We start from the raw sequence: 243,793 nt of genomic DNA, 5'->3' as shown, positions 1-243,793 counted from the left end.
TTAGCCCCTTGCCTGTTCCTTCACCTCTCTGCACCCTTCAGACCCACTGCAGCAAAAGTTCAATGCCTTATCACCTCCTTGTAAAGGGCAGAAACTGCAGCTCTGGGGTTCTGAGGGAGAGACGGCAGCCAGGGGAAATGGAGGGAACGGGGAGGGGTGGAAGAGCTGCTGCGTCACTGTGTAACTAACGCTTGGCATCCAGTTGCAGGGAGTGAGACAGCAAAGTCAGCTGCGGTCAAGCCTAATCCTCACCAGTGAGGGGGAAAACAGAAAAAAGGGAAGGCTCAGAAGGAAACAGCGGGGATTTCCCCTCAGCGGCAGTAATATTTGAAGGCATAAAGACATCAATTATTTCTGGACTGTACAGACACTTAGCAGGAGCTGGGTGTTATTTGTGTGGAGGAGTTCAGAAGAGGCTGTAAGCGCTTTGAGAGGATCCTAAACTGAGTGTAAACTGAGTAAATCTCTGGCCAGCTGTGAGAGGGAAGCTGCAGCAATTTATTTTAGCTGAAAAGGGGTTTTATAAGCTTATAGGCTTCCTGGGACCTTTACTTACTGCAATGACCATCATTGCAGCACTGTTGAAGGCACCTGCTGTCTTCACCTTCTGCTTCTCTCTGTGGAGGGTATGATACAGGCACTTTTATTGTCTGTGCTTGTGATTATTTTACCCAGGAAACTTGGTGCAAGTGGATTTAAACCCTCTTTTGTGAGCCTCTCAGCCCAAAAGAAATAAAAATAATGGCAAAATACACCAACTGAAGCTATCAGAAAGGCCTCTGCCATTGCTATCTGTATTTTCTGGAGGTCAAAACGCTATGAGCTCAAATGTGTGTGCTCATTTGGTGGGATAGCCCAGCCCTACAGTCAGGATCCAGCTGGTGACTATCAGCAAACAAGAGAAACAGAAATGACAGGCTCAAAGAGAGGAATCTAGAGCAGGGGCCCCACATATCGCCTGTTACACTGCAAAGACATCCAGCAGACGCCACCAGCAGGAACCCTGCCCAGATGTGTTAAGCAATTCCCTACTGATATGGATTGCATCAGCTCTCCGGATACAGCTAAATCATGCCAGTGATTTTTGCTCTCCCTGATACTCTTTAAAATATGCAGTAAAACCCTTTCTTTCTTTCTTTCTTTCTTTCTTTCTTTCTTTCTTTCTTTCTTTCTTTCTTTCTTTCTTTCTGTCTTTTTGATTTTTTTAGCCAATGTTAAAAATCAGATTGCCTCATATGTTTTATATTTTCAGTCTTTGTTTCCTTAAATGTAACTCAGCTGTACTACCGATACAGATGAACAGTTTTCAGGAATAAAGTACAGGTATGTCCAGCAGTAAACACAGACTACAGTTTCTTTGACATGTAGACAGTGTCTTTCGTCATTAAAGTGCAGCCTTTTCAGTTTCAAAGTACTTCGTCCTCAGTTTATGTACCATTTCTTCAGACCTCCTCAACTTCAAAATTAGGATTAGGCAGCAGCTAAACTAGCAGACTGTCTGCTCACATACATTGCTTCAAACAATCTCCCATGTAGAAAATCTCTCCAAGTTTCAGAGTGGCTTCTCTCCACCAGCAGCTCGTGCTACGGGATTTTGTGAAGGGCCAGAGCATCTTTTCCTCCTCACCAGAAAATCGGAGTCAGACCACACCACTGTGCATCTAAAAAGAGAGCAGTGTCAAAACAGCACTTACCTCATGCAGCCTTTCTGCCTGAGAGAGGAGGCTGCCCCGTGTATAGAGGGCATCAGGTCATGAAGAGTGAAGGAGTCAGGTGCCAGCAGCCAGGTCATGCCAAGGGCCTTGGCTATGTCCAGCTGCCTCCCTCTGTGTTAACTCTTGTCCCTTAGAGGGGATAGGAAAAGCAAACCCTGGAGAGGAAATGCCAACAACAGAGCTGTCTAAAAGGCCACCTTGGGGAAATCGGGTGGTCTCCCATCTTCCTCCCTCTGCCTGCCACCCACATTTCCTCTCCACTATCTCCCTGCTCCCCACATCCTCCCCAGGCCTGCTAAAGGATTGTGTTTTACACATCCTGATCAGCCATGAGCAGCCTAACCAATGCTAACAGCCCATCCAGCCCCAGAAAGGTCTCAAAATGACTGATGTTACTATTATGTGCTGTATCTGCTCCCCTTTGCCCAGAGCCCTACTTCCACAGCTCTGGAATGCTTCAGGCTGAGCAGCAACTGAAATGGAAGAGCACTGACACCATCCAGGCACCCCGTAAGAAGATAACTGATTGAGATGTGGAGTGTATGGAGATCAGCACAGTCTGCAGGGTTTGGGGAAGACAGGAAGTGGATGAAGACCAGCAGCTGCAGCAGGAAAAGGCAAAGAAGATCAGGAGGGCAAAATGTGGGAAACATAGGTTTGGAGACTGCCATGACCATGAGGAAAAATGCAAGGGGAGTAGAAAGGGAAAATGGGGGCTGGCTGAGTAGTGAGAATGTGAGAGAACAAAGCAGGGACTGGTGTTCAGCAAGGCAGTAGGAAGAGCACTGTATAAATAAAACAAAAGGCACAGAAGCCTGGTGAGAACCAGGCATGTCAAGAAAGGTGAGTATGTGGCATCAGGAGTGAGCAAGAGGTGCAAAGCAGTGTGCAAAGAAACAGTAGAAAGATTAAAGCAAAAACTTCTGTGCTTGGGAGCTGAGAGGTATTGAGACTCTCCTTTTTTAGTTTTTCTGTCCAAAAATGTCTATGAAAGTTTCTGACAAAGTGTCCCAGATGTTTTGAAAGCCTCAGCCACCCTGCACAGGGCTGCTGGAAATGCTCTCTGCCACTGTCTTCATTGCATTCCTGGCACTGATCCTGCAGGGAAACTCAGCTCTTGCCCTAGCTGTGGGCATTTCTGCAGGTATAAACATTACGGTAAATCTATGTGTTTTCCTTCCTTTTCAGAACCACAGGTTCCCAATCTTAGAATCATAGAATCATTACGGTTGGAAAAGACCTTTAAGATCAACCACTAAACTAACACTGCCAAGCCTATCATTAAACTAAGCCATATCCCTCAGCACCTCATCTACGCATCTTCTGAATATCTCCAGGGATGATGACTCCACCCACCATTTCCCTGGGCAGCTCATTCCAATGCTTAATAACTCTCTTGGTGAAAAAGTTCTTCCTAATCTCCAATCTAAACCTCCCCTGGCGAAACTTGAGGCTATTTCCTCCTGCCCTTTCATTCATTACCAGAGAAGAGATCCATCCCCACCTCACTACAACTCCTCTTCATGCAGCTGTAGAAAGCAATTCTTTCTCTTCTCAGTCTGCTTTTCTCCAGGCTAAACATCCCAAGCTCTCTCAGCTGCTCCTCATAAGACTTGTTCTCCAGACCCTTCACCAGCTTTGTTGCCTGTCTCTGGACATGCTCCAGCACCTCCGTGTCCTTCTTGTAGTGTGGGGCCCAGAATCGAATACAGTACTTAAGGTGCAGCCCCACCAGTGGCAAGTACAATGGGACAATCACTTCCTTGGCCCTGCTGGTCACACTATTTCTGATACAAGCCAGGATGTCATTGGCCTTCTGGGCCACCTGGGCACACTGCTGGCTCATGTTCAGCCAGCTGTTGATTAACACTCTCATGTCTTTTTCTGCCTGGCAGCATTCCAGCCACTCTGTCCCAAGCCTGTAGAATTGCCTGGGGCTGTTGTGGCCCAGGTGCAAGACCTAGCCCTTGGCCTTTTTGAACCTCATGTAATTGGCCTTGGCCCATCACTCCAGCCTGTCCAGGTCCCTCTGAAGAGCCTTCCCGCCTTCAAGCAGGTCTAACCTCCCTCGAACTGCTGGCCACACTCTTCTTGATGCATCCCAGGATGCCATTGGCTTTCTTGACCACGAAGGCACATTGCTGGCTCATGTTTAGCTTATTATCAATCAGGACTCCCAAAGAACCCTTGGTTCTCTTGTATGTGCTTCAGGAGAGCACTCAGGATAATCTGTTCCATGACCTTTCTGAGCACCAAGGTCAGGCTGAGAGTCATGTAATTCCCAGGATACTCCTTCCTGCCCTTCTTGTATATGGTGTCACATTTGCCATCCTGCAATCTGCTAGGACCTCCTCAATGAGTCAGAACTGTTGGTAGATGATGCAGAGCACCTCAGCGAGCACTTCCAACAGCTCCCTCAGCACCCTCGAGTGGATCCCATCCGGCTCCATTGACTTGTGATGTTGATTCAATCTGGCACAGCACGTAGCATTATTTAACCGCTGTACATTAGGAGACACAGTTCGCCAAGGATCCTGCTCCACTGACTGAGTTTATTTCTTTTACGAGTAGGGATTTTAAATAAAATACTAGGAGACAGTGCAAAACCCCCAAATGCATTCCTCTTAAATTCCAGCAGATGAAAAGAAAACATTTTCATTTTATTTTTCTGGAGGAAAAAACAAAAGCATCACATTTCCAGAGTGACACAGTCACGTTTCCTGGAAGGGTTTCCAGGTATAAGCAAAATTCATCAATTTAAAATTTCATTTTCTTGAAATAACGTTGTCTCTCGATAGATAAACATTTCATTTTTTACCTCAAACTTTCTACTGTTCATCTGTAAAGCACAGTAATGTTAGCTATTCATCTCTTTGAGATGTTATGAAAATAAAGCCATGTGAAGCACTCAGTTGCCATAGTAATTAGCATAATTCATAGTAAAAGGCCAATGAAGAAACAATGGATGTTGTCTCCAGAACACGATTTAAATCATGTATGAACTCTATGTTAGCCTTAAGACCCACATAAAACGATGATGAGGAAAAAAACATACTGAGGCATAAACCCTGCAAAAATAAATAAGCTGTGTGCTGATATAATTAAAGGCTCCATGGCCTACACAGGCCCTTTCTTTTTGACATTTCCTGGGAGATTTTTAGGCAACTTGGCAACCAGAAGAATGTTTTTCTTAGTTAATGTTTTTCATGTCAAACTCTATTTGGTTTGCCTTGTATGCATAATTTAGTCTTTTACTTGGACACTTGAGCAAATTATGAATTTTTAAGTTCTTTTTCCATTAGAATAGGTATATCAAAATTGTATCACATACATATTTAAAAATACTTAGCATAAAATCCTTCCATTTCTGTCCTAACCTTTGTCCATAATCTTGTTTGTTTGTTTTGGAAGACTTTCCTTTTATCAGCTTTTTGTTCTACTCCACCTTCAATTAAAAAAAATAAATAAGAAATACTTCCTAATCAGAAGACATGACAGGGCTTGCTACATCCTGAAACAGCAATATGCTTGACTGCTTAAGAGCATTTGGCTTTGTGCTTTGCATCTAACCAACATTCAGGTGAGCTGCTATTGGACAAGGACTTAATCCCTGTCATGTTTAATCACTACATTAAAAGATTTAAAGACTAATGTTAAAGGCCATTCAGTTTGGGCACCATAGACTTAAATGACTGAGTTGGGAAAAGCCACTTGATTTATCCAGGCAAAACCTGACTCAAATTTTTGAGAACAAAAGCCAGAAGAGCTGAGAAAGAAACTCATTCTCTGTGACTGCTCCCTCTCCATGGTTCAAACATCCCCCCCACGCCCTCAGACTTCCTTCCTCCGAGTTTCACATACAGGGTATTACTTGCACCATTTACTTCAATAACTGCAATAAATGGTTAGCTCTGGCCTGCTTCTGTTCTGCATGACATCAATAAGAAAGTTATTAGGTAAATACTGAAAGTACTGAAAAATTCCATCCCTGCTTGCTGCATAACTGTGAGATGCTGGAGAGGATGCAGAGGTGGGCTACCAAGCTAGTAAAGGATTTGGAGCACATCTCCCATGAGGAACAGCTGAGGTATCTGGGGCTGTTTAGCCTAGAGAAAAGAAGGATCAGTGAGAACTTATTGCTCTCTACAGCTACCTGAAAGGAAGTTGTAGCAAGGTAGGAGTCGGCCTGTTCACCCTAGTAACAAGCAATAGAACAAGAGGAAACAGCCTCAAGTTGTGCCAAGGGAGGTTTAGGCTGGATATGAGGAGGAATTTCTTTACTGAAAGGATTGTCAGGCATTGGAACAGGCTGCCCAGGGAGGTGGTGGAGTCACCATCCCTGGAGGTATTTAAGAGACGGGCGGATGTTACACTTAGGGAAATGGTCTAGTGGTTGATAGGGCTGGGACAAAGGCTGGGCTCAATCGTCTTAAAGGTCTCTTCCAGCTGAAACAATTCTATGATTCTATGACAACTCTTGGCAGTGAATGACTCATCTGTCCCCCAGTGCAGAAGACATGAGGAGGCCATTTTACATTCCCTCAAGAATTAGATCCCCAAATGTGATGTCTCCTGCTTAAATCCCACATTGATTCAAGACATGATTGCTAGCCACAGTAGCCAGGGCTGCTTCTGCCTGTCCAGTCAGCTAAGGAGGTAGAGGAGTAGAAGTGTAGACTCTCTTGGAGGTGTGGACTTAGCTACAATTCCCCAAGTGCTGTCACTCTGTGCTTAACTCAGACCTCAGGCAACTGCTTATCCAGGTTTGTCTCCTGGGGCAATATAACTTCCCTGTTGCATAAACTCCATTAGCTTCCAAATTCATTTCCCTGGTCCAAATCCAGTAGTAGGCATTTTAAAGCCTTGTAATTCATCAGCCAGAGGACTCTGATGCTTCACAAGAACTATGGGGCAAATTTATCTCCTTCTGCATCGTGTCCCAAAGCCTCAGTCCCTCAGTAGTCAGATGAGGAGACTGATGGAAGCCACCTTGGATCCTTCCTTGAGTTTCTTACAGGTTTTCTTCCAGTGGAAACCAGAGCAGGCAGTGAGGGAGGGTGCACACTAGCTCGCTCTCTCTAATGTGATGTCAGGGTGCAGATACCACAACTCAGAGGCATTCTCATGGTTGCCCAGACAGATGCCTCATGTTTCCGAAGATATACCATTCAAAGTCTTTTTCCCTGGCAAAGACCAAGTCTAACCAACTTCAGCGGAAGCTTTGAGGATAATCACTTATTTAACCAGACCATTTCCAGAGTGTTAATGAGAGGAGCAAAGAGTTGGAACAGTATTTTAATCCTGTAGTTTTACTTGCTTGTGTGTTGTGCTAGTTCACTTTGCTGCTCAGCTTATATCCATGCTAAGTGTATCTGGAAGTGGTATATAGATGCAACAAATAAAATAATAAAGTAAGAAAATTAATAATAATATTTATTTTAGCCATATTCATGCAAGAAATGGACATCTGAGATGATTTCCACTGAGCAGCAATAAAATACAAGATTATGAGACCATTGTAAGGTCTGAAAATATAACGTCATTGTAATTGTATTCATTAATCCATATACGAAAAATCAGGTTTCATAATTCAAATCACAAAACAGTTGAAAGCAAATTAGGTCTACAGCAGGGCTTCCCCACATTACAATCTCTCTTCTTGAAAAGAACAATACAAAGGACTGTCTGCCTCATATGACCTTCCCATGAATAATGGCTTTGTCTATCCAAAGTCTCTCACATTACTTTCCCAAGTGGCTAAAAAATCAGTATTGTAACAGCAGTGCATATTGCATCTTTATAATTGCTTTATCTACAGTTAAAATCTAGTTTATCATAGACAACCCTACAGAATTCATCACTCTTTCCAGCTACTAGAATCTGGCACAAACTTCAGGGAACAATTCTGTTTCAACATTCAGCTTCTGCCAGCACCTGTAGAGCAAAAACATCCCTCCCTGATGCACACCCTGCAGTCCTTTTATCTATGCTGCCTTGACTGAAAACATTTTCATGGCCACAAAGCTAACAATATCACAAATCTTTTCTAACATCAAGTCTTACTCATATAGTAAAAGAAAAGAAATTGTAAACCAGCAGACTACCCAGTCATAATGACCGATGTAGAATCTACATCATATTAGAATCTTGTCAGTAAGAACATTCCTTATGAATGTTCATTTAGATTTACAATGCCTCTATATAAACAATTAGCAATGTATTCAATTTATCTTCATTTTATTTAACAATTCGTGAAGTCATCCAAACCATGCAACTTTTCTTCAATTAAATTTCACTGTTGTCTTCCTACCAATTAGTTATCAGGGTAATAAAAATTGTCTTTGCCATAGGTGTATCACAACCCAATACAGGTAAGTTTTAATACGCCAAAAACAGTCTTTTCAATGTTAGCCTTTATCATATCATTGCCTTGTCTTTTCACACATCAATATGCATGCACACACAGATAAATACAAACAGAAAAGCTAAGGAAAATAAAATACTTTCTAGCTCAACCAGACACTTGAAAATAAGACAGGTCACACCCTCCATACACAAGAGAATTATTTGTTCAAGTAGGTCATGGAAGACTAAGCCTAGGATGTTGTTTAATATAAATGCAATGTAAAAGACTTTACTTTTTTGCCATCCTTCATATAACTTGCACGTACATTGTGGCATAAACAGCAGGGAAAGGGAGTTTCTCTTGTGCTAAGCTGTTTTTTTTTTTAATTTAAGAGAGTGGAAATTGAAATATGAGCACAAGGGAATCATCAATGGCTGTCGCTCTGAGGTAGCCTCTCCCGTTCTTCCTCACCATAAATACAGTTGCACACCTTCTATGTCTGTGATGCAGCAGCATGAAAGATGTTTCCTTAAGGAAAGTTCAGCAAGATGTACAGAGCTGCAATTCTTTACATATTCCTTACTCAAATATTTGCATATTGCCACAGTAAGACCGGGGATCAGAAATTCACTTGTTAAACTTCAGAGCTCTTATCTAGTCCTGAGTGTTTTGACACTAATTTTGGTATTATTTTCAGCTACATTCCGTTCATGATTTTAAAGATTTGGCATCACTTTTTTCTGGAGGTGAAAAAAAAAACTAGGCACGATAGCTGGTGTTTTGGATAGTTACGTCTTAATTAGTAATAAAGAGTATGACACACTGTATGAAAGTACTGTTTTCAGCATTACAAGTATTACAGCATTAGAAATCACTCAACAACTCTAATTCCAGTTCATAAATAATTACAAGCACTTACTATGCTATATAATTCTCAGTTGCACGTTTATAACTAAGCTTTTGAGAAGCCTGGAGTCTTGGCACTGAAATCAAACCACAGTATTCACTCTGAGGGCAAAGATTTTTTTGTGTAAATCCCGCTTTCAGGTTCAGTAGGAGTGTTTTTATGAAGAAGGAAAGAAAAAAAAAGTGGGAAGGAGCTATGTGCTTCATTTAGGAGCTCATTTGTTTAACTGAACAGTGGAAAGCATAATGGTGTCTATAAGCATAGAATTAACTAATATTACAAGATGAAAACAGAAGGATGTTCCTTTTGGAGCATAACATGCCAGTCTCAGAAACATCAGTGTGGATCCTTTAAAGAAAGACAAACCCCTATTCTACACAATGCACCTTACCGCAGAACCTTCATCAATTTCCAGCTGTTCACTCCAAGCTGGAGAGGGTAATATGTGCTTTGAAGGAAAAGTTCACATACCAACACATAAGTTGTTACTGTTGATTCAGTCTCAAAGATGTAATTCTTATGACTTTGGCTCCAAAAAAAAACACCAATTCAAAATTTAATGCACCATTTCATCTCCTTTATGGTCATTACAGATAATAAGTCCTAAATAACAGACAAGCATCTAGTCTTGCTCATACAGTAAGAAAAAGAAACCAAAAACTGGCAGACTATGCCATGATGCCCTGTTACAGAACCTACATCCTATAAAGTCTTACTCCTGAAGTTATGCCTTGCAAGTACTTATCCTTCTTTACAATGTCTTTATATATAAAACCACATTAATTTGTATCAATGTATAAGTGGGCAATGGCCTTAATTTTCAACATCCTCTCTAGAATGGTGAGGATACCAGGTGAAGTACTTCTTAAATCAGATGTCACTGGTGAAAAAGCATATAGGTGCTCACTCACTTTTGCTTTTGCAAAAGCAATGTCAATTCATCCTTTCAGGGCTACAGAATAATCCTTGCAGGGAAAAAAAAAATCACATCTGCTCTGTGATTTTTTTTTTTCAATATTTCTTTAGGTAATTGCAAGGCTGTCAGGGAACTCATAGCCTTACAAAGGAAAACCTGACAAGAAGTCACATTTAAAGTTTAGTGTTTCAATTTGATTCTTGAGTGTATAAAGAGCACTATATTTCTTCTTCGATGTCTCTAAACAGTGTGAAGCAGCTGGGTTTTATTTTTAAGTGCCTCCAATAAATGATCACTGTAAGTTAGTACAGCAACTAATTCAAGGGAGCTTGTCCAGTCCTTAGCAATGCAGTGATTTGCTCACAAGCTTGGCCTGTTCCATATAAGTAAAGCAAAACCAGTTCACAGTTCACACAGATTAAACAGCCACCTATAAAACCAACACCAAAAGCAATATGCTGTTCACACCTGAGTAGACTTTGTGAGAGACCAGAAAATGAAGATTCTTGTTTTAAAAGATACCTATTTGGAGTTCAAATGAGTTCTACATCCAGACATCACTAGTCCTCATATTTGAAAGAGAAAAGTAATGGGAACAAGGAGTTCCAAAGTTCCCTGGTAAAACTCCAAGGTCTATTTCCACTCCAAAGGCCAAACCTTTCATTACTTATTCAGGCAAAACTCCCACATATCTCAACTGGATTTTATTCTGTCATATAGAATTTTATTTCTTCGGTGAAAATAGCTGTATTTCTTCAGCATGTCAGACAGAAAGTACTATTTTCTAATATTGCAAAATGTAAAATTAAGAAAGCAAAACTATGAAAGCAAAGTCTCAAATGCAAAGAGGACCATAGGTCTATATTTGGGCAGTGGTGGATTGATATGTATGGGCTAGATGTTCAAAGCTTTTCCAGACAAAACATTTGCTGAATCACAGAATCACAGAACCTTAAGAGTTGGAAGAGATCTCAAAAGATCAGAGTTCAACTCCCCTGCCAGAGCAGGACCAGAATTTCCTAGGTATATCATTACCTGGATGATCTCTTCTACAATATGGTTATTACCAATCCAGAGTATATTTCAGCTCTGGGGTCACAGGTGTGACATGGCCACATACATGCCAATGTCACATGCGATTGAGACAGGGATTATATAGTAAATTTCACAAAAGTGCAATGCAGGCACATGGGTCACATACAGCCTACAACATGCTCTAGCAAGACCTGAAACATGAAATTATATCCTTCAGCAGAATTCTGTTTGGTGTCTCACAGTTCTATGTGCGGTAAGCTCAACACTGGGGATAGCGGTTGTATGAAGAGACAGACAATGGCTGTGGTAATTCTAACCTCTAGTTTCAAACATAACTCATCCTTACCTTGTTAATGAATAATCATTTTCATCCCTTTCTTATCAGCTACACTCTTTCAATGGTCAATACCTCCAGTGTTCTTGTCCCACTGCCCCCTCTGATACTTCTTGGAAGTAAGGTAGAGAGCAAGACTCAAAATACAACAATTCAATTTCTATCTGATACCAAAACCAGACAATTCATTAGGACAAGGTACTTGAGGTAGCTTAAACTCTCCTTCCTCTACCCCATCTCTCTTCTATATTTTCCTGCAAGGGGCAGACAGCCAAGTATCTGGTGTTTATACACTGATGAAAAAATGTTGTGACTTGTATATTCTACCTTTCCAGTAAGGACATACTGCAGAGTAGGTCCCAACAGGCACAGGAGATTGAACCTGATACAGCAGTCTCTGCAGCAGCAAGAGTTACAGTGAAATGAGTATTGCTGTTGAGGAAAGGAGAGGAGCTGGGCTTTTCTTCTAACATCTTCTAGCTCATGCACCAAGAGAGGTTGGAGCCGCGGCTAATACTTCTTCTTCTCAAGCTAAGTAAGACTTCATCTTCAAGCACATACCTCTTGGGAGTGCATTCCTTTTCAAATTAAAACCTCCCTAGACAACAGTATTACTAGTGCAGTTGTATAAAAATACTTGGTGTCTAAAGATGTATATTTTATGCTAATTACTTGGGCCTTCAACTTTTCAGTTGTGTCATGATGACCTTTCAAAAATCATTTCTTGACTGGAAAAGATATAGATAGCTGGTTAGACCAGATTTCACCACAACAATCAAACCACACTTTGTATCAAAGGAAGAAGCTGTTTAAATAGCAAAGTGATTATGACACTAAAATGCCAAAGAAAGAAAAAAATGAAAATTTAATTTGTCACACTGCAGTACAACCCAGGGGTTGAGTTTCTGGCATGACATAAGTTTCTCTTGGAGAAAATAGTATTTCATCTTAAAAGCAATATTACCAATTGGGCATTGTGCAGTCTCTTAGAAAAACATGTGCTGTGTTTGTGCTGGGATTTCTTGTCAGATTTTTTTTTTTGAGCCATGCAGATTGATAAATGCAGATGTCTGCACCCTTCTAAGCATTATTAAGCATGTCACATTAATTGCACAAAGTCATTTTGCTCTGCTCAGCAAATCAGACTTCTATATATATCTTAGAAAAATAATGTGGGCATGTGGTCAGAAAAACAGCTGTCAGTCAGGCTTCTCTTTTACAACCGAAACAGCAGTTAACCCAAACCTGCACAGCTATGTGATGTAAGGCAGTTTCAGCTGCACTACTTGCTGCAGAACATACCAAGATGTCCTCATGAAATCTCTGAGTAAACAAAAGCGTTGCTCCTAAGCATCTTTCACAACTACAGCAACTCCTAGAGACTTCTTTTTGAAACCAGACACCATGTCAGGAATCAGGGCCAGGCTGTGAATGCAGAGAAGTGCATGACACAGCACAGCAGAGAGCAAAAAGGCAGGAAAAAAAATGGGTTGAAAATCCCTGCAGTGCTGGCATCTTCATGACACAGAACCAGAAAGAATTCAGCATGGCAAAAGAAAAAGAGCATTTCCAGGTCATCTGCAGAAGTGACCAGAGGAAATAATGTGAAGACCTAGAGCAAAGCAAAAAGAAACCTCACCCCCAAGGAGATGAATATCTATCAATATCAGATTTCAGGCCAAAAGTATAAATTGCTCCAAGATAACATGCACCTCCACATCACATCTTAACCAAGAGATCAGTTCATCTCTTAATGTGGGGAAAGAGGAGAACAAGTGGTCTTTTTAGGACTTAGGAGCCCATGGCAAGGTTCAGTCCTTCAGGTTGAAAAGAAGAACTGGAGCTAGAATGAAATATTGAAAACTACGTTTGATAATATGGTCACAGTTCACTCACCACCTTTTTCTTCTCCAGTAAGAATTTAAATTAATTGGAGGCATATCTGACAAAACTGAATATCGACTTTAGTCAAGGAATGAAATAAACTTTTCTGAGTACTGCTTATATTTTGCTTCTGTATTTTTCAAGCTAAGGTCTTGTGAATAAAAAGAACAGCAATTTGGTAGAGTTTAAACATTCTCCTTGCTCTTCCCACACAACAAACCAGTACCAACAGCTAAGACTTGTTTCAGACATTAAAAATTGACACTGGCAAAAAACCACACATAAAAAAATCATAGAACCATAGAATGGTAGGGGTTGGAAGGGACCTTTAGAGACGTCTAATCCAACCGCCTGCAGAAGCAGGTTCACCTAGATCAGGTCGCATAGGAACGTGTCCAGGCAGGTCTTGAAGACCTCCAATGAAGGAGACTCCACAACCCCTCTGGGCAGCCTGTTCCACTGCTCCGTCATTCTCAGAGTAAAATAGGTTTTCTTATATTTAAGTGGAACTTTTTGTGTTGCAGCTTCATCCCATTACCCTTGTCCTAGCTATTATAGAAAAAAGGGATGCCCCAACCTCCTGACACCCACCCTTTAGATATTTGTAAATGTTAATAAGATCTTCCCTCAGTCTCCTCTTCTCTAGACTAAACAGCCCTCCCCCCTCCCCCAAAAAAAAATATATATGGGAAGTGAAGGGAATTGTATCTGGGCCATACAGGAGAGATGACTCTAGAGCTGTGAGGTACCTGTTTCCCCATTTCCACTTGTTTCATACATTTCTGACTCCACTACGTTTCGACACAGCTCTCAACACAAGGAGGGTCACATTTACCCTAAGGGTGGAGCAGCCAGAAGGGGAGGGACAGGTTTTACGATTTTAGGGGCATCGTACTAACCACTTTAAATTAGTTAACTCCTCACCATCATGACGGAATGAGAAGAGAAGGCATTAGAAGCAGCACTGACCTCAGTCGTGACCTGTCTTCTCCTACATGCGGGACTCAAGCTCAAAGCATCTCACTTGTCTGCCAAGGCCTGGCCATGCAGCCTCCACCTTAGCTTCATCACCTGCTTAAGATAAGGATTAGACTATATTAAGCCACCTGACTTGCAGTCCCCTGTAGACAGCCTTAAGAGCTCTAGTCCCCCTGTCTGCATCAGAAATGAGATGATCTGAGTCAGTTATCTCCACCTTCAAATTACTACAGGGGAAAAAGAGAGAAATGGATAAAGGGACAGACCACCACAGACCATCATCATCATCACCTAGTCACTACAGAGATTTTTTATCTCCCAGTTACCCAGACTAAGCTGTAACTCAGAACTTCAGTGTTTATTATATTGATGATGATCTTTTCCTCTTCCTTATCTGCAAAAGGAAGCATAAAGGCTTCAGCTATCAGCAAGACAAAACATTTGGCTTGGCTCCCAAAGGTCCGTAACACTCCAGTGTACTTATTCTGCCTAAAAGGCATTAACTAAGGTAGATTGTTCACAAAAAGATACTATCATCTGAGGAGTTACAGTTACAGAGCTTCACAATCTAATTTTCACTCATATAATTAATTGAAATCAACACAAAAATAATATTATAAGGTCATTTGTATTGGCATTTTCACACCAAATGAGCACAGGACACATGCAGTGCTCTCTGTGTGTTTACTAAGGTATCTCCAGAGGAAACTATTTTTTACAAAGCTCTGAAGTGAGACATCAGCATCTACTGAAATTAATATGCAGCAGACTTGGCTGACGATGGCACTTCTCCAGAAGCACAAGTAAATGGTGAACGAGGCTTGGGATTCTATTTTTAACGTCCTTTGCCTCCCGCTGGAAACCGCTGCCTATTCCATACAACTTGTGTATGAGACAAGTTGTATTTGTTCCCCTTCAGCAGTTAAAAGAAGACACTTGTTTCCAAATGTCCAGATGCTAAGATTAGATTTTTCTGCAGGGCTCCTACTTAGCAACCAGGTTATTAGTTATAATTGTTGATTTTGACTTTTTTACTGAGCATTACTTCAGTCATGTAATTGAATCACCTCCCTGGAGCCTGCTCTGTGCAAGGGATCACTGCAAAATACAGTCTAACCACTTGTTCTCCTCAGACACAGTCCACACCCAGGCTCAAGAGCTGCAGCAGGGATTAGCAAGGAAGAAGGGGGGGGGGGGGGGGGGGAGTGGTGGCTTTTCCACAGGGAATTCCAATCAGATTTCTCCACATTCAGAATCTGCTCAGCTGGGCAGATCCAGTTGGTTTCCAGCCGCTGGCTATACCTACGTAAAGCAGATGAAAGAACTCAAAGCAGCAAAAGCATTTCTGTGCCCTAATATCCAAGCATTTCAGAATACATAACAGACTTAAACAAGGCAGTGCAATCATCCCCTTTGTAACTGTAACAACTTGGGCACACCAATGGCCAGTTAACCTACAGCTACCCAAGCTACTTCAGAATAATAAAAAACCAAAAGTGGCAAGTACATGCTATCATTCCTAAAAGTGATTTAATACTTCCCCCAAAAGCCCAACTTATCCCTAGCAAAATTTAAGTGAAATCCATCACATAGTTTGGTCATCTGTGCAACACTGCTGTAGAGCAGTTTGCTTCGGGTATATCCCTTAATGTACCACTCCTCGTGTGTCCACAGTCAACGTGATTTTTTCCACACCTCCTCAAGATGGAAAGCTGAGTCTTTTCACACCTGTGTCCTACTCAAAGAAGTCTCTTTCCCATACTTCTGCATCCAGACTGTACAATACATAAACCTCAGTATCCACATCAGCTAGATCCATCCTGTACATTTCCTCCACCTGCTATTATCTGCCTCTTTTGCACAATCACATGGGTTTCTTCAGAGGAACACCTTTGACATGTCCAAACAATATTACTTCAGAGCAGTGATGGGCCATGAGCTGCCTATTACAAACCAGGGACAAGATCTCAGGACTGCAATCTAGAGTTCTATGGAAAAAATACACTTGTTGCTCTGCATGGGCAAAAAAAAAACAACCAAATGTCAACTACATAGAAAGAGGGATAAAAAAAGACCGTCATCATATAAATCTACAGTGTCCCTATATGGGAAATTCTGAGCAGTTCTGGTCCTTCCTGATACAACAATGCAAGATGACCAGATGTCCTGATTAAAGTTATGGAGATAGCTTCCACTTCTATGTAATGACTGCCTGGAACATATTCCAGGAAAGGCTTTAGAAACATCATTTGAGCATGCAAGCATAAAACTGTGAAGACCAAAGCTAGGCAAGAGCTCAAAGTCGTGAGGGATGTGAGGAACTCTAAGAGCACAGTCACAGCAAAAGGAGGACTAAGGACATTGTGGCATTGCTGCTCAATGGGACAAAGCATCTAGTGACATATTTCACAGAAAAGACTGTCAGTACCATCGCTATTAGCAAGGTGCGGTCTTGGTGATCCTAGATGCCTATGGGTAGTAGTAAAGCTTGGGGGAGAAAGGTGCTGTTAACAGAAGATGGAGTTATGGACTACCTAGATAAATTGCATGGGACGCAACCAAGCACACTGAGAGCTGCCAATGTCATTGTGAGGCCACTTTCTGTTAAATTTAAGTGATAATGGTGTTTGTGGGAGATCCCCAAGGGTTGAAGGCAAGAAGGATCTGAGGAATTTATGGCTGATCAGCCTCGCCTGAAACTCTGGGAAATTATTTCCAGACTCAGTAAGAGGAAGAAGGTAACTGGGAAGGGCCAGCACGGACTTATCAAAAGCAAATTATGCCTGACCAGCCTGAGCACCTCTGTGATGAGAAGACTGGCTCTGCAGGCAAAAGGAAGCAGAAGATGTTACTTACTTGGACTTTAGCCTGAGACATGCTTTCCCATAGCATCCTTATAGTCAAGCAGGAGTTAAGGCCAGGACATCGCTTTGCAAGAGAGCAAGGAAAAAGCAGCAAGAGTGTGCATCTTACAGAAGCTTTTTTTTTTCAATCCATCTGAGCACAGCGATGCACCCTGTTTCAGACCACACTGAAGTACGAGAATACTTAATTCAGCCTTAATATTTCAATTATTCAATATTTCAACATCTGCCCACCATCTTCTTTGTGAGTGTCAGAACTTTTTGTGCTGACTTGTAACAGTAACAATGCAGTTTAAGACCATTGGTCTTACCAGTTATTACTCTGTAACATCCACAACAGGTCTTCCAAAATTGTGCTAAAAACTGCAACATATTAATGTCTTCTTCAGATCTTAAACATATGTTTCCTGGCTCAGAACACACACTTGGCTTCAGTATCATGCTTTTGAGAATTTATGTTTTTAACAGCTTATTCTAACATTTAAGAACTTCTCATGCTCTTAGGTTACAATTTTAAAAAATTGTATCTAGCAATAGGACAAGGGGTAATGGGATGAAGCTGAACACAAAAAATTCCATTTAAACAGAAGAAAAAACTATTTCACTGTGAGGGTAAGGGAGTCCTGGCACAGGCTGCCCAGGGAGGGTGTGGAGTCTCCTTCCTTGGAGGTCTCCAAGACCTGCCTGGACACGTTCCTATGCGACCTAATCTAGGTGAACCTGCTTCTGCAGGTGGGTTGGACTAGGTGATCTCTAAAGGTCCCTTCCAACCCTACCATTCTATGATTCTGTGAAAAGAAAAAGTACACTCTTTGCCAGGGTAGAACCACCTCTATTTAACTTCCTTTATTAAGGGATAATATCAACAACATTCAGATCTGTTTCCCTTTTTTCTTTCTACTTTCTCCCCGCCCCCACCTCTATTCTTGCACTTCAAGTATTTAAAGCCTTTAAAAAGTCAAAACCCCCAAAAAGCCAAATTTTGCATGCATCATCCAATTTGAAATTATTTGATCAACCTGCTTTCAACACTGACCTGCCAAAACGCAAATTTTAGACATGTTTTTAAAATAGTTCAAAAAGCATACTTGCAAAGCATGGGCCTGGGTGTAGTAGAGCAGGGAAAGAAATAATCCAAGAGGCAATGGAAAAATTATATGTAAAGGTAGACAAGCAAGCCAGGCTTCAGGCAGGGCTGTGCAGGACCACACAGTTCCTTGACCACCCTTCAGTCTGCCTCATGTCTGGGCCTCACTGCTCCCTGACCCTCCCAGCCTCACCAGCCAGTTCCCTGGTTCCTCAGAGGTTTGGGTTTGAGTAATGTCACAGTTTTTGTGACCTCAACTTACACTGTGGCGGCCCTCTGCCCACTTCTGCCTGCTACAGAGGGCTGTGACAGCAAGGCCCACCCTGCACCTCACGCAAGCCAGCTGCCTGGCCCCTGTTCACTCTGTCCTCATCTCCCTGGCCTGCTGAGGGGCCCTACAAGGTTGGGGTGGCCAAGCTAGGTGCTGCTCATCCTCACATGCCTCATCCAGCTGCAGCAGCAGCAGATGGCTCCAGCACTGGCTCTCCTCCAGAGGTCAGCGGCCGTTCCCCTTCCTGTGCTCCCTCCCTGCCTCCCGATGACCAATCCCGGCATGCTGCCCAGATGAAACTTGATAAACCCCAGGCAGACTGCTGCAGGGCTCCTGGACAGGCCTGACATTGTGAGGGCCTCGTTGAGGGGCAAGGAGGTGGTGATGGCTGCTTTCTTCACCCCCAGCAGCAATGGCCCCTTGCTGTGCCACCAGCTCAGGCTGCTTGCATACCTCCATGGCTGTATGCCTGCCTGCCTGCATCTGTGAGCAGGGAGAGTGTGTGTGTACATGTGAAAGTGTGCATGTATTTGCATGTGCATGTACATGTGTACATGTGTACATGTGCACCAGCTGCGTATCAATGTGCACACACATATATGTGCATATGTATACATACACGTAAACATCCAGAGATGAGCAACAAAGGTAGCGAAGGGTCTAGAGAACAAATCTTAAGCAGTGACTGAGGAAACAGGGGTTGTTTAGTCTGGAGGAAGCCGAGGGGAGACATGACCACTCTCTGCAACTACCTGAAAAGAGGCTGTAGCAAGGTGGGGGTCAGTCTCTTCTCCCAAGTAATGAACAACAGGGCAGATGGAAATGGCCTCAAGTTGCACCAGGGGAGATTTAGATTGGATATTAGGATAAGCATCTTCACTGAACAAGTCATCGGGCAATTGTACAGGCTGCCCTGTGAGCTGCTAGGAGCCCCCATCCCTAGAGATATTTAAAAAATATGTAACTAGATGGTTTAGTGGTGGGCTTGGCAGAGATTCGTGGTTGGACTCTAGGTCTTTTCCAACCAAACGATTCTACGATTCCAAGAGCACACACATGCACGCCTCCACATACACGTCTCCGTATCTGTGCTCACGCGTATGTGCCCTGGTACGTACATCTGTGTGCATACCAGTCAATGCGCACACTTGTACGTGCATGGGCACAACACCCGTTCGGCCCCAGTCTCGCCGCCACCAGCCGCGCCTCCCCACCCCCCCCCCCCCCGACTACTTGTGGGCCTTCCGACCCCGAGCCCCGCCCCGCCCCGCCCGTCGCGTCCAAAGGGAGGGAGCCCTCGCCCCCCCACTGTGGAGACATTGCCCTCTTCAAACATGGCGACTCCCCCCCTCAGGCGCGCTAACACGCAGGCGCCGGCTCGCCTCCCTTCCGCCTGGCGCCGCGAGTGAAAAAGACAGGAAGGAACCGGGCCGGGAACTCTATGGTTCTGCGCGGTGGGTAGCGTGGCGCAACCGCCTCGTCCGCCTGCCCCCGCCCGCGTTGCACGCCGGGACACAACGAGTCCTCCTTCCTGCCCCCCCCCACCCCACCCCCGCCCGTCAGGAGCCCTCCGAGCTTGCGCCGCGCCGATATCCGCGTTGCTCCCAAGATGGTGGCGTGGGGCTCGGGCTGAGAGCGACCGAGCGAGTCCCTGAGAGGAGGCGCCCCGCAGGCCCTGCCCGCCCTCTCGCCCCTGCGCGCTGCGCCGCCGGCCTCGCCAGGCCGCTCGCCTCTCACTTCCCCGCCCCGCCAGGCCGCGGCCCCGTCTCCCCCGTCCCGACGGGCTCCACCGGCAGCAGCGACGGCGGCTCCCCGCCTGCGGCCCGGCCCTGAGCGCAGCGCTGCCCCCGCATGAGCCCGGGCGGCGGCGGCGGGAGTGACTGGGAACAGCAGGCCGCGGCGCTCAGGTCGGTAGGCGCGGGGGAGGGCCAGGAGCGGGGATGGCACTCGTCTCACGCCGGCCCTGAAGGGGAGGGAGGCGGCCCTGCCCGCTTTCCTCAGCTGGGGAGACCCCGCGCCCCGGGGGGGGGAAGGCGGGCGGGAGGTGCCGGCGGCACGACCGTATGGCCTCGGTGATCCGTGGGGCACACGGGTGCGGGGCCCTCTCAAGCAGCGGGAAGGGCAGGCGAGTCCCTCCGGGCTTCAGCCCACCCCCCGCAGAGACCGGGCTCACTGGGCGACCTTGGGTGAACCTAACCTACACCTGCCTCAGTTTACCGGCTTAGCCGAGCGGAGCTGTGGCGGAGCCGGTTTCGCGGGGCTGCTGTCGGTGTGGGGTGTCCCACTGCCTTTGGCATGGCCAGGTCTGGTAGTCGGGCAGGAACGGGTGTGTGAAGTACAGCGCAGGTGCTTTACTAGTGTGCAAGGCCTGCTTAACGAAGTAGATATGATCACTTCTTCGTGTTACCTTCTGTCCAGTCGGGAGATTTTGATCTGCTAACCTGTGAACGGGCTACTTTGCTGATAGATGTGATCTGTCACTCCTGACTGCAGAAGGTTGTGCGTTTCAGTTTTTGAGCATACCTGCAGTATTTCTTTTAAAAAAACTCCGTGGGTTGTTACGGTTCACAGCCAGTTTGTAAATCAGATGTCTAAGGTGATGTGATGTGATAATTGAGAAATTGCTGCTACTTAGGAAATATGACATGTTCCACTACTCTCCATTTAAATAGTTAGAACCTGTAATCTATGGTCTTTTAGTTGTGCTTTTTTCTTCTTCTTCTGGTTAATGGAAATATTTGTTTATGTTTCTCTCTTCATAAGCAATGTTCTAATTCTAGGACAAGGCCCGTGTCTTGCACATCACTTCAGGGACAGTTTCTCTGTGTCTGTTTGCAAACTTCCCTGCCTCAGAAGGAGTCTGTGTAAACCTGAGGCTCCGTAAGAATCAGCTTGTCAGATTAGTTTTGCTGTGCCTCCTGCCTGTCCGCCAAAAAGTTTCTCAGTGGAGAATTTTACCTGATTTTAACTTTGATTTCCTAATGAAGAAAGACCTATGTGATTTGTCATATCAATTTATGTCTTTTTTTAAAATTTTGACTGGTTTGAGATATATAATATTAAGTTCCCAATTCATACAAATTGTATCTGGTTAAGGATAATTGTATCCAGTCCCTGCTAAGGGAGAAATTACGCTCTGAGTTTAACTGTGTTGTTAAGACATCTATGACTGGATGGGAGAATAATGTAGGTGGTGAGACATATCCTTTGTAGAGAATGAAAACTGCTGGAAAATCGACTTTTGAGTTCTCACAAACTGCTTAGTTTGGATGGTAACATTAAAAACTCTGTACCCTTTCATCTCAGAAACAGTTGAAAGTACTTTTTTTTTAAACTTGAAAATACTCTGGCACCCCAAGTTTAATGAATGTCAGTTCAATACAGGCAAACCTTGGAATAAAAGTTAGACCACTGCTTAGGTTTACAGCAGGTCTCAGGTCTGAAAAATAGCTTTTTAATTGAAACAGTTTTTGTGCAATAGTATTGATACTTATTGTCTCTTTCATGAATAACTTCCATTCCACACTAAAATGTTTGCGTCTTTCATACTGGAATTAACAAGTTATTTTTCTGTTTACCAGAGTTGTTTACTGTTTCTCCTTACTGGAGTATTCCAAGTGTCTCCCAAGAATTTAGAAATGAAAGCACCAAGCTTGCAGCAAGCATGGCAAAATAAATGGTTTGATTTGTTTGATGTTTTTTAGGGATATGATTGTGTGACTGTAAACATTTTTTTGGAAAGAAAGGCAGACAAGAAAAAGCAGAAGCGTGTAACTTTTTCACAGCATTGTGTTTCAAAGCCCATATCTCTCGGTATAGGTCAGAACTCTTAATATTTTGTGGATTTGAGCAGGTTTTAATAGCAAACAAAACTTTCAGTCTGTTTTTCAGTTGCTGCTGTTGCTTAAAGATGTGCAAATGATGATTCTTCTGTGAATGGAATTTAAAATTGTGTATATGTTAAATAGATCCAGAGATACTCTCAGCTTGTTAGAGCACCTTGAGATTGTCACTGTTGTAATCGACTTGAGAAAACGGAACAAGTTCTCATTCTTTTCATTTAACTTCTTTGGAAATATGAAATGGAGAGACAACCTGCTTTGGAAATATGAAATTACTTATTTACCCCAGTATGAAATCATGTTTATTTCGTTATGAGTATGCACACATTTTGCATAAACAGTTAGTGTAGTACATTATATGGTATCATGAAACAAATTTAGTGTTTACATTTTCATAAGTCATCTTAGTATTTACTATGCAGGAAAGATGTTTTTTTAATATATGGAAAATGCTTTTTTAATTATAATTTTTCCCTCTCCTTCTTTTGGTTTCAGTTTACTTAGTGACGGTCCAGAGAGAATTCATCTCTTCTTAATTGCAGGAAATGTCTTTCTCCTTCCCCACACCAGTGTATTCATACACTGGAAGATAAAGGACACTAATTCTTAAAAATAGAACATGCAGTTGAGGGACAAAGGGAGAGAATTCCTAAAGTATGTAGGCAATATATGCCATTTCCAGTGTCAGTCTTTGTTTCTGGTACTGTGGGTCAAGTCTTCACTTTATTGTTACTGATAATGATTTTTAAACAAAGGAGTTACAGTTTTCAGCTCTTTTCTGAGGTATCATAAGGTAGCTATGAGTTTTAGAGAACCTGTGTTGAAAAGTTTTTTGTTGTTAATCAAATGCCAATTTGTACATGGAAAGAGAGGGGTAATACCTTTGATATCAGGGTCTGTAACAAATAATTTGGAATGATTTTTATTTAAAAAAATAAATAAATCTCCTTTCCCCACCCCATCCTAGAGAGTCACAGAATCACAGAATGGTCAGGGTTAGAAGGGACCTCTAGAGATCATCCAGTCCAACCCCCTGCAGAAGCAGGTCCATCTAGATCAGGTCGCACAGGAATGCGTCCAGGCGGGTTTTGAAAACCTCCAGAGAAGGAGACTCCACACCCTCCCTGGGCAGCCTGTGCCAGGGCTCCCTCACCCTCCCAGGAAAGAATTTTTTCTTCTAAGTGGAACTTTTTGTGTTCCAGCTTATGTCTGTTACTCCTAGTCCTATCATTGGTCACTACAGAAAAAAGTGTCGCCCTGTAAGCCCCACTAAATAGTTGGTTCCGAGAGATAACAGCAGTGAGCAAATCACATGTTGGAAGTGACTTTTGTCACTTTAAATACTTTGACCTTAACATTTGCTGCATTAACTTCCTGTACTTACAGGCAGTGCCTGACAGGCTGATATGGATGTATTGCCCATGAGTAAAAGTTGGGGAAAAAGATTTGTATGATTAGTAATGTGTAACATCTGTCTGGTTGATTAACAAAAAGTCAGCAAATACAGTTTAAAGGAAATATTTTCCAATGGAGCAACATTTCAGTAGCTATACCAGCTGGTGAGACCTTTCTTCAGGAAAATAACCTCGTATGAGAAATATTAGAAAGAGAAATAATGTTAAGTTTCAGGATTCATGCTTGGTGATGCAACACATGACCAAGTAGCATTTTAAATTGCTATTTTTGTATAGTTCCACCTTCTTGTGGCTAGGAGTGACAGAACTTATTGACAATGTAACTTCCTGGTTGCAAAATTACATTACAAATTAAATACTACCATAGTGTTCTGTCTCACAAATACTCTTATGAATGAATCTCTTAAAGGAAGCATTAACAACTTCTTACTTTTAATAGGTTGAGCCTGCTTCTCTGTATTATGCAAACTGCTGAATGGAGTAAGGGGATGGAAGTCAGTCTTTACCGATACTCTTTCCATTGCCATCTTGCATGGTTCTTTACCCATGTTTTACAGAGTGGTGAAGAATTAGGAGAAGCTGCAGTTGTTCAGCTGAGTGGAACTAAATGGGTGGCTTCCCTCTGGACCCTCACTTCACTGCCTTAGGTAAGAGGGGTGACCTGCTTATTTTGAAGCATTTCCTTAGAACAGAGATATATGTGCTTTAAGAGAAATTTACAGTTAGTGAAGCAAAGATTTGGACTCTTCCCTTTATTGTTTTTATTGTAATCCAGTGGCTTGAAAAGGATGTTCACAGCATGTAACTGTTCAAGACTTTCCATCCATTCAAATAGCTTCAAAAACACGCTCTGTATTCACATACTTTAACCTTTGAGAATCATGTTTACTTTGTGTAGTATGTGAACAGTGGGAGTATCCCAGAGGTGAATTACAGTGGTGATGGTTTAGCAGAGACTTGAACTGATATACCAGTTGACTGCTTGGTACAGTGAATAGTACTTTCGTTCATAGAATCATACAATAGTTTGGGTTGGAACGGACCTTTAAAAGTCACGTAGTCCAACATCCCTTGGTGACCAGACATTTTCAACTACATCAGGTTGCTCAGAGCCCCATCCAACCTGACTTTGAGTGTTTCCAGGGGTAGGGCACATGCCACCTCTGGGCAACTGGCAAACTGTTCCAGTGTTTCACCACTCTTGCCCTTATATCTAGTCTGAATGTACCTTCTGTTAGTTTAAAACCATTGCCCCTCATCCTGTTGCTACGGGCCCTGCTAAAAAGTTTGTGTCTTCCTTATAAGCCTCTTTAAGCAATAAGATCTCCCCAGAGCCGCCTCTTCATCAGGCTGAACGACCCCAATTCTCAACCTGTCCTCATCAATGAAATGTTCCCTCCCTCTGATCGTTTTTGTGCCTCTCCTCTAGACTCACTCCAACAGATCCGTGTCTTTCCTGTGCCAAGGACTCCCAAGTGGGGTCTCACCAGAGCAGAATAGAGGGGAAGAATCACCTCCCTTGACCTGCTGGCCATGCTGCTTTTGATGTAGCTCACAATACAGTTGGCATTTTGGACTGTGCACATTGCTGGCTCATGTCAAGCTTTTCATCCACTAGTACCCCAAGTCCTCCACAGGGCTGCTCTTAATCCGTTCATCCTCCAGCCTGTATTGATACTGGGAGTTGCCCCAACCCAGATGCAGGAGCTTGTACTTGTCCTTGTAACCTCATGAGGTTCATGTGGGCCCACTTCTTTATTCTGTCCATATCCTTCCAGATGGCATCCTGTCCTTCAGGAATGTCAGTTGTACCACTCAGCTTGGTGTCGTCTGCAAACTTGCTGAAAGTGCACCCAATCCCACTGTCTGTGGGACAGTGATGAAGATACTAAACACTACTGGTCCCAGTACCTCTGAGGGAACACCACTTGTCATTGATCTCCATCTGGACTTTGAGCTGTAGACTCTTACCCTCTGGGTGTGACCATCCAATTGGTTCCTCGTCTACCAAAGTTGGACCGCTGAATCCATATCTCACCAATTTAGAGAGAAGAATGATGTGGGGGACTGTGTCAAAAGCCTTACAGATAGCATAGTTCTTCCTTTGTCCACTGATGTAGTCACTCCATCATAGAAGGTCACTGGGTTGATCAGACAAGACTTGGCCTTGATGAAGCCATGCTAAGTTTCTCAAATTACCTCTCTATTTTCCATGAGCCTTCACAATCCTTGTATGACATAATTTCAAAGCTGTGACCCAAGTAACTAAACAGGACAAAGTATATGAAAAAATGTAAGGTAGAACATCTTAATTGGAAACCCAGTGGAAATTTCATCTTCATGGAGCCTTGCACCAACCAGTGGGATCACAAGCAGAAAATCACGGAACCTGTATTTGGGTTTGATGACTGCTGCATAGCTGTCTGGCAGTAATTAGTCCACATGGTTTGATTTTCGTTCTGGTGTCCTGTGAGGACTGTAGCAGGACTTCTGCAGTTTTGACTGAACTAGAGTTCTAAGGGTAAAGCTAGTTCTTCATCTCTCCTTAATAGAGGAGACCGCACACTTTACTCCCTTTAGTGGACTTGTTTTTGGACTTGATAGTTCCTTGATAATCGTTGCGCCAAAGAAATTGCTGAAACAACAAGATGGGAATGACAAATAAACACCCTCTGTCCTTTACTTTTAGGGACTGTGTACAAGGGAGGCACAAGAGCTATCTATAACATGTTGCCAAGCTTGTGCGGCGCTGAGAGATGCCAGACTTGTCCAGGCAGCCAGACTCTGGCATTGCTTGTGTACTCCTGCTCTGGTATGCTCAGTGGCACCCAGGTTGAAGCAGCTGCAATTCAGGAGGCTTTGGCTGTTAGGTGGTGGAGTGGCTCTTAAAGGAGCTGAACTTCTTAAATAGGCTGCAGGTCAAAATACTTCAGGAATTGCTGCCATAGTCATAGATGAGTTTTTCTTTTGCATTATGGTTAGTTCCATGTTTGAACTGAATGCTTAAAGTATTTTGGTTTTACTGTATTTTTTGTTTTCTTAAAAGGTATCCAAAACTTATACAGGGCTAGATAATACTGAAGAGATCTTCTAATTCCCATAGATATTTTCATCTTTCTCACTTGTATAGCCATATTCAGATAATTACTTTTTATTTTATAGTGAAAACTCACACCCAAAGTCTTGCTACTTAATATTATGATTTAATATGTCTATATACCCTATTTTAAAGTCCAAGGTATACTGACATACACTGGCAGGAGCAGCACCTAGATGTGTTTCAGCTGTTACAGCCAAACTTGCTTATTGTGGACTCTAGAAGTGTATACTTACAGTCCGTGCAGCCTGTGAGTCCTGTCCAAGTTTGAGAACACAGGGACTGGTAAGGGCATGCAGCACTTCTGTGAAATAGTGGTATTTCTTGGTTGCAAAGGTTGAGCCCTTTCCATTGTAAGCTGGTGATAGATATACCACTTGCATGTTTCCTGTGAATTGAATATTTTATTGAACAAAGGATGGTTACTTGTTTTTTATTTGACTAATGTTGTATTAAGAAAGTCAGTCATGGAAGAGTGTGAGGGAATCTATAATACTAGGTAAAATACCTACCATTTTCTTTAGGCTAGTGCACTCAGAAATTTTTCTTCTGCTTGTCTTGTGGACAGTTGTTGCAAAAAAACCTCAAACCAAACAAGACCAAAAAAAGTGGAAAACATCATTTAAGCACCTAGGATTTCATGATGTCCTTCCTCAAGCTAGATGTGAGAGTTGCAAAGTATTTTTCACAATTTATGATTAATTTCCTAAGTATTTTGCAATTCTGGAACCTACAGTTTGATTTATTCAGTAACTTGCCATCTTTGTTAACATTGTGCCTTGAAGTTCTTTTTCTTACTGAAAATGCATGACAATTTTAAACAAGCACGTCTGCTTCTGGTCATGTGAGATCAAGATTTCTTTATGTTGAGTGGAACAATAGTGTTAGCCATGCTTTTAGACACATTTGCTTTTTTTTAGGCAAATATAGCTTAGTGGTAATTAATTAACTGTACTAAAGGTCAATGTTAAAGCATATCTAACTTCATTAAATTATTTTTATTCCTTTTAGACAAGCATTAGAGGTTCTGTATTTCATTTTGTTGGTGATCATGTAGGTTTTGAGCAAATCTTTTTTTAGTAGACTGCTGAACTCTAGTTCTGCCTTGGGGATAGCTGGTGAGAGGAGACTGAAAAAAGAGAAGTCCGGGAGCTTCAGCTTTGTGCTGTTGGGCTTGCTCTAATGCTCCTTGCTATGTATTATTAAGCAAATCTCCTATCTCCATCTCCTCTACCATTGTCTTGTTTCTTCTGTAAACTGTACTGTCTTAAACATATCTTTAGTTGTATTGAATTCCTTTGTTTTCTTTTCTCCTATTGCTGGACAATAATCACAAAGATCCCTGATGGATGTATTTGTGATATTTTTTCATGCTCCACTTTGTGCTCTGCTCGTACTCTGTGCATGCTGCAAGTTGGTGCTTTGGACTCCAGAGGACAGTTAGTGTGTTTTATATAGATGACATTGCTCTGTGTGTGTGCTTAAAGAAATATATACATTGGAGTTTAGGCTGGAAATCCTGTGATGCAAAGTGTGAAATTATTGGTCACGTTTGTCAGAATACTTTTAAATGAGTTTGCATAATGACATTACCATGAATGAAGAATTATTCTTCAATAGAATGTAAGGTAGATGTTCTGGATTTCTGCTGTTCATACAAAGTGGAACCTCTTAAGAGGAAAATCATGAAGTTGCTGTCTTGTTCAGATAAATTTATTGTTTTTCTGAGTAGTAATAAAGTTGTATTGACACAGTTGCATGACAATAACTCATTATTCCTAATTGTACAGAAATCCACATAATTATGATAATTGTTTGTTGAAATGGCAATCTTGTTTTATGTACCAGGTAGGGTGCCCCATTTAACTTTTTTCTTTCAATAAAAAAGAGCGCATAAACTGTTAATGCTGTAGAGCTGTACTGGCTGTGTCAGTCTAAAATTATTCCGTTTCATGTCTGTGATAAAGCATTGACTTTTGATATTGGATGGGTTCTCTGGGTTGCTATCGTTAAGATAAACCTTAGTATACTCTTAAGGTAACCAGATGAGAGTTTCCTTCGTGGGAACTCTGATCTGTATCAGAGATCAGCTTAAGTCAGCTGTGTTAGATTTGTTTGTTCTTAATAGGGTTTTAGAATCAAGAAATCGAATGTTAAATCTGCATGGTACTGAAAATGGGATAGTCTTTGCAAATTAGGAACTTTTTGGAAAGTAATTGCAAGATTTCTTTAGTTACATGGCCATTTCTGTCACTCTTTTTCCTGAAATTGATTGTGCTTTCAGGTGTTAGCTGAAAATGTTTAGAGTACATTATAGTCATGCATCTCTTTAATCTGTTTGATTATGACTTCCCTGAAAACGAACAGTTTATAGAAGAGATTATGGAGCACCATCAGTTTTGTGCAGTTGTATCTGTGACTTCTTTTGAATGCTGCCTTTTTGTTTTGTTTTGTTTTCCTTATTATAAATACCACTTAATAAAATAAAAGGGAGGAGTTACAAGGCAGGGAGGAAACCTTGCCAAAATTTTCCAGAATGAGGAAACGGATCTTCGTAATGAACTGGATGAATGGAATTGTAAAACTCACGTTACATCACTACAGAGAAAATAATAGGGAACAGTGTGTATGGACTTTCTGCTTCTGTAGTTTCCCTAACATAGCAAGTATTTTCTATTGTGGTTTTTTACGGGAAGTATGGTTTTTTTGGAGAAGCCACATGATTTAGTTTTAGGTAGTCCTTCAGGGAGCAGGGAGTTGGATTTGATGATCCTTACTGGGTCCCTTCCAACTTGAGGTAATTTATGATTCTAAATATATGTTTCCTTTAGTTGTGAACTTGTGACTAATTGGATAGCTATTCTTGAGTATATTGTTTTGAAGTTGTATCAAGTTTCAGATTGGTATGGAGCATAGTGCAAGAACTGAAATGTAATGTTTTGCATTATAGGTACAAGAACTGTAGAAGTCCATTTTAGAATTTGAAAGAACACGTTTCTGCAGCTCTGGAAAGATATGGTATGTTTATGTTTTTACTTGTATTGTGTGTATGCTAATAATTGTACTAAATAATTATACTTTGGTTAAAAAAGTTAAAAAATAAAAAAAAGTTAAAAATAAATTCAGGAAGAAACACACATTCATTTTTCCCACTTTTTGACTGTGACGTCTATTACTTAGGCATAGTTCTCTAGAAAACTGAGTTACTCGGATTTTTCTTGGAAAAAAATAAAATACTGATGATACAACACTGATGAGTTCCATTCCAATTTATTTTACAAGCTCAGCATCATGCTGCTGCCATCCATCTATTTTTGCGTGGATTGTGTAAGAATTAGTGTTTTGGGTTTTTTTTGTTCCTTATTGCTAAGTATATTTATAGTGAGACTTACACAATTTTTAGGTATGACTTGAAAAGTAAGTTCAAAACTATTAGAAAACGTAAGCAAACATCAGCATAAGTCCAATTTTCAAATTGGAATGTTAGGAAATGCAGAAGCATAACCTGCATTAGCAATGGTAATATGAGCCCATGACATGATGTTTCTTTCTGTCTAGGCTCTTAAGTGTCCAGACAATATGTACAGGTGTTATGGCGAGGTTGGAACCTTAACTTACAGTTATTTTATTTCTCATTTTCTAACCTTATTCCGGTGTAGTCCTGTGGAGATACCTGATGGTACAGAATAATTGCACAGCTCTGAAGCGTCTTCTAAGTTCTGTATTTCTTCAACTTGGTACCTAAAGAATTTCTGAAACTTTTTGCATTGCTACATTCAGAAAAACAATTCTTGTTTGTTTTTCTACCTTATTAAATAGGTCCATTAATGCATATATAAATTTGTTACTTCAACATGTGTGCTTTCTTTAACCACTTAAAATGTGGAGAACAACTCGATGACTGCTGATAGGAGTTTTATATGCTGTGGGTTTATGTCTAGATTTCTCTTTTGAAGATAACATAGGAACATAATAAAAGATTTAAAATTTTAACCTTGCAGAAGGGTTGTTGGATATCTTTTTTTCTTTTTAAAATCATTTTGTAGGAAACTATAGGCAGGAGCTAAAATGATTAATTGTAAACTGAAACTTTGACTACAGTATATGCTAATAAAAAAGCCTGTAAATCTCTTAAAGCTATAATGTTGCATTATCACAATCCAGATGTTCCTGAGAGAATTGTATAGATTGGTCCTTTACTCTAGCAGGCATCTGGCAGGTAGTGTATATTCATTTCTGCACCCACAGCACCACTGGGACCACCCACCTGCTTCTTGCTCTCAAGTTTCAATACCAGTTGTGTGGATGATGGCTATCCTTCAAACCTAAGCCAGTGTTTCTCTATTGCCATTATTTCTGCTGACTGCTTTTTTTCTGAATGTTTAACTGCTTGACACCGTATGTATGCACAGAGTCTTTGTAATGGTTTGCGCCTCATAAATTAATAAAGAATTCCCATCTAGTCCCCCACAAGCTGTAAGTATTGAATACTAATGGAATGTCAGAAAAGCTGAATGTTATGCTACAGAATTACATGCTTGTTTGATCATTGTAAACTATATATATATAAACAAACATGCTGGCGACACTGAAGAACAGTAAGGTGTTTTAAGTGGAAGACTGCATGAAAGATGGGTGGCAAAAGAAAGCAAAATAACAAAGCATATTCAAAGAGCAAATTGAATAGAAGTTTTAACGTTAAAGCCACAGTGAAGCTGTAAAACTTACCTGTTTGGAAAATAACTGAACTTGATACCTAGCCAGTAAAAGGAGAGCTACTAAATGAAATTTAAATAGATGATTAGATTTCACACTGTGATGTCGGAGGGGCTTTTAATTCATAACCACCTATCATTTTGGAGGGAGCTTGAAGTAGCAGATGTAACTGAGGAATAAACAAGTGGTTCTGCCCCTCCAAAAGTGTGCATATTGAAAGAAAAATCACCTGTGGTCTAAGTGAAAAATGCAGAAGCTAAAGACAATTTCAGGTCTCTCCCTCTTTTATACAAAGCTAAATAATGTATATCTATGATCTTACTGAAATGTCAAACCAAAAACAAATGTTGGAGGGAAAATCTAGTGTCCAGAGTTGCAGGGGCAATTGTAGAAAACTAAAATAACACACAGGCCTTGATCTTGGGGATGAGGGGAGAAAATAGAAGACAAACACAGGACCTTTTTCCCTTCCTGTGTGGTTTATGGAGTATTGACATCAAGGCAAAGTAAGTGTACAGACATTATAGAATAAAGCCTTTATAGAAATCTATGGTTGATCTCTGTATTGAAATGCACCAAACTCCACTTTAATAAAACTTGGGAACTTGTGTTTCTACTGAAGTCTGAATTCCAGAATAGTACCAGTTTTAATTTGATGATGGCAGCAAATTCAGGTCCCCACCTCAGATACTTTATTCCAGTAGTAATTGTACTTACTGTCCTGCATGCCTATGTTCCTACTCGAATTTGAATTTGTCAGCATTCACTTTCTAGTCATGTGGGGGGTTTGCATGCTTTCTCTTAATTATAAGATCTTTTTTTACATATTCTTTCTGTGCTAAGAGAGGACTTGGCTTCTTCCAGTTTCCATACTGATTAGCTTGGTTACCTTAGAACTCATTTAATTTTCTAATCACAAGACACTTTCTCCTATCTTCATACTGACTTTGTGGCTCATTTCTTCTACTTCTGGAATACTTTTGAAGAATAATGAATAATTGGAGAACTGGGCTCAAGTTTTGAACATGTCTGAAGAACTTTGTGCAGATGAACAGACACCTTTCTAGGAACCCTTCATGAGTCATAGTGGTGTTCTAGCCATGGTACTGGGAACATGTGTGTGTTTGCTCATTAATTGTGACTGCCTTAGTCACTCTAGGTTGGCATTTTCCAGGACAGAGCCCAATTCTTTTGGTCCTCAGACTATGAGATTTTATATCTGTTGTTGTTAGTTGAATGTTTTGATTTACCAGACAGTGGGTAAAGAAGATTATAGATGCCTTATGGAGCTGCACAAAAAAACAGTAATAAGGATTTATGTGACCACATTTTATTAGTGACTATTTTATTGTACTTTAGAGTTATTGATAATTCAACCAGCTAGTAGTTACATGAAGAAATATTCTGGAATCATATGTATTTTCTTGTGTTCTGTGTTGGAAGCAGCATGAGGCAACAAAAGTAATTAATGTTTCCAGCCTTATCAAGAAATTAGGCTTCAGACATGCCTGTTACTTTCTTTTTTTTTTTCTGCAAGTGACAATTAAGATTGAACTTAGGGATTTGCTAAACATTCTACAATTTTCTCCAGAACAACTGAATCAATCTCAAGTTACAAAAGGATGGATTTCCTATTAGTTGTCAGTAGTAGTGAGCCAGGCAGGGTAGTTCTTGGGCACCTTTTACAGTATCATGATAATGGTTGTCCATTTCATGGTGGTATTGCTCATTCTGGAAATGTATCAGATTAATTATTGGGAGATTCAGAAGGATTCTTCAAAAAACATACAAAATCTGTCTTTAATAGTGTCTTCTTGAGATAAATGGTTATCTTTAAGCAACTCAAATTCTGGCAGTGGAAGATAAAAAAGTTTGTGGTACTTCTTTGTACAGGTGAATCACCCCTGTTTTTACTGCATCATCTCTCAAAACGAATCATAAAGTTTGGATCAAAGATTACTTGGGTGAATACTTGAAGTTTCCTTTACAGAAGAATTTTAAATCTTAGAAATGTACCTCCTAGGGCCCCCATCATTAATAAGGTCAATAAGATGTTACAGTTTAAATAAGGAAAGTGTTCCTTCTCTCAGAGATCTTCCTAGACCTCAGATACTGGATGGCAGGTGCCAGATTGTTTTGCTGGCACAGAAAATGAACATCAGATAACACTGGAAAAGTAATAGGTATAGGAAATCCATTTAAGTGACAACTTTAAGTGATTTGTAGCTGGAAGTCTTTTGGCTTTATTTTTGATTACTGACAGAAAGGTACTTAAAAAGGTATTTGGGTTCTCCATGGTGTGGAGGTTTGGTATGTTGAAGCTGGGGACCTCTTGGCTCATGTTTGTGATTCCAGACTTCCAAGATTAAACATGCAAAGAGAAAACCTCATCAGGCAATGCAGTGCAGTTGCTTTTAGCCACTTTTGGTGCATCTGGACTTGATTTCTGACCCTTGTGTTTTCACTTATTTATTTCCTTACTCTTTTTGAGTTGATAGGGACATTATTTTCAAAGAACCTGCACCTTACTACCTTGGAGAAACAAGTGTTGGGTCAAACTACTGCATAAACAGTATTTATCCTGTTCCCTGTTGATGAGGGCTACTCCAAGCCACACAGGGTTTTTCAGATGTATGATTTAAAGGCATTGACTTTGTGTATTGTCTAATTATAATAGTGGTTGTTGCAGTCCTGTTTGAATCTGCCTCTTGTAAATAGTCTCTAGGCAAATATAGATGTCTGTACTGGAGCCTGCCCAGTCCCAAAGAGCTTAGCAGCCATCTCACATTTCTCAGACGTACTTCAGAGGCACAAATTTTGTTTGATATCTTCAGCTGCTGGGGATATCTGTGAAGCCTAAACTGTAAGCTAGTGACAGTAATCATGACAGTGAAGACCAGAGAAATCTGTTTAAATTATAAAAATATATATCTGCTCTGGGGATGCTGTTCCTACCTTTTAAAAGGATAAGTTACATCCAGAAGGTTTATTTGTAAAAGAATTCCCATAGCAGAAAAATTATTGGTTTAGGTCAGTTTCCTATTCTTTATAATGCCGAGATATTAGTGTATTCATTAGTGTGGTTTCCTCTTCCTGGTCAAGTAGTGTCCTTTGACTCTTCTAGCAGTTGATTTTTGGTTTTTTTTCTGTCTTGTTTGGCTCTAGCAGTGAAAATGTCCTTTGTTCAAACTAGATTCAAAGTAAGGTATCTTTGATAGCAGTCTCCTTCCCCATCTACCCCATGTTTCAACATGTTCATCTCTTTGCCAGCAGACAGTAATCTGCTGGTGCATAAATGAGTGAGGGTTTAGAAAAAATGGATTCTTTCATCTGTCCTTGGGAATCCTTGCCAATCACGTTCTGCCCCACAGAAATGGCAGCAAGGATAGATGGGGAAGGTGGGATGAGAAAGAGATAGAAGGGAAAATGATTCATTAAGAATTCTTGCATCCAGATTGTTGAAAAGTAGCATGAAATTTCTAGACCCCACTGTGTTGAATCCAATTTTAAGGTGTCTTGTGACAGGTTAGAAATGCTGCAACTATCTGAATAAAAGCTCTGATCCACAATGAATTCAGTTCGTTAGATGTAAATTTCAGTACAAAACTTCAGTGTGTTACCTTCAGGTGGTGAGATTCATGCCACTTTAGATATTGCATCTCCATGGAGCTGTCGTAGATGGCAATGTTTGGTGGTGTGGTAAATCTTAACAGAGTTGGATCTGTGTCATACCTGGGCACAAACTTGTCTTAGCCATGATTGTTGAGCCACCTCAATGTATATTCTTTAACATTAATTTGGTGCAGTCCAGAACAAGAGCTGGTACTTCCAGCAGTTAGACAGAAGGTGGATTTCTCAGCTGACAAGGCCATTGTCCTCTTTGACCAGCATACTGAAAGTTACTTGGGCAAAGAGCTGGAAGCAATGTTAATTTCTAAGTGCAGTTTTACAGAGCCATTTCATATCAGAAAGCAATAAGCCTCAAAATAGGTATCTGTTTCTTTAAAGCCAAGGCCTGCCTGAAAGTGGACATTGTCAGATCTTGATCAGAATGCCGTAAGCAGTGTTTTAAGTCTTCTTAATTTTGCATTAGCATCTTAGGTTTTGCTGTTTGCTTTTCTGTACAGCTGATGGTCAGAAAACATTAATTTGAAAATCTTTGCCCTGTTTGTCATTTAATGTTGACAAATGAGGAAATTTTCCAACTGACTTTTATTCACTGTACTGTAGTCCTGACATTGAGTCAGTTAAACTTTGACAATTCACACCTTTAAAACACCTCTGTTTTGTTTCAGAGGCGTTCAGTAGTCTGCTTCTTTTTTACTTTAGTTATGTCAACTGTTTTTGTGTTCAGGTGAGAGACTCAAATATTACTGGTGTTAAAATAATGAAATGGCACTTATCCTATTTCAAGGAATGTACCCAATAAAACTAATACAGATTTTATTCTGTTGTAGAGTTGGTAGCAGAATGGCAAACTGCAGTAGAAGGGAATAATCAGCAGCTTTTCTGACAAAAAAAGAATCATGGGCCTTGTTTACTGGTCAGCGATTTCATATCTCTGACAATTCAACAGAAACAAATTAGTATTGAGAATGCTTGATTGCTCATCAAACTTTACTGAAAGTCTTGTAATAGGTTGGATTGAAGGACAAAAGCTTTTTTTACTGAAACATTTAAAACTGTCTGATGTGCTCTCTTAGTACTTGCACAAGATCATTAAGACTGTGGGTGTTGTAGAAAGCTGCAGGTGTGCCCTCAATATCTTTATGTGCCTTGCTTCTGTATGAGTCTTCTCCTGAATGGCAACCTAAAAAAATATGGTTTCATGTGGATTAGAGCCACAGGAATAAACTTCTCAGATAGTGTACAGATGTCTCTTCATAGCTACCAGCTTTTTAGAGAAAGATAAGTTTAATTTACTAAATACAGCAATAACATCCATTTTAATGGAAACTTAATGTCAACAGAAAGTGAGTAATGCTGTTTGTGACTTGACTCTCCATCAGAGGACCTATTTTTTTTTACAATCTTTATCCAGTGCACCTAGGAGCTTGGGTGGGAGAAAGAATGGGGTGAATTGAGTGTTGAGGGTCATATTTTGAAATATTTTATCAGTTAACTTTAGTTTAGAGTAGATAATAGCAGTAGGTAAGAGACTAACTGGTTCCTTTTCAGCCATGGAAGTAATCAGCTGGGGTGGTCCCAGGGCGCTCTGGGCTCGAGTATTGCTGAGTGATCACTGGCTGCCACCTGCGTGACAAAGTAAAGGACCAACCCTTCAATTTATACCTGTGGAGCCAGATCACGGGAAACAATTGACAGGTAAAATATGCTTTTGAAAATTAAAGGGTAGAGGAGAGAGTACATGTAGCATAAATGGAGCAAAGGACCTAAAAGATTGTCCAGAGATAGCGAGGGTTGCTCCTCTGGAACTTTTACATAGCTTTAGCTTACTTTATTTTGGGGAGAGGCACGCAGTGAAGTGCATGTTACATGTTGCTCCTCTGGGAGCACAGAGCCCCGTTAGGAACCCATATTAATTGAATAGTAACAGGGAAACAACTAAGAGTTTTACTGTCGTTAGAAATCATATTTACATACATGCTTCCAAATCTTTGAATGCTTGTTGTCTTGATATTGGGAGCTTTCCTCTGGTCAAAGAGAAGGGGTTTGGTTTTGTTGTTCGAGGGAGGCTAAAAGTAAGGTGATGAATTTTCAAGTGTACCTGTTGAGTGTACTGTAGTGAGTTCCTCTAGAAGTCTTAATGACATTCAAAAATGAACTAATTTTTGTGCAATAGGTCTTAACCTTGCAGATAAAACAATGCTTAGCATCTGTATTTTTCTTCTGTTTTATGGGTTTGGGTTTTTTTTTGTGGACTGGCTAAAAATAATTTTTAAGGGCTTTTAACTACATTATTTTTACTTATTTAGAGTTGTTGAGCTTATGCTTAGCCCAGCGTGATACAGAACTGGTGTGACAACTCGTTTTTAACCAGTGACTCAAAATTGTGATCACCCTGATGTCACCGAATGGCCACAGCTTGTAAAAGGTAAGAATAAAGCGTATTGTGTTGTTTCTCAGGATCATTTTAGTACAATGTTTATTTTCAAAGTATTTCATTTGTATGAATTAAAATTAGTTTTACAAACAGTATGCTGTTTATTTAAAATAAGTCAGCTGGCAAGGTTGACTTTCCTTCTTACTTAGAGTGGTTTCAAAGCTCACTTAGCTTCTTCCTGCGTGCTTTTTAAAATACGGTCGTTGTGGTGCTGCATGGTATCCCTCTTAAGAACAATGCTAGCACTTAAAAGTCCGTGGTAGTTATTATCATACTGAAATTCTGTATAAATTGTTGACATACTTAAGCAATTTGTTCAATACATTTAAAGCATTTGTCCAGGAGGCTTGATGATAAAACTTGTAGACTTGCATACCTTTACTTCTCTCTGCTAAGAAGGTACAGTGGAGGTAAAAGAACTGACTAAAAGAATGGAGAAGTTGCTCTCTGTGTTATTGGAAGTGAGCCACCATTTGAATTTGCTAGCTCATGCTGCAGTATTCAGATTAGTTGGTGTCTTGTGATCAGTATCTACGATCTAGTTCTAAGCTGAAATTTATAAGAGCATTTGTTCTGAAATTTTTCTCTGAACAAAACTCTTGTTTCAGATTTTAAGCATGATGAAAGGACGTCTTGCCATTTTATATAGTTATTTTTCACTACTGTCGCTTGGTCAGAGGAACAATAAGGTATCTTGTTTGTAAACAATTGGGTATTGCAGAATAAATAACTTCTCAACAAACTCCTACAATTCCTATAATTAGATTGATCTTTCATGTTGTTTTAATGAGTACTGAACACTTACTTAGTGCTTACATTATCATTTGAAACCTTTTAGAATCCAGTTAGTAACTGCACTAATGGTTCTGCAAATCATAGTTATGGTAGGTCAGCTCCTGTTACAGAAAACAATAAGTTGAAGGAATTTGATCCCTGTTTTCTGTAGACCCACTTACCTTAGAGGACCAAACATTTTTTTGGCTCAACTAAGTCTTATTTGTGCTGAATTTCCCTGAAATCGTATCATCTCTTACATTGTTTGTCTTCTAGAACAAGCCTTTTTTTGCAGAATAACTTGTACTCAACAGAATAACTTGCACTGTCTGTTCAAAGCCCAGATAAAACTCACACAGTGATAAGGATGAGAAAAGGATTTTAAAAATACTGATAGCTGGGTTTACATGTCTATGTTACAAATCACTAGGCTACCTTTTTGACATGCTAAATTTAGATACCAATCTGTTCTTTTTCTGTAATTCATCATACTGCTGTGTATTTTAAAGGCTAAAAGTGATTAATGCTCTTGGTGTTTGTTGTTTTAACACCACTATTGCATTTGTGTTTTTATAGCAACTTAAAGCACTACTCTTACTCATTGTGTTGTATTTCCTCTGACTAAAACAAAGGTAGCAACATCTCAAGCTTCCAGGCTCTTTGCTATCAGTTTCTGAAGTCCTGGATGTGAATAGAGGAGCTATCTTTCCACTGTTCATCGGATTGTGTGGTTTCTAGCTTAGGTGAATAATTAAGCAAAAAAGTGATTGAGGTTCTTTTCTCTTTGGTAAGTATTCAGTGACTAGTTTTGTTCACTGGAGTTGAAGGGAAATGAAATTTTTATTTGTTTTGCAGTTGAGCATTGTATTTGTCAGCAGCTGTCTCATCAGTCCTGAACTTCAATGAGTCAGGGAAACATCATCGGGAGGGAATAAATAAAGGCAAAATGTTGAGATTGGGCAGTTTTAATGCTATTTCCCAGTTAGAGGGTGTTCATACTTCAAGCATGAGTATAAAGTTAGTTGGATACTAAGTTCAGAATTCCACCCTTGGTGTCAGTTGAATTTTATAACTTAAATACTAATAAATAACTTCATGTGTTCTGCATCATCTGTTGCTGCATAGTATCCAGCTAGCCTAGGAATTTTAGTTTTTTCTGCCAGAAATGCTTTCTAGGCACTGAGTTACTATAGTACAGTTTTGGTAAAACCCAGAAAATTGCTAGCATCAGGTATGTCAGTAAAGGATCTAAGATTTTAGTAGAGAATTCAGAGAACAGTTCAGACTTTAATAGGATGAACCATTTAGTGAGGCAGCACAGGGAAACACAGATAAAAAGAAAATGTTTTGGACTACAGATGGAGATTTTCAATAATGCTTAGAATAGTATAGTCATCGATTAAATGGAAAAAACAGGAATTCTGTTCCATTAAACAAAGCTGTTCCCAGCAAAGCTATGGCAAAACTTGCTTAGCTGTGCTAACTGAAGTCCCCTAGCAAACTCTCTTGAAACCTACAAAGTGAGTTCTGTTTGCAGATTTTAGCTCACTTCTGTTTTGAGAAAGCTCAGTCATGAAAGACGTTTTTGTTCATGTGAGCTGCAGAGTTTTACTGTAATGACATTGCTCTATTTCCACTCCTCATGCAATATATCCAACGTGGCAGTTCTGGTCAACTGTACCAAAACCTGTTATAAGTGAATCTTGGATAAAGTTCTTCAGGGTATGATTTCAAAGAAAGTTTAAGGTGATCAAAGTCAAAACTGCAGCATTGGTACTGCCTTGTCTCCTGTCTCGTCCAGCTACAAACTCTCATCTGGCTACAAATTCACTGGGTAGGGGAAAGTCATGAAGAGAGGGGAAAAAAGAATGTCTGAAAAATATTAAATGCTAACTTCTTGAATCACTGCTGGAACAAGGAGGAGCTAAATGGGCATAATTTAGCCTACTGAAGTTAAAATGGAACTATACTCCTTAAATTACTCTAAATTAAGTCAAGGAGGTTGACAAGCTGAACATGGATGCTGCTTGTATGTTCAAAAATGCTAGTCAATAACACCTAATTCTGAACATCATCCGTTGACTGGAAGGAAGAAACAGAAAACTCCTTGTGGGATTATGTCCATAAATTGAAGAAGGGAGAGACATAAAATTTGTTTTGAGATTCCATTGAAACTTACTTCTGAGCTGCTGCTTCATAGAGTCCAACCGTGCAAAGAATCTGAGGTTATGAAGAAATAGCCCAGAACTGGTGCACTACGCAGCTTGAATATGGAAGTATTGCCAGCAGAGCTCTTCTGTAATGGCTGCTGTTGTGGTAATGGGGGGATGAGTGCTGTCCTCCTTAGAGAAATCTGGGTTAAATTATATTATAAATTGTCTTCTAGAGTTTGATCAAATTAAATGTGCAAGTGCATAAAAATTCATGGTTTAGTGACAATAATACATTATCATCGCTTTTCACCTTTCCTAACTCTTCATATTGTAATGATTTAAAATAAGGAACAATGCATAAGAATTTTTATCTGTATTTGCAGATCACCAGGAGAACCTCACTCTGAAAACATTGAAACTAGCCGAATGTAAGTAAATGGGTAGATGAGTTTGTATCTTGTTTAAAAATGTTTTAAACATATGTAAGCTATTCTTGCACCTACTTAAAAAAATTAAGACAAAAACTAAGTAGAACTGCAGAATTACCTTAGAAATTTTTAAGTTAGTATTTTCCTATGGAAAAGTAACTAAACCTCTGTAGAAACTGATTGGGTTTTTAATTTTTTTTTTTTTTCCTTTGGAGTGAATGAGTTGAAGGGAAAAGTTTAGAGGTTTAATTTAACATGGACCAGTAGATGGTAGCATAATACAGTGATAGAAATGTTCAGACCTATATTTACACTTGAAAGTAGGGGAATAATTTCTACCTGCTATTCACTAACCTCTTGCATGTGTTTGAAGACACTTCAGTACTAAGGCATATTACCTGCTACTGTCTCCTGTGGCAAATGGATTGCTGAATTAAGAAGAAACAAAGAAAATGGTCTGAATTAATTGGCAGACTTATATACTGGTAGCATCTAGAAACACAAAACTAGCTTTCTTTCCACTGAACGGTAGTCACATAGCATCTTGCTCACAGTTCTGAACTTTATTTTGGTCTGTCTTCGTTAGCCTAGAAGCCAAGATTAACTAGAAGCAAGATTGTGATAGGCTAAAGTATTCATTTCCATTTCAAATTCCAAAGGGTTGCAGGAAGGAGAGAACCATTTAAAAAAAAAAGAACAAATTGAAACTTTATTCTTCTGCAAATTAGCAAATAAAGATCCCTTTCCAGCTCTTCAAATCATTCTGTCATAGAACTACAATAGGGAAACCACAAACTCTACTTTTCTGGCTTACAGCATAAGTTCCAAAATAATAGAGGGAGTATAGCCCAGTAGTTAGGGTACTGTCTGAGGCTTCAAAAAATCTGAGTTCTTTTCTGTTCTGGCGCAAATTTCTTCTCTGACCTTAAACTGTCTCTTCCATGCCCTCCCGGCAAGTGGCCTAGCATTTTATGGACTGTGGGCTGAATGCCAGTTTCAGATGTTTTGGAGGCTAGGGACATGGTGTGAATTGCTCAGGGACTTCTCTGCTGTAGCTGCTCAACTTGGGAAGGGGCAAAGTCGAGGTGAGCCCTCCACCTCAGACTGCATACCTAACTTTTAAAGTAGGAAGAAAGGAAAGCCTTTCCTATGTGTGTTTAGCAATTCACTGCAGTGAAGACTTTTCTTGCACTAGGACGTACATTTCTCCTGGGACTTGGCTTTCCTCTCTCTCATACCATCTGTTACAGAAGTGCTGTCTAGCTGCTTTCTTAGGAGTATGGATTGCAGAGATCCAAAGCTGAGAGGTAACTGGGCATGTGTTAGAGAGAGAGGTTGCAGGTCAAAAACCCTGCTTGTCCTGCTGTAGTAGCAGCCCATGCTGCATTATGTTTTATAGTTCCTGCAGCAAGTCGAGTTGTGTTCTTTTGTTTCCCTGGCACAGCTGAAAAATCAGGCTGTAGACTGAGGCTTAAAATTAACAGGAGAAATCAAGATGTAAAATATCTGTAGTCCACTTTGGATATTGTCAGTTGTACTACTGCTTTTTACACATCGTAAGGAAAGATGTGTCAGAAACAAGCATCTTGACTGCTGTGTAACAAAGATACTACAAGGACCTATGATAAATTGGAAGGAAAAGGCAGTACAACTCTTTTTTCTTGTTGCAGTTTGAAATGGTTTTTGTGTGTTTGTGTCATATCCTTCTTAAAACTGAACCTGAAAAAAATAATCTGTGGTAGTGAGCTTTTCTGTGTGAAAGCTGATGTTTTTTTTTTTAATGCAGAATGATGATGAGAGTTGCTTTGACTGTGTAAATTTTGGGTATCTGTCTAAAATAGGTATATGCCAGACAAGCTGTAGGGACTCACATATATTTTAGTAGGAGTCATACAGTATAAACGCATGATATACTTGCAAAACTAATGTTTTTAAAGCTGCATCACAGTGTGATGTGTACATCACACCACAGAATTTCTGCAGTCCTGCTGCATAGTTGTTCTTGTGACATAAGGTGGAATGGCAGGCTGGATAATACAGTGTGACCTGCAAGCCTACTGTGTAGCTAAAATAGTTACTGTGTTATTTATGTGCCTAAAATTCATTAAGTAAATGCAGGGGCTTGCTGAGTCTTGCTATTTGCACGATGAATGGTTAAGTTGTTTTCGTTCTTGTTGACTGATAATTGCTTTATTTGTTTCTGTGTTTTGCATTACAAAGTTCTATACCAAGAGGACAATCACATATGTTTCACGCATGCCAATTAAAATACATTAAAAAAAAACATCTACCGACTCCTATGCCTCAAATTCTTCCATGGGTAAAGTCTTGCTTATCCCAAGCTTTTAAGATCCTGACATGATGAACATCTTGGTGCTAGCTCAGAGTTGGGAAGTCTCTTCTTCTTGGCACTCATTCAGTCTTTTCAGTTTTTAAGATCAGTGTCTGTCATAGAACGGTAGGGATTGGAAGGGACCTCCAGAGATAATCTAGTCCAACCCCCCTGCAGAAGCAGGTTCATCTAGATCAGGTCACATAAGAACATGTCAAGGTGCATCTTGAAGACCTCCAAGGAAGGAGACTCCACAACCCCTCTGGGCATCTGTGCCAGGGCTCCCTCACCCTGACAGTGAAATAGTTTTTTTCTTATGTTTAAGTGAAACTTTTTGTGTTCCAGCTTCATCCCATTACCCCTTGTCCTGTTGCTAGCTGCAGTAGAAAAAAAGGATGTCACAACGTCTTGACACTCACCCTTTAGATATTTGTAAATGTTAATAAGTTCTCCCCTCAGTCTCCTCTTCTCCAGACTGAACAGCCCCAGTTCCCACAGCCTTTCCTCGTATGAAAGATGTTCCAGTCCCCTGATCATCTTGGTGGCCCTGCGCTGGATTTTATCCAGAAGTTCTCTGTCCATCTTGTGCTGAGGAGCCCAGAACTGGACACAGGACTCCAGATGAGGCCTCACCAGGACAGGGTAGCGGGGGAGCAGAACCTCCCTTGACCTGCTGGCAACACTCTTCTTGATGTATTCCAGGATGCCATGGCCTTCTTGGCCACAAGGGCACATTGCTGGCTCATGTTTAGTTTACTATCAGTCAGGACTCCCAGGTCTCCCTCTATAGAGCTGCTATCTTCTCCTGTCTGCTGCTGTTACAAGTCTGCATTAATTTTCAGTTTCAATTAGTATAGCTCTTATTAAAACTTCTTTAGCACTGTATTATAGGAATTTTTTTTTAATTGTATTACTTGACTTATCAGTTTGTATGTTTTCACTCTATGTATTGCATCTTCTCACATATCAAGGCAAAGGTTTGGATGGTTTGATAAAATTACTTTCTATGCCTTCATTTGTTCTTTCTGTTTTTGAGGATGGAACACTTCCCAATTTATGAACTTCTTTTTAAAAAGCCCCTTTTCTCACAGTGTTTAAGGTTATTTGAACATCTCCCCATTTTTTCCTAACAGTTACAGTTGATACACAGTTGTCCCACATGAGTGGATTTGATAGCTGGCTTGCTTCCCTTGAAAGAATGGCCAAATAAAAATTCTGTATAAGCCCCAAAGTACACCAGAAAACCACATTACAACCATTGCAAATATATACAGTAACAATGATTCATGCTACATACTTTCAGATGCCTTGTAGGTATAGAATGTCTTAAATTACTTTCCTCATAGCTGAAAACACAGATGGGTTTGTATAATATAACTGAGAGATATGCTGGTCATGTCCACTGTATGCCACATAGAGGTATTTTTGTGACATTTGCTGCTTGTTTTATTGCCATCCTTGGGAGGAAAAGATGTAAGAAGCATCTTTATGTACACCTGCAACCCTACACTGTGTTATATTACGATCTATCTAGGATGAATTAAAAATTAACTTCTCAGAGTTTCTGGCAATGCCTCGTTTAGCCAGGCAGTGATTCCCCTGAGGAAGCTTTATCAGATAATAAGACTGTATTGACTCTGCTCAAGAATAATTACTTTCTTAAATTTGACTACGACTTAAATTACAATTAAGTGTCAGTTTTACCTTTGCTTCCAAGAGCAAAAGTGCAGTAAGATAAGTTGACCAAATTTTACACACAATTTGAAAGAAAAGGAATTCCAGACTTTGCACTAGAAACATAAATTACAGACCTTGGTTCCCATGGAGCTTGGAGGATGCTGTAAATTTACAAGTTTAAAAATAAACAAAAAGAAGGCTTAAAGGGGAGATATTTCTCTCTCTGAAGCTGCCTAGTCCACAAATGCTGGTTCTTAAACTGGAAACTCAGATATTTTAAGTCCTGCAATCCATGTTATTTGCACTTGAATTTCTGTGTGATCCTTTTGGGACAGTGTGTCCTTCTAGGACAGTGTCATGCAGAACAAAGACCCTACCATGGAAACCTAACTTTGAAAAGATATTCTGGAATTTTTTGTAGCTTGAGAACAGATTTGAGTGATTCTCCCTTTTCTGTACTTGACCTTTTCAAGTTGTACAGGTTGTTCAGCATTTCATAGAATCATAGAATGGTAGGGGTTGGAAGGGACCTTTAGCGATCATCTAGTCCAACCCCCCTGCAGAAGCAGGTTCACCTAGATCAGGTCACATCTTCTCTGCAGATAGGTCTTAACAGTGTTGCAGTGGTCAGCCGTCTTCTTACATCGGTATTTTTGTTCAGAGTACTTTGTCTACTTTTGGATCACTGAGTGAAAAGCAGGAAGTGAAAAGTAGAAAACAGGAAATGAGGCAGTCGGTATCTCCAAGTTATTGTTTCTAGTTTTTGATATCTCACTGCAGCAACTAATGTTAATCTTCTTTGGTTGGGCTGCTGATCAGAATACAGTGTATAAATTTCATACTTGATAAATTTAAGCTTGTTCAGGAGAGTACAATGTGAAATTTAATTGTACTAACTTGAGGGCCAAGACTTCTTTGACCAAAGGAAAACAATATGGAAAGTACTGAAGAATATTTATTTTACTTAATATTTGATAAAAGAAACACTGTTTGTTTTGTTCTGAATATAAAAGACAGACCACAGGATTCCTGCAAGTATGTGAAGTTATTGTCATTTCACTTCTTTCCCATAAAGACAAACTTGTTTTTATTGCAGTTTCACAGCTGGTACAGAATATCAGCGTTTAGGATTCCTTAATTTAAAAGAAAATTTGTAGAACTGTTGAAATGTTTTGTGTGGTTAGATGTGATTATTATTTGGAAGTTTTTAACAGCTGATTCTAATTGTATGTACTTTTTTCTTTAAAATATTGAGAACAACAAATTTCTTCAAAGAAAGTAAGATACAAATTTATAATCAGTCCTAAACTCAGTGGTAAGTTTATTACGTCAGTAACTCAATTTTTCTTTGTATTTAAATAAATTTTTGGGCTTTTTTGTGAAGACTGTTTCTCCCTGCCTTTTCAAGAGACTCCAGTTCTGTAATTGTGAGCATTGTATTTAAAAGTCAGGCATGCCTGCAGTTGTTACTATTTATATTTGCTGATTCTTTATAATAACTACCTACTATTTTTTTCCCCTATTATCAGTTATTTAAGAGCTTTGGGCCTGCAGTTTTGGCAAGGTGGGAATTGAAGATTTTTCCTAAAATTGCCTGGATATAAAAGCCAGGGAATAATTGTGCATTATTCGTATCTCAGTTTTATGGCTAATTGAATAGTGAAGGAATCACGTCAGTGACAGGGCACACTGCACACCTTCTTAAGGACAAATAGGAACCAGAGTATGAAACCTATTGGCCTATGGAATTATGTTATCTGTATAGACTCCTCAAGCTAATATCTCAAAGAGAAAAGGGCAGTAACAAAAGGTTTCTTTTCTAATAGGAGTATGACAAGTTAATTTGTCTGTGAGGCAAGATGAAGAGGTAGGTACTGACCCTCTCTCTCTAGCTGCCTTTTTGCTCTGTAAAGCCAGGGCAACTCTTCTGTTCTCAGGTTTGCCCTTTATGAGGAAATGCCATGCCTGACTCTCAGCACATGATGTTCCCAGAGGCACAGTGGGTCTAGAATACCTGGTGGGGAGGGAGGTCCCTTGGGTGAAACAAGTATTGTCCAAGGGGGTACATAGTCGTTGCTGCTCACCATACTAGAAAGAATGAGATTTGGAAAATACCAGTTCCCCATGTATGTGCATTTGCAGATGTACGTTTGCTGGTGTACCAGTGTCCAAAGTGGGCAAAAGGTGTTGCAGGATTGCTAGGACAAAGAGCTGAGCTCCAGCCCCAAGTGGAATGTCTGGCAGTTTGGTGTACAGGCTGCTTCCAAAGGGTCTGTGCCAGCAGAGCTTTTGGCAGAAGTTCATCTTCTCTAGCCCTGCTGTTCTTTAACCAAACAGAAGCAGGAAACCAACATGTCAGTTTTGAAACTGAAACCCGCAGAAAGCAGTATTTAACTTTACAAAGATGTTCATTCATAACCCACACTTTTTTTAATTGGTTTCTGATCTACTGGTCATCTTATTTCTGAAGTGTAGTGTAATTATTGAAGGTTTTTAAGTATGGTCATTTCTGTTAAGGGGATTTTTTTTGTTATTAGTACTATAACAACCTGTTTTCTGGGTTTTTTCCATTCCAAGAGACAAACATAAATATTCCTTCAGCTTCCATGCACATAAATAGTTTTGTTGTTTGGGTTTTTTGTGTCTTAAGAAGGAAAACGTCTTATGAACTGTTTGCACTTCTGAATTACTAATACTTTTGTTAAAGCAAGCTGTTACAAATTTCCACTTGCTTCAATTTGTCATCTTTTAGCAAAGTGAGCCTTCTGTGTAGAAAGAGTGTAAAAGTTGTTGTGCACCAAGCAGAAACTATTAAAATATATGTAACTTCATATTGATATATCCAGACAAGTATGAAACATTTGTACATCTTTCTAACGTTTATGTAAACTTAAAGCAAAAGTGATGCATTTATGCAGATATTTTTAACTTCAGGCAAGTTTTGAAACTTGGATTAAAATTCTTTGCTTTGTAGGTAAACTTTCAAGAATTGCATGCTTTAATTTCTAAAGTTTCTGAAATGTTTACATTCCTAATTTTTCTATCACAAAATTTTCCTTTATGTAGCATTCCTGTATATTTAAAGATATTTGAGAAGTGCAAGTTAAATGCTGATGTATAGGATCTTTTGAACCGGGGCACTAAATCTCTTGTTTTGAATAGATTTTAGACATATTACAACCCAAAATGCAGCCTAGTGCACCTTTGCCTGAGCTCAGTGGTACATTTTTCTAGTGATATTCCACAGTTTTGGCAACGTTTGAATTACGATTCTGAAGTACTTATTATTTGGCTTTGTATTAGTTAAAGAACAATTAAAAAGCCTATAGGCATTCTTTTTTTCTTGAAGTACCATAAAAGTTAACTCAGTGAATACTAATTTCTTTTTAAAGGGGAAAATGCACTTGTAAAATTGTTGGACTTTGAGGAAGGAAGATGATTTATTTTAGGTACCTCTCCCCACTGAAGTGGTGCGTCCTGCTTGAGCAAGTTTTACAAGGTCCACTGTGTAGGAAGTTATCTTTAAGACACAGGATACGTCTGTACAGTGTTTACATCTGCAAGCACACCAGGGCAGTTTCATACTTGGATGTACAACAGTCATGTGAGTCTTTGTAAACACACATGTAAGTCAGTCACTGCGCCTTAGCTATGCTAGAAGATATCTGTGTGTTAATGTACAGTAAACCAGTCACTGAGTTTGTAATGGATCAGTTACTCTTCACTAGATCCCTGTGTAGGGACTTAAAGGGAGCTGCAGTGTTCATTGTGTAGCATGAGGTAAGAATAGAGAGGGATTTTCATATTACAAGTTTTCACCTCGGGAGAGTTTAGAAGGTATGGAAAATTTTTGTCTGAATTACATGGGAAATGTGGGTTGTTGGCACTGTACAGTGACAGTAAATTCCTCAAATACCCCAATGGGAATGTAATATGGAGTATCTTACTGTTCTGCAAAATCACATATTGTTTACTTGGAACTACATTCTTTTCTAAATGCTTTCATGAATGGCCCTTAGTGAACATAGCTCTTGTGGAAGGCTCAGTGAATTCTGTCACAGAATCATAGAATGGTAGGGGTTGGAAGGGATCTTTAGAGATCTAGTCCAACCCCCCTGCAGAAGCAGGTTCACCTAGATCAGATCGCATAGGAACATGTCCAGGTGGGTCTTGAAGACCTCCAAGGAAGGAGACTCCACAACCCCTCTGGGCAGCCTGTGCCAGGGCCCCCTCACCCTCACAGCAAAATAGTTTTTTCTTATGTTTAGGTGGAACTTTTTGTGTTCCAGCTTCATCCCATTACCCCTTGTCCTGTTTCTGTCCTACCTTCATAGGTCTGTATTCTCACCTTAAGTCTCCACCTTTTTTCCGGTTTTTTTTTCCTTAAATAACTTGTCTGAGATCATGTTAAAAGTCCATGGAATAGCCACCAGGGAGAGGCCAGGGGGAAATTCTGGTACTGTTGCATTCTAGTGCTGTTGTGCACTGTATTGTTTCCTTCCATAGTTGATTGTAAAATTAAAAAAAAAAAAATCTTGACTTTCAATCAGACCTCCTATCTCTAACAGAATTTCAAAGAACTTGAGTCAGTGAGTCTACAGCCATGAAAATGACTGTACAAACAGCATTATCGTAGGCATGGCAGAATTTGAAAAGTAATTGGTAGTTAAATATTGGAAGCAAAAAAATCTTGAGTCCCTCAAGTTAACTACTAGAGACAAAAGCCTAATTTGCTTTGTCTCCTGACATCTCAGATATGACTTGATTAAAGTAGAGCATTGTTTAATATGATAAAATATATTATTAATATATCAGTGTTTATACATTGAAATCATTTTAGCTTACATAACATAGAAAGGGGAATTGGTCAACTCTTCACAATATCACCTTTTCACAATGTATTTAATCCGAATAATAACTCCAGCTGCTTGAGGGGAAAAAATACATTCCTAACATATATGTTCTTAGAACAGCTGTGTAAAACAATCTTTGTGGTCTTTGTAGGTGTTTGTAGGTCAGAAAATTATGGCATAAATTTGCCAGTTATATGTGGATGGCAGCAGAGAAATAAGATCGAAGGAAAACACAGTAAGGAAGGAAAATAGGGAAGGAAAGTTAAAATGATAATGTGTATATAAATTAACCACCATTTTGCATACACTGTGGAAAACTCGGTCAGAGAGAGGGAGGAAAACTAAAGGGAATGTAAGTTTCAACTTGAGTTGGAAAGGGCTTTCATGAAGGCATCAAGATAATGCCTAAGAGAGACTGCAATAAGGAGCATGTTGTTGAAACAGGTTACCGTAGCTCAGGTATAAAAATTCAGTACTAACAAAGACAGGCTTTTGCATGATATACTTAACTGCTTACAAATTACAACGTTCCACACTCAAGTCTGAAGGTCTGGAATGATTGGAAGTCAAGAATGATCAAGGCATGAAATCTTGGCATTTAAAAACAGGTGTCTGAAAGGATGTACTGATCTAAGAGCTGAAGTATGAAAGACAAGATCAAAAAACCTTAAGTTTTAAATGTGTATGGAAAGAGGTAGCTTTTCCTTAGTCTTCATATGAAAATTTGAGAGGTTAGAGCTCTTTCCTTAGATGAGAAAACAGCTATTCTCTGTTTATACAGTGATGGTTTTGATAGAATTGCTGGTGCAGGGGTTTTTTATGGTTTTCTACCTCAATTTCAAAGTGGCAGGGGAACCTTTATTTTCTTTTTTGTCTTGGAGCACACTGGGGAATTTGGAAGATGCAGTTAGACGCTGGTGCTTAATCAGCCAGTGTTAACAGCTAGATGCAGGAAGTGCTGCATAGTACTGGCACTTCTGTTCTCAAGTACTTGATCTGTGCAGAATCTGTATGAACATCAACATCAGAAAAGGCAATTTTCATCAGAAGTTGTGGTATTAACTTAAAATCTTGCTTCCTGTGTTCTAATCTTTATAGTACTACGTCACTAGAGTTACATAAAAAGCCTGTATGTTACACTTCAACTATGAAACATTCCTAACACTTACGTTTTTCATTAATATCTCATTTTCTTCAATAAGTGAAGATTTGGGAATTTCTTTCCAAAATGTGGTCAAATATGGTGCTTTTGGTGCTGCATTCAGCTTATTCTGTCTCAATTGTCTACTATTTGCTTGTTTCTTTGGAAGTCTGTGGCTTCATTAATTGTCCAGTTCAATTTTCTTGTGTGTATATATGGTACTGAGCACATTGACTTGTATAGCAATACAGTTATAATTCTTCGAAGTACATATTTGCCATGTAGAATTGCAGGAGAAAGGACTTTACAGGCAGCTTTTTTAGCAAACCACAGACCTTATTAAGCTGAAGAGGGATATATTCAGGCTTAAGCTCATCTGTAGTGGTGTGTTTTGTCATTAGTTTAATCAAGGAATAGTTTTCCTACAATTTAAATAGTCTAAATAGCTGATAACTTAGTAATCTGGAATTTTGTTGAAGAAATTGTTTAGATTTTTCCAGGAGTTTGTATCATACTGATGTAGTTTTGATGATGTTACTGAATAAATGCCTGGATATTTTGTGCTGCTTCTCTGTCAATGGAAACTATACCTTTAGTACTACACATCAGGCTTAATCATTTGTATGAGTTCCAGTTCTCTTTCAGTTTCAACCTTGCTTTACATCTAAATTACTCTTTCAGTGATGATTGAGATTGTTCAGAACTGAACAAGAGTGTGTCTGCTGTAATGCTAGAATGTAAAGCTGAAAACTCTTTATAAGCAGGATTTACCGTTCATTTACATAGGACCTCCAAATTAAATTGTGTGTTAAACATATTTCCATTTGTCAGGATGAGAACCCTGCATCTAAAAAAATCTCCTGGTATGTCCTCTCTGACACAGAAATCTTGTGTTTCAGTGCCTGACTAATCTCTGCCATGCTGATGCTTTTTGAATGAGCTTTGTATGATAAAGCTCTACTAATCCTTATACTTACTGTTTGAATGTTTGCTACAGGAAGCGAGCAGCTGCAAAGCATCTAATAGAGCGCTACTACCACCAGTTAACCGAGGGCTGTGGAAATGAAGCCTGCACGAATGAATTTTGTGCTTCCTGTCCAACTTTTCTCCGTATGGATAACAATGCAGCAGCCATTAAGGCCCTCGAGCTTTATAAGATTAATGCAAAACTCTGTGATCCTCATCCCTCCAAGAAAGGAACGAGCTCAGCTTACCTAGAAAACAATTCCAAAGGTGCCCATAACAATTCCTGCACTGACAGAAAAATGAACAAGAAGGAAATGCAAGGCCCAAGAGATGACTTTAAAGGTAAGTTTTTCCATTAGAATTTTCCTAAAATAAACCACATTTAATATGCAAGAGTGTAAGCCTGCAGAATTCACTATAGTGCTGTTCTGCTGACTTCTGAAGTAATATGCAATATTAGACAATCAAATATTTTACTATGGATTTGGGAAAGTGGCTGGATTAATGCTCAATGCTGATTCTGAATCTATACCACATCTTTCTTTAAAATCCATGTGCATTTGATGCTTTCTGAGATAACTGAGTTCTGCAAATGTGGAGAATTTTTTGAAGTGCTGTTGTCTGACTGCTTTAGTTCTGCTAGTTTTGTAGCACTTCTAAAGTTAATGAATTATAAAAGTTATACTTCAACTAATTCCAGATTCTGTGTTAAGAAACTTAACAGATGAACAAAAAAATCAGGGGATGATAGGCAACACATCTACCAAGCTAAAAGAAGTTTATACAAAGTGATTTCTAAGGCAATGTAAGAAAAAGAAAAGCTATTCTGTATGTCTTTTCTAAATTCCATTTAGCTTTTCAAACTCTAGAATAGTAAACACATGCCACAAGAATAATTCAGTTGTCACTAAAACCTATGGTGCAAACAAAAATTACAAGGTAGGTGAAATTAAAGCCATTGGCCTTTGAGCAGACCTTTTTAAGTGGTGATACAGTAAGTTCAGATTCATTCACTTTAACTAAACAAGGTGAAACTCTTTACAGCAAATAATGAAAGAGCCCTACAGAATCAGCAATAAAATGTAGTGCTGTGTTATAAGGGACCTAAGGTGATTCAGTCAGTACCTGCATCAGTATGTCCTTTTTCTGATACAAGGATAAATTTGTCACCAAATTATTTATGATCTGAGTAAACAGAGGTAAACAGTAGAGATGTGAAAGGGGACCCAATGTAGCGTTAGACAGGCAAGAGGCACACTAGATCTGTTCTGTGATTTGTCCTTGACTTTGGTTATTTTTTAATGGAAGTACATATGTAGTTTTCCTCCTCCTCCTCTCTGACCTTGTTATCCTCTTTCCCCGAGAGAGATATGTAAGAGTCTTCTCAGCCTGTCTCTAGAGACAGTCTGTTGTCTAAAAGCAATGTCTCAGACTTCACTTGTTGCAGCATCACAAGTATTGACCTGTCTCTGTAGCTGTATGGACAGAGAGCATTAATGCATTCTTAAAGCTCACTTGAGATTCTTGGTTGCCTTTGGAATTGGATGATGTCTAAGGAGTCAAGCACTGTAGAATTTTTTTAAGGTGCAACTTCAGCAGCAGTTACTGGGAACACTGCAGTTACATTTAAGAAAGCCAAGGGAAAGGATGTACAGCTTGCTTTTATGCTTGACATATGATAGAAACTTCTGAATAAATTAAGAAAAACCCGCCCTTCAGAAAGAATTGTTTCAATTACTTTTCCATAATGATAAGCTCTAAGACTATTACCTTTGGGAAAAAAACGTATCTGGAGGCTATTGTCATCATCTCGGGAATATTTTAGATTGTGGTCCAAAAACAGGAAAGAAATTGAGAGATTGCAAATGTATAAAAAGCATGGTTACAAATGCAATCATATATAGAGAAAATCATTTCAAAAATCAGTGTTGTAACTGTCTGGGAAGCTATTTTCCACTTTGATCACCAAAACATTACATTGGGAACACAGAAGGTCGGTGGGCAGGCAGTGAGCATACAATCAGAACAAAGCTTCTGTAAGAGATAATGAAAAGATAACCAATAAATGTGGGGATTAGGGAGTGAGTTGTTGCCACTATATAGATCACATGCAGTTTTCTTCATAGTAAACGATCACTGCTAAAGCTTGTCTTTGTGTGTAGATTTGTCATGAAGTATTACTGAGAACAAGGTCTGTGAGGAGATGTTTACTTGGCTGAATCGATTTCAATAGAAAGGGTGAGAAGAAAAGGCACGTAAAAGTTCACATATTCAGATACCTACCAGTCAGCTAAAACTGATTGAAGTTAGAAAAAACTTTCACTTTATCACGGATTTGTAGAATCACAAAATGATGTTGATAGGCTGAAATGAGGTTGGTAGGGACATCTAAAGATCATCTAGTCCAACACCCTTGCTAAAGCAGGTTCACCTAGATCAGGTCATGCAGGAATGAATCCAGGTGGGTTTAAAACCTCCAGAGAAGGAAACTCCATACCCTCCATGGGCAGCAGGTGCCAGGGCTCCCTCACCCTCACAGCAAAGAAGTTTCACCTTAAGTTTAAATGGAACTTTTTGTATTCCAACTTACGTTCATTACCCCTTGCCCTATCACTGGACACTGCAGAAAAAAAAGTGCTGCCCCATCCTCTTGATATACACTTTTGTAAGTATTAATGAGGTCCCCCCTCAGTCTCCTCTTCTCCAAGCTGAACAGCCCCAGTTCCCGCAGCCTTTCCTCATAAGAAAGATGCTCCAGACCCCTTGGTGGCCCTGCACTGGACTCTCTCCAGAAGTTCCCTGTCCCTCTTGATCTAGGGAGCCCAGAACTGGACACAGGACTCAGATGAGGCCTCACCAGGGCAGAGTAGAGGGGAAGAAGAACCTCCCTCAACCTGCTGGCCATACCCTTCTTGATGCATCCCAGGATGCCATTGGCCTTCTTGGCCACGAGGGCACATTGCTGGCTCATGTTTAGTTTACTGTCAACCAGGACTCCCAGGTCTCCCTCTGCAGAGCTACTCTTCAGCAGGTCAGTCCCCAGCCTGTACTGGTGCATGGGGTTGTTCCTCCCAGATGCAGAAGTCTGCACTTGTCCTTGTTTAACCTCAGGAGGTTCCTCTCTGCCCAACTCTCCAGCCAGCCAAGATCCCGCTGAATGGCAGCACAGCCTTCTGGGGAATCAGCCAGTCCTCCCAGTTTGGTGTCATCAGCCAACTTGTTGAGGGTACACTCTGTCCCCTCATCCAGGTCATTGATGAAGATGTTGAACAAGACTGGCCCCAGAGCTGATCCCTGTGGAACTCCACTGGCCACAGGCCTCCAACTTGATTCTGTGCCATTGATCACCACCCTCTAGGCTCTGTCATTCAGCCAGCTCTCGATCCACCTCACTGTCCACTCATCCAAGCCACACTGCTTGAGCTTTCTGATGAGGATGTTATGGGAGACGGTGTCAAAAGCCTTGCTGAAGTCAAGGTAGATGACATCTGCCTCTCTCCCCTCTTCTAGCCAGCCAATTATATTCTCATAGAAGGCTATCAGGTTGAGCAAGCAGGATTTCCCCATGGTAAATCTGTGTTGAGTCCCCCTGATAACCATCTTATCCTTCATATGTTCAGTGACAACATTCAGGACCAGTTGTTCCATCACCTTTCCAGGGATGGAGGTGAGGCTGACTGGCCTGTAATTTCTGGGGTTATGTTTGTTTCTTTCTAGCTGTTCTCACTGCTGTAAAGTAAGAATGAGACAGATCTTTTTGGCAGCTCAGTTAGAGGATGGACATAGGAAATTACTTAAAACTACTATGGAATTGATGATGCTAATGCTAAATGTTTTAACTGGAAATAGCGGTATTAAGGTTACCTACTAATAACCTTAGTAACTAACCTTAAATATTAAAACCTTTAAAAGAATGATGGGGGAATTCCTGTTTTAAATACAGAAATCTGAAATGTGTTATATTGTTAAATCTGTCCACTTAAAAAAACAACCCAGCACTGAAAATATTATGAAGAAGCAAACTTCAAATTGCAGAGGTTATTAATAGCATAAAAATTACCAGCATAAGTGCAATCCGGAGTCAGTGAACTTGAAGCTGTGGTCCTCATTTTGAGGAGCCATGGCATGGAACAGCATCTGTATCAGCAGTTAAATTTCTTTTAGGCAAATTTACTTCTTGACCATCTACTGCAGCAGGTAAAAATAGGAGATGTTGCACTAAGCTTCAATTCCTTCATAGTACTTTCAGTGCTGTTTTGTTTTTTAACAGGACAGGTTTTGATTTTGAAGATGTTTTTCTTGTCTTCATATTGGTTGGAGGTCCATCTCAGTAGTATGACATAAGCTTAATCTTCCTATGTGATCTAAGAATGGCTTGGGGCTGTGCAAAAATCAATAGGTTGTCTGTCTTTGCATCATTTAGTTTGTATTTTTAATTTAATGACTGCTTGGAATGAATGTTAGTGTGGGCAATCATATTTCAAAATACTTCAACGTATAACTGCTAAAATGATACTCTCCATTCTGCAGAGATACTTGTTCAAGCATGATTGTTGAACGCGGTGCTGAGATGCTATTAAACAGACTCAGTTTTAGTTCTAAATTGTCAGTTCAGAAGAATCTACCTAGACTAGAACATCTTTTCAGGTTCTGATTGTGTGGGAATCTTCCTCTAAGGCATTACCTGATGGAAAAACACATCTGTGGATTCTGTTTGAGAAGTAGCATAGAAAGCTATAAACTTTTTATCTTTTTTCTAAAGAAAGAGAAGGGAAGATTTCAAATAACAAATGGAACACCAAATTACTTATTTCATATGAGGGTTTAGCAGGGGGAGGTAGAACAAATAGATATTTGTAGCCCATGCAGGTGATGTGTGTAAACCAGCTTGTTTATCTGAATAGCATGTTGATGAGTATACTCAAGTTGGTTATCACAGAGAGGCCTAAAGAAATAACCCACATGCCCAACTATCTGTGTGATTTGAAAGACAAAATAAATGTTTGAGCATGTATTGTGGTCTTTGGGAGTATTTTCAGGTATCAGTTTAATATATAAACAGTTTCAGAAAACATTACAAATAGAAATTCTCTGCAAAACAAATTATTGAATCTTCTCTTCAAGGTCTGCTTTTGAGGGAGAGTGTGTGAAGTCCATATGGATGTGCTGGTTTTGAAAAAGAGATTGATATGGTTTAGGTTGTGTATATTTTAACAACTTACACATTAACTATTCAGATTTACCAGAAGACTGTATTGTTACACAGTCTTATTAATAAGGGACTGTTTAATCTAGATAAGAGGAGACTGGGGGGTGGGGGGGCAGAATCTCTAATATTTACAATTATCTAAATGGTGCATGTCAGGAGGTTGGGACATCACTTTTTTGTTGTATCTGGTGACAGGAAAAGAGGTGATGGAAAGAAGCAGGAACACAAAAAGTTCCATTTAAACATAAGGAAAAACCTCTTTCCTGTGAGGGTGAGGGAGCCCTGGCACAGGCTGCCCAGGGAGAGTTTGGAGTCTCCTTCTCTGGAGGTCTTCAGAACCCACCTGGATGCGTTCCTGTGTGAACTCATCTAAGTGGACCTGCTTTTGCAGGAGATTGGACTTGGATGACCTCTAAAGGTCCCTTCCAACTCTGACCATTCTATGATTAAGTCTTTTAAAGTTTAAACATCTTACTAGTTGATTTAGTTGCTCTTGTTTAGATGATACGATACTGTTAACTACCAATTTGGCTGCAAAACAGTTTTATCGTTGAGCATGTTCTCTGATGGACACTTGTGAATAAAATATTTTACAGAATCATAGGAGATGAACAATGATTCTTCATACTAAAGAAAGTTTAAAAGTAGCTGTCCTGAATATATTCAACACTGACTGCTTTTACACTGTTAATGATGACATGGTACACAGATTTCTTGAGTAGAGCAAATTAGAAGTATTTTATCTTTGTAATTTTTATCTTAATAAAATTAATGCTTTATTTTTTCCTAGATGTGACTTTTCTAACAGAAGACAAGATATATGAAATTCTTGAACTATGTCGAGAGAAAGAGGATTATTCCCCTTTAATCCGGGTGATTGGGAGAGTATTTTCTAGTGCTGAAGCATTGGTACAGAGTTTCCGAAAAGCCAAGCAGCACACCAAGGAGGAGCTCAAGTCTCTTCAAGGAAAGGATGAAGACAAAGATGAAGATGAAAAGGAAAAAGCTGCCTGTTCGGCTGCTGCTATGGAAGAAGATTCAGGCGCATCATCATCTTCATCATCAAGAATAGGTGATAACACACAGGGAGATAATAACCTCCAAAAACTAGGCCCGGATGAAGTGTCAGTAGATATCGAAGCAGTCAGACGGGTCTACGATAGGTTACTTTCTAATGAAAAGATAGAAACTGCCTTTTTAAATGCACTTGTGTACTTGTCACCTAATGTGGAATGTGACTTGACTTACCATAATGTGTACTCTCGGGATCCTAACTATCTGAATTTGTTTATTATCGTTATGGAGAACGGCAATCTTCATAGCCCAGAATATCTGGAAATGGCTCTACCGTTGTTTTGCAAAGCAATGAGCAAACTACCCCTTGCAGCTCAAGCAAAACTGGTCAGATTGTGGTCTAAGTACAGGGCAGACCAAATTCGGAGAATGATGGAAACATTTCAGCAGCTTATTACTTATAAAGTCATAAGCAATGAGTTCAATAGTCGTAACCTAGTGAATGATGATGATGCTGTTGTTGCTGCTTCAAAGTGCTTGAAAATGGTTTACTATGCAAATGTAGTAGGAGGGGATGTGGATACGGATCATAACGAAGAGGAAGATGAAGAACCCATCCCAGAATCAAGTGAACTAACTCTTCAAGAGCTGTTGGGTGAGGAGAGAAGAAATAAAAAAGGTCCTCGAGTGGACCCACTGGAAACAGAACTTGGTGTTAAAACCATAGATTGCAGAAAACCACTTATCCCTTTTGAAGAATTTATTAACGAACCACTGAATGATGTTCTAGAAATGGACAAAGACTACACTTTCTTCAAAGTAGAAACAGAAAACAAATTCTCTTTTATGACCTGTCCCTTCATATTGAATGCTGTTACCAAGAACCTGGGATTGTATTATGACAATAGAATCCGGATGTACAGTGAAAGACGCATTACTGTGCTCTACAGCTTAGTTCAAGGACAGCAGCTCAACCCCTATTTGCGACTTAAAGTGAGACGCGATCACATCATCGATGACGCACTTGTCCGGGTAAGTCACGCAGCAGCGTGGAACTTTGGTTTCTTGGTTCTGACTAGTGTAAACTACCTGGGCTTTCACTGCCTGGAAAAGACTGTGAGTGCAGTGTTTTGTGCTAGATATCCTCTAAAAGAAACTAAATAGTTTTGCTGTATTAAGCTTGAATTCTAAGCCTGCTGCTGAGGATTTGTGTGTTTACCAGAACCACTTCTACTCAGAGTAGTTGCAGACTTAGATGTTTAGAAGTGTCAAGTACTTATTCCCCCTTAACAGATTCTGAATTGTTACAGCTCTTAATGGTGAGAGTGATCAATTTGTTTCAGTACCTTTTCTTTGTCCTCTGGACCATCTTGGATCATCTTCTAATAGTGGTGTTTTTCAGATGGAAGTTGAAATTAAAACCTTTCAGTTGGTTACTTTCCTTGTGGACTTCTAGATGAAAAGTGTCTGGAGTGCCTGCATGATGTAGTAGAACTTCTCACTTTTCTAAACGTTGTTGGAATTTGGTGCGAATGCAGATCTGACTGAGAAAGGAAGACAGGCTTGTTGGTACCCGAGAACTGGGAGAGCAGCCCAGAGTTTCTGGATATGCTGGCCCCTTAAAGTAAAACTTAAGGCCATTTGTTCACCTGTGTTTGGAAGATGGGAATTATATGGGATACAAACTATAAAGAATCCTCCACATTAAACTTTTTTTCCCAAAAATTTCCTTTCATTTTAGGGCTCCTCCTCATTTCATGCTTTGCTTAAAGCTGTTGTTTTTTTTCAGAAGCTCATTTTTTCTGTCTTCTGTTATTAAAGCATGACAATGTTTGCAAAATTTTATGTTTAACCATGATTTTAAAGCTTGTTGCTGAAGAGCCAGACAGTTATTTGGAAAGACTCTGGGGAAAGTGCCTGTTTTTGCCTCTCAACCCAGCTGTTACTTCTAGCTAAATTTGATTACTTTCACAATTGACCTTCAGTAGCAGCTAAAGACCTAAAAGAGCTCCCACCTTGATTTTATGTACCTACAAATGTCCAGATGGTTAAGTGGCACCGTAGAAGTTGCTACTATTATGACTTACAAGGTAAAACCTTTGTCTCCACTAACAATTGGAAAAGTAAAACTGCAATGCAGAACCGACTCCTGTCTGTAAATGTAATTTTATATTAGGTAAATGAGAAATATGCTTCTTTTAAAATCAAAGCCTACTATGTACAAGATTTGTAATTTAAGAATACTTTGTGTGATTTCACTACCAATCAGACTTTTAAGAATACTTTGTATAATTTCACTGCCAATCAGACTTAACAGTTATATCCAGTTGTGTCTTGTCATGTTAATGTAATGCAGTTTATTTCCTTGATTGTTCAGCATTGTAATATGGGATAAAAAGAGAAGTATGCTACTATCTCTTCACGAGAGGGTAAACTCAAAGAGGATAAGAGCTAGTTTTAGGGACATGTTTGGTTTAATGTTAGTTCCAGCAAAGAGGGGGCACACCTTCCTCCATCCTAACAATGAAGGGAAGGAATTAGCTGTAAATATGAGAAGACATTCTTCCACATATTGCTTGTTGTGGAAGGAAGTGGAAATCTTTGAGGACAAAAACATGTGAAGTGTTGCTTAGAAAGCTCATAGGCAACATCAAGTTGGTACAGCAGCTGTAGACCACCATAGCTGCCACCACTGTGCACTCTCTTGGTCTGTTGGAAATTTAGGTAATTTATATCCAATTAAGCTCAAACACACTAATGTAAATTGTGATGTACTTGCAGCAGCCCTTGCACAGCCTAGCAGTCTACAACTCCATGCCTGGGCAGTTGCCATGGGTCCTTTTATGGCTGTTAATTTAAGCTGTCATAACTTGCTAAATTACGGTGATCTGACTTTCAAAGCCTCAAGGAGAGTAAGAATTTTATACTGTTTATTCTGGAACAGAAAATAAAGGAAAAAGATACAATTGTTGTAAATTAAGGTGATTTGAGCTGAACTGTAGTGTTAGTCAACAAGACCAAGCGCAGCACAGAGGTTTTTCAAAAATGGAAAATAGATTACATTCAATAAAATGGAAATGACTGAAGGCTCTCTGTGTGCTACTGTAGCAGCACTAACATCTTCAAACCTGAGTGACAGCTACATTGTATGATGTTGCATCAGTGATGGTTGCAGTTTTGGGTGTAGTACTGAACTTTGAAAGGGTCACATGGAAAACTGAGAAATTTTACCTAGATAAAAAGTTCACTAGTAAAAGTATATTCTTACATCTATTTCCAAACCTGCTTAAATTACAGGTACTGATGTTTTTACCCTTTAACTGCATTTTTTTTTTTACTTTGAATACTTAATAGATCAATTTGAATTGTGAGTAATTACATACTCACGTAACTACACCCGTGTCTTCACAGAACAATCAGTGCAGACTTTTTTTACTATATGTGGAATAACAAACTTCCTGATAAAAGCATTTTCAGAAATATTCATTAAAATGATGTTGTGATGGCTCACCAATATTTTCGATATTGATGTTGGATATTTTTCAAGTAATTTATCAGCCTTTATTATTTCTTCTTGCAAGTGGACTTTCTCTGCTAGTTAGTCATCAAGCTGATTTTTCTCTTAAATATTTAAACATTTGGAATTCATTATATACCTCATCACTTTTTGGATCTTATTAAAACATAAGCACTGGTAAGTGACTTTTTAATTATTATTGCTGTAGAGTTTTTTTCTTTTCTGAGAATTTGAAGCAATAGTTTTTTTAAAGTTGCTTATTAAGAGCCTCATAGTCCACAGTGGAACACATATATCTAAGCAAATGTTTTACTTGCAGATTCATTGTTCAGTTTCTTCTCATATATGAACTTTTCATCAAGCTTTTTTCATTTTTTAAAATTTAAATAGACTTAATGAAACATCCTTTCTCTGTGTTATATGCTTAGTATATACTTATTTGTCTGTGTGTTAGTCTGAAAGGTCACCAGGGAGTGGGGAGTAAGTGTTGGCACTTGTCAAGTGCTAGTCCCCTGCTTTTATTTAAGGAACCATTACATTTGGGAGTTGGGAATTCAGTTTGCAGTTCATGAAAGCAGTTAACATAGGTTTACAAGGTTTAGCTGTATTCCTGATGAGTCATGTTACATGGAAACAGTAGTAATGAAAGGAAGTTTATCCTTAAATCCCCTCTTGTGCCTTTTGATTCCCCAACAGCTGTTTCTTTCATCCCCTTCCTCTGAGTTTACTCTTCTCCACCCCCAATCCCCGTGATCAGATGTGGTTTTATTCTGAGGTAGCAGTAACTTAAAGGGTATGAGTTATGACACACAAGTTCTACAAGTGAAATGTGGTGAATTGCTTCAGCAGAGTCTGGCTGATAGATGCTTGTGAATTAGAAGCTCACTTGGACAAATTTTACGTAGAATGTAGACAGCTGGCAGGTGGCAAGCCTCTCTTACTTGTAAGTGACTGCTGAGTGTAGTCATGAATAAAAACTGTATGATAACTGAAGCCAGTTGGCAGATTCTCTAATGGTATATAAGCAACAAAGGGTTTCAGGAGCTTTGAGGTTCTTTTGGACTAAACCGGTGCTTGTGTGTGTTCAGTTGAAAGTCTTGGCGCAAGTATACATTGGGTTTGACTGTTGATGTATGCAATCTCTGCAGGGAAGCATATGCATGAACCATAAAGCACAGCTTGAGAGAGTGCTGCTTAGTTCCTTCACATGCTGTCGTGCAGAAAAATGTAGTGACTGACTTACATCATGATGGGTCACGATACTTTCAAACTTGAAATAGATACCTTCATGTCATTTTTGCCTTCTGACGTGGAAAGTATTTCTGCCACTACCTTAAAGAGGGCTTTTATGTTACATTATTAGAACTTGAGGGAGGTTTAGATCATTTTTAACTGAATAGATATTAGCTTAATTAATATTAGTTTTTAGAAGGTAGACAAACTCTGCTGTTACATTAAGCTTTTAAATATTGTCATATTTCTGACATCCAATGGAATATTCCTATCTCTCAGGAAAGCACAATGTTGCTCTGTAAGCAAAGTAAATCTTACAGTCTCTTCTACTGTGGCACACTATCATGTTTCAGCCAACAAAATACAGGTATTCTTTGTAACCATGTCTTAGTTTTCAGCTTTTCAGTTCACAGATACTCGCTTTTTTTCATGGTGCTGCTTTAGTCATGCTATATACAGGCTTTTGGGGAAGTCCTTGGAAAATGTAATGGCAACTTCATCTTCTTGGCCAGTCAAACCATTGTGACAAAACCTACTAGCTTCTAAAAAATTGGAAATCCACATGCACATAGATTGGATTTGTTCAGCTGCATCCATATTGACATAACTGAGGCAACTCTGATTATTTAAAAAAAAAAAAAGAAAAACACACACCAAAAAAAACCACTCCAAACCAAACAACTTTAAACTGAAGTTCATGCTGCTTCGCTGTAGAAACACTGCTGCAGTTCTGCTAAAATCCAGTGTCTCTAATATTGTGACTATAGCTGTGATTTTCTGGGTTCCTGTTTTCTTGTGAAGCATCAATGTTGGGACATGGATGCTCAAAGGAGCAACTAAATCCCCCAGCCTTCAATTGAGCAGCTTAGCAATGTTGTTCTGGCTATAGAATCTACTTCAAGAAACCTTAGGCTTTGATTCGAAATACTGGCTTTTTGATAATCCTTTATCTGATTCCCTCACAGATATCCAGCACACTGTTCCAATCTGCCCAGCTGCTGTTGCTCAACTAAGTGTTTCCTTCCCCATTTTTTAGTACTACTTTTCTATTACATCACTCATTACAGTGTAGTTGTTGGCAAAAACCACAAAATTAAGTATTTTTGATGGCTTTATATGTATAATACAAGTACTTTCCTTAGTACAAGTGTATTTCTGTGACACGAGAAAGCCTTTATACTCTGACAAAGGGTTACTGTCCCAAAAGAAACACAGAGGCAACACTTGCTTTCTCTGAACTCAGCAAAATTCATAAAACTTTAGTAGTACATTGCTGGTAAATACTACCAAGCCAACAAAGCTAGGGCTAAGGAGAAAAAAAGCCCAAAGCATTATTAATGCCAGTTGTAATTGAAAGGGATTCAAATGGAACTTGAGTCTGTCCAGATTGAATGTATAACTTGTACTTGTGGTCTTAAAGAAAATGGTACTTCTTTGTTTTTAAAAAGTTTCAGTTGTATTTGGAACATAGTTTAAGCTCCATTGTCCTCCTAGTCAGGAACAAATTTATTTTACACGTGAAATTATGATTTATTTAGTAATTAAGATGTATTTGAAAGACAAATGGCACACCTACACTGTTAGGGAAAGCACGTGATGAAAATAGCAAGGGAAAGGGAGCAGTAACTGTAGTGTCTTATTGCGGCAGAAGTATTGGTGATAAAATACAATGGTTTTTCAAAGATTGAATGTTTGGTTTTCATGGGGGCAAAGATAGTTTATTGCAAATAGTATGCAATAAAATACCAAATGCCTTAGATACTGATTTACAAAATTAATCTGGAAAACTTAATTACGTACTGTCTCAGTTGACTAAGCTGACTTGCTCTCATTATTAGGCTCTTCATGGCTTAGTTCAATTCTTTCTCCACCTTCTCCTTTTGCATGAGGAGCTTCAAAGTCTTCAAACCTGTTAATGCTAACCACCTAAGCTCTTGTCACCCATCTACTCCTGCTCTACTGCTTGAAACATGGCTGGCTGATTTGACAGTTACCAGGAGAAAATGTGTCTTACTGGTGGTGTCATTGTCATTGCTGCCTTTATCCTCTGTTCTTTTCCTGTTTTCCTTTACACTTCTGTGGTGAAGTTCTGGGACATAAAGAATATGTTGGCATCTGTGTAGGGGTTGAATTTAATAGCATGCTAAAGACACCTGTTGTTAAGTGCAGTTTGTGCTAGCCTGGATTAGAGGAAAATCTCATTAATAATGTGGTTTTGATAGAGGAATACACAGGCCCTTTTGTGTTTTTCTTTACTGCAGTTTTCTTTGCTATGTAGACGTGTTTAATGTAATCATGCTGCCCATATTTAACATTTATGCTTTTAAGCAGCATATATTTTTTAGCAGCCACAAAACATTCTTATATAACTTTTATTTTACTGTAAAGATACTTTTTTTTGTTGTTGGAAGAAAGTGAAAGACTTGTAATAGCCTTCATACAGCCATGAAACCCTTTCCTATGAAGTGTCACAACTTCCATTTGACTTCAGCTGAATTTTCACTTTGGAAGTAGTGTGGTAGATCTCTTTAAAGACACAGAAGAAATCGGAGCAAGAGATTTGTGAGATTTCTTTGTTAGGATCCAAGAGGAAAGGGTATCAATTTGACTGGTGGCTCTTTATTTCTGGATGTTTTTTCCCCAGCTCTTTGTGAGATACAGCTCCTAGTCGTAGAATCATAGAATCGTAGGGGTTGGAAGGGATCTTTAGAGATCATCTAGTCCAACTCCCCTGCAGAAGTAGGTTCACCTAGATCAGGTCGCATAGAAACATGTCCAGGCGGGTCTTGAAGACCTCCAGGGAAGGAGACTCCACAACCCCTCTGGGCAGCCTGTGCCAGGGCTCTCTCAGCCTCACAGTGAAATAGTTTTTTCTTATGTTTAAGTGGAACTTTTTGTGTTCCAGCTTCATCCCATTACCCCTTGTCCTGCTGCTAGCTACTATAGAAAAAAGAGATGTCCCAACCTCCTGATACCCACCCTTTAGATATTTGTAAATGTTAATAAGATCTCTCCTCAGTCTCCTCCAGACTAAACAGCCCCAGTTCCCACAGCCTTTCCTTGTATTAAAGATGTTCCAGTCCCCTGATTATCTTGGTGGCCCTGTGCTGGCCTCTCTCCAGCAGTTCCGTGTCCCTCTTGAGCTGAGGAGCCCAGAACTGGACACAAGTTCTGGTCAAAGGCTTTTCTTCTGTCTTTCACTGTAAATTACCACATAACGGTTCTGAAAACATACCTCTGTAATCCCTTTGCAAAACCATGCATTTTCAAACATGTAGATCAGATTGCAGTCTCTTTTCATAGTCAGATTAATTCAGTTATCCCAACAATACAATTTAATTATCCCAGTAATACATCTTGTTTTCATACTGTTTTCTGTGACTTTTGTACAATACTGTGCTAACTTATTTTGTATAAGTGCATAAAAAAATAGAAATGGAGAAGGCTAACAGATTAGGTAAGTTTCTTGCTTCATTGATCTCCAAATTCTAATATGATCCTAGAGGAATTTAGCATTACTATTGGTTTCTGAGGCTTTGCTTTTGTGATTTGTACTTGCTTTCTTCTTAGGTTTGGAAGGAAATTTTGATTTCATTAGTTGATACTCAAATGATTCTTCTAGTAAACATACTTACTAATTAAATACTTCTATTTGTTCACTCAATAGCTAGAGATGATTGCCATGGAAAATCCTGCAGACTTGAAGAAGCAATTGTATGTTGAATTTGAAGGAGAGCAAGGGGTAGATGAAGGAGGTGTTTCCAAAGAGTTTTTTCAGCTGGTCGTGGAAGAAATCTTCAATCCAGATATTGGTATGTGTTCTAATAATTTACTAATTGGTCTGCTTTTCCCACAAAAGGTCAGGCCGGATGATCTTTTAAGGTTCCCTTTCAGCCTGGGCTGTTCTTTGTTTATGCAGTGCCTTTCTACATCTGCTGCCTCTCTCTGAAGCTCTCCACAGTTCTTGGTGATCACGAGAGTACTTGACCTATTGAGGTTCACTATGTCATCATCAGTCATCCTCCTGAGGAAGAATGATGAAAGGAATAAACGTGTGTAGTTAGTGAAAGCTACCATTGCTTATTTCAATATAAAACAGTAGTATCGGGCTCCTTTGTTCTCTCACATTTCTCCTCACTTTGTTTTGTGCTTAGCTTCTAGAATTAGTGATCAAAACAAAGAGAAAAAGCTTTTGCAGTAAAACCAGAGTAGGACTATGGTGAGTTACCAGGAATAGTTTGATATATTGGAGCCAAAGTTTTATATTTGTGGTTTAAAGGTCACGTTTCCATCTTACTCGTTTTTCTCTTGCTCCCTATACCAAACTTGTGCTCTTCTGTATTTACACAGCAATGGCAACATGCTTTTAACATGCAGCTTGTCTGCTGCTCTGTGTTTTAAAACATTATAAGTACCTTGTGGTAGAAGTGAGACCCACCTGCACTAATTTCATGGCTTATGTGAAATGCTATGTCACACTGTAGTTCCTGTAATGGCTTGCATTAAAGAGGCTCAACAGCTTATGGCCATTGGTTAGTATGGATTCATTCAACTGGTTTTTTTTTAAAAAGCCATTGTTCCTGGTTTTGTAGCTTAGAAAGTCGATGAAGAAACACAAATTCTTTTTGACCAGGTTAAAGAGGAAGTCCCTAGAATTGATAACATGAACCTTGGCCCTTGCCCTTTACTATACACAAACCAGTTCTTGTAACAAGTGTCTTGCTCACTTTGAAAACTGCTGTTAGCTTGCAGAGATTTGGAATCTGAATTAGCAAGGTTACTTAGAATAAATCAGAGAACTGCAAAATAAGGAAATCTTAGTTCTTTAAGTTGTATTTCCAATGCAGAATACACTTTGAGCTGAGTTTTTATCTAAACAGAAGTTGCATGGGATGTCTATATTGAAATTCTCCTTTTTAGGAATAGAAGTCTGATTTAGCTAAGATACAGCTACTGTGTGTGTGTGTGTGTGTATACACTCCCCGTGTGTGTGGAGAGATGGATAATAGATTAGATGTTCCTGCATTTTAATCTGTATTCAAAATACACAAAAGAGTTTGTACACTTTTTTGCGTTCATATCAACTCTAAATTAAAAATAAGGTATTTATTTGCTTTTGGCATAAATGTGTGAAAGCAGAAAATGTAGCTTACTTTTACAGTAATCTTTGGGGTTTTTGCACCTATTAATACATGCTGCAGTTTAACAGTTTACACACCATATATATTAAGACTTCTGTTGAATTGTAAACATGTTATTTATCAGAGAACATGAAGGAAATCCTGTAAATGGAATTGAAAATGTCTGTCCTCTGATAGTTATGTGTAGAGTGATATTTATTGCTCTAATGGTTTATTTGCCATTACATTTCAAGTGTTTTCATATTAAGCCACATTAAAGGTTTACTCAAAGGAGGCAACAACTCAAACAAAGCGTTAGATTTCTGACCAATGGTGGTCATGGCAAAAGGGAAGAAGGAATCACTTCATATAGTATTCCTAGAAACACTATGAAAGATTTTTCCCCTTATTGTAGCTTCCAGTTTCTTCTGGTTTTATTATGATTTTTAATGTACCATAGTCTTAGTTTTGGTCAGTTACTAAAATATTGTAACACATCAAAGTGTTTCCAGCTGTGGATCTGGATAAGCTGTTAGTCCTTCATGATTAGACACTTACTGAATTTGTTTGTTTTGATTGTTTAACTCTTCTGTCATCTTCCAGAAAGTACAAGTTGTTGTTTTTGTGCCAGTAATCTAGAAGTTACTTCAATGAATTCAGAAAATGGAATGCAGGCTTCTATTTAGTATTTGTCCTGTATGCACATATGTTACTCATCTGTTTCTGATTTCCAGTCACCTTACCTGATGTTACTTTGTTATTTGTGTGCTCCCCTGATGGCTGACCCTGACCTTATTGAGACAGATAATCTTCAATTTTGGGTAACAGCCAGACTCTCTAAATGAGATTGCAGTTAATTTCTTTACACTGGATGAGAATTTGGGATTTATCTCTTAGATGAAGATGACGTCTTATTTTCAGTCTTTGGAGTAATTTTGTGAGTTTGTAATCAGTTTGTACATTAACATCTTTATCAATGGTCCGGATGAGGGGATTGAGTACACCCACAGTAAATGTGCAACAGGGCCAGATGATGCACTTGGGCCACAAGAACCCCATGCAGTGCTATCGGCTTGGGGCAGAATGACTAGAAAACTGCCCAGAGGAAAAGGACGAGAGGAGTCATGATGACTCTCTACAGCTACCTGAAAGGAAGATGTAGCAAGATGGGGGTCGCTCTCTTATCTCCAGTAATGACCAATAGGGCAGGAAGAAATGGGCTCAAGTTGTGCCAGGGGAAGTTTAGATTAGGAAGAACTTTTTCACTTGAAAGGGTTATTAAACATTGAAATGGGCTACCAAAGGGAGATGGTGGAGTCACAATCCCTGGAGATATTCAAAAGACGCATAGATGAGGTGCTGAGAGATATGGTTTAGTTTAGTGATGGGTTTGGCAATGTTAGGTCAGTGGTTGGATTCTGTGATCTTAAAGGTCTTTTCCAATTGTGATGATTCTGTGATCTCCATATGTTGTAAATAAGCAAATCTTCTTAAGAAGTGACGTCTTGTGGCAAAGGCTGTACATACTCTTTACCACATGCATATAACTTCTGCTGTGTGGGAGGAGGAAGCCTGTACACTTTTCCTTAGGTTCTATCTGGAATTCTTGAGAACTAGTTGTACAAGAAACAAGTCTCTGGGGCTAACCTTGTGCAGAGTGCTCTCTCTCCCTTTAACTCTTGAGTTTTGCATTTATCTTGCTTTGATATTGGTCAGGTAAGCAATGGATTTTACTGTGGGACTGTAATTTAAAAAGTTTATTGCCTGTGTACAAACTCTGGTTTCATAAACAAGAGTTAATCTAATAGCTAAAGCCAAAAGGGTAAGGGACTCTCTGCCCTTCCCTTGTCTATCCAGTCCTGTGTGCTTCCTCCAGCTCCTGGCATGTGCCAGTCCAGCTGTTTGGAGCCTTCTATGAAGGTAACTCAACTTGTGAACTTCGCAGGAAATTGGTCACCTGAAGCAGTGAGCTGGATCAGATGAAGGGATAGGGGAACAGAGCAAAACCTCTCCCTTTCAAGACTGGCAAGCTGTTAAAATTGCAAGCCCTCCTGTGAAACAGCAGTCCCATGTTAAATTTTCACATCAAGTTAGGATGTGATAGCTGCAGCAACAACAACCTTGTCAAGTACCTTTAAACAAACAAACAAATCTGTTAGGTATCTAACTCCTAAAATCATGTGTGTGGGTTAATCCCTTCTACATCATCATAGTAATGGAAAAGGGATTCAGTGGTTCTGCATCCCGTCCTGTTTGTTTGCTGGAACCAGCCTGGAAAAGCCTCTGAGGAAGACTGTCACTTCGTAGAATTGGATTTCTTCACAGTTTCATCCACATAAGTTTTGGTTCTGTTCTTTTCTTGCATTGTTGTATTATCAAAGTTACAATCTACGTTGACAATGTGGTGCTGCTTCCTGGGTGATGGAAGGGGATGAGAGATGGTGCTCATACATACAGCTTCCACAGGTGTTGCGGGATGGTGTATCTCAGGTCTCCTGCATACTATTAGTGGTAATGTGAGTAACAGTGTTTTGAGCAGCTCCAGTTACCCTAAGGTAAGTAGCATCTCTTTGCCTTTAAATTCAGTATAATATGAAGTTGAACATGTTTTCGAGGCATTCTAATGCAAATGGTTTTGTAACGGAACGTTTTACATGTTGTTTTTATTGAAATGTAACCATAGTTGTTCAACATCATTTTTTTCCACAGGAATGTTCACATACGATGAATCTACAAAACTGTTTTGGTTTAATCCGTCCTCTTTTGAAACTGAGGGTCAGTTTACACTGATTGGCATAGTACTGGGCCTGGCTATTTACAATAACTGTATACTGGATGTACATTTTCCAATGGTTGTCTACAGGAAGCTAATGGGCAAAAAAGGAACGTTCCGTGATCTGGCAGACTCTCACCCTGTAAGTTCTTTGTGTTCTTTTGAGTTTGTTAATGCATTTTCCATGCAGAAATTTAATCTAGATTTAAGTTAAACACAAAATCCCCATCTGAAAGGGAAGTGAAATAACCAGTGACTTGAAAAGTCTGTTAAAATAAAGTCACAAGCAATAAAACCTCTGACTGCGGCTGGTTTGGAGGAGGCAGAATTTCCAAGTCAACAAATAGAGCATTGTTTCGTTTTTTTACATACTGCCTAAATTTCATAATGTCACTCAGTACTATTAAGAATAAACATCAGTAGTAGTATCTTCCCAAAGAGACTTCTAAAATTAGGGAATTTATTTGTAGAAGTAGATTTCTACAAAGCATGTGAAAGTAACAGTAGACATGCTCTTTACTGGTTTTTATCTAGAAAGGAAAGACAGATGAGGCAGTTCATGAATATCCCCTACAGACTGGAAGCAGTGATCAGTGTCTGTCTTGCCCCAGCCCTTCCCAGCTGCTGGCTGTACAAAAACACTTAAGTACTAAAGCACATGCTTCAGTAGAGAGTGCATAGAAACATGTGCACAGTGTTGTCTTCAACCAAAGATCACCAGTAGTTTTCCCTCATGCTAGCTGCTATGAGTTATTAGTATGCTTCATGTCGTTTCAAATGGTGGGACATTCTCGTTTTTGTAAGCAGTTGTGCAACATCTTCAGTTTTTCAAAGATGGGTAAAATGATACTGCTTAAAAAGAACTTGTCTTTTATTTTTGTTTAATCAGAAAATGAGGCATGTGTAAACAACAAAAGAAAAATAGACGATCTAGTCTGCTCTGCATAGTGACATACAGCAGCATGCCAGCTTTGACCAGTTTCTCTATAAAATGATGTTGAGAAATACCCAGTGCTCCCTGTAATTTGTATTACATACTCAAACTTTAAAAAGTGGATTTATCTCTGTGGAACAAGGCGGTCAGGGCATTTCTTAATTTTTCTCCCCTATTCTTTATGCTTCTCCTCTGACTCCTACACTGACTTCTTTTAAAATAATCCTTTTTTAACTCTGTTTTCTGATATGACTTAAACACTTACTCATAGCTACTCAAACCAAAAATGAAATTCACAGTAGCCAAGCCTCCCAATGCTTTTTCTAATGCTGTGGAGAATGCTGTGGGTGTTCACCAGCCCTTGCCACCAATGATTCCAAGTCCATTCATTTCCAGTCAGTACAGAGGCACAGATGGGGTCAGGATTGGAAGAGATCTCTAGAGATCATCCAGTCCAACCCCCTGCTAAAGCAGGTTCACCTCAGTCAGGTCACACAGGAATGCATCCAGCAGGTGGGTTTTGGAAACCTCCAGAGGAGACTCCACACCCTCCCTGGGCAGCTTGTGTTTTTTTAAGGTGCTGTGGAAGAGTTGAAAGGATGCAGATACTGAGAGGGTGAGGCTTACGTGTAAACTTTAAAACATTGAGGGGGAAATTATTCTCTCTAATTCACTGTAAAAAACATAGCTGGACTCAGTCATGGCTTTTACCTTTGAGTTGCATTCTTGAGTCCTCCACTTCTGTCTCAGCCAAATAATTGTTCTTTTTCTGCATAGCCTTTGGTTTCCAAGAGAGTCTTAGGCTTTTTTTAAGGCATAGCAGGGAGGAAGGCTGGTTGCTCCTTTGAATAGAGCAAACCCTTACAAGGGAACTGGGGCTGTTTAGTCTGGAGAAGAGGAGATTGAGGGGAGATCTTATTAACATTTATAAATATCTAAAGGGTGGGTGTCAGGAGGTTGGAACATCCCTTTTTTCTGTGGTATCTAGCAACAGAACAAGGGGTAATGGGATGAAGCTGGAACACAAAAAGTTCCACTTAAACATAAGAAAAAACTATTTCACTGTTAAGGTGAGGGAGCCCTGGCACAGGCTGCCCAGAGGGGTTGTAGAGTCTCCTTCCTTAGAGGTCTTCAAGACCCACCTGGACATGTTCCTATGCGTCCTGATCTAGGTGAACCTGCAGGGGGGTTGGACTAGATGATCTCTAAAGGTCCCTTCCAACCCCTACCATTCTGTGATTCTATGAATTTCAGATGCCACTTGGCAAATTCTGACCTAAGTTGTGATTTATTGTTTTTTCTTTTTAATATTTTTTGTGCATTTTCTTACTTGAATGACTTGGCTTATATGTATTGTTTCAGGATTCCTTCCTAGTTGTTTGGCTTTTAAATCAAAATGGAGGAGATAAAAGCCTGCTGCCTGAATTTTATCTGACATAAAATACAGCTATTTCTTTTTTATCTTTCCGTGATGTCTGCACCTGGTTGTTTTTCCAGATGCTGAGCTTCATATACTTTTGTTTCGGCTGTTATGGGAGATCTTAGGTAACTTTTGTGTCATAGAATGTACCAGTCCTTTTTGAGGCAGATGATTGCATGTCTTCTGAGACTACTCAGTGAAATCTGTTGAAACTTTTTTGACAGACGTGTATTTCTTATTCTATCAGGTTCTTTACCAGAGTTTGAGAGACCTGCTAGAGTATGAAGGAAGTGTGGAAGATGATATGATGATAACGTTTCAAATATCTCACACGGATCTCTTTGGCAATCCAATGATGCACGATTTAAAGGAAAACGGTGATAAAATTCCCATTACAAACGAAAATAGAAAGGTACGCTCATTTTTTCAACACAATCTGGAACTTGCAGATGCTCTGCACAGAATTATGTAGCACTCTATAAAGGTTTGGTCTCAGTCACAGTTTAAGTTTAAATGTCTTTTAAAATTGCCATAGCACGGTGTAGTTGTAAGCAGGAAGAGTTTAGAAAGCATCAATGATAAATAACATCAATAATAAAAAATATTAACAATAGTAAAATCATTAATAAATGTATAGCTGTGTGTGGATGTGGTGTTTGACCCGCTTGAGAGACATTTGAGACTTGCTCTTTATGATCAGGGCTCAGCATCTACTGAGCACTAATCTATGGAGAATTATAGAATTCAGTGTATTCTGGGGTCTTGTATTTGGGGAGATGCTTCAAGTGGCATGTGTCAAAGTACTAAGGTTTCTTGGGGCATTGTTTCCTTACAGGAATTTGTCAATCTGTACGCGGACTATATACTCAATAAATCAGTAGAAAAGCAGTTCAAGGCCTTTCGGAGAGGATTCCACATGGTGACCAATGAATCTCCTTTGAAATATTTATTTAGACCAGAGGAAATTGAATTACTTATTTGTGGAAGTAGGGTAAGGATCCAGAAAGTGGAACATTTTTGATCCTAAGTATATAATTAGTGGTCACTTTAAAAAATGTCATCTTCTTACAGAATTTAGATTTTCAAGCACTAGAAGAAACTACAGAATATGATGGTGGCTATACAAGAGACTCTCTTATTATTAGGTAATCTTTTCTAATTTCTAACAAATGAAAAGCACTTTACATGCCTGTTTCTTCATAATGAGTTCAATGTTGTAAGATCTAGTGGGTTTTGTAGTATTGGAGGTGCAAGTGTCTTATGTATAATTTCACTTTACTCAAGCACTGTCATTGGAAAAGAGCAGATAGTACAAGCATTGTCTTGATGTTCCAGTGAACTCTGATGAAGCTTAAAAGGGATTTCTCGCCATTCTTCTTGTCTTTCTCATATTCCATAAATAATCCCCGGTATAAACAGCTGTTTCAATAAATTAACACTGCTCTGCTGTTATAAAAAAAAACCACACAAACATTGAAATCTTTAAATAGACGTATGTAGAACTTTCTTCTCTAGTTAGAAATCAAGTAAATTCAATGTGTTGTAGGCGTTTTTTGGGTTTTTTTTTTTTTACTTTCTTGTCCCTTTTGACTCTGAAGACAAGGGTCAGAGAAATGTGTGTCCTCGGTCTTCTAGACTTTGCCAGCTACTTAGCTAGTTCCTGCTAGGGCAGAAAACCTTTGACAGTCTTTGTTTATGGTGGTGTTTAAGAAGGTGGTAGAAAGGGGTGGTGTAATGGAACCAGTATAATTCCTTAGGAAATAGGAGTAATAAAGGAAGAAATATTTGTAGATCATCTGTCAGCCAAATTAACACTTAAAAACAATTCAACTGCCCTTTTTTGATAATAATTTCTGATTTCTGCTGCTGAAACTGATCAATTGCTAATTACATTACCATTAGTTTTGGTTTATGAATGCAACTTGTAAACTCAATGTTAAGATTGATTAGCGTTACTAAACCTTCAAAGTTCAATGCCTTTTGAAAGTTTGGTTTGTACCAAGGGAGGTTTTCAGTTTGTTTAATTTTTTTTTTATTTCTTCCTCAATAGAGAATTCTGGGAAATAGTCCATTCATTTACAGACGAACAGAAAAGACTGTTCTTACAGTTTACAACAGGCACAGACAGAGCCCCAGTGGGAGGACTTGGAAAGTTAAAGATGATCATAGCCAAAAATGGCCCAGATACAGAGAGGTAAAAAAATTTGTCTATATTTAAAACTCTCTACATTTTGCTTGTTTGTTTGTTTCTAAATGGAAGCTAACTCTGTGCTTTGAATTTGGTAACTTAGTTAGATCTGAAAGCCGAATCTTTAAGCAAAGTAGACCCTCTTGGAGTTCATGATTTCAGATTTGTGAAATAGCAGGGTATTTCTTTGCATGCACTGCGTGTTCCCAGATCTGAATTCTCTTTTTGTTTGTTTGTTTGTTTTTCCCCACAGGTTACCTACATCTCACACATGCTTTAATGTACTTTTGCTTCCGGAGTACTCAAGCAAAGAAAAGCTTAAAGAAAGATTATTGAAGGCCATCACGTATGCCAAAGGATTTGGCATGCTGTAATAAATATAACAAAAGGGATTAAACGAATGATGGTGGTGATGTCCCTGTCCAAAAAGGCCATAAGATAGTGAGCTACAGTAGTCACCTGTGTTTGTGCCTCCCTTCTTTACTGGGGACATTGGGCTGGAACAGCAGATTTCAGCTGCTTATATGAACAAAATCTTTATTTTTTCTTTTAGCGTGAAAGTGTTACATATTCTTTCACTTGTATGTACAGAGAGGTTTTCCTGAATATTTATTTTAAGGGTTAAATCACTTTTGCTTGTGTTTATTACTGCTTGAAGTTGAGCCTTTTTGAGTATTTACAAGAAAACAAACTGTACTCTCCCAAGGAAAATATTGCCATCATTTGTAGACCATGTAACCTTCAAGTATGTGCTATATTTTTGTCCCTGTATCTAATCAAATCAAGAACTGTACTTTTTGAAGAGTTTGCTTTTGAAACTTGAAGTCTTGGAAAAAACAGTGTGATGCAATTACTGCTGTTCTAGCCCCCAAAGAGTTTCTGTGCAAAACCTTAAGAATCAATAAAGATGGAAGGGAGAACTTGGAATGTTAAATTGCAGCCTTGAGAACTTTACTTTAGTCACAGCACAACAATTAAAATTCATTTCACTATATATTGTCTTCACATGTCTTGTACTAAACTGTGTTTTTAATTAGGAAACATTTCTTAGCATATGAAAGGGTAGAAATTTTAGTTAACTCTTTTTTTAAAGCAGAAGTTTACTGGGGAAAGTGCATTTTCAACTGAACAGCTTTAGAGTAGGGTGTGAAGTGTTTGGAAAAAAAGAGATAGGAAGTTTTTGCTATATTATGAACCAAGCATGTGGAAGTGCACTTAAAATGAAGTTTTATTCTTAATTGCCTATTCTGTTGACATTTTAAATAGACAATCCAAAGTCTTCCCTACACGTTATGTCATCACCGTTTATTTAACAAATCGTCGTTCCTACTTATCAAGGCACATGATCAGTGTTGCAACATATAATCTAAAGGGATGGCTACTGTATTTTAATCTCATCTAACAATAAGCAAAATTGAACAATATTAAACGTAAGGCCTACTTCATGTTGTACACTTCCAACCATTAAATAAACCGTTAGAGAGTAAGTACTAAGGTTATGTTCATCTACTACATAAAGTATTCAGTAGATTTTTAATTTAACTCCTCAAATCATATCAGAAATAAATCCTTTACCTTTCGTAGTCTGTGTTTAATGTCAATTTCTCCTGTTGCAATGTACGATGAAGGGATTGTGCGTCTCTTAAGAGAAGACGTAACTGTCGGATCTCTTCACTGTTACAAGCTGCAGCGGATGTGCAGAGCTGAGCTTGTGCCTTGACAATTGCTCTGATTTCTACCAACCAAACCCATGACTCTGTGGAATTGGCATTGAAAGGCATAGTTTTGAAATCATTGGTGGGGGTGGGAAAAAAAAAGATGTCTCTTGGGACTATTTTAATAAATTCTTTCTAGTAATAGAAACAGACAACTGTTGTGTAACAATGATGCTGAATAAACCAGTGACCTTTTTTCATCACGGTTCAGTGACAAAGAAAACAAGTGACTCCCTTGCTTTGATAAATCGAGTATTAAATTGTTTGATAGAAACTTTGTAGGACAGCATAATTTGAGGGTTACAGGTACCTAAAACTCTCCAGAAGTGAATTGTAGTTGGTGTGAGGTCGAGTGATGTTCCTCTCAAATCCAAGCCGAGGCAAGTTGGCCTAGATGGCCAACTAGAAGGCTAGAAGGCTAGCTGCCTTCTGGTCTGCGCTCTGCAGGTGGTGCTCCAGGGATACTTTCTTGAATGTTCCCCTCACTCAAGGCCTGTGTCCTGGAAAAGGAAACCACAAGATACCTCTTCGTAGGGTGGCTGAGAACGATGCTGATCATTATAACTTACCAAGTCCTTCAGGTTTGGGGCTTCCCATACCGTAAGTGATGAGAACAAGATCTGCCAAGTGCCTTGAGGTGGTGTGACATGTATGAACCACATCGTGATCCTGCTGTGTGATATGTAGGACGTCAATGGTCTAACATGGTTAAGCTCTGTGCCTGTAACTTGTCTTCTTGTGATGCAGCTATGGATGGTGGTTTTGCCCAGCTGACAAGCATCAGAGATCTATGTTGGATTTTTTTCTGTGTAGGTCCCAAAGCTGGGCAGACAGTGTAACTGGATGGCAATACAAAGTTCTCTGACTGAAGCACTGATGTTGTAAATAAGCTTTTTCTGTCTTCCTTTGGCATTAAGATTAAAACGATACGTAATTGTTTTGGCCTTTAAAAGCATAAGGTGTTTTTCAAGGAATCATTTCCAGGTAAGACAAAAGTACTTTGTGTTTGACAGATTTCCTGTTTGAATGTGTACCACCTCCCCAAAATGCCACTTATATGGAAGCCTGGTCTCCTCAGCACTGTTAAAAATGTGCTAATTGTCCAACAGCAGCAGTTGGTAAGGTTTACATTAAATCTTGAAGTCTTGTAGCTTCAGACTGCTCTCCTGCCCTACAGACGTCCCAATCAGTCTTGTGTTTCTGGAGAGGTTTGTCAAAGAGGTGAAAATGCCATTTAAGTTATCTCTGGGTTTTTTTTTTTTTCTGGGCTCTAGACACATCTGAAATGTGACTCTCACCTAGTCCTTCAGCACTCCAAATTTGGGGTCTACAAAGCTTACCCAAGAAACAGGTACACTCACATGTCACTAAAATCTCTCTCTCGAGTGAGACAGACATTTCTCTTCTAAGGCAGCCGTCTGGTGCCAGTTGGTCTCTCCTCAGGATGTCCCTCATGTATTAACAAGAAAATATTTTGGGCAGCTCAGCATTGTCTCAGTTGACAAGTGACAAATGCCTCTGAGTGTTTCCTTCTGCACCCTAGTAGACTGTCAAGGTGTTTCCAACCTTGGCATGGAGGGGACATCAGGTTTTTCTCTGTGTTTTATAGTATGCCTCAAAAATTATGACAATGCAAGATATGCTCAAAAGAATCATAAGTACTGAACAAATAGGGCACTTTTTCAGATTTCATTAAGAGTGAAGGAATAGCTTTGTTTAGCTCTAAAGGTACATCAGCAACAGGCTCTGCATGAACAGAGCATCACCTTTTAAAAGGTGAAAGCTTTTGTTTGTTGCTAAAAAGATTTCAGTAACAGCCAGTGAGAGTGAGCAGAGTTCCGTCAACTAAAGAAAAGTGGTTCGAAAGTTTTTCTGACTGGGCTTATGTTCTGTTGGGCAGGCTGAGGAGGAACTGTGGCAGCCAAGAGCCCCTGTGCTTTGAGGATTGCTGATCCTGGAATGGGCTGTGGATGAGCCCAGGGCTCCAAGCTGCCCTGTTACAGCAGTCAGTCCCTGCCTCTCATCCAGCAGCAGTCTTTGCTTTGCTGTGAAGCTTTGGAGCTTCATACCACACTTCCTACCATGCAGGCGTGACATACCTGGCTGAATCTCCTGGTAGCCCACAGCGTGGCCAAATCAGACACTTGCCTGGGTTTCTGCTCCACAGAGCAGGGAGTGGGGGACAGGTTTCCATGCTGCTCATGTTCCAGCAGGTGGACAACCCCACAGCATCATTTTAAGGTGCTTTCCTGGCACTGTTGTAGGCAAGTACCTCCAGGTATATTTCTTAATCTCACCAAGGGATTAAAAGCTTTCTGGTTGTCTCAATTTTCAGGATGAAGATACTTCAGTTGGGCTGGATGTTTGAGCTGTGCCTTATTTATTATGCAGAAAAACTCCAGCATTTCAGCATGCAAGATGGAGCAGGAACTTCTCCCAAGTTTAGCTATGCATCATCAAGCCTTTCCTGACAAAGGCACAATTGTAATTAAACATCCAGACTTAATGATCAAAGCTGTTGTCACAAAATTCATAAGACCATCAGGGACTTGAAATTAATTCAATTTTTAAGGAATTCCATTCTTTCTCTAGGATTTTTTTTAATGCAGTATCATAGAGGGCAATACTGCTTTGGAAACAGCATTGATACTGGTATTTGCCTTTACATTTGTCCTGTCCTTTCTGCAAGACTTCACTTGGAAAACCCATGAAATAGCGGCGTATCTTTTTCTCCACTGCTCTGTCTAAAGATGTGTTCAGCTGTTGATTTTTTTTTCTCTCATTTTTCATTAAGAAAATGAAAAGAATGTCTCTCTCCATTTGGATTTCCCTAAGCAGCAATTGTGAAAGCTACTTGCTAGGTGAGGTGGGCTCTGTGCTGTGGAGCTGTAAGGTTTCTGTCCTCATATAGTGTTGCTGTCACCGAGTGGCCACATGAGGGGCTGGCCTGCAGTCCAGGGGCTTTGCCACCACTGACATTGCATCCTGGCGTACCACCTTGTCACCAAACATGGGCATCTACCTCTTCCCGTTGTCCCAGAAGTTTCCAGTGTGTCTTTGGTTGACTTTCTGGTAAGTGGCATCGTGCCTTGGCCTGAAATGGGGCAACTCATTCACCTCAACTGCTGACCAGGTGTACTGAGGCCTACCCAGCCTGTTGCCAGCAGCTGTGACAGAATCTGTGGGGAGCACGAAAATCACTTTTTCCTTGATGTATCTCTGTGTGGATTATGCCTGCTGCAAGCTCTGCTCTCTTAAGAGCAGCAAATGGGTTCTGGTGAGTGTTGGTTTGGGGTCCCACAATCTCCTTGAACAGAAGGAGGGAATTTTGCAGGCATAAGATTGCAGGCAGAAAGGGCCTGTGATCTTTGAAAGCCACAATCAGTCCTTTATTTGATTGGTTTTGGTTTTGTTTTGTTTGTTAGGTTTTTTTAAATCTCCTTAGAAAAGCATACTATTTATTTCACAGGAATGCACATTCTCATTTCTCTGAAACCACCTGTGTAAAACACAGTCAGAGGTGTATGGGACGGGCCCTGGGCCAGGCTGGAGGAGACCCTTACGTCAGCTGGTGTGGGGAGCAAGTGGAAGGGTGATATGGGAGGAGAAGGAGATGGGTTGGCAGAAAAAGGAACTAGGTAGGAAGAGAAGCAGTTGGAAAATGGGTTTTCATTGAGAAAGAGACTAGGGAAGATAAAGGAAGTGGAGGTGTGTTTTGGGGTTGTTATTTTAACCAGAAGGAGGGCCTTAAAGGATCTTTGGAAGACAAGGGATGGTGGGAAGGTAGTTTTAATTGCAGGTGTACTGCTTTGCAATACACAAGTGTGGTTTTGTTCTGTTCTGTAGGTTATATCCAGAGAGTGGTCCTGATAAATAATTGGAGTCTGCCAGGTACACTTGTGTTTGTGATTGGCTGTTGCTGGCATATATTCTGCTTCAGGATTTCTGTGGAGACATTTTGAAGAGACAAGGACAACAGATAATAAAATGGCATTAGAAACTGCTATGTTCTCTTCCTGGGTAGGTTTGTTCATGGTTTTGAGACCTAAAAATGTGATCGGAGCTGACTCTGAAAGTCAGCCAGTGACTGCTGGAGTCAGAGTACTGCCTTGGAAGGACAGGCAGCATGGCTAAACCAAACTGCTGTGCGTGCAGGGATGATGCTGCTCATAGCAAGTAACAGCAAGAGAAGATAAAAACCGCAGCAGCTTGAAGATTTGACACCGAGCCGTTGTCATGTGCAAAGCAGACGTGAATCTTTTCTTCTTGCTGTCACTGAAAGCTCTGGTGGACATTTCTGCTGTGCTAGTGTGTTCGCGTACAGAGATGTGTCTTCTCACCGCATCCTTTTGCCTTCAGACCTATGTGGTATAGCAGTGCAAGCAGCAATGATCACAAAGTAACTGTCTATAAAATGGCAACTAGTTAAACCTTTCTGTTCCAAGTTTTGAGCTTCCATATGTGCTGTGCCACTACATTTGATTTAGCTCTTTCCTGTTGCAAACACTCGGTGTTTGTGCAGCAACGGGTAAAGATCAGGTGAGCTACTGAGATACAATGAAGGGGGTTTTATTATTTCCTAATGTAATTTATTCTAATTTAAAAATGGGAGACTAGGCACTGGAATGTTTCCTAGATGAAAGCATGTTTTCACAAAAATAATATCTTGTTCCAGATGCACTGATTTTTTCTGAGGTTCATTTTTAATTGTCATCTGCACATGAAGAATTCTATGAACTTTGTAGGGGCCTGTGTTGTTCACCTTGAATCTCTCTGGAGAGGGTCTCATATTCTCAAACTAAAATCCCCACTTGGGTATCCTTTCTGACCAAGCTCCTTTCTGTCTGTTTTGCAGTTGGTCTGCACCCACTGAGCTCTGCCCTTGCCAGGCTCTTCCTTCTGCCCCAGCTACTGCTGGCAGGTGAGACCATCACTCCTGTGCCAGGAATCTTTCTGGATGGCAGACCTCAGGCCTTTCAGAAGCAATACTGCTTCCAGCCTACAGCTTTTTGGATAAGCAGTCTGAGTTTAGCATCCCAGCCAGTTTTCCTCACTGGCTTTGCTTTTGGAGAAGAAAAGCCTTCACAGTCTCAGATCTAGGAAAGGTTTCCTGGGTTCAGAGCTCTCTTTCTGGGACCATCCACTGCTGTAGTTGCCACTTTCAGATGACTGGTTTAGTCCTTTCTCTCTCTTCTGTACCCTTGGCGCCTCCCGAAGGGGCAGTGGGTGGCCCAGGGCCAGCACTCAGTTGCCGTCTCCTGCTGTGGACCAGCACTGGCAATGAGGGAAGCTGGAGCTGCAGGAGCAATGGGCATCTGCTTTGCTGCTGGAAGTAAATGGGCTGGTAAATGGTAAAATTGATGGTAAAATGGGCTGTTGCAGCAGCTTGTTCTTAGAAACTCTGAGATGGGGAGCCTCCAGCAGCCATATTCTGGTTTTTACCTTTCCTCTGGAAATCTTGCATCCCATGGTTTGTTGCAGCCTCTGGAGCATCAGTTTGTCTCATCACCTTCTGAGTTTCCTCTGCATTCCCCTCCTCTCCCCATCACAAGCAAGAGTGAAGCTCTCTAGGGCTGAAACCTATAGAGAGGAGGGAGCTGTGTGGTGCTGCACAACACGTTTCCCATCCTCAGCAGGGGCAGTGGCTCGGGGCAGAAGTGTGCTCCACTGGAGCCAGCCCTGTCACCCATCCGTCTGTCATAGGCTCCTCCTGGCCACCAACATGCAAACCAGTTGGAGAAAATTACTTGGTCAACAGAAAGGGTCTTCCCTGTCTGCTTTCTCTGGGGCTTCAGGTTGCTGCATGTCTTCTGGAAGAGCCTCACCTCTTCCCTGGTGACGGTGAGCTGAACCACTTGGTGCTTCTCTGCCTGGGATGGGTCTGTCACCTCTGTTCTTGGCTGCAGTGTTAAACTGCCGCCAGTTGCCCTGAGGTGTGAGGGCAGCACCACTCCTCTCCTTCCTCATCACACTCATCCTCCAGCGGCCAGCACTTGGGGCTGGTGCCGTTAGCTTATGGCTGTGGCAGGTGACACCCTGAACTGAAGGTGTTTTCCTTGGGGCAGCAACTTTTGTCAGTCTGTCTGGTATCTGGGAGCCTCCCTCATACTGCCTAGTCTCACCATGCATGGAGGAGCCTGGCCACGGCTGAGAGGAGAAACAAGCTGTAGTGGCATCTGATGTGTTTGGAAAGGCATGAGGTGCTTTCCTTGAAAAGCTCTGCAACTTTTAGCTGCGAGACATAAGCTTTTCTCTAGCATTAACGCAAGTGTAGTGGGAGGTAGCTGTGTTATTGCAAGGAAACAAGGCATTAGGTTTTTAGTTGTCAGAATCCCTTAAAAGAAAAACCACAAAAAACCTCTGGATTGTTTCCTTCACCATGGAGTGCCCAAAGTCAGTGCTGTAAGAGAGGCCTCCTTGTGTCGAGCATTGGGTGGTTACCCGTGAACAAGCAGCCCTGAGCACTTGCTTTAACCAGCCTAAATCTGCAAATACTTTGCAAATAGTGGGAATCCCACTGAAGCTCATTGGATTAATTACCTGCACCAGTCTGAATGTAAAATATTTGTGCTTCAGCAGTTGAACTGACAGCTGATTCTAGAAAGAGCAGATCTTTGCAGCAGGGACAGTTTGATTCATCACCCCTGGAAGCAAGCTGTACCAGGGGAAAAAAAATGTATCCTTTCATGCTTTTCTCTCTCTCTCTCTCTCTCTCTCTCTCTCTTGGAAGGGAGGTAGTGCCCACTGGTTCTTGCTGTGGCTGCCTACCTGGATGGGCTGCACCGGCCTAGTAGTGACTGCTGAGGGGCAGCTCTCCTTCCAGGGTGCTGCAGGGAAAGTAACTGTTGGCAATAACAACAGAATGTTTGGGGTTGATTTTATTTTCTTGTCAGGAAACTAAAGAGACGTTACATCAAAACAGACCAAAAACTGATGAATTAATAGCTATTCGTCAAGCTGCCCGTCAGTCTGGAATGCAGTTGTGCTTTCCCTGTTTTCCATGTGACTGTTCTTCAGTTACCCAGTTACAGAAAGGTCCATACCAGCGCCTACAGACATTGGGAAAGATGGAATGACAACCATTAGTAAATTCCTTTCCTGTTTCTGGACTTTCTGGTAACCTACCCTGGATTTACCTATACAAGTAAGACAGGTCTGTGTTTGAGCTGGAGGATGTCCTCAGCCTCCTGGGAGGACAGCCCAAGAGCTACTGGCCCTGCAGCCTGCACCCTCCGAGCAGAAGGCAGGTAGAAATGGTAGAGCTGATGAAGAAGACCTGTGTGAGAACTGCTGCTGCTCTTGGAGTAAAGCAAACATCTGTGTTCATCCTCAAAAGCTGGGGACATCCTGCTGTCCTGCTCTCGAGGTTGCAGAAGGGGATTTTGCTTAAATGAGGTGAGTCTTCCCTCCTCACTCTAAAGGGTATGGAGTAGAAAGGACTGCAAGCACAGAGCAACAGCATTTTGTTTTCCACCGAGGAGCCACAAATGCAGTGACAGGAAATGGCTGCGAAATCTGAATGTCAGAAACAAAAGGCCTGACTGTTTTTAGCCCCAGAGGTTCTTCCTCAAGGCTTGTATGTGCTTCTCTCCCCATCCACCCAAGGCAGAGCAGAAGGGAGAAGGGCTTCCCTATCCCTCACCATAAGGACTCCTTGATCAAAATCCTCCTCAGTGGATGGGACTGGGGAAGGGAGGGGGATTATTCCTGGAATGATGGCTTCACTCAGGAAAGCTGCCACAGCTGAAATCTTGTGCTTTAGCCAGATCTGTTTAGTGCACAATTCATTTTGCTCTCAGGGATATGCAAAGGGTTTTTATGAATGCTAAATTATGTAAACCAGAGTCTTTCTGTCTATTCCAGGGTGGAAACATCATTAGAAGAGCTGGGGGACTTTGAAGCCAAGTACAAATGCTGTCATCATTTCACAAAGCTTCAGGATGAAGTGCAGCTCTCCTTTAGTCAGCCTGACTGCGTTCTCGTTGGACAAGCTGGACCAGGTTTGGCCCATGGAACCCTCTTTCATCCTTGTCATTAGCACAATGCAGAAACCGGTGTGTCTTCCAGGTCAGTAATGTATAGACAATCTCAAAGCAAACACCAACCAACCATTTTGCAGGGGAAAGAACAGATTGTTAATGCAAAGCAGAGCACCCTCTGCTTGCAGGTTAACATATTTGGCAGGAATAAAACTGTAGAGTAAGAGCCCTAAGATAAAATAATTAAGGGTTGTTCCTTCTCTGGGCTGTTTCTACAGAGAGCTGCACAATCAAGGTAACCCCAACCCTTGGCTGTCTGTGAGGGAATCATAGAATCGTAGAATGATAGGAGTTGGAAAGGACCTTTAGAGATATTCTAGTCCAATCTGCCTGCAGAAGCAGGTCCGCCTACATCAGGTCACACAGGAATGCATCCAGGCAGGTTTTGAAGACCTCCAGGAAGGAGACTCCACACTCTACCTGGGCAGCCTGTGCCAGGGCTCCCTCACTCTCACAGTGAAATAGTTATTTCTTATGTTTAAATGGAACTCTTCGTGTTCCAGCTTCATCTGATTACCCCTTTTCCTGTCGATAGATAACATAGAAAAAAGGGATGCCCCAACCTCCTGACATCTACCATTTAGATACTTATAAATGTTGAGATCCCCCCTCAATCTCCTCCTCTGTAAACTAAACAGCCCCAGTTCCTGCAGCCTTTCCTCATAAGGAAGATGCTCCAAGATGGTCTGCACACTGACACGTGCAGTTCTGCTGTCATCACCCTTTCTGTTGTCCAGTTCACTGAATGTTCTGGAGCAGGGCTTTCTACTGTAAAAACTGTTTAGGCAAAATAATAATAGCGACAAAGGGAAAAGGAGGGAGTGCTGCTCTTGAGAGCAGTTTGGAGAGCAGCACAACTTTTAATCATTTGCTGTCCAAGAGCAGGGGCTGTGACTCAAGCTCTGCCATCCCTGGCTTGCTTTTGGGAGGCCGAAGAACAGGCCCAGCCCCTGCCAAGTACCTGCTGAATGCCTTGCGGGGGATTTTTGGTAGATGGCACAGGTCATGCAAGTAGCAGAAAGCTACAGACGCTTTTATTTCTGCTGGATAAAGTTGTGGAACCGGGGAAAGGGAGGATAGGAGAGGGGTGACAAGCAGTGCGAGCAGCCCATCATGCTCTGCACCCCACAGGGCCGAGCCCCAGGGTGCTGCCTGGGCCCTCGTGCCTGTGTGGTGCCTACAAACACAGTGGCGATGTCAAATCCAGGCCCCACGGTGAGGGGAAAACACCCCCCTTCCCACTTGGATTGCTGTCACTTCAGATGTCTCTTCTAGCTAACCATTGCCTGGACCGTGTGACACCAGCGTCATCAAATCTCGTCATGAAACGCTAAAATGCAGAGGGATGTGGACAAGAGAAAACACCGAGTTGCTTGAACATTACTCAAAATATTTTAATGTACATGCTGTAGCCACATTAAAGAAGAGGGAAAAAAAAATCTTACAGAGATGAAAGACATCAAAGGATGTGATTTCATGATGCCAAAAGCTGCACATTTTGAAGTGACTAAAGCCAAGAGCATCAAAACAGCTCTTTTTTTTTTTTTTTCCTGGCATGTGAAAGCCAGACCAAGAGCCACAGAAAAGGGAAGAGAAAACATATATTTAACTGGTAGACTGAGCTGTTCTGCTCCACCAGGTAAAGAAACATTCTTGTGTTTGTGGGGAGTTTTTTTAACTGGTATAAATTTGGTACAAATAATACTTTGTATATACCTAGTAGGCTGGAACAGCTGTACTACACTGGTTGGGTGGGTAGATATTTACAGGGAGCGATGACTGATGCAGAACACGATGGTAAGTATGAACCACCACCACCCCGATACCATGTTGGACACAACAGCAACCGTGAGCTGCCCCGTTACAAGGTGAGAGCTGCCAGTTCAGCAGCTTCTGACTGCACCCTCTGTGCTGATGGTTCTGTGCTGCAACCAGCCCTCACCCAGCTCCCTCTCCATCATGGCTTCCTTGGGGTAGGAGCCAAGGCACTAGACCCCCAGCAAAAAGCAGCCTCTCTCACCTCCCCTATTTGTCTTTAGAGGAAAGAAGGACAAGGTTCAGCCAAAGGATTCAGCTACTTTCCAAAGCCCTCTTTCTAGTCAGGGGAAACCTTGCTGATGGAGGTTAAGCCCAGCCTGCATTAGACAGCCAAGTCTAGATGGCTTCTAGGCTGATGGTAATAGAAGTTTAGACATAGTCCAGGTGCAGACACCTACTACCCAATGGTCCTTTTGCCAGTGTTGCTGGCAAAGCTCCATTCCTCAGTCACTATCAGATTTGTCTTTCTCACCAGGCTCAAAAGTGTCAGCAGGAGCGGGGCAGCTGCTTACCCAGAGATGAGTCCTTACTCTGAGCAGCGGTACTCAGTTTGGCAAAGCAACCACTTCTTTTCATTTCAGTACCATCTAATTAAACCACCCTCTTCTCGGTGGGTTTCTCACCAGCCTTCCAGCAGCCCAGCTATTCCCACATGCAGTTAGAGCTCCTGAGGACAACTGAAGGGCAGAGCACTGCCCGTGGATATACCTAATGCTGCGGGAGGATCCAGCCCCCATGGCATTGACGCTGAACAGCCCCTGCTACTCCATACTCTCAGAAGTCAATGGGGTACCAGAGGATAAAAAGTAACACCTGGGAAGCTACATGACAGAAAGATACTGTACAGCAAAAAAAGAAAAGCTAGTGTTTTCCCAGTGAGGGAAGAGTATTACAGACACCCCCTTAACGAGAGGGAGAGAAGCCTGGAAAGAATCTGGAAGCAGTGGGGTGGTGGAGGCTGAGAGGAGTGTGCAAGGGGCAAATCCTGAGGTTGCAACATGACAGAGCAAGAAACCTCTGTAGCATTTTGCCCAGCCTTTGAGATTCTGTGAAAAGTCACAGGAGACTGAAGGGACCAGACCTGTGTATTCACCTCAGAGCCTGACTATGGGCAGAGATTACTCCGCAGAAAGCAAAGCAGCAAGCATGGCCACTGGGCTCCTGTCAGCAGGACCTGGGCACATGCAGCCTCTGTTCTTCCTACTGTTGGTAAACAGGTAAGGGAAGTGGAGTAGGCATCCCTAAATGAAACAAAGAGGAAGACACACTGGCCCAGTAGCAGGAATGACTGCAACCCAGGGACAGCCTCTCCTGACAGCCCATGCAGTGTCTTTGGCGGTGCCCACTTTAGGAGTGGGAATTCACTCAAGACCCTACTACATATAGGAGCTGCACACATCATGGCCCTCTCTTCTCTCCCTAGGTTTAGTGAAGCCATATTAACACACGTACCTCCCACCAGCAAGCTTTTGAGGACTCCCAGGGCAGGGTTCTACCTGTGGGGATGGGGCTGGGCTAAAAAAACCCACAGAAAGAGGGTCTCTCCTGCTCTCTCCCCATGCAAAGCAGCTGTGGAGCAGCAAAGGCTGTGGCAGAGCACACCAGAAAGGAGGGGAAGGAGCGCTGCTCCTCCAACAGCATGTTCCTGTGTGCAGTACCCAGCTCATTACAAAGACTCAGAATAAAGCCTCTGCCTGAACGGCTGTTTCATGCACACACAGGGTGATGCCGCAGAGGCCAGGTAGGTGCTGCTGCTCAGCTGCAAGCCAACTGTTCATGCACACGCTTCCCTGTGAAAACCCAAAGGTTTAGAGAAGCCCAGGTGTGTCCGTGCGCTTCATCAGCTACTGAGGTAGCAAGGCAGAGCATGTACCTTATCAGTAATCTTTAAACCCTTAAAAAAATCATCCCAATCCCTTCTACTTTAAGTACAACGTCTTCATAACACAACGTGCGTGGGAAGAGACAACGAGCTACACGGACCATACACAACAGACGTTCTGAGCGTGACCTGTAAGAAACTCATTCCCAGTGTGAAAAGTACCCGAATGCCAGACCGAACCTCCCACTAAGAAGACAGGGACAACATTCTATTTACAAGAAAATACTGCTTCAGTTAAAAATGCTAAAAACCATTCTCTTGAGTTCATATAAAAATAATGGTGTCTATGTATGCACACACATATTTACATACATTTATGGCTTTCACGTGCTTTCAACCTTCTTGAAGAAATGAGGAAATACAAACACTCCTTCACTGCTTCTTCTCTCCCTCAGGTTTTTCAGGCTCTGCTTCTCCGACTGACAAGGTGCCGCTACCGTATTTTTTCACTCGGGTTTCTACTTTGGAGAGTCTCTGCTTCACCTTCTGTTGAGACGAGGTGTATTCTGCCAAGAGCCTCGCAAACCTGGACTGCAGCGTATCCAGAGCCGTTTCAAGTCTTTCTATCTTTTCTTCCAAATCTTTCGGGTCAGCTCCCGCTTTTGCTGCTTCCTCATCTATTAAATTGTCTTTCATCAGAATTTGTCGCCCTTTCTCTTCCAGAGCCTTTTTGGCTTCCGGATATTCTGTGAGGGCTTCCATTAAATCGTCTTTAGACAAACAGAACAAATCAGAATAACCGATACTCCTGATGTTGGCCGTCCTCCGGTTGCCAGATTTGCTGCCTTTGATGTTGAGGATGCTGATTTCACCAAAATAGCTGCCATCGCTTAGGACTACGAACTGGGTGACGCCGTCGTCGGCCACCACGGCCAGTTTCCCTTCTTTAATAATGTACATCTCTCTCCCGATATCTCCCTTTTTGCAAATGTAGTCACCAGGGCTAAAGACCGTGGGTTTCAGTTTCAGCACCAGCTCGATGAGAAGCCCGGCTTCACAGTCCTGGAATATCCGCACTTTCTTCAGCGTGTCCAGGTGGACGTTGATGGCGATTTCGGCCTTCAACTTGTCAGGCAGGTTTTTGAGAACTTCCTTCTCGTCCACCGTTTTCTTGTTGGTCCAGAGGTAATCGAACCACTTAATAACCCTGGCTTCCAAATCCTTAGTCACTTTTCGGAAATGCATGTACTGTTTGATGGAATCCACTTTGGCCTGGAACTCTGCCCTGGAGGCGTTCATGTTGGAGATCATGGAGCCCACGTTACCGACGATGGTGGCGAAGATCAGCACGCCCACCAAGAAGTCGATGACCACAAAGAGATACTCTTCGTCTTTCACCGGGGGAGGTGTTTCCCCGATGGTGGTCAGCGTCAGGGTCGACCAGTACAGACTGTAGATGTACTTTCTCGACAGGCGCCCGTACTCCGGGATGGACACATTGGGGTAAACCCAGGAGTCGGTTCCAAAGCCGATGAGCTTCGAAATGGCAAAGTAGATACAGGCGTTCCAGTGGATGATGATAAGGATGTACAAGACAAGGTTGCCGATGCGAAACATGTTTGGGTAATTTGTCCTAGTTTCAGTACGGTCAAAAAACTCAAAGAGCCGAGAAATCCTCAGCAAGCGGTTAAATCGCAGCTCGGGGTAGTTCAAACCAAGCTTCAAATATGCCAGGTCTGTTGGCACAAGAGACAGCACATCCAGCTTGAACTGGATCGTTTTGGTGTAGTGATCTCGTAATTTCTTTTCGTCCTGGACTAGCAAGCCTTGCTCAAGGAAGCCTTGGAAGAATAAAAATAAGGATTTTACTTGTTAGAAGGAAAACACCATCAACAGTACCGAGTCACTCACATTACAGACCTGAGAATGTTATTGCTTGTAGTGCTCTGCACACATTGATCCACCACCAGTTCATTTAGTGAAAAATATTTCATTGCAAATTGAAATATTTCTCTTGAGTTTATTTATCATGATAAAGAGCAATGACTCTGTTCCGACCATGGGGCTCCCTGCAGTTTTCTTGCATATTTCACCACGTGAAGTTCAACAAGGCCAAGTGCCAAGTCCTGCACCTGGGCCACGACAGCCTCAGGCAACGCTATAGGCTTGGGGCAGAGTGTCTGGAAAGCTACACAGAGGAAAAGAGGAAAAGAACCTGGAGGGTGTTAATTGACAGCCGGCTGAACATGAGCCAGCAGTGTGCACAGGTGGCCCAGAAGGCCAATGGCATCCTGGCTTGTATCAGAAAGTGTGACCAGCAGGGCCAGGGAAGTGATTGTCCCCCTGCACTCAGCACGGGTGAGGCCACACCTCAAATACTGTGTTCAGTTTTGGTAGTCCCACAACTACCATGACTCACAGCAGCTTCTCTGCAGTGGATTCCTGCTTAGCTGCAGGGCCAGTTTCACTGTACTTCACCTATTTGTGGACTGTGCACTGTGAAGCAGAAAAGATTCACATCTCTCAGCAGCTGGTCATGATTAGCATAGCCTGCGTTTTGATCTTTCAAAAGGTTTTACTACAGGACTTCGGTTCAGTGAGGGGACAAAAAAAGAGCTGAGGGGTTTTTATTTCCCTTCAGGAGAAAGGCATTTTCAAAGTTACTTTTAATAATTGTGAGTCAGAAATTCGTCTGCCTGGACAGCTTGTAATCCCTGATATGCAGGGGATGTTTTGCTTTTCTCTCAGTGGAGTTTTCCTCCTGACTGGCCTACTGAGAAAACAGTTGGATGTCTCCACTTGTAATTGCAGCAAGTATTTTGCAGTGCATAGGCTGATCCGTGTTCTTGAGCCTTCAGAGGTACAAAGCAGCCCTGCAGTTGTGCTGCTCAGGCAGCCTTTCTGTGACAACTCTTACTTGGATACAGTTTGCTGTCAGGTCTCTTACCACAGTTTATGTCTTCTCTGAATTTAAAAAAAAACAAATCATCATCACTCCATGATTCTATGATTTTATGAAAGTCTTTTGAATGAAGAAATACCAATGTAGGAAATCCTGCTTAGTAGCTCTCTCAATAGAAACACCAAATAAATTGCAACCCATTTTCCCCAAATGAAAAGGAAAATCGCATCAGCTTTCACATTGGACACAAGAGGAATAGCACAGCTCTGGGGAGGAAAACTGGATTTCTTTATGTTGTGTGGAAACAGATTACAGCAGTCCATGATACTTGCTTATTCTTGGTATTTATATAAAAGCATTGTCATGAGTTGTGTGCTTCCCAACATGACAGCATTTTTAGCCTCTGCCTTGTAATTATGTTTGCAACTTGTCACAAGCCATAATGAACATCAAGCTCTAAGCAGGATTAAAACAAAAAAAAAGAAGAAAAAAAAAAGCAAAAATCAAATCTCATCTGCATAATGATCAGTGCAGTTTTGGGCTCCTTGAAGGGCCATTTTGGGGCTGCATTCATACCAGTAAATAGCACAAGCCAGGAAACATTTTCTAGCCCTGAGACCAGCCACCACGACAGCTTCTATTCACACACAAGTTCTCCCAGCCTGCCCCAAAAATGACACCATGAACAACAGCCAACTCCTGCTGTCCTTCCAGCTACACCCAAACACTGTCCGAGGGAATGCTAGCTGCCATCAACCAAAGGGCCTGCACCAAAGGACTCTAGCAGTTTAATGGTATAGGTCAATCTATCTCATTGCTTACACTTCTAATACAACCTTGTTTAGTTTAAAGGAGATATCTCTTTTAAGGCTAGACTCTGTATTAGCTGGGCACACTCAAGCATGAGACCTTCTTGGCCTGTCTGGACTACAGAAACAGGGAGGAGAAGCTGATGAGAACCACTTCTCGCGTGGCATGGTCCTCACAGATCCTTTAGGGTCACACTTCTTTCAGGAAGGTGGGATCTAAGCAGAGGTTGCCTGGGTTAATCCCATACCACCAGCCTTCTGGGTTAAGCCTGTACCACCACCAGGCAGTGGGAGACCCAGGCAGGTCCTCAAACACAACTGGTGGCAGAGGGCTGCAGGCTGGAGGCCAAGAGAGGTGCCAGACCTTGCAGCTTACCAACTCAATAATCCCTTCTGAGGGGGATGCTGCAAAACTTGGCAAAGAAAGCAGCACTTGTGAGGTGCATTTGTTTCCTTGCATCCTCTAATGAGCACAAGCAATATATCATGCACATAGTGATGATGATGTACAATGTGTCTTCTTCTCCCTTCCCCAGGCAGCCTGTTACAGTGGCTGCTCAGTCAGCATTTGGCATACCTATTAAGCACCAACCAAAATGAATTTAGAGACAAGTGAAGCACTGGTGTTAGGATATTCAGCCTTAAAACAATCCCAGGTGGTCAGACACTTCATCTTCCCAAAGCCTCCACTAACGGGCCCTGCTGGGAGATGGGATACTGCACTGGTCAGACCTCACAGCAGTTTCTGTTTCCAGCCTTCATATCTGTGCTGTATATGAAAACACTCACCTGTTCTGAATCTGACAAACATGTCAAAAACATAGATGATATCAGAGCCATAATCCAAGAACAGCCATAATTTAATGTGGTCGACTTGCAGTTCATCAAAGCAGGCTCTAAAGAAACAAAGATGATTAAAAAATCACACCGAGTGCATAAGCAGAGAGCTTGCAATGTAGGTCCCAGAAGCATGTTGGTGCACATTACCAGCACTGCAAAATGAAGGGCAGTGTACCTCTATGCCTACACATCTGAATACTAGAGCTGTGTTTAAACAGAGACTGCAGTCTTTCAGAACTGAAAGGCATTTAGGCCAGGAGCAAAACTCAAAACATCTACATGCCACACAAGGGCACTTACGGAGGGAAAACACACATCCCTACAATTAAACATGCAGCATATGTCATGGGATATGCATTTCTGTTAAGATAATTCTCAAATAAAAGATTTGTTTCTGAGAAAGCCATCCTCATCTCTCTCTGCCATCTGACACAGCCCAAGTGAACCTTTTCCACAGCGCCCCATTACTTCGACTCAAACTGATTTCTGCATTTTACAAGGGAAAATAAATACTGGAGTAAAATCTTCCTGCCATTCGGACATCTACATATACATGACTCAGTTAAGATGATCCAACACCGCCCACACCGCTCCCTTTTCTTCTCTACTGGGTGATAAGACGACCAACCTCTGCCTGGTTACTGAGCCTGCGATGGCCAAGGTACATCCCTGCAGGTAGCCACCAGGTGGCACACAAAGGCCACAGCCAGAGCTCAGGAGGACGCTCATTGCCGAGTCAGAACAAAGTGGTTTTAGACCAAAAAGATAGAAAGAAACATTGGCCAACTATTCACAGTGGTATGATATCATATATCCCTGAGGCTATAGGAACTGTACATCTTCTGTAAACTGTAAATCACCTCAAAAAGACCGCAGGGAGAGGAGGATGAGTTACGTAGGAGACATCATGGGACACCGAATTTAAAACCTAAAATTGTTATTAACTGAAATCCATACCTGCACACTAGCATACACCAGTTGTAGAACACGGGTGCAGCAATGATGGTCAGCCAGTTGTAGTACATATTGCTTGAAGGATCTATCACAAAGATCTCTTTTTTCTTCCTGGAAAGTAAAACGTGCAGATTTACACCGGAAATCTCCCTCTTCTGGAGCCTGCTCATCTCACCATGAACTCACAGCTGCCTAAGAAGAGAAAGTATCCATGCAGGCAGCTCCAGATGAGGTATCAAATATTAGCTTCACCTCATCTGAGTCAGCTTTGGAAAAAGTTGAAGAGTGGGGGGAAAAAAACCCACAGCCATTCATATTGCCCAGGCTGAAACCCCACAGACATTCATATTGCACAGACTTTCTGCATGTGACCCCTACTGAAAAAAAAAGTTAAATGTTTATAATTTCAGCTAGAAGTCTATAGTCTATTGCTAGAGAAAGATCCTTCCTTTGCAGATTAATTCTGAGGTTTTGGGGAAATCCTATTATGGAAATGACTGTATGAGCACGCATTTAACAAGTAAATCGCACCTGTGTTCAAATACATGTTTGTGGAAGTAAGATTCTGTGCATATACACACACACACTGTGTTAGTAAAACTAAAACAGGTATTCTTAAGCAAAACCAAATTTCAGGCATTCACAGTCTTGGCTCCCTGGGCAGGGACACAACAAAGCTCCTGAGGCCTCACAACAATGAAGCCTGGAATTTAAGGAAGATTTAAAGAACAGTGTGGCTAATGGCACATGTTGAGAATGCTGAGAAGTGGCCTCCCCCAGCACAAGAAAGGTTGAAATATGGAATAGACAATAATTAGGCATGTTGAATGTAACCAGAGGAACATGTACTAGTGGATTGTGAGGTCCACAGCTGCAGAAGTTAAACAGTAACATGTGGCAGTGTGATCTGTGTAATGGTGTGGGGAATATGGGACTGGGCAATACCTAGATATGTATTAGTGTGGCTTTTCCTGATCTCCAAGCATGGATGTATATTAAAGTGTAATGATAATTTATTTCATATTTGTGTGTACTTCAGGGATTAACCCTGCTGTCAACCAATAATGTAAGTAAAGGAAGCAGCTTCAATCTAAAAAGTATGTATTTTACCATCTTCACAACAGATTTTGAGCTGTTCCATCTAAAAGAATGGTCAGTACCTCAAAACTGGTAACCATGAAATATGGTCTTCATTTGACAGAGTACACTACTTTGCACACATTAAAACATTTCTTTGCTGACATGTTTCAAAACACTTTCAGCTGCTGCAAAGCTCAGGCTTGCACTACATAGTAACTGAAGCCAAAAGAGAATCCTTAGAGCAAAGGCTTTCTCATCAAACAAAGTCTAAAGCATTCACCTGATCTCATTTTGTTGCAGAAATACAGCACCTCCGGATCAGCAAAAGCAAACTTCAATGATCACTGGTAATGAAGTGCACCATAGTAAGTAATTAAATATGCTGCTCAGTGCACTAACTAAACGTTGTAGATCTGTAATTTTCTATGTGACTTCTTTTGCTCTTTGTCCAAAACAGACTTTTGGTTTATCTGCTCTGAATCGTAATAGATATTCTAGATCGATGAAAAGCCTGTGCAGATCTGCAAAGCAGGCTGCTCTCCTAAAACTTCCTCATAGTAAAAAAAGCGATCCTCAACATCGAATCAAAGTAAGCAGAGGTAGCTGAATTCCCTTTTAGTGACCTAGGAAGCTGTTTGTGATGGCTCCAAACACTGGTCTTAAAAGATGGAACAAGTTTCCTGAGCAGCTGCATCATTCCAAAGGGGAAGACATATTAAAAGATCTGACAGATGAACATTCTGCAGCCTACAGAATGAAAATTGTTGTAGAAGTGTTACGATGAAATGCCCATTCCATGCTTTGTAGTGTAGGAGGTGTGTTACAAGCACACATTCATTCTTCATACTTACTCTTCTTTTTTTTTATCATCTTTTTTGTCATCTTTTTTGTCATCTTTCTTTTCCTCTTTCTTTTCCTCCTTCTTTTCCTCCTTCTTTTCCTCTTTTTTCTCCTCTTTAACCTCTTTCTTTTCTTCCTTTTTGCTGTACAACACAATGCAAGGCTTAGCAATATTATCAATATTCTAGCAGTTAAGGGGAAGGGTAGATGTTGCAGTACAGGAAACTAGACTAGACTTGGGATAGAGCACAACAGGGATCCAGCTGGTAAAAAGGGTTTGCAGGCTGAGGCTTCTCAAACTGACACCATCACACTATCACATCAGGTAACCAGCTGGCTGATTTGCTGCATTAGTCACCCACGGTTTCTTGACCTTTTCAGACATCAGTGTACCAGGCTGATTTTAATTACATGCTTCCAGTTTGTTTCATTCTTTAGAGTTCAGGCATTTAAAAAGAAACCTATCAAATGATAATACAATTTGAAATTGCTCAACAAGTGTCTACATTCTTTGCCTACCCAAAAACTCACAGTGACCATCTGAAGCTTTAGTGGTAATGAAATGAGGCTGAATTTCCTCTCACAGTTCTTTAAAATCAACATAGCTGTAATTAATTCATTTCCTCTGGCTTCAGCAATTGCCTTGGAGAAAAAATCATGTCAATGTTTGAACAAAAGCAGCAAATATAGAGGAAAGAGATGTGTCTCATTTAACTACACAAGTAGTAATATTATAAATGCTTTAGACTTAACGTGCTGAAGTCAACCTATTTTAGACCTCTAGAATAGAGATCTACTGTATCTACAAGATAGTCCATACCTGCGAGATGACTTGTGCCTCAAAAGCATTTTTCTCCTTCCATCAGCTGTTAAGGAAGAACAGATTGCCTTGTCCAGATACAGGTGTCTATGTCTGGTCAGAGGAGCATTGCCTAAGCTGCTCTCCCTTGCCACTGTACTCAATGCGTGGGCATTAAATACAAAGTTCTATCCTTGTAAACATTGATGGGAATTTTGACTAGACTTAATAGAATCATGATTGTCCTCGTGTTTACTGCTTTCTTTTCATGCAGTAAAATATAGATCATTTGATATCCTACCATTCCACAGTATCCAGTACAGAACCAAGCCACCATATTTAATTCCAAATATGGATTTTCATACTGTTCAAGTAGGTACAGCCTTTAGTTCATTAGAATGTGATAAGCCAGACATCGAGATGGATCTGACTTCCCCCATTCTTAGGTTTGTCTGAACAGAAGAGTCTTGAGCTATGTTAACTTATGCAGACAGGCCCACATATCCTCTTCAAAACAGAAAAAAAATAACATCTTTCCCAAGATTCTGTCAATACTTCATGTCAGAGGTAAATTTGCTACATGCATTGGTCAAGAATCACATAAGCTGAAAAACTGCACTCACTTGCACATGTAGAACACCCATCTCCTGGGATTTCCCTCTTTTGTATTTGAAATTTCTTTACTCCTTTAAGTAGAAAAGACTAAATGTCCCTGACCCTACAGCTTACATGGATAATGCATAAATAAACATAACTCTCCACACATAAGGTCTGGTTTCAATGAGAGCTGTGGACTCCTACTCCCATGGGAGCTCCATGTTCTACTCTGAACTGCCAAGATGGGGTCTGACTGTCCCCTTGCACTGATGTCAATGCAGGACAAACTAGCTCAAGTGATGGCAACATCCCACAGCAAAGACAGAATACATGGTAACGGTTGAAAACATGCTGCCTACAGGATTTGAACCAGCAGGTAAAAGGTTTAGCCAGCTCACTTGTGCTTTTCATGTAAACTTGGTCGAATTACTCAGATTACTTACTCAAATCAATTACTCACTGTGAATGGCAGTCCTGTCTATGAATGTGCTTGTTACAGGGAGAAAGAAACACACCAAGGGAGAGAACAACAGTCACCAATTTTAAGACAGTAGTGGCTTTCACCCATCTGCAATGAGCACCTGTTCTAATTCTTACCCTTAGACATTGCCATGGTGATGCAGCACCACAGTGTAATTTGGGGAAGTCCACAGTCATTTGCTAAAAAATGCTGAGATACTACAGTCCTCCATGTCCAGGGGAATACCTACCAAGCTGACCAACACCACGGAAACCTTCAAAATTCTACACTGCAAGGGAGCATAAGTGGAGGAGAAAAGAACCTTTGGGTTGACCAGTCTTCTACTTACACATGTGTCTCAACGACAAGCAGCAGTTTTTCATTCACTAGGGCTGATTTCCAGACGGCAGCAGGAACTGCTGCTCAATTATTTATTTCTCTACCACTGACCCCCTTGGACTTTCAAGACATCTCTTTCAGATCTGTCCCCAAAACTCCTTTCTATTTAAAAAACATTCCAGGATTTCACTGCTCATTACTACGGATGATGTCTGATGCAAAGGCCAATTCACAGTTGCTCTTGTTAGCACTAACATAGCTCCTCAATACTTCAAATGTCTGTGATTCTTACCAGAAAGAAGAACTATGAGTAACATGATTTTTCACTGTACATTTGTGAGTGTTGTCATGCTGGGAAAAGTAGGTTTAAACAAAGAATCGAGCAAAAGGCCTCAGTGGCGGTGAACTTTGGAGGGTTTATTTTGACAATTCCAACTTCCTCCTAAGTTTTGTTTTTAGAAAGAGAAAAAACATTATTTCACACAGCATCTAATGCCAATACTTCATTTTCATTGGCATGAGATCTCCTACAAACTCATCTGCCACCTACAGGTATCTTTCATAAGTGAGATTCTTCTATTTCTGTGCTCTCCATTCATCTCTGTATTATGGTAACTCCTAGCTTCTCATACTCCCACCTACTTGTAGTCTGTTGTTGGAAGCCCCTCAGAGGAAAAGCTTGGCTCGAATCAAAGGCTTGAAAGCATCACCTACAGTTCCACAAAGGCAGGCACTCTTAAGTCTTTATAATAGTGAAAAACTTATAGCTTTAAAAAGACCTGCATCTTTTTTTTTCTTCATCCATACCACTGAGCAAACTGGAATCCAGCAACTCGTAAAACAGTTGTTTGTGCCTGTCCTCTTTGACAGCGAGACACTGGCATTCTGTATTTCCAGCACCTTAAAAGGAGCATGCATCCTCAGACTTGGAAACCATGTCTTCATCAGCCCCTATAAAAACACTGTCATAATCCTTCAATGAGTCAAAGATTTGCATTTTTCACCTGTCAAGTAGTCTGCGAATCAAGTACATTTCAGCCAGGCAGGCAGGTAGACAGACAGGTGTTGTCTTCATTTAAAAACAATTACACATTAGAAGGATGAAAGCTTTGCCCAAGGTGCATGAGTCATTCTCAGAAACGGAGTAAGAAAGCAGTATTTCCATCCTAATCAGTCCTTTGGGCCCTGACTAACAGGCTAAACCCCAGGCTTTCAGCACTTCTTTTTTACACCACTCTAAATAAAATTCTGCACATTTCTGTCACTGCTCACTACACACTCATTTTCCTTTTTAATAAAAGTTATGCATAAACAAAACCAAAAAGTTGCTCCAGGAGCAGTAAGACCTCTTGTTCAGGCATGTGCACAGAGGTTTTGCAGCACCACCTAAGATGTTCCATTTGAGCCAGCCTGTGATGGAACTGTTTGGAACAAAAATGAGTTTCCTAAAAACGCTTCTGACACAATCAGATTCTTTTTAATTTGCCTGTCACGACGTGTGAGAACAGATCTGCTGCTGGATGCCTCACAGCTGGTATGTCCTCAGATAGCTGTGGTCTAAGGCATGCAACAGACACTGGTGTTGCATGATTTTAAATTACAGGATCACTTCATCCTTTTCCAGCGATTTCTCTTTGGTGTGACACCACAAAATATCTTGTCTAATACATAAAATAGATTCCAAGGGACAGGTTCTGTCAGAGCTTCTGTTCCAATGCAAGCCTTAATATGTTGCCTGCCACACTCCATACATCTACACCAACATCTGCTGAACTGAAACAGACATTTTTCAAAAGATGGTTAGTGTTCATTTAGACTGCACCCATGAGTGTTTTTTTCTTGGTACCCTGGTCAGTATCCCCTTCTCATTTGACAACCTGAAAATTTTGATGCCCTTGATTTGAGAAAAGGGACTGGTATGTTAAACGAGGGAAATCACTATTAGAAAATTAATACACAAGTCTCATTTAAAAACTGAAGGATTAATAAATCAATTGGCAATGCAGTAAAATCAGCCAGCTGAACTAGAGGAGCCAGGGACTAAATGCTTAATTAAATTCACTCCCCGAGAGGTAACGGTAACTTCAGACAAAAAGAAGTCCACAGGGATCACGAAGGATGCTTCCCATACTAAGAAAACTAGACCTTTCTTTAGAACTAAACTATATTCTTAGGAAAGGCTTAGGAAGAGATAAGGAGTTTATGCTACAAACGGTACTAGGCTGGAAAGGGAAAGAGAGGAGCTAGTAGTAGCAAGGTGTTTGGAAGTTATCAGTACTTACTCTTCGTTGGTGTTGTTGCTAAAGTTGACATTAAACTTGGCCAAGGGCCAGTGACTGCAGCAAGTTAAAGGAAACACATTAAAGAGTGTAAAGACTGTTGGTATTTCATACACGTGTTTGCCAACATGACTTACTAGCTTCTCACATGTGCACTGATAAGATTAGGAAGGTCAACTCTGACTGCAGTGATAAGCCCCTTTGCATAACCATTTCAAGGCACCAGTTTCTTTTCACCATGTGCTTGCTATAAGCATTTGTGATCACATCTGATGTCTCAAGCTTGTTCTCAGGCATATTAGTGCATGGCAACATGCATCTCACTATATTTAGCCCCGTAGTCATTTGGCTACTATTTTAAGCTTTCTTCAATCCTTTCAAGTCTTCTTCACAGATGCAGTGTCAAGGCTTGTGGATAAGTAACAACCACACTTACCACTGCTCCAGAATGAAGATAGAACAACTAGGAGCTACTGTCACGTGGTGACAGTGTAAAACTGAGAAGGCAAGGATGGATACTGCCAAAGTCACTTCTAATAGCCTTATACAGAGGTTTTCTTGTTCCAGGATCACTGGTGACCTCTCTAGCAGTTGCTACTGATGCAGCTATCTGAAAAATCAGACAACACTCTGGCTAATTCATCAAAATGTGGTTTTGAGCTGCATTTCTAAGCCCTAGATCAAGTGAAGATAATAAGGCTGTGCCAGATCACAATAAATCAAGGTAACCTGTATCACGCACAGTCCTTCAAAGGTTCTTGCTTTAATCTGAATTACTAGCTAAGACTTTTAAGTGGGAAAATTTATTACTTGCTTTTCTACCAATCTTTAACTATGAAAAAAAATATAGAAGTCTACACTTCAAAGCACAATCCTAGAATCACAGAATCATAGAATGGTAGGGGTTGGAAGGGACCTTTAGAGATCATCTAGTCCAAAACCCCTGCAGAAGCAGATTCACCTAGATCAGGTCACATAGGAACATGTTCAGGTGGGTCTTGAAGACCTCCAAGGAAGGAGACTCCACAACCCCTCTGGGCAGCCTGTGCCAGGGCTCCCTCACCTGAACAGTGAAATAGTTTTTTCTTATATTTAAATGGAACTTTTTGTGTTCCAGCTTCATCCCATTACCCCTTGTCCTGTTGCTAGATACCTATTGTCTTGGGATTTCATTTTCCTCTTTTAGTTGAAGTTAAATTTAAAACACTGTTGCATATATTTGTAATGTAATAATCATTCATCAAGTCAGAAGACTTTAAGCACTTAAAGGTTTCTCTTACAAGCCTCTGCTGTTTTATTGAAAACATTTTAAGGTAAGACTGAACCTGCTTTCTATACCAAAGACTGAGAATATGCTAATAAGCCAAGGTAGCCTTCTGTAATGTGAGCAGCTGAACTCCTGAGGAGGGGTAATAAATCACTGCCACACTTTGCACAACTGCTTGTTTAGAGTATCCTAACACTTGCAGATAACGTGGTCCTGAAAAGCCACAAATTCCTGAAATACAAATTACATTCATCCTCATTAGAGGAGTCCAGCAACATCAAGTTGTGTGGGTAACATATGATAAAACTACAGTTCTGAGAAACTATTCTGCTTGAAGCAGCATGATCAAAATTCTTTACTTCAAGATCTTTGCCACAGTGTGTTTGAGGGGAAAGAGAAAGTCTGCTGAAAGCCATAATGTGAAATTCCTGGGTAGCATTGGACACTGTGTTCATCTCCCATGCTAAGCTCCTTACCCTCTTCTTAAAATAAAACTCAGAGCCTAATCACCAACAAAATACCACAACCTCAGTCATCTTCGTTTAAACACATCTTCTTACCTGTTTATTCCCCCAGGCCGCCCCAGAAAGGAGCGGATGTTACTTTGCCTACTGGACACCTCTATGAGCTCTGGCCCTCGGATACGTTCTAGGAAAGAGTCAGGTCTTTGGTCTTCATGGTGCAAATGCCTTGTGGCCCATGACCTCACCGAAACGACAAACCGTGACAGCCTGCAGGGAACAGACATACAACATTGAACCAGACAAGAACATCAAGTGGCTTATATCATCCCCACAAAGAGCATCCCAGGAGCATTTTGCTCCACTTCTCCACCTGCCACAAAATTAAACTTGATGGATTAACTGTGTGAACCTAGCCACTTCCCACAATACCATGTACCACCTTTTGCAGCGGATCAGGAAAGCATCTCACACACCAGCTCCTTGTCCACTGTATCAGCACTGCAGGAGTAACAGAGGAATACTCTTGCCAAGTAGGGGCAAAAAAATATTTGAGGTGGGGCAGCTGACTTTTGAAAAACTCCTGACATTATGTGACAGTGCAAGAATCCTGGACTGACAGAATTAGGAGATACAAAATACTCAAAGGTGACACGCTCAAGGGCTGCTATACACAGCGGAAACATACTGAATAGCTGGTGAGGGAGCATGGACTTTGAAAGAAGCAAGGATAAGAATTAAGCCTCTTTCCATGTGACTGGCTTGAGAGTTGGGCAGAGAGGAACCTCATGAGGTTCAACAAGGACAAGTGCAGAGTCCTTCATCTGGGAAGGAACAACCCCACGCACCAGTACAGGCTGGAGGTTGAACTGCTGAAGAACAGCTCTGCAGAGAGAGACCTGGGAGTCCTGATTGATAATAAGCTAAACATGAGCCAGCAATGTGCCCTCATGGCCAAGAAGGCCAATGGCATCCTGGGATGCATCAAGAAGAGTGTGGCCAGCAGGTCAAGGGAGGTTCTGCTCCCTCTCTACTGTGCCCTGGTGAGGCCTCATCTGGAGTCCTGTGTCCAGTTCTGGGCTCCTCAGCTCAAGAGGGACAGGGAAGTGCTGGAGAGAGTCCAGCATGGGGCCACCAAGATGATCAGGGGACTGAAACATCTTCCTTATGAGGAAAGGCTGTGGAAACTGGGGCTGTTTAGACTAGAGAAGACTGAGGGGAGATCTTATTAACATTTACAAATATCTAAATGGTGGGTGTCAGGAGGTTGGGGCATCACTTTTTTTCTGTGGTATCTAGCAACAGGACAAGGGGTAATGGGATGAAGCTGCAACAAAAAAATTCCATTTAAACAGAAGAAAAAACCTATTTCACTGTTGAGGTGAGGGAGCCCTGGCACAGGCTGCCCAGAGAGGCTGTGGAGTCTCCTTCCTTGGAGGTCTTCAAGATCCACCTGAACATGTTCCTATGCGACCTGATGTAGGTGACCCTCCCTCTGCAGGGGGGTTGGACTAGATGATCTCTAAAGGTCCCTTCCAATCCCTACCATTCTATGATTTTAAAGGTTCTGTCTGGAGACATACTACACAGAATGCATATGACACAGAAACCTGTCTACTGCATAGGAAGCACTCTTTCCTCATCCTAAATTTCTAGCAGAACACTGAAATAAGCAAAAAATTACAACATGTAACAAATTTCTCACCATCTCATTATGTATCTTTTTTCTCTACCCACTATTCACATTAGTGTCATGGTTTGACATGACAGCCTTTTCTGGTAAGGGGGAAGGGGCTGCAAAGATGGCTCCTGCAAGAAGTTGCTCACAACTCTCCCCAGCTCAGAGCCAGACCCACTTCTGGGGCTGAGCCAATTAGACGCCTCCACGATCACTTTTTAAGAAGAAGCCGGAAGGGGAGGTGTCTTCCTCCATCTTCTTTCTTGCTTCTGCCCCTTCTTCTCTCTTCTGGCTGGTGGTGGTGCAAGGAGTAGGAACAGTGAGAGAAACAGCCATGCGGACTCCAAGGTCAGCGATGAAAGGGAGGAGGTGTACTGTAGCAGAGACTCCCCTGCATTCTATGGAGAGACCTGGTGAAGCTGAGATTTATTTTCATTTCTTTAAAGACCCCGCATCAGCAGTAGAGACTCATTTTGATAATGAGCCCGCATCAGGGGCAGAAACTCATTTTGCTAAAGCTGACCCCGGACCAGGGGCAGTGATTCACTTCATTAAAGGCCCCGAGCCAGGGACAGTGATTTTGGCCGGAGGAGGCCTTGTCCCGAGGAAGGGACCCTTTATCACTGTGGCCGGAGGAGGCCTTGTCCCGAGGAAGGGACCCAATATCCACAGCCGCAACTGTGGGGAGGAACCCACGACAAAGCAGCTCATTAAACTTATGCCCAGAAGAGGCCTTGTCCCGAGAGAGGGACCTTGCAACTGCAGAAACTGCAACCGCGGTGAAGAATCCACGTCAGAGATATTCACCAAGGACTGTGTCCCGTGTGAGGGAACCTCTATCGGCAGAAGCCGCAGCTGCTGGGAACAACCCACACCAGAGAAGTTTGTTAAGGACTGTGTTCCGGGGGAGGAACCCCGTGTTGGAGCAGGGGAAGAATGCCAGGAGTCGTCCTCATCTGAGAAGACAGAAGTGGCAGTGCCCATCTGTGAGAGACTGACCACATCCCCCATTCCCTGCCCCCCTGAGCCGTTGGAGGGGGGAGGAGGTAGAGATATCGGGAGCAGTGAGCTGGGCCCGGGAAGAAAGGAGGGATGGGGGAGGGAGATCTTAAAGTGCTGGTTGTAATTTTCTCATCATCCTACTCCCTTTTTGCTTTTATTCCATTCTGTTTCTTGTAGAATAAACTTTCCTACTTTCCTCTCTAAGTCGAGTACTGGAGTCTGTTTTGCCCAGAACCATAATTGGCAGTGAGCCCTCCCTGCCCTTGTCTCAATCCACAACAATCTTGCTTATCTTTTTACTCCCATTTCGCTGGGTCCTCCGCCATCTTAACGAGGGTGGGGGTGAATGGGGGCATCGAGCGAGAAACTGTCGTGGTGCTGTTGTGCTAGCTGGGCCAAACCACGACAATTAGAAATCCTTGCAATGTTTTCTGACAAAAGGAACACACAGTTCAAAAGGAAACGTGTTTCTGAAAAAACTGAAAATAACAGAAACTGAAGTCTACAGAATTGATTCTATTTATTACCTACACAACATATTGTATCATTTCCTATCAGCACTCTAGCTTGGACAAGTTGGTTTTAAGTCAGATTTGCCAAACATGGCCTCGAAAACAGCATAATGAAATCCTGAACAATGCTTAACTTTTTACAGAGGCCTTGGGCTACCTAAGGAAAGCTCTTGACATTCTCTGCATCGGTTTATTTTACATATGCTCGGAATCCACAGAGGTTGATATGAACAATTTGTATCTTATGGTAAAGTACTTCTGCCTCTTGATTGCAGTTCTCAAGGGCTGTAACTACACTTTCTCATAGATCATTCTCTGGTTCTCTTACCCTGAAATATAAAGGACAAAAACTGGCAGGAATAATATTGCATATCAGAAATTTTTAAAGGGTATTTCTGCTTCTTTAGTGCTATTCCAAGATAGCATCATATAAATAATTTACAAGTGCCAACATTAAGAGAATTCAAAGCCTACCAAGAACAAAAAAAGCTCCATGTAGAATTCTGAGATTATTTAACAGATCCCTCCACCTATTCAAAAAACACTGTATAAAATTGAGCTCTCTTTGCCTGAGCAAGGCTCTGCTTTCACATAAGGAGGGGTATTGAAAGCTACTAATCTTCTTACATAGAAAATAAAGCATTTTGACAAGACCTGTTTATTTAGGAGCAAAGAGATTTTATCAGGCTGAGAGCCTCTCTGTTTGAACAAAGAAATACAATTTTCTGGTTTCTGTCATGCTGTATTATTTTCACACTTTTGTCTTTTACATCTCGAAGAAAGCTACTCAGTGAAGTCCAAGCGCTGTTGTCTTACGTCCTTGAGAATTTGCATTCAAGAGGCATGTTACCATAATATTCACGTTGCTAAGCATTCATGTTTTCATCACAGCCTTCCTTGTATATCCAAGAGCACAAGTAACTGTAGCTCTATGCACACATGTGTAATTCAAACTATCCTGATAAAAGGTAAAGAACAATATAAACAAAGTTTCACTTCAGGAATTTATGTGAGGGGTGACCTCATTAATGTTTACAAATATGTAAATGGTGAGTGTCAGGAGGATGGAGTCAGGCTCTTCTCACTGATGTCCAATGATGGGGCAATGGGTACAAGCTGGAACACAAGAGATTCCAAAGAAATACAAGGAAGAATTTCTTCACTTTGAGGGTGACAGAGCACCGGAACAGGCTGCCCAGATGGGTTGTGGAGACATTCAAAACCCACCTGGATGAGTTCCTGTGTGACCTACTCTAGGAGGTCCTGCTCTGGCAGGGGAGTTGGACTGCATGATCTTTCGAGGCTGCTTCCAACTCTTAAGATTGTGTGAGTCTGTGATTCTGTGAAATGGTTGACTTGAATTTTGCTGGCTAAGGTTCACATTCCCTTAGAAACATAACTGGATTGTAGAAACAGAGAAACTTCTGCACTCCCAACACAAGAGTTCCTGTCTCCTCCCTTGCCAGAGTTATCTACCAACGAGGGAATGGTCATTATGTCTTATTTGATAGGAATCAAACATTGCATCAGCAATCAGCCAGAAACAAATGTTTATCCATTTACGTTACCATCTGGCCTCCCTTGGTGCATTTCCTCAGTGTTCCATAGATTTTCAGATCTGATCATGTGAAAATCATTTATTTTTTGTTTTCATATAAATCTGTGTGGTCTCATTTGGTACCTCTAAGATTCTGTAACGTTTTTGTAAGCAATGAGTAAGCGATGAGTTCAGAATCAAGGTCAAAAGCAGCTTCTGTTACTTTTTATCAACTTTCCTCAGCTGGCCTTCATCTGTTTCCTTTGCTTCTTTGCCTCCAAATCGTCAACAGTCTCTTTCAACAAGGTAAACTTAACAGTGGAAGTAATATATGTTAGCACGTTACCTTGCCATCGCTCCCCTGCCGGTGAATGAGCTCGTCTGGGAGCCAGATACATGTCTTCCCTCCACAGAAATGACTCTCTGCAGTTCTGAAGAAGCATCCTCACACAGGGAATGGGTTCTGCAAAAGCAAACATTTTTATTTATAAATTCCATATGGCCTCCAGCAGACTTCTCCCCATCTGATCCTTTCCACCATTACACCAGAAAATAATGCAGCAAATTGTCCTCTTCCTAATAAAAAGGTGCATATTTGGTAAGCATAAAGCTAAGCCTATATTCCTGCTTTTCTGGAGCCATGCAACGTGGAAAGTCAGTGGAGGCTCTGCCATCCATTCCAGTAAGCTCCAAAGCTGATTCCTTACTGGTCAGTATTATTCTGGTGCGCAGATACACAATCATAACTGTGTATGCATGTTTTCTACTCTTAACATCCTCTCCCATAAGGTATCAGCAGCTTTCCTTCTACACGGAGTTCTTTCCTAGAAGGCTTTAAAGTGATTGCCCACTGCTTTTCTCAGCATTGTTCTCCTAGACATTGTTTGGGTTTAAAAGTCTGAAATTTTCACCGCTGTGGTTCCCATTTACAACTCAAAGCAAATATGTATCTCTTTTTGCTTTCATTCTTGCTTGCACTGGAAAGGAGAATGGTGATTTTACAGTAGTCAGTCCTAAGCAGCACCATTTCTGTGCTCACACCAGCCTGTTGCTGCCAGCTGCACAACTGCAGGCCTAATAACATTCACTTCCTTACTGAAATGTCACCTACTGCAGAGGAAAACAAGCTGCAGATCCTCAGGGCTGCTCTGGCAGCAATGAGATGAGGCACCACAGGCTCAGGCTGAGGTTCTCCAACTCAGACACGGAAAACGCTGAAACAGCCCAGTTGCACACAACTGCAGATCATGATTACAACATTAAGCTTACATGCAATGTATGCCAGCTCCTTTGAGTTCCCATAATTGTAAGACTCCTTACTAGCACTGAAAGAATCAGCCTTTGAGAAAAACAGACAGAACTGTAGCCTTATCTTTCAGTAATGGAGTTTTGAAACTGACCTCGTTGGAACTGGACTCTACAAGGGCTCACTCTGGATTTTTTTATGATTTTCTCTGTGTTTTTCACTCTTTAGTATTCACTTTCACAAGACTTTGTCACAACCATTAAGGATCATTTCCCCGCCCCCTCTCCTTTTGTAATGCAAACGAGAACTCTCCCATGATTCCCTTAATCTGTATTGCCAGGAAAACATTGACTATAATGATACTGGCAGTATCTTCCTAAGAACTGGCAACAGCATTTTGGATGTCCACGAAAGGATAATTAGCAGCTCAATGTTGTGTGTACTCACAGCTGAGAAACTGACAAAGAGAGAATTAAAACTATTATTTCTACACAAAGAACCACACTAAAAAAGATAGGTCCCAGAATTCTCAGCTTAGTTAACTGTTCTCCTCTTCTAATAAAAAGACACCAATAGACACAGTACTTAGTACTGAATAACTTTTCTAACCCAGTTTGTGTTGTGGGTGCTGAGAATACTGTAGATACCCAAGTTAATCTGGGTTCTAGTGGAGAATAAACAAACTCATGGGACAGAAATCCATCGTGGATTACCAGATACCCAGAGCCCATATTCAGCTCAAGAAGTCTCCTCAGCTGGATGCTGGGAGAGTGTTAGAGGAAAGTATGTTGCAGATACTTTTCTCTTTTTTCCTGGAGCATCTGCTCACAGACCTGCTGGAGAAAGGATAGTGGACTAGTCAGTCTTTAAGACCACACTATCTGTTTTGAAGTCCTTTTATTCCTTTTTACAGAAAAAAAATACATTCTGTGTGATCTTATGACAGCAATAAATCCTAATATTGCTTTCTAGGTTCTTACCAGTTATTGAGTCCTGATAACATGTTTTTAAAAGAAGACAGGAAGAGTTCTTAGAAAACTACTTTAACTGTCACAGTGCCCATGTGGGAAAAAAATCTGTTTTGCAGAACTGCAAAGCCTTTCACAGAGGCTTAAGCCAGGGTCTTTTATTTCATATTTGCATGGATGAGAAGTTTGTGTTCAATCAGTGACTCGGATAATGAGGAGTATCTCACTAAGTTGCAGTAACTCAACTGCTTTTAGTGTCCGTACGTTACAGGAGTAACTATGACTCTTAAGACAGGATCATAGTCACAACCTGGGCTCAGCTGCAGTGACCACACCTCCTCTCGGTTAACCAAATCTAACATTTTGTAAATACATTCAGGATTACCTTACCAAAAAATGTCCTATCAGTAACATGTGTAGACAACTCAGGAAAATCAAAATCATTTTGTGGAAACAGTACTATGATGCTTTTTTCACTTTTACAAATACAGCTTATGTGCATCTGTAACAGGATCAGAAAACAATATAGTCACAGAATGGTAGGGGTTGGAAGGGACCTCTAGAGATCATCCAAATCCAGCTCCCTGGAGAAGCAGGGTCACCTAGATCAGGTCACACAGGAACATGTCCAGGCAAGTTTTGAAGACCTCCAGGGAAGGAGACTACACACCCTCCCTGAGCAGCCTGTGCCAGGGCTCCCTTACCCTCACAGTAAAACAATTTTTCCTTGTGTTTAAGCAGAACTTTCTGTGTTTCAGCTTTCATCCATTACACCTTGTCCTGTCACTTCATAAGGAAGATGCTCCAGTCCTCTGATCATCTTGGTGGCCCTGCACTGGACTCTCTCCAGAAGTTCTCTGTCTCTCTTGAGCTGGGGGACCCAGAACTGGACACAGGACTCCAAATGAGGCCTCAGCAGGGCAGAGAAAAATGGAAAGTTAACACAGAGGACTTCACCAGGCAACTCTTAAAAATGCACCTGTCCAATGTTACACAGCAATCACAAACATTTTTCATGCAAGTGAAAACATAAATCTAAAATGAACTCTTCCTTCCATTATTGTAATTCCCTATTATAAAACTCAAATCCTCATTCCCAACTTTCCTTAACCCTGCCAGATAACGCAAGAGGCCTTATTTGTCAGACGGTTTTACATTGATGCAGAGGGACAGCTACAGATGAAGCTTTTGACATAACACCATCAATGCATGTGGCATAGCTTTTTCTTTGCTTTTACACAAATGGAGTCATTCTCATCTGGACTCAGAGTGTTTGGTATCTACAACAAAACACTAACCACTGCCATTAACTATCCAAGGGCATTACACGGTCTGGAATCAACACAAGAAGAGAATGCACAGTGTGCCACAAAACAGAGAGCAATTTACAAAGCAGAAACATCAGTAGATGATTGTGCCTCCTTGGCTTATGCTGCAAAATATTTCATTTCCCTAAGGGTAGCAATGTCACTACATATCTTAGAGGTAAGATATCTTCAAGGTATCAAGGGGAGCAAGCTCTGGGAAGGACATTAGCATCTATCCCTTGATTTGGCTCCAAATTGGCATAAAGATCTTCAAGCAAACCATAGAAGAACATTTTCACCTAAAATGCAGGCAAATAATCCAGATTTTTCATTTAGTAGCAATTGTTTTGAAGTTCTGATTAGTTAAACAGCAATTGCTGAAGTCCTTTTGAGCAATGGCTATGGGACAGCCTTCAGGGGCAAGATTTGTCAGTGACCTGAATTGGGGTTTCTAATATCAGTTGAGTATCTAAGTTCCCGTTACAGTCAGTTGCCACCTACGGGCTTGATTCAGCTGCTTCAATATAGGAAGGACTCAATTAACACTTGAAATACCTCAAAATACTTTACCTGACCTCTCCAGAGCACACAGGTCTCACCTGGTATCCACTATCTGCAGCTAAATGCTTCAGATACTCTGTGGTATTTCAAATAGCTTTAGATATCTATTTTAAGGCAACTAAATACCTCTCATTACTGACATGGCCAAACAAGCCTGAAGAGCTATTCAACTTCAGGGTAAGCTGAACAGTTCCCCAGACACCACTGACTCTTAGTACTGACCACATCTCCACTCATGACAGCAGGAACTTCAGCACCTGCTCACATAAAGACACTGAAATCCAGATGTCTACAAGGCACAGCTGGATCTGACTTCCAACTTTTCCATAGCCAGCCTGTGTCCAGAAGCTAATGTGCTGCCTGTCCTATCTGACATATTTTTATACAGAGGCTGGATTTTAAAAGTGAAGAATCATTTATTTTTGTTTTGTTGATTCTTGTTTTAATAAAATGAATCAACTACACTGTAAGGATAGGGGTGCATGAATCACCTACTCCAGCATACTTGAGAATGACAGCTTAAAAGACCACCAAGAGCCTTCTTTTAACTGTTTCAGTGAATGCTTTTCCTTGATAATACCTCATTCTACAGGACAGCACTTCAACATATCCTTAGCATTAAGCATAAACTTAACACCCACTGACTTTAAGGAGAACTAAGTAATGTGCTTAATTGCTTCTTTGAGCTACAGCCAACAGGAGTTAGAGAAAGATAAAGGCAAAGGAGAAATGCTGATACTCTAGAAAACCTGAGCTTCTTTATGTCTGTTGTATATTTTACTATAAGACATCAAAGAGCTAAAATCTGTCTTTTGTTTCAGATGTAATTTAAACCAAATCTGAATTAATGTGTATCAGAATTCTACGAGTGGTATTACAAAAGCATTTCCTACACTTAGTAGCTATCATTTCAGCAATCCAAAAACCTCTAAGTGTGAGATCTCTTTTACAGAATGAGATGGTATCTTTTTACTCATATACCAACTCCTTTAATTAGTGCTGATAACAGCAAACTTGCTTTTAAATAAATGGCTCTTCAAGACCGTCATCATCATGATAAAGTACAATTCATCTTTCAGTCCCTCTATCTGTCATAAGCAAGTAATTGTCTCTGAAACTGCAGATGACTGCAGTGATTTAATTCTACATTTAAACCTTTATAACTACACTCTCACATTCTTGCTAGTAATTCAGTTCTATGAAGTGGCAATCACTGATACCCTCTACAAAAAGGACATTTAAAAGAGGAAGCAGCACATTTTTAACTGTTTTCCCCGTATCTGACATATCACTGTAAATGGAGACAAAGGGACTCAGCTCCTGCAAATCTCCCTAAGGAGACCGTGGGGTAGTGTAACTAAGTCAAGCAAGTCATCCTGTGCAGAATAAAAGCAGTTCCACTTTCACTAGAGGAGGTACACCCACACAACTGAAAGTATCACATAAGCAAAGAGGAAAGAAGGAAAATAAAGGAGCAATTCAAAGAGGACAAGGATTGCATACTTACTAGATGCCAGGAGTGTGCAATCCAAAATTATCCTAATGCAGGCAGCCTATCAGCCCAGCAGGATTTTGAGTGTTCTAGTCTGGATACACATTTGAACAGCAAAAGACAGTCTGACAAGGTCCACACATGGAGGTGGCTGACTCTGATAACTCAAAAGGAGAATATTTTTTCCAGTCTGTAGAATCATAGAATCATTACAGTTGGAACAGACCTTTAAGATCATTGAGTCCAACCACTAACCTCACACTGCCAGGCCCAGCATTAAACCATGTCCCTCAGCACTTCATCTATGTGTCTTTTAAGTATCTCCTGGGATGGTGACTCCCTGGGCAGGCTGTTCCACTGCTTAATAATCCTCTTGGTGAAAAAGTTCTTCCTAACGTCCAATCTAAACCTCCCCTGGTGCAACTGGAGGCCATTTCCTCTTGTCCTATCATTCATTACTGGGAAGAAGAGAGCAATCCCCACTTTACTACAACCCTAAACAATGCCAGCTCCTTCAGATGGTCCCCACAAGACTTGTTCTCCAGACCCTTCACCAGCTTCACTGATCAACAAACCTACCGACTTGTACAGGTACTGTGGACCATCAGACACTTTCCTGCAGGCACAGCAAGGTTTGCCCAAAGTCAGCAAATGACTGGTACTGTGTAAAATGTAAATGTAAACTCACTGGCACATTTTAAACAGCCACTTTAAAACTATCAAAACAGACAAATGTGAACATAAATAAACTGTTACAGTTGCGCCATAGAGAGACATCATACAAGATGTTGCTGTTCTTTATACAAATGTTACTTGTGACAGGAACTAGGCCATTTGCAAAGGCTAATTTAAAAAAACAAACCCAAAAACCTTCTTGAGGCTTTTCACTGCATGACACTGTGAGGAACCCTTTTTCTCCAAATCCCACAGACTCTGAGGGCATCACAGACCATAATATCTGCACAGTGGCTTGAGAAACATTGGAGTAATTCCCACTGATGTGAAAATGGGCTTTACTCCTGAGGCAACACAGATCCTGGTTCCAAAACTGCAAGCCATGACAATCTTCCTTTTGCCATGTCTTTTTTAATTTGAATATACATTGTTAAGTCAGCTTGAGTGTCCTGGGTCAACAATATTAAGATATTACACTCCCATAATGCAAAGCTAGACAAGTGTCACAAATTCTGTAGCAATCTGTTCTCTTGCCTGTAATGAAAGGAATATATTACCTGATATAGCCATTTTCAATCCTTTCAATATCTTCATCAGTAGTTCTGACAGATAGTCTGTGCATAGCAGGGTAGGAGTGCTGGGTGTTGATTTTTGCCATTTTGCTTTACATATCAACGTCTAAACGAGAGCTGAAAGAGGGGAAAAATATTTTGTGAAGACTGCAGAAGAAATGCTCAGTACTTAAAAAGAATGATTTGTTGAAATAATGGAACAGCAAAAAGTAAATTCAATCATTTGAAGAACAGCCAGTGACATTTAAACACAAGATATGGTACCTGTTTCTTGAGTTATTTATACAAGACATAAAAAGTTATAGTGAAAACGTAACAAAGAAAATTCATTGCAAGTAAAGCAAAGGGCTACATTACACTATATCCTTTTCAATCTCTGGGCTCTCTGAATGCCTACACTGTCACACCTATTATCCATAACGAAATTGTATTTAAAATCTCATTAGAAGAAGATTACAGTTAGAAAGCCAACCAAAAAATGGTAGGTAATACACTTTAAGTTGATCTCCTCGTGCTAATTTCATCTATTTTATGACTCAGTCTTTTATTCTGAAAATGCATATTAACCAAGCAGATAATTAAGGAAATGTATCCCTCAGCTTAATATATGCCATTCTATATTATCTAAACTCTGCACTAAACATATACTACATTTTTTCCCCATCTATTTCCATATGTCATATTTACTATACTGTTCCAAGACAAGTTCTGTTAAGATACTTAGCAGCCTAGCTCCCATAAGATTTAGGAAATTGACCTAAATTCCCTTCCAGATGTGGCCTTCGATGCCTTAACCAAATTCATATCACATCTATCACCTGCAAAACAGGTTTTAAGACTTAAATTGAGTGTCATAAAAATGAGGGACTGGAAGACTTTAAGTGAAAGCTTTGAATTTCAATTTTTTTTAATGTTTTGAAAATCCTTTCAAGAACTACTTTTCTTTGAGATATCACCAGACTGAAATTCTCCTGTGATCATTCAGCTACCTCAGACCATCTACTGTCCCTGTTTCACCTGTAATCCTCTGTCTCACTGACCATACAGCATTTGGCTTTAGCAGCAAATGACACAGAGATCTTACAGAAACTAACATTCTGCCCTGAATCAGTCATGAAGTAAAGATCACAATCATTATTAGGTCTATGATATGCACTTAATTTCTTAAAAAACACATACCTGACTTACCCTCTACTCAACTCCTAGACAACTACAGGGAATCATATACAACTTTTTTTTTTTTTCAAATGTAAAATATATATTTCAAAATATAAAACAGGTAAACTTATTTTTTCAACTAGAAATAATGAAATTATTCAGTAATGTGCCCTCGTGGCCAAGAACGCCAATGGCATCCTGGGAGGCATCAAGAAGAGTGTGGCCAGCAGGTCGAGGGAGATTCTGCTCCCCCTCTGCTCTGCCCTGGTGAGGCCTCATCTGGAGTCCTGTGTCCAGTTCTGGGCTCCTCAGCTCAAGAGGGACAGGGAAGTGCTGGAGAGAGTCCAGTGCAGGGCCACCAAGATGATCAGGGGACTGGAACATCTTTCATACAAGGAAAGGCTGCGGGAACTGGGGCTGTTTAGTCTGGAGGAGACTGAGTGGGGATCTCATTAATATTTACAAATATCTACATGCTGGGTGTCAGGAGGTTGATATATCACAAAAAGTTCCATTTAAATATAAGAAAAAACTATTTCACTGTGAGGGTGAGGGAGCCCTGGCACAGGCTGCCCAGAGGGGTTGTGGAGTCTCCTTCTTTGGAGGTCTTCAAGACCCGCCTGGACATGTTCCTATGAGACCTGATCTAGGTGAACCTGCTTCTGCAGGGGGGTTGGACTAGATGATCTCTGGAGGTCCCTTCCAACCCCTGCCATTCTATGACTCTATGATTATATGAAATTAGTCAGAAATAGCCCGTGGGCATCTTTTAACACCTGAAAATCTGATTAGTATTTCCCATTAGTAATTCTGCTAATTTCTCCTGTTCAAAAACCACCTGCCAAAATATTTATGTATATGTTAATGTATGTCCATTACAAACATTCATAAGCGTTTATTTTTAAATCAGTCAGTCTTTGAGAGACAATCACTGTTATTGATAAACTAAACAATAAAATAAATAGATTTCAAAATAGGTATGATGCCAAAAATCTCTAGGAAACTTCTTCATAAATCATATTTAGCTAGAATCACTACTTCTACCACATATTTTGTAGCATGGAATTAGATAGGTGACATGGAATAGTGCTCTGGTGATTAGAAGATTTATTTTACCATAGCAATGAGTATTAAGGTAACTCCCATTTCTCATATATTAATTTAAGCTTAATTCAAAGTAAGAAGAAAATGTATTTTTCCTTTGTTGTTACTGATTTTTTCAAAGCTGAGCTTACAAAATCTACAACTTTCATTCTCTCACTGCCCAGGTTCCAAGACTTGAAGTTACTACAGGAGGCTATAAGGCAGCAACCAGGGCATCACAGCTGCTTCTTATAAAACCAGAGCAGCATGTTTCCTGCTGACAAATCATTATGCACATAAAGAAAGTAAGGCACAGTAGCAAACTGCTTCTTCCTACTGATAGTTGCTCTTGTTGCCTGTTTAATTTCCACTGCTTTGAGCTATGCCAAGTTTCATGAAAGAGTGAAGTGGCATGAGCTGCTTGGATTTTACTGCTCTGTGTAGACCTTGCTCTCTTTTAAAGCTCAGCCAAATAATTTTATTGGTGTTCTAACTCAGAACTCCATCACGTTGCAGGAGGGAGGGAGTTGTCACTCTTCCACTGAAGTGTGTCATGTAGTCTCTACGAATCCTCATTAAATTTCTATTTTCTTCAAGGTTTTAAAAGCTTCACAGTGAGGAAAAAAAAAGAATAATGCGAAACAAAGCATTAACTTTTCTGTAAGCTCAAAGTTAGTACTGAATTAAGATATTGACTAGTTCTAACACAATAACACTGCCATTAGTTCTGGTGATCAACAATCAGGTTGATGTCTACCTACAACAGTTCTTAAACAAAGGTCAACCTGGTCTATAACTTCTAACAAAATAAAGAACTTTGTTAATACAATTACATGACTATAAAAATCTTCTGAAGTCTAGGGGTGCTGTAGATAATTCACTAGCAAACACATGTATTTTCTCACTGAAAAGACATGTTGCTTCTGAACCTGGAGTGTAATGAACAATGACCTAGATTTCAAATGCTATAGGTGTGACACATGGAATTCCAGATCTGTCATTGCTGCATCAGTTCTTAAAAGTTTGTTTAAAAAAAAAAAACATTAAGTCCAGTATTTCTTTAAACTTCAAACTGAAAAAGCTTCTCCAGATGTTGCTAATCTCCAGAAACAAGGTATTACTAGTCTGGAACTAGACACTATTACTGGAATGAGATATTCCAAATCTCCTGGAATGGTTTGACTACATCAGCAGAGCACCAAATATAGGAAATGGTTGTATTCCCCATTTAGACTTCCAAAAGCTATGCCAGTAAAGAAACAAGTCACAGGACTTGAAATCAAACACCATTTTGGATTAGAAAGTAGCTTCTTAGAAGAGAGAAAGAAAGAATAGGATTAAATAGTCACCCGCAAAAGTTTAAGAACAATATTTCTCAGGGTTCCATAGGAAAATCTCCCATTAATGATTCTGACAAAAAGAAGGAGTGGTGAGACAAGATCATCCCAGGATGACAAGAAGTACTGTGGGCAGGAGAAATGAGGAATGCAAGGAACTTCAGGGTAACCCACAACAACTACACCAATTTCCCAATTTGACATGCAACGTAAGAATAGATATCAATGAATTACAGGTGAAAGGCATGTAAAAACTACTGCCTTGCTTCCAAATTAACCATATGCTCTTAGAAAGAGAACCTGAACACTATATGTGTACAGTATATATGTACAAAGCTCAGTGTAATGCCCTTCCCAGGGCAGGGCAGGCTTGCTGACACGGTAACTAATGAAGCATATATGGAAAGTGTTAAATGATGCAAAGGACGGTAAAATCGCTTCATGAAACAGGAGTACAGACTCATCTGGAACACTATTAGTCCTTCTCTTAAACAGAAAGATATTGCAGAATAAAAGCTTGGCAAGAACAAATAAGGGCATAGGAAAGGAAAAATGGGGCTTGCCTACTCTAGAAAATAACCAGAAGCTACAAAATATAAATACACAGGCAAAATTTGAGCTCGTTTCAGAGCCCTTACAGTACTGCAGCTGTAAAATCCAAATTCAATATGCAGTGTGGCCTGAACTCTTATTCTGTAATAGACTGGACGAGAGAAGAAGTGAAAAAATTGACAGAAACACAATCCTACTACTAAGCAATGAATTGTGCCACGCATACCCAGCTGTGGTAGAGAGAGACACAACACAGGACTAGAAAAAACAAAACAACATAATGATTTGAGTACAGCACAGGTGGTGAGTCCTCCTGAAGCAATGTGGCTTGTCCCTCATGATGCACATAAAATTCTGACAAACTACTGGCTATAGGGTAAAGGAGAAATATTTGTTCTTTCTAGGCCTCCTAGATTGCTAATGATAAACATGTTTAATGGTCTAGGAAGGAGATCAGCACTTCAAACCTGGATCCAAAATCTGGCAAGTGACTGATGAGGGAGCAGCTTAAAACAATCATGGAGCCTTCAGGAAAACACTGCAGAGACATGAGACTCCACAAACATCTTTTGGCAGGGCCGCAGAGAGACAGCTCCAGCTAGCTGGGATCTACAGTCCCAAAACTGACACTAAAAGATGGTGCTTACAAGACAATTTTGAGAACTGAATAGAGTGCAGCTTTGTATTTAAAAACATAATTGTTTCAATGGTGTGGTGGGACCTTGGCTGAGCTGTTTTCTCACTCCCTCTCCTCAGCAGCCCAGTGGGCGAAAGTAAGATGAGAAAACTCATGGGTCAAGAAAAGAAGGATCATTTACCCAATAATCAATCACAGGCATAACAGGTGCAAAGTGGAAAAATTAATTTAATAGAGTTGGACAGTGAGAAACAAAGACAAAAACACCTCCTCCTTTTTTCTCCCCTCAGATTCAACTTCATCCTACATTCCCAACGCCTACACCTCCTCCAACACACATAACAGCACAGAGTGTAGGGAATGGAGGGTTGTGCTCAGGTCATAAAACTTCCTCTCTATTCCTGCTTCCTCCTCATACTGTTCCCTGCTCCAGCACAGGTCCTGTCCATAAGCTGCAGTCCTTCAACCACTCCAGTGTGGGCCCACTCCATGGGCTGCAGTCCTTCAGGATATATCTGCTTCAGCATAGGTCCTTCACAGGCCACAGTTCATGTCAGGAGAACCTGCTCCTGCATGGGCTACTCTCCACTGGATGCAGTTTCCATCAGGAAATAGCTACTTGCTCCACCATGGGGTCCTCCACAGCGGATATCTGCTCCAGCAAAGACTTCTCCATGGGCTGCAGGGAAATCTCTGCTCCAGCACCTACAATAACCCATCCTTTTCTGATGTCAGTGTCTACAGAGATGTTTCTCACACTTCCCCCCCTACACACATTGCGTGTGCAGCATTTTACCCTTTCTTAAATGTGTTTTCCTTGAGGTATCACCACCTTGGCTGCAGGGCTCAGCCATGCCCTGTGGTGGCTCTGCTGGAGCAGACTGAAGTAGCCACATAGACAGGCTGACACATAGATAGTCCTCTGAGCATGAATCTAGTCACCCAGGTTTAGGCAAACAGATTGGAGAACTGCATCCTTAAAGTATCCTTGTAACTTTTTATTTTCCAGAACTAAGTGACTTAACCTTAAGCACACTGAGTCACAGAATCACAAAAACTTAAGGGTTGGAACCCCTGCCAGAGCAGGATCACCTACAATAGGTCACACAGGAACACGTCCAGGTGGGTTTTGAATGTCTCCAGAGAAGGAGACTCCACAACTCGTCTGGGCAGCCAGTTCCAGTGCTCCATCAAACTACGGAAAACAAAAACTGCCTTTAGTCAAAGAATTTTCCAGTGTCAGACAGCAAAATAAAACTTATCTGAAGCAATCCTAGGTCTTGAAAGATTGACATCTTTACCAATGTCTTGAGTAGGATTTTAACATGGTCTCATTATTTCTTTCCTTGCTAACACTTGTACTAAGAGACAAATAAAAATGCCACACTCAAAGAATATTGCTTTTCAGTCATAAATCATTGAGACTGAAACTAGAGCTAAATGAGAAAGGGCTCACATCCTACTAGAAGGACAACAAATTCTACATTACTGAAAGCTTTCCCTGCCTACTCAAAATGCAAATAATACAAGTACTCTTTTCTTCCTTTTGGCCGCAACAGCAACTGATGTTTCGTGTCAAACTATTTTCTGTGCACTGTCTGGTATAAAAAAAAACCCCTGCTGTATCAAGACAGCCAGCTGTTTGACAGCAAATACAAGTCCAAGTAACATATAAAACCTTCAGATTCACATAAGAATTTCCTAATTTTGAAAATAAGCCTCTGTTTATCTCTTTATAACATTAAAGACTTTAAACTAGAGGTACGAAGGCTGCAGTATCTCAATTTTAGGAGCTGTACCATCCAGTCGACTTCTTACGGAAGACAGGCAGAAAACCACATACCCAGGAATAAGGTACTGAGACAGAAGCTACATATGCTACCTAATACAAAATGACTGAACCTAATATGGGAGGCTGAAAATAACTGGGCTGAAAACAACCTCACTTCAGGCCAAAAGGAGGTGGTGCACAGTTCACAATCGTAACTCCTCACCTTTCTCAAGTCTATTCACCCGTTTGCAGCAAATTGCACTGTGCTGAACGTCCGAAATGAGAAACTTTTCAAGTCTGCTTCAAATTAAGCAAGCCAAAACTGGTTTTCCCCCATTCTCTGGAGCCTCCTACCAATTGATTATGGGATACACTCACATATACCTCCTCACAGGTTGGCAGTGCTCTAAGAACACATACCAGAGCAGCATAAGGAAACAGACGTTTTTCAGCACCCACTGTTGTGCAGACACAGTCAAGGCCTCTGAGCAGCTTTGTGGGCTGGGTTTCTGGCAATTTTGCACATAATCAGTAGCAAAAAAAAAACCTTAACACATAGGCATACATTAAAATATTGCAACTTATATCAAAATTAGGAAGTTGCTGGCTATCAGCTAAGCCACCAAGATGAACTGTGAGGCCTGTCAAACATAGAAGCATAGAATGGTAGGGTTGGAAGGGACTTTTAGAGATCATCTAGTCCAACCCCCCTGCAGAAGCAGGTTCACCTAGATCAGGTCACACAGAAACACATCCAGCTGGGTCTTGAAGACTTCCAAGGAAGGAGACTCCACAACCCCTCTGGGCAGCCTGTGCCAGGGCTCCCTCACCTGAACAGTGAAATAGTTTTTTCTTATACTTAAATGGAACTTTTTGTGTTCCAGCTTCATCCCATTACCCCTTGTCCTGTTGGTAGCTACAATAGATAGAAGGGATGTCCCAACCTCCTGACATCCATCATTTATATACTCATAAATATTAACATCTGTGAAAGAAGTCTGAATTACTACAGTCTCCCTGTGAGAGCATTGATATTTCACATTTTGGCTACTCTAGCAGTTCCCCTTTTGGGCAGAGTACGTTAACTGATCCTAACTTAATTCAGTATCACTAAACAAACAAATGTTAATACTTTTGATATAAAGCAAACGAAGTTGTTTATTAAGCAATGACAGCCTGTTTACACCACCACTTAATGTTCTTAAATCTTACTTATTTAGATTAAAAGGACTACAGACAGAAAATATGACAGAATTCAAAGCTTTTCAAGGTGAAACATATCACTCTTGCAAAGTAAAAGGAGACTTTACATACAATTTCATACATACTGGACCTTACATATTTGTGTAGTTGCTGAATACAGTGTTGTTCCTGAGGCTTTCAACAACATTTTACTTATTGCTATGGAAGCAGTGATAAGCTGCATAGGATCACTTACATCATTTTAGTTAAGACACACTTCAAATCCTCACGGAGCCTCTCAGGTTCAACCCTGCTAAGACTTTGGGATTTATTTTGGGATTTGACCTCCACCTACATGATCCTTGTTACATCACTTCGTAAGAGCTGAAGTTCAGCCGTACGTTATGTATCGCTTCTATGTTAAGTGTGACAGCCCGCACTTCCAATGTGCCGGCCACTACAGGCAACAAGTGAATTTCCAAGAATGGATGCTAGCTCTTTAAGGGACTGTGTGATTTGAAGTCAAGGTATCACTTTTTTCCCCCTCAAAGATTTGGAGGTTTGTAAATTAACCTGCAGATTTAACCCTGGCACATGCTCATGGAAATGAGCTTTGGATAAAGGGTACTGGATCAAGCCCAAGGGGCTGAAAAAATAGTAAGCAGCCGCTCCACCTTACCCTCATAGAATCATAGAAGGGTAGGGGTTGGAAGGGACCTCCAGAGATCATCTAATCCAAATCCCCTGCAGAAGCAGGTTCACCTAGATCAGGTCACATAGGAACATGTCCAGGTGGGTCTTGAAGCCCTCCAAGGAAGGAGACTCCACACCCTCCCTGGGCAGCCTGTGCCAGGGCTCCCTCACCTGAACAGAGAAATAGTTTTTTCTTATATTTAAGTGGAATTTTTTGTGTTCCAGCTTCATCCCATTACCCCTTGTCCTGTTGCTAGCTACAACAGAAAAAAAGGATGTCCCAACCTTCTGACACCCACCCTTTAGATATTTGTAAATGTTAATAAGATCTCCCCTCAGTCTCCTCTTCTCCAGACTAAACAGCCCCAGTTCCTGCAGCCTTTCCTCATATGAAAGATGTTCCAGTCCCCTGATCATCTTGGTGGCCCTGTGCTGGACTCTCTCCAGAAGTCCTCTGTCCCTCCTGAGCTGAGGAGCCCAGAACTGGTCACTGTGCCTAACAGTTTAAATCATAGGTCATACATAAATCCTATGGCCTCTTTTTAAAGTACACTTTTCAAATGTTATCAGTTTCTGCTACATCATATTGCTTTTTCCATAGTCTGTGGGCACAGAAAGTGCACATAATTCATATGCAAAGCCTAGTAACCTCAGTACTAAAGATCTGTCAAACAAACAGCTACCTCTCACTGGCACTCCAGGATGTGCATATACATCACACAACACTGTGAACTCATGTATGTATAATTCATAGCTTTAGAATTAAATGCATATGATTATCTTTGATCCATCTGATGGTTGAGCATCTTGTAGTAGTAAAAAACCTTTTAAACAAATTTCATTATTTGGACTGAGTTTCTCTTCTGGATCTGTGGATTATTAGTAATACAGTTTAGATTTTTAAAACTTACCACTTTTTTTGCAGACCAGTTTCTACAAATGTATTGTTTTTCTGGAAGCTGTTCAGGGGAAACTAGCTGTGTGTATTGTGCATCATAACTTAAACCACAGTAAATTACAAATTACAGTGGACTGGACAACCCAGTCATGGTGTGTTGTTTCTGTTGCTAGCATGGGTTAACAGGACACAGGTACTCACGCTTCTATACAGCAAATAAGCTCTGTGCAAGGCTTCTGGAACCACTGTCTAAAATTCACCAGTTCTGCCAACATCTCAGTGCACTCATTTGCCAAGGGAACTCTCAAAAGTGAACACAAGGGCATGAATACAGCTAAAACACAGCAGGTTTACACTTCTGAATTAATATCTATACTATATATATATATATGTTTCCATGTGTGCACATGCATATAAATGAATGTTACCCATTCAAATTCACACCCTGCCTACTTTATGTAAACTATGCCAGTCACATCACTTTGCTAGGGCAGGAAAACATGAGAGGTAATTTGTGTCACGTTTCACAGGCAGTAAACAAGCCATTCCACCGAAGAGGATTTAAGAGATGCTAATGAAAAGAGATGGCAACGTAAAGAAGGCTGAACAGTGCTGAACCCGAATGACAGAGCTTGGGTGTAAATTGGATGACAAAGGTTAGGACATGCAGGGGTATATGAGAAGGCAAAGCTGAGAGATACTGACATGGAAGGGTGGTGTAGCATTTTTTAAACCCAATGTGCTCTTCCCTCAAGTTGTTTGCTGCTTGCTTGCCATGATTACCCTTGCTGATTAGACATTCTGACAGTCCCATTATCATCTGCACCGTGTATTTTTCTAATCAGATGGTTTCAGCATGCACACGCAAGGAAAATGACACCGAAAATATCAGGAGGGAAAAAAAACCCCAGCTATGACAACTGAAGGCAAAGTCATGCTGTTTCAAAAACCATAACAACTGAAACTATAATTTACTCATGTGTAACAATGGAAATAACCGATTTTAAACACAACAATCCTCTTACTACTTGCTTTGAACTTGACTACCCTGAATCTCGAAAACAAAATAATCAAAAGTGTCCACTATTAACCAGTACCAACATTTACGCTTCACATCATTTCCTCAAAGATTTTAAGGTAAGGTTCATGCCATTTTTCATTGTCTTAATTTGGGGTTTTTTTCCCCTTAGCAAGCGAGTGGACCGTGCACTAGAAAAAAAGCACCAATTATAGTCATTATTGCATCTTGCAACACTTGGACTGGTTTATACTACACAACTTTTGCAAAAGATACCACGTTGCTAAAAACAAGGTCAACTTAGCAGGAACAGCAGGAATCCCAGGAAAGCTGCCTTCCTTTCACTGCCTTTGAAGTATTTACTAACATTTTCTTTCTATAGGGTTTGACAGCCTCACGTGTATATCACAGGCACCGGGCAGCAGAGAAAGAAGTCAGAAATGCATGGATCGAACTATCAAACTGGTAATGCTGAGCCTTCGCCAACAGGAGTGGGGTAATCCCCCTCGACCCCACTTCTGTCGGGATTTGTGTCCAATTTAATTGTGGATACATGGATCTCGGTGTTAAATAATCAAATCAATAGTTTTCTTTTTAAGAAAAGGAAACAAACAAACAAATAAACAGCGTGTAAGTTACGTTTCCCGTTCAGGCTTTTAAGGTTTAGAACTGGAGTTAGATGCAGGACACGATCTCACTCTCACGAGCAGACAGGCTCCTCTTCCAGACTCACCTCTCCAGGCTTTCCCGAGGTAAGACTCCGTCCGTTCGTCAGTCCGTCCGTCCGCCCGAACGCAGGCGCTCCGGGGCCGTTATCCTTAGGCAACACCGCCGAGCTGCGCTGCGCTGCCCTCCCCAGCCGCGGTTGCGGTCGGGACGCCGTGGCCGGCCCGCGGTGCCGGGCAGCCGCGGCAGCGCAGCCCGCAGCGGCCCGGCGGGGAGGCCCGGCCCGGCCCGGCCCGGCGGGGGCGGCGGGGCAGGGCAGGGCCCGCCGCGGCCGTCCCTCCGCGCGGCGCCGGGGGATTACGGACCGAGCCCGCGAGCCTAAACCCGGCTCACCGGCAAAAGCCGCTCGCGGGGCTTTGCGATCCTGTTAAGTTCTCGGAGAGGATCTAGACGTCAAAGCGGCTCGGCGGCGCCCGCGGCACATTGCTCGCCACGCCAGGGGAAGTCAGGAGCCCGCCGCGGGTCGGCAGCGCAGCGCTACCCCGGGCTGGGCAAGGGCAGGGCAGGGCCGACCCGGGGCCGCTGGCAGAGCGGGGACCCGCAGCCCCGCGCGGCGACCCCGTCCCGCAACACGAAAAGTGACGTGCTCCTGCCAGGTAGCTCCCGCCGCGCCCCACGGCATTCGCTGTGCGTTCACCGCCTGCGGGGCGGAGCTCAGGCCGGGCGCGCCTTCATCCCCTCCACGCAGCGAGGTGTTTGGTGGGGTTGGGGTTTGCAGCGCATCTCTCCTGCTTCAGCTGCCGGGCCGCGAGGAAAGGCCGGGCGCGCTGGGAGGCTCCGCGGCGTCCCCAGCGGCGCTGGCAGCCGCTCGGGAGGAGCGCTCCGAGCCGCCCCCTGCACACCACGCCGAGGTTCCCGCACACGGCACCCCCTGCGCCTTCACCTGCCGCCGGTGGCAGGCGCGGAGCGGCCGAGCAGGGCGCAGGGGGCTGCCCGCTTCACGCCGCACACCTCCTGCCCTGGTCAGGAAGGCGGGCGGGGACGTGCCGCCGCCGGCGGGAAGCGCATCCCCCGCGGCAAATATCGCTGGGAAGGCGGCTGGTGGCTGCCCCGCCGTCCTGCCGGGGTGGGTAACGTGAAGGGACGATACCCACGGCCTGTAAGAGCACTACTATTGGGACCGGCATCTTCTCCTTAATGAGGAGGCGTTTCTTCTCGGTGTGCTGCCGAATAGGTTACTTCTGCAATACTTTGGCCCTCTGTGACTTCTGGGAGGGAGCTCACCTTCACACTGACTTTGAGACTGGTGTGCCAGGCAGCACACTTCCCTTCTCTTCTTGGGCTGAAGCTCTCTGAAGGCTTTTGCGTTCCCCCAAACTTCACCTGTTAATTCTGATTCTGCTTTTCGCAAGGCTCAGCAAAGCTGGGAACAAAGACTGGCTATTAAAAAACTCCATGAAATGATTAATGAGCTAGAAAAAGTCAGCAAAAGTCACGTCATTCCTAACTGAGAAGCCACTGCCTCTCGGGTTAGGGTTCATTTCAGCTAAATTGAACACATCTAGAAATGCTAGCGCTTGGCTTTATGGAAAGGCAGAGTTATTCACTGCTCTCCCCTTGCTAAGAATTACTTCACATAAGAAGATGAAGCATATCACACTATGAGCACTAAGGAGAGGAAAAGGCTGTGTCTAAAACTCTTAAAGCCCCATCAGAAACTTGAGGTCTTTTTCTTACACAGCTATCACATTGGTCTTTAGAGTTAATCAAGTTTGTGGGTTTTTTTAGATCAGAACAGAAAATCCTGGGAAGAGCAAAGCATGCTTTTTCTATTTCTTTCCTGTTGGATTCCTACCCCGGGAGAACTCGGGTTAGTGTTCAGCAAGTTCTAGGGAGCTAGCTGACAAGCTTGGGCTGAGCACCAGCTTGGTATTGTCCCTCAAAAGGCTCAAGCACTGGTTGCACAACTGTCCATGCCCTGGTATTGTGTGTTCAACATATGGCAGGGAGCTGCTGAACCCACTGCCCTGCTTCTGGTCCTCTTGTGTCATTTGCTTCTGAAGCAGAGGAGCCACCGAGGGCTTTGTACAACTCCTAAGCACCACAAGATTCAGCTAATTCACTTCAGATGTTGGGACAGCCCTTTAGTTAGTGTAGATTTACCCAAATGAAAATCTGTTTTGGTGACTGTACTGCTTTTTTAAATAGAGGTGACAGTTCCAAACGTTGGTGTCGGGACTGTACATCTTCAAAGGCAGCCTTAGTGATGTGGCTAGTAATTATATTTGAGATTATATCTGAAAAGAAACATAATTAGTTGCAAAGCTCACAGATTTAACTCTCTACAATAATGTCCCAAAGAGATGGAACCAACACATTCCAAATGTAGAGTTATGCAGATGAAATGAAGTGTTAATATGGAACCACTAACTCTCTAAACATACTTTGCTAACAGCATGACACAGTAAACTGACAAGAAGAGCTAATTCCTGTTTACTGTCATCAGTCATTGTCCAAGTAATCAACACTAAGAGGCAGAAAACCATCCTAAGTCCTGTGGTTCAACTTGGCAACATTTATTCCTATGGGCTAGTTATGTTCTTATTCAAAGCTGTTTGCCAGGGAGTTTCAGCCTGCGAGTAGCAGAGTTTATCCCATTGCCTGGGTATCGAAGATGACAGGATAAAGGATTACCTTTTCCAAGTTCTTAGATATAAGTGAACACATGCTTATTTAGGGAACAAACATTTCTTCTTTCCAACATTTTCCTAATTTCCAGGATCTTTTCTTTCCAAGTTTAGCTCTTGCTTCATTTTGTAACAGTCATACCAATTCTCTGAGAGCAATCAAGAAGTAGGTTCAACATGCTGACAGCTTCAACACATCATCCATCAAAATAGTTTATGTTCAGCAAGGCACTACTGATGATTTAACTCAGTGACCTAAAATTATCGGTCCCTGACAGACACCTCTTGAAAATACAACCATGAATTACCATGCCTAATTTCAACAAAGCATTTTGTAGTTTTATATACAAATTAAGTATCATTTTTGTTTCACTCTCTCTGCGATTAAGCAAAGTATTGGTGATAGTTTGCAGCTGGAAATTATAATTACTATGAAAGGGAAAACCTGGAGTTGCAGCACCTCAAAACAGGAAAGGATGGGTGGAAAACAAGAGTGAAAAAGCAATCTGTTGTGGTCTTTCACACCTTGGTGCCCAGCTACATGGTTATTAAACAATCTTCTCTTTTGTAACTCGTTTTTTTCTTTTCCAGTGTATTTACAGCTTGCAAGTGAAACTCCTCAATTGTCAGTCCACTCTCCAAATTCTTTCTCATTTTCTTTCATATCATGAGCTTCTCATACTTAACTCTCAAGGCCCTGTTCAGCTGTGCCAATCTACTTCTCTATTTCATGTTTTCTTGTTACTGTGCTAAGAATTCTATTTCCTAGATTTTTTTTCCTGAATTCACTCTATATCTACGTTTATCTTCACTTTAATAAAGTTAGAACATAGCTACCAATACCCACATTTAGACTTTACTACTTATTTTGAAGTCCAGGAAAATGCTAATGTTTAACTAAGACTTAATCAGTGCCCTTCTGTCTAGAAACTTGTTTCATTAGACATTAGGCCTCTGCAGCAAAATGTGACAGGTTAACCCTGCCTGGATGCCAGGTGCCCACCAAGCCACTCTATCACTCCCCCTCCTCAACTGGACTGAGAAGGAAAGTGCAATAAAGGCCTGTAGGTTGAGATAAGGACAGGAAAGTCTCTCAGCAGTTATTGTCATGGGCAAAACAGGCTGATTTGGGGAAAATTAATGTATTGCCTATCAAAAGTAGAGCAGGATGAGAAACAAAATCAAATCTTAAAGCACCTTCCCTCACCCCTCCCTTCTTTTCTCCTGATTTTTTCTGCCTCCTCCCTGCAATGGCACAGGGGGATGGGGAACAGGGGTTTCAGCCACTCCTCCTTTCTCAGGTAGAGGACTCATACTCTTGCCCTTTTCCAGCATGGGATCCCTCCCACAGGAGACAGTCCTCCACTAAGTTCTCTACCAGGGTCATGGTCTGCATTTATTCACAAACTGCTCCATAGTGGGTCCTTCCATGAGGTGCAGTCCTTCAGGAACACACCAATCCAGTGTGGGTCTTCCACCACAGTCACAAGTCCTGCCAGTAAATCTGCTCCAGCGGGGGTTCCTCTCTCCACAGGTCCACAAGTCCATGGGTGCACCACTTATCACTTCAACACAATTACAACCACCAAAACCCCCCATGATCATTCTGCTCTTTGCTTTCTAGCTGCATTCAGTCTATGTTTTGCCTGTTTCCTCTTCCAACTACTATCCTTATTTAAGGCTTTTGTAGGGCCTTTATTCAGGCCCCACACTGGGTGCCGAAAAGGATGGTGATGGATTGACCTTGGCTAGATGTCAGGTGCTCACCAAGCCACTCTATCACTGCCCTCCTCAGAAGGACAAGGGGGAGAAAATAATGATGGAAAAGAAGATGGATCAAGATAAAGGCAGTACAATGTATCAAAAGTGAAGGCTGCCTGCAGAATCAAAACAGAAAAAAATATTTATTCTCTGCTTCCCATCAGCAGATGATGTCCAGCCACTTCCTATGAATCAGGGCTTCAGTACATGTAGTGGTTGCTCTGTGTCATGGTTTGACATGACAGCCTTTTCTGGTAAGGGGGAAGGGGCTGTAAAGATGGCTCCTGCAAGAAGTTGCTCGCAACTCTCCCCAGCTCAGAGCCAGACCCACTTCTGGGGCTGAGCCAATTAGACGCCTCCACGATCACTTTTTTGAGAAGAAGCCGGAAGGGGAGGCTTCTTCCTCCATCTTCTTTTCTTTCTTCTGCCCCTTCATCTTCTTTCTGGCTGGTGGTGGTGCAAGGAGTAGGAACAATGAGAGAAACAACCATGCAGACTCCAAGGTCAGTGATGAAAGAGAGGAGGAGGTGTGCTGGAGCAGAGACTCCCCTGCATTCTATGGAGAGAACTGGTGTAGCTGAGATTTATTTTCATTTCTTTAAAGACCCCGCATCAGCAGTAGACACTCATTTTGATAATGACCCCGCATCAGGGGCAGAGACTCATTTTGCTAAAGCTGACCCCAGACCAGGGGCAGCGATTCACTTCATTAAAGGCCCTGAGCCAGGGACAGTGATTTTGGCCGGAGGAGGCCTTGTCCCGAAGGAGGGGCCCAATATCCACAGCTGCAACTGTGGGGAGGAACCCACGACAAAGCAGCTCATTAAACTTGTCCCGAGAGAGGGACCCTACAACTGCAGAAACTGCAACCGCGGTGAAGAATCCATGTCAGAGATATTCACCAAGGACTGTGTCCCGTGGGAGGGAACCTGTATCGGCAGAAGCTGCAGCTGTTGGGAACAACCCACACTAGAGAAGTTTGTTAAGGACTGTGTCCCGGGGTAGGAACCCCATGTTGGGGCAGGGGAACAGTGCCAGGAGTCATCCTCATCTGAGAAGACAGAAGCAGCAGAGCCCATCTGTGAGAGACTGACCACATCCCCCACTCCCTGCCCTCCTGAGCCATTGAAGGGGGAGGAGGTAGAGATATCGGGAGCAGTGAGCTGGGCTCGGGAAGAAAGGAGGGATGGGGGAGGGAGATCTTAAAGTGCTGATTGTAATTTTCTCATCATCCTACTCCCTTTTTGCTTTTATTCTGTTCTGTTTCTTGTAGAATAAACTTTCCTACTTTCCTCTCTAAGTTGAGTACTAGAGTCTGTTTTGCCCAGAACCATAATTGGCAGTGAGCTCTCCCTGCCCTTGTCTCAATCCACAACAACCTTGCTTATTTTTTTTTTTACTCCCATTTCGATGGGGCCTCCACCATCCTAACGAGGGTGGGGGTGAATGCGGGCACCGAGCGAGAGACTGTCGTGGTGCTGCTGTGCTAGCTGGGCCAAACCACGACACTCTGGAAGACAAACATCCTAATAATGAATGTCCCCCCTCCTCCTTTCTCTTAGCTTTTATTGCTGAACAGACACCTAATTGTCTGGGATATTCCTTTGGTCATTTTGGGTCAGCTCTCCTGGTCATGTCCCCTCCCAAGATCTTGCCTATCCCCAGCCTACTGGTGAGGGAGCAATGTTGGAGAGACAGCCTTGATGCTGTGAGTGCTGCTCAGCAGGAGCCAAACACTGGTGTGTTATCAACTGGACAGGAGAGAGAGAGAAATAAACAGCTTGTGAGTTGAGATAAGGACAGAGAGATCACTTGGCAATTAGCATCACGGGCAAAACAGATTCAGGGAGAAAAAGGTTTGATTTAAAGAAAGAATAAGAGCAGGGAGATGAGAAATAAAACCATCTTAAAAACACCTCCCCCTACCCCTCCTCTTCCTGGGGCTCCCTTTCCTTCCACCCCAGCCACGCAGGGGATGGGGGTTGCAGTCAGTTCATTACAGATGGACTTTGCTGCTGCTTCTTCTCAGGGGGAGGCCTCATCATACTTCCCACTGCTGCAGTGAGGGGTCCCTCCCCATGGGAGACAGTCCATCATGAACTTCTCCAGCGTGGGTCCTTCCCATGGGCTGCAGCTCCTCACAAACTGCTCTGGCATGGGGCCTCCCACTGGGGCAGCTCCTCACACCCTGCCCCAACGTGGATCACCACTGGGAGAACAGTCCTTCAGGCATCAACTGCTCCAGCCTGAGTCCCTCACAGGATCACAAGCCCTGACAGCAAACCTGTTCTGGCGTCAGCACCTCCCCCATGGGTTCCCAGGTCCTGCCAGGAACTTGCTCCAGGGTGAGCTTCCCACAGAGTCACAGCCTCCTTCAGGCATCCACCCGCTCCGGCCGTGGGGTCCTCCACAGGCAGCAAGTGGGTCTCTGCTCCCCAGTGGCTTCTATGGACTGCAAGGGGACAGCTGCCTCACCATTGTCCTCACCATATATCACAGGGGAGTCTTTTCAGTGCCTAAGCACCCTCCACCCCCTCCTTCTCCATTGACCTTGGTGTCTGCAGAGATGTTTTCACATTCTCCCTTCACGTTGCTGCTGCAGTTTTGCAACTGTGCAACAACTTCTTCTCTTTCTCAAATCTGTTATTCACAGAGGCGCTACCTCCATCACTAATTGGCCAGGCCTGGGTCAGGTGCAGGGTCCAGCTTAGAATTGACTGGCCCTAACCCTGTCAACTACAAGGAAAGCGTTTGGCAACACTTTTTGTTTAAACAAGCCACTCCTGTAGCCCCCTTGCTACCAAAAAACCTGTCCCAGGCAGAACTACAGAACTACTACAGGCATTCAGGTTTGTCTCCACATTAAATATGTGGGTATTGGACACTATGTCTCTAACTCTTAAATACCCACAGGAGAAATTAATTGAGAAGGGCATTCCTTCATGAAGGCAGTTTATTTCTACCACTTTGTTAAGTCATGTCTCCTTCCTTTCCTTGCCCCATTCTTAACAATTAAATTCTCTTTGCTCCACTCAGTTATTGCCTTCAGTCACATTTGTGCAGTCTCATTTATGCTTTCTACCCACTGCCTCTCCATACTACCCAGAACCAGCAAAAAAGGAAATCATTGCTACTTTTAACTTGGAATTTGTACTCTTCCAGGCATTTTGAGGCAGGGCTTAAACTTCAATGAGATCGACCTCATAAATTTAGCTTGGCAGAAAAAGAAGTTAACGGAATCACACTAGGTATCAAAGGTGTAAAGGGTCACTCCACCAGCTTGCACTGCTCTAGTGACTATACAGGATGAAAAAGAAATTCTGTAATCAAAGTATAGAAGTTCAATTAAATAGTAACGTATCTGGTAGCAGAATAATTAAGAGGCAGGAAAAATATAGCATTTGGGTTCCTGTTAAAAAAGTAGGTGAAGAAATGAGCTTACTGCACAAGAGAAAAATAAACCAGAAAATATCTGAGTGTTAAACAGCCACGTTAGTAAAATCAAGAAAAACAATTCATGTGGATTCATGCATATTACCAGTAATATTACCTTCCACAAGCATCCACAAATTACTGAACATGGATATGGTAGATTGAGATGACCTGAAAGGAGGTTGTAGCAAAGTAGGGTTCATCTCTTCTCCCCAGTAATGGATGTCAAGAGGAAACAGCCTAAAGTTGTGCCAGGGAAGGTTTAGATTGGACATTAGGAAGCACTTTCTCATCAAGAGGGTTGTTAGACACTGGCACAGGCTGCCCAGGAAGGTGGTGGAGTCACCATTCCTGGGGATATCTAAAAGATGTATAGACAAGGTGCTGAAGGACATGGTCTAGTTCAGTGATGGACTTGGCAGTGTGAGGTGAGTGGTTGGACTCAATGATCTTAAAGGTCTTTTCCAACCAAAATTCTATGATTCTATGAGAAGATCAGGCATCCAACTGTCACCAGGACGACAGTATCAGTCACCTGCTCCTGACTGAACCCGACAGGCATCAAATAGTTTTCTGTTGCATGCAGGATTTCTCAGCAGTCCACCTCAAAAATAAGCATTTCTCAGTCTCCCCACTAGAAACTTGAGGATCGTGGGGCTAGCAATGGCTCCCTCAGGGCACCTTGAGTCTTCGAGTGTCAGTGCAGTCCAAGAACGTTTAAATTCGTTCTTACTCCATCCCCTTTTCCAACCAATTGTCTGGTGAGTTGAAAACCTTCTTCCAACTGCACATATAGCTCTACAGATAAATACAGTATCAGTCCACCTGCTCTGAAATAGGGCCTTTCCTGGCTAGCAACATCTGGTTAAAAGATTTTGACAAGATTAAATGTTTTTATCCTCATATCCACCAGCAGAGCAGATGCTGCAGGAACATTCTGCACCAACCCGAGGCACATGATGAAGGGTCCACATTCCTTTGACTTCCCTTGAAAAGTTTTGCATCTTAGAGCTCTCCCATTCTATTTTTTTCATTTTCTTCCTTTGGAGCATAACACACAAAGTATGATCTCTCCAACACCAATTCAGAGTGAATATCCGTTCTTTTAAAATCCCAGAGCTGCTAGAAATGGCTGGTGAGCTAAGGTCATACATCTAAGAATATTTTCTATTAATCTTTTTTTTCAAACACCACATTTTAGGAAATCTTTGCCTTCAGTTAGTTTTAGTACATGTCTTAGACTACTTTCAGGAGAGAAAATGGGAGAACAGCCTTCCCCTTTCTGTGTTTTGTGACACTGTCTGTTTTGTTATTTGCCTTTACTTGCATATAATGAAATTGCCTTGCTGCATCTTTCAATCACAGAACCATAGACTGGTAGGGGTTGGAAGGGATCTCCAGAGATCATCTAGTCCAACTCCCCTGCAGAAGCAGGGTCACCTAGATCAGGTTGTATAGGAACATGTCCAAGGGGGTCTTGAAGACCTCCAAGGAAGGAGACTCCACAACCCCTCTGGGCAGCCTGTGCCAGGGCTCCCTCAGCCTCACAGTGAAATAGTTTTTTCCTCTGTTTAAATGGAACTTTTTGTGTTGCAGCTTCATCCCATTACCCCTTGTCCTGTTGCTAGCTACTATAGAAAAAAGGGATGCCCCAATCTCCTGATACCCACCCTTTAGATATTTATAAATGTTACTAAGATCTCCCCTCAGTCTCCTCTTTTCTAGACAATAAGTTCATGTTATTGTGTTCATTAGATGCCCGTGAGTTAGAGGAATACTGCCAATAACAAAATGGCTTAATGACCATAGAATTGTACATAATCTTGAGCTATTTTCTTTAAAATCAGAAAAAGAAACAAAACTGGGGAAAAAATGTCCCAATAATTGAGTCCACAAATTGCACTTTTTTATAACATATACTTTGACAATCTTCTGAGAAACAAACAATTTCACACACATCTCTTTCTCCAGCTGCTTTTAATTTCTGCCAAATTAGTCTCTTAAATTGAAGTTTCCTTTCACTCTGGGACCAAGTGACTTCTGAGTTTTCAGGTTAAACATAAGTAGCCTCTGAGAAACAAAGAAGAAGAAAAAAAAGATAGATGATGCACCAGTAACTTCTCCCAAGAAGTTAATTGCAACAGGTGTTTTCAGAACCTTGACTTAGTCCATCATAAAGTGAAATCCTGAGCCCATGATAGACTGGAAGCCTTCAAAACTCATCACTTTGCTGGAAGATACATTGCACTGTCCTACTGCATCCAGCAGCAGGACAGCATTATGAAGAGTGTTTAATACATGAGGCAAAAAATAGGTCTGAAAAGAGGATCAAGCCAGCTGACACCTGCAACCTTAGTTCTATGAATCAACCTTAGTTCTATGAATCTACCCTGCTCTCTGCTAGCTTGAGTTCAGAGCACTGGTGGGAAGTTGTGTTTCACCCTTTTTTCTCTGCTGAGTCAGGCCCCGAGCAGGAAGCAGACACTGTGTCGGAGCTGTCCCTCCACATCCTGAGGCCAATTCCTGAGCATAAACCCCAGCCTTTCTGTCACTAGGGGCACTACACCTCACAAAGTACATGCAACATGCATCATGAGCAACCAAAACATGGAGAGGGTCAGGCCCTATGGGGAAGACAGTCAATACCCAAAGTCAAAATTCTGGTATGCAATCATCCTTTGTTGTCACAAAGAAGCAACAGTGGCACTAGTGGCACTGACAGAAGTCTCCTTCTGAATCTGCTAGGTGACTACTGGTAAGTCCCTCCTGGATGCGTTCCTGTGTGACCTGATCTATGTATGCTTTAGCAGGGGGGTTGGACTTGATGATCTCTAGAGGTCCCTTCCAACCCCTACTATTCTGTGACTCTATGATTCTATGTGATGATATTATCCAAGAAGTGATACCTCACCCTTTCACTCCATCAAACTTCAAGTTCTCAGCTGCTTTAAACCGGTGTATGTCCAGGGCAATCAACACAGCTGAGCTTATTTACAGTATCTGAGGCTTTGGCAACACGGTTCTGTTGTGAGGGGCATTGGCATTATTCAAATAGTTTTCCCAAGGCTGCTGTGCTCTGCAATAAAGCACCACCAGGATGCATGGCAGAAGAATAACTCTTTAAAAATGAATGAATGAATGAATAAATGAATGAATGCTTTTTTAAAATCTCTTTTTCTTTAGGTTGAGAAATCATCCTTTCCTGTTTGCACTGTAGTTCTGACCCGTTTCCTCTGATTGTTCTACTTTAGGGGAATTAAATGAACAAAGATTTGTGAAGTAATTGGACTGAATTGCAAACCTGAACACAACTCATTTGGTTTTGTTCCCAAGAGAAACACTGATTAGATTTGCCTTAAAAAAACACTCAAATAGTTCAGGCTGTGATGTAGAGACAATCTGCAGAGTGGGAGCTCACTTGAACAAAACCATGCAGCTTACATGCGCAAATGCAAGACATAAAGATTCAAAAGACAGAAAAAAGAGAAACAAGGAATAAAAATGTTCAAATAGGGCACATGAAATCCACATTACAGGTATTTTCACAGTTCTGAAAGGACCTAATCCTATGAGGAACTGATCATTGTAGGAAATTGAACACAGCCAAGCCATTTTCAGAAACCAACCGCCACGAAAGCAAGAGATGTCCTGACAAATAAAAGCAAAAGGACACTCCTACCTGTTTAGTGTTCTACTTTGTAATCTCCATGTTGCCCTAATTCTAAGTTAATGACCTGTTTAACCTGCACTGCTGGGGACAGGGGAAAGGGGGGAGGTACAGTAAGGGAGAAGGATAGGACTATGAGCAATTCTCTTTTTAACCAAAATGAACAAGCATTCCTTGGTTTGCATAAAGATAAATGCTGTATACACAGCAGCTGCTGTGTCCCATTGAAATCCATCCCACATACATTGATCTAACAGGACTGGATCCTTGTCATATAGATCAAAGCTTTAGCACTCACCTAAAGCAAGTCATTTTTACAAGCAAAATCACAATACAAGCCATTACAGGATAAACCTTTTGGTGTTGCTGCAAACAGAGGCATTTGTCAAAGAGCAGATGTGGTAGTTTGAGCCTGGCTGGATGCCAGGTGCCCACCACACCGCTTTACCCCCCACCTCCCGAGAAGCAAGCCAGGGAAGGGGAGAAAATAAGATGGGAATCTCGTGGGTTGAGATAAAAGCAGTTTAATAAATAAGCAGCAAAGCCGCGCGCGCGGGAAGCAAAGCAGAAGCAGATAAGCTGTTACTCTCTACTTCCCATCAGCAGCGATGTCCGGCCACCTCCCGAGAAGCAGGGCTTCAGTACGCGTAGCGGTTGCTTTGGGAAGGCCAGAAATGAATCTCGCCTCGCCTCCCTGCTCCTTTCCCCCAGTTTATATTCCTGAGCTGACGTCATATGGTATGGAATATCTCCTTGGTCAGCCTGGGTCAGCTGTCCTGGCCATAGTCCCTCCCAAGATCATGCCCACTCACAGCTATTGGTGAAGGTGGGGGAAGGAATGCTGGAGGGACAGCCCCAATGTTGTGCAAGCGGTAGTCATAATATTGATATCAACAGTAAGCACAGCACTGCAGGAGCTGCTGTGGAAAATCACTACCGTCCCAGACCCACTACAGTCTCCACCCCTTATTCCATACCATTTATGTCATGCTCAGACAAACCATCTTAACAATCCATATACATTCTTATATACTCTCATTAACCAGTACCCCCACTCTTCAACAGACAAACATCATTCTTGTATTCCCTCTTGCATCTTGCATCAAACAAACAAACAACATTCTTATATCTTTCATCCTCTGTAGATGTTCACTGGAGCAGGTCATAACTTCTGTCTCATCCATCAAGATGAATATCCAGGCCAGGGGAAACAGTATGTTCAGTGTTGGGCACCAGCACCGGCTTGGTTTGTCCACTTGTTCGGTTTTTCTTTCAAAGTTCATCTACAACAGATAACTCACATAACAGGTTATTTTTCCCCCAAGGTTAAGTCTCCTTGAGGTACACATCGAGTTTCCCCATCCTTTCTCATCACCCACCAAGTACAGCCAGGCCCTTGAGCAAAGACAATCCCACGAATGGGTTTGCCTTTTCCCATGGGAGGTGCAACCCATACTGCCTTCCCCAGCCATTTCCCTGGGTGCACTACGGGGACCTTATCTCCTCCCACAGTATGTAGTGGTTTTGTTTGGGCAGGACCAGGATGGTTAGTTGAACCTCTGCTATTGACCAGCCAAGTGGCTTCTGCTAAATTTTTATCCCACTGCTTCCATGCCCCATTGCCCAGTGCTCTCAACATGGTCTTTAGTAACCCATTATATCTCTCAATCTTTCCAGAGGCTTGTGGGTGATAGGGGATGTGGTATATCCACTCAATGCCATGTTTCTTTGCCCAGGAGTTTATGAGATTATTTCGAAAATGAGTTCCATTATCTGATTCAATTCTTTCTGGAGTGCCGTGTCGCCACAAAACTTGCCTTTCAAGACCCAAGACAGTATTTCGGGCAGTGGCGTGGTTGACAGAGTATGTTTCCAACCAACCAGTAGTTGCTTCCACCATGGTGAGTATATACCGCTTGCCTTGATGTGTTCGTGGTAGTGGTCCAACATAGTCAATTTGCCAGGCCTCACCATACTGAAAACCCAGCCATCGGCCTCTGTTCCAGGGAGACTTGATTCGTGTGGCTCGCTTGATTGCGGCACATGTTTCACATTCATGGGTGACCTGTGTGATGGCTTCCATGGTCAAGTCCACCCCTCGATCACGAGCCCATCTATATGTTGCATCTCTTCCCAGATGTCCTGATGTTTCATGGGCCCATCGAGCTATAAATAGCTCACCTTTACGCTCCCAGTCTAGATCTACCTGAGCTAGTTCAATTTTAGCAGCTTTATCTACCTGTTGGTTATTCCATTGTTCTTCATTGGCACGGCTTTTTGGCACATGAGCATCTACATGACGTACTTTCAGAGTCATATTTTCCACCCGAGCAGCAATGTCTTGCCATAATGCAGCAGCCCAGATGGGTTTACCCTTGCGCTGCCAGTTGGTCTTCTTCCATTGCTGTAGCCATCCCCATAGAGCATTAGCCACCATCCAGGAGTCAGTGTAAAGATAGAGTACTGGCCACTTCTCTCGTTCTGCAATCTTTAGAGCTAGTTGGATAGCCTTCACTTCAGCAAACTGACTTGACTCACCTTCTCCTTCAGTGGCCTCAACAACTCGTCGTGTGGGACTCCACACAGCAGCTTTCCACTTACGATGATTTCCTACCACGCGGCAGGATCCATCAGTAAACAAAGCATAATGCCTCTCATCTTCTGACAATTCATTATATGGTGGTGCCTCTTGGGCGCGAGCTACTTCCTCAGGCAATGCTCCAAAATCTCTGCCTTCTGGCCAGTCCATGATTTCTTCCAGGATTCCTGGGCGATTAGATTTCCCCAGCCGAGATCGTTGTGTAATCAACGCCATCCACTTACTCCATGTAGCGCTGGTTGCATGATGTATAGAAGGGGTTTTCCCTTTGAACATCCAGTGTAACACAGGCAGACGTGGTGCCAAGAGGAGATGAGCTTCTGTGCCAATGACTTCTGAAGCAGCTCGAAGTCCCTCATATGCTGCTAGTATTTCTTTTTCAGTTGGGGTGTAGTGGGCTTCCGATCCTCGATATCCTCGGCTCCAAAACCCTAATGGTCGACCTCGGGTTTCTCCAGATGTTTTCTGCCAGAGGCTCCAGGTGAGACCATGCTCTCCAGCGGCAGTGTAGAGGATATTCTGCACATCTGGTCCTGTACGGATGGGCCCAAGGGCGACTGCACGAGCTATTTCCTGTTTAATTTGTTGAAAAGCTTGTTGTTGCTCAAGGCCCCACTCAAAACAGTTCTTCTTTCTGGTGACTCTAAAGAGAGGGCTCACAAGCTGACTATAACCTGGGATATGCATCCTCCAGAATCCCACAAGGCCCAGGAAAGCTTGTGTTTCTTTCTTATTAGTCGGTTGAGACATAGTAGCTATTTTATTCACAACATCCATAGGCACATGCCGACGCCCATCTTGCCATTTTATGCCCAAAAACTGTATCTCTTGTGCAGGTCCCTTTACTTTGTTTCTTTTTATAGCAAAACCAGCTTTCAGGAGAATCTGTATTATTCTTTTCCCTTTCTCAAACACTTCTTCTGCCTTGTTGCCCCATACAATTATGTCATCAATGTACTGTAAATGTTCAGGGGCATCACCCGTTTCCAGCACAGTTTGGATTAGACCATGGCAAATAGTAGGACTATGTTTCCACCCCTGGGGCAATCGATTCCAGGTATATTGGACACCTCTCCATGTGAAGGCAAATTGTGGCCTGCACTCTGCTGCCAATGGAATTGAGAAGAATGCATTAGCGATGTCAATCGTAGCATACCACTTGGCTGCTTTTGACTCCAGTTCATACTGGAGCTCTAACATGTCTGGTACAGCAGCACTCAGTGGTGGTGTCACTTCGTTCAGGCCACGATAGTCTACTGTTAACCTCCACCCTCCATCAGATTTTTTCACAGGCCATATGGGACTATTAAATGGAGAATGAGTTTTGCTAATTACTCCTTGAGCCTCCAGTTGATGAATCAACTCACGGATGGGAGCCAGGGAATCTCGGTTCGTGCGATATTGCCTCCGGTGCACTGTCCTGGTAGCAATTGGTACCTGTTGCTCTTGAACTTGCAGCAATCCCACAACAAAAGGGTCTTCTGAGAGGCCAGGTAAATTAGAGAGTTGTTTGATTTTCTCTGTATCTACAGTGGCTATACCAAAAGCCCATCAATACCCCTTGGGGTCTTTGAAGTACCCTCTCCTGAGGTAATCTATGCCAAGAATACAAGGGGCCTCTGGACCAGTCACAATGGGGTGTTTTTTCCATTTGTCCCCTGTTAAGCTCACTTCAGCCTCTAATACAGATAATTCTTCACATCCCCCTGTCACTCCAGAGATCCAGACAGAATCTGTGCCTCTATACCTTGATGGCATCAATGTACACTGTGCCCCTGTGTCTACTAAGGCTTTATACCTTTGTGGGTTTGATGTGCCAGGCCATCGAACCCACACAGTCCAGTAGATTCGGTCATCCCTTTCCTCCTCCTGGCTGGAGGCAGGGGCCCTCTATTTCTGTTCTTCATCAGAGTATTCGCTATCTGATCCTTGCAATTGCAGACCTGAAGTCTCCTCATTGGCTTCGAAGGAAGTAGTTGCAGTTCTTCTATGTCTTGGAGATTGTTGATTGTCCTCTTTTGTTTTGGCAGCCACTCTGCTGACAGCCCTCTTGGGCGGTCCTTTTCTAACAGCTGCCTTCCCCCTTAGTTCACGTACACGCGCTTCTAGCTTAAAAGTGGGTTCACCATCCCACTTCCTCATATCCTCTCCTTGGCTACGCAAAAAGAGCCAGAGTTCATTTCGCGGTGTACTCCTGCGTCTGGGACTTCCCTTTCCCCTGGTCGGGACAGTGGATGACTGAATTCTTGAGGCAGATCTAACAATCAGGCCATCATCCCACACTGATGAGGAGGTGCAGAGGCTCTCTTCATAGTTCTGTAACCAAGAAGATACCCTCTCCACTGTTGGTATGTCCATGTCTGGATGATACACCATTGCCAGGATATTAGAATATGTAGCTGGGGCACTCTGGATCACTTTTCTCAACATGGCCCGTGTACACTGGACATCGTCTGGATCTGTGGAGGCCTCGACATTATCCAGATCACCATAGATGACTTCCAACACAGCTAATTCCCTTAGATATTGGATCCCTTCATCAGCTCTAGTCCACTTTCCTCGGGCATTTACAAGGTCTTCCTTGAATGGGTATCTTGCCCGTACACTTGAGAGGAGTCGTTTCCAGAGACTACAAACTGAGGTTTTCTTTCCAATGCCTTTATCAATTCCCCGGTCCCTAGCAAGAGATCCTAGCTGTTGGGCTTCTCTGCCTTCCAATTGTTGACTGTCAGCCCCGTTATCCCAGCATCGGAGCAGCCAGGCACCAATCCGCTCACCTGGCTGGCGACTGTAATCTTTTCGCATATCTCTAAGTTCTGTTGAGGTGAGGGACCGAGTAGTTTCCATTTCCTTTTCGATTTCTCTCACTTCTCCTGATCTCCTTACCGAAGGACCAGTTTCTTCTTCTAGCCTTTCCTCTTCCTCCTCGTCTGCCCTTACTAATCGATGATATGGACTTGACCTCCTTATCCACTGCTTCTTTTTCACTACTGGGGCAACCACTGTGGTTGTTGTTTGGTTCCCTGACTCAACCATGGTAGTCTCAGGTATAGTTTGAATTTCCACCTCGGCCATAGTTCTCTGAGAGGGCTGGACTGCGACTGACTCAACTATGTTGGTCTCAGGTACCGTTTGAGTTTCCATTTCAATCACAGTTCTCTGAGAGGGCTGGACTGCGACTGACTCAACTATGTTGGTCTCAGGTACCGTTTGAGTTTCCATTTCAATTACAGTTCTCTGAGAGGACTGGAATGCAGCTCGGTAGGCAGAGGCTAGGCCCCAGTATAGTGCCTGAACCTGATGGGCCTCATTAGGGTAGGTAAGACACCCTTCTATCAGGTAGCGTGTCAGTAAAGCAGGGTTTTTTATCTGTTCAGATGTAAAATCCCAGATTACAGGAGGTGATAACCGTCCTAGGAATTTGCCTAAATTCATCCACATACCCTGCCACCCAGGGACTGGCCGCTTCAGGGGGCATTTTAACATGTTTCCATCGCAAATTTGTACTCTCTGATACCCAGATGACTCCAGATTCCACAAGATATATAATATACCAACCATGTTAATTAGTAATATTAAAACTCTCGTATAAGGGTGACTAAGGACCTGGGAAGTCTGTGTAACAGAATTGTCTAGATCAGTCCGAGCTGAAGAGAAAGAGGTGCTTTGCCCCATGGCCTCCACAAGATAGCTCCCACAGCACACTAAATTCATCAGTAACAGAATGAGACTTGCTATTATTATTTGGGCCATCATGTTCCCAGGCCCTTTCATCCTCTTCACAAAATTATATAGCCAGCTTAGCAAAGCTATTAAGGTTAAAGCACAGCCAAGAGTCAATGTTAGGAGCATCATGTTCCCAAACATTAGAAAGTGTAAGATAAGCTGCATAACAGCAAGGCTCCGTGACCAGCACAGGAACTTTGCTCTCATTGGTTTACTGTAATTGCAATGCAGTTAATGTAAATCTGCTATTATCTCGCCCCACGTTGGGCGCCAAAAGGGCTGTGGTAGTTTGAGCCTGGCTGGATGCCAGGTGCCCACCACACCGCTTTACCCCCCACCTCCCGAGAAGCAAGCCAGGGAAGGGGAGAAAATAAGATGGGAATCTCGTGGGTTGAGATAAAAGCAGTTTAATAAATAAGCAGCAAAGCCGCGCGCGCGGGAAGCAAAGCAGAAGCAGATAAGCTGTTACTCTCTACTTCCCATCAGCAGCGATGTCCGGCCACCTCCCGAGAAGCAGGGCTTCAGTACGCGTAGCGGTTGCTTTGGGAAGGCCAGAAATGAATCTCGCCTCGCCTCCCTGCTCCTTTCCCCCAGTTTATATTCCTGAGCTGACGTCATATGGTATGGAATATCTCCTTGGTCAGCCTGGGTCAGCTGTCCTGGCCATAGTCCCTCCCAAGATCATGCCCACTCACAGCTATTGGTGAAGGTGGGGGAAGGAATGCTGGAGGGACAGCCCCGATGTTGTGCAAGCGGTAGTCATAATATTGATATCAACAGTAAGCACAGCACTGCAGGAGCTGCTGTGGAAAATCACTACCGTCCCAGACCCACTACAGCAGACCAACACACAAATAGATAAGGAACCTTCCTGCCTGAGGCCTGAATGAACACTCATCTGTGTCACTTCTGTAGCACAGACAGTTTACAGAGCATTTCAAAGACAAGCAAGTATGTCTCTCTGCCAGAAAAGAGCCCTGAGGGATGGGGAGCATGCCACCATTGCTCAGCAGGGACACAGCTGGTCACCCAGGAGAGATGTGGAAATTCCTCCTGACTGCAAACCCAGCCATGAATTCACTCACCATCTTGTGCCAGTCTAACTGCCTGAACACAATAGGCTGGCTGAGCCATGCTGAAGCACCACAGATGCTCAGGGAGCTGTGGAGATTCTTCTGTGAATATTTGTGCTGCTCTGTTTCGACAAACATGATTGCAAATGTTTCCCAGGTGACCAGCTTGGGATATACACTTGGGATAATAAGTATACACAACACCAGTGATTTTTTTATGTTGCTTCTCAGGACAATCCTGCTGTCTCTTAGCGAAAATAAAACTATCCTGTTGTCTCTAGGGAATTTCAGCATAATGCTAGTCAGGCCTGAGGCACTGATAGGGATACAGCCCAAATCCTCTAAACAGAATAAAATGGCATTTTCAATCACATAATGGTGGTCTATTAGCAGAAAGCACAAGGAAAGAGCTATGCTATGTGAAATGGTAGGGCTTAAAAGCTTTTCTCTTTGCACTTTGTGAAGGCAGTTGTTGTCATTTCTAGGCCTCACTAATGAGTCTGAGGGAACTCAGCTGACAGTATGCAGCCAAATGTTGGTAATCTCAGATTAAACACATCTCTCTCATGAACTCATAAATATCTTTACTCGGATGTGACAACAGTGTGTCCAGACTCTGAGATGGACTGTGTCATAAAATCATGGAATGGTAGGGTTGGAAGGGACCTTTAGAGATCATCTAGTCGAGCCCCCTGTGTATCCTTGAGATACATGAGACAGATGATGACTGCTGGGTCTCTAACTGCTTTCTGTAAGCACTATGCCAAGATACAAACTTAGAACTAAAGAAACTAAACTAAAGAAAGTGTATGGGAAAGAAAAGAAGAAAAAATCCTATCCCCTTTATTTTCCTTTGGAGTTGTTTTAGCCAACACCGTTTCTTTCCATTTATTGTATACAAGGCTGAAGATATAAAGTATGCCTTGCCAATACTGGTGGTGTAAATTGCCATAAAAAGCAAGCATCTGAAAATGCAACAGATAGTTTAATATTTCACTAAAGAGAGATGAGTTCTGTTGAATCTTCATTTATCTGTCACTGTTAAATGTCTTTATATGACTTTCTGCAGACCAGAGAGTAAAGCAGTGAGGCAGCAGTCGACATGGCTCCCAAGATGATAGGAGACTGCAGCATCTTTCTTAGGAGGAAAGGCTGCAAGACCTGGGGCTGTTTAGTCTAGAGAAGAGAAGGCTGAGAGAGGACCTTATCAATGCTTGAAAATACCTAAAGGGTGAGTGCCAAGAGACTGGGGTGAGTCTTTTTTCTGTAGCACCCAGTGACAGGACAAGGGATAACGGGCACAAGCTGGCACACAGGAAGTTACACTTGAACATGAGGAGACACTTCTTTCCTGTGAGAGTGAAGGAGCCCTGGCACAGGCTGCCCAGGGAGGGTGTGGAGTCTCCTTCTCTGGAGGTTTTCAAAACCCACCTGGATGTGTTCCTGTGTGACCTGATCTAGATGAACCTGCTTCTGCAGGGGAGTTGGACTGGATGGTTTCTAGAGGTTCCTTCCAACCACTGCCATTCTGTGATTCTGTGACATGGTTCCATAGGAACGATACTCAGCCAGACTTGCAACACTTGGACTGTGGGGTGTCACTGGCAGATATGTCCATCCTCAGCTCACACAAATTAGATGAGGCAAAGACAAAATGCTGAAGTAAGAGATGTTTTTAAAGAGCAAATATCAGTAGCTGGGCCAGGTGGGAATTGTTGTATTATGATATCAAGATGACCACAGCCAACAAAGGCAAAGACAGTAGAAGAAACCTTTGCCAATGAGAGCATACTACATACAAGCTTTGCATGAACAAATAAACTGTCTGAGAGCTCGGGTCCGTGACTAATGTGCTTCTTTGCTGATTTACATGAACTGAGCATGTAATTGGCTCTTATTGCTCTCTTGACAGGAAAGACAGATTCTTCTGTCTTTCTTTGGGGGCAATATCTTATTTTGCAGTGTGACCAATAGGTTACCTATGCCCTAACTCCTTTTAATTTACACACATGCACATGGTTAAGGCACGATAATTTATCACAGATTAGCATAGCCTGTCATATCTTATCAGGATGGATATATCCTAATTTCAGGCCAGTTTCTCCTAGTTCCATACCAACAGGAGTTTTACTTCAGCAAGCTAACAACATACTTAAAAATCCTATACAATAACCAAAGTTATTCCACAGCAATAACTATCAGCAAAACGTAAGTTTAAAAGTTGATGCTGCCCATATGCAAGGAATGGGGAAGACTATGCATCACCTTGTGCTTCTTTCTCTGAGTAGGCCTGGGGCTGTCACAGCTATATCAGCAAGGCTCAAGGCAAGAGCATCAGTATATCTTTGCTAATATCACTGCTGCACCTATGAACATCATTCTGTTAATCGCCTACTTAATGTCATATTCAGAGGGATATCAAGGCACAGTATTACAACGCCCTGGATTAGCAGCCTGCAAAGAGATTGCAACTAATCTTCCAATGCTTCTTGGAAAGTCAAATGAGAAATGGCAGCACAGCTGCTACTGGGAAAAGAGATTTCCCAGAGCGATGCCTCTTTTTTTTCAGCACAGAGGAAACTCAGGAAAAACTTTGGGAAGTCAGCAAACCTTAGGGCCAGAAACAGATCCAGAGAGCTTTTGGAAATTGCTTCAGAGGCTGGCAGAAGAGCTCATGAGATTAATCCTGCTAAAATCCTGTGTGGCTGATAAGAATTAACTATGCTTGCACCTGCTTATGCACAGAACAACAAATACTGGGTGATTTGCTGCTGGTAATGGTGAGAGAAAGGAATGTTTAGGCAGATTATGTTCACAAACATTCGCTCCTCATTTATTACCCTACATATGGAGAGCAGCACTGAAGGACAAGCTTCATGCCCATATAGCATTCCTCAAGTTAGGTTATCTTTAAACCCTTTTCTTTCCAAAGGAGACGGAGATCACTAGAGAGCACAACGCGCTAGGTGTTTTTATGCAGAAATAAGGAGACCAAAAGTGAGCTTCAGACACGTGTCATACTACTGAGAGACTGGGGAGGAGAGCTCAGAGGTTTCTTCTGCCTCTTCCATTGCTGTGTAGCTGTCTTTCATAAAGAAGAACTAAAAGACCTTCTGGTTTTAGCACCCTTCTCCCAGTGACAAATAATACTTCATTCTTGGGCTATTTCATTTGCTTTGGCCTTATCCTCAAAGCGTGGGCCGATCAGTACATAAATAGCTGGTGAATAGCATGTGGTTGTAATTTAGAGGTAGGCAAGCCCAGATGTCTGGTTTACGTGGTCATTCAGAGACTGATAACTCATTCACATAGTCTCTTTAAATACAGACAGGAGTATCTTCTGCTCAACTTTCATAACTACGTCAAACTAATAAATAAAGTGTAAAATGTAAGAAAAATCAACTTCACAACCTTTTGATTGCTAAACTGAGGCCCCAGTGTTCAACAGCATCAAAATGTTATCCAGCCATTCTTGGCACTGCAGGAATTGTGGGTATTTTCAAAAATAAATCCCAAATTTGTACACTTACATCAAAACTATTGAAAAGTGACATTGCTGCATGTTACTCTTCCTGAGAGACATACACAGTATGTCAGGTGATTAAACCACTGCTGTATTAGTTTCAAAGAATAACAAACAGTTAGGACAGTACCCTAGAAATGGCTGCACCACACAGAAGTCCCTTCAACCGTGGCTACGTTTTGTTCCTGCAGAATATGCAGGAGTGAACAGTAGAGGGTGATAGCTTAAAGGAAAACTTGAGTTCTCCCATTTGCTGCTAATTCACAACACAAGAAATCAGGTGCTGGAAAGGTCACCTCTTCTTCAAGACTAAAGTAAAGAAAGAAAAGAATTGCAAACAAACCCCTCTTCCCACCTTGAACTTTACTGCACAAATTCTGTGTGTTTAAAGAGAGTCCAGCTATGGTGGTTGTGGTTTTTGTAGCCTTGCAATGATTTCAGCAGAGCAAGCTCAGGCTCCAGCTGGGCTTAGGCTGCTAGCGTGGTCCTTACAGACTCACTGCCAGGAAGGGCTTTGCCCAGAAGAGCCCTGACCAGAGCTCAGGGCAGGATCCTGCCAAGTGCTGGGCACTGCACTCACAGCATCAGCCCCTTCGAGTTACACACCTCTGGAGGGAGCCCTGGGCCAGAGTTTTAGGGTTCCTTACATGTTTTATGGCATTTTCAGGAGCAGTAGCTACTTTAATAAGCAAAAAATAGGTAATTTTTAATGTCTTCATAAGGACCTGTCTCTTTAGGTACTTTAATGCACCCCAGGGCACACAACTGCAAGTAATTAGTGCTCTCACATAAGAGAGAAGCCCCTTTTCTCATTTGCTTTGCCATGCTGGTGGTAGAAGACAGCCATGAAGGCTTCTTTCTTCCATTAGTGAAGTACTGTCTAAATAAACACAAAGAGCAAATGTGTGGAACACAAAAGGAGGCTGGCAAGGGAGAATGGCACTGACACAGCCTGAAACTCCATACACAGCTGAACCTACTTGTTGCAACAGATTTAAAAAAGGTGTTATTTCCTCAGCCAGGAAGCCTTTCTCTTTGCTGTTCATCTAAAAGACCTGGCTTTGCCATCAGCAAGTTTCAGGGTAGGAGTTATGGGGTTTTATGTCATTTATGGTTATTTCTTAGACTTGAATGATTTTTCAACATGCCTTGCATAATGGATAAATGTTCTCTCAATGACTTTTGGGGCAGCAGCTCAGAAAATGTTTTTAATGAGGTTTGAGGGTCTTTTTATGGCAAGCTTTGGTATCACTGTGTGTGCCTTTGTTTTCCAAACCTTTGTAAGGGCAAAAAGATTTCTTCTACTCTTCACATAATCAAGCAGATATAAATGGTAATGGATATAAATGGACAAACCTAAGCCTCTCCTGCACTATTCACCAGAGGGAATGACTTCACTGACAGGGCTAAGTGCTATTTTAGGTGCTGTGGATTATCACATCCAGCATCTATCAGCCAGACCAAACAAGTCTCTGTAAGTCTTGTGTCATATATGCGAACCTAAACTAAAAGATGTCTTGGAGACCCTTAGGCATTTCAAGTAGCACTGAACAGACAGCTAGGCAGCTGGACTTCATCCTTTTTGCTTAAATTCTGTGTGAAGATTTTTTGCTTCAATTTCTGTGAGAAAAAAAGAAAGAAAAACCAATTTGTAAAGTTCCTTAATTTATTTAGACTTCCTTAGGGAGCACATTTGTGGCTACAGTATTCATAAACATCACATCTGCATCCCAAATCAGTGGATTTTTCTTCTGCTTAGATGCTAAATCTGTAACCTGGACACACATGTACTCCTCACCAAGAGCTTCCATTTAGATTTCAGCTCTCACATGAAAATCATCAAGCGTGGGTCTTACCACTGAGTTGGCTAACTTTCTTTTGTACATTTTAGTTCATAAAAATCCATCTAGATCACAAACAAGACACATTTTTAAAGTATTTTATAGTCATAAGTACCAGGTTGGTTTTGTCCTTTACCACTCTCAATTCACTATCCTTATCACAAATCCCAATCTCCAGCCCCATTTTTGGGTGCCAAAAATGTCGTGGTTTAGGCCCATCAGGGAACAAAGGCCACGATTAGCCTCGAGTACCGAAGAGGCTGAGAACTGCTCAAGGGCAGGGAGAGCTTAATTGCCGCTTAAGGTTCAGGACAAAACAGACCAGGCCACTTGGTTTGGGGAAGAAAACAGAGAAACAATTTAATGCAATATCAACTAAAACATACCCCAAAAACCCAAAACATAACCAAAACGAAACAACACAGAGTAATACATCAATGAAGAGTCCAACCAGCCTTTTTAAGAACACCTTCTTGCCACACTTCCCCTCTTCCCGGGCTCAGAGCCCTGATCCCGGGGTTTTTACCCTGTCCCCCCCTGAACGGTTTGGGGGGGCAGGCAGTGGGGGTTTCAGTTAGTCTGTTCCTCATAGCTTCTGCCATTTGTCCCTTCTCAGGACGGGTGAACTCCACACCAGTCCTCCCTGCCAGTCCGTGGGGTAACTCACACGCATGGCAGCCCTGCACGGGCTGCTCCGACGAGCACCCATTCCAAAGGCTGCAGCTCCTCTCTGCCTCTCGTGTGGGGCTGCTCTGCGGCACACAGGCTCTCCAGCACGGCCTGGGCCATGGCCGTCTCCCCACACAGTCCCTCGCCCGTCCGGGCTCACTCACACGGAGCTGTTGGTGGCTCTCAGTCCTGCCACGGATCTCCATAGGTTGCAGGGGCACAGCTTGCATTCTCGCCACGGCTTGAAGAAGGGTCTCTGGTCTACTGCTTCTCCTTCCTTCCTCCTTCTCTGGCTGAAGGGTCCGCGTGGTCGCCTCCATCTTGTATCACTCTTACACCTCCTGCCTCGCATTCCAAATTCCCGTCCCCTAAATAGTGATGGCAGAGGCGCCAGATTGGCCCAGGCGGGCCGGAGGTGGGTCTGAACCCAGGAGCCGGGGGAGAGTCCGCAAACTCTTTACCGGGTCTTCACTGCAACCCGCTCCCCCTGTTACTAAGCCAAAAGCTGCTCCTTGCTAAACCAGAACACAGGTGAATATTGTGAGTTAACTGAAGGAGTGTATGTTGGTGTCTATAGCGCTTATAACAACTATCCCTTAAAGTTACCTGAGGCCACAGCTGGAAATATCAAAATGCAGTGCCATTGAGCTCAGTATTATATAGCTTGTAAAAAGACTCAAGCCCTTGTAGAAGCACTCATCATCTAATTCAAGAAAAAAAAAGGGCAAAATATCAATAGATGTACATGTAGATACAATGTATAATGAAAGAAAATGTTCATTTTTATTGCCTACTCCACCAAAGCTACTACGTAAGTGTTCTCAGATCTGTCTCTGCTCAGCTGCTTTGAAGTTAAAAAGCTGTTGGCAAAGCATTTGCTGTCAAATTGTACAAGCTGTGGTTAAAATGGATAGTAGTGGTCATTCAAATGCATTGATCTCTTTCTAACCAATACAGGGTGGGTAGGCTGGGAAAAGGAAGGAAGACGGATCATGAGTTATGAGTCAGATGCCAGCTCGTCACAAGGACCTGGTTCAACCCTGCACAAAGTATCATATGTTTACAGGAGAAAGGATGCCTAAAATGCTCACCACCTATGGAAAATGATGGGGCTCTGCTCTTTTGTGCCATTTAAAAAGCATTTCCTCCTAAGCTTTCCCCTTGAGTGTAACCTATTTCTCGGTGGCAGTAACATATGCCATCTCCCGCTGCTCTGACAGCTAGAATTAAGCTAAAGATTCCGTGGTACAAAAATGAGTAAGAAAAGGCAAAGAAACTTAATTCTGCCAAGGAAGACATGAAGGAAGGTCTGTAGGTAGCCTTTGTGCTTGGGATAAAAACACACAGTGATAGCGTGTAGCTGCTCTTTGACCATGAGGGCTGGCAGAGCTGTGTGGGACTAAGAAGCACAGCATCACTTGTCCCAGCCAACGCTAACGTGGCTACTTGCATGTAGCCATATATTCAATCAAGAGAACAAACAGACCAACACTCATCTGCCAGCACTGCAGGCATTCTCACCATGTCATTGTCTGAAAACATATTTTTAAATACATGTGCCAAAATATGTTTAAGCACTCAATAACAAGCTGTTAAGTTGACGTGCTGCCTCTTGTTTGGCATGGAAGGGTCTGAGTTTCCTTCATCTCTAAAGCAGGTGCATAAAAGAAAGCTTCGTGGTAAGCCTTGTCAGGAGCTTTCTTAGAACCAAAAACTACTTTTTTCTACAGTGAGATACCTCTTAGAATTTATCCACAGGCAAATTACATACTGACCCCGTGGGATCTATCTTGATGTGAATGAAAAACTGATCAGTAAGTATCCAAATATACTTCTGCTCAGAAAAAAAAATGGATATCAAAATAAATACTGAAAGGTATAATGCACCCTACTTCGGTGTCTAGTCTGCCACCGTTCTATGAGTTACCTGTTCCATGTCAGGAGGCTGGGACATCCCTTTTTTCTATTGTACCAAGTGACAGGACAAGGGGTAATGGGATGAAGCTGGAACACAAAAAGTTCCATTTAAACATAAGGAAAAACTATTTTACTATTCAGGTGAGGGAGCCCTGGGACAGGCTGCCCAGGGAGGGTGTAGAGTCTCCTTCTCTAGAGGTTTTCAAAACCCACTTGGACACATTCCTATGTAACCTGATCTAGGTGGACCTGCTTCTGCAGAGGAGTTGGACTAGATGATCTCTAAAAGTCCCTTCCAATCCCTACCATTCTATGATTCTATGAATCCAATGGCACTTGCCTTTATGGACAGCTCAGATTCAGTATCCGAGCATTCAACGTTCCCTACAAAACCTTGCCTAGCCTCTGTATTTTGTATGTTCATATTAATATTTATATTTTTTAACATTTTGCCTACCTAGCAAGGGCAGAGCTCTTTCAGTTCAAGGTGAATACTTTCGTGTTAGATCAACAAAAATAACAGGAAAGAATAAACAAGCAGAACCTGTGGGAGGTAAGTGAATGTAGCGTGTGTGAAAAGACTTTCAGAACAAAGACAGGCTCTGCAGACAGGTAGAGAAAATGAAAAACCTGAAGAATAGTAGAAAGAAAACAAAACATTTTCAGCTGTGTTTCCCATCTGTACTCACTGCATTGCCTGAATTACTCCCCACACACATTTCTTGGTAAAAGGCTTGGGTTTCCGTTTTGACATGAAGAATGAGTAGATTCACAGTATGTTGAATCTGAAAGAGCATGGGGTAATGGTAGTTCTATGAATTGCTGATATATAAGGAGGTTGTCCCCCTCAGAAATCCCCCTTCATGTTCCTAGCAAACACAAGTAGATGCCAACAGGACAATCCAGCAGGATGCAATGTTAGCGATATAATCTCAGGAGAATGCTGAGCTTGACAAGTCAGCACCCACAAGTATGTACTGCTTACCACTGACACAGATCTTGTTCTCAAACACAAGCAATCCAGCTTTGCCTTAACTCTGAGCCTAATCACAGCTGTGTAGCTCTAGTAGTGTGAGGTGGCTTTTAAACCAATGCAGGCTGCTTATTGCCAAGGCTGATCAATGAAGGCTCAGTGCTGCAATAGTACTTCTGCAGGAGTGCTTCACATACTTCTGGTTGACTTGGGACACGGACGCAGCTGTTTGCAGAAGACATCTGCCTGGAAAAGTAAAAAAGGATAAGCAAGAGAAGCAAAAATATTGGTAAGCTACATGTGAACTCAGATGTGCCATGTCGTGGACTTAAAATATGTTCCAGGGTTAGGGAGAGCTTGGCTGGAGCTCTGAGAACAAATCTTGGTGCAGGCTTTAATAAGTTCTGTATCTTTACAGCAAAACCAGGGACAATCTGCCAGACTGTTCAATTTAACCTTGAGTTTTAGAGTTCAGTTGACCCTGATACCCACAACTTACCTCAGGGGTAGTAAAGGTGTTGGAATTAGCCACAATCCTAAAATTAAAAGCCTTCCATCTAATCCTGCCTCAACCATTCTGTGAAATTCAATGGCAGAAATAATTTTTTTAAACTACTGAAACTGAGGATAATGGTCCAAATGCAATGTCACTAAAGAACCACTCAGACCCTGAGTGGGGAATAAATACATCAATGAGATCAAAGGCAAGCTCTAGAAAGATAAAAGTTACTACCTTGGCAAATGAGACCCTGTAATACATCACCATACTTCTTCTTATGCTGAACCATACCATGGTCACCTGGAAAACCTTGTATACCTATCCATAACCATTTCTCTCCAGGTAAAATGCTATTTCCAGAAGAAGAAAGACACAAGCAGTCTGAGGAACAGCTCTAAAATATCCCTGTCACGTCAGCTTCCTTGAAAACTGTGGCATCTCCTGTCCTAAATCTCCATTCCTATTTGACCTTCTCTCTGCTGGAGATATACAATATAAAACAAAGATGAGTTATGCAGTGATCTCCAGTCTCCTTATCGCTGCCTGTCACAGAGAAAAGTCAGCTTCCAACCACAAAACTGGGCTCAACACATAGATAGCTCTGTCTATATGCCTGTGACTCGAATTTGACAACAACTTGTCCACAGAAACCTCAGGCAGCCAAAGATCATGTGGAAAACATGAAGGCAGAGAGGGTGCTCCATAGATGCTGCAATGCTCAGCTCCGAGTTACCTGTGGAGGAAACTGGAGCAGGAAATGCCACTGCAGATGGACAATCACCTTTTCTAAACCTGCCAAGGAGTGAGACAAGACATGGGGCAACTTTCAGAGGAAGGAGTGATACTGTCTGTGCTGAGGTCCCAGCCTTAAGAGCTGGTTGGAGTGGAAGGACTGGGCAAAAAGAGCTAGGGTTTGGTTTAGGCCATAGATGTGTCTGTGTTTGCTTCTAATCTTATTTTACAGCCCCGTAATCAGAAGACCAAGCTTACAGTGTGCTGAAACCAGCCCTTGCACAGCTTTGCCCTTCAGCGTGTTTTCTATTAAATTGGAATCTGGGTACTACTGAGCCAGTCTGAGGCATGTCTCTCCAGAAGCAGGCAAGGCTTCATCAGGAAACCTCATCTCGAGTCTTGGTTAGGAACAATATTTGCTTAGTGCTGTTGGCCTGGCTCCAGGAGCAGTGTGGGAAGGACAGGCATTGCCAACTGCTTGATTTTCAAGAGCAGCTGGCATAAGCCTGCACCCTTTTCTGCCAAGCATCCCCTCATCCCAGGAGAAAGCACCTCACAGCTGGGGGAAAAAACAATCAAAGGATGGAGCGCTTTGGAGTTCAGTTGTATTTATGCAGCAGTCAAGAGAGCAGTTTTCTCACTAGGCAAGAGGGGAAACAGCCATAGAGGAAAAGGTCTTTTACATACCTGTGCACGCTGAATCAAAGTTTTCTATACAAAATTCTTCCATGAAGCTGCCTTTCTTCTTGGAAGATCAGACATTGTTCTGATTTCATGGTTTCACCACTAAATAGGAGGTGACTGAAGGAATTCTGAAGGAATTCAATCTCAAATGCTCTTCTGCTTCCTTCAGTTCTACCAGTTGTTCTTATATAAGCCTTTACTCCAATTTCCCCTGTTATCCTTACTTCCCTTGAACCTCAGTAGTTTCATGGCCACATTACCAATATGATAGCTAACTGGCAGCTTCTCTTTCTACATCTTTCTCCTGCTCAACCAACCAATTTCTTTTTTACTTTCTTGCACAGCATCAATGAATGCATGTAATGCTGAATGCCAGGGCTGAGTCCCAGCCTCTTGGGTCTAGAGTTTGATCCAGAATGATAAATACAGCTGAGGGTGAATCACAGAATCATAGAATGGTAGGGGTTGGAAGGGACCTTTAGAGATCATCTAGTCCAACCCTCCTGCAGAAGCAGGTCAGCCTAGATCAGGTTGCACAGGAACATGTCCAGGGGGATCTTGAAGACCTCCAAGGAAGGAGACTCCACAACCCCTCTGGGCAGCCTGTGCCAGGGCTCCCTCACCTGAACAGTGAAATAGTTTTTTCTTATATTTAAATGGAACTTTTTGTGTTTCAGCTTCATCCCGTTACCCCTTGTCCTGTTGCTAGCTACTAGAGAAAAAAGGGATGTCCCAACCTCCTGAGGAATATTACTTTTTTCTTTTTGGTTGTTGGTTGTTTTTTTGTTGTTTGTTTTTGTAGGGCATATTTCTTTATATAAAAAGAAGGGGAGTGAATAGGACAAATCTTTGAGGAGAATCACAAAGAATACTGAGCATGTTGGGCAATCTCAAAGCCAGATAGGCATTGCCAAACCTCACCACTGCCAACTTTGTAGGAGGCAGCATGGGGAACCACCAACCTGGAAATTGGTTACTGGTTATGCCTTATTGAAAGAACCTGCAATTCAGCTGTGCTAGTCAAGCCCAGCTGTCTGGTAAATAGAATTGGAAAATCCATCTTGTTTACAGACCACCATAACACTACTTACCTCATGGAAAGAAGCAAGCATATGAGAGTACAGTCTCCTGTACACCTTCACCACAGTGTGGAACCCAGGACAGAGCTCATTTTGTGCAAACAGATCAAGAGGAATGTTCAAATGAAAAGAATAAATTGTCCTGACAACTCCCAGGCTTAATACAAAGCAATGCAATGAAACATTTAACCAAATTTTGGCAGGAAAAAAGGTCTTGTGAGGAAATTACTAACTGTTATCCCACGACAGGTGGTGCTTCCTCAGGTCTGAGTGCACATTCAGAAAGGAATACTAAATAAGAAGTGAAAAGTGAATTCATCCATCATCATCCATCTTTCAATAATGATCAATGTTTCAAATGTAGCTTGTCTAAAGAACCAACAGTGATTGATGACCACCCTTCACACAGAAGAAGAATTCACCATTCCAAATACCTATGTTGTCAGTTTTGATCCTGTGCTTGGTTAACATCCCTGTTTGTATTTCTCACAAACTTGTACTGTGCCCAGTGGAATACTAAGGTAAGTATTCCTCAGCCATTTTTTCAAGGAGATCCCAGTTTTTGTCACTGTGAGGTTACGTAGAATCTATCTGCACATTCTTAACAGTATGTACATGCAAAATTGGCCCACCCTACATTCTGTTTATGTCATTGGAGTGGCATGTGTTTGGCCTCAAAAGCAAAGTAACCATGAGAGACATAAGTGACGTGATCATGTCAATGCTGAACTTGACTAAGATGCACCTTTGGCTAAAAATATGAGAAGGTAAATCTCAAAGTCCATGTGACTGAGAGGCATTCTTGAGGGTCAAATAGATTTTCAGTTCAACAAACTTTTAATTTAGGTATCTTTTCTACCAGAAAGTTTAGGGCTTTTCCATTCACTAGTAGTACCATTTCCTCCACAAAACCAGTGTCCATGTCCACAGTAGAAATCTTTCCAGCTGCTCTGTCCTAAAATTTCATGGATGCTGTGGTGGTCACTGAAAAGCAACTTTCTACAATTATATCAAATGAGAACACCAACTACTAAGCACCCTCCTGGCACAAAACAGTGACAATCATAATGAATGAATAGCAAAAGAACAGAAGCTGGAGGAAAAGTGAAAGATAATAAAGTGGAAAGAAACAGAGTAAACAAAATGGTATACTCTATTTTGCTTCCTATATTTATTGACAGGGGATTTTTTTTGTTGTTTTTTTTAAATGATAGAATCATAGAATGGTAGGGGTTGAAAGGGACTTTTAGAGATCATCTAATCCAACCCCCTGCAGAAGCAGGTTCACCTAGACCAGGTTGCATAAGAACATGTCCAGGTGGGTCTTGAAGACCTCCAAGGAAGGAGACTCCACATCCTCCCTGGGCAGCCTGTGCCAGGGCTCCCTCACCTGAACAGTGAAATAGTTTTTCTTATATTTAAGTGGAACTTTTTGTGTTGAAGCTTCATCCCATTACTCCTTGTCCTGTTGCTAGCTACTAGAGAAAAAATATATGATCATATCAAATCATATAAAATGATCATATAAGAAATGTTTCTGTAGTAGAAAACAAAACTATGAGAGATATCTGAAGAAAAAAATATATGATATGCAGGGTGGGGAAGCAACAGCACAGACTGAGTACATAGAGAGTGAGATTTGAGCATGACTAGTTTTAGGAATACTGATCATCCACAGCTACCACTGAAAACTCTGAAGCTGAAGGTTTGAAAATCAAAAGTATGCCTGTGAAAACTGACTTCTAAATGCACAATGTCAGCACTTAGATACACAAAAGGAACATTCTGATTCTTCCAGGGCACGCTAAGAGACAGGAATCTGGAGATTAAGTGTTTGAAAAGCAGGAAATTTCTTGACTGTATCCTGTAAACTGGCTGTATCTGTCTGCAGTACAAAAACATTGCTGGATTAAAATACTGAAAGGCATTGTGGCCATATGGCTACCTTGAATAAAATGACAGATAGGCTGTTGAATAAGAGTTCTCCATCACACACAACTCACAAACTGTTTTATTTTCTTTACCCAGTGCACGTGCTCTCTATGTGCCTTCCTAAGATGTTGAAAGAAACCATTCTGCTCTTGCTCCCAGAATCTGAACAGAATTGCCCTTCCTCTCCACCATCAGATGCCCCAACACACGCCTCCTACACCAATGGAACTGCACTTTCTTCCTTGGCACGTCTTCACATTTTGTTCTTTCTGGGAAAAGAGATGGAAAGTTTAACACACTTTCCTCTTTCAATGAGCAGATGACCATGACAGGAGAGAGAGTCCTTTGGCTGAGTTGTAACATGCTATCAACTGAAAAACAAAAGCTAAATCTGGAGGCTGTTGGGGAGCCCTGAACTACACACAGCTGCAGCAAGGAACAGATGGACGCATAGCTGAATTGACATCGACTGCTTATTAAGCAAGCCACAGCCAACAGATTGGAACCCTGCTTTATTATGATAAAGCCTTCTCCAAATGCTGAAGGAACTGTCTGGAAAATGAGATACAAAAACAAGAGGGTGCTGAAAATGTAAAATCCTACTGTGGGAAATCCAGCCAATGCATTCGACTGCCAGCTGCCACAGCTGTTACACGCTTGAACTCAATTCAGAGGAACTAGGTTTGCCACAGAAAAGGATAGAAAATGATCATTCTCAAGGGTCTCCCATCTACCCCATATTGTCAGTTACAGTAATTATCAGTGTAACTGCTTCAAGTCACATCTCATTATCAATTAAAAAGGAGATCTGAGCTCTGTTAGCTATGATTTGCTAATGTGTCAGGCAATGTGGTCTATTACTGTGTATCATACCTGTACTTGGCTCTGAATTATTTTCTGATTTTTTTTTTTTACTAGATCACCATTTTGGAAAATCAACAAGGAAATCATGTGAAATGAACACCGATTTAAGGCATTACAGAACAGGCAAAAGACTAGAAAGACGGGGAAAAAAAATCTATAGAAAAAAAAAGTTTAAAAAAAAATATCTATTAAACCAGTTCCAGCAATAACCAAGGACACTGTTAAGTATTTGTGATCTTGTGCAATCAAACAGTATTTTGAGTTACCCAAACAAAGAATCATTAGCCCACTAACAGTCAGTAGCTAGGACTTCATTCAATGCCCTTACAAACACACAGAGCTAACACAGTAACAGCAACAAGCATATACCTTAAAATAACATGTTAAATATAATAGTTCTGGGATAAATAAGACAAAACTACACATCACAATATCACAGAATGGTAGGGGTTGGAAGGGACCTTTAGAGATCATCTAGTCCAACCCCCCTGCTAAAGCAGGTCCACCTAGATCAGGTCATACAGGGACATATCCAGGAGGGTTTTGAAAACCTCCAGAGAAGAAGACTCCACAACCATATAACAATAAAGACAACATACAGCAAATAACTAAAACTATTACTTAATCTATTTTCACCTTTGCATACGTTGCTTCCCTGAGTGGGAACAACAGGAATGGGTCGTTGATTCCTCCTCAGGAATATTTTAGTGGAGCAGAAACCAAACCACAGACATTCTAAAATGCTCCATTAATTCATATAGGACCCAGAAGTCTGTGGGAATATAAGACTTCAAGGAAATACAAGGCTTCATCAGCCACCTATATAAGAGCCATGTAGCTGAATCCACATTTTCTTGGAGAGCACGAAAATCCATCTCCATATAGGGCAACGCTCATTCAAGTTCAGAACTTACTTCCTCGTAGGTGAACGTACACATGAAGTCAGCAGAACTGTAGGAAGAAGTGTTTATTAACACATGGAGTAGTTACAAAACACAGCCCAATCAGACTATTAATACGTACATGTGTCTGGAGAGTTCATAAGTGACAAGACAAACCTTTGGAAAGGAAATGTAGGCATTGCTGATGGTACTAAAGGCATTTAATACATTACACACACAAGGAAAACTATTGTGTATAAATGTCCAGCCTTATTTGAGCATTATGAAAACTCCATGAAGAGAAAGTGCATTGCTATATACCTGTTATTTTTCATATCTGGGCCAAGAGACTAATTAAACAATTCATTAAAACAGTAGAGCTTTCCAACACCTCTCCCACGTTATTCAACACTTACTCATATGACTAATATGACTTCTGCTGAGGGTGTTAACCTGTATATAGGTGAATCTTATAGATCTGCTGCTCAGCACATACTGGACAGCCAAGCAATAACCTGGGCAAAAGGAAAAAACAATGCCAGACAAATTTGTTTTCTTTATTCTCTTCACTCTTTAAAATGAAATCCAGTATTAACACAGTTAAAATAGATGTGTAAGTCAGAGAACAAGTAACACATTTGATATAATTTAAAAAAATAATATACACAAACCACTACAAAAGCAGTAGCATAGTTTGAAAATGGAACAAATATCTACATCCAAACAAGATACACAATAACATACAGAGGTTGGATAAACAGGTATCAATGAAACCCTGTGAGGTCTTATCTAACATCAGCTCTCTGAATTTCCTCTGATGAAACACAAAAGGATACGTAAATGAAAACACATAGAAGCAAAAAAAAAGCTATGCCAATGTCCATGGTGTCGTAGGAAGAAGACAGGTTATCCTCTTTAGCATGTTCAACTTGCATACTACCTTGAAATCTTGATAGTCATGGTCGAGCACTATGAGATGATCTGTTAGGTCTAGGCAGGATTCAAGTGCATAGATAGCCACTGTTCTCATTTAATCTTTCCTTCAACCTGCATGGAATCAGTAACAGGACTTGCTGATCACATTAGCATTATCTCAAATTTACTCAGCATTTGTATCTCAAGATGTCCAAGCAGGAGGAATATGAGATAACTGAGCCCTTCCAGTTAAGCAGCCCTACCTGTGGAAGTAGAGGGTGCTCATACAGCTACAGGACAGTACCAGCACTCCTGCTCTCATGTAACTCTGACCAGGCCACTCCTAAAATGCAGTGGCACCATGATACCCATTATAAGCAGTGTACATGGCATTTGCAGACAATCTTTAAAAGATAACTGAGAACACAGAAGGAGTTCAGAGGGGCTAAACCAAGTTGATGGACAACATGATGATTAAGTGAATCTATAACCCACCACTTCTGGAAATAAGTAATTAATGAGGAAAATATTTAAAATAGTACATAGCAGGTATGGATAAAAATCAAGCTCTTACCTTTCCAATGCCAGAAGGATCTTTAAATTGAAGAGCTGACTATGGCATGTAATGGCATATCTACACTAGGTTAGATCTCTACTCCAGTGTGACAGGGGGTATAGATATTGATGTCAGCTTTAACTGAGCTAGCTCAGACACTAAAAGCCATTTAACCTCTGAAGCATTGAGCTCCACCTGCAATAATTTAATGCCTGCAATATAGGCATACCTTTAATCTAACAAGTAACAAATGGAAGAGGAACTGCAATATATACTCATCTTACTAGCAGGTACTAAAGGTTGATGCTATTGTATCTTCACTGCTACTACAACTGTTAGTGAAATTAAGGCAGCATATGCCAGAACATGCTTTTTTTCCCTTTGCTGTGGAAATCCATGCTGAGAATGATCAGTGTAAAGAATGGTTTACAAAGGAGGTGAAAGAACCTAGTCACACAGGACATGGGAGAACAGGCTGGAATAACACCTAGAAATGCAGAAATCTGGTTCCTTGTGTGTGATTTAACTAAAGGCCCATCAGATCTATTTAATACCTAAGATTTATAATCTTCCAGAGCTCCATCTTTACCTCCAACTTCGTCATTGTCAGGCAATGAATTTCTCCCTCTCTGTTTTACTTCACTTCTGGAGAGAAACTAAAATCATCAGAGTCCAATATCCTCTCCCTAGGATGTCTTTTTTTCTACCCCTGTCCTCTTTTTTTTCTTTTTCCCTCTCTCTTCTTTCACAGTACTTTTCTTTGCTTCTTCTCCTCCTTCATCTTCCACAAATGAGTGAAAATAGGGCTTTGTGGTCTCTTTGTCCAGGCTAGAAAATCAAGGAAATTTAATAAGCTAAAAGCACACAAATTTTGTGCTATTTTAATTGCTTTTTTACATGACACAGATTTCAACTTTTCCCACATCTCACAGTATAGACGAGAAGGACTTACCACATTCTTGACCATTTGACAGGGCTATAAATGTCTTACAAGTCAGTTTCCCTATTATTTATAGAAGCAAAGAATAGCCTAATGCAGGACTTTGGCCCCTAATTCTGTCTAACTCTTATGACTCCTGAAAGGATTTGGGCAATAGTTGTCTTTCATGGTGTGGGCCCAGAGCACAGAGTATTTAAATTTGTTTAAGGAATTTGTTAATTACATTGGCAGAGTGCTTGTTCTGCCATAGTTAATTTCTTTCCACTGTGATGTCAAGCAAACAGCACAAAGAGATGCATCTTTTGTTAAAATGATGAGAGCTATATTAGTACCTCTAAAGATTAGTGAGTTAAGCATGACCCCTGGTACACACCACATAAACGTCAGAAGACATTCCTAAGGGACTCAGAGTTGAAGACTTAGCCAAGCTATTGTATGTCTATGTGCACTGTGGACTCCCTGTCAACAGGGGAGTCTCAGCTATCCTTTTCTAAAGGACTTAACACACAAGGTTTGTCTGGTTTTGAGCTTCTAATATCGTATTGCTTTCAAGATTTTTATTTCCTTTCTGATTAAATTGGCTTACTACTTTATCAACAATATCAGCATGTTCTCATCATATCTATGTGGACCCATGAGCAATATGCTGCATTGTTCCCCTTTGACAAGTATGCCATGAGACAGAGGTATCTGTTTTAGAATATAGCAAATTATAAGTTTTAGCAGGAAGCACACTTCCATGCCCTATAAAAGGTAAGGGCTCTAATGGAAACTCTAACTCAGCCTGGGCTGGAGAACTGCAATAGCCTTGCTAATATTGGCAGCTGTTTAATGTGTAACTAATGAAATATCATTATATAATGGCTTTGAATGTACATCTCCTTATCAAAGGTAATCATGGCATAGCTGTTACACAGAGAAACAAACACAAACTAAAATAATGGCCAGTGCCAGCTTTTCATGATGCAGCCACTGCCCAGATAATGTAGCCAATGCCCAGAAGTGGACACTATGTATGTCTTTACGATACTAAAGGGACATGTTAAGCAGCAAGAAAGGAATGAGATTTCACTTTACAAGTATGTGTTAACATATTGTCAAAGCAATTTACTGCAGAGAGTTATAGATCCAAGAAGTAGGAAACGTAAAAGACTCTTAACTGTAAAAGCTCTGTGGGATCAGGATTCTATTGTTAATTCTTGGAAAAGAGACTAAAAATTCAGTAAAGTCAGATATGACAAACGATGTGGAAAAAGATGGGGAGAAACATATTGCAGTACATGCCAAAGGTGTGAATGTGCAAAAACTAGGTGCTGTGATTCTGGCAGCAAACTGTGGAGTAATGTGGATCAGTAGTGATCACTGGGGTTTTTACTGGCATGCCAATGCACTTCATCTGAGTACCTGGGGGTTAGTTCTATGTTGCCTATTTGCCAAAAATTACTATTTATATAGCCTATCCAATGCCAACAAAGGACCCTGGCAATCCCAAAGGCTCAAATATGTCTAGTTCAGGGCTGTAAGTGGGTTGCTAAATTAAGAAAGTCTCTGTTTCAGATGCTCAGCTCCCCTTGTCATTTCTCATTAGCGACTTAACACACTTCACTGCACTCTGCATTATACATCTTCAGATTCAATATATATTCATGGGGCCAAAGCACCTAAATTCCACTCTCAGAGACACCAAATACTCAAGTGTTGCTGCTCTGAGTCTCAACATGTCTCTTTGTGTATCTGGGCCCTGATGACTTTAAAACACTATCAATCAGATGTAAGTAATACAATTTGAAATAATACTGTGCGGAAGCATTTCTCTGTTCCTTTAATGGGAGTGATTTGAGGACAATCTGAATAGAGTCATCCTCAAAAATAGAGACATTTTGCAGTGAAAACATTGTCATTTAAAATATGCTGTTTTGATTCTAAAATCTACAATTTCTGCAAGAAAAAATAGGAATGATGTAGTGAAAACTTCGTACCTTAAAACAACTGTAAGACACTGCTGTGCTCAATCATTACACTTGCAAAATTTATGCTCTGTTCCAGGCCATGCTAAAAACTGGTTTAGTTTCATTTAAAGGGGATAAAACACATGCCTTAACTGAGAGTCTGTTATTTTGTGCTGTGGCAACAATATTGCTTGGAATATTTTATTTAGATGTCATTCATTTAATTTCAATCATCTGCTATACACACTGTCCAGTGCATTTACAACCAATTCAGTGTTTACTATCTGGAAACACTATCTAGAAATTCACAATTAATATGACTTGAATATGCAGTTTCACAAACTATTTTACCCAGATATCTGCCAGATTTGACATCATTTCATCTAAAATGTAGATCTAATGAGTACATTTATTTGCTGTTTGCAAAAATTCAGTGTATTCATTTCAGTCACTTCTCCAAAGAATTCCTCTGTTTGCCTCTTAATAACTCAATTTTCTCATAATTTATACATAACAATGGTGTGTCAGCTTGCTGATAAAGTCTGTTTGGAGAATTAGTATTACATTTTATATTCAAGCACTCAATCATGAAACAAAGCATGTAGAATGGAAGTCACTCTTATTGCTTATGCATTTAGTCACATCTTTTCTTAATAAAGTACCTCATTTAGAATAAAATCCAACTCCATGGAAGGGAAAGACTCCCACTGATTTTGCAGGAACTCAGCTCAATTGTATACCTGCCTGTATTTATGCCCAGGAGGAGATTCAGTACCTTAGAAACAACTTGTGATTTAATGCATAGCTTTATGTTATAATAAATGTCTTCTGTAACAAACAGAAACTTCATCTCACCTTTTAGCAGTCCTCTAACAGCTTCCTGGGGCCAAGCTTCAAACCATCACATCCCATCAATATTTTCAAAATGAAAATAGAGCAATAAATTGCCAGATAATAAAATGGTAGGACAGATAGTCAGTGCTCTTCCAATTGACATGCTTGTGGGTCAAATTACTTGGCTGCACGTGTAGAGCAAGCCAGTTCACAAAAACTGTAGTTAGAATACAACATATGGAAGAATACTACATGTGGAAATCTGACAGCATAGTTGAACCCAAAGTGCAACATTTAGGATTTCCATAATAAAACTTTTCTATTTTGAGAATGAAGCATACTTACACCATATAATCCCCCATCTGCACCATTCTTATGTACTGACAGGAAAAGGCATACTTTGCTTGGCTGATTTTAATAAGCCCACTTCTTACACAGTGTTCCTGCAATAACACAATCAACACTCAGCTCATTTAAATCTAAATCTCAGAAACAATGAAGATACATATGAACAGAGTCAGCTGTTTTAATGTAATTGTAATTAGCCTCTATATAATGAAGATAAAAGTTTCAAGTACAAAGTACCTTTTCTTAATATGCACTATGAAAAATGCAGTAAAATTACCATAATGTCTTACAAATGAACCAACATAATGAAATGAAGATTATACTGACAGTGATAAAACTCCCCGTTCCTCTTTTTAGCAGCATGGAGCCTGTGAAAGCCACCAAATGAATCACAGAGGAAAGAATAAAGTATGATTTAAGAGCAAATTATCCTACAGAATTTATTGGTTCATGTCTCTTACATGAGCTCTTCACTGAGTCCCAAAATCTGATTTACTTTGGTTAGCTGGAGACAGGGACTGGGACAGTGAGCTCATTAGCTTGGAAAACTGTATCTGCCTCATCAAAAATAGAACAATAGTAATACCATTCCCAAATTGGTATCATCTTCTAAGTTTATTTACCTTCCTGTTGTTGAACATTAGAACTGTGTAGAGTTTGTCACTTGTTTCCACTCTCTTTGGTGCTGCTATGACAATGGCCGGCACGTAATACTCATTTTCTGTCTGTGTCCTAGTTCTGGCAAACACATAGTCTCCAACCTGCAGATCAGGAAAGCATTGATTTGCAAGTACCATGTGAATGTGGCAGTTTTTCAAGACATAACAGGTAAATATTAAGATATTTTTACATGAATCATCATTCTAACATATTCCCATATTACTCGGTCCTTATTTCTACCAATTACATACAATTTTCACTGAATCAGGGAGAGAACAAAAGGCAAAAATAAAAAGATAGAGCCCTACTAAACGTACCAGGTCTCAACTAGCAACACAAAGTGAATGAGGAAACTCTTATAACTCCTCATTCCCTTCGACTTTGTGCTCATTTGGGTTTTTTAATAAGCTTTTAAACCAATCTTGGGAATTTTATAGAATTCCATATCTAACTGGCTTATACAAAATGATTTTTTAAATGAACATAAAAGTCACAATTTTCTCTCAAATTCTTTAGTTCTTCTCAAGAGCTGGATGTTCCCCTTACAGAATACCAGAAACTATTGGATCAGAATTTGCCCTCTTTTCAAACAGAAAAAAAACAAACAAAACATGTTTCTAGTTTTAAGGGTAACAAAGCCATATAAAAATGTTTCTTGTATTCACAACAGCTGTGTCCATTCTGTATCCTTTCTGTATGCATCATCTCTCTCATGTAAAATAAGAATCACCTGAAAAAACAACTGTAATTACAGACTGTCAGCTGCCACATTTTAAATAAAACCAGAAATGGAATAAGAATTAAATTTTTTTCATTACTGTTGTTTGCCTTGGTTATCTGATGGGTGTACAATATGCTGTGAAGAACAACTGGTTTTAAATTGCTGTACATCATATTGTGTACAAAAGATTCTCCTTGATTTGTAATCTATGCGATAGGAAACAATCATTCTGCTGGTTAATAGCTCACCTGTCTTCTATAGGAGGGAAATATTCATGTTTTGTCAAGAAAATAATATAGATTGCTGATAAACAAAAGAACAGGATTACAATGAAAACAAGCTCCAAACAAATGAAAAATGGCATGTTGAAAACAGTATAATTTTACTATTATTAAAAACTTTTCTTTAAAATAAACAGAGGTATTTGAAAGACTTTAAAAATCCCACCCTATCATTTACTCTATGTGTGACCAAATTAACAAAACTTAAAATGCATCTTTTTAGTCATTAAAAAAATATGGTTTTCACCTGCAGATGTGGGCATGGCATAGCACCTCCCACAGGTATAGCAAACTTCAGAGGTACAGTCCAGGCTTCCCCATTGCTGAAGTCAACATGTACATGGGTAGAACTGATATTCTTTATCACAGTTCCTAAAAAACAATATAATAGAACATTCATGTAATCTTTTTTTTATGTCCTATAGTTTGGCACTTATTACTGAGGCCAAACATGTGAAGAATAGACATTATTCATTTTTATTTGGCATGGGTAAGGTGCGCTAGGGCAATAGAGAAATTTGTACCTAAAAAAACCCACAGTCTTAATAATCATTCTTAATAATGCCATAAAAATAAAACAAATAAACATTTTCAAGTCCATGTCTGAAATTTGTAAGCTGATCAGCTGGATGATTGTTGACATAATGAAACTATTACCACAGCTAAAAATAGATTACTTTCAAAAGCAAACAAGCACAGATAATACCAAAAAATAAACAGCTCCACACACATGTAATTTCTTAAATGAAACAACAGAACAGAATTTTACCTACTAATCATTCTGCCTCAAAACCCAGCAAAAAGGCAGATGCATTTAGTGAATTCTTTGAACACATGCAAAAGCTCAGCAATTGCCATACGCTCAGCTTATGCCAAACACTCAACAGAAACATTCAAGGTAGACATCAGAGAGAGATAGACTGACACCCAGTTACTTAAAAGGATTTCCTTTCATATTCTTTTGCTATAAATGCATCATTGCTTTCTAAGGTTACAAAAGGTATGTCTTTTTGTATGTACAAATGTATGTCTAAATGTATATCTAAAAAATATTTAAATTGTGAACAAAAGCATATACCTGGATAATAAAATCCTGTGACATCCGATCTTGCAATCACCTTTTGGCTTTTGTGAGTCACAAATACTTGGCCTTTTTTGGTTTTTTTAGACTTTGACTTTACTGTTTCTTCTTCAAATCTCTGTAATTAGATACAATCACTTTTTCCACAACAGCTAAGACAATCAGCCTCAACCTATCCTCTGTAATTAATTAAAAATTTAGGCAATGTTAATGTTATGACCCTGAGGATAATTCACAGTAACCTGGAATCATTTTAAACATTCAGAATAGTTAAAACAATCAAATACAGAAACAATATTTTAAAAAATTATCTTGACATGTCTGGAAAAAATGTTTATTTACAAACTATAAATTAAAAATTCAAATTTTCAGCAGTTTTAAAGCACTTCAACTTAGCAAAATATTATAACACTTTTTCCAGAGTTGCTGTGCTAGTTTGGGTTCTTCATACTCTAATTCTCCTCTGAGGGGACAGCTTGACAGGCTACATCTTCTGTAACACCCCACAGCCACACAGAACATCAGAGTTTACTGTTGAATTGCTCACCAATAAGTCTGGGAGACCACACACTGGATGGTGAGAGCAGAAATACCAATAAGGCTGGTTGGCTGTGGATTGACTCAACTCCTAGTTAAGTCAGTAACTGCAATTAGTAGTAAATGAATGAAGAACACAAAAAGCACGATGGGTCTCACACAACAACTGAGGCAGGGGGCTGTGGGAAACACAGGATGTGAAAAACAGACAGACACAAATCACAAATGTATGCCTGTAAAAATATAGTGTTGCCTTTCTGAGCTTCTGCGTATTTGACTTTCAGTCACTGTATTCTTTTACCTTAAAGCCTTTTATATCTCACTTTGACGTTTTATGGAGTCTCAGTGTTTTGAAGCCTTTGAAGCTATGTGAATTCAGGAACCATGTTTCTGAATCTTTTTTCTAGAGGAAATAATTTCTTCCCATTCAGTGCATCTCTCTTACAGGAAACGTTGAGAGGATCGAGCATTGTGTGAATACGACAGAATGGGAAAGAACATCATACCTTTTGCTCTTCTGAGAACATGAAAAAAATGATGATACAAAACCATTTTCTTTCTAATTTTGAAAAGTCCATAATTTCAGTATTTTTACAAGTACTTTTAAAAAATCCTTGAGAATAACACTATATTTACTATAACAATAGCAAATTAATTCTTGAAAAAGCCTATTATTTTCTCCATACTGCTCAAAATAATGTCTCTCCATACAAATTATAGGTAAGTGCAAAGTTTAATAAATATATTTCCTCATTAATTTTCAAAGCACATATTTATTAGCCTACCTGGTAAACAATTTGCAAGCAATCATCTCTATTTATACAGTTCCTTTGAATCATGAAAACACACAGCTTGAAATATCCAACTTTTCCATAGATTACACACCATTCTGAAAAAAGATCATAACTCACAGACTCCTAAAAGCCCCTTGCTTGCTAGGGCATGTATGACCCATTTTCTTGCCTGACAGCATTTTTCTTCTTAAAAACATATATTCGATTTTGATGCTCTATTTTTCCTAATAGTCAATAATGATGGAACAGATGGGAATAACTTTGACTAGAATGTTTGTTCTCACTTTCACTATGATGGTCACAAATTCTTTTTTCTGAACTCCCACAAAAACTCATCAACAATCCTTAAAAAAAGTCTTAAAAATAACCACAACACACAGAGTAAAAAAAAAGGCAAAGAGATGTTTTGAAATTGGAGATATGTGGGATTTTTCTAGTTTATCCTTTACCCTTATAGAATATAAATGATATCAACAGTTCTGTTGTTCAAACTCAGTCTGAATCAGAGGCTCTTCACAGTGCTTAATCGACTGCTTGAAATATAACCTAACAAAGACTGATTTGAGGGCAAAGACTTCCAGCGCCACAGACACAAAAAGATATTTGGGTAAACCATTCACTTAATTCCTCAGGCTCCAAAGCGACAGCTGCTGCTGAATATTTATTATCAACTAATTTGTAATGCTTGACTAATAACTTGGGCAACTTCCAGCACTTCACATTAATCCAAGTATTAAAGACTGCACAGGCAAAGGCAATGATGATGCCAAGTCCTGCAGAATTCAGGTGGCTTGGAAATACTAAATTCAAATCCATCTCTTCTTCCTCTCACATAGCCTTTAGGTATTTGTTGCACTTGACCCAGACATTGTCAGAGAACCCATTTCTGGGATATCATTCTCCAGTCTCTTTTATTACAAAAGAGACCTGTCTGATTCTCAGAGAATTTCACCTTGTGCAGCTCTGCTTCAGTTGAAGGCAGCACATTAAACGACTTGAGGTGAAGCATGCTTTTTTTACCTCTGCAAACACCTGCTGTATTTTAAATTCCCTTCTGAAGAGATTTGTTTTTGCACTTTCCTACTATAAGTGAGAATGGATAGGAAGGCTATTCATAGATCTTCATGTATGTTGGCTCTAACTTTGGCTTTTCATAATCATGACACCTCCAGAGCCAACCAGCCACTGCTTTTCCCAGGCTGTCAGTGGCAACAAGCCCATCCTGTGTAGACCCCAGATCATTTTTATGACAGAGACGAGCTTTCTGTAGCCATGTGCTGTCTGTTCAGCCAGTTGCTTCACTGATGAGGATGACCAAATATTTCTAGGTAGTCACAACTTTTCTGTTGTTGTGCTATTTGAGATTCTTGGTTTCCCTGTCTCCCTAAAGAGACACAAGAACAAAGGCAGGGGATGCCAAGCTGTTTAGAAAACATGAATGCAAAAAAGGTATCAACAGACAGCAATTAGTGATCCTTAAACAGTGAGGCAGAATGAGGAGTGTAAGAAATTGAATACCAGGAAACAGAAGAAACCGCCAAGGGAGATCCAGAATTTCCATTCTTGTAAAGAATCAAGTCCCAGTTATAAATTAGGAATTACTAAAACAAGTGTGTATGGAATACATCTTTCATAAAGAATTGACTCAGTGAACCACTAGGGGTCCTTTTCCACCCAAATAAAAATGCTTTACAAAACACATTATGTTAATTAACTACTTTAAGTTATTTTTAATTACAGGGTGACCACTCAGCAGGGTCACAAACAAGCATAAGCTCATCCTAAGAGAAACCACAGTTTTTAAAGTATATTCTTAATTAGAGTTAATGCTTGGCAATGAATGGAGCTTGATTTCTCTGCAGAATCTGAAGTCTATTCATACACAGAAACAGATATACTTAGTATGAGAGAAAATGTTCTCCATCGTTCTCTAAGGCCAGTTTATAACACTAGGGAAAGAAATACTGCACACGAAAATGTTAAGACCACTACAGGAAGGCACCAAATTGTCCTGGAGGCTTTCATGCTTGGAGAATACTAACGCCATGACCCCAATAGACCTGAGGCTGTGCAATGAGAAGTGGGCAGGGGACCCTGAACAATTCTTTTTACTAGATGATGCCATGTTGTAAACAGCTTTATAATTCAGTGATAAAAAACCCCATTGTCAGAAGTGATGGTGGACTGTTATGCCTGACAAGTCCAAGACAGAAAACAGGTACAATCTTTTAAGTCAAAGAAGTTACTTGTAAGAAAAAAATGAATTACACATTCCTCATTTTTAATATCTTTAGATGAATGCTGAATGCCAGCCTGAAGAGGAAGTCCTTTGTCAACCCATGCTTTAATCTTTACAGCAGAAGTAACTGGGTAAACTGAGTAAAACACAGTCTACAATTAGCCCTCCAATTAGGTAATCAACATTTGACATTTTACATTTTGCCTGACAATAACGTTTGTTGAATTCCCAAAGCATCACTAGAGGTCTTCAGTCAGTTCCACAGCCCTGTGCAGATGGGTGGCTACTTCATCCTCCTCCAATAAATCACTGACATACCTTACCTTTCACGGATATTTGCAAACACAGCAGCCTGTACACAACTCCCAGAGAAGGTCAGAGCACAGAGGGAGGAGGATAACGAGACCATTAATTCAGTTGTAGGCTTAAACAGAAAGCTCTTGCAGCAAGGACATCCAAAAAGGATTACTAATTCTTTTAAGAAGTTATGTAGGTAATTAGAAACCCTTAAAAGCTAAAAACTGAGGGCTTTTGACTTGAAATAGTGAAAAAAAGAATATCAGGAAATCCAAAAGTCTGCTTTGTTGAGTAGACCTCCAGGATAATTGCAATTTTATACTGTCTCACAATGACAATTTGCATTCAGGGCCGTATCAGCTATTTCCCTCTTGTAATGTACTTCAGATGGCAGTTTATTTTTTTATACCCATCCTGTAGACAGACATCACAGTTGGAAAAACATCTGAAAGCATTTTTTAAAAGCTCCTCTTTTTTTTTTTTTTCCTGGGATTTTTTCACTGTTTTTCCAGCACATAAACAGAACTCTAATTACATCTGCATTTCTGCCTCTTGCTCTTAAAGCCTTTCAGTTGCAGATTAGCAATTACTGAAGATGGTTCTCTGATTAGGCTCCTAAAGCAGGTTGAGTAAAGCAGGATAAGTGATTGCACAATGTTAATCACATCATGTCTGAGAGTACACAGTTGTTGTTTCAAGGCAACAGTAAAATTACAGTCAACAAATGAAACATGAACGTGTTCCTGCTGCTCTTGTATTGGAATATTATATGGAAGACGTAAATAAAAAATCGACATAGCTGTATTAGCAATGTATTGTTTTCAGAATAATATAAAACGAATCAAGACCATCTGGTTTTTGAAGACATTAAAAAGTTTTCAAATGTATAATCTTAATGGAAAAAAAATCCCCAAAACTACAAAAAACTGAATGGGATCCTTTGCATAACTCTTTACAATCCTGATCTGTACTATCTTAATGTATTCTATTCAATTTAACACAATTTTTTACAACTTGCATCGTAGTATGTGAAAGGCCACACTCATTGTGAAAACTATTATTGATCTTATTGAGAAGAGACGTATGTCTTAAGGAATCTCAAATAAAACAACATTTTTTTTGGTATCCTCTGGTAAGCAGAGAATATGGATACTTGCAACAATGTACAGTTGTCAATTCCCATTGTACATTCCTGAGGACTCGCAGGGTAAGTTTGTACTGTGCTCACTTGATTTTCACTTAGCTTACTTCTCCAAGTTATGTATGTATGTGTGTGTATATACATATAAATATTTGTATAAGTATGCATGTATACATCAGGGCAAAAAGCCCTACTATGATCATTTGGTTGTGCCTCCTGCATAATACAAAGCACAGGACTTTCCTCAACTTTCCTCAACTGAACTTGTGTCCAGTTCTAGGCTCCTCAGCTCAAGAGGGACAGGGAAGTGCTGGAGAGAGTCCAGCACAGGGCCAACAAGATGATCAGGGGAATGGAGCATCTTTCATATGAGGAAAGGCTGCAGGAACTGGGGCTGTTTAGTCTGGAGGAGACTGAGGGGAGATCTTATTAACATTTATAAATATCTAAAGGGTGGGTGTCAGGAGGTTGGGACATCCCTCTTTTCTATAGTAGATAGTAACAGAACAAGGGGTAATGGGATGAAGCTGGAACACAAAAGTTCCACTTAAACATAAGAAAAAACTATTTCACTGTGAGGATGACGGAGCCCTGGCACAGGCTGCCCAGAGGGGTTGTGGAGTCTCCTTCCTTGGAGGTCTTCAAGACCCTCCTGGACATGTTCCTGTGTGACCTGATCTAGGTGGACCTGCTTCTTCAGGGGGGTTGGACTAGATGATCTCTAAAGGTCCCTTACAACCCCTGCCATTCTATGATTCTATGATTCCTCACCATTCGTGGCAACCAGGCCAAACACATCTTCAAGTCCAATCAAACAGCAGTTTCCCTCACTCAGTGATATAAAACAACAGGAAAAGGTATATATATTAACATATGAGTTTATGATTCTTTCCCTATTTTTATTTGTCCTCTACTAGATCTTAGAGATCTGGGAAAATGTTTCATTTCTCATTAATTTCTAGAGAGCTTATTTTAATATTATCACAGTACTACTCTAACTAGAGAGTAGTTCTGCAGAGGTAGCAGCACTCCCAAGTGAAGCTCTGTTTGATTCAGCTTTTAGGTGAAAAATCTTGAAACCAAATAAGAACAATGGTTTAGTTTTATTTCAGAGATAAATACTCTGAATTTCAAAGCATCAACAGTATACACAGATATCTTTCCATTGGGGAAGATTAAATTGCTTTTAGAAACTTCAAAGCCTCTTCTTCGTTTCCCTGACAATTCATTGTCATATCTTGAAGGTAAAAGAATTAAGGCCAAATCAATTCATTTTCAAGAATGTTCAAGAGTGAAAATAACAATAGGAGAATACAACATTGTAACCTAAGATACTTTTTCTGATCATATATATCACCACAGAAAATTCTAAAATGAAACAGTATATTCTCTCTTCCAAAAAGGCAGCCTAAAATAACTTAGTAGCCTATTTTTATGCTTATTGTTTCATGTATTTCCATATGCACTTCATTAAACCTCTCAATAGCATTCCAGGTAAAATCAGAGGTCATCGGGGAACATATATATCTATATCAATCCAAATATCATAAACATAATCACAGTTGCAGAGTAGCTAGACTACTTTCTGCTAGTACATTAAATGAAGAGAGCACTCTGGCTCACTGTAAGTGGTGTCCATTTCAGAATGAGCTCCAAATACCATCAACTCTACTTACAACACTGTGAGATTAGTCACGAGTTCATGCATGCCTACATTTTATGGACAGCTAAACTTTAGTGTCCAAATATGAAGCTGAATCCCACCTCTTCTATCTATCTTTTCTCTTACAAGAAAGATACCACAACAGATTACAGTGAATTACTCCAACATTACAAGATTTAGTCCAGTTTCTCAGATATTAACCCAACCACAAATCATAATTGTCTTTAATATATCTCCTTCTCTTCTTTCACATATGTCTCTGCTGTTGTTACAGAGGACATAAAGACACTTTGCACAGATCTGTTTTTAAGAGGCTCAATTTCTGTGGCACTCTCAGCTTCAGAACTTCTGCTTCCCCAGTACTTAAAAAAAGTCACTGAAATCTTGCCTTATTTTTAATCACCTTCTTTCCTCTGTCCATTTGTACAGCCTTGTGCTAAATGCCTACTTTCTCAGCTATAATCATAAACCAAAATTATTCCCGAAGCACAGGAACATTCGGAGGGAAAAAAAATCTCTTCCAAACTATTACCTTTTTATTGCTGCCTATGTGTGATTCTGAGCTTTTCTGAGTTTCCTTTTTGACAGCTTCCTGAAGATCAGATGCTTGCTGTATATATGTTAATGCTGTCAGTATCTCATCTTCTAACAACATTATATCTTCATAGGAAATTGGCCATCCCAAATTCTCTAAAGACTCCAGCAAAGCTTCCTTATGTTGCATGTATTGGACTGGCCCATCCTCTTGAAATCTTAAAAAAATAATTTAAAAAATGAGTAATCGCATGTAGGAAAATTTTAATTTTGTCAGTACTTGTACAGATAGAATCACAAAGTGTAAAGGCAGTATAAAACATTAGATTCATTCAATCTATCTGATGTATTCTAAAAGTTCATAAGTTCTTGTGCTTCATCCAGCTATTGTTTTGTTTAGTCAAACAATACATCTGGCTTAATCATATCTCATAGAAAAACATCTACAGAGCAATTCAAGGGTTTGAACATAGATGCCTGGTGCCATTTTAGATATCCTAGAACATGGGAGGCATCAGTAAAAAAACTTGCAGATACAACTAAGAAATTATGGAAAACCCTGCTTTCCAGAGCAGCAGCTAGGATGAAGTAGGAAGCATCTAGAAAAATCTAAAATGGTACCAGCTGCCTTGTAAGTCCTGATTTGCCACATCAGTCTTGACTAATCACATAAAAAAACCAGACAATCTCCTGCTGTTTATTCCTCTCTCAGTCCTATGCTGCTCAATTTTACTCAGCGATCGTGTGTTTGTGTCCATTCATGGTTCAGATTATGTCAATGTCCACTAGACTAAAGAACCAGTTTCAAGCTACACACTGGAGGTACTTATAAACTGAAAGGTGAATTAGATGCAGTTATCTTGTTGATAATTACCAAAGTGAACTCTCCAAAATCCAGAACAAATAGCATTCTTTACATCTCCAATTGGAAGTAACATACTTCTTTTTAGTACTCAAAAATTAGGGGGTTATGGCTCTTCTTTACAGCTTCACATTTTAAAAAATGTGAAACCTACAACTGGGGAGAGTATTTATCTATCTTACCAACACGTACAGCCATGGTGATTGCCCTACTCTTTGTCACTGCCTCTTTCTCTACTCCTGAAGTAACTGCTTTGTATTGAAATTAACTTGATCAGTATAGTTGTTTACTTAGATTTTGTTCTCTATTACCTGAATCCAGGAATTAATTTCCAGTCAATGTCAAGCTAATTTATCTCTTGAGTTGGATCTCTCAACCATTTTCAACACAAGCATAATATTTCCCTAGTATCTGAGATAACATTTTAATACATGCTAGTGAACCAGAAAACTCCTCAATCAATTATTTCGGGACTCCTGTAAACAAGTTAGTAAAATTTGTTTATTGTTCTCCCCTTTCAGATTGCTAATTTGAAAGTATGTCATCATCCTTTTGTAATACATGAACATGATCATTTAAACTGTAAATTTAGAAGAGAAATGTATCAAATACTTCCATTTCAATGCATGAATATTAACAATTTCAGTATGCCCCTCTAGCAACAGACTGTAAAAGTAATTGCTAAGACTTTTTTTACTTTATGTACATAATTGGACATACATTACCAACAAGAAAATATTTTGGATACTACTCTGTCAAATTTCTATACAACTCATTGTCTATCAGCAGACACTATCTCATTTTTTTCAATTATATGCTGCTCTTTTGTTTAACAGTCTTCACTTTCTCTCTGCAGAATGGGGTTTTGGTTTTACTTATTGGTGATAGAACTGTGTATTTTTTGCTTCTTAAGTCTTCTTAAAAGCATTCTAGTTGTCATTCCCATTTTTTTGCCTAGGAAAATTTCACACCTATTCAGTTTTCATTAACTGTTCTCCACTTTATTCTCTGAAGTAAACAGATGCTAACTTCACTGATGTCAGTCCTGTTTATATAGTCATTAATTTTCTAAATCAATATACAGAAATAAGCTAACATAGTACAAACATTCTGTGTGATACACAGTTGCAGCACTTGCTGTAAAAGTGCTTTTTATACCTTCACAAACCAGCCACTGAAGGGCTAGTTATGGATGAGAGAAGGTTTACCTTGATGTCAAAGGCAATATCATGTTGCCCTCCCAAGACCCTGCCACTTGACACTGAATAAGAATAGATTGGCACCATTCAAATGGACTGCAAGTCCTTTCCTTTAAAAACAATCAGCAATGCAAGGAGGAGGTCTGGAATGTATTATTACTCCATATCACATACAGAGTTTCAAAAGTATAGTTATTAATTACTTGGAAACAAACCAGTTGTTTGCAGAAAAAGTGATTTACAAAGTATCAAATATTTATGACCAGCCCTTCAGTATAAGTTAGAAAACCAAAACGTGATAACTTACTTGTCTCTCTCCTCCTGAGACAGTGCCCTCCAAACAACTAGGTTTAGACGCCTGTTAAAGAAAGCAAAGCGTTTTTTTAAGGGAATGCTGTTCCTTGTGCATCTGACCATCTCAAAACTAACAGATAGTTTCCTAAGACATCTGCACTGATTTGTATTCCAAGAGCACTGTATCATCAAATTGTCTCCTTATCATTCAGCTATGAAATCAACTGCAAGAGAAGAGGGGAAAACAGCATCTTCCATCAAGTACCAGCATGACTATTTCAGGGTTACAGAAGGATTAATGGCAACCACTGATGCTTCCTGCCAGAATTTTCTATGGATGGCTCTTGTCAGCACCAACAAACTATATCAAGTAACAAAAATGATTAATGCCCATTAGGCTAAGCACAGTTCCTCCAATTAAACAGTTTCATAAAACTATAGCCTGAAGACACATGGAGACCACTGCTTATTTTTAACTTATTTTTCTGCTAAGATAATCCCCAAGTTATGCCATTCAAGGTTTCTACTTCATTAAACTCTGGCGATGAAGAAAAACTACTGACAAGAAAACATTACCCTAAAACAATGCAGTTCTGAGATCTTTTAAAAGCATCACTGAATTTCCTGGGTTTGCCTTTTTCACTTAAACTATAAACTCTTATTAGGTTATCTAGCTTACAGATTTTTATATTAACATCTCAAACAATTCAGCCATCATTTCATTTCACACTACAGAAATAAACCTCTACTGATGATCCTAACTGCTGTAATTCCAGAAAAATTTTCAAACTTCCTTTGGAGATACAAGAACAAATTCATTGTTAGGAAAAATTCAGATTGTTATCACTAGACTTTTAACAGTCTGGTGCATGTACAAAAAAAGCTCATTAACATCAGATTTTTAATATGAATTTCTTGGTAATTCATTTTATCTACTAGAAATCAAACTCCGGCATTTTTAGAATGTAAATTACTTAGTTCACTCACAATCTGCAGTCTCAGCATGCTCCACTGCCTATTTCATACTCCTAAATGTGCACACTCATAACTAAAGCATCGCTAACAGCTTCTGGCTATATAAGATCGTACACATTTTAAAGCTTTCAGCATTTTTATCCTTCCATGTTGGATATTCTCTTTGTCAGAGCACAAAATTTCTGCTCTTGCAATTTTCTCCCTCTAAATCTAATGCTAAGATCAATCTATGTACGGGGAAGATATTGTCATGCTTGCTTCTGTTCTTGAAACTTGTGTGCCCTGATGTATTGTCTTATCTACAGATGCCTGAATAAATTTGTGACCAATCACTATTCACAAAGCTGAACTGCAGCTTTTGCAAATTCAATTATTGGAAAAGGACTGTGGCATTAAGGGCAAAATTAATTTGACTGGGTTGCTGTTTCACATATGGAGGAAAAGCAATAAGAACACTTTTTTACATTGTCAAGTATAAGGATCTTCAGATCTCTTCATTCAATTCTATGGGGAAAGGTAAGTCAACAGTACTCCCCATCACCCAAGTTTTAGGCAGACTGTGACAATACTGTCAGTAGATCATCAGAGTTTAACAAAACATTTTTCTTTCCCCCAAAATTCAAGTCAATAAATGTAAATATTCAGTAGTATGGCACAACAATGAAAAACCTGATTTGTTTTTTCTGAAGTTGCCATAAAAATACGCCACTTGAATCTTTAACAAAATGAGGGACAAATGCAGATTTCTGCGTTCCTCATGAACCTGGTAATAAGTCTATTGTCTCAGTGACAGAGCACAAAAACCCAATATCTTTTTATTCACTGAATTCCATTTATACTAGACATAACAAGCACCATTTGCAAATCATAATTCTTGATTTTTTGCTACAAAAGATGGATCCATTGAGAAAGAGGAAATAGGAATGGAAACCAGAGCTATTACATGCTTTCAAAAGAAACTGCTATCATCACAGAGCTACAGAGGAAAAACACCTTAAAGAGCCTCAAAGACTAACCACTTATCATCAAGGGGTTTTTGGTCATATGAAATAATTACATCTGTAAATGTTAGAAGAATTTAGCATGAAGAAAAGATATTTATTAAAACAATTGTAGTCAAAGCTCTGATAAAGTTACAGAATGACATTAGTAGTCGAATAATTGCCTTACTTCAAAAAAATACACAAAGTTAGATCGAGGAGATGGCTTAATATCCTTGTCCTGTTTACTTCTCACCAACATTTATTTGATAAGCACAACACATCTCTCAAAAAAACCCAACATAATCATCAGTATCTTATAGGTGCCTCAGTTACATTCTTGCATCCATAGTTAGATGCTAGTCAGCTAGCAGAAAAAAGCAGGCCTCTATTTTGAATGTCAGTTTGAATGTCAGGAGCTTAATTGTAAGGTCAAAGTCTGGCTAGTATTGTATGCTTAGGTGAGATTCCTCCTCATGGATGACTGCTTTCAGGTTGATTTCTAAAAAGTAAAAGAGTATTTTTTTTCATTGAAAGAACATAATAGTAGCAACATGTTATTTTTTATCTCCTTGCCTATTATCTGTTTATTTATTCTGCCTTTTTTTTCCCCCCAGAAAATAAAGATTTCTCCTACAGGTTGATCAAAGGATGTCAGTGTGGGGAATTACCAGCACTGAGAAAAGTGTATGTAAGCAAATACTCACTGCATAAGGAAAATCTGAAATTAGACTGCAGACATGATAAATTTCTAATGAGTAGACTTGCCTTTCATAGGATTTAATTGCTTGTTCCAGCTTCTCTTTATAGGCATCAAGATTCACCGCCTGAGGATTAATTAGTGTGATCCATTTCTTGTTGTTACTAACGTGGGCCAGTCGAAACATCTATTATAGAATAAAAGACAAAGATTTCATTTATCATGCAATTTTTCCTCCACCAGAATAACTGAATGCCCACGAGTCCATGTCCAAGGATCAGAACAGCCAGATGGAAAAGTGGAAGGCTACAGAAAGAAAAATCTGAGCACCCTGAAGAAATGTCAGAATTAAGACATAGTTTCCAGCCTGTTAATAAAATCTCCTGAAATGACACAATCTCTTTATGCAGCAGTTACAAATTAAGATTCCCAACTCTAAATCAGTAACTGTCAAATGACTCACTCTAATAAATGAAAGGATAGGTCAGAAGTGAGACGAGTACATCTAGATCATTATCATGTTCTAGATTTCATTGCTTTAAAACAACACTCTTATTAGCATCTGGCTCTAGCACACGGGGATGATACTTGTCTAAGTGTATTTAATATTCTTAATGGACAGGATCATATTTTCTAAGGAACTAGAATATTAAAGATAGAGAGAGACATTTTTCACAATCACACTGATCACCAAAGACTGAACAAGGTGGATATTGTTCATTGAAACCAGCCTTAATTACCCATAATAAGGCTTAGGAACCTTAACCAGGTTGGTCATAATCAGGAACTTCAATACCTTTTAAATCTCACAATGCATTATCCACATAAGTCAACTCACAAAGTCACACACTTACAAGCAGATCTTCAAAAGAGAAAAGGATGACATAGAGGAGGTAAGATGCCTTCCCATACCTCAGTCTAAAGTTCCACCATCCTTCAGACTCTAAAATTAGCATAAGAAAAGCTATTTTATATATCAATGTCCTGATGACTGTAAACAGAAAAAAAACCCAAGAAAGAAACGGAGAAGACAGAGAAAGTTACTCTCCCAAAAATTGTCTTCAACACATATGGTTGAGGGGGAAGCTTCTCCAAGTGCCTGTCTGAGATCAGGATATAGACAACAAAAAGATGGATGAGGTTCAATTTAAATAACACTAAAACCCCTGTTGGAGGAATAAGGCAAGCAATCAGAAAATAAGACAATTAAAAAAACTTCTTTAATTGAGAATATTTTTCAGCAATGTTTTATTTGTGTTTGAATAATCACAGCCTAGCTGGATTCCAAATTACTGCTGTATGACTACTTTTTCCAGGAGCAGTGGTGTGTCTTTATATTCACTGCTTTTTCTGAGGATGTCTTCTTTCTGATTAATAAATCTTTGTCACATCAGTGGCAGACCACATCAAAGCTCCTAATATTAAATTAATCTTAAGAAGAATCACTTAGAAGCTAAAGTTAATGGGAACATGTCAGTGAACATCTGCCAGAGACAGATGAGGTAAATCTCTGCCCAGAATTGTGAGTCATGACATTTAGCTACCCATCACTTCCAAGTAGAGTCTGAAAGTTGAAAGGCAAGGAACTGAGAATACGCCTCTTCCAGTTGCATGTTACCATGGTTATTGTCTGCTGTGTTACCCAAACTAAGTTAATAAGAGTCCGACAGGGCTTCACCATGTAGAAGCCCTCTCCTACATTCCCTTACAAACTCCCAGAGTAACTCCAACTACAGTGTTATTTGCAAAATGAATACTTAATACCATTTATAAAACACTTTGAATAGATATGAAGGGCTGACAAGTATAAACCCATTATTACAGTATTGAAGAATAAAACCAGAACAGAATGCGTTCTTAGCAAACAATAAACTTGAAATATTATGCATACTTTGAGACCAATGAAAACTGTTCATGAAGTCAAGTGCAATTTGACAGATTCAGCTGAAAGAAATCACAGGAAAGCTTTTTTAGTGCCAAAATGTTTTGTCATTTTCTAAATTCAATGAACTTTCACATCAAAATAATTCACTTGTTTAAAAATAGTTTTTCTGTCAGAATGAAAATTTAAAATGTTTAAAGACAAAACCACAGCACAATAACCCCAGAGAAACCTTTCTTATTTTAGACCAAACAAAGATGGTTTTGTTGGCTGAATCTGAACTTGATTTTTTTGAGCAAAGCATTAAGTCAAACCTCCATGACTTGCAAAGCTATACTTGAGATGCCACAATCTGCAAGAGACAGTCACATGACTTTACAGGGAAAGTTTGCTCCAGAACTACCATAGTGTAATTTAGACAAGCCCCCAAGCCATTATTTTTTTCTGAATACAGATCTGATAGGTAGTTTAATGAATAAACCTCTTTGAAATAACTCAGGTGAAACTGACAGGTCACACACAATGGAAAGCAACATGTCAGTCTCCTCTTAATGAACAGTTGTCATGGAAACCTTTTGCTTGCTGCATCTCCAAGGTGAGAAAACAGCTCATTCTTACTTCATCATCACTGCTAGTGAAGGACAGGAAAGCAAACAAGGATGTCTGCATTCCACACTAAGAAAATGAAGATGCAAAAATGCCTATATTTATTACTTCAATTAAGTCCTCTGATGTACTAGAATAATCAAGATTCTTAATCGTTTTGTTAAAGTCTCCTATTGAAGCTCTGTGTCTAGTCTCAGAACCTATTTTCTGTTTTTCCCTGACAGGCTGTCATGAAGCTTGAGGGAGAGTAGATTCCATAGGTCATAAATTCTACTCGTTCCACTTTGTGTGCAACTCCCAACTTTCTTTTTCTTTCTGTACTTCATTTCAGATCTAGAAAAATCCATGCCACTACACATAGAAAATACATCTCCACTGCCTGAAAAACTGTGTGTCTCTATACATCTAATGAGAATTAGTAGGTACAAAAAAGTGGTAGAAACGATATATTATATTGACTTTATATCCTTGAAACTAAAGAAAGCCCATGGATCATTGTTTGGATTCTGTACAGCAGTTGTTCATTCTAAGACTAAACTTAATTCAGCCCTGCACTAGACTACCATAAGCTCCTGTGAACTGCCATTAATAATGACCTGTACATAGCACTTGCCTTATAATTTTTACTCCTTTCAAAGACTGTTGTTTTACAGATTACTGTTTTTGCAAAGAGTAGTTTAAATGCAGCTCAGGATAGTCTGGAAAAGATTGGAAGGACTCTTCATGATAAAAACATGGAAGAAAGAGCTTTACTTAGTAGATACATTCAGAAGGATGGGGAAAGAAGTGACTGCTCAGAAATCACATGTAAGTTTTATCTGAAAGTCACAACATCTTTTCTTTGATATTTCACTTAAGTAGACTCTCTTGTACAGTTTCATAATCATTGAATGCTTACGTTTTCTGGGGAAAAAAGGCTGTTTTACATCTGAAACGTTAAAATGTACATTTTTTTAAATGCTTTTGATACAAAAAGCCATCTTTTTATAGCATACAAATCTAACCTCTCATTTTAAAAATCCTTAAAGATCTTAGATTTGATTTGTTTTTGCTAAAACAGAGGATCTGGTTTTGCTTCTCTAATCTGTATGCTATACCAAAAATTCTTGCTCTTAAATTTAAAAAACAAATATGAAAACTTTAAAATGTACGTTTGTTATAGACATTTTACTTAGCTCTATATCACATTCTGTTACAAAACCCTTGCTCATCCCTTATTATTTAAACAGATGCTTTTGAGCATTTTCTTCAAGTACTGTTTAAAGGAGGAGTTTTTACTAGTGACAAAGTGCTGTAACATATTCATAGGACTGTCATTGGATGCACCACACAAGAATTAGAGCAACTTGCCACAGAATGGATTTCCTTTAAGTGAAATGGCAATTAGATCTTCATGATACACAATTTACTGTGAGTTTTGCACAATCTCACAATTGTATACACTGCGCAAATTAAGTTTTTATTACTAAACTCCAATACTTTTCAAAAGGTGTTAGTGGACACATGTGAACTTTGATAATACATAAATCGACAAACTGTGAATCTGCACAGTTTTCCCAACGACTTCATGGACTTAAAATACATATTCTAGTGAATTCATATGCATCAGTAGAGTCTTTGCTGCTCAAGAAATTTCTGAACACCTGATGGCTGAACACTGCCATCAACTGGTAACGGTGAATGAAAAATATATTGCTTTGAAACTTAAGGTAAAGTCTACAGAAATACTACTAACTATCAGGTTTATGTTCTTACCGATGCATGAATGGACATTCAAATATATTATAAATTTAGTGTATGTCAGCCATCTGCACTGAACACTACAGAATGCAAGTATGACGTTTAAAGAAATGAATTAAAAATTATTTTGCAGACAGTATCAAGCTTTATGTTTTCTTTGAAACACTGTAAGAGTTTTACCTCATCAAATACTTTAGAAACTACATGCTTGTCCAGAACTGGGATGTACTTGGTACTACGAGGGACAGTTGTAGGAGCTAAGGCATCCATGATGGTGAGTCGCTTAGCAACCAAGCCATGGGTCTTTAACCAAAGAGCTGAAGACATATCTAGAGAACTAGAAAAAAGAGACTGTAAGATGTAGCACAAAGTAGCAATACACTTGAGAATTCTGAAATGACTGAAGAAAAATATAAACTATTATTTTTGTACACACATACCTTTTAGATGTCTTTTTCACAGCTTCTTGTATTTTCAGGTCTAAGATAAAACATTTGCATTTCATTATCTCGCCGTTTTTTGTGCACACAACAGTACACATAAATAAGCTGACAAAGCATCATTTGTTTTATTTGAGCCTACTAGCAGTGTCACAAAGACTACACAAGAATGTCTGTTTCAGTTGCTAAATTAATCAATGATAATTACACTTCTTGTGTTTCTTGGTGCTTGATCAATAGTAACAGTGTTAACTACATGTATCATGAGCCCTAATTAATCAATGAGGAAATTTAGAAAATAGGCAGGGAACAATTTAAAGAAAGATTAACCAGTTTATTCCCCAATTCAAGATATGATACCAAGTACTATCACTAAGGAGATGGCCAGGAATGACTAATTTAAGGTATACTGCTTATGGAAATCTGTATAATAGGTACATAAATAACTAAAAATAGAGCACTGAAATATAAAAAAGTCAAACATCTTTATCAGGGGAGAGGTTTTAGAACAACTTAGAAGACCTATCATAAAGTTCATCTTTGCATGAATTACTGAGAGAAATGAAAACTACCTGGCTGTATATCAAGCTCCTTTGAAATACTTTTGTCTCTACACATGCATCTGTCCCAGAGAACATGTTTTTCATAAGTCTAAGCAGATTAATAAAGTACAACCTTCTTTTACATTAGTACCACAGAATTAGAACCACCACTCTCAGCTTTAATCTCGACACTGAACATAACTACAAATGGCTGTATCACAACCACAACGTATTTCTCTATAACAAGATTCTCAAGATCCAGTTATTCTGCTGATAAGTAGCAACTGTAATATCCTTTCAGCAGTCTCAGGCATAGCTATACCACGGCTGCCACATGCAGTGGACATAACTAAGTTGTTGTGAACAGAACGGTTTGGGCACTGCCAGGTGTTTGGCCACAGCCATATGGACCTTATTACAGTATTTTCCTGTGTGTCCAGCTCTCTGTGTCTCTGCTGCATCCCAGTCCTTTTGTACTGCTGATCTGCAGAGTTTTGCCTCGAGTGAGGTGCCATTACTTACAAACACAGCAAGAGAAACTTTATCATCTGCCCCACCTAGAGCTTCCTGTTCTGCCAACTTGCCTTTGGAAGTAGTTGTACATTTCACACTCCTTTTGACAGAAAAATTCAAGAGAGATTTTTCAGGAGATGTTCCATCCTCTGGGCTTTCTTCCCTAGATTTCACACTATGGCTCAGGATTCGCAGCAGACTTGTCTTTGTTTGCTCTGTAGGTGTTGAAAAGGAAAGAAAGGAAGAGCCAACTTACTGCTTAGATACATGCCTGAGATCTTTGAGCTGCTCTTTGGTAACTAGATCCAATTTTTAAGGGACTGCCTACACAAGAGCTGGAACACAAAATCACTTCAGCACTAATTTGTGCTTGTACTTTCCCAAGGATGAAGACTTCTTTTTCTGGGTAAACTTGTTTTCAGATTGCATACAAAAGACACTTCAAAGAGAAACAGGAGTAGCAAGGAGAAATACAGTGTGAGTAATGTTGTTACTAGTGAAGCATAGATTAGCTCTTCATCCTTGCAAAAGATGTACTTATTCAAAATAAAATGAGGTAAGGGTTTAACACCTACTGCTGAATGAGTGTTTACAGAGCTTTCAATATATTCTGTCAAAATGGTTAATTTTTCATTGCAGAGCCTGTGATGATGCACAAATGAGTAGAAAATATCTTTCTGGGTCAAATGAGTAAGATGGCTGAAGAGTAAATATGAAGGGAAGTCAGTTAAAATTTCCGAAGGATAATTTCTTAAATTATCAAAGTCTTCATATGTTGCTACGAAGAGGGATGCTTTTTGCTATTTTTAACAGAATCTTTTCAAGTTAGTGAACAAACTCTGCTAACAGCTAGAGTTCATTTTAGTCTCACCTGCATATAATGCCTTCTTCCTTCGGGCTGGACTGTCAGCAGTGGTTTGCCAAATGTGCTGTTGTGGTGTCGGTGCTGGCTCTTCTGAGGCACAACACCACCTGCTGCTAAGAGTAGTATCCAGCTCTTCAACTAGTTTGGTTACAAGTGTCTGCTTGGGATTACTGCTTGTAAGTGACGAAAGGAAGAAACAAACAAGAAATTACTTCAATCATATAATGCTGGTTTTAAAAATGCTAAGCTGAAGGTTTCTGGTAATTTAAATATTAATTTCTAATGCCTCTACCAATGCAAAATCTGCATTTCAAAGGGGAGTTCAAAGAAAGTGAAAATATTATTAGTTTTTTAAACTATTCCAAAGTCATTTCTTAAAAGATGTTCATTACTTTTAAGGCAACACGCTCAGATATTTTTATAAGGTCAGAATGCTCTGTCACTGCTACTTGGAACCTTGGGGGAAAGAGTAAACCTAACATCAGCAATACAAATAATAACCACACATGCATATACATGCATATACATCTATACATATATACACATACATATGTATATACTTTTGTCACACGAAAATTCCAAAAGAAACACTTACCTACACTTTTATACTGGACATCCCACCTGCCCTTCCAAGCATATGATTTTTTTCCACTGTATTCTCCCCTTTTAATTGATTTTACTTCATTTTACTAGCTTTATTTTAACTTAATAGTTTTAACAGATTGCTATCTTTAAAATCTTTTTTTTTAATATACTTTTCTTTTGGCTTTTATACTGTTACTGCACAGTTAAGGCACAAAGCCAGCTCTTTTTTTTTATTAAGGCTATGCTCCTGCAGAAACTACAAGTAACTTCGTGTTTAAAGATAGGTCTATCCTTTTTCCCCAAACAGAAACTGAGTATGTTCAGACATGCAGAAAGCTTTTCCACCGTGGTCAGGAGGAGCCTGTATTCATGCTGTGGAAAGATCTCTTTTCGAATGATCATTCTTGGCACTGTGAGATTTTCAACATGTTTTTTAACTGATGCTGAACACAAAACTATTTTTAATGCTGAGATTACTTCTCTTGTCATAAAAAGCAAGGATAAATATGGCATGAATGTACAGACTCACGCTGTAAAAGCAAAAATGTTAAAAGAAGATGAATTTCATTCATGCTGTCTGACATCTTTAAAAATAATACATTTGTATTAAATTTATGTTTCGGTCAGCACATCCAAAAGAGTGGCAATTTCATCACAAAGTACCAAGCCAGCTCTATCTATAGGACAATAATTTTTCATTAATTCTTGAGATCAGAGGGGGAAGCTTTACCATGTGCTGGACACAGAATAAAATTTTCACCTCTTTGCTTTGATTACTCCTAAAAATTTGAGATTACTGATATATTTGACACCATTTTGTTTCAGGCATCCCACTATTAGTGTATTTTTCCAGAATTTCATTTTCCATTGCTGTAACTGTTTAAAAAAACCCAAAGTATCCTTTCTTTCTAAAAGAGGAGAATTTCAGAGGTTAAAAATACAAGACAATGAAAAATGAAAAATGTAACAGATAGCTTCTATCTCTTATTAACATAATAGCAGCACGAGGACATACTTCTGCTCTCGATCATTTTCTCCATTATGACAATCCATCATCAGGCATTGGTCATGAAAGGTCTTCACTCTCTCTAGGTCTCTTTCTCCTTGTTCAATCTCTTTTTTCAAAAGACGTATATCTTCACTCTAACAAAAACAAATGTTCTATTACAATTACTCCTAATCAAGTTTCATTTCTGAACTGAAATTACGCAAGCTCTGATAATGCTTTTGAATAAACCCTCAGTTAGCACAGCTGCAAAATTTTGTATACTTTTTCAGGTAGGCTCCTGTGATAGCAATGCAGCCTTTCAAATTATCCTTCCTTTTTAGGAAAAGGACAAGAATTGTCTAACAAGCCAGTTACCCCTTGAGGTATGAACAGTCATATTTCTGAATAAAGTAACGAGGTCAGTAGATTCCCTCATTCTAAGCAAGCAAGCAAATAAAATACAAGATTTGTACCTTACTGTCATTCTACAGATCACAGCTGTATTACATACTGCCCCTCAAAAATGGGAAAAAAACCCCACACTATTCAAGCAAACATTGGAATTGACTGGGAATCATTTGTACTACAGGAGGAAACAGGAAGGAAATTCCAATGATTATCCCTTTACAAATCCCAAAAGGCTCAAAGTCTGGAGATGGACAACACAGACTCTGGCTCTCAGCTTTCCAACACGTGCAGTATCACAGAGAATCCCTAAAACAGACTGATATACTCTCTGATATCTTTAAAGACCTGAAGTATTTTCACATCTTCCTTATAATCAGTGTCTGCAAAGTTCTAAAGTTCTCATTGTTCCACTACCATCATTTCTAAAATGTGTGGAACTAATTAATTGTTAACATTAATTAAAAGCAAGAATATGCTTTAAATGGGTGTTTCTGTTGGTCTATTCAGAAGTTCCCTATTGGGGATTGTTAGAGTGAGCTGCTTAGTCACACTTGATAGATCACTGCTATTCCAGTCATTTTACTCATTATAGATCTCTCCCCAGTGGCTATTCTAGAGCAAATTTTGAAAAATTCAAAGAATCATTCATCCATTGTCATTCAAATTCAGCTCTACAATCTCTCATTTATTAACAGGAGAGAAACTATACTTTCATTTTAAACAGTAACCTATTTCTGAGACAGCAGAGATCAAGTGTGTTTCTTCCAGAGATGAATATGGTCTATATGTTTTTTTGGGTTTCAAGAGGGATTTTTTGCAATAGTGGCACTACAAACGTACTTTACATGATATTTGGATTTTTTTGTAGGGGTCTAACAGAAGCAAAACAATGCCACACTCACTGTTTTAACATAATTTCAAAATTGACTAGGATTAACTTTATTTTTTAATAATCTATTGTAATATGAAAACACAATAATGTGAAGCATATTATTCCTTTAATTGCATGAAGAAACAAACATTTCTTTTTGGATACTCACAGCAACAAACTCTGCAGCGTCAGGATCCATCAGAGAAATGTTGTAATAATGAAAGCGTCCCTCTGTTCGAGTAGACAGTTCATACAAAAATTTATTAGCTTCTCTATCATCACAGTTGAAGGATACAGTATGGATGGGAATTTTACAATGAAGCTGGACTTGAGACAAAATTATTTGTGGGGGCTGAAAATCAAAAAATGTATATTAAACATGTGGCATCTAGAAAAGTGTTAAAACATGAAGAATTTGTAAGAATTTAATTAGTCATACAGGTGCTTAATACAGATCAGTTAAAAGCATCCATTTTATAAGGAATTCTAGTTTGTAATTACATAAAATAAGCTTAATTTCAGACACTAATACTGCATTAAAGGACAGGATACACTGATGAAATAAAATGTAAATTACAACATAATCAGCACTCTGTTTCTGAATTCTTAAAGGAAACTATTCAAGTATAAACTACTACATTGGCATTTAGAAAACCTGCATGATGTTTAGAAACAATATCTTTGGATATGAACAACTGTTTATATTTTCATTAAACTAAACTAGTTCAATGAAAAGTTGATTCAATACCAGGAAACAAAATAAGAGACTGAGAAAACTGATGGATGCATCAAGAAGAGTGTGGCCAGCAGGTCAAGGGAGGTTCTGCTCCCTCTCTACTCTGCCCTGGTGAGGCCTCATCTGGAGTACTCTGTCCAGTTCTGGGCTCCTCAGCTCAAGAGGGACAGGGAACTTCTGGAGAGAGTTCAGCGCAGGGCCACCAAGATGATCAGGGGAATGGAACATCTTTCATACGAGGAAAGGCTGCGGGAACTGGGGCTGTTTAGTCTGGAGAAGAGCAGACTGAGGGGAGCTCTTATTAACCTTTAGAAATATCTAAAGGGTGGGTGTCAGGAGGTTGGGACATCCCTTTTTTCTATTGTAGCAAGCAACAGGACAAGGGGTAATGGGATGAAGCTGCAACACAAAAAGTTCCACTTAAACATAAGAAAAAAACTATTTCACTGTTCAGGTGAGGGAGCCCTGGCACAGGCTGCCCAGAGGGGTTGTGGAGTCTCCTTCCTTGGAGGTCTTCAAGACCCTCCTGGACATGTTCCTATGCGACCTGATCTAGGTGAACCTGCTTCTGCAGGGCGGTTGGATTAGATGATCTCTAAAGGTCCCTTCCAACCCTACCATTCTATGATTCTATGAAAACAGGGAAGCTAACGTTCCTCTTCCAATAAAAAAAAAAACCTAGGTGAGAGTGTAAAAACCTTTGTCATGTCTAAAAGTTAGAGGATCTAGTAGAAAGAAATTTTTCACTCAGTTCTCTAATTTCTGATAACACTTGTTCAGAATACTGTCATAAATCTTAACAAATTTAGTAATATTTGCAATATAATTGTTTGTTGCACTTCAACAGCTAAAACCCATCTTGCTAATTTCCCTGATTTCATCTAAAAAACTGTAACATCAATCATAAGAGCCATTATTTTGCTTTAGCTAGCAAAACGTGAAATAATGCAAGTATTTTAATCAATTGTACATTGATTTTAATGAGGGACAGCCAGTAAGAATCAACCTGTCTGTAGAAATTATCAGAGTAAAACTAAAATTTAAAACAACATTTAATAAAGATGTGAGTGGATGTTTTTCACCTGATAATTTAAGATCAAGTGTACATTTTGATATTCAAATCATTTTTAAGCATAAAAATGGACCCTTTCTTGTGGGCCACTTTCCTTTCATCAAGAAAAATAGAACAAAAAGAAAAGTGGGCTTTAGCATTTTTCCTCCTTATCACTGTGTAAAGAAATTATTTATGCAAGTTCATGATGCTTTCTGAATCGTAGCTTTATTGAACTTGTTTCAGTATTTAATGTGGCCTTCAGCTCATCTATTTACTTAAGTAGTGTCAGGGGTTTGCTGCATATCTGCCACTACAACCAAGCTGAATTTTCAAAGACAAATGAAGGGTTTCTAAAATGTCTTTCTTAATATATGGGCTAGTTTTCACCATGCATTACAGCTTGAAAGTGGTTCTTACACAGTTTTAGTTGGTGTTATATAATGCAATGCAACATGAAATACCATCACTTTAAGTCACAGTAACAACACATTCAAAAATCAAGGCACACTTTTGACTTTATTATCCACTTAGAACTAGACTTAAAGCAACTCCAGACTGCTGTTACTCCAGAACTGCACCTACATGAGATCAAATTTGACTCAGTAGGATAAAAATGGGATATGAAGACCTAAATTGAACAATATTAATCGTAACTTCTTTATATGAAAAGAATGTAAATTAATAATTAGGCCCTTACTCCTCACATATGACACAGCCTTTGTGTAAGTTCTGTAATAGAATGTAAGTTACCTAGTCATATATCTGATGTGTTCTTTAGGGAAAAATATGGAACACAAACTCGGGTTGTTGGGGTTTTTTTACTTTGCTACTAGTCATTTACTTTTTACATTTTCAAGCCATCACACAAGATTGTTGGAGTTTAGTATTTAAACCTCACTATATCATGGGATCATCATTCTTTTCTGATTTTTAATTCATGAGTGATTTGTACTCAGTTAGGAAGACATTTTATTTAACATAAATCCTAACCTTGATACTAACATACAGCTTTAATATTTAATCCATTACCAGATCCACAAAGCAACTCATGAGAAATGCTATGAGTTATCATGCACTAAAGACTGGACTGTGGGTGGAGATCTAAACAAAACTCCTTCAGGAACAGAACATTTCTCCAATACAATTTTTCAATATCATGAGAACGTCCAAGATACCCAGCTCTGCAGGTACAATATTCATCTCATACTTCCAGCCTTCTGACACCACACTACTTCATTTTCTCATTTCAGAAATACCTGGTCAGGTCTCCCATCAGTCAAGAGATAAATAGCTTGAGTGTCAGTATCAGCAAGAGCAATCTGAAGAGCTTTGAGTGTATTTGTGGAACTACCAACCTAAGAAACCAAAGAGGACAAGACAAAGAAACAGCAATAAATACTAACAGTTCTTTGCCTCTGTTCTTAAATCCATAATGACAGTGTATTGATTCAAGTGATATTACAGAACCAAAATGAGTAATAAAATGATGAAAATATTTATGTCGCATAGCTAGAAAAATCAAAGCATGTGTCAAAATAGCATAAATCCATATCAAATTGGTATTCAGTGCTTATGTAAACACACATAAGCAAAATGCTGGAAACAGAAATATGAGCTGCAGAAGCAAAAGCAGTCACTAAAAGAATATAAACAGATAGGAAGATGGAAGATAAAACATAACATTCTAATGTATTTCCCACTGCTGCTACTGATTGCCAACTCATCACACTCCTTTGAAAAATGTATTTTACTTAACCAAATAATTCAAAAGCTCCACAGAAGAGTTGCACGAGTCTATTCTCAAAAACAGGTAAGGGACTTCCTGGTTTTCTGAATAACATTTTTTCCAGGCTATTTCCAATCTAACTCCCTAGTACACTGATGTAAACATCATTTATTTTTTAGCATAAAGGTTAGCTAAAACAACAAAACATACACAGAAAAGCAATATTGTGACCTCTAAAAATTCATAATTGACTAGTACTACCATATTTCCCATGTCATTCACATACTTAATGATGAAATGCAATTCTAAACTCACTGAAATGCATTTCAGAGCTTATAGGAACCTAAAAACTACAGATTATATTTCCAGATTTCCACTTTTAAAACATTTAGCATACAAATTTCCAAGTGTAGGGTAAAAGGAAGGTTCTATGGAAAAGTGTTTTGGCAAGTCTTAGTCTTACTATTGTTAATAGGGCCAAAACAAAATCCCTGAAAAGATGAATCTGCTTTATGCTAGTTTAACACCTGAGTACTGCTTTGGAGTGCAGTGAGGATTCTAGTTGTTCAAGTGAGAAGAAATTCAGGATCCACATATATAATGCATTACAGAAGGTCAAGATAAATGATTAATGTTGACCCATACATGCAAGAATACGTTAAGAGATAGCATTATTTCTTCAGTCCTATTCATTGTGTCTAAAATTGTTCTAATCCTTCTTCTAATCAGGTGAAATGGAACAGGAAGTACAATCTGAAAGTGACTCTGTACAGTTGTTTAAGAGTGCATGGGCCAGGCAAGAAAATGGCTCAGATTGTTCTATCTTCTCATTCACAAACAATTCGTACCAGTAAAGCAAGAAATTAAGAAATAACTTGCCTGAGACTTTTTTTTTGTGTTAAATATATCTAATTTTCCTAATGTTTTAGTAAGCATTTTAAACTTTTAGGTACAGATCACTCATTGTTATTTGTAAATTGACCATCTTGACTCTTTTCAATAACAGTACATGGTTTTGATCCGACTGTATTATAAGAAAATACTGTGGATGCTGATGATGTGACATAAATAAATATGTACTTTATGGTAAAAGCTGTTAATTTTAGATTTCTCAGTTGCTACTGTTACAAATGCACACTGTTTTTATCAGTGTTTAAACAAAGTTGACATGCTTAACTACACGGTATAATCACCCCCAAAATTTTAAGTGTTATCATCTCTACAGACTTTTTAAGGAACATTTAGTTACTGTTTGTAGTTCAGCTTCCTTATTCGACATCCTGGGACCTGGATGTGTATGAAATGAGATCAAAGGATTTAGTCTGATTAATATTACAGAGCAATCTTCTGTTCATTTCAGCTTCACTATGAAGCCAGCTTTCTGATCTCAGACTTGCGCCTGCACTGCTTTAAAGAGACTAAAAGCACAACAGCAGATATCATTCCTCCCAGCAAGCAGGCTGCTCTTGTACCATTCCCTGGACCATTTCAGATACCTAGATCTGAACTTAGAAGGAAATTTATAATCAACAATTCACAACTTCATATATAATGATGAAAAGCACCATTCCCAAATGTATACAAAACTGTATCAAATTATAGCAGTTCAAAATGTTATCAAACTTGCACGATGCTGTACCACGTACATGGCTTAAACAGAGGCAACTTTTCAAGTCTCGAGGAAATCAGAAAATTGAGTTTACTAACCTCAGGTATAAATAAGTGTTCACCCACTACTCAATGAGGCCACTCTAATATTTTTTTTCTCCATGTGTTTGTTAGTATTTTCTGAGAACATCATATTATTTCTCTTGCTTTGTAGTCTCAGAGATATTATGTAGCTTCCCCATTCCCCCTCTCCCCAGGAATGTCATTATTAAATCTGAGGAAGAACTGCCAAAATGCTGAGGAGCTTTATTACAGAAATATTAACACGGGATATATCTCTGCTGTTGTATGACTGATTTTCAGTGCTATGCTTATAATATTGCTGTCCACATTTGACACATTCACCAATCGTAAAGCTGCTGACAGGTATAATCTGGTGGCTGACTCTGGCTGACAACAAGTATTTCTAGTCTTTCAGAGAAAAGATTTTGACCACTGCCAGAAAAAGAATACGGTGCAGACAGATGTTTTGAGTATGGTCTGAGCATTCACATTCCTATGGAGGCTAAAGTCTATCTATGCACCAAAAAGGACTAGAAATGCTCCTCCAGCTTGCTGGCACCATTTTCCCGTATCACCTCTGAGCAGCAAGTCTGCCAGCGACAGTCCACCCATGCAGCTGACCCACAGCAAGACTTGCATTTATACACAAGGTCTGAGGACTGCCATGGTTACTACAGAAATCAAATTGGCCAATGTTTGCATTGTGGTTACTAAACATAGTAGGCTGCAAGTTGAATTAACACAATCTTATAAACAGGCTCACTATTAATCATTATACCTGACAGTTACTATGTTGTACTCAGATCTACTGAAGTCTATATACGTCATCTATAGTTTCAGTTTACACAAGTCAAATACTTAGTCAATACAAAAATACCTCAGCCATACAGAGAGACACAAATATAACTCTACCAACATGCTTTGTGATAATCACTTGTCATGTTACCTCAAGCCCTTTTATCCATAGACAAGCATCTTGAAAGTTTTCCTCATTAACTTCAGCAAGTTTCTCTTGCCACGCAACTGCTTGGGCACTAAATTTCACAAAGTTAAATCTCTTTTTGTGTCTCAGTTGTTCCTGTAAGAGACAGCACTTGAATTTTACTCAGTGTTAAAGGCAAGAATACTTGTATCCTGAATACTGACCAGTAGATGTTGTTTTAATTAAGATGGTTACAAAAGACTATTATAATATTCAGTTATGGGGTACAGAGAGACGATTACTGCCTGCAATTATTAAGATTACTTGAATTTCCCAATGTAAGTCTCCATTTACTCATATTTCTCAAACTACATGAACAGCAAATGTCTAGGAGGGTAAGAAACAGGGAGATGAAACGAAGTATGAATGGCAGGACTGCTTACTAAAGGAAATTGATATCAGAAACAAAGTAAGATATCATTTAGAGAAGAAGAACAAGAATCAGCTGTTGAGTACTGGCAAGGATGAACTAGGACAGCAAGAGAGAATTAAGTTAAGAATTTGCTGAAGTTGCTTTTGGACAGAAGTTATAAGGAGGGGAAGATTTATGCAAGCTAGTACAAACTTTCAAAGCTTACAACCTTTGCTTCCCTTTCATCGCTATTTTTGTGCAGCTGTCTGCAAAACCTTCTGGGACAGTATCTAATAATTTTCTAGTGCTAATCTATCTAGAGGATCACATCATAATATGTCCTATAAGTCGTGCACTTACCTCACAAACCTGTCTCTTAGTTTTAAATTTTTCAGCCTTCCTAATGATTGCTCTCAATGCCAGACTGATGGCATTTTTGTCAGTTACTCCTGTTAGGTCTAAAAAAGTTGATCATGTCTTAACAGTACCTGTTTCTCAAATAATATTGTAATCTTAGGTGAAATCATTGTAGATTTCTACAACTAGGCGAGCACAATCCTGTCTTAGGTGTGTCTCCCAGTACTTACTGCTTTTGAGGTCTTAATTGCAAGTCCTTTTGCAAAATTCTGAGTCACTGTAAGATGCAAGCAAGTCCAAAACGTTCTACATCCTCTATTGTAAAAGCATGAAAGTGAATCTAGAACACACATTCCAAATCACAACATGCCAGTGGAACGTAAAAATGCCAAAAGGTGTTTACTGCACAGTTTTTTGGGGTTTGCTTGTTTTGTTGGGTTCTTTTAGGAGGAAGGCGACTTGAGGGAAAGAAGAACTACTTAAGTCTTTCTGATTTTTAACATTTTCTCTGGATTTTTTTTCAAATATCTGTACAAATAACAGGGGAAAAAACTATGAAAAATGAGCACTCCAAGAAAAATGAACTTATTTTTATAAAGCTGCTATTTTAAAAAATATTACTTAAAATGTAAATAACAGAGTAACAACCATCCAGAAAGATCAGCTTACTCTAACATGTTTCTCCATCTTCAGAATCATTACTTTATCATACCTGCATGAGCTGAAATATTTTCTCCTTCACCAGTGGCAGCTTGTCCTTCATAGATTGGGAGGTATCAATAAGTATATAGACATCATCTTCAAACACGTTCCCAAAGAGGCCTCTGCTTCCTTCTTGAAGCCACTTAATCCTGGGAGAGGAAAAATAAAAGAGCTTTTCATATCAGAATCTAACAGGAAGGATTTTTTTATCACTGCTGTTATTTCTTTCTCTAAGTACCTGTTACTTGTCACTGTCAGAAGTGGTATATTGGCTTTCACTAACCAATCTTCTGCTGCTACATAGTACTACAAGGCATTTTTATTTCCTAATTTCAGTAGCAATCTAGATACTGGCAAAACAGACAAAGCAATACAGCACCTTTATAAAGTAAATTATTAGGTAGTTTGATCTGGGAAATTTCATGTGGAAGTAACTGTAACAGTTCTCCAGACTGAACTCAGGAAATCATGTAATCTTATGCTAGCATGCCTCCCTTTTCAGGAAACCACAGAATGCCAGATATTCTGCAAGGAACTTGAACACTTTGAAGTGTCTTAATGTAACACAGATGCTTTAATGTTTCACTGACCTTGAGTCTTAAATACAGACTTAGTTTTACATTTTAAACAGGACTGAAGTATGCCTGTCACTTGAATACAGGCATACATACTGCTGTGTACAAGAACATTTCCTCAGTAATGGCTGCAGCAGGTCCAAATATGATTTCCCTTGAGAGTCATAAACTACTTGTCTACTCTGAAACACTGACATTCAAGAGATGGAATATAATGGCCCTGGGAAAAATATGACTCATCTCCACGGCGGTTTAAAAAAATACCATCATGGAAACTTAAAGGATCCTATTACATTTGCTACTGACAGCTATTTTGCCATTAGTTATTTCCCCTGAAGTGTTTGATGAGGTCTACCAAGGCTTTTTAACAATGAGATGAATGTTTCAAAACAGCAAACTCATAATCTTGGCTTGAATTTCAAAAACACATACTTACCAAAACCCTTTACCTCAAATTTTCATTTCATGGTGTGTTATTGTTATCCTAAATACAGCAAGACATACTAAAAGGAATAACAAAACTCTGTTTGACCTTGCTAAATGTAATCAGGCTATTATACCTTCGGCAGAGAAGCAGCAATAAAATGAAAGTTCACACCCTGGGTTTTTTTTCATGAGACATCTCATTGTCCTAATATACAAAACAGAGGGCAACATTTATTCTTTCTTTTGGTTCTACAATACCCATTTTTAAAGTTTCTATCTTCTCCTAAAGTGAATATAAAAGCCAATTTAATATAAGACATCTTTACGACAAATCAATCAGACCCTCAGATTACCTATTTTTTGTAGATACCCTACAAAAATCTAGAAGTGTATCTATACAGTTGTAGAAAAGTAAACTAAGGAGTTAACTTGACCATTGTATTTCTGATCATATGCATTACTTAATAGCTCTTACTCTGACTCTGATCTACACTGTTCAAACTTGTCTTCAGCACTGAATTGCAGCGATCCTAGGTACACAGGATGAATGGTGACCAAGTTTTACTGATGATTCTAGAAGTTCTCTGCTACATGTCCATCTGCATGTGTGCTGATGCTTCTTGACACTTTCAGCAGTTCTTTCAGTAATGTGCAGACTGACTTTAACATTTGTGTTCCAGAAGGAGAACAAAAGATAAAACTGTTCACTGGTTTTCTTAAATGGCTACTAAGCAATCCTGCTCACAAGATTCTAATCTAGAATGGATTTCTTGCTTAGTACTGCTATTTGCAGTTTACCAACCACACTGGCTTATTACGACAGTAAACATCAAACATTTCAGCAACAATGTAAAACAATGCAAACTGATTTTATGTGACAGAACACTTACCTGCCTTGCATTTGTGTGAGAGCAGTCTTCATTTTCTCTTGGTACTGCTTACACTTTTCTGTACTAACATGTACATGAACTATAGATCCATCTTTCCAGAAAGCATGTACAAACTTGTCACAGTATTTTGCATGAATTATCTTCCTCTTTGTCTCCTATAGCCAAGAAAAATACATTTCATGTTCCATAACACATTATTTTGCAGTGCCTTTAATATTTGGTGAACGAATTTCAAAGCTAGATGCTTGTTGCACATGAACAGGTGCAGAAATAGACATGGGACAGAGTAGTCTCAAAATTTGCTCCTAGCAAAAGTCAGTAGAAACTGGTTTTATTCTTGTAGCTACCAAGAACAGAAGTTTACCAAGTAGTTTAATGGTAGAGCTTGAGAAAAGGGAATAGAAGACAAATGAATCCAAATTTGTAAACACCAGGACCTGTAAACACCAGGGCAGCTGAGACTAACACTTACTCTAAGGAAAAATAAAGACAACAAATAATTTTTGCCCTAACCCACATAAATACATAGAAAATCAAGGCATTGCTTAAGCTATCCCTGATTCTTCCTTGCAGATCATATGTGGACCAGGAAGGAGTCCTTGAAACAGTAACTTTCAAATAGCCCTTTGAAACATTCTTATTTATAACCATAACTTTATAACTTATCTATCAGTCTGTTCTTCAATCTTTAATAGCAAGAACAACCCACACAACGTGAGGGAAAATTAACAATACTCACAGCATCAGTTTGTGAAGATTCATCCTCTGGTTTAGTTTTTATGTCCACAATTCCATCTGCATGACGAAAAGTACAATCAGCAAGTGCATCATACAGTGTGAGCTTCTGAGCTTTCAGGCCATACTTCTGCAACCACTTCTCAGAGGTCAAATATTTGTCATATGTATGCTTTTCTAATGGATGATCTGCTTTGGTCACTAATGAACAAAACAAAATAAATAAAATCTCCAGTATAACACAGTTCACTTTGGACAAGCTATTTTCAGAAACGGGCTATGGAGTCAACATTTTCAAACTTGTTCTGCTTGCACTGACAGCATTGAAGTGAGTGGATATATCTCAATGATTTCTAATGTTCTCTACTTTGGTTGTGCTTTTTTTCTTATCAGACAAATTCCTTTGTAACAGGAATAAACCCATCGGAGGACACAGAGAGAAGATGATAAATAGCTACAAGATCAACATATAAAAGAAATATTTTTAGTAGGATGAAGGTCAACTTTACTTTCATACTGACTGAATTACAAAATGCCAGGAAATATTCTGGTATCAGATGTCTAGCTTAAAGGAGAATCATTTGAGAAAATGAAATAACAGAAGATATAATCGAAAATGCAGTAAAGACTAACATTGCCACTGGTCTTTTTTAGATAAGGCCATTTAAACTAAAAAGCAAATTACAATGTCTTTGGGAGATTTTTTAATTTCTTTGTCTGCAATATTCACTTTTTATAGGCTGAACATTGCACCATGTATCCCAAGCCACAAATCACTGTGTACTGTCTCAACATTAGTTCTATACATTCCTTTTATCATTTTTAATTGATACTGAAAGAAATAGCATTATTTCTTTTTTGTCTGATCTGGTATGATTGTTTTTATGTTTACCCTTTTATGTCATATTGTCTTAGAAATTTTCTAGGGATCATCTTAAAGTTAGGCACTGCATGTGTCTAGATACTGGTAATAGGATAGAGGGCTCTGCATTCATCCATCACTAGTTCATTAAACCATACCTAAACACAATGACCCAGCAGTGGGTCTCACAGCTGGGTGAATTTATTTTGCCACAGTTGAATTTAGGTGGACGTAGGCAGTATAAATCTCTACTCTGTTTAGAAGCAGCTACAGTAACAAGAGGATTGAGATCCTGAGCCTGTAAACAAACCTATGGAGACACCTATTGCCTCAACACACATAGATTAGCCAGGGCAGGTACAGGGTCAGAGCCTCTTCATGTGGAAATATTTGCTTTCTGATTGCTTCTGGTCGTTAGAACAGGCAATGTGGCAAGTATCACAAATGCACTCACATAATTTTATAAAGAGAATGGTTGTTTTCTTTCTTCCACATGCTTTTTGTAAAAAGCTGTGTCTCAGTTCACGTAACTGCTGCATTTTCTGGAGAGTCAGTAGAAAAACTGTCTCTTTTTCTCTGCTTCTCCTCTTGCAGAACTTCAGAACAAACTAAATTTTGCAGAAGAGCATTTTAAACAGATCAGGAAGGCAAGAACAGGACTAAATGCAGGCAAACACACAATTATTTGGATCAATGGGCAAGAGTCAAATAAACATGGAATCATAGAACGGTAGGGGTTGGAAGGGACCTTTAGAGATCATCTAGTCCAACCCCCCTGCAGAAGCAGGGTGACCTAAATAAAGTCACATAATGCCAAAGAACTGACAAAATAAATCACACTGATTTCATTTATTTTAATTTATTTATGAAGTGCTTATGTATGAAGGCAAACTTTAAAAGAACATTAAAGATGAATAGTCAGGAGCACACAAATAAACACTGAAATTAGGGCTGCCCTTGCAGCTTTATTGTGGTCTTTTTGTTCATATGCATTACGGTATAGCTGTGTAACTTCACATGGGAAGTTCTGCTAATTCAGAAGATGCTATTTGCAGTATAAAGAACTGGTTTCTGCCTTCACAGAAGAAAAAACTCAAGCTTAAGTGCTGCATAGTTATGGTATTGACAGAAGTTCAAATCCAGTTCAGGCAGAAAAAGTTCGCAGCTTCAAATCTTCACCATCATCACTTCACTCACACATGTAAACACACCACTGAGAGTTCCAGTGACTGTCTGTAAAAAGCATTCTACAGCAGGTGACCCAGAAAAAGGTATCAAAACCATACTTCTTCCCTTTTAAGGGAATGAACTAGCTACCAGGTTGGAGGCTATCCCAAGAAGACCGTGATGCGAGAGAGATGAGGTACTTCCCCAGAACTATGTAGAAAAAAAATTAAAGATTTACTGTCCCAGGCAGGGAGGGAGAGACTACAAAAAAAAAGAGAAAGTTCAGCATCATGAAGTCTAGGCAATTTCTAAACCTAGTCACTGGTGAATTGAAAATTACGTGTTTCAGCCTGACCTGTTACATGTTCAGCAAGGTTAAGCAGTAATAAACAGAGATTTGTAATAGAAAGTTTTAAGCAACCATAAGTTTAGATGCCAAGCATGGGTGCTACCTGTATATAGATATTTCTGAGCAAATCATCCCCAGACATGTAATCAAAACTGTTTGCAAATAAAATACCACTATGAATATAGTGGTAACTTTCTAGAAAGAAATATACATGATACCATCTTGAGAAGCAGGCTGGTCAGATTCTGATAAAATTTTCTGAACTTGTCTCACAGTACTCCTGGCCTCCTCCAACTCATTCCAGATCAAAAAGACATCTTCACGGACACCAGCTACTGCAAAAGAAATTATAAATAGAACTTGACAACTGCTTTTTATAACTCCTCAATCTCCACAAAGCCATTGAGTTCATCCAGGTATTGTCATACAACCTTGTTTTCTTGAGGTCTCATTGCAGTGACAAGAAATGTTCTTAAAAAAGGGCTCAAAGCTGGCACCAGGACATCAGAGGTGCTTAGCCTGCTGAAAGTAACTTCCAGAGTTGGCCACAGACTGCTTCCACAACAGAAAAGTCCTGTGGACTTCATTGCATGGTCTGGATCAAACTATTATATCCAACTTTGAAACTTCAGAGAAAAGATGTTTTCAACTCTTTCAATTCCCATTAAAGGATTTTTTTTCCAGAAGAGTTTCTCATGAAATTTTGCTAAGATAAGTTTATTTTCATCCTAACAAGTCTCAACAATCATAAATAATTGCCAAAACAAGTTTAAAATGTTTTACTATCAGGCTATATTCTCCAAAAATTGGAAAAATCCAAAGCTGGAGTTGATACAAAGTTTTCTTAATCTTAATAGATCTTTTCCTTGATTAAAAAACACAAACGTGTATTCATTTAGTAGAGAACAATTATTAATACTGAGGCACCATGTATATATCTAAGCAGTACAATCACCACTAAAAAGTGTGTTAATAGCTTAGTCTTGGAGAAAAACTGTGTGTAGTGTTACAATAAAAAGAAACTGAATTGTGACAACCTATTACAACCTATTACTGAAATTCACATAAAGATGCTGAACAAGGCAAACTATAGCTTATCATCTAGCGGTTCTGTTAACATACAGTGCTATTTCACTGTATAAGAGATAAGACATGTCCACTAAAGTAGGCCATCAGTAAACAAACAAAACTGTTCATTTTGTTCTTTGATAAACTTCCCTGAACTAATAATATGAACATTTTTACAAAATAACAACTCAGTTTTAATTGTGAAATGCTTTTCATTTCCAAGAAATATTTTGAAATGTGTTATTGTACACTGCCATCTCCTGGGACCTTCCTGCATTTCAAAAACACATTTGAGCCATTAGGACAAAGATCAACATTTCCTAAAACACAAAAAGCTTTAGTAAAGCAGATTATTCCACAACATAAAACACAAAGATGAGGGGGAAAAAAATATCACTCTGTTATCATTACCTTTTAAGTTTAAGAAAATTATTTTATTCAAATGCTTCAGAAAGAAGCCAACTTTTCTTTATAAACAATCTCTTCCCAGGAATGCAAAACATAAAAAAATTGAGTGTTGGCAAAATTCCAGCAAGTAGGGAACTAGAGATTTTCTGATGAGTAGTCAGATATTGAATAGTTATATGCACCTACTGTCATAGTTAAAGCACAAAATATATGCATTCACACCAAACATACACATATTTCTGTTTAAGACTGTTAAGAAGGCAATTCCAGTGGAGCTGTCTCCAACTAAATCTGGATATTCTCCACATGCTATACAAAACTGGGATCCGGATTTAATTTTATGAATGTTTTTAACATTAAGTCTGAAAATACTGAAAGAAGTACACATATTTCAACTATCTTTAAAACAATACTGATGATATCATCATGTTGACACATTTCCCCTTAAATTGATGCTATGGACTCATCAAATTTCCAGAATTATTGTTACCGTCCCCAGTAAGATACGTGTATTGAAGTGGTATTACACAAGGTATTTTTTTCCTGATTTGCGCTGCAGCACAGCAAAATAAAACTGCATACACTTTCAAAGCAAGTAAGTTTGACGACACTTAGAATACAGGTCAAATGAAGTGATCAACAACTACATATTGTGAAGGTCAGGTTGGTTAGACAACCTTTTATCTGGCAACATTTTTCTCCTGGATTCAACTGGGAGAGCAGGTTGCGAGCAGTGACAACTATAGCAACTTTCTGTCTCTACACAGGAGGCTCATCTCGACCTGCTCCTCAGCCATTCTTCCTGAGTGGGAAGGAAAAGCTGTGCCTTTCCAAACTGAGCCCCATAACTCAAAATATACATAAGCATACAACGCAAAGTATCTTCCAGGCTTGGTTCTCGACCTGCGGCCCATCCCCCAAAGCACATCAGTGAAAAATAACCAAGCGGCCACAAACCTCTCTTCGGTTTAAATTCTTTGTGCTCACACCTCAGCTGTGCCATTTTTGGGGGCCACCAACTGAAAACTAGCTGAAAGTCGTCCCCGGAGGGGTGCAATCCCCAACCGCTCCAGGCCTGCTGGCTCTTGCCTGCCTTCAGGCGCCTGAATCCCAGGAAAGACCTTGTCTTAAAAGAACACCTTCTGCCCTGAGGGAAAAGACCCTGCCCATCCCCTCCACTGTGTAGCTGGCGGTTTAACGGACAGACCCCTGGGGACCCCCAGTCCCAGTTCCGCTTAACAAACTGCCACAGGGTAACGGGCAAGAGGGCGGACCTGAGACACAGGGCACTGAACAGGTCTTAACGGCTTGTAGCCCGCCCGCCCCACCCCCAAAGCCCCCACCCCCCCACACCCCGATCTATTGTTTTCAGGCCGCAGCCACAGCGACTTTGCAGAGCACCTCAGGCTGGGGAACGTTTCACAGCTGCTCTGCTCTGGAGGGTGGAGGAAGGGAGGCCCTGAAAAAGAGGAAGAGGATGGGGAAGGGTGCGGGTAGAGCCTGCGCGAGGGGTAGAAGCGTTTTGCTAACAGCGGTGAATCGAAGCAAGACGGTAGGTCTAAGCGAAAACACAAATGCACTTGCAATTGTATATGAAAGCTCATAATAGCCTTCATTTCCATTTCCTGGTTGTTTAACACTGTCAGGCAATCTTAAAAGAAGTGGCTCTTCCACACCTGCCTCCCAGCAAACTCATCCAGTTTCAGGAGTCACTGTAAACCCATTTGATTTCATACTCAGGATACAAGATCTGCTGAGGAAAAAAAAAAAAGGCCATGCAAAAAAAAACCAAAAAAAACCCCAAACCAAAAAAGCACCAGCAAAATCTACAATATTTTTGAAACATCAAGAAAATGCCATTGCAAAAGCAACTAATGGAAAACAGACATTTCTTACTTCTCTCATTATCTGACTTAGTGAAAGCAAGCAAATCTAAATATCATAGAATAAGATCTATTTTAAACTTCATTTGCCTGCAAGGCGAGATAGGCAATTTCCTTTTTTTTCGCTGCTTGTCCCTTCCACAGCCTCTATGTGGCAGCAGAACATAGCAATATTCCATGAAGCGTTGGTTTTCAAAATCTCTGCTTAGAGGGGGATGAATGGGGGTACAATGGAACACAGGAGGGGAGTACCTGCCAGATCAAGCAGCACTGAAACTCACTGCAGCCTGATCCTGCTCCTTTCCCAATAGGCATATGGACAGAGCAAACGAACTTTGTATCCCATGTGGTATCACGGAGCAACTATCTGCATCACTCTCTACACGTTGGCAGATTTGTCAGGATTTGTTAGGCTGCTAAGAGCAGACAAAGCACATGCAAAAAAAAAAAAAAAGCAGAGGCAATGATCTTTGCTACAGCTCCTAGGCAAAATAGTTACTCTTGAGTCATGATTCTGACTCTTCAAAGGGAGGGTTTAGCCTCTCCCATGTCTATGTACACAAACAGTGCAGAGTCCCTTAAGTTCAATGTCACATAGGAGGCCGGTGCTCTTATGCTTCCCATTTCACACATGGCAACCTGAAATTTTCCCTGTGACCATTAGGTAAATGTGGACAATCAAGCACATCTAAGAATACAACCCTACACTGTTCACAAGGAGGTCAGATCTTCTTTGGATTTGTCAAATCCTGATTTCAGTCCATTTGCATTTTCTTTACACATACCAGCTCGTCTATTCCTCCACAAAGGAAAACACTATGCAGAGATTTAGTGCTGTTTCTATTTCAGCCTACAAGGACCCACTATTCATTTCAGGATCTAGTTCAAACACCATTGCTTTTCAAGCCCCATTTAGCACTTATTTCCCTGTGACTCGAAGATGGCACAACTGTGTCTCTTTTTAGAAAGAGCTTCCACCATCCCATGCCTTCTGAGTCTTCAAGTTCTAACATCAATTTCACCTCCCTTCCACTTACAGTTTTAACTGGCTAACAAGATTGCTTAATTCTGCAGCTTTTTGCAGATGAAGAAGCTATACAAAGAATGTAGGCAGAAGTGATAACAGGAAAATCAGTGCTAGATGAGGAGATACCACCACATTAGGCTTTATGTAAAAGCATTTCTCTCTCTTAAGTAAAGCAGAGTCTGCCAACATAAGGACCTTAATTATTTGCTGCCTTACACCTGGTTTGATCTCGAGCACCCACTCAAAATGAGTGTAAAAAAAGTATTCAAATTTGGCAGTTTCTCACGCTTGCTTTCTAAATGACTGCTCAAGATGCAAAACAGGGTACAAAGGAGCTCTTATCTAAAGTTTTAAATAGTTCGCTTCAGACTTGTTTTGGTTAAGCAGATGAAAAAGAGTGAACATGAAGATATCCTGTCTTTGCAAAACACTGTTATTCAGTGGATACCCAGAAAACTATCAGATGTCCTTAAAACAGCTTTTCCAGTCCATAAAACATAATGATGAGTTTCAGTTTCCAGCTGTTGCGATTGTGGTGCAAAAAGAAACATAATCAAAATATTCCTGTGCCTTCCCTCATTTTGAAGAAACATCACATTTGGGAGATTAAATCTCTGGTTCATTCTCTATTTATTTCCTTGTATAGTTTATGCCATACATCCAAGAACCAGTTTCAGAGCCCATTAGTGAGTAATCGACACTTTTATTATTATTGCTTTCTACACCCTTGAAGGAGTCTCTGAAACAACAGACATCAGAGACAGACCAGAATAATGTCTCCAATGTGTTTTCTTTTCTGAAAGGACTTTAGATTCTGCATATGACTAAAACGCTCCGATTGGCTGCCAGTGATGTCACAACTGTGCTTATAATACCCAGTAAATGCAAAAAGCTAATTGTGTTCCTTTTTAATGTGTAAATTCTGCTCCATAATAGCAATAAGACACAACAGACAATGCACTTCAAGGGGATTACTGCCCTTTTGAGTGATTAGAGCTATTCAGCTTTCAGCTTTAGAAACAGTGGTGAGGAAGTAATTTCAGTCATATAGGAGCTCCAGGCCCATCTATTCAAACAGGCAGACTGCCTGCGGGAAGAGGAAGCCAGCTCCCCCCACGCTTAGCCCCAGATGGGGTCCAGCAAGGAAGCACTAGGAGCAGTCTGAAGGCGATCTTTATCTTGCTCTGAATATGACAAGAGATACAGGGTTTGGAAGCGTGCTCTGCTGCTGGTTTCTAAACCCCTGCGTGCTTGAGGCTTGAGTGTCCATGAAGCAAAGAACAGGCAGCACCCCACTCTCTTATTTCTGCCCCTATGCTATGGTTCTTTCCTACTGTTATAATCACAGCCCTTGTGAAGGATACACAAGGAAGTAGTCTACAAGTCAGCAAAGTTAGTCCCAGACTGACAGATGACCTTAGGTGAGTCACTAAATCCACCTTATTCCACACATTCCCTAGGATTAAGAAGAGGATAATACTGTTCTGCCTTTGGGGCAACATTAATGCCTCCCAGCATAACAGGGATGTGAGCCATTAGAATAAAGAGATTTTATGTCTCCTGATATTTAGAAGAAATCATCTTTTAATGTAATGTCCTGCTGATAAAGATATCAGACTTGGCATCTACAGCTTCACTTCACACCACAAGCTGGTCTCTTTCCAACCTGGCTGAAACCCCAGTCCAGTCCCACAGAACAGTAAGGCTGACTTACCCAGAGGAAGTAGCACTGTGACTAATAAGAAACACACTGAAAGCTTTCTGCCCAGCTCCACCTCCCAGCAAAACACTCTTTCTGTTATTTGTTTCCTCCTGGATTTTTTTTTCACCAATTCCACCTCCCTCCCTCCCCTTGCCCCTTGCTGTCTGCCACTACACACTCTTCTCCATAGTTATTTTACTGTGCTTGTTGCCTGTCTGTATGACAAATTCAAATCTTGAGAGAAACAAGTCAACCTCATGTGGATTTACTCCACATGAGTAAATGAATGAACTTGGCCTGTATTGATGTGGCTGTTGCATCAGATGCTCTTCCACACTATTCTTCTTCCTGTCTGCTATTTCTCGATATATTTCCACAAGGTCACTGGCATAAGCGCAGCAGTACTATTCTTCATCTCCCTAAATAAATGTTGTTCTTGTCTCCTTTTGCACTTCTCTTTCATTCTCACACGCACATCCTCTGCTCTCTTCACTTCTCTCTTTTCCTTTCCCTCTGCTTCCCATCCACAGAATTTCCACTTGACCAGTTCTGTCCTCAACCCACCCATGCCTACTGAAGGCTTCTTTTGATTTTACACTTAACAAGTTCCTATATTACATTTTTATTCTGAAAACTCACAGAGAAAAATCAGTATTGCCTTGTTTTTTTTACATTGCCTACCCAGTGGCATTCGTCCTTTCACTTTTCTGGAATTCAGGGCAATTAGACCTTTTCCATCCTGATCACATTTTAGTGCAGGTCCAGTAGCATCTCTATAGCCATTCTCAACAAAAGCATGGAATCTGTAACATAAAATAAATTTTCACCAGTATGTAAACTACATACACACTTTCTTAATTTTAAAGAGATGTATGTCACCCATGATTGACTCACTTATTCAAGATATCTAAACCTTTAACTACAACAACACTATGAATTGAACCAAATCTTTTATGTACATTTATATACATTCTGAAGTCTTCTAATGAAGAACTTTCTTTCATTGTGGTATCGTTTACTCTGAGACATCTTCTTTCTCAATCTCCTGGAAATCTACTTTTAATTAATGCTTTTAACATGCTGAGCAAGCATGTCATTTGAGATGTCTGAGATGACACTAACACCTTTTTATCAGATTATCTTCCCAGTTGAAAGCCCAACAGGAACATTTCTTTCATTACAAAACAGAGATCAGGAAGTCAAGCAGACTTCATTCACTCTAGTCATCAAAACAGAAAAGCTCTCAGAGCAGGACAAAGATGCATTTCTAAAACAGAACTAAACTAGAAACAGGCTCAAGCCTATGAAAAGCCCATGAACTTGGACATTCCTATGTGAAAGCTGATTTAAACTTATAGTTATTGGGCAAATTCCCACCAGCAAGATATTAACTGGCCCAATAACTCTCTGGACCAAAGCTAGACTCCTGTAAAAATAAGATAGTGGGAATCATATCAGACAAAGTCATTCCTCTCAGCTCACTGCCATGACCCTTCTTGCCTCTTTCTCTACCACACAAGAAACATTTATTTTCCTTTTATAAAGGAGGTAAAAACACTGGCAAAAGAAAATGAGGGATGGAGACTGGCAATTTACCTGGTATTATGGAGGTACCACAGTTTTAAATGACCACAATTATTTTAGATATACGTCACACCAGAGCAAACAAAACACTTTCCCACAGTCTTGGATTTTGGCAGACACTCCATCTCTTAAAAGCTACTTCTAAACACAGATGGCTATAAAAGAGCTAAGCAGCTGCCATCTTACCAATTGCTCTGCAGTCATTTGGGAGATTTCTACTGTTGGAGATCTTCCCACTCTTGCACAAACAACAGTGAAACAGAAAGAGCTAGCAGCCATTTCACAGCTCTCTAACAGCACAGTGACTTCTGTCAGAAGACAGACAAGCACCTACTGGCTTCTACTGCCCTCCTGCTGTTCTGCATGAGTTTAGTGTAGTCTTTGTTTTTTCTTATTTTCATATCAGAATCAAGATTAAAGTTTTATTAGCCCTTTCCACTGAAGGCTGATTCTCGGCACACGGCTGATTCCCGGGATAAAGTAGCCAGCAAGCCATGTGGAATATATCAGTTTCCACCAACCATACCAAACAGATGCTAAAGAGCATGATACAGAACTGCATTTCTGCACAACCAGGCCTGACAGATAACACCACCTCAATTTCCTGTCCTACCAGGGGCTGTCCATTTAGGAGAGGCGTTACCTTTTCAGTACATGTCCGTATGGCACTTGGTCCAAAAAAACTCTAGATCTTTTGCTGTGAATATTACCAGAGTACAAAGCTATGCAATAAATACTTCAGTTTATGCTGCGACCTTTTCCCTTTAACAATTTTTCAGGCTCCAGAAGAGGAGCAGATGACAGGCAATTTGGGATATAAAAAAGCAACAGCATCTGCAAGCCAGTGAGCATATATATGGAGAGAAGCTTGTATGTTCAAGTAGGTGCTGCATTTTAATTATATGTCTTAAGACTATTTCCCCGGTTTCCCCAGATAGCTTACTAAACTGCTTTGTCTCTTTTTCCTCATTTTCCTCATGAGTAAAACAGGATTTATAGTGAGATATCTTTTGATACCCTTCCTAGAAGCAAAGCACTTTACAAGTACTGAAATCATTACTGTGCCTCTTCTTGTCATACCTGCCAGAGGCCAAGCGGCTCAACTCTTTCAGAAAAATAATAGTTTCATCTTCCCTAGCATTGAAAGATACAGTGTTGACTGGACAGGGACCATCAGTAACCGTCTCAAGGAGTAGCTGCTTTGTTTCCGCTGGAACATCACCCACAGCAAAGTAATAAACAGCTTCTACCTGTCATTAAACAGAAAAAAAAAATGAGAATTGCAAGACATTGTTTTACTAGATGCCTGGTAATTCAAGCACTGTCCTGTGCTGACTACTGGTAGGGAAACTTGGTAGAACCAATGCATTACTTGGGCTGTAAGATCTTCAGACCTTTGGTTCTCCCTCTCATTTACACTAGTAATTCAAATGGACTCCACACAAAATTTCCTGAAATGTGAAGAGAATCTGGCCCACAGCCTCTGGGGTCTGATTCCTCTACTGAATTAACTGAAACAAAAAAAGAAGTGTAAGGAAGGACAACTATGTATTAGTCAGGACAAGGCTCTGTGCCACATTCCATTTTTATGAAGAGAGATGCTATGTTAGTGCCTTGCCAGGGCCAAAAATTAGTATGAACTTTTACACCAGACCTACTGTTACTGGCAGCATGTATTTTGAGAGTAGGAAAGGTGCATCATTCTTTGAATGCAATTGTTGGTATTTACATTTCATTTGTATTTTTATATTTCCCAAGGCAGAGAGAGCTTGGTCACTTTATTATAACCACACACTTTTATTCTGAAGATACTACTGCAAGAAAAGAGAGAAGCTGAAGAAATGCCCTTTAGTTATTGCTTGAATATTACATTATGAGAGGTTTGTAACTGCACTTACCCATGCTAACAATCCTTATGGTAAGTATGCTTCCTAAATTTTCACTGTCATTAAAAACAAATGTAACGTTGGCTAGTCCATGATGATATTCAAGACAGTAAGTACAATATATCATTCCTATGGTATAACTGAAAAATAGGTGTTTAACTGAAAAAATACACTCAACTATGACTAGGAATCCCAGGACATGCACCACAAAAGACAATCATTTGAGGCCAGGATGGCACTGAGGAAATGTTTCTGCACACATGTAATTTAATACAGTAGTAAAGCAAATTATCACCTGTAGTTGTGTTCATGTATTTCTACTACTGCCTTTGATACTGATTTATATTTCAGCACCCTAAGTCAACAGATTGGCACATAAACATCTTTTGTCCACTTTGTACTTGAAGCTTCCAGATGGTAGGATCCTTGTGCTGCCCCACATCATAAGCATGTTGATACAAACTGACATGGACTTCTGGATTTCAAGCTGTCTCTCACTTCTCTACCTTTTGCCACAAATACCCGGGGTAATCCTCAGCACTGGACTCCCAAGCAGCAACCCAGTCTCAGGTGCCCTGACACCCCTGTTAATGCTAAACAAACATTAAGGTTAAAGAGAAGAACTAATGTGTTTCATTAAAGTGTAAGATTGACAAATATTAGCTTTAGGAAAAAGTGTACAGACACAAAATGAAAGATCTCTTGCACCTATCTATGCTTCAGTTTCACAAGGTTCCCTCTCTAGTTTCATCCAGCTAAGAAGCACACACACAGCTCTCCCAGCCGGGACTCAGTTCTTGGACATCTTGTTCCCATTCCTTTTGCTGAAGAGGCTACTAACCTGTGCATGCATATTGCACAACCATTTCTCCCTGTGTTGTTTCAGATTCACATCTTCTCCTTCCTAAGACTGGCCAATAATTCATAAACTTGATATTCAATAAGGATATCAGTTTTCAGGCTTCCTCTAAAGGATTTACTGCCTGCCTCTGCAAATTTTAAAATGCTGACATTTCTTGGGCACAGCTGATGTAGTATAAACTCCTCACAAGAAAATAAACAAATACTTAAACTACAAACCCAGCAACACCATACCACAAATGAAAAGTTCCTTACCAATTAGTCCTTCATATTTTGAAAATTTTAATTTGTGCAGCCATCTAAACAAGCAAGCAAACTCCATACAAGAACAGGAAGGAGAATATGAATAGTTCCTCACAGTCTTCCCACACTTTTGTGGAGCAGCACCTGTACAGAACCACAAGTTAAATGCTGTGGATGCATCTGTAGCAGGTAGTGTTCAAAGGATTGCAACCTTAGAGCAGAATGATCTACAGCTTGGGACTGACAGATCGCAAGGAAAGGAAGTCTAGAGAGTCACCACACATGGGAAGAAAAGCATAGCTAAAGGAACAATGGAAGAGCCAAGTCTGGGGGAAAAAGAGCTATTGTTTCAGAGCACCTTCTGATGAAGCCAGTTCTGAGGAATTAGTAATTTATGGCTGTTTAGTGAGTATGGAGCTTTTGTCTAGGACTGAATGGGGTCTCCCCCAGCCCGCAGTACAGTGAAGCTTTCACTCAAGGCATGTGTCAGTTATGAATGAGGACTGTATTTAGGAGTAATTGAAGTTTATGTTGAGCACCTGCCACAACTGACTCCCTGAGATTACCCCCTGGTCCACCAATGTCCAGAAAAAAATAACAGATGTCTCTCTGTTGGATTTTAATATCTGTTTATTCATATGCAGACCAACCAGGTCCAACAAGTCTTTTTTTTCACAGAATCATAGAATGGTAGGTGTTGGAAGGGACCTCTAAAGATTATCTAGTCCAACCTCCTGTCAAAGCAGGTCTGTCTAGACCAGGTCACACAGGAACGCTTCCAGGTAAATTTTAAAGACCTCCAGAGACGGAGACTCCACACCCTCCCTGGGCAGCCTGTGCCAGGGCTCCCTCACCCTCACAGTAAAATAGTTTTTCCTTATCTGTAAATGGAACTTTTTGTGTTCCAGCTTCTTTCCATTACCCCTTGTCCTGTCACTGGACACTACAGAAAAAAGTGTTGCCCCGTCCTCTTGACATACACTTTTTAAATACTTATAAGTATTAATGAGGTCCCCCCTCAGTCTCCTCTTCTCCAGGCTGAAGAGCCCCAGTTCCCGCAGCCTTTCCTCATAAGGAAGATGCTCCAATACCCTTGGTGGCCCTGCGCTGGACTCTCTCCAGCACTTCCCTGTCCCTCTTGAGCTGGGGATCACAGAACTGGACACACATCTCCAGGGACACACGTCTCACCAGGGCAGAATAGAGGGGAAGAAGAACCTCCCTCGATCCCCTGGCCACACTCTTCTTGATGCATCCCAGAATATCATTGGACTTCTTGGCCCATGATAGCACATTGCTGGCTCATGGTTAGTTTATCAACCAAAACTCCCAGGTTTCTCTCTGCAGAGCTGCTCTCCAGCAGGTCAATCCTGCTGTTGTGTAGAGTTGCAGGACTCTGCACTTGTCCTTGTTGAATCTCATGAGGTTCCTTTCTGCCCAACTCTGAAGCCAGTTGAGATCCTGCTGAATGGCAGCACAGCCTTCTGGGGAATCAGCCAGTCCTCCCAGTTTGGTGTCATCAGCCAACTTGCTGGGGGTACACTCTGTCCCTTCATCCAGGTCGTTGATGAAGATGTTGAACAAGACTGGCCCCAGAACTGATCCCTGTGGAACTCCACTGGCCACAGGCCTCCAACTCGACTCTGTGCCACTGATCACCACCCTCTGGGCTCTGTCATTCAACCAGCTCTCGATCCACCTCACTGTCCACTCATACAAGCCATGCTGCCTGAGCTTTCTGATGAGGATGTTATGGGAGACAGTGTCAAAAGTCTTGCTGAAGTCAAGGTAAATGACATCCACTGCTCTCCCTTCATCTAGCCAGAAAGTCTTACTCTCATAGAATTATAGAATCATAGAATCATAGAATAGTAGGGATTGGAAGGGACCTTTAGAGATCATCTAGTCCAGCCTCCCTGCAGAAGCAGGGTCACCTAGATCAGGTCACATAGGAACATGTACAGGCGAATCTTGAAGACCTCCAAGGAAGGAGACTCCAGAACCCCTCTGGGCAGCCTGTGCCAGGGCTCCCTCACCTGAACAGTGAAATAGTTTTTTCTTATATTTAAGTGGAACTTTTTGTGTTGCAGCTTCATCCCATTACCCCTTGTCCCATTGCTAGATACTATAGAAAAAAGGGATGTCCCAACCTCCTGACACCCACCCTTTAGATATTTATAAATGTTAATAAGATCTCCCCTCAATCTCCTCTTCTCCAAACTAAACAGCCCCAGTTCCCGCAGTCTTTCCTCATATGAAAGATGTTCCAGTCCCCTGATCATCTTAGTGGCCCTGTGCTGGACTCTCTCCAGAAGTTCCCTGTCCCTCTTGAGCTGAGGAGACCAGAAGTGGACACAGGACTCCAGACGAGGCCTCACCAGGGCAGAGTAGAGGGGAAGCAGAACGTCCCTTGACCTGCTGGCCACACTCTTCTTGATGCATCCCAGGATGCCATTGGCCTTCTTGGCCACAAGGGCACATTGCTGGCTCATGGTTAGTTTATTATCAATCAGGACTCCCAGGTCTCTCTCTGCAGAGCTGCTCTTCAGCAGTTCAACCTCCAGCCTGTACTGGTGTATGGGGTTGTTTCTCCCCAGGTGCAGGACTCTGCACTTGTCCTTGTTGAACCTCATGAGGTTCCTCTCTGCCCAACTCTCAAGCCGGTCAAGATCCCACTGAATGGCAGCACAGCCTTCTGGGGAATCAGCCAGTCCTCCCAGTTTGGTGTCATCAGCCAACTTGCTGAGGGTACATTCAGTCCCCTTGGTCAAGCAGGATTTCCCATTGGTGAATCTGTGCTGAGTCACCCTGATAACCATCTGTTCCTTCATGTGTTCTGAGATGACATCAAGGATGAGTTGTTCCATCACCTTTCCAGGGATGGAGGTGAGGCTGACCAGCCTGTAGTTTCCCAGGTCCTCCTTCTTGTCTTTTTGAAGACTGGAGTGACGTTGGCCTTCCTCCAATCGTCAGGCACTACTTTTGTTTCATCCTAACAATACTGAAATCCAAACACAATCTTTTCCATTTCCCACCAGGAAATCAGTAATATACTGCAAATTTAAAATGTTAATAAAATTTATGAAAGAGGCATTTAAAAAAGCAGTCATAAAAAAAATCTCACTGTTGAACAATTTGCTCCTCACCCAGTTCCTTTTTAATATCAGTTTCCAAACACCAAGGTTCATCTGGATGAGAATTCACCAGCACAGAGTACCAGAAGTAAACTCAAGCTCAATTTACCTTCTGGAAACAACGTCTCAGAATGATATTTATAAAGGAGTTAGGCTTGGATCTGTGCACAGCTATGGATCTTAATAGCAGTGAAAAACAATTATTCTAATCCACATTCAGTAGGTCCAGTCTTCCATTAAATTCAGGTGCTATGGAACTGAAACAATGCATGTTGTAAGTAAATTTTATATAAAAATTCTTAACAACACAAGTTTTAACTGAGTAATTCAAATGATGGTGTATATGTTTTACGCCATGTGACTCTGCTGTCATGAATCAAGTACTGTGGTACCTTTAGAAACAGATAGAATTTAATTGCTGCAATAGCTATGCATGCCTTGCCTATTTGTCCTGGAAGAAAATTTAGCTATAACCTGGCTGATGAAAAAAGGATTTGCATATCCCTACTATGAGTTAATGCCTAAATAAACCTCTGTACTTATTCTTTTAGATTTTAAATATAATTTTTCATCAGTACTATGGATATATAACAAAATAAAAAATAATTCCCTGTCTTCAAAAATGCTGATACTAAAAATTTTCTCATAAACTTGAAGCCCTGAAAAACGTATATGACAAAGAAAGTGGAAGGGAAGATGTTTCCTGTTTCCTTTAATGACTGAATGTGTTATTTACTCTGTGTACTCTAGGAAAAAAAATAAGCAAGTTCTGCATTCAAAATACAGTATATTTACATAAACAGGCCATCAGTAAACACAGTATGCAGCAACATTTGGGGGAAAAAAAAAATCAGAAACCTTTCCAAATGCAGTCATTAATATTTATCTTTGAAATATTCATCAGGGCAAATCGCAGTAGCCTGTCTGGCACTGAATATTCTCAGATTTACTTGAGGCTTCGGGAGAGATGTATGAGCTTACCGTCTCATCACTCATGGCTTCCAGCAGGGCCTCAGCAGACTTGGTATGGCTGGCAGCTGTCATATGGTCCAGCTTCCAGAGCCACGTAACAGCAGACTTTACAGTATGCTCAGACACAGGAGTAGATTTCTGTTGCCACTTTATAAGATCCTGAGCAGATCTGAAAATAACATTAACTATAAATCAGAAATAGTGAGAATAACACTGACAGAGCAAAAGAGTGGAGCTCTGCTATTGTTACTGTTCTGTTCCTTCAGTAATAATTACAATAAATCACAGATACTAAATCTAGACTTGCAAGGAAAGAAGTAGAGGAAAAATAAATTCCTCAGAAAAATACTGTGATTTTTCTAAGAATGTTTTTGGTGACAACTGTTTCCAAAGTAGAGTCAAGAGAGCTAAAGAACTTTAAAAACTTTTAACATTCATATCTCCTCTTAATATAAGAGCACTATCAGGTTTTTTAAAACGTGTATGGAAAAAAATAATCTGCCTTAAGCAGCTCTCTTACCACAACTTGCTGCATGACCTTCATGTCAGACCATTTTAACTGACAGGATTTTTTTGTAGTAGGGCTGATATTTATCTACCTATCAAAATAAAACCTGGGATGCTAAGCTTTTTGATATTTTAATTGATCAAAGGCCTTAGTCTTAATGTCAGTACAGAAGCACAAAGTATCGGAGCACGTATTCTTGTGCATTTGTACATAAAAAGATAGAAAGCAAAGAAAAAACCAACCAGTTCCAATATCTGTGACATTCCATCAAGCACTATGTTGAAGAGTTTCCTGCAAATCTGAAAGACAAGTATGTTTTCCAAGATTCTTTTAAAGTAATAATTTATATGCTATATTGTACTTTGTATCCCTCCTGCACAAAAAAATCAAATCAATGAATGCAATTCTTGTGCCTCAATTTTTACTTGGTCGCAAATCGTTTCTAAGTAATAAAGAGCTATAGGAGTTATCCTCTACTTTTCAAATCTCAGTTGTATCACAAGCTAGAGAATCAAGACAGAGCACCACAATAAAATCTATAGGACAAATCTTGGATAAAACAACTTTAAGAATCACAGTATAGTTGCAAGTAATCATTGTGGAACCAATTTAAAGATCATTTTGTGCATCGTTTTTTTTCATGGTCACAAAACTCCACTCATTTGTACAAAGTCAAGCTTACCAAACCTTGATGCATATAGGAGAATTTGTGCAGAGATTCAGAAATTTGAATAGCTGCTTCTATTCCTTTATTTGTAACTAAGCCCAAATTCATCTACTCATGTTAGGGAACAAGCCCATGCCTTTTGTTATGGAAATCTTGTATTGTTTCCTAGTTCTGCTACTGATTTCTGTGACCATGGAAATCTATAGAAATACAAATGACTACCCCGTGCCTATAGCACTTGGGGGAGTGTACATTTAGCTGTAAGGCAGAAACCTGCAATGCTTAAAGACACAAAAATGCCTAGGCAGTAGAGGGACCTCGCTGTTTCACTCTATAATACTTAGATCCCAGAAAAGGATTACTGCTATCACAAAGTCCTCCTTGTCTTTCTAGTTTTCTGAGATGCATTTGTAGAAGGCATATATCAGTAGATGAGTTCTGTTAGTCTCTATCTGTTCTTGAGCATAAAAATGGTCTTCTGTTAAATGGAAGAAGCAAGCTCAGTATGACTGTGCGTGAAACTTGATGAGAAATCTAGAGATGTTGCCATGACACAAATCAGGTCAATTTCCACTACAGAAAGCATATTATGCAGACACAGGTCTATATAATCACAGAATATACAACTCTTTTTTTATTTTCCAGCAATGGGCAGACATGGAGTTCTTTGTTTAGCCTGGAGGAAAGAAGGCTCCAGGGGGACTTTATTGTGGCCTTTCAAAGCTTAAAGGGAGCTTATAAGAAAGATAGGGACAGACTTTGAAGTAGGGCCTATGGTGACAAGACAAGGATAATAGTTTTAATTTAAGAAAAGGTAGATTCAGACTACAGGTATGGAAGAGATTTTTTACAATGAGGGTGGTGAAACACTGGAACGGGTTACTTAGGAAAGCGGTAGGTTCCTCATCCTCGGAAACGTGCAAGATCAGGTTGGAAAGGGCTCAGAGCAACTTGATCTGGTTGAAGGTCACAGAATCATAGAATGGTAGGGGTTGGAAGGGACCTTTAGAGATCATCTAGTCCAACCCCCCTGCAGAATCAGGTCAACCTAGATGTCCTTGTTCATTGCAGGGGGGTGGAGTAGATGGCCTTTAAAGGTCCTTTCCAACCCAAACCATTCTGCAATTCTTTCTGCTTACCGTATGAGGTTGAATCTGGCAATTTGGGTCACCTGTTCCTCAAGTACCATAGAAAGTGCATCCCGACACAGATCAAATTCAGCTGGAATCACAGTGCCAAAATCCAAAACAATGACAATGCACCGTTCTTGAATCACTCCAAATATCTGCCGGCTCTCACTGGTTAACCATTCCATTCGCTGCTTATATAGCTCAATAGCTCCCATTAGACAATCCACAAAATGAAGAATCAGTTCTTTTTTGGCTGTCAGCTTTATTTAAATAAGGGAGAGAAAGAAACTGAGCATCAAAACAAATAATACAAATGCAGCCCCAAGCTTAGCACAGCTGCAATAGCTGGTTTGCAAGTGCCAGATATGCCAGCCAAGGTAGCGGTGAAAACAACCCATTTTTCTTCCACTATTTCAAGAGCAAATACTTAACAAATGCAACTAAGCTATAAAGAAAAGAAACTGCATTTTGCCCTAATTGCTTTTCATAATCTTTTTATATGAGCATGGTACAGTGCCAGTGGGTTGTCTGACTTGTCTGTCTCAAGATTGGAGCAATTAGAATGAGCTGAACATAGGCTAAGATGTTGTAAGGGCTGCAGAGCAGATGGGTGAACAAACAAGGACACAGAAACTTTGTACCACCTTAGATGAGAATTTTGAATGGCTCTTAGAATATACAAGGGGAGCCCAGAGTTCTGTTCTGGGGCATTTGAATCTCCACCTTGTCTTTAGCATTTGAAAAGAAAATGTAAAATGTTTCCTGTTTGTACTATTATTTCACTAACAACGCCCAGCATTACAGATTAACTATTTGTGGGTAGATATCCAGGCAAATTTAGTTCAGACAACTGCAATCAACAACTAAAACTTCCCACACCATACCAGTGAAATAAGAAAAAACAAGATTAAGTATTAAAATTAAAACCAGAAGACCCTCTCTATGAATATACCTATATACATTCACCACGCAAAATAATCTGGTTTAAAAATTCAAAGCAGGTTCCAGTGAAAACATTTCCCCAATATCTCTGACCCATGTAAGCTAATTTACCAGCTGCCTTCTACCTCCAGCTACCTTTCCAGGACTACGTACAAAACCTTGGAGATACAAATATTTTTTAACAACACTGTTTCTCAGAGAGTGTCAGTCTGCACACTCCTGCCTCTCGTTTGTATTTCTCTCTGTTATTTAATGTCAGCTAGGGCCCTGTAACGTGCCTCCCAGATAGAGTCTTAGGCTGTCTGCCAAAGGAATGCAGGCCTGGGAAGGAACACTTAGAAAATCCAGTTTTCTCCTATGACAGCCAGACTCATACAAAGAAGCTTATTGCCCTACATCGATCAAACTCCATCTTAAAAGAAATCCTTTTTCTTGTACCACCCTTTCACTTATAGTTGGCCAGACCAGATTCCTGTTTCTCTGAGGGCTGGAAAACTTCAGATTGTCCAGCCTAAATATATTCAGGGCAGTTTATACTCATTTATTCTCAGACTAGCATGCCTCTTAGCATAGAAAACTATAGCTTTTCTCTATCCCTGTAATTTGCCTTTCTGCAAACCTTCAAGGGCAATAATGCTACCCTTTGTCAGCCTTCTTCTGTCTTAATATATATCAGCATCAACCAAGGCCTCTTATGAGATCAGCATTCTATCGCAGTTCATCCTTCTAGGTCTTCCCAGTACCAGTTCTGGTTTGAATTGCTTCTTCTCAACCTGTGGTAGCTGTACACAATACTGTACACAATATCCTAAATGAGATCTCACCAGATCTTGGCACTGCTACCTTAATGCTACCAGAAATGTTTTTCCTACTGCTCACAACACATCCTAAGATTAAAACACATTATGTAGATATTTCATAAGCAATTAATGGAAAAAAAATAGGGGAAAAGGCTTCCCAAAATTATTTTTTTCCCATTCTTAAGCCTTGTGCCTTAGAACTGACTCTACTTATGAGAAAAAAAAATGACAAGCCAATTGCTTCTGTAAAATCCTCTATGAATTAACTCTCTCCCCTCCTTGCTCACACGCGTATCTCTTCAATCAGAACCAGTCCTTTCAACAATGGGGCCGCCAGCAGCTGTTGCTAAGACATTCCTTAGAACATGAGCCTGGGCAGAGATCCAGCTAGCTGTCTCTATAGAGTAGGCTGAGCCTTTTGTGACCTGCTGGCACTAAGCAAATCAGCGCTTTGCATTGGCAATGACTGCGCATTATGTCGTTCTTATTTCAGCATCTCCATTTGTTTTATTGACTATGATTTTATTTTTTTTAACTCATCTGAGCATCTTCTTGTTAAGTGTTCCTTCTTTCAACACAGGGTAAATGTTGCCTAGAAACTGCAGTCTTGCCTGGAAAGATTTACTGCAATAGTGCACCAAGGCAAAAGCATAAGACTTTGCAAAGAGATATATAGCTTCTCTACCACTGATTGTTATCACTAACAGATTGACAAAACAAGAAAAAAACTATCAAAAGATAAAAGTCCTCAAAAAGAATACAAGTATTTCATGCCACAGGGAGACATTTTAGTCACATCTTTCTGCTGCAGTGATAATAACTTCTAAGCACACGGGGAAGTTACCGCAAGTCAGTCAAACTTACATTGTAGACACTGCCATCTTGTACTCTCTTGTATTGAGGGAACAGACCATCTGCATACCGAGAAGCCACAAGTTTCCCCAAGGTGCTCACATAATCTACAGTAACAGTGAAAAAGATCAAGTTGCTAATCGTAAGGATTACTTCAACCAGGTACCTCTCACGTCAATGTGCATACCACCCATGTGGGAGCCACATGCATCTATATTGAACTCAAGGAACAAGAGAAATTCTGGGTGTTACCTTTTTTTCTGTCTATGTTTGTGATGGGGCTCTGAGGGCACCAACAGGCTTGGATTGTCCTGACTGACCTCACCCAGGATTTCCACTCACAGGGTGTTCAGGCCTGGGCAGCCAGTCTTTGCTTTAAGCTTTTTTATAGGTATACCTGTCCCAAGTTTTGCCAGTGGACCTCCCTCTTGGATAGACTTCTCAGCTGTATATTATAGCCTTGTGGCGAGTTGTCTCCTGGATGTGGCTCTAAGGCCTATGTTGTGGCCTCATCTCCAGTCTAGTTTCTGATTCCAGCTGCTGCTCCTCTTGGTTGTACTCCCTAGCTGGACCCTAAACGTGGCTCATCAGCTCACCCTGTCTGGGCCTGTCTGTGGACACTTAGAAGCACCCTGCTCTGCCTGAGGTGCTGAGATGCTGCAGAACTGCATCCTGGTCAGCAAGGGCACTTCCTGGGCCGTGGTCCCCTTTGGCTCCTGGCTCATTTCCCCATCCATGGAGCAGCCCTGATCTTGCACTTTCCTGCCAGTTTTGTCAGAAGTGGGGAAAACTCCCACATTTAATTACTTATAGGTAAAAAAGCCACATGGGACTTTAATAAATGAAAGGTTTAAGCAACGCGGTTTCTGCATTGTCCATTTACCTCACAACAGGACTTGCAAATATTTGTCCATCAAACAAAATACAAAATCTGGTACTGATAATGTTGTTCTCTTACACAACTAAATGGGTGCAGAAGTGGGTGCAACTGAGCAAAAGGTTGCACTCTGCTCTTTCAGCAGCTAGAAGACTTCTACAGGATCTTCACTGATAGGAAAACATGAGGGGTGGGAATATTTAACATCACAAAGCAGCTGCTCTGTACGGCATGCTGCCCTGCTAAGCTAGTATGTCCTGCTCCTAAAATTATGCTGTAACAACATTAACCCTGCTTAACAGCTTCTTCTTCATCTACAGCATACAGGATTTCAGAATCTGGACTGTTGATCTTTGAATGCTCCATGGACACCAGCCAGCCAAAATCTTAAATTATGCAACCTAGAACAATTGCAATACATTACAATTCCTACTTCTCAGACAGCAAGCTGTTCAAAGAAAAGAATCTCTTACCATGCTCTGCAAAGCACTATTATGGCAGTGATTAATAATTATTAGCAAACTCTTCTCCTCCAGCTGTCAGATAACTGCAAAGGAACAATTTTTCTATAGCCTGACTTTGCATGAAAAGGAGCCTGAATTCTAATCAAATTCAATTGCTTCCATAAAACTGGAACCCTGGAAATAATATACTATTCCCAAGCAGGTTAGCTAACCCTGATGATCAACTAGTCGATGGCAGATTATGGCATGGCATATATTATATTTGCCATCTAAAAATGGACAAAGATCTTACGGTAAGTTATTTGCTGGGAAAAGACTTAACAGCCTCAGCAGCATGAATTATTTCCCAGCTATAACTAAATTGGAGATGATTTGAATTGGAACCTGGGGTAAAGCAACAGTACAGCTGAGTAATGTAAGCCCTTCTCAGCCTCTACATCCTTCTCAGATCAAAAGGAGATGGAGTTTCTCAGTTCTCTGGAGTGGCAATGTCAGCAGCTGTGGATACAGCTTCCCTTTCTGCCATCATAAGATTATGACAATGTGAAAATCTCCTCTTTGAACACTGGGCGCAAAATGAGTATGACACTATAGCCTATAGTCAGGGCTTTTATTATTATTCTATTATTGATTCATCTTGTACCTTTCCTGTGCTGGAATCCGATCTGTGACAAAATCTGAGATAGGGACAATTTGTTTCTTTTGAGTCCATGAAGTTGGAGCCATTTTGAAGACGAAACAAGGGGTTGTACATCCATGTCCCACTGACTGACTGCCTGTCTCCTTTCCTTCTCTTTTGATTTCATCTTGTGAGTCTCATGGAAATCTTCAGGATCTTGTCTGTGCTTTGAGTCAAATGCACCTGTTGTAATGAGAAATGAGGGAGGCAAAAACATTTCTACTTCAATCAAACGATTCACTTGTCTACTTTTTTTACCTGTCTTCCATGGTACTCTGTACACATACACCTCTTGTTTTCCTTTGTTTTACTGAACAATGTTCTTAACCTGGAAAGCTGCTCTCAGTCCTACACATCTACTTGCTGTTAAGTCTTTTTATTTGTCTATGCACATTTACCTAAAATTTACTGAAGAAAATGTCTCTAGCATGCTGAATCCAAGCCCTGAAATCTAAGTCCAGTTGGCCAAAGGACAATGTCCTAAGACATCTCTCCTATGTCTTAGCAATCAGAACACATAATAAGCATTCAAAGATTGTCAAACCTTACTGTATACACATTAGAAACATTATGCAGTAAACAAGGATTTCTTAAGAACTGTATGTTGAACTCCCTACCATAAGCAATAGCAGTGCCAGCAGCAGTACCAGCAGCAGATCCCGACTTTACTGCAAGGCTGGAGAAACTCCCTCTCCTCACATCATTTATCTCAAGCATAAATGATGGTTCTGGCAGTATCTTCTCCAGGCTGTGATGGATCATGTGCATGCACAGGAAATCACAGACAGGAAGGTCTGGCTTTATGTTAAGATCTACAGAACAACAAATGTATCTCAGCACTGATACATAGTTAGCTGGGATAGCTCCACTTGCAACTGGCAGTAGAGGCAGCCCAGACCCTAGAGTAGTTGAGGCTGAAATGGAAGCAATAACAACAGTGATGCCTCTGTTCCTCAGCACAGAGGTTCTGGGAGGGCTTTGGTATTTCCTATTCATTCCCAAAATACTCTGTATGAGCTAAGCTGGCTCTAGTTGATTAAGTATGCTTGCTGTATCTAAGTTTATTTTCTGTGGACTTTTTGTCCCATTTTCGTTAGTACCAACATTCTCTGGAGTATCCCAGGCCTCCATTGGTCACGTACTGTAACCTCGCTCTAATTCTCTGCATGGATCAAATATTGGATCAAAACTGGTAAAAAATTCAAAGAATTCAAATAATTCTATCTCTAACAACTAAAAAAAAAATCCTTCAGTCTAGTAGGTAATGATATCAGAACTCTACTAAGATCTGATATTACAACAACTGACCTGGTTACAAAGGCTCATTAGATAGGCTGTTCCTCGGTTAATAATGCATAAAAGAAATGAGACTGTATCTCCAAAAATCATCTTTCAGTGACAGTAGGCTTCTATATAGTGCTGGGCAGCAACAGCTCTTTCAGTAGTCAGTCCTATAAGCAAGGTGCTGGGTTGGCATGCCTGTAGAGGTTGGCACTTAACCAGCTCTCCTCTTGTTCAATACAGAAGCAGCAGTGACAGATGTTAACTCTAGGACGAGAGAACGGTGAAGGTCTGCAGCTGTTTGAGCTTTGTATATAGTCAGGCACTGTTTATATTCACTTGCACAGTCATTCCTAGCTCCCTTCACTGAAAACACAGAAAGGCCAACCCAGCAGTACATGCATGGAAGAAGTGAGAGGGGCACAACTTCAGAACAGCATGTACACAGCTACCAGCATGCACACCACAATGCTGCAAACAAAACTGGAAGTTACCCAGGCAAACATGGAATCTATGCAAAAATAGTCTTGAAATACTCACAGTCACTCCAGGCAAGTCTCTTAGATGGATTGCCGGTCATGATACATCTCTTGATTGGCAGCTCCTCTTTGCTTGCTTCAGGGAAAAATAATGTTATAAATGAAAAACGATAGCTACTCCCCATGTCAAGAAAGGCTGAAGTCAGATTTAACAGGGAGCCTCATATTCAGAAATGGGAAAGTGAGAAACTGCTAATATGGTTTCCCTTCCCTCCCTCCCTCTATAAAATTAGCCAATGTGAAAGTTGCCGCACACATTTGGTAGAAAAATGAGTGTGGTGTTTTGGCCTGCTGTCAGACAGTTGTATTCTAGTATTGCTTTGCATTATACCTTACCTTTGCTATAATTCAATTTATGACTAAACCTGGCAGCATCTGAGATGTAATTTTAGGAAGAGATTCATAACTTTGCCTATAAGACTACAAGATGATTCACAAGGAAAAAGAATTACGTGTGTATACATATACATGTATGTGGTACAAGGCCTGACTGTGAATAAGACATATGAATAGGAAGCAAAATGTCAAAGCAAGGTAGCATATATTGGCTGGGTGTATCGCCTTGAGACATCATATTTTGCCATTTACTTGGTTCTTCTTTTAATAAATAAGATGAATGAATGAGGGATCTTTATGAATCACTAAGTAGGCTAGCTGCTAGCTATTGTCATCAAGCAGCTTTTCCAACAGGAAAAGCAAAAATGAGATAAAATAACAAACCAAAGACTTAGCCTTCTCCTTCTTCTTTCACTGCAGAATTGAACATGCTACGTATTCCTTTTATATGGGTTTAAATACTCATATGGAGTATATAAATTGCAATCTTTTCCTTCTCATGCAGAAAGACATGAACAGCACAAAAGGCAGGGAAAACTTCAAAAAACACAGAACTCTGTTCTGCATTCAGGCATTGCACAAAAGATGATCCCCAGCAGCACAACCCCTCACTAGCCTGGACCTGGTGTCAACACAGTAAAAAGAAGCCCTCACCACAACGTCATAGCGAGCCTCCAGACTTGTGCCATTTCTCTCTCAGGCTGCAGAAATAATGCTCACACGGTAATACTGAGACACATTTCAAGCAGCAGCCCGCATCACAGAACGAATCCCAAGTGCCATTGCATTGTTGCCCAGAGGTGTGGCAACATATTTTCCCTTGCATTAGTCTCCAGCAATATCCCCAGCCATTAGAACAGCACCTGGATGTGAAATGTTGGCATCCACGAAAAGGAACCTTTGAAAGGCATCTAAGTGACTTCCAGTGGAAACAGTGAGTTTACCTCAAGTCTTGGAAAGGCCAGTGCAAAACCACTGACAGCCAGGATAACCTTCAGCTCAAAGCCTGAATCAAAACAAGTGTTATTTTCAAAAGGTGAATGAGAGTTCAAATGGGTACCTCTACCCTTCCCTCTGGCCAGCGCAAACAACCCGCTAAAACCTTCACCCACCACGTGCTTTTGAGTTTTTAACAGATGCAGTAATGTTTGCTAAGGCCATGGGACCAAGCTGACCCTCACACTGGGGAACACCTCTGGAAAGCCCACACGCCACGCCAGATGAAAGGTGTGCAGAGGGTTGAGGTGGGCTGTAGCCAAAAAGGGGCAGAGGAGGTCACAGCAAAACCACAGCGGGGCCTCAAGTCGAGGAGGAGTGCGGGGCAAGGCCTGACTGGCCACCGGGACCACCCAAGGGTGAGGCACGGCCATGTCACTTACCGGCACTGGCAAGTGGTAGCCACACTAAAGCCTCACAGCCACCCTCATCACCACGACCTGAGGTAACCTACTGTGTCCCCTGTTACACTGCATGGAAACGGGCAGGGAAGACAAGCCGAGGCCTTTGGGGTGAAGAGCCCCGGGCCGCCGTCGTAGCCCCGGCGCTGACCCCATGACCGCCCTGCGGCCCCACCGCTGCCTTCACCCCACTGCCACCCGGGGGCGGAGCCGCCTCCGCCCCGCAGCGCCCCAGCCCCGGCCCCGGCCCGCTCGCTCTCATGCTCGCTCGCCCTCACCTGCAGCCGGCCGCGCCGCCGCCGCATTCCCTCCCGCCCTCACACGGCGACGGCGCTACCGTCGCCCCGCTGTTGACCGGTTGCTACGGCACTGCCTCACCTCCCTCCCCTCCCTGCCAAGCCCAAGCCCCGACCGAAAATGCTGTGAGGAGGGAAAGCGAGAGGGCTGAAGCTGCCTAAGGGCGGCATATCGGCAGCAGGGCGCGGGATGGGCGAGGGCTGCAACACGGGGCGCTGCCCAGTGCCACCGAACGCTGAATAAACTCAACAGGCGCCGCAACGATATGCTTTCAGTTCTTTGGGAGCCAAAAATACAGAGACATCTATATATAGTGGATTCGAGCCTTCTGGTCTTGTTAATTCTTAATTTAGATTAAGCCATTGAAAATATTTATGCTAAAAGCAGCCGCATGTCCTTTGTTTAAGTCAGAGGCAAAACACACTGCTGGGGAACTGCCATGCTCCTGCAGAAGCCTAACTAAAAATCATTCTATCGTGAAACAGAGAAAAAGATGTGCATCATAAACCTGAGCAAGATTTAAAAGCTCCCGTTGATGTCAGATAGCCAGATATCCAGGTTCCTATATGCAGCACTGGGCTGTAAATGTTTGTAAGCATAGTTTTGAGCTAAGAAACAGATAGTGCTCAGCTCTGCACTTTCTCTGGCTTTGGCTTACTATGCAATCGTAAAGTAATAAAAGATTGGTGGCTTTACAGGATCAACGTATCAGTCTTATCTATGTACCGATGTTTAGGTGGAAATACACATCAAGGAGAAGAGACAGGCCATTCTCTGTCACGCCAAAACATTGGCTTCAGTTCTTTGAGATGACTTGGCAAAGAGTGATAGGAAAGAAAAGTTCCTTATAAGGCATGCACAGTTGGGATGGGAACGTGGCTTTCTGGAACTCCAGCTTGGAACCCAGGGTTTAAAGACTCACCTAGGCATGACAAGTAGTTTGGGATTGCACAACTCTTCCCTCAGAGGTATAGAAAAAGCATTTCTTTCTCAGGCATGAAATGGTTTGCCATCATATCATTAAAAATAGTAGGTGCTGAATGTTCTCTGGATCTTTCAGACATCATGGCCACCATAGCACAAGCTTTGTTAGATACCTATATTTTTTGTGGAGAACTTTTAAAATTTCTCTTGAAAGCGCAAGTGCAATGGATTTATAAGTAGATCCTCCAAAATCAAATTAGTCTTGATTTGTTTTGCTGCTTCCATCAACACAGTTTTTTTATCAAACACCCAAAATGCCTCAGTCAGGTGGTGTTTTCTGCATTATACAAAATGAGTCCATCTATTCCTATGTCTAAATATCAGTAAATGCAGTACTTGTGATTTTAGAAAAAAAAGTGATTATATGTGATGCAACTTTCTATGCACAGTCTGCCAGAAACCCTCACTCTAGGCTTGGCTAATGCTAAACAAGAAGTGTTGCAAGAAAACATTCCTTACAATGCTTTGAATTTTGGGGCTTGACAAGCCCGGGGGCAAAGCCTGGCAAATGCAAAGCTACTTCCAGCTCCCACAGGCTTTGTGATCAACTGTCTGTCTTCTCTTACGTAAAGTTCTTGGGCAAATAAAATGCTCTCTGCGCATCAAATAAACATTGTTCCTTGTTCACGTGGAAGCCCTGCTTTGGCCCCTGCCCGCCCTGCAACTCGTGCGGAAAACGAGCAATGTATTCTCCAGATGCTGCCTGCTGAATGAGGCAAGGCTGAATAATAAAGGTGGTGGGGATCCAAGTAACTGGGAAGTGGGAATTCATGCTTTGTACAGGGATGATAAAACTAAATCTTGAGTCATTCTGTCATCTGACCTTCAGGCTGGATGACAAAGCAATATTGGTGGGTGGAAAACGTTATCACGTCACTTGTTAGAGAGTGTATTGTAACATGGGGCTGAGATTGCATTAGCAAGCACGACTTTGTTCTTATTCTAGAATATTTCACCTATCAATAAATGTATTTGATCACTTTTTCTTGTATTTTAAAAGCAGCATTGTCTACACTTCTATATTGGTGCTTACAACGTGAACCAGTTGGCCTGGATTTTATTATGTTCTTTTTCAACCAAAATAAAAACGTAATCCACTCTTTCTGCGTCTTCCCTTAGAAAAAATCCCCAAAACTCACAGTTCTGTAGTGTATTTAAGGTTTTTTTTAAGATTAAACCCACATTTTACACAAATTTGCAAAATGTCTTTATGCAAAGTATTATACATTATCCATCTAATCTAACTGCTATTTTATTAAGAGACAGTCTCTCAGAGTGATGTGTGGGATCAGTAATTAAGGATGCTATGGTACTGATGCCTAAGTGAAAAGAATGGAGCTTCACCAGGAAGTTTAATGCTGTCACACATCCTGCCCTGCAGTGTCATGCTTCCTGTTGACTCCCTCTCTTTGAGAGACAGGAATCAGTTGAAAGGGGTAAGGAAGAAACCAAAAGCAAGCTGCATTGAAGCTGGGTTAATGCTGTCTTTACTAGACACATTGTTTACAGTGATTGTCTGGGAAAAAAAAAAAAAATACACCTAAAAACCAGTTTATCAGCAGAGGCAGAATAGTAAAAGTGTAAAAAGAAAGTAAAAGCCATGACATATTTTAAACACTCTTTTCATGTGTGTGCTGCTCTCACCCTTCAAGGGCCTCCTAATTGTTTTTTTCCTCATGGTATGTCTGCAGAGGTCAGAGGTAAATGAGCTAGCTGTAGAAGGGCTGAGTGGGGGGTTTTGCTTGTTCTTCTCTAAAGGCAAGCAAAAGAGACGGGACAAACCAGTGGGCAGAAGAGCTGGATTTAGGGCAGGCTTAATTGCATCTGTATGCCATTGTACTATGTCATGGACAGTTAACCCGAAGAGAAGTATTTTCAGTTTCCAGGCATTCCTTAAATGGTTCCTTCGCTTTTTTAAGATATTCCTTAAGTTCTGTGTGTCAGAACTGTACAGCCTACAGCCTGTGACTGAGTTATAGCCCATGAGCACCTTAGCCAGTCTAATGTGAACTTAGAAGTACTGACACTTTTGGGTGAAGACATTGTAGGGAGCTGGCATGAAATGAAAATATAAGCACTGCATAGTGGGAGAGTGGAGGATGAAGGGAAGCATGGGAAAGGGCAAATGGGGATAAACTAAAACTTTAGGGGGAAAAGCTAGAGGCAGGAGGGGAGCCTAGGAATATGTGACTGATGTGAGAAGGGAGAAGCAAGAATTCAAGCTGTAGAAGTGAGGTCTGCATGAAAAAATAGAATCATAGAATCCTACAATCATTTTGGTTGGAAAAGACCTTTAGGATCATCAAGTCCAACCAGTAATCTCACACTGCCCACCACTAAACCATGTCCCTCAGCACCTCATCTATGCATATTTTAAATATCTCTGGAGCTGGGAGCTCCACCACCTCCCTGGGCAGCCGGTGCCAGTGCTTAACAATCCTCTTGGTGAAAAAGTTCTATGGATACACGTAATAGGAAAATGGGGAAGGGCTGCCCTGGCATGGTGGAAATGGTGTCTATTGGGGCTTTTCCCCCTTGCCCCACAACCTGCATAACAAGTTGGATGCACTGGATAAACTGTGAGTCCCATGCTGTAGGAGCACTGGACTAGAGGAGGAAAGCATTGGGGTAGGAAGCTAGTGTCATTGCACATAGGTTTAGCTAAACTGGGATAACTGTAGGACTAAACTGTTAGCCATAGAATGATAATGTAAAAAAGCAACCATCTCCTGTGAATATCTGTTGCCCATTTTTTAAAATCTAATTTCAGGCCCTGAGGAAAGAGAGTCCCTTTTCCAGCAACTGGTTGTTTTCAACAGCCCACCCATGTTTTTTGTTGTGTATCTCTTCTCTCCATAGTCATCCTCTGCTGCTTCCTGCAAGGAATCTGCCATGTTCAGTACTGCAAAGGGAATGGTTGCTGAACATGCACATACTTTTCTGTGGCTTGTATCTTTCCCTTGTTTTTACTTTTCTTTAGATCTGTGTATAACTAGCAGTGTTTCCAAACTGACAGGAATAAACAGAAACTTCTCCATTCCCACACATTTGTCTTCCAGTTACCACATGTAGCATGACCATGCTCACTGTGGAGGTGAGCTTGTCACTGAAGAAGCAATGCTACTTGAAACAGTGTGTAACTGATCAATCAGAATTTAAAATAAAGATTATTTTTAAAAAGATAGCAGCTCTCTTTGTGTTTAAGACAGGCACTGCACATCAAGGTTTGCCCCTCCCTGGTACCTGCACAGTGTTTGTGTCTTCTGGAATGGAAGATGAAAGATAGAAATGCTGCTGATTTCTCACTGCCCTGAGGTGATAACGCCTTACCTATATCACATAAATTTCTTTCCAGGTAGCCTGCTTGCACAAGCACAAAAGCATGCTAGCAGGCACTGTGCCCATACTGGAGAGACTATACTGAAAGGAGTATGAGGCATAAGCTGCTTGGAAGTGCTCCCTGTCTTCCTTAGCAAATAAAGGAGGGGCTCACAGCTCTTATTCTTCCCCAAGTCCATTGTCAGTGATGCACTTCTTCCCCTTTCTGGAAGTGACTCCTGTTTACAGCTTGTCCTTGAACCAAGGGGCTCTTTTTAAGGTGTATAGAAAGAAAGGAACTGGTTTCTTATTCCTGTGAGAAATTGTTTCATTTCCCATGGTATCTCTCTTCATTGTTTTACCATCTCTATCTTTGCATCACAGGATGATTTTAGTTAATGTGAGTAGAAAAGTCTCTCCCTGCTTCCACAGACATCTGCCTGCTAATATCCTATTAACTAACCTATTGGGTTGTGAACCCATAGGACAGGGCATATCCACCCTGGGAGATCTGGAAAGATCTTTAAACATCATAGCCATTGGTAATCTAGAAATAGTTTAGTGAGAAACAAGGAAACCTAGAACAGGTAAAGAGGCTGGGAAGCATGTAGAGCAAAATTAAGAAAGTAAGGTTGTTTTGGTTTGGAGTTTTTTCCCTAATGCTGGTCCAATAGGCAAATGAAGGAGTCTAAGCTAGCCAGGAATAATTCTAGTTTAGAAAACAGAACAAAGTTCTTAAATGTGAGAACACTGAGGACCTGCAACAGACTTAAAGCTAGAGTATTGCTTGGACACAAACAGCTTAAAAGATAGACATTAATATACAAGGGATCAAAGAGACCAAGGAAGTCTTGCCCATTCACCTGTTCTTAGGAGCAGGAATGCAAAAATGCTAAAGATATAAAATGAAAGAAGATAAAGGGACATAAATGGAGGGAGGAGTGAGAATAGGAATGAATGAGCAGATTAATTTGCACTGGAGGGAAAATTTTCAGTGGAGTATTTGAAATAAGAGCAAATAAAACATTTATTAAAATTTGCTTTGGGTCAAACATTCATTTTACAGCATCATAAAAACACTGAATTTGGAGAGACATTTAGGGCACAGCTCATATACCCATAGTGGCAGAAGTTCATTCGAAGATGCTTTGATTGTTTGGCTATTAGTTCAAAAATCTAACAGATATTCTGCAGAAGATTTTAAAAGCTAGTAAATAGCAAGCTCAGTATAGTAGGATAAGGAAAGACAAAAGTTCATTCTTCCAAGGAAACTGAACAGTTTTGGCCAGTGAGGAAAGGTGTGGCTTATCATAAGCACTAAGGACCAACAGTGCTAAGTTGTGCAGTTTTGTGGAAAACAACAAATTCAGTGTTGGTTTGGTACTAAATGACAACTATGCAACTGAAATGTAATCAAAAACCCCCAGATTTTTCTGGCAGCATCTGGTGTGAAAGAGTAGAGGGAGATCATATATGACAGAGCCATCAGGATACATGAAGAGTCCCTGGGATTCCAGCCAGGTTGGAGGCAATTTTTTGATAGTATCTAGAGGCTGAATTCAACTCAAAGAACATTGATTTATAATGAGAACAGCCTTTACAAAAGCCAAGTTTTTTAATTTATAAATATCTAGAGCTACACTGCATCCACATGCCATGACCCTACCATTTGCCTTTGACATTATTTCCCACAGTATTCTCCTGCAGAAACTGACTGCTCATGGCTTGAGCAGGTGTGCTCTTCGTTGGCTAAAACTAGCTGGATAGTTGGGCTCAGAGAGTGGTGGGGAATAGGGTTAAATTCAGTTGGTGCCCAGTCACCAGTGGTGTTACCCAGGGCTTAGTGTTGGAGACAGTTCCATAATATCTTTATCAGTGCTCTGAATGAGGAGATTGAGTGCACCCTCAATAAGTTCACAAATAACACCAAGCTGGGTGGGTGCATAGATCTGCTTGAGGACAAGAAGGCTCTTCAAAGGGATCTGGACAGGCTGGATCAATGGGCAGAGGCCAATGGTATGAAGTTCAAAAAGGCCAAGGGCTGGGTCCTGCACCTGGGCCACATCAGCCCCAGGCAATGATAACAGGCCTGGGGACATGCAGCTGGAAAGTTGCCCAGAGGAAAGTGACCTGGGGGTGTTGGTCAATAGCCAGCTGAACATGAGCCAGAAGTGTGCCCAGGTGGCCAAGAAGGCCAATGGCATCCTGGCTTGTGTGACCAGCAGGACGAGGGAACCGAGTGTCCCCCTGTACTTGGCATTGGTGGGGCTGCACCTCGAGTACTGTGTTCAGTTCTGGGCCTCTCACTACAAGAAGGACATTGAGGTGCTGGAGCATATCCAGAGACAAAGCTGGTGAAGGGTCTGGAGAACAAGTCTTATAAGGAGCAGCTGAGGGAGATAGGGATGTTTAGTCTGGAGAAAAGGAGGCCGAGGGAGACTTGATCACTCTCTACAACTATCTGAAATGAGATTTTAGGTGCCAGCCTATTCTCCCAAGTAGCAAGCACCAGGACAACAGGAAATGACCTCAAGTTGCACCAGGGGAGGTTTATGTTGGATATTAGGAAAAATGTCCTCAGTGTTGTCAAGGATTGCAATGGGCTGCACAAGGAAGTAGTGGAGTCCCCATTCTTGGAGGATTTTAAGACATGTAGATATGACGCTTACAGACATGGTTTAGTGGCAGCTCTACATTAACAGTTGGATTTGATGATCCTAAAGATCTTTTCCAATCAAAATGACTCTATGATTCTATGATTCATTCATACGCAAATCAAACTGTCAATGCATGCAGAAGGAATCCTATTATTGCATTTTATTTTCCTTAGTGCTTGCCAGGTTGTTACATATAGTTCTGTCATATTGCCTGCCTTCTGTAGAGAACATGCGTTCACTAGGTCCCATTGTTACAGTGACTAAGCCTGCAAGTGCTGGGAATGTTGGGAATGCCAGAAAAAAAAGACTATTAATTTTTTACAGTTTTTTTTAAAGTTGCCCATCTTGTACAACAGGTAACAGAGGAACTTCACTGCATCAGCAAATCAAAGTGGGATATTAAAATTTCTAATCAAGCCTAGACAAGAGATATTGTAATATTATTGTATCACTGCCAAAACCATAGCAAGGGTGGAGTAAGAGCTGAGGAAATTAAGTGCAAGTACTCAAAGCAATGGCTGCTACAGGTGGAGGCCGTGTAGGAGTTAGCAGGAGGAACTACAGATGAAAGCAAGCACAGCAGGAGACAGAGGAAGGGAATCCAGAGGAATAGGAGCTACTCAAAAATATCCTGGTGTCATTCTGCAAGGTGTATAGTACTATGTAACAATAAATTGAACACTTTAATGTACAAATGAAAAGCCTACATCAGTAAGTAGCCTTAGTATAGACCAAGTTGAGTATTTTACTGTGGACAACTGTAAAAGCAACTTTTTCCATTTGAAGTAAAGTTGACCAGAGCTCATCTGCTTTTCAACCATTAAACATACAGCAAAAGGTAATGCATCAGCTTCAAAAATTATTTAAGCTAAATAGTATTACTTTCTTTCATATATAGTATTATGGTGTTATCAAAAAGGGTAACTGGAGATGACAACTGTAGGTGGCATGCTGCTGGTCACTGAGGCCCACAGAAAAGGATTTGTCTCGTGACTTCAGTCATCTATGAAATGGGTAATTAATCAAAGATAGTCACCTACCCTCTTTGACAAGCCAGTGACAGAGATGGGCAGCTGTCTCTCCATACCCACGTGTGCTCTAGCTGCCCAGGCTGAGCATTCCAACTTGTATCTCTGCCAAGCAGGAAATGTTTGTGGTTTCCAGCTACAGAAATGATGTGAATGATGGGCAGGTGTGGTCCTGCCAGTTGGCTCCAACCTGTGCTAGTAGCCGAGATGGACTCACCTTCATGTGTCTCAGTGAGAGAGGAGCCTGTTTTCAGATGCTGCAGTTTGCGTGCCAGCAGCAGAGAATTTGTGGCAGAGCAGGGGCCACAGCATTTGCTGCACTCCTGACATTTTGATCTACACCAACCCTGCATGACAGGACTGACAGTATGTGTGAGGGTCTCGCAGCTCTGCCAAACCCAAACTGCTGGCAGTTATGTGCCAAAAGGAAAGTCTCAAAGCTGACTCCTAAACCTTAAACTGAGATAGCAAGCCTAGCTATTAATAGGGGTATAAAACAGTTATCTCTATTTGTAAATGCAGCATCAGTCCAACAAAATTATAGAGGGAGATGATAAAAACTGATCCTGAAAGCAACATTTATACCCAGTCACTGTGTTTTGAGACCCATGTTTTGAACAATAAATGGATTACTCTGCATTCATTTATGCTAAGGGTTATTTGGCCAAAAGATATATATCGTAGATGTCAATTCTTTACCCACCAGATTGCACACTGGACAGTTACTTTGTACAGAGAACACATCTAATGTATAATTTGCAAAATGCAGAAGAGTATTTAAGGATTGGCTTTCTCTTAATTGGCAGATACACAGACTTTTCATATTATATGAATTACATCAGGCTCTATGGGTGACATTAAACATATATTACATTATATTATATTATATTATATTATATTATATTATATTATATTATACCGTATTATATCATATTATATCATATCTCATATCATATATATAGAAATATTATATTTTAGAATATTTTACTGTCTTTTAACAATATAAAATACAGTTGGTGTTGACGAAGTCCTGTGCAATATTTAGATAATACAGAAAAAGAAATGTGTAAAGCAATTAAGAGATGTTTTTCACCTCATAGTTTTCATGTATTTCCACGTTACACTTGTGATGGACATGTTTCTCAGAATCCTTGTAGGCAGGACTTTGTGTTTCATTAATGTCAGCTCTCCCCTCACTTTAAAGCATTTAAAAATATTTTACTACCGCTGAGCTCATTCAGAAGAGATCAGCAAGCTCAATCCATTGTAATTATTTTTCCAGTCTAAGCACAATTAAGATAATAATTCTCAAGTCTGAGTAACTCTTTACAGCAGAGTTTCCTAAATACTCTATGGAGTTATGAAATAATTCAGATAACAACTTTCGTGAAGCTCTTGCTGACATTTTAATCCCAAGTTGTCACCAGGTGCAGGACATGCCTCTTAGAGGTAGTGCATTTGGGACTCTGCCCAGGTGATTTATTAATTATCTCTGGTTCCTCCTGTTATATAATGTCTGTGAGAAGGACAGTGACACACATCATTCTGTGGTAATCATCAAAGAAGCTGTATTCCTCGGTCCTCAAGGTGAGTATTTTGATCACATGTGGGCTTAGAGTAAGGAAAGAGCCAGGAACTGATGCTGGAGGGGATGTTTTATATCATCAGGGAAGTGCGTTTTATTGTACAGGCTTTGAAAGGCAAATAATAGCATTAAGGAGAAAAAGACATTATGGGCTGATTGAGAACCTGCCACAAGGCTATTTGTTTGAATCAGTGACTTCTGTTTCCTTCCAGCCTGGCTGCCATCTTCATCCTGTGGAGCAGGAGCAGGGATGTCTGCTCACAGCTGTCTCATTGCATGGCTGCAGGAAGTGCTGATACCAAGCTGAAACCAATTCGCACCCTGCTTTTGGAAATCAGATGTATGGACAGAATTATGCTAGTCAGTGGAGTTATGCTCCTCCCACTTTTCCCATAACTTTGAGCTGCAGTACTTTTATTGTAATTGAAGCAGTATTATGTCATATTAATTTTAATTTTCCACAATACCCCCCACAGTTGGTGTGTGTCTTCATAACTCAAGGCCTATTTTACAGATGACTCACGTAGTAGTCAAAGTTATTAATTTTTTACAAGGTTGTATGCAATCCCAGATTTTGCAGTGTTCCTACATTGCTCACAGACTTAAAATCTGGAGACACTCATACTACTCATTAGTCAAGAAAAATAATTGGACACGTTAGGGTAACTATTGTTTTATAGGGCCCGGGGCCATGGCATTGCATGCTGGAGAGTCAGTGGAAACTTGTCCCATCTGAGTGGCTCAGAGCTTCCTAGCCAGCTTTCATCTGGGCCAGGAAACACCTTTCTTCATGAGCAGTCCCACAGGCTGCCACGGAGCAACTCTGAAGTATATGTCCATGCCACATGAGTCAGGACACCAGAATGTGCCCCTTAGGTGCTAATTAAAGTCCACTTCACACATAGGAATATGCTTCCAATTAACATAGTAGCCCTGGAATGTGCTGTGGGATGTGGAGAAGAGCAGAAGCTATTGCAGAAAAAAAAGTAATTAGAGCATCTAATGACAGGGACCTCGTGATTAGTCTGTCGTTGGATGAATTATCTCACAATAACCTGGCTTCAGGTTCCAAAACAGATGCTCACATGAAGGTTCTTCCAGGACTTCCAGGAGCTGGCCTTCTCAGCAGTCCAAAAAATCTGAGGAAATCGGGTTTTTTCAGTTTCCTTGCTATTGAGTTTCCCACGTCACAGCGTTGTCAAATAACCAGAGCTATTGGCTGTTCACAGACGTTGAGGAAGAATTTGTAAAGGACAAAAAATATGTCATTCATAATGACGTCCTGGAAAAAAAAAAAAAAAAACCAAAATCAAACTTCTAAAAATCTCTTTCCACAGAGATTTTTTTTCTCCTTCCACATTTCTTTTTTTGTTGTTTTGGAATGACTTTTTATTTTGGAATTTCACTTGGAATAGAGATTTGAAGAGTTTGCCAATTCCAGTCTCAGTTGTGAGTCAGCTGTTACTTGTCCATAAAATTAAAAACTGTAAGTCCTGTTACTTCATAGAAGTTTATCATCAGTTTGTCATCTGTCCTCAAATACTATCGAAAACACTCTTCAGAAGAGAAATAAGGAGAGAGGGTCTATCTGTGGCGAAGCCCAGGATGTTTATTTTTCTACAGAGTGCTAGTATATTTTGCTTTTTATTCTGCTTTGGTTAAGGAAATACTTTAATAAGCCCTTCCACCAGTTTGCACCTAAAAGCTGTGAATCCTGTACCAAAGATCTACTTCAACAAGAAAACCTGTGCCATGAAGTGGTACTCAGTGCGCACAGGATATTTGCAAGCAGTAATCACATCAGTCTCTTATTTCCTGCAGCTGTCTATGTTGACTTCAGATGCACTTAGAGTCTATATGTCTTGCAATGGTCTTGTAATGAATACTTATATAAAGCTGTGACTGCACATTGTGTCCATAGTTTGTGGTCTATGCAAGCAAAATAAAGGGTCTCAACACCAAAGAAATTTTTGAGTTTACCCATAAAAGCAACCACAAAAAGCAGCTTAAGACGTAGCCAACTAGCCAAAGGGTGTCGGCACTTACAGTTCAGATTCTTTTTTGCTAAATAATTTACTTTTACAAGTATTTAAACAAGCACATTGTGACAAGTACAGAACTGCTTTTTAGTAGCTTGGTGTTTCTGATACTGCCATCATGTGACAACGGTAAACAGAAAATGCTGTTGCCACCAACAGCAAACAAGGAGCTCTTTGAGTAAGCTGCTACAGAAAGCCCCTTTTTCCACTTATTGGTAAAGAGTCATCCCAGAGACTCCATGAGTCTTCCCCTTTCAGATCTTCCTAGAGTGGACTTGCAGAAAGAGAACAAATCTCAGCCCCCATTCCCATTTTGGATGAAAGGTATAAACAAGCTGCACTGTAATCTTACCCAAAAAATGTTATCAGTAGCCTGGAAAACAGAAGCCAAGATGACCCAGTCTTTAGCCTTGGTTAAACACATTGAACTGAGGGATCATGACTGATGGGCTGAGTAAGAACAGCCCATGAGCCCAGAGCAAGACAAAAGCACATTTTGGCCTCTCTGCAGCCCACACACTTGAATGGATCTGCATGTGTAGCAAGAAAAATAGAATTATTTTGCACTGCTGCAACAGCTTTCTCTTTTGGTTGGTTTGATATTACATTTGCTTTGCTTTACCTTGTCCTGTGATTTCCATCACTCTGAAGAAATCCATAGTTGGAATACACAACTATGTCGTTGGAATTTTTTGGAAAATGAAGAGACTGAGGCAGCTGGCAGAGGAGGGCTAATGTGTTTGGCAGACAGAAAAATGCAGAAGTCAGCACAGATTATTTGCATCTTTGGGTACTTCACTATTCATATTCAGGAAAGAGCACACTTCATCTCTTCCTCTCTGTTTGTGCTTGTTAATTGGTAAAATACTCTTGTAATAACAGAAGATCCTCAGCGTATGCTTCACCAAGTGTATACTTGAATCCCTTCAGCACATATGTAAAAACTTCCCAAACAGAGATGGATATTTCTTAAACAGGTCTGTGAGAGGAAGGAGAAGTCACTATAATTCTGTACTTGAATTTTAGTGTGGAAATCCAACTTGGAGAGCCAATAAGGATTTCCCTGCCTCTGAAAAGAACTCAGACTTTTTCAGCTGTATTTTTCACACCCTTTTCCTTTTAGACTCCCAGTGTCTCGCCTACACTACAGAAGTGTAAATGTTTAACTTCATTATATATGAGTGATAATAAATCAACTTTCTAATTAGATGATAATAAAAGATGAACACTGAGCCTTTCACTTTTCCTACTTTACTTTTTTGGTCAGTTGCTAAGTAAGAACATTTGTTCTAGGTATCAAAAAGGAACCAAACTTTTACTGAAAGGGAGTGTGTTATTTTTCCGGTTGAAGATTAACTCAGTTGTAAGCTCTTTCTTCCCTGAGAGAAATAGCTTTCATATTTTTGTAAAAAATCAAAATAAAGCTCAGCATCTATTCTTCTATATGAACACCTGCTTTACTTTTCCTGAAGCTAAAGATTCGTTTCTGCTGTAAGAAGAAAGTATTCTTAGTTGTGACTGCCACATATATATATATATATAATTTAAACCATTTTGATTTGATTTAATTTTGATTGTTGAGTTTGATGAAAAATGATTAAATTTGATCAATTTTGATCAAATCCAAACCTGAGTAGTTGTAGTCATTTTCATTACATGTGTTCCTTTTGCACAGGTATGTTTAGTAAATATATAAATGAGCTGTAGTGTAAAATATAATAGAAAAGCAGGTTGTTACTTCATACTTCCGCACATATAAAAATAACATATGCATGGCCTGGTGTGTGGCTTGGCTGGTGCTAACGTTCGTAACAAAACAGTGCACAAACATGTGATGTACATGCAGGTGCAATTCAAGCATTACGTTTCAGTTCATTGTTGACATCACATGGGAAAGAAAAGAATGAGCATCAGGACATTTCTGTGCATATCACCCCATTCCTGTGTGTTTCTCTGTCCTCCTTACCACAGAATGAAACGCTTACATTTGTCTCACTGAGGCTGATGTCAGATTTACTCTCCAGTTACTATGTCCAAAGCACAGGAAAATGGAGTATTCTAGACTAGAGAACTGTAGAATATTTTTATTTATTCCTTGCCACAACTGTGGCAGCCTTTTTGAAAACTATTAATCAAACCAGGCATTTATAATTAAATTATTATTAATTAGAATAGTATAGATCTATGTGTTCTCTTTTGTTATGTTGTTGTAGAAATGTGGGAAAAAAAGTATTATTTTTTATTATTTCCTTTTCCATGGGTGTTAATGTTTTTCTTATACTATGGCTGTCTTCTCTCTATATACTGAGAAAAACTAACATAAAAATGCACAACAATGGGAATTGATACAGAAAACTAAGCCTCGGTAAAAACACTTCTCAGGCAAAACTTTAGGCAGCACAGTAATAGGTTCATTAAGCAAACTCCTGAGGAAGTTCCCAGATATTGTTGTTGTTGTAATTATTATTCTTTTATTATATCTGAAGCTAGATAAAATTCACTTGTGTGCTCTTTGCCACTGTCCCTTTTGATTTTCTTTTTAATGATGCATGCTCAATCTGTCAGACTTATAGAAGTGATAAAAGAAAACTTTAGAAGAGGTTAATATCTGAGAATGAAGACACAACACGTATTATTTATTCCTGAAAACCTGCCTAGTTGATCAGTCTGCTGAAAAAACATGTGAAAATGTAAGCAGGGGTGACTATCAGTGTCTCCACGACATGGACTGACAGTGAAAAGATACTTCAGAACCTTCTTTGACGTGAGGCAGTATGTTTGGAAGATGATTGCAGGTTTAATTTTGAGGAGGGAATCTGGGTCTATAGCCCATTTTATTATATTGTTATGAGCAGTTATCTCCTTTTTATTCTTTGCAGAAAGTGTCCTCTACCACTACCAGTTTCACAAACGGAGGGCTATAGGAACTGCATTCACTTCAGAGACTTGCTACTGAGAGCAGGCGATAATGAGGGCTGATAGGAACGGCTGGAGGAAATAGGAAAGATGTAGCAATTTAACAGATTTTATATAAAAAATAGCATGACACTTAAGAGCTCTGGCTCTTGGCAATTAGTGAAAGTCCGAGGTGATAATAGCTCTGTTACAGCAGAGGTCTTTCCCTCCCAGTACTCCCAGGTCACCATTCAGCACTTTCACATACCTGCAGTGCTGCCTAAATTACCATCCTTTGCTAGAAAATCCCTTTCATTTGCATTGAATTAGGTCATTGCCCAGTTGCTTTTCCCACAAGGGCAGGAAGATGCATAGATGCTTAGAAAAAGAGCGAAAGGAAGCTTCTAATTTCCCAAAGAACCAGAGGCGGGCAAGTATAGTGTCTGAGAAATTACACTAAGTGTAAAACAATCCTGCTCTTCTACTTTTAATATGCTTTCTTATTCCCACTGCTCTGTGCTGCTGCTCAAAAGACAATCCTGCTCAGCGTAAGTATAGCCACAGAACCAATCGAAGATGACAAAATATATAGAGCTGCATATTAAAAATGACAGACAGGGCAAATTAAGCCATAGTTAAGGCAGAGCATAGCCTCACAAAGGTGGGTTTGAATGTTAATAGGGGTGGAGGAGTGGCTATGGTGGAGGCTGCTTGCATCCCTCTGCCACCAGCCTCTACCAGACACCTCCGCTGCCTGCCAAAGCCTTGGGTGTTGAGTTGGTGTTGGAGGCAAGAACATGGGGCTCCCAAGTAACACTTAGCTCCTAATCTTGTCAATGCACTTTACAAACATGAAGCTGATGTCACAGCAATGTGAAGAGGTAGGCATTAAGAATACAAAATCCGGATTGCTCTCTATTTAAACCATCCTCAACTACAGGTCCCATTTCTTTCCTCAAAAACTGGATGTCAAAATTTGCCCTGAATGCCAGACAATGCCGTAGACATCTCCTTCAGTCCAACACTGAGGAACATCTAGCATTTAAGGATTATTTTATTGCCAAGTCAGAGTTTGTTGCCTACTAAAGCTTCAATTAGACTTCAATCTGAGACTTTCCATCTCAGATTGTAAAACTGGAGTCATGTGCTTATCCAGAACTGGCATTGGCACAAGCTAGTTTTACAAATCAGAAAAAACTCTACTTTCAAGCTGGTTGTGAGAAACAGAGAAGAAAGTCCACCAAAAGCAAAATGTCTGCTTATGTAACAGACCTCAGTTAACTGGGGCTGGGTGTACATATTATTATTTTAAATTTTTAATTAATGTTTATAAGAACCTCCCACATGCTCCAGGTTGTCAACTTGAGTTGCCCTTTGTAGATGAAACTGCAAGAGAACAAGCCCCATACCTGGTTTGGAGAGGGGGAGAATGTCAAATGTAAAATAAAACCTGTATCACAGTTTCTTGGGCTTTTAATGTAGATCCTGTTTTACAAGTGCTTCCCTCAAGGTGATAAACAGCAGTTATTTTCTTACTGGCACCACAGCAGAAGGGAGACTTGAAAACACATTTCAGGAAGATGAGGTGACCTCAGAGGGATTCTTCCATGCAGAAAAGGATGCCATGGAGGAACATGTTATGGAGGGAAAGGAGAGAATAAGGAAACATCACAGATATCACAGGTAACAGGGCTGAAAGAAATGTAACCTATTGACATTAAATCTTAATCTTCCTGACAGGCATTTGCCTAGTAAGACACGAAGACTTGTTGATTTTCAGTTTGGTTTAGAGTTGGTGAGGTCTTCTTAACAGAAGCTGTATTACTTGCTTGAAGTAACGCATTCGTCAGCCCAGTCTCTGAAGCTGATGAAGAAAATATCTCTTGGAAAAGTCTTCCATTTGTATTTTTAAGTTACT

General features: G+C 40.6%; 3 protein-coding genes across 8 annotated transcripts; 1 reads left to right on the top strand and 2 right to left on the bottom strand.

Moving 5' to 3' along the window:
- The first annotated feature begins 19,769 nt into the window (after positions 1-19,769).
- On the top strand, positions 19,770-76,197 carry UBE3A (ubiquitin protein ligase E3A). Of its 6 annotated transcripts, none has more exons than XM_061998044.1 (15): positions 19,770-19,791; positions 24,152-24,241; positions 29,642-29,709; positions 36,586-36,732; positions 37,344-37,462; positions 40,782-40,826; positions 51,827-52,137; positions 57,795-59,050; positions 66,436-66,580; positions 70,598-70,803; positions 73,263-73,427; positions 73,851-74,006; positions 74,087-74,160; positions 75,066-75,209; positions 75,457-76,197. In XM_061998044.1, the coding sequence occupies exons 5-15, from the start codon at positions 37,443-37,445 to the stop codon at positions 75,575-75,577; spliced, it is 2,643 nt and encodes an 880-aa protein (XP_061854028.1). In that variant the 5' UTR covers positions 19,770-19,791; positions 24,152-24,241; positions 29,642-29,709; positions 36,586-36,732; positions 37,344-37,442; the 3' UTR covers positions 75,578-76,197. The 6 variants fall into 6 exon arrangements, with proteins under 6 accessions (XP_061854028.1, XP_061854018.1, XP_061854037.1 ...); XM_061998034.1 differs by lacking the exon at positions 19,770-19,791 and adding an exon at positions 19,801-20,244; XM_061998053.1 differs by lacking the exons at positions 19,770-19,791; positions 24,152-24,241 and adding an exon at positions 19,801-20,244.
- Positions 76,198-88,917: 12,720 nt separating this feature from the next.
- Positions 88,918-124,926, bottom strand: CNGA3 (cyclic nucleotide gated channel subunit alpha 3). The gene is made up of 9 exons (XM_061988502.1): positions 124,837-124,926; positions 113,760-113,891; positions 107,300-107,416; positions 102,324-102,494; positions 100,500-100,553; positions 96,034-96,165; positions 94,106-94,213; positions 93,098-93,204; positions 88,918-90,438 (listed from the first exon to the last, which is right to left on the bottom strand). The coding sequence occupies exons 2-9, from the start codon at positions 113,858-113,860 to the stop codon at positions 89,030-89,032; spliced, it is 2,199 nt and encodes a 732-aa protein (XP_061844486.1). The 5' UTR covers positions 113,861-113,891; positions 124,837-124,926; the 3' UTR covers positions 88,918-89,029.
- Positions 124,927-161,333: 36,407 nt separating this feature from the next.
- On the bottom strand, positions 161,334-225,380 carry VWA3B (von Willebrand factor A domain containing 3B). Its single transcript, XM_061998843.1, is given in 30 exon segments — positions 161,334-161,437; positions 161,440-161,479; positions 161,481-161,607; positions 164,848-164,945; positions 165,474-165,611; positions 166,760-166,884; positions 167,591-167,711; positions 174,797-175,016; positions 177,167-177,217; positions 179,877-179,995; positions 184,217-184,373; positions 184,477-184,498; positions 185,537-185,746; positions 186,403-186,509; positions 187,997-188,124; positions 189,418-189,600; positions 192,295-192,393; positions 195,382-195,513; positions 196,839-196,977; positions 198,720-198,874; positions 199,459-199,655; positions 202,051-202,167; positions 208,602-208,723; positions 210,585-210,754; positions 216,610-216,769; positions 218,915-219,165; positions 221,512-221,606; positions 223,484-223,702; positions 223,880-223,882; positions 225,341-225,380. Coding segments are annotated over 30 exon segments (3,849 nt in total).
- Between the last annotated feature and the right edge of the window lie 18,413 nt (positions 225,381-243,793).

Source organism: Colius striatus, chromosome 1 (assembly GCF_028858725.1).
Source record: "Colius striatus isolate bColStr4 chromosome 1, bColStr4.1.hap1, whole genome shotgun sequence".
Taxonomy (NCBI): domain Eukaryota; kingdom Metazoa; phylum Chordata; class Aves; order Coliiformes; family Coliidae; genus Colius; species Colius striatus.
The sequence above is the reverse complement of the archived record's forward strand: the minus strand, read 5'-3'. Positions and strand labels throughout refer to the sequence as shown.

Excerpts from the sequence above, each read along its gene's own strand:
- UBE3A (XM_061998044.1), top strand. The coding sequence starts at position 37,443 with ATGGCCACAGCTTGTAAAAG. Across the intron at positions 70,804-73,262 it reads ATCTGGCAGACTCTCACCCT|GTTCTTTACCAGAGTTTGAG; the intron begins GTAAGTTCTTTG and ends TTATTCTATCAG. Across the intron at positions 73,428-73,850 it reads TTACAAACGAAAATAGAAAG|GAATTTGTCAATCTGTACGC; the intron begins GTACGCTCATTT and ends GTTTCCTTACAG.
- CNGA3 (XM_061988502.1), bottom strand. The coding sequence starts at position 113,860 with ATGGCAAAAATCAACACCCAGCACTCCTACCCTGCTATGCACAGACTA. Across the intron at positions 96,166-100,499 it reads AGCAACAACACCAACGAAGA|CAAAAAGGAAGAAAAGAAAG; the intron begins GTAAGTACTGAT and ends TGTGTTGTACAG. Across the intron at positions 94,214-96,033 it reads GATGATAAAAAAAAAGAAGA|GAAGAAAAAAGAGATCTTTG; the intron begins GTAAGTATGAAG and ends TTTACTTTCCAG.